This window comes from Schistocerca americana, chromosome 4 (assembly GCF_021461395.2).
Source record: "Schistocerca americana isolate TAMUIC-IGC-003095 chromosome 4, iqSchAmer2.1, whole genome shotgun sequence".
NCBI lineage: Eukaryota > Metazoa > Arthropoda > Insecta > Orthoptera > Acrididae > Schistocerca > Schistocerca americana.
The window spans coordinates 621,787,451-622,075,808 of record NC_060122.1 but is presented as its reverse complement, the minus strand read 5'-3'; the positions used below and the strand labels follow the sequence as shown (position 1 = coordinate 622,075,808).

General features: G+C 41.5%; 2 protein-coding genes across 2 annotated transcripts; both read left to right on the top strand.

The window, feature by feature from the left end:
* Positions 1-8,526: 8,526 nt before the first annotated feature.
* Positions 8,527-9,132, top strand: LOC124613662. The gene has a single exon (XM_047142378.1). It carries the CDS (start codon positions 8,527-8,529, stop codon positions 9,130-9,132), a length of 606 nt encoding a protein of 201 aa, XP_046998334.1.
* A 125,105-nt stretch (positions 9,133-134,237) lies between these two features.
* LOC124612798 (probable cytochrome P450 301a1, mitochondrial) lies at positions 134,238-269,255 on the top strand. Its single transcript, XM_047141202.1, has 12 exons — positions 134,238-134,353; positions 164,352-164,568; positions 186,436-186,569; positions 197,164-197,276; positions 209,570-209,686; positions 209,778-209,854; positions 219,223-219,424; positions 237,683-237,851; positions 247,992-248,164; positions 251,776-251,857; positions 262,137-262,343; positions 268,880-269,255. Exons 2-12 carry the CDS (start codon positions 164,370-164,372, stop codon positions 268,994-268,996), a joined length of 1,590 nt encoding a protein of 529 aa, XP_046997158.1. The 5' UTR covers positions 134,238-134,353; positions 164,352-164,369; the 3' UTR covers positions 268,997-269,255.
* The last annotated feature ends 19,103 nt before the right edge of the window (positions 269,256-288,358 follow it).

The window sequence follows — 288,358 nt, the reverse complement described above, 5'->3', positions numbered from 1 at the left end:
ATATGAGTGCAAGGAATGTAACTGCGAAGAAACTATGGGTAATAGAAGGGATACTTCAGTTGATCGACGCAAGAGGGAAGTGCAAAAATGGTCAGGGAAATTCAGGTCACTTGGGAATGAAATAAATAAGAAGTGAAGAGTAGCTAAGCCGAAACGGCTGCATGAAAGAGGTGGAGAAATGATTGTAGGAAGGACTGAGTCAGCACACGGAAAAGTCAAAACCACCTTCGATGAAATTAAACACAAAGAGTTCACTGGGAATTTCACTGTTAAATGCAGAGGAGAGAGCAGATAGGTGGGCAGAGTACATTGAAGGCTTCTATGAGGAGCGGATGGAACATGAGAAAAAATAGTAGTCGATAGTGAAGAGACAGGGGAGCCACTATTAGAATCAGAATTTAAAAGAGCTTCGGAAGACTTATCATCAAATAAGGCAGAGGGGATAAATAATATTCCATCGGGATTTCTAAAATCAGTTGGGAAAGTGGTAACGAAACGCCTGTTGACAGTGGTGTGTAGAATGTTTGAGACTGTCGATATACCAGCGGACTTTCAGAAAAAAATATCATTCTACTTTTCCGCAGATTTCAAGAACCGACAAGTGCAAAAATCATCGCACAATCAGCTGAACAGTTCATTCAGCCAAATTGCTCACAAGAATAACACACAGAAGAATGGAAAAGTAAATTCGTCTTCCAGTCTTCTTCTTCCCTTTTGGTTGTTGTACATATTGTATATCACCCGTACTTCCCTATAGCATACTCTTGTTTTTCGCAGAATTCTAAAATTCTTGCATACTTTACTTTTTCCTAGGTCGACAAACTCTATGAGTGTGTCTTGACTTTTCTGTCTTGCTTCCATCATCAAGCGCAACGTCAGAATTGCTTCTCTGATGCCTTTACCCTTTCTAAAGCCAAACTGATAGTTATCTAATATATTACCAATTTTCTTTTACATTCTTTTGTACATTATTCTTGTCAGCAGCTTGGATGGTTGAGCATCTAAGATGGTTGTGCGGCAGTTCTCGCTTTTAACTGCCTTTGCTATCTTCGGAATTGTGTGGATGATATTTTTTCCGAATGTCTGATGGTACGTCGCTAGTCTTATAGGTTCCACACTCCAGCTTGAATAGTCGTTTGGTTGTCACTTCCCCCAATTATTTCAGAAATTCCAATGGAATGTTATCTACCCTTTTTGCTTTATTTGATCTCAAGTCTTCCAGCGCTCTTTTCAATTGTGAATCAAGTACTGGATACATTACGTCTCCCATTTCAACTTCAACTTACTAACATTCAAATGTTCACGTAGTAACTGGTGCAATTAATGTTCGGTTTACGGTGGGCAAAATATTATGCGCTTCCGTTCTAAGCGAGCTAGTATCTCTAAGCAAAGTCTGCATAATATGACAGATGGTATTATGACACGAATTAAGTAAATGTTCGTCTCAGGTAATAACATTCTTATAAAATCAGCCAGATCCTATATTAACGAATATGTCGGTGTAATATAATCTTTATCAACAAAATGCATACATGGACACGTTACCGAAATTTTCAGAGCTATTGGAGACATACCCTTCCTGTACTAGAGCTAGATCCCGACCGGTCGATAATTTAGTCTGCGCAGTCAGTCTATAGGCTCCACAACGAGGGACCACTCTTTTCTCTTATTGGCTGTCAAATCAAAGATAGGAGTAGGGTAATAGAAAATCCTCAGGAATTGGCAAACTTTGTAACTGACTGTTTCTCTGGTACTTGGAGCTAAATCTTCCCAAAACGCCTGTGGCACTCTCAATAAATTACACTGCAAACAAAATGCTGTTGTTTCTCACAACAGAGCTTGAAATCAGAACGAAAATACAGAAGTTGAAAAACAAGAAGTCGGCAGAAATAGTTGTTCCAGTCGCTATTCTGAATTCGTGGTTTGACAGCAAGCAAACCTTATTAACAAACGTAGAGGTGTTATGACACTTATTAAAAAAATTGTCGCCTGGAGTAACAACATTCTTATAAAATCAACTAGATAGGATATTAATGAATATGTCGGCATAATATAATCCTTTTTTCTTTTCATCAGGTATTTTTGCAGAATACCTAAAGCGCGCATGAGTTGCGTCCTTACTAAAAAGAATTAATGTGGAGATTATAGAAAACTACATGCCAGTTTCACTAATGTGGAGATTCTCGATAATTATTGAATCAATCATGAAAGATAAACGAATCAATTACATAAATAACTACAGCCTTTTTGAAAAAGCCCAGTCTTGTTTCCGGAGTGCGAGAAACACGCTGTCAGCCATTACAGAGTTCACAAAAGTATCATTTGAAGCTCTTGAGGAGAATGTTCGTGTCACAGGCATATTTTTAGACTTGTCCAAGGCTTCCGACATTATCGGCCATAAAACAATACTGAAAACGCTAGAAAAACTAGGTGTTCCAGGAGCAACAAATCAGTGGTTCCTTTCTTATCCGGAAAACAGAGTGCTAAAGATAGAGATACTTCACAAGTCTGCTGATAATTTTTTGTTAAAACAGCTGAGAAGAAACAACATTATAAAATCAGAACAAACTAACGATAATTTTTATGAGTGTTGTATATGTTGAAGCATAGTTCCATACACAAGCTCAGAAATATAGTTACGAAATTACTGGGACAAGACGGTACGTGTGTAAATACTTCAGTGTAACTGGAGAACTAGTAAAACGCGACCTCTGATATTTCAGACCAAAAGAAATAGATACGACGGGAAAATAGCGATCTACAATGTTCTGGAGCAGCAGAAAAAGATTTGACGCTACGATGATCCGGAGCAACAGAAAAGTATTCGGAGGGAAAATACTTACTTCCGACGTGCAAACAGTGCAGAAATTATGTCAGACACAAAATTGTCCGGAAAGAGCTGAACGCACATTTTAGTGTCGCCCATGTCTACATCTACATCTACATCTACATTTATACTCCGCAAGCCACCCAACGGTGTGTGGCGGAGGGCACTTTACGTGCCACTGTCATTACCTCCCTTTCCTGATCCAGTCGCGTATCGTTCGCGGGAAGAACGACTGTCTGAAAGCCTCCTTGCGCGCTCTAATCTCTCTAATTTTATATTCGTGATCTCCTCGGGAGGTATAAGTAGGGGGAAGCAATATATTCGATACCTCATCCAGAAACGCACCCTCTCGAAACCTGGCGAACAATCTACACCGCGATGCAGAGCGCCTCTCTTGCAGAGTCTGCCACTTGAGTTTATTAAACATCTCCGTAACGCTATCACGGTTACCAAATAACCCTGTGACGAAACGCGCCGCTCTTCTTTGGATCTTCTCTATCTCCTCCGTCAAACCGATCTGGTACGGATCCCACACTGATGAGCAATACTCAAGTATAGGTCGAACGAGTGTTTTGTAAGCCACCTCCTTTGTTGATGGAACGGTTAATACGGTGCTGTACTTCACACTTTATGTGGCGTTACTACATGTGTGAAAATTGATTTCTTTTTGAAAAATATTTACCATTTTGATCCAGTTTAGCACCCTCCATGCTCCGGACTTCTCCAAAATATTCTTATAATCAGCATCGCCTACATCGTAAAAGAAGTTGTAGCTCCTCACCTTTTCGAAAAATTTTTGCGTCTCTATCATTTTCACTAGCCCAGGTAAAGATAACAGCAAAAGGTCGAACAGAGGAAAAAAATCGTGTAGTCGCAGGTTTTGTACAGTGGAAGGAGGGGGCGTGGAGTGTAAAGAACAACATATAAAAAATGTCGACCGGTGGGGTTTAAGCGTGGGGGGAGGGGGGGGAGGGGGAGATTGGGCAGGCGTTTAAAGATCAGTTTTTGTGTTTTTCTTTAATAACTCGAAAGTCGTGGCTTCTTGCAAAAATGTTTACAACTAGAAAACTAAAATACATTAAATTTCCTACAACAATGTTTCTTTTCATTTTTTCTCTAAGATTGGTAGTTTCCGCATTGAGGGGGATGGAAAAACCGCAGATTATTAAAAATAGTCGTTTAATGGTATAAAATTAATGTTTACCGTTGAATGAAGTGGGTTAAGAACAAATATTAAACGTGCGTGTTACCTCTAAGTGCCGTAGAGCAGTATTAAGGCAAAAATTAGTTCTCTGGGTGGAACAGGGTGGGGTGTGCGGGTAGACGGTAGAACCGCGAGGCAATCTAGATGGCCACGCACTTCGGTCGTTCATAGATCTCTAAACTGAGAGAGCAGTTGATTCCTAAAGCTGTCCACCTCAGTACATCACAATAAGCTACTACAGGGTGTTTCACAAAGTTATACCGACCCTCAGCAATGCCTTTTCAGAATCATTGGTGATGCAGTGCTCAGAAATGCCCAGGGATTATTTATTTTCTTCAGAGTGCATTAACACTACATGGAATACATACACGAGTTACTAATAATACCAACGCATGAAACGTAAATGGACAGAAATTAAGTAAACCTATGCACACTGTTCTTTCTACACGGCCAGAAGAGAAACTAATTCTCATAACGTTCTTCCAGAAAATGCAATTCCTCCGGGAAGGAAGCTGCACGCTTTTCATTTTTCAGACAAACTATGCCTTCCCAGCGTTTCCTGTTCATTTCTCTTGTGCGAGTAGACAAAATGTCTTCACTCAGCTCATGTTCATATGACAGAATTTTTCTATTCACTGCAACGTAGAAAGCATTATTCTTAGAGAAAAAATGAAGAGTACCCTTTTTTTAGGAAATTTAACGTAGTTTAATGTTGTACTAGGAAACATTTCCGAAAGAAGCCACTATTTTCGAGTTTTTCAACAAAAATATAAAAAATTATCTTTAAAGGCCCCACCCCGCACTACCTCCATGCCTACGTTCTACTAGTCAGGATTTTAATGTTTTTTTCATGAGAGTCCCTATTACCATTATACAAAAATGTATGACTAACTGACTTTTCTTCCTGCAATTTTTCTCCGTTGACTGTACTGTGAGCATTACGCGGTCACCGATATGCCTGATCTGGCTCCCGCCATTTTCAGTGTGAGAACACAGCAGAAATTCGCCTACAAGCACACAGATCCGCCGACCGTGGCGGCGAGAGTCTTTATGTTGAGACAGCCGAGAAATGACTGCAGCAGCAGAAAGCTGTACTGCGATTGACTGACACGATCGTAATAAGCAATTCAACGGTGCAGGCAGGCCGCTGCGAGTCAAGGTCTCAGGCCGCGTTCTGTCTGGACAGAACGTCGGTGAGTACTCCGCACTTCCACCCACCCTACATCAGGGTACTGCATTTCCTGGAAATCGAAGCTGTTGATACCTCGTGAGTTCTTTGCGTGAAGTAGATTGTTTCCAAAAACATTAATATAAGGGTCTTCCCCACTTTCCACCCTCCTCCCATTAATCCAGCCCCGAATCTAGGGAGGGGGGGAGAGGGCGAAAGGGAGCAGTTGTCCCTGGCGGCAGAATTTGGGGGACGGCAAATTTTAGGAGTTTTTTTTATTTTTTATTTTCTTAGGAAGAAATTATTAGGAAGCTCCTTAATGTTGCATTCATGATATTGTGGCTATGTAGCAAACAGTTCTTTGTTTTGAAGTGTTCAGATTAAGACGCAATACATACAGTACTAGTGCCTTTTTGAGTTCTATTACAAGTCTATGTTGTTATAACGCCAGTTTGTTAAAAAAAAAAACGTCCCATAATCAAATCCTGGCTGCGCCTTTTAAGGGCGATAGTTATTCCAGAAGCCACCGTTGTCGCGCTGTAGCCTTATTACACCCGACGTCACGCAGTTGGTAGCAATAATCGGAATACTGACTCAAACAGTGTATTAAGCTTTCTGTTCTAAAGGTCCATTCAAAATATTAATACCATTATTAACTTATTGAAACTTCTTGATTGAACGTAAATATTTTAATAACAATGTGCATCAAGCAATTTAAATTAAATTATTTACTTGTATTTGCAGCAATAGAAGAAAACTGCCAGAATTACGGCTGTCGACTACCAAAAACATTTTCCGGCTTTGTATTCCTTAAATCGGTGAGCATCAGCTAAAGTATCAACATCGGCTGACAGGGAGTAGTTTCACACTAAAACTCTCAGACATCATGCGTGCGCAGGCCACCCTCTGCCATCGCCATTTATTGTTGGGGCGCGACGGCGTTACATGGAGTATCATTGTTTTCTGTTGTATTGAGCTCTATCGTTCTTCTGTTGCATGTTTAAATTTGTTTAAAAACTTGTATAGTAATGGATGATCGAAAACGGAGTAGTGGGGCGACGTATAGAAAAATAACAGATGAGAAGAAGAAAAAAATAAGTGAGGTGTTGTCTCAGACACGAAAATTAGATTCCTTTTTCACAAAGCCTGCTATCAGTAAAGAAAACATAAACATCATGTAAGATTATATAATATAAATTAAATTTAGGGTATTTAGTGCAATGCACAGCGTTTTAAAGGAAACTTCTCTAAAAACAAGCATACGAATTGCAAATTTGTAACTTAATCCCAATCAGAGATCTTCAAATTATTGCTAACATCTCCAAAATGGGAAATCGTCTTGCACTTACAAATAAAAATGGCCGCCATTCAGTAACGGTGCAAGGTAATTTTTAAAGCTGTTTTGAACTTCTCAATTATAGGGTAAGCACATAAAAAAATCAAAATATTTAAAAATGGCCAATCAATCCTCACTGGACCACTTCATATGGTTTGACTCAGGGATCAATCCCTTACAATTACTGTGACACTACCACAACAGAGAAAGACGTACACAAGTTACTCAAAGACAGTAAATCTCTCAAGTTCAGTATGGATTATATATTTTTTGGTTTCAGGTGAAACCGAAGATGGCCCGAATATGAAGGTAACAGACGACACTGTGAAGGAATGTAAAACACTACTTCCTGGAACATGAGGAGGTGTTCAGCAAAAGACTGAAACTTCCGCGTTTCGGTATGATTTTAACGATCCTGGTACATGGCCGAAGAGGTTTACTGACTCTGAAAGATGTAACATTATAAACATGAGAGCAGAAAACGAACGTGATCCTGTAAGAGCTGTACAGAAGGTCGCATTTTAAGTAAAGATTGCTTTTAAAGCAGTTAAAACGGGACAAAAGTTAAAAGAACATGGCTAGGTTATAGTGAGAGCAAAAACGCTTTATACTGTATTCCCTGCAGATTATCTTGTCACTTAAGCTCAGATTCTGAGTCAAAATCATTCTTAGCTAAAGAGGAAGGGACTGTTAATTGGAAAAATCTTAGTGAAAAATTGCCTGCCGATGAAAATTCACCAAACCATAAATTTTGTTTTTGCTCTTGGAAGGCTGTAGAGTCTTCTCTCAGAAGCAGAGGCATTGGTAGCGAGCTGCAAGACCAGATTAAAAAAAAAAAAAAGGAATATCACTGGAAAGCAGTGTTGCACTGTATGATTGGTGCTGTCGTTTTTCTAGCAAAGCAAGGAAATCTGTTTGGAGGAACAACAGAAGTTGGTGATTTTGGTAATCCACAGAGTGGGAAATTTCTAAATACCATTGATCTTATATCGCACTATAGTACCACCCTCCGTCAGCATATTGAAAGCTACAATAAAGGGCAGTTCATCTATTTTTCCAAACATATACAAGATGAGTTCCTTGACTTGATTGCCGACTAAATAAGACAAGACATAATTAAAGATTTTTAGATGCTAAATACTTTTCATTGATGTTTGACTGCACCCCAGATGTCAGCCACAATGAGCAGGTGACTCAAGTAGTTCGCTACATCAAGGCAAATGACTCAGAGGTTGCGGAAAGTTCTCTTGACTCTTTTATAGTTACAGACAAAACAGGAGAAGATCTTAGTTAAGAAATACTGAAAAAAATAGAACAAGATGGGCTGAACATTAAATACTGCAGTACTCAGTCTTATGACAATGGGGCAAACATGGCTGGAAAGTACAAAGGGCTCCAGTCAAGAATATTTGAGAAGAATAACCTTGCCTATATCATATGATGTGTTGCTCACTCTTTAAATTTAGTAGGAGCACATGCAGCCGACACATCTGCTGAAGCCCAAACGTATTTTGGAAACGTCCACCGTTTGTATCTATTCTTTGTGGGTTCCACAATGAGATGGGAAATCTTACAAAAAACATGTACCCACAACATTAAAACCCCAGAGCAAAACTAGGTGGTCTACAAGAGTAGAGGCATTTTCATAAAGCTTTAAAGGTTCTGGAAGAAACTGAAACTATTAATATCTCAACATCAGAAACAAAACAGAGGCAAGGTCTATTTTTTAAAAAAATGAGAAAACTCAAATTTATTGCCTTAACTTGCTTCTGGTATGCAATATTAAAAAAATAGATCATGTTAATCGGTTTCTGCAAAGAGAAGACCTTACAATTAGTAAAGCTGTTCGAAACATTCAAGGCCTTTTGAACTTTCTGAAAACTTCCGGAGACTCTTGTACCTCTGAAGCTATTTCCGAGGCCAAAGTGCTAGCAGAAGATAATGAGGTATCAATGGTATTCTCAGAAAAAAGGATCAGAAGAAAGAAAAATATGACCGATGAGCTTTGTGAGGATGAAGCATCCAATCATTCACAGGAAGATTTGTTCAGTATGTCCCTGTTAGAAATATTAGACAGAGTGATAATGGAGCTGTGTACCCGGTTTACTGCACTAGAGAACATTAGTGGAAAATTTACTTTTCTGTATGATGTTCAAATTCAAGAAATGGAAGCGGAGGACATAAAGACCAAAGCAGCAGAAGTGTCTGATACCTACACAGAAGATCTAAAAAAGGAAGATTTTATTTTTGAAATTGAAAGTTTCAAACACCATGATCTGGTAATAGAGAGAGACTTGCAAAATTCCACTGCATCATCCACATTAAGTTTGATTTATAAAAATAAATTAGTAAAGGGGTATCCCAACATTACTGTAGTCTTAAGAATATTGCTTACCATACCAGTTTCTGTTTCCTCTGGAGAAAGAAGTTTCAGCAAGCTGAAACTAATTAAAAATCATTTGAGGAGGGTGACTGCTCAACGAAGATTAACAAATCTCAGTATAATCTCCACAGAGTACAAACAAACTGCTTCCATAAACTATGATGACATCATAAGCGTCTTTGCAGCCAAAAAAGCTCGGAAAGCGAAGTTTTAAATTGATTATTGTATGAGATTGGTGGTATATTCTTGTATATTTTAAAGTTGTTTATGTTTATTTTCTTTCACCTTAATTCATTTAACAAAATAAGTTAATGATGTCAGATACTGACATTTATTTCGAAATATAATACCCAAATTACTCTCAAAAACTTTTGATTTTTATGAGTGGGGGTAAAAGCAAATTTAAGCTTCCCCCCTTCGTAAAACTCCTATATCCAGCCCTGCATTAATCAGCAACCCTTCGGAATTAATATTTTTCCTTGCTTATAACTGAAACTAATACTCTTACAGAAAGTACAAAAGTATGTAAGTGAAATATTACAAAGTTTTCCAAACAGACTGGAGATATTGCAAGGGAATAGCAACATGTTTGTGATCCAAGAGTCGCTGACATGTGTCTGTAGCGTTTGCGTTGATAAACTAAGAGGGCCTGCTGAAAAGTAATGCCACCTAATTTTTTATGTGAAGATTCTTACAGCTTTTTAAATAAAAGGTTCTGTTTGTCTACGGTAAGTTGACGACTGGCGTGGGGAGGTGTCGGCAACGGCCGTGTCTCCGCATTACGGCTGCCGTAGGAAGAAGAGTAGGGGGGCAGCGTCGGACACATTCAGCAGTGCTGCCACCACTACCAGTGTTTTGTGCATAGCACGAAATGAGAAGCGACACTCGGGGAAATATTAGCCGCTGAAGTGACACTTCCGTCGGATCGGAAATCAGCTAATTTGTTCACATAATCATGCTCAGGAGTTTTACTTGTAGTATTTTATTTATTTATCAAGAGTAAGGAAAAATGAAAGTAGATAAATGTACAACTTACTACACTATGAATCCAAAGTCAAAAATTAGTATTTGGAATCTGTTTGGCCATTGCATCCATTAAACACAGGACAGCAGTAATGTTTACAAAGTGAACTTAACTGTGCCTGAAAAGATTGTCAAAATGGTATTCACTAAAGATCACTGTCGTTTGTGTTGGATTCAAGATCATCATCGTCGCTTGAGGGCATGCTATTGATGATAACTTCATTGTCATTATTCCATCTCGTGACAAATACTCTTGGTCCAACTGCTACACTCTCCTGCACTAACATTGCCAATCCTGTGCAGTAACTGAAAGGAAAGCAGCATTAACGAGATTCTGCAGTATTTCTTCGACATATCACCAGTGACATTCATCTTCCTGAAATTAAGTTTTATTTTGGCCCATGCCAATTCTATCGGATTTAGATCGCAGTTCTGGGACTACTTTGTGGCCTCCGCTCTCAGCGATTTTATCCACGACGTACACTTTAACGGCTGATTTGTTTTCCTGTATTTAAGATAATAGTTTAGCCTTTCTAACAGAGTCGTTGCAGTTTGTCTGTCTCGCAACCACTCCAACATCATAATTCCAAAATCATATTTATTAAGCATTCTGTTGAACTTCCTGCATTATCCACACAAGAACAGAATTGGGTGAACTGCAACGAACCACAATATCTGCAACCCCGCCCCCTACCCATCCCTTCGACGCCCGCTAGTTTCGTCAACTTCAAGAATTTCACAAGTTAGTGGAAATAGTTTCTTGCATGAAACTTCCTATCAGATTAAAACTGTGTGCCTTACCGGGTTTCCACGTTCGAGTCCCGCTCCGGCAGAAAGTTTTAATTTGTCAGGTAGTTTCAAATCAACGCACACTCCGCTGCAGGGTGAAAAGTCGTTCTAGTTTCTTGCATCTTCCTGCAAGTACTTGGCGAATTCACCATTTCGTGGAAGGTTTTCTCAAATTTGCAGAAGTTGTGTGCGTCCAGTACCGGTGTGAAAATATTAGCGTCCAAAAGGAGAATAGCACAAAAGCATGTGGGCCAAAAAACAAATGTACCACTGGGACCCCTAAATACACTTAATTGGCACCACCAGTCAAGGAAATGCGAAATATGTTTACCAAACAATTTGTTTCACCAGAAGAGAAAGTAGAATGGTGGTACAGACGTCCTTAAATTTCAGTTATTCTTTTATATTACCGTAAACATAAATGCATTACATTTTCGATAAAAGTAGTAAATACGGCTTGCAAAAATCGAAGAATAATTAAAACACAGTCTCTTGGTGACATATCGGGCCGCACTTTTGTTTCCTACTATCAAATATTTGATTCGAAATTTGTATACGACATCCTCAAAGTATTTAATATAAGTGAAGTTTAGTCATGTTAGTTAAATGAATAGTGTTTCTTGGTAGTAAATATGCCCACTCAAAAAGAAATTTTATGTTTTTTTTTAATTTTTCTCTTTCGTCATATTTTTATCCATTAATGACAATATAACAACAGAGCGACTGATCTGGTTTTTAAGAAAACTGTACTTCTGTAGCAAGTATTTGAAGAAAGTTCCTCAAATAAGCTTGCCCTAGCGACTTGAAGAATTTAAATTTTGTAAGTAAACACCTCAGCTAGTGTTTACAGAAGTTACTTGCTAGTAAACACATGTCTACGTAATATTCAGCGTCTAGGGCCAGTTTGACGTTAGCAGTGCTCGGGGACAATGAATACCTTTCAGTAGAGCTGAGTTCCTCCGCTTCTGGCAGCACTAGCGAAATCGACAAGTTATCGTGGCCAAACAGTTCTTTACCAACATTCTACATCTTTATTCTTCATGTCCACATATTTGTTTCTCAACATAGTCACCCTAGCATGAAGACATTTGTCCCAACGAGAGACCAGTTTCTTGATACCATCACTGTAGAATGTTTGACTTTTCGGTGGAGTCACAACCTCATTTCTGCTTGTATATCTTTATCACTATCAGTTCTTGTATGTGTTCTTTAAGTTTTGGAAACAGATAAATATCAGATGGGGCCAAGCTGGGACTGTATGGAGGATGATCGATTACAATGTAACCAAGCTGTCGGATTGTTGCAGATGTCGTAGCGCTCGTGTGTGGTCTGAACTGAAGTTAGCACTACAGTTTCTTCCATTATGAGCACGAACACCACAACATTGCTGTTGTCAATACAGCCTTCACTGTACACAATTTCCATGCTTCTATGGATTTCAATTGGAGGCACGTTTTCTGTGGTTAGAAACTCAATTACAGCACATTGTTTCTCGCGTGTCTACATCGTTACGTTAGACACCGCAGGGCGGATTTGTGTCGAGGTCCGGTGAACCGGCCAGTCTGTGGATGGTTTTTAGGCGATTTTCCATCTGCCTCGGCGAATGCGGACTGGTTCCGTTATTGCGCCTCAGTTACACTATGTCGGTGATTGCTGCGCAAACAAGTTCTCCACTTACGCGTACACCACCATTACTCTACCACGCAAACATAGGGGTTACACTCGTCTGGTGTGAGACGTTCCCTGGGGGGGGGGGGGGTCCACCTGGGGCAGAACCGCACAATATCCCTGGGTTCAGTGTGGGGCGGCGGAGGGGTGAAGTGGACTGCGGTAGGCGTCGTGGGGTTGTGGACCACTGCAGCTGCGGCGGGGGCGGAGCCTCTCCGTCGTTTCTAGTTCCCCGGTTAACATACAAACAATACAGTACAATGTACATCATATTTGTTATACCTTATCCAGTATTGTTTGTGAGACGGTGAATCCTATGAGAACAATGGAACTACCCAGATTCCGTCACATTCACCTTAAGACTCCATGTTAACAGTAAATTACGGATCGGAATTGCTGTCTTGAAATGCCCTGACATAGAATCAAAAGGTGAGAAAGTTCAATAATCCTATTATATCACTATTCATTCAATCAACAAAATAATTCAGTGAATTAAAGGGAACTATGTGCTCCTTCAATTAAAAATGCAAATGAAACATAAATCGATTATTTTTCAGATTAAACAGTTACAAAATATTGGCCAGAACGTTCTACGAAAAACAAAATTAATTGCTGATGACAACTAACAAGATAGGCAATTGGAAGAATGGCTACCATATGCTAGCTGCACATTAAATAATTAATCCAATAAAACTCAACGTTTAATTCAGAAACTCCAGTGGTCGACTGAATATCACATGAAGCGATACTACGCCATGAATCTGGTTTAGCGGCGCTGTGGTAACGGTACGTTTCCTATCTAAACATTAACCCAAACCTAGTGACTCGAGCTGCTGTATACTCTCACCAATCTGCTGTGTCGGTAAGTCGAAGGACCTTGGTTGTAGTGAAGAATCAGAATCTCTCTCGTCAGCACTCGGACACCTCCAAGCACCACATCTCGAACCAGCGAGCTGTCTCCGTCCACAATCAAACCAAGAGTGTCCCTTTCTCTTCCACCAGCTCCTGACTTAGTTCGGACCGATCTGGCTGCAAATGCCAATCAGGAAAATTGTTGCTCTTCTCCGCCAATAGCGTGTCAATTCCAGATTTGTACTTTTTCGTCACAAACTGCGATGTCCCAGCAAGCACTTGAAACTTTTGTCCTTGGCCATCTCAAGAAGCGAGTCGTGCCACAGGCCACTAACCCTGACTTAGTGAAAAGAACCGGTGGGTTCCGTCGGGGGCCACTTGACACGAGCAAGTCACCACGAAGCTTTGAGTGCCCACGCGACCTGCCACATTCAGAGCAATGTGCGGGCTGTACATTTCTCAGATACTCGCTGACGGGAATTATGATGACCACTGAAGTATTATAAAATGCATTTTCCAGTAAGAAATCAATGTAATGTGAGTTTAAGTAGATGCAACTTAAGTGTGCTGCCAATCAGTCATGACAAGGGGCAGAAAAATTTAGTAGAAATGGAAGGAGGCAAGCCAGACGGCTTGTAACCTTCCATAAAGCCCCCCTTACGATAGAATTTTGAGTGGGAATTGCTCTACTGAAGCAAAGTAGTGGAGCAACTCCAAGAAAAATTTCTAAAAAAACTACCTCCTACCAAGAATGGTCATGGCACCGACATGAAACACTGAAAAGTGCAGCATGGAATGGTGTAACACGATAGCTCTCTCCTGCACACAATTTGAATAAATATAGACTGGCATAATGTTTATGGTACACACTATCTGTGCCAGCAGACTTAACAACAATACCAGCATAAGAAGGTTCAAATGCTTCAAATGGCACTGAGTACTATGGGACTTAACTTCTGAGGTCATCAGTCCCCTAGATCTTAGAACTACTTAAACCTAACTAACCTAAGAACTTCAGTATTTTAAACATAGCTGCACAACAGCAACGGTTCCACGTAATAAAATTATAAACAGCCGACCAGTTGCAATGGATGAAGAATTCTTTACCTAGGTTTCAACAAATTTAAATTTGTCTTCTTCAGAAGGTGGCCTAAGGACAATGAACATCATAGCTTACATTAGAAAGGTATGAAACTTAAGTCAAGAATATATTTTAACACAAATTAGAGTGCTCTTGCATTACAGAAATATGAGAACGACGACTGGTACTTACAATTTTACATTAGTATGGACTAATGTACCATCGCCGTTTTTACAAATGTCTGCATAGATCCATTTGTCAAAATTAAAATATATCCCTAGAAATAGGGTTTGTCACGTAAATATAAGTTAGTACATGGATGTTGCAGAGCTCACAACCGACTGAGTGTAATCGGCCAGCTAAAAAATTTATTTCCATTCCTTTCTTGGGTAATATATCGTATAGGATTAAACGTCTTCTAAGGAAAAAATATAACTGTAACGTCTCCTTCTCTACAGATTGCCAGCGATTGGTTTTCCAATTAAGGTGTTTACAAACTAACCTGTAATAACCGTCCTTCATATTATATTGGTCAAACAGGCAGAGCTGTGAAAACAAGATATAAAGAACACCTATTAGGTAAAAAAGGAGCGAATATACACAGCTCTACTTTTGCTGAACACCTCTTGATAGCCAGCCATACGTCTAAACAGTTAGAAGACACTGTTATCCTACACAGACAAGTCAAAGGGCGTAGACTATATCTGTGGGAAGAGTTACAAAATTTTAAACATCTAGAGCTCAAACACGGTAATATACTGAACGACCAGTTGAACCTTGCTTGTAGACAATTTTTCGAAGGCTTTAAACCTGTACTGTTTATGGTATAACATTAATGCTGATAACCTCAGTGGTCTATTTTCTCAGGAAGCTATGATGCACTTTCAAATCTTTAAGCTCACTACCCTTTATGTAATGTGGTCTTCTCACGATGTATGGCTGCCACTACATCGGCCCTTATGTGATTCTGTCTGGCTCTAAAACGTTGGTTCCCTGCGAATGTGTATTAACTGGATTGTGGACCAGGGTTCGTAATTCTGTCTCATGAGCCATTATTGTCAATTTTAAAGTTCTGACATATATACCGTTTGTGGGCCTCACTAATATAGTAATGTAATTTTTATATTTTGGCTGTATATGCCACTGTGCGTAACTCTCTCGGAGTAAGCGCCACCTGCCTTTTTGATGTATAACTACATTAATTGTACCAAGGCTCCCATACTGTTATAACGGGAGTGTTAAACACTTTCCTTCTTTTTATTGTTACTTTATATAAGAACGTTATTAATACTGATAATTTACACGTTGCTTTTGTACGCCAATTGGCACATGGTTCGCGCCATGAGCGCCACCTGCCCTGGCCTCAGAGTAACTACGCTGGCCGATTACATTCAGTCGGTTGTGAGCTCTGCAACATCCATGTACTAACTTATATTTACGTGACAAACCCTATTTCTAGGGATATATTTTAATTTTGACAAATGGATCTATGCCGACATTTGTAAAACGGCGATGGTACATTAGTCCATACTAATGTAAAATTGTAAGTACCAGTCGTCGTTCTCATATTTCTGTAATGCAAGAGCACTCTAATTTGTGTTAAAATATATTCTTGACTTAAGTTTCATACCTTTCTAATGTAAGCTATGATGTTCATTGTCCTTAGGCCACCTTCTGAAGAAGACAAATTTAAATTTGTTGAAACCCAGGTAAAGAATTCTTTATCCATTGCAACTGATCGGCTGTTTATAATTTTATAACCTAAGAACGTCACACACATCCATGCCCAAGGCAGGATTCGAACCTGCGACCGTAGCGGTCGCACGGTTCCAGACTGTAGCGCCTAGAACCGCTCGGCCACCCCGGCCGGCGCATAAGAAGGAATGGCTGCTAGCACAATTACTAAATGCTTAGAGTTACAGTTTCTTACAAAGTTAACAGCTAGGAATCAGGCCTCATAGTGTGTTCACTGTTTTTCAAATGTGTGTGTACGATACAGAGGTGGCAGCAGATCTGTTCATACGACTTTACAATCCAAGCTATTCTTGTTTAATTAAGTTACAATTTCTGCCTCTTTGAAGTAGAAGAGCGACCGAAAAATTTTCTGATATGCTGTAGGATCTATTACTTACTGAAGGACGTGATACACACATTCTCATGCCATTGGATGGAATGATAGGCATAAAGAATAATTTAGCCATTATTGTGAATACAGAAACATGATCAAGAGTAAGACTTGAAAATTGAAGTTAGAGGCGAACAAACCGGGTTTGTGTTAAGTACGTTATGCGCTACAGCCAACATCATGGAGGGTTAAGTTGTGGGCATACCACTGACATTATGCACATTATCCGGCTTGTAACAGTGAAATGTCACAAGCGTGACAATGATGTAGACTGACGTGCATATGGTATGATTTAGGTACATAAGCCATTATTAAACTAATATTGTAAAGAGATCTTAGGTTACATCCAAACACACAGAGAACAGCATCATACTAAAGCAAATTGTTGGTTTACAATGCTGATATGAAATGGTCACACTGTATCGATCATGGCCATTCGTTAGAGTTGATTTTGGGTTCAAATGGCTCTGAGCACTATGGGACTTAACATCTATGGTCATCAGTCCACTAGAACTTAGAACAACTTAAACCTAACTAACCTAAGGACATCACACAACACCCAGTCATCACGAGGCAGAGAAAATCCCTGACCCCGCCGGGAATCGAACCCGGGAACCCGGGCGTGGGAAGCGAGAACGCTACCGCACGACCACGAGCTGCGGACTTGATTTTGGGAAGATTCTTGTTGTAGACATGAGCATTTTCATCCTAGTGTGCTACATTTATTAACAATACAGTGAAAACGATTTTAGTACTCTTAATAAAGCGGACATTGCATAGAATCTGCTGTAAAGAAAACAGCGAAAGTACTAATGTACACTGAGACTTTCGTCGAATATATCGATGAGATTACAAGTGCATGTGACTGTCACATGGCCACACAAAAACGTGTGGTTCACTACACTTAGGGCAGTGTGTCTTTTCAGATAGTGTGGTAAGTCAGAGGGCTGTGCTCTACTCTGTGTGTGAAGACGATAGTCACCATTGCTGTTGCTATAGGTGCAAATGGCTGGACAGCCATTGGCAGGTCAGTGCTGTCAAAGGCAGCAGTAGCAACTGCGCAACTGCATCCATTGGTCGCAGCAGCCAGCATGGACATCAGGATTATCCACTGGTCGCTGTGCTCTTGGCACATCGAGTCTCACCCAAGTCGGCAAAGCCTCGTGTGCACTGAGACATAGAATTGCTGAGGGGCCGGCCGTTGTGGCCGAACGGTTCTCTGTGCTTCAGCCCGTAACGACGCGGCTGCTACGGTGTGTGATGGCCTTAGGTTAGTTAGGTTTAAGTAGTTATAAGTTCTAGGGGACTCATGACCTCAGATGTTAAGTCCCATAGTGCTTACAGCCATTTGAACCAATTGCTGAGAATTCATGAGCAATAACATGTAAAATGAAGTAAAGTAGGGTCCACATCTGTGTACTCTATTTAAGGAACTGTCATTGGAAGTATCAATGGCCTAGGGGGTCTCGTACAGACGTATATGTGGATTCACTGGAAAGCCCAAAGTTCCAGAGCGACAACCTGGCTATAATGATGCTCTCCAAAGGAAGAAAGACAACGGTGCAAATCCCAGCATCATACCTCAATGCCTGCAATTGAGATACGCTGCCCTTGACAGCAAGCAGTATGCCGCATGACCTGGACTAGTTGGCCGCCGATGGCGTTGTCCGCTCCGTCACTTGTGTTTACGCTGACGCTGCATCAGGGTGCGACCAGACCTCTGTCCACTGTCAGGTCGCCACCACCGTGTAAAACCCGGATCAAGGCACCTTTCAGACTGCTACTCTTGTCATGGTTATATCCGGGCAACCCTGCACAGTAGTACAGCTACGCATTCACATTCTGCACAGCTGGTCAACATGACACGAGACACAATAACTAACATAAACAAACTTTTTATTGAAATTTCCTCGCAGATTAAAACTTCGTGCCGGACCGAGACTCTAACACGGGACCTTCGCCTTTCGCGGGCAAGTTTGGAAGGTAGGAGACGAGGTACTGCCAGGAGTAAAGCTGTGAGGACGGGGCGTGAGTCGTGCTTGGGTAGCTCAGGTGGTAGAGCACTTGCCCGCTAAAGGTAAAGGTCCCGAGTTCGAGTCTCGGTCCGGCACACAGTTTTAATCTGCCAGGAAGTTTCATATCAGTGCACACTCCGCTGCAGAGTGAAACTCTCATTCTGGCAACTTTTTATTACTAATTCTACAGCTACGTCCTTAACTAATCCATGGCTATCTAAGACATGTTAATGTCCACACGCTCAACATGTTCATATCATTAGGATGCTATTTAGCAGTGAGATCAAAATTGCAAAAATAGAAAATTTTAAAGACAAAAAAATGTACGTTTATTTCTTCTACATCGTTGGCGCCTTGTGTTTAGTTCAGTGATTATTGAGCAGAAAGCTATTTGGATCATACTTTGGAAACAATGTTAGGAAATTCTTAATCTTGGCTGTTGTGTCTAAGGGTGGCCTGTTCCTGGAACGAAAGCAGATGAAAAAGTTAGTATATTGTTTCTTGTCGGACGCCGCATCTTCTCACATACAATGCTGTACACTCTGTTGATCTACGTGAGAGACAAACTTCATTATTTATGGGTGGTAATTGCCGATGCTCGCTGGCATCACACTACAATACAAAATCTAAATCTCCACTCTCTAGATATGTGTCTGCACAGCGATGGCATGGATTCGTTCCAAATCAGAAATGGAAATCCTGAGAAAGCGCTACAGGCGCGTCCAAAAAAACTGCAACAAAATGAAAACCTACAGTTTAGGAAAGTTCCTATTCGCTGTATACATAAAGGTTTAATCAATATTATCTAGGGGAATCAGACGGTTTACTCCTCCACCACAGCCATCTCAACATTATATGCCATAGATTTTGTTAACCTTATAGACAGCTTATGAGGACGCTGCATTAAAGAAAATAGTTGTTTACGATTGCTTTTCAAGATTTCTGGATGGACAGAAAACGCTGGAAAACGAGCACTGCAGTGGAAGACCATCAACCACCAGAAATGAGGAAATATTCTAGCAAGTGAAACAGCTACTCAGATCAGACTGATGATTGATCAGTTGCACAAGAATTGCAGATCTGTCATGGAACCATTCACGCAAGCCTGTAAGATGGTTTGAAGATGAAACGTGCCAGCGTAAAGTTTGTCCTACGGATGCAGTTTTCGCATCAAATTGAATCTCGTTTGTTGACTGCGGCCGAATGTGTTCAAAATCGCGCAGGGAACAAGACATTTCTTGAGACAGTCGTTACTGGTGATAATAGCTGAGTGTACACGTGTGACCTGGAGTACAACAGAAAGGCAGACAAAGTTCTCTCCTCGATCAAAGAAAGCACGTCTTGTCAAATCCAAAACAAAAGTGATGAACATTACGTTTTTCGGCATCGAAAGTGCAGTGCACCATGAATTTGTACCAGCTGCAAAAACAGTTAACGGCTCTTTCTACGTGCAGGGTTTGAAGCGTCTGAGGGAGACAATCCGAAGAAAACGTCCCGCGAAATGGCAAGGAGGATGACACTGCATCACGACAATTCTCCCTCCCACCCTCCCACACATCGCTTGTTGTGGGGACATATCCTGGCAGAAACGAACATTACACTCCTCTACCAGTCTCCCAGCTCATAGGATTTAGCACCGACGGATTTTCGGCTCGTCGTCTATATCGAAAAGGGCCTTAGAGGTAACTGTTTTACCGCCGTGGAAGACATCAAAACCAACGCGACGGCTGAATCTCGGAAGATCCCAAAACTGAACCTTAATCGTTGTTCGCAGCAATGGCATTAGCGGTGGAACATGTGCGTGTTCCACCGCTGAAGGAGCCTATTTTGAAGGCAATTAAGAAATTTGTACCCATATTCTGGTTATAAATAGCTTCATTGAAACTCCGGTAACTTTTTGACCGCCCCTCATATGTTATGTGTACGCATATTTTGAGCTATCTATTTTCATTGTATTATGACGACACATACATGTATCATTGTGAAATGATTCCTGGATGAATAAATAAATTAGTAAATAAACAAAGAAAACGAACTACAGCTTTGTAACTGCTCAGGTATAAGTGAGTTCTTCATCCAAATCAGCTATTTTACCAATCATAAGTCTTTAATGGGTTTGCATAGTCTGCCAAAATATATCCTTTAAAAATGCAAGACAGAGTATAACTAACAATGTCCATACCTTTGTGAAGGGCTAAAGTACCGATGTTCTTTTTTTTTCTCTTCTGTCAAACAGCGATCATCTACATAATTGCACAACCTTAGATGCACCCTCATACATACTTATTCGCTTACAATTTTACGGTTCGTTTTCAACGTATGCGTTTCTGTCACTCCTTATCACGTTCTGATAACAGGGATCTATATAGTTTTAATTAGAAACAACGTGAAATGAGGAAAATTTTTCGAAAATATTTGCTACAGCTTACACCTTACTTTCGTTGTTAAAGATCGATTTTTTACTATTTCATAATAAGAAGTTTCCCTAGATTTCTTCTATGATATGTGTATAATTTCATTACAGTATATCAGGAAGCTATAATTAGTGTGATAAGGAAACTTCGTGTTTTAATAAATTTCTATAGCTCAGAAACGATTTTTATTAATTTGAAACTGGATTAGTGATCTACGATTATTACATTCTGCATACTGCAACAGAGAGAAGAGAAATCAACTCAACCAGAACATTAGCGTACAGGTTCAAAAATTAGAACTACACGAACATTATCTGGCTCAGACACTCAAAGTCAACACAAAAAGCATTTAAAAACGTTTGCTGCGGAGGGATTGTCATACTGTTTGCATGACATGGATTCTAAAGAAAGTTTGAATACCAGAAACGAAAGTTTAGAGAGGGTTAACAGCGTGTAACTGAAATCACACCAACTGCGTAATACGAATGAAGGAAACAGTTGTGATACAGAACAAAAAGCCCTCTCTCCTTTTCCAGTCCAACCAAAACAGAAAGATAGTAGCAGTAATGAGTGAATGAACGACCACTATCAATATAAAAGTCTTCGGCGCTATCGTAGTGGTTTTTTCTTTCTCCTGTCCAAGATAGGATGCTGTACGGCGTGAACGCGACCCAGGTCTGCCAGCTTAAGAGCTGTAACAGTCCCTAATGGTCACATTCGTTAGGTTAGGTGGCGCACTGCTGCTAGCCCCCCGGGGGCGAATATTTCAGCCAACACCTCACCTCACCCTACTCCAAACCCCCACCACACGGGACTAAATCTATTAACGCCCTGTCTCTGCCTACCAGCCCAACGCTTTATTTATTTCGGATTGCGTGGACGAGTGGGGCACCGACTAATTACCACAGGGCCTAATTACGTTCCTCTTCTCAAATGAAATTAAAAAAGGGTCGTTTCGATCCGCGGCGTATAAAACGACTGTCGTGGAATGAAATAAAAGCGGCCCTTATTTTTCCCGGCTCTGCAGTTTTATCGGGCCCACACGCCTTCCGTGAAACTGTTAAAACGCCGCTAGGGCGCGCTTTAATCGCTCTCTAACTGCCATTAATTTCCCGTCGAGCAAATCGTGGATTTCGGGGCTATTACGAAATAGGAATAGTTTATTGAAATTATGCCTGTTGTGTGATTCGTCAGCTTCTTTTCCTGGCTGTTATTTAACTCAAGAAACACCATTCACTCATGTCTTTGTAACTCAACACAAGGATTCCCGACGTGTTCTGTACCCTGCACGACCGATCTTCTAATCAATTTAAGCTGACCGAGTCTTTTTATTGCCCACCGGTTGGCGACACCACTCCGAATCCGAAAGGAAGCAGCACTTAACCCTAATGGGCAGATGTGCTACTGAAGGGTGGTCTCGTAAGCTCCAGCCCCCTTTATCTCCTATACAGAGTGAGTCAAAAAGGATATTATAGCTTTGGAATGATATAGAAATTTATTGAGATAACTTACAGCTTCGGTAGATGTGTCATCTTGTAGCAAACAACCTCAAGTTTCACATAAAGTGTCGATTGTTATTTTGGTGTGATGTGACTACCGTTTGTGATGCGGCAAACATTTCACTGGTAATAATTTTTTTCCCACATTCGTTGCAGCAAATAGGGCGTAACTTGTGCAGAGACAGCGCAGATTCGATTTTTCAGTGCGGCTAAGTTGTTTGGTAGGGGAGGAACATAAACGGTCTTTAGTTGAACCCCAGAGAAATAAATCCGGTGATGTCACGTCTGGGGAGCGAGGCGGCCCTGCGATTGGCTCTTCACGCCCAATCCACCGACCTGGAAAGCGATTAACGAGGAAACCTCGAACTTCCTCACGAGGTGGTGCACCGTCTTGCTGGAAGTAAACCATCCCATCTCGGTCATCTTCATCGATCAGTGGAATTAAAAAGTTTTCAATCATATCCAGATACACAATACCAGTGACAGTTTTCTGCATGAAGAAGAAAGGGACGTACACTTTCAATTTGCTAAAGGCACGAAACGCATTAACTTTGGCGCTAACACGAACGTCTTCCAGGGTTTCTTGCTGATTTTCGCTACCCCACATTCTGCAGTTGTGGGTCTTCACCATGCCACAACATGAAATGTTGACTCATCGTTGAAGATTATTATGTTCAGGAATGTCTCGCCGTCCTCTATCGGAAGCAACATTTCCGTACAGAATTCCCCACGAGCAATCTTATCTGCATCACTAATGTGGTGTGCCATTGTGAGTCTGTATGGTTTCAAGTGTAAACGTCTTCGTAGCGCTCGCCAAATAATCGTCGTGTTGATTTTTGTGGATTGCGGGCAAATCTGTCCTTAAGCTGTCGACATAAACAGCAACACACGGGCGCCCTGGTGATTTATCACGTCGCAGTGAACAACCTGACTAAACCAAGTTCTTGTGCCAAGAGTAAATTGTAGACCTGCTTGCAGGTTCTCAGGCATATTCGGTGTGAAATTTACGCCGAACAGTTGTTTCAGAATGAAAACAAAGCACAGCGAGCACGCTTCGCACCAGTTAAAGTAGCCATTTTAACTGTGCACTATGCTGGCGCTCCTGGTGGTAGAGTAGGGTACTGATGGACTATGTCAATCAAACTTGAGGTTGTGTGTTTCAAAATGACATATCTATAGATTCTGTAAGTTATCTGAATAAATTTCTATATAATTCCAAAATTGTAAAGCCCTTTTTGACTCACCCTGTATTACTGTGAGCTATTGCTGTTAATATTCCGTCTGGCTCCTTAAAGAGCACGTATAACCATCACTTAGCTTCCGACCGCCCCACACGAATATGTTCAAAAGTGGTTGATTTAAATCGCTGACTAGTTAGCGATCGGATGGCAATACAATTCTGTATACGTCAATAGTCCGAAGGGACGGAAGGAACTTGGAGTCGAGGTGTGCGATCTTCGAGGACGTAGGGTACTGCTTCTTATTACACTCAAGGACCTTCTTATTACACTCATTATGTTGAGTCAGATTCAGCCACAGAGGGAGATATGCTATTGTATTATTACTGCAGACATAAGGAAAACTAATAAGATTTTGGATTTATACATGTGTCGACAAAAATGTAAGTTGCAGGCGTTGCAAGAGACAGTTAGGAAATTCATAGTTACCAAAAGTGATAACAGTTTCCCCAGCCATAACACACCGTAATGCGAGTATGAGAAAAAATATAATTGCAAAAGAGCTGGCATTTATCACTATGACGTAAGAAAGTTATTATGTGAGTAGAATAATACTCTCAAATAAAGAGAGCTCGCAAATATTTCCATTTTCCTCGAATTTAGGCAATATTATGAAGTCACATCTAGTAGCTAGTAATAGGAAGAAAGCGGAATCAAGACATAAAGAAATAGTATTAGGTTATTCGAAATTGTTTTGTTTACAGATACGTGGCTATGTGCAGCCCATTTTTTTATTTTCTTAGCATCACGTACGAGGAGACACCTCTACTGAATGCGTCGATGAGTAGAAAACAAAAATATGTAATTTTTGTATACACTCGGGGAAGTGGGTATAACCATAGCGTGAGGAGAGAACTGGATAGAGGCAGCCGAACGTTTTGGTCAGTGTACTGAGAGGCAACAAGTCTGAATCTATAAAGTGGAGGATAGTGATCTGGAGAGCTGTGATTCAACATATTTCAATTACCAATAATACCAATCTGTTGTGTTAATGGCTTGATGCGACAGCTGATGTATTATTTACTGTTATGTTATGCTGGAACGTACAGAGATAAATAAATATATCCCACTTTAACAATCAAACACTGGACAACGTAAGCTAGCCTCAGTATTTCATTCTTATGGATATTAATGTACAATGAGAATTATAGCTCTTTCCCACATCTTTTGCAGAGTATGTGGCGTTCTATTTATCACTTTAATAAGAAACTATTCTCCTAATACATCCTGGATAATGTGAAATGGTTTTCATGCAGTTAACCAGAAAAAGAAGAACAATTTGATGGGCATTGTTGAATGATTCGCCTACCTACTATCCCCCCAGAAATGTATCAAAGTTAATTTTCTTTTTTTTTTTTTACATAAACAGCGAGCTATTTTTGTCTCAGAGCAGACTCTGTTGTGGATATCTGATTTGAGTATTCTCACAGTAATACTAACTAGCTGCATAAAGGGACCCACACACGAGCGACCGATCGCTTCGCAGGTCGCAAGTGTGTGTGCAAGTAGCAGCGATCGGTCGCTGATCGCTGGTCGCATGGAAATTCCAGGCAATCTGATGCGATTCGTGCACGCAATATGGCTGCCTGGCTGGTTAGCACCGGTGTGTTGGAATATGGTTGCGACTCGTTTCTCTGTTTACCCAGTGCGGTCGTGCAGTTTGGTTAAATTTTGCTTTGCCCACGTTGAGCAAGAAATTTACGTTAGAATTTAGTTACCTAGGGACCACGAACTATTCTGAGAAGCGAAGTGGAAACCGGAGTTGCCATTTATATTAAAAAGAAATATAGAAGACACGGACCGATTTTGCATTGATTAGCATTTTGAAGCTTGTGCTATAGAAGTAGAATTGGTGAGAAGTTCATAGTATAATGGGCTCCGTCTTATGATTTTGAGTTATTTATGAAATAGTTATACGCATTATTGAAGTTTTTAACTTCTAAATAGAATTACACTGGGGAATCATACCTTAAAGATTGCGCAGTTAAGGAATAACCGTAAATATCTGGGTTATTACCAATATGATAACAAAATCATTTTAGGTTTATATTTATCAACACGAAATTTACATGATCAGGAAACTACAGCAGCAGAGCGGTAATACTGCCACTGAACTTTTCAAAAACACAAAAAACGGGAAATTGCAAAACATGCACACAGGGTACGCATTTAGCAAATGTGACAAATGAACGCAACATCATCCTCAAATGAAGAACACTGTTCGTGCCACCACCTCCCACACTTAATGCACTGGATCCAGTCCTCTGGAAACGCCAAAATCTGTGTCCTCTAGTCCCAACTTTCAGTCTTTTTCTAAAAGCAGACTCCGAAACAAGGGCTGCGGCACCCTTTGTTTGCTCTCTCCATTTTATATTCGTTGTCTGACCTCACTGACAAGCTCTTCAGTTTAGATGAGCTTCCTGTCCGAATTTCTTAGTTAATTTGAAGTCATTCAGAAACAACTCGGACTCCACAACGCATTCAAGAGGTACAAATTTGCAGTTGTGCCCTAAAGAGAGACCAAGCGAGGTGGCACACTGATCAACACACTGGACACGCATTCGGGAGGACGACGGTTCAAACCCGCGTCCGCCCATCCTGATTTAGGTCTTCCATGATTTCCCTAAATCGCTTCGGGCAAATGCCGGAATGGTTCGTTGGAAAGGGCACGACTGACTTCCTTTCTCACTCTTCCCTATACCGATGGAACGGATGACCTCGCTGTTTGCTCCCCACCCCCAAACCAACCAACCAGCCAACCCTAAAGAGGACGCACGCACTCTTTGGGTTCGTTGTATGCGCGCTCTTTCGTTCAGAAACAAGGGTTCCAAGAGAAGTCAACAGATGGCCGCATACGCCACATTTGCAAAACATGTGGATGCAGTATGGTAGATTGCAATCAAGAATCAGAGGCTATTGCTTGTATATTCTTTACATAATGCAACACATAACTAGAACTACACCAAGTAAGCTCAAAAGTGATTCTTACCTGCTTCACTTCGGAGAAAAAGGTTTTCTTCACCCAACTTCTACGAGGTGTTTGTGATACCAGTCTGAACACAACTACATCATTGGCGAGCTGATCAGTTCAGTTAACTGTCAGGAATAAAAGCTGCGCTCTCTTTGGTGGTACCTACTGTAATGTCAATTTGATTTAAAGGTTCAGGGCAAATTTGTTATATAGTAATACTCAAATCCTTTGTTATTTCATATAATGTAATTCTCCTTCATACAATTTATAACAAGACTTAGGTCAATCAGTAGTGCTGCTACTAACAAAATCGCTATAGAAACATCGAGAAAATTGTGTAAATACTTGCAGTTAAACTATAAGACTAAAAATACTAAAGGAATTGAGGACTAATAAACGTAAAACGAATTCTATTGGTATACTGTATTCTGTACAGTAACATACAGTTTCAAGAAAAACCGTTTCAAAACAAGCTTAATAAATTATAAACCTCGTTTATTTTAATTTTATATGTTCGAAGTATTCACGAGGATCAGAAAATCAACTGCAAGTGTTGCTAAACATGGCAGTTCGTTTTACATAGCAGAATTTTTCGAAACACTGATTTTGATAATACTGATCGAAATTGCTTGGCAAATCGCTCGTGTGTCAGATGTAGAGGCGAGCGACTGATTGCAGGGGATATCGCTTACGATGCATCGCTGCGATCAGTCGCTCGTGTGTGTGGCCCCTAAGACGCACCTGAAGTTGCCATCTTGCAAACTAATGCCATCTAGCGGCAATAATTGTGACTAACTAGCTGACTTCCGATTTAAGTTCTCTGCATAAGTGTATCGATGAGTGCTGTTTCACACACATTATTATGTCGAAAACTCTTTCTATTAATTGTGACAGTATTTAGTAGTTAAATAGAAGTGTGTGTAGAATAAATGAACAAATATTGTCAAATTGCCTAAATGTATTCGGATATAGAGTAGCGCTCGTAGGTAAACCAGATATGTGTAGTAGTTAGGAAAAGTATCAAAAGATAGAAGTGTCTCGATAGCCCGTCTCTTTCAGTGACTTCATTGTGAGAATGCAAAGTGAGCAGTCATAGACATAGTGCAGCAAGAAAGCCTCTAATCTACAGTCGTATGAAATGTTACTTCGGAGCTGCCAAGTGTGTTGTAAAACGAAGCCGTCGTTCGTATAATGTTGGCCGAGGAATCCACAGTTATTGAACAGCAGCCTTTTGCAATTATACAAAAGAACTGGTGTCATACACAGAATCATATCTAGTGAACGTAGATAAGCGACAAAATTGCTGCAGTTGACGGTATTAGGTAGATAGGTAGCAATGACTGTGGAGGTGTGAGACTGCTCGTGAAAGTGACTATCGCATTCAAATATTTTTATACCAAGTGTTGTGACAAACGAAGAAAGTGTCACAGGATGCTACAAAAGTGCCTTAATTTATATAGCCAAGCTCTGTCTCGTATATGTGAAAAATACTTCCGTTGTTACTTGCGTTCACATTTCGTAAGCAGTGAAGTAATTACCTTCCTGTTTTAAAATTTCACAACTCTGTATATTAATGCTAGAGCAAGGTAAATTTAGACACGTATTCGTAGTTAAACAAATGCATTCAACCACGTACTTCAAAAAATAGCTTTATGTCAAAATTTGTACGACGTGCAGTGAAAAGCAGGATTCCAACTATTTCAGTGAGCAGATTGCGTTAATTATCATTCAGAGGATGCACTGATTACAGCAGCGGCAGTTTTTTTGTTTTTCTTCGTTGCGTATGTTCAAGATACACCACTTGTAACACCTATATCGATCATTTATTTGTGACAGGAAATTTAAAGTTTGTAATGTATTGATGGAAAAAACTAAATAATGTTTAAAATAATGAAAGTTTGTAATATATGTATGTTTATAAAGAAAACATTGTATATTGGAAGCTGGTTCATGCTTAGGACGCTTGCATAACATTAAAAGATGTAGGGAAGTCCCTCCGCAACGGAAGTGGCTTGGAGCGATGTAAAAGGTGGTTTTGGCGGTCGAGCTGTGCGGCTCCTTGGTGGGAACGGTGCGCAGTCGGTGGCTAGCCGTTGCACATTATACAGCGAGGGTGCCAAGGGAGGCATTTAGAAGCCGTTTTGCAAGGAGTTTTGTCCCGGATGTGGATTTGGCTGTTGCATAGTACTCTCGCCAGCAATGAATGGCTCTAACACGTAAAAAATCCGGTGCCAAGAAGAAATTGTAAAGAGCATTCAAACATCAAGAGCCGTGAGTACAGTTAGCCACCATGTCACTAGCCACCACAACGCCGCCACTGCCCAACCAACTTCACGCATACAGATATGATGTATCAGAGCATGGGCCAGTTAATTTGTGGGAGTGTTTTCAATAATAATCCAAGTGTTATACACCTGTGTTTAGAACCATAACTTTTATCCTAATCATGAACCTATGCAGGATCCCCTCCTAAGTGTTCAGAAAACCGAGTATCCTGTTTCTAACGAATTGGTGATTTCTTTCTGTGTATTAAATGCGCTAAAATTCAGTGCCAAACTGTGTAAATGTTACTATCTCAAATACCCGCTTCACAGGTGATGAAAAAGGCACACAAGTTAAACTTAGTTGAAAAGTAATTTAGCCTTGACTGATATCATGAACGATTTTTTTTTCTTTTTTTGAGGTCAATCGAGCTCAGTGATGAGTAACTTGCTTTGGCGGATGAAAACATAAACTATTCCAAGTGGGGCTAAGAATTAAATTTAGTTGAATTGAATCTTACTACTGAAATAATCATACACTAGCGATACAGTATCAGTTTATGGGTCCCCACTATAATTTTCTCGTATTAGAATTGTAATTAGAATATTATTGCTACTAAAGAAATCTGATACAGTTCTATAAATGGGTGTATAAGCAGTGTAATTGTGGTATTATTTAATTTTGTTTGTGGTAATTTTATGTTAGTTTAGTTAGAAACTTTTTCACATCCAACTTTAGTTCAGTGTTTCCTGCAGTAACATCTCAGTACTGAGCCACGTAATGATCGTGATTGTAACTGTTATTATTACGAGTGAGGTACAATTTTGCTTTCTGTGAGTACTGGTTTGTGCAGTAATGATAACTACTGCTACTCACAACTTAAGACTGCCCCGTATTTGTGTGTATCCAGTGTCGTATACAAAGGGACCCTTAATGATACTCACTACAACAACTAATATTAATTTTTCTTGAACATAATATTTCAAATTAATGTGCCTAATTGGGCTGGCGACCGTTCGACTTTTCATTCGTATATGAACTTTACTACTTTCGTTATCCCCAAAGTAAAAGCCTGTTTAGTTTGTCTATTAATTACAATGTATTCAAAATTACTGTCAATTAGATACACGCACGGTCAAAAATTAATGTTGGTTTATGTCACAGCAAGCGAGTGTTATACATTCAATAGGTAAAGTCTTGATTTGAGTGAGACGTTTCAGTTAATTTACGTTTAGTACGATAACTATTCGAAAGTGTTAAAGTCAAATACATTATTGTGATACTGAGTGTTAATTATAAAATTACACAGATAGCCAGTCACCACAGTGCGCACTGCACCTTCAGTACAGCGCAGATTATTCATACATTACTTTACTGTTTCTTCTTTTACGTAACTGTTGTTTAATGTATAGTTCTGTGTATGTTGATATTGTGTGGTAGTGTATATGGCATTACGTAATGTTATTCACATTAAGGTGTCACATTTCCGAGATTCATCCTAGCCCCAGCCATATTGTCATTAGAGTGTAGGTTAGAGTGAAGGTAACGACTTGTTTACTCCTCTCCTATTGTGTTTTGATTTAACATTGAAAGTGCACTAGCTTGAGGGCATTATCTTATCATCAGATACATCTTGCATAATTAGTTCCCACAGCGATTTCTGTCGTATCTGTCTGACGCCCCACGGTCAATATAAGGTCGTTCCTAATTAGGAGCAGACGAATAAGATTAACGGCATAAAAGAAGCTTATTATTACAAACTTGCTCAATCGTAAAAATGTTCCTGATCATTCGAGGCTGGTGAACTCGTCAATCGCGAACCGTACGGTCGGTCACCTGGGTCTAGTAGCTAATTGAAGGGCTCCTAACTGGAATCAGCGTGTGCGGCACTCCGGAGTGGCTCATTGCCAACACGCTTCACAAAAGAGTTCCATTTCAGGACCCCCGTGCGCATTTTCTCTTGTCTTCCCTTCTTCAAAAAATGGCTTTGAGCACTATGCAACTTAACATCTGAGGTCATCAGTCCCCTAGAACTTAGAACTACATAAAGCTAACTAACCCAAGGACATCACACACATTATTGCCCGAGGCAGGATTCGAACCTGCGACCGTAGCAGTCGCGCGGTTCCGGACTGAAGAGCCTAGAACAGCTCTGCCACCGCGGCCAGCTTCCCTTCTTCATCCCAACACTTGGGCTCTGTCGCATTCCTAGTGTCCCTGCGTTCCTGAGCTTCAGACTGCTCTCTGTCAGTTGTCTGAACGTAAATGTACGTAAATGATGTTCATCAGTTGTGTCCTAGCGTTAATACCAGATGTAAACAAAATGACCTCTAGTTGTATCTATGTGCAAAACCAATAATCCTGAAGGCAGCTCCCGAGAATCTCAATTCCGAATGTGTGCATTATCAAATAGGTTCACGATACAAGATTAAAGCTCAACCCATCCAAAACCCACGCAGTACAGATTGATAGTCCAAGGGTCAGCAGCCCGAAATATCGGAGACAAATACCAATATCTCTCCTTCAGAAAAGAGTCTATGAGTAATAATAGATGCAAATGTAAATTTGACTAGCCACATAACTGCAATGTACAAGAAGGCATGAGCATCTCTCCATGCCCTACATAAATACAAAATTCTCTTCCCTCTTTACCTGGAAAAGAAGCTTGTACAAACGCCTATACTTCCAGTTATTGATTACACCGATGTTATCCTGCTAGACGTTTCTCAGGAAGCTCACGGCATCTGTCTCTGGCTAAGAATGTGTTCGTTACATCAGTGATGTTCGACTCTTTGATCGTTATTTCACCGTTATATATACAGCTATCCTGGCTGCATACAGACACGCGCAGAGATTCTCATACCCTGTGTCTTCCGAACGAACACTTTTCTTCGTATCTCTCCTCGACCTTAACGTTCTTACCTGAACAACAGGGGAGGAACACCCGCTCCCTTCAGAGCAAAATCCTAACTGTCATCCTCTACCGTTCAAACATTTTCTTGAAGTCCTTTCAGTAGCAGGAAACTGCATTATATTAGAGAACTGAATAACGTCTCCAACTTCTTAAGACAGTTAATCACATATTTCCTAAAGCTACAATATGGATTACCATTGCCCCTGTACGCACTCGTTAGCCTTGTAAATTCTTCTTCCCAACCAAATCTTCCTCGTTTCTCAGTATTCTTAGCTGGCGCAGTCTCAAAAAAAATTGTTCAAATGGCTCTGAGTACTATGGGACTTAACTTCTAAGGTCATCAGTCCCCTAGAAGTTAGAACTACTTAAACCTAACTAACCTAAGGACATCACACACATCCATGCCCGAGGCAGGGTTCGAACCTGCGACCGTATCGGTCGCGCGGTTCCAGACTGTAGCGCCTAGAACCGCTCGGCCACTTCGGCCGGCGGCGAGGTCTCCTTACATTTTCTACAGCCAGAACTCGCCATGTCAGAAAACATCTACCTTGTACATCTACAGATTCTTTTTATATTTGCTACTATTATTATTGTTATTATTCTCGTTATTGTTGTTATTACTGTTATCGGCAACAGCTGTAGTAGTACAACATTAACTTTCTTACTTCATAGTCAGTATTATTTACTGACACCCGCCACTTCAGGCACTGAATAGTATTTGTCATATTGAAATTGTTGGGAAACTACGATATAAAAACGGTGCTATATGTGTGAAAACCTGGCCCGATATAAGACAGGGCCTGAGGGCCCTAATCAGATCAGATTAAATAAATAAATATATGATCAGATTAAATAAATAAATATATGATCAGATTAAATAAATAAATATATAAAATGGTGTTCGATCTCCCGCCAGTTTGTGGTCCATGCGGTCGCCAGTGGGTTAACAGTGACTTACGTTCTAATCTTGTGGGTACCGGATAGTCATCGTAGTTTTCTTTGCCGGGCCTCATTTAAGACGAGCGAAGTTTTCTTGTTCAAGCGAGAGTCGTACATTAGTACCACATGCCCGTAAGATTGTTTCCGCCTTTTCCGCTCAATGGAATTAAATCGTTTGGTCAGATAACACAGTTCTTCTAATTTTTCGCGCATTCAAAGATACGAAGGCCTCTGCTGTCGGAAAGAGATGTGCAGTTCGACTGAAGAAGCATTTTTTACTCTTTTATCATTATGACTGTAAAGAAAATTGACGGAGATTCTATGGTTACAGAAAGTTACTATTGTTTGACTCAGTACAAAGGTTTTCTTAATAATCAACGTTTCTTAATGTAGCTTCCTTCTCATCTTCATATTATTTCAGTATCTGTATTGGTCTTTTGTACGCATGTGTCCACAGACACTGTGAATTTCTTATAGAAGTAATAATTCTGTGTAGGTTGTTGTAGCTTGTTATTTTATTTTGAAATTAGTATTTTATTTCAGAGTTTAGAAGTTACCTAATTTCGTAATTTGGGCATTATCAAGCCACTACACAGTCGTGGAGCCTACATCTACAACCACATCTTTATGGCTACTCTGCAAATCACACTTAAGTCCCTGAAAATAATTCCCTATTATTCACCCTTAACAGCGAGCGCAACAAACGAACACCTGTATCTCTCTGTGCTAGCTCTGGTTTCCCTTATTTTATTATGATGATCGTTTCTCCCTTCGTAGGTCGGCGTCAACAAAATATTTTCGCATTCGAAGAAGAAAATTGATGATTGAAATTTCGTGAGAAGACCCCGCCACGACGACAAATGCCTTTGTTTTAATTACGTCCAGCCCAAATCCTGTCACGTCCGTGACACTCTCTTCGTGTTTCTCGGTAACACGGCACCTGCTGCCCTTCTTTGAACTTTCTCGCAGTACTCCGTTGATCCTACCTGGTTAGGATCCCGCATCGTGCAGCAGTACTCCAAAAGAGGACGGATAAGCGTAGTGTAGGCAGTCCCTTTAGTAGACCTGTTGCATCATCTAACAGTTCTGTCAATAAAACGCAGCTTTTGTTTCGCCTTCCACACAACATATTCTATGTGTTCTTCCCAAAATGGTTCAAATGGCTCTGAGCACTATGGGACTCAACTGCTGAGGTCATTAGTCCCCTAGAACTTAGAACTAGTTAAACCTAACTAACCTAAGGACATCACAAACATCCATGCCCGAGGCAGGATTCGGACCTGCGACCGTAGCGGTCTTGCGGTTCCAGACTGCAGCGCCTTTAACCGCACGGCCACTTCGGCCGGCTTGTGTTCTTTCCAATTTAAGTTACTCGTAATTGTAACTTTTAGGTATTTAGTTGAATTTGTGGCCTTTTGGTTTGACTGATGTATCGTGTAACCGAAGTTTCACGGATTTCTTTTAGCACTCATGTGAATGACCCCACAATTGCCAGTTTCCGCACCATACAGATATCTATTCTATATCGTTCTCAATTTGTTTTCATGTTCTGATGACTTCAGTAGACAATAAACGACACCATCATCTGCAGACAACGTTAAGATGGCTGCTCAGATTGTCTATTAAATCGTTTACACAGATAAACACAACAGCAGAGGGCCTATAACACTACCTTGGCGAACGCCAGAAATCATTTCTGTTTTACTCGATAGCTTTCAGTCAATTTCTACAAACTGTGACCTCTCTGGCTGGAAATCACGAATCCAGTCGCATGACTGAGACTACATTCCATAAGCACAAAGTTTGATTACAAGCCGGTTGTAAGGTACAATGTTAAAAGCCTTCTGTAAATCTAGAAATACGGGAACAATTTGAAATTTCTTGTCGATAACACTCAGTACTTCGAATGTGTAAAGAGCCAGTTGTGTTTCACAAGAAAGATGTTTTATGAATCAGCGTTGACTATGTGTAAATAGTATGTTCTCTTCGACATCATGATAATACTGAATATCTTCCAAAATCCTGCTGCATATCAACGATGGTGATAAGGGCCCTTAATTTAATGGCTTACTCCTCGGTACGTAAAATAGAAGAAACACAACCCTTAAGCCGTCTTTATCATTGTGACAACATACAACACTGTAACATACGCTAGGGCGAGTAAAAACGACATTGGCTACGCCAAATGTGTTTTCACTCTAACAGTTGCACTAACATTTTAATGTGCTGTTTTCTGGCAGAGTGATAAAACCGGTATAATGGTTAAGTTTTCTTCTGTTTTACGTATGGTCTTCACGTCTGAGATAGTAGCTTCTTAAAGGCCAATAACTGAAAATAATCTAATTGCTAAATTATGAAATAAAATTATTGCAAAATGTGACAACAGCTTATTCAGAGAAATGACTTCACTCAAGATTAACGTTGCTTTTAGTACATTTAATCATAACACTTAAATTATTTTCACAATATGTAAAGGGATGGCGAATTTTCTAGTTACTGTGCTTACCGATGTACCCAAATACCCCCTGATAAATAACCAGCATATAATACTAAGATTAAAATGTAAATTACGTGCTACGGTCGTAGGTTCGAATCCTGCCTCGGGCATGGATGTGTGTGAAGTCTTTAGGTTAGTTAGGTTTAAGTAGTTCTAAGTTCTAGGGGACTGATGACCACAGATGTTAAGTCCCATAGTGCTCAGATCCATTTTTTTTTTTTTTTGTAAATTACGGTAAAATAAGATTAATGTGAGTTTGTTGCGAGCGCTCATTTCCTTTGAGGGCGAGGACCGGTTTTGAATAACACCAGCGGCTAACACAGTCCTCTCAGGTTTGTTTATACCGACTCGAGCCACTTTTCAGCGCTTCTCGATTGCCAAGGGCCGCGCGAGATTAGCCGAGCGGTCTGAGGCGCTGCAGTCATGGACTGTGCGGCTGGTCCCGGCGGAGGTCCGAGTCCTCCCTCGGGCATGGGTGTGTGTGTTTGTCCTTAGGATAATTTAGGTTAAGTAGTGTGTAAGCTTAGGGACTGATGACCTTAGCAGTTAAGGCCCATAAGATTTCAAACACATTTCAACATTTTTTTGATTGCCAAGGACCATATTACAAGGCGTACAACTTTGCTTCCGCCGTCTGCCGATAGGTGGCGAGATCGGTAAGTAGCGGTCGAAAGAAACAGTTCGCAGACGTCAGGCAGTTAGCTTGTACCTCGGTCAACATAACCTCGTTCAAACATTAGTCGATTTGTGTCTGCATCATCAAGTTGTTCTTCACTGAAAATGTCAGTTTACGAGCCTAATTCTCGTCATTTGCGGGAGGTGTCAGTGTTTTGTTTCAGTATGAAGAAAACAGCGGATGAGTCTCATCGAATGCTCTCAAGTACGTATGGTAAGGACGCTATTAGTGAAAGAACATGTCATGAGTCGTTTCAATGCTTCAAGAACGGTGATTTTAACGTCGTAGGCCGGCATAGTGGTGGAAGAGAGAATGTTTTCGAAGATGCAGAATTGGAGACATTACGGAGTGAAGACTCGCATCAAACTCAAGAAGAATTGGCACGCTTAGTGGGAGTGACACAGCAAGCCATTTCAAATCGTCTCAAGGCTATGGGCATGATTCAGAAAGAAGGAACTTGGGTCCTGTGTGAGCTAAAACCAAGAGACGTTGAACAGCGTTTGTGTGTTTGTGAACAGTTGCTTCAGAGGCAAAAACGGAAGAGATTTCTGCATCGCACTGTGACCGGGGACAAAAAATGGGTTCATTACGATAACCCTACACGCAAAAAATCGTGGGGATATCCCGGCCATGCTTCCACGTCGACGGCCAAACCGAATATTCATGGCACCAAGATCATGCAGTGCATTTGATGGGACCAGCTCGGCGTCGTGGACTATGAGATGTTAAAACCAAATGAAACAATCACAGGTGCTCGTTATCGAACGAAATTAATGCGTTTGAGCAGAGCGTTAAAAGACAAACGGCCGCAGTACACCGAGAGGCACGATAAAGTGATCTTGCAGCACGACAACGCTCGACCCCACGTTGCAAAAGACGTCAAAACGTATTTGGAAACATTAGAATGGGAAGTCCTACTCCACCCGCCGTATTCCCCACACATTGCTCCCTCTGATTATCATCTGTTTAGATCAATGGCGCATAGCCTGCCTGGCCAACACTTCCTATTTCATCAAGAAGTCACAAATTGGATCGATTCGTGGATCGCTTCAAAAGAAGAAAAGTTTTGTCGACGCGGGATTCGTACACTGCCAGAAAGATGGGAGAAAGTAGTGGCCAGTGATGGAAAATACTTTGAATGATACACGTGTAACCAATTTGTTTCATTAAAGCCTCAAATGTTGGGGAAAAAACTGTGGAAGCAAAGTTGTACACCTTGTAGGTTTATACAAGAACTTGAGACACCCTAACAACCCCTTCAGCCTGAATCTGAGGTACGACGACCATAGCCACAATTCGAAGCATAACCGCCCAAACACACTTTCCCTTATCGAAAATTAACCATCTATGAAACGATTAAAACAAGCTCCCAAACAACGCTATAACGGCGATCCCCTGCATTGCAGCATGTCTGACCGGAACCGCCAAGTACACTCATAGAGTCTACTAGTCGACTTCAGCGGGGAAGCCGAACACACAAGACACAAAGAAATCTCACTATACACAATATGTGCAGGAATTGAGAGGGAAGAAGACTAGAAAAACAGAAACGAAGTGCTCGGATTAAAAACAATGTAAGACAAGGATGTAGTCTTTTCCTCCTACTGTTCACTCATATATCGCAGAATGGTTCAAAGAGGTCATCAGTCCCCTAGAACTTAGAACTACTTAAACCTAACTAACCTAAGGACATCACACACATCCATGCCCGAGGCAGGATTCGAATCTGCGACCGTAGCGGTCGTGCGGTTCCAGACTGTAGCGCCTTTAACCACTCGGCCACTCCGGCCGGCAAGTATCTGCTAGATGGGATCGTATTAGTGAGTGATCGTACCCAGACGACAGACAGTCTCAGGTCTGCATCAGCCGGCCGTTGTGGTCAAGCGGTTCTAGGTGCATCAGTCTGGAACCGCGCTACGGTCGCAGGTTCGAATCTGGCTCTCGGGCATAGATGTGTGTGATGTCCTTAGGTTAGTTAGGTTTAAGTAGTTCTAATTTCTAGGGGACTGATGACCTCAGATGTTAAGTCCCATAGTGCTCAGAGCCATTTGAACCATTTGATTCAGTTCTGCACTCCGTGATTCCTAGTTTTAATAGGTGATAATAGAACTTTTTGCGATGATCACCACGCTAGAACGGGCGTGGAGGGTCTGCCCTTAACAAAAATTGTTAGGTTAATGTTTCGATCCGTATTTCTTTTCCTTTACTTCATTCCTCTTGGAATTTTTCTTTTAAGTGGCTTGATTTTAGGATTTAGTTATAATAAATTTTACCGTCTTAGATTTCGCAGGCAGTTGCTAAAGCAGCGGCGTAGCGTCATTCAGCTTAATTGTGTCGATGGGGTTGCCTGTCCTGTAGACACCTAGGAATCCGTGAACGGTTGTCCCTGTACAGGCATACTTTTCTAGTGCTTGACAAAGGTGCGCGGGTGGCACTAATGACGTCTTAGAGGACCTCTCTGTCGTTTTATTGACGCTTCTGTCAGTGGTGCACACCGCATGATCACGCCACAGTAGACTGCGAAACAGGACGGCTGCAGAAGCGTAAATACCCTTTGCTGTTCCGGATCATATTCATATTTTAAGCCGTGGTTTTGAATGGTCCCCAGTGATTTCATCCTGTTACCAGTGTAAAAATGGCAGTCGCGCTACACTCCAAACGAGTCAGCTCACATTCAGTGCGGTTGCAATCCCACGATCCCCTTAGAAAAGGGTTGAATCATCTGCGGGTGTCAGCAGCGACGACGGTTGTCAAGGACATCGCCTTGTTGCACCCTACACTGCGAACTGTCGTTTTCCACCGCAAAACCAGTGTAGATGAAGGCCCCAGAGGGAAGGATAGCCGCGTTGATGTCATTTATGCCACCTCCTGAAGTCTTTTTGTATCGTTTCCTAGCAGCGGCGGATTTGAAATGTTTCTCCCGCTTACCCATGGGAAAACTGCATGATTTCAACGCTGGGCGTAGCAGTTCTGACTTCGATCGCAGAGGCGTCATGAAAAGGGGTGAAATGTGCGTAGGTGACGAGTGAAGACCTTCCCACCGTGTGACACGCCTACGGTGGCGTTCGGCAGAATTGCGGTGCCAATGCGACATCATTAACTCACGATCCCCCCTCAAACGAGCTTCTGAGCTGCTTTTTTTTCTCTTTTTACTTCATGGATCGACACTTCTCTGGTGACGTCATAAGGTGCTAAGCTTTTGCAGCAGCACAGAGGGAGGTTGTGCGCTCCTTTGAGACAAATTTCAAACTTCTGCGTCGCAACAGGAGAAAATGATGGGGTTTCAGAAGAGTGACCGTTTAAATGTTTTGCGCAGTGTACACGACGTACATCTGGACATGACATCCTCACCTAACAGCAGTGTACGGTAAAACAGAAAAAGTGGAAGATCTCAGATACAGACAAAAAATTAAAGAGAAAGAAGCCAACACAACAGGAAACTGAAGATGGCCGGTGGTCTTCATCGGAAGCGTCTTCGGTACAAAACACGTGCAATCTCATGAAAAGCTGAATTCAGACATTACACGACAACACCTAAAGTCTGCGATAAATTGTTCAAGGAAGTAAAGAGGGGACTCAAGAGCACTTGACTGATTGGAGAAGACATCTCTAACCGATCGGAGTACAGATGATTGATCAACAACTTTAAGGGCTTCCACGATCAACATTACCAGACAAAGAGACTGGGCTGAGGAGATAATACAACTTTTTGGGATACACAAAAGCTTCCCGATATGACTTTTAGTTACTTAACTTGGTATCCAATTGCTCTAAACTTGAAAAAGAACACACGTGCGTGGAAAGTTGTATTACTCCAACTCCTAATTATATTAAGTTTTCCTTTGTTTCATTATATTATTTAACTAATATTTTCCGATAATGTTCACTACTATTCAGCCTACAAAAAATTATAAAATTTGCAAAATTTTCTGTAGGAAGTTTTATCGGTAAAGAGGGAGGAGGGAGAGAAGGGGGGCACAGCTTTGGGATTTCTCTCATGGGCGCAGGATCACACGATAGGGCTCTGTGCCTTCTATCGCGAGGCAATGCAAACACTCATTTTGTGCTAAAGCAGATTCTGTAATAATGCCACAGATTACCTTTAAAAACAAAATACTAAAAAACAAAAACAAATTTGTGCTGAAATGTAAGCCGATTTTACTTAAAAGTATTTCCCCTCGAACTGGTCAAAACGTCTGTAAATCAACATTCTCAGTTACTTTCAAAATTCACGGTGTTCCGCACTCGATATGGTGACATTGTTGGTGAGTGAAAGCACAAATTCAGCCGTGACCAGTAATTTCGTTGGCTCCACCGACTGTGCTCTTCAGAAACATGTAGGAAAGCCTTTAGAAGTACTTTACAGACCAACTGCAGCGGACATGACGCTCTATATGTCTGTCTGAATTCCTTCTGTGGTTTTCGGTCACTGTTCCCGCTGATTCACTTCTTTGCTGCGGTCTTTGACACGGTTAATAATGTTGACCGTAGCGTCTAACGCGTGCATTTTCGAAGAATCACTTAATCAATGTCTACGGTGCGTATCCCGTTAGCCGTAGCTGTCCTCATCAAACTTGTTATTAAACTCCTTTCTTCTGTTCCTTTCACTCACTTCTCTTCAATCCCTATTTCTATACATTTGTTATATCTCAGTCTTTTGTTCCTGAACCTGTATTTCTACTCCATTTTTCCTTCTCGTAATACTGAAATACAGTATATTGGCTTCCTAGTGTCTTTCTATTCGTCCAATATTTGTTGGGATTAAGACTCAATCATTAAATTGAAAGTTAGTTATCTATATTCGTGTCCAGCAGTTTTTATGATGAAGTACTGTTCACTGGCGTTTTTCTTTATTTTTTTTAATCCGCTAAAGAGCTACCTATCAGTTTGGTGCGTAAATTTGTAGTATTTTCCCAAAAGCATAATAAACACAACAGATCCACATAACACATACTTTATTCGTCAGTGATACAGTCTCCTGCACTGCTTACAGTAGTCTGCAACGCTGGGGTAACTTTTCGATTCCGTGACTGTAGAAATCACGTGGTTTTCAGGCGAAGAACTCGTCGCGCCATGTTCGGAGTGCATTATCATCCAGAAACAAAATTCCTTGACGGTTGTTCGATAGAGCGCAAAAGCTGAGAATCTGAGGGTGCAAGATCATGTTAATAAGGTGGGTGTGAGTGTCTTCTCGACCCATCTCCCGTGTAGTTTTTTTCTGTCAGTCTAGCAGAATGCGGACGGGAGTTATCGTGGAGTTGCATCAATTCACACAGTCTTCCTGGTCGTTGATCTCAAATTGCGTCTTCAAGACGTCTCAGGTGTTGACAACAAATGTCAGCAGTGATGGTTACACCTCGAGGAAGCTATTAGTAGTACACCACACACCGTTCCACCAGATTCATAACATCTTCTACGGATGCGCGCAAGTCTTTGTATGGGGAGTTGCTATTTTGTTGGGGCTCAATCATTCTTCTTTTCCTTAGGTTAACATAAAGACACCATTTCTGGTCACCAGTAACGACGCAGGATAGGAATGCTCGGTGTTGTTTATGAGCCTGTTGATTACGAGCAAGCAGAGTCGCCACTCGCTGATTTTTGTGATTTTGGCTTGGAGCACGCGGTACCCATGCATCTGAGTCGTGAACCTTTCCCACTGCATGCGAATGTCGCACGATTGTGGGATTATCAAAGTTCTGCCAGTTGTCCAGTACACTGGCTGGGATCATTGTGGATTTATGCGTTTAAACGATTTTCTTCAAACCGTGAAAGTCTTCCTGAACGTAGAGAGTTACTAACGTCAAAATGATCCTCCTTAAAACGAGAAAACCGTCTTCTTGTCGTGCCCTGTCCAATTGCATTATCCCCACACACCGTCCAAATGTTCCTGGCTGCCTCCGCTGCTGTCACCCCTCCATTGAACTCAAACAGAAGAATACATCGGAAATGTTCCGATTTCTCCACTTGGCACTCTACTTTCTAACGTCCACACATCTGCTCACTATCTCTAAATGACAATTTGACAATATGTAAACTCAAATTGGAACAGTGGACTACAAATAAAAAATAACAATTGATAAATCAGTCCATAGCAACCGGAATACTAACACGCAATACAAAAACTCTACGAACTTACGCACCAACCAAATAGTCAATTCATCCTTCCTAGGAAATCTAACAGTTATCAGTGAGATTTCTTTTTCCTTCCTTTCTCTAATCACGCAAATCTGTATTATTATTGACTAATTCATATGGCGTAAAGCGTTTAGCAACAGCTCAAGCCGTGACATAGTTTTGTTCTTTAGCAAAAACCCAGAAGAAGATAACACACACATCTTCAAACAGCTTAAAATACATGGCGTGAAAGGTACAGAAATCAGAGTATTACTATTAGAGTCAAAGGATATGTAGGCAACACAAGAGTTGAGATGGGAATGAGACAGAGTGGTAGCTAATTCCCGATATTACTCAGTTTATATATTAAGCAAAAAGTAGTAGAATGTAAGGAGTAATTTTGGAAAAGAATTAAGAAATGAAATAAAACCTTAAGATTTGCTGAAAAGTATTTCTGTAGGAGACGGCCAAGAACGTGGAAGATCATCTGAACACAATACATATCGACTTAAAGATAGGTTGTAAGAGAAACATGAGTAAAAGGAGACTATGGTTATAGAATGCAGTAGAACTTAATCAGGCGATGCTCGCAGAATTATATTAACAAATTGGACGCTAACAGTAATACAGACCAGCAAAATAGTTGATGACGGTAGATTTAAAGATGATGTAAAATGGAAACTAAAACAATATGAAAATCTGTTCTGAAAAGGAGAAATATTTTAACATGGAATAGAAATATAGAGTTAGTAAGTCTCTTCTGAAAGTGTTTGTCTCAAATTATAGTTATACGGAAGTGAAACGTGGATGATAAACATTCCGTCTTGGCGAGAAGCTTTTGAAATGAGGTGCTACAGAAGAAGGCTGAAGAGTAAATCGAAAGATCTGGTAACTAATGAGGACATAGTGAATCGAATGGGGGAGATGCCACAACTTGACTGAAACAAGGGAGAGGATATCTAAGACATACGAATAGTGAGTTTTCCAACCGAGAGAAGTGTATTGTTTGTGGGGAGGGGGATAAAGATTGTAAATGCAGAGCAAGGCTTGAATACAGTAAACAGGTACAAAAGGATGTAGGTTGCAGAAGGTACGTAGAGACGAAAAGGCTTGCATAGGTTGGACTAGAGTGGAGAGCTGCGTCAAAAAAATGGTTCAGTTGGCTCTACGCACTATGGGACTTAACATCTGAGTTCATCAGTCCCCTAGACTTAGAACTAATTAAACCTAACTAACCTAAGGACATCACACACATCCATGCCCGAGGCAGGATTCGAACCTGCGACCGTGGCAGCAGCGCGGTTCCGGACTGAAGCGCCTGGAACCGCTCGGTTACAACGGCCGGCTGCTGCGTCAAATCCATCTTCGGACAGAAGACTACATCAACTACAACAATAACAAGTCTACATAAGGTAGACTAGGAATTAACAGTATTAATATCGACAGGAGGCGGTTGCCGTTGTAATTATGCAGAAAAAGAGTATGTTACAACTTCCGTTTGTAATAGAAAATTCGGGTATGTTGTACACAGCTCAAAGTACAGTCTAAGGCAAATAAAGGACGAAGAAATTATCCTGATGGGAAGGAAATCGGTAGATGTGTTGTGTCTACAGTTTCAGATCAATTGGATGATCTACTCAAGATAAAGAGCTTCGTAAATTGAGCAAGTCGGTAACGCGTTGGTCCGACTGTGGCCCTTGTGAAAGCAGTCATTGCGCTTGGCTTTGATTTATAGAGTTGTTGGGTGTCCTCCTGAGGGATATCGTGCCAAATTCTAACCAATTGGCGAGTTAGATCGCCAAAATACAGGGTTGGTTGGAGGGAACTTCCCAAAAAGCTCCAAACATTCTCAATTAGGGGAGATCCGGCGACCATGCTGCCAAAGTTGAGGTTTGGCAAGCATGAAAACAGGCAGTAGAAATTCTCCCCATGTGTGAACAGGCACTTGGTGCAAATGTTAGCCCAGGATAGCTCGCCATGAAGGGCAGCAGAATGGGACATAAAATATCGTAGACGAATCTCTGTGCTGTAAGTGTACCGCAGATGGCAAACATAGTTATCTTTCCGCGAAATGAAATTGCACCCATGGCCATTATTCCCAGTTGTCTGGCTGTTTAGTGAGAGACTGTGAGGTTGGTATCCCACCAATGTCTGGGACGTTTGTAGACAAATCTTCTCTAGTCATCGGGGCTCAGTTCGAATCGGGACTCAGCACTGGAGACAATTCTACTCTAATCAAAGAGATTCCATGGCGAAGACGTGTCTGGATACACCTTGCACAACAGTGGGATATCAACCTCACTGTGGTCCGCCATACAGCCTGAGATCCAGGAGTGATTGCCTAGCGTGCCGTTTCTCTTCATAGCAAGACCGCTTTGGTCTCCACCCGCGGCACCTGTACAGCACAGCGGTACGTCGACGAAAGTTTCTACTGCTTATCTTCGTGCTTGCCAAATCCTACCTCCAAATCCTACCTTAGTCAGTAAGGTTGCCAGATATCTCCTAGTAGAGAACGCGAGGAACATTATTGGCAGAACCGCGCGACCACTACGGTCGCAGGTTCGAATCCTGCCTCGGGAATGGATGTGTGTGATGTCCTTAGGTTAGTTAGGTTTAAGTAGTTCTAAGTTCTAGGGGACTGATGACCTCAGATGTCCTATAGTGTTCAGAGCCATTTGAACCATTATTGGCAGGGCCTTGCAACCAGAACGGTATTTTGACGAACTGATGCGCCAGTTGGACAGAATTTGGTTCGATATCCTTCAAAAGGACACCCAACAACTCTATCAATGAATGCCACCCCGAATAACAGCTTTCATGAAGCCTAAAAGTGGACCAACACGTTACTGACTTGCTCAGTTTGTGAAATTCGTTCTTTTGAATATATCATCCATTTTTTGCTGAAATTTTAATCATTTCTTTGTCTGTAGATGTACAGCACAAATACCGATTGCTGTCCCAGTCAATTAATTCCCTCCATGTCTTCTCTCTCTCTTGTTATAAAAGCTATCAGTTTGTTACGTTTGGAATCGTGGATGATAGTAAAGTCACGACGTCGCATATATTTCGCACACTCGTACTAGCCGCTAAAATATATACTAACAAACATCAATGTTGCTTCGTAGGCACATAATTCTGAGTAAAGGTACTAGGTAGGGTTTTAACAATTTACTTATGTAACACACACGGCTAGCTCAAAAATAAGCGTGATTTGTTTAAAACCGTAGAATTTAATGCCCAATAAACAAATATTAATCGAGAGAGGGAGCCGATATAATGACCTACATAGCTGCGTTGTTATTCTCAATGTTACATAAATTCTTTGTTAAACACTGAACTTTTATACTGTTAATTGTGATTTGAAAAATATTTACGGTAGTGAAAACAAGATTTTTTACCAGTCAGTGATTTACTCATAAGCAAACCGGAGCCTCATATTATTTATTATCTTTGCCTTCGTCGTGTCTATTTAATGAAAACTTTCCTGCAAAAAACATTTTCTTTTCGTGAGAGCGAAAATATTTAAAGTATTTTTTCTCTGTTTTTTTGTGCGTGAAGTCCGAAAATCATGTGACGAATTACATTTTACGTAATGGCTGCTAATGCGCTATTACGACAAAAGAATGGCAGATGGTCAATGATAAAACTTGAGTTCTAGCGATAATCAATTATATTATACTTACTTACATTCACCTGGAGGGAGAGGTATGAAATGAGATTTCAAGGTCAAACTCTTTTTATACTCACATCCTGAAAAACGTTACATACAGTTAACAAAACTGTGCGTTCAGAAGCAACGTCGTACAAAACCGTCTCGTAGGCTCGAGATCTGACACCAGATTGATCATGTTGTGTTGGCAGAAGAGCCAACACCGTGTTACTAGTGGATACCGAAATGCACGCGCTTTAGCTCACGCAGGCTGGCGTGAGGAGGGAAGAACTGTACCGACGTGAGGTCTGGAACATGACAAGGAATTAGAACACAGAAAGCGGGCGTAATTAGTTTGATACTTAACTTTAATCCATTAATGATGAACGTCGCTCTTGACGGTACATGATTCACAATATTATCTGTTCAGAATAGTAATTGAATATGACGCCTTGCTAGGTCGTAGCAAATGACGTAGCTGAAGGCTATGCTAAACTGTCGTCTCGGCAAATGAGAGCGTATATAGACACTGAACCATCGCTGGCAAAGTCGACTGTACAACTGGGGCGAGTGCTAGTACGTGTCTCTAGACCTGCCGTGTGGCGGCGCTCGGTCTGCAATCACTGATAGTGGCGACACGCGGTCCGGCGTATACTAACGGACCGCGGCCGATTTAAAGGCTACCACCTAGCAAGTGTGGTGTCTGGCAGTGACACCACAGATCACTTTATTCATCCAAGTCTTCATCACGCAGTTATATAAAAATTCCATGACTGATCACATAGCTTTTGTTATTCTTAGTATTTGTTACACAGAAATATATTTATTATTAATGCTTTTATGTTCAAAACACGTAAATGTGGAGAGTTTTTCTCGTTCGAAAATAATATTCTATTACTGATAGCACATATACGTACATAAACACGCATAGTTTTTTTCGTTATTAATGACACAGTTCACTTGCGGTTATCGTAGCTTTTTTTTTAGTGTAAGTTCTGTACGACCCTCATGATTTGTACAGACTGTTTTAATGTTCATCTCTTCTTTCTTCTTGCCTTTTTGCCGTATCTCCACGGGGTTTGTATGTTGTTTACTGCGTTTGGCGATGTTAGTGATGTAGAGTGCCCTCCCTGTTGCCACTCCAGCCCGCATATAACAGCGAAAATCTGTTTCCTAGTATGTCCGTAAAGTCACCAACATCACTGGATGACCGCTACCTATAAATTATGTCTCGTAAGTACCTCGAGGAGAACGCGACAGAACCGAGTGTTCTCTTTTGGAGGCCACTGAGAGTCTCCTTTTATTGTCCGCAGAGAAACTGGGTAAAGCAACAGGTGGAATGGAAACTGTCTGAATAATGTCAGGTTCTCTTTACCGACGAGTGCAGCATTTGTCTGACGCCTGGTGATCGTCTTAGAAGGGTATGGAGGCAGCCAGGTACAAACGAACATCTCTGGCATGGAGTCCGGTAAGTTCAGCAGGGAAGTGTGTCAGTCATACCTTGGGCCGGTGTCACATACTAATGTCGGATCCCTGTCGTCGCTATCGAGCGCAGGTTGAAGGTTGTGCAGTGGATCGTCCAACCTTTCGACTACCCCTACAGTCAACATTTCTGCAATGAGTTCGTCATTCGAGATGGTAATGCACGAGTGCACCGCGTCCACGTGGCGGAAGGCTTCCTGCAGCAGGCAGGAATCAGCCGAGGAACTTTTTGTACAGAAGACTGAGAGTCATGGTAATGTGCCCCATCTGTGCTCATTAGGTCTGTCTCACATACTTAGTGTTCATAAGAAAACATTCACTTCTTAATTTTAACAAAATGATGCACTTCACTAGCAAGCTTAGTGGTTTTTCTGCGTATTAGACATTTTTATCGCTTGCACCTAGAGCGTCTATATCCCAGTCAACAATTAACACACTTAATAAGTCATTACAACCGTTATACGACATACACAAAAACACACCAGGATCAATAACATGTGGAGGACACATAAAGGACATAAATTACATTGAACGTTGCCGCCATGGCACAAAGGCTACCGAGGCCAAGAGACTGCCTGAGGAAAGAAGTGAAGCACCCGCAGGCCGTGGCCTACGTGAGCGACAGAAGCGACCGACAGCGAGCGACGTCTGGATACGCGACTCTCCAGCGACAAGCAGCAGTATCGGGCGAAAAGCTCGGGTGTTCTGCGTGCGAGCGACCATGTCGCGCTACAAGATGGCTGCTTAGAGCCAACCAGCTGATTCTATAAAACGGTACCGCTAAACTGTAGAATACTGTAGCTGGAGAGTGATCTTGTTGTGATCTTCAGTCCTGAGACTGGTTTGATGCAGCTCTCCATGCTACTCTATCCTGTGCAAGCTTCTTCGTCTCCCAGTACCTACTGCAACCTACATCTCTTGGTCTCCCTCTACGATTTTTACCCTCCACGCTGCCCTCCAATACTAAATTGGTGATCCCTTGATGCCTCAGGACATGTCCTACCAACCGATCCCGTCTCCTAGTCAAGTTGTGCCACAAACTACTCTTCTCCCCAATTCTATTCAGTACCTCCTCATTAGTTACGTGATCTACCCATCTAATCTTCAGCATTCTTCTGTAGCACCACATTTCGAAAGCTTCTATTCTCTTCTTCCTCAAGCTATTTATCGTCCATGTTTCACTTCCATATATGGCTACACTCTATACAAATACTTTCAGAAACGACTTCCTTACACTTAAATCTATACTCGATGTTAACAAATTTCTCTTCTTCAGAAAGGCTTTCCTTACCATAGCCAGTCTACATTTATATCCTCTCTACTTCGATACCGAGCGAGGTGGCGCAGTGGTTAGACACTGGACTCGCATTCGGAAGGACGACGGTTCAATCCCGCGTCCTGCCATCCTGATTTAGGTTTTCCGTGATTTCCCTAACTCGCTCCAGGCAAATGCCGGGATGGTTCCTTTCAAAGGACACGGCCGACTTCCTTCCCCATCCTTCCCTAATCTGATGAGACCGATGACCTCGCTGTCTGTTCTCCTTCCCCCAACAAACCAACCAACCAATCTACTTCGACCATAATCAGATATTTTGCTCCCCAAATAGCAAAACTCCTTTACTACTTTAAGCGTCTCATTTCATAATCCAATACCCTCAGCATCACCCGATTTAAATCGACTACATTCCATTATCCTCGTTTTGCTTTTGTTGATGTTCATCTTATATGCTCCTTTCAAGACACAGTCCATTCCGTTCATCTGCTCTTCCAGGTCCTTTGCTGTTTCTGACAGAATTACAATGTCATCGGCGAACCTCAAAGTTTTTATTTCTTCTCCATGCATTTTAATATCGACTCCGAATTTTTCTTTCGTTTCCGTTGCTGCTTGCTCAATATACAGATTGAATACCATCGGGGAGAGGCTACAACTCTGTCTCACTCCCTTCCCAACCACTGCTTGCCTTTCATGTCCCTCGACTCTTATAATTGCCATCTGGAGAGTAAGGCTACAAAATTAAGTTTACTTAAGAAAATAAAGCGAAAAGGAATGCTGTGCATGAAATTTACAAAGGGAGGAATCTCCATGGAGAATTTCATAAAAGTTATCAACTACGAAGGTAACCAGACAAATTCTTCGAATACATGTGAATGAGCAGAGGAGCATTCGACTATTTCATCAATAAATTAAATACGGCTGTTTTTTACATGATCAAGAACTTCTAACAGCCAATAAATGCGAAAGAATGACTGCCTACATGACTAACTACCCTAGAAACGCACGTAAATACACAGATTAATAACCAAGATTAATTTCTGGTTGTGGTGCAGCGGTTGCGATGCGGCTCGTGATTATGTGTTTCGAAATGATCCTGGGTTCGATTCCGCGTTCTTATTATATTTTAACTGACTCAGTTACAATTCTGTATACTAAGTTTTATGTATACTCTTTACACTGCATCGTCCTCAGTTCTATTCCGGTTTCTTATTATATTTTAACTGACTCAGTTACAGTTCTGTATACTAAGTTTTATGTATACTGTTTACACTGCATCGCTAAGTATATTCTTGAGGTCTTACCAAAGAAATCGATCTTTATCCATCCCAGTATATCACACACATTAAATTCCTAATAGGTTATAATGAACCATGAAATTTTACAGGTATTTGATGTTGCGAACGTAATTCATCAGCAGTCAGTGTTAAGGTCAAGCATTTTAATTCATCTAAGTAGTATGTAAAAGTAAGGCACACAAAATTTTTGAAAAGAAAGTCAAACGTTTTGTGTAATAATTTGTCTTAAAGTATGAAATAAAAAATATTAGGGAAACGTATGGTGCACCTCATTTTCTGTTCATGATTTCGAGCATCATTCAAAAGCACGTAGAACGTTTCTGTGATCTACTTATTTCTTTTATACAAATCATTTCATAAAATATTTGACCGGTTTCTTTCATTTTTTTATTTTCAAGCTTTATGCAGAATGCATGATCTTACTGACTCTTCGTTTGCCTTCCAAACGTTTTCTGTTCTCGAAAATCCTAACTTTGGTACTTGATTTGAAGGAAGTCTTTCTGACATTTAAATACCGCACCAACGTATCTTTTCATGTGAAAAATAGCTAGGCCTCGAACAGATGAAATTTTTGACACTTCATTTACATAGCTTGGTAGCAGCTTTTCATGAAATATTTCAATTTTTCCTCAACTCACTAATTAAGTTTTCATAAATAACCATGATTACTTTTAAGCAATTAAATATTTTCATGCAAAACTAGACCTCACGTTTGTCTCTTTGATGCCCCGTTTACCTATTTCTCTCTCTTTGTTTGGATATGAAAATTCGGACAAAACCTCATGGTTTAATTTTTATAGGGAGTCTTTTTTTCGCTCTGCTCAAACGTTTACAAAAACGTATCGAGTGTTAATCATATGACAAAATAGTCCTTTCTGCGTGCTGTCATTTCCAAAAATCGTCATTTAGAGCTTTTGCCAGACCTAGTAGATTATGCAACGGACACGAACGTCGTCAGATGTTGCGTGATCACTGTGAAAAATACGAAGACGTCGCATGAGAAAGCGTTGTCAGCATCTAACAGAGTCTGAAAGGACCCTCATTGTGGGTATACGTTTGGCCAACAGATCGAACTGCGCAATATCTAGATTTTTCGGGCATTCGGCTGTTGACAGTGACCCAATGCTGAACTGAATGGGAATGTGACGACAGGCTTAGTCTAACACCATATTTTCAGGTTTGTCGTACTGTAGTTAATAACAATCCTTTTTTTTATACACACATCAAAAAAGTTTTGCATCACCCTGGTTCCCAGAACTCCTGAAGATAGACGTTGACTGTGGATGTTGTGTCACAGACACAGTCCCTTTGACTGTTCAGAGATGTCACTAAACCCACCCAAAGATGTAAACAAGCATGCATGACCAGCGCCTATTAGACGGAGGGGGTCCAACAGCCGATCAGTTCCAGTCATTCCACCAGCATGGAGGTACACGGCTCATGTTGTCTGTAGTTCAACAGTGCCTAGACTGTCAATAGCGCGGTTCGTTCGCGTCCGCATTGTTATTTTCTGCCAGGAAGGGCTCTCTACAAGGGAAGTGTCCAGGCGTCTCGGAGTGAAACAAAGCGATGTCGTTCGGACATGGAGGAGATAGAGAGAGGTAGAAACTGTCGATGACACGCTTCGCTGAGGCCGCCGAAGCCCTACTATAGCAGTGGATGCCCGATACCTACGGCTTGTGGCTCGGAGGAACCCTGACAGCAATCGCCACCATGTTCAATAATGCTTTTCGTGCAGCCACACGACGTCGCCTTACGACTCAAACTGTGCGCAATAGGCTGCATGATGCGCAGCTTCACTCCCCGCGTCTATGGCGAGGTCCATGTTTGCAAACACGACACCATGCAGTACGGTACAGATGGGCCCAACAACATGCCGGATCCACCGCTCAGGACTGGCATCACGTTCTCTTAACCGATGAGTGTCGCATATGCCTTCAACCAGACAATCGTCGGAGACGTATTTGGAGGCAACCATGTCAGGCTGAACGCCTTAGACACACTGTCCAGCGAATGCAGCAAAGTGGAGGTTCCCTGCTGTTTTGGGGTGGCATTATGTGGGGCCGACGTACGCCGCTGGTGGTCATGGAAGGCGCCGTAACGGCTGTACGATACGTGAATGCCATCCTCCGACCGATAGTGCAAGCATATCAGCAGCATATTGGCCAATTCGCGCCCCCATCGTGTACATTTTGTGAATTTCGTCCTTCAGGATAACGACATCGCTCGTCTAGTGTGGCCAGCATGTTCTCCAGACATGAACCCTATCAACATGCCTGGGATAGATTGAAAAGGGCTGTTTATCGACGACGTGACCCACCAACCACTCTGAGGGATCTACGCAAAATCGTTGATGAGGGGTGGGACAATCTGGACCAATAGTGCCTTAATGAACTTGTGGATAGTATGCCACGACGAATAGAGGCATGCATCAATGCAAGAGGATGTGCTACTGGGTATTGTTCAAATGTGTGTGAAATCTTATGGGACTTAACTGCTAAGGTCATCAGTCCCTAAGCTTACACACTACTTAACCTAAATTATCTTAAGGACAAACACACACACCCATGCCCGAGGAAGGACTCGAACCTCCGCCGGGACCAGCCGCACAGTCCATGACTGCAGCGCCTTAGACCGCTCGGCTACTGGGTATTAAAGGTACCGGTGTGTACAGCAACCACCTCTGAAGGTCTCGCTATATGGTGGTACAACATACAATGTGTGGTTTCCATGAGTAATAAAAAGGGCGGAAATGATGTCTATGTTGATCTCTATTCCAATTTTCTGTACAGGTTCCGGAACTCTCGCAACCAAGGTGATGCAAAACTTTATTTTACGTGTGTAGATAGTTAGAAGACACGAGACGCAAGACGAATCGTGAAAGCTGTTCTACAGAAATCATGAAAGAGACACTGACAGCTGGGTGTGAAAGAAAATACGACGTAGGAAAGCTATTATTCAGTTCAACATTCCTAAACCACGTCTTCAGAGAGCACTTCAGAATAGATTTCAAAATAAGAGTTTTCAAATTGTCAAATCAAAGGGACAATTTTGTCGTGGTTTCTCGAAGAACTAGGAGTTACAGATTGTCGGCTATTTAAAAGGAATGGAAGGCAAATTGTTTGGACTGACAATGAAAGAGTTCAGAGCTTTAGCTTTTCAGTTTCCAGAGAAAAACAAACTGAAGCGCTTGTTTAGTACGGAATTGAAAGGGCAGGTGAAAACTGGCTTGACATTAATTAGGAAGCAGCAGGCTACCTACGGTGCTTGTGCAATGGGATTCAATCGTGCAAACGTGTTCAAGTTTTTTGAGCTTTTGATAAAAATTGGTGACAAGTACAAGCTCTCTGATGGTCGCCTTCATAACTGCGACGAGACTGGCTTATGTGTGAAGTCGAAGGATCATTGGAAGATAATTGCTCCCCAAGGAAAGCGTCAAGTAGGCGTTCTTACGTCATCACAGAGAGTGGAGGAAACGTAACAGCAGCAATATGCATTTGTTCTTCCGGTGTCTACGTGTCTCCTAAGTTGATCTTCACTTGATAAAGGATGCAGAAGCAGTTAGCGATTGGGCGGAAAGCATTGAATCAGGCTGGATGAGCATCGAGATTTTTATCAAGTGGTTCAAGAAACTCGTAGAAGTTTCCAGGTCAACCAAACAAAATATGGTACTATTGATTGTAGATGGGTAGTCAATCTACGTGATGAATCTTCATGTCATTGACATGGCAAGAGAACTTGGTGTGGTTATGTTATGTTTTCCGCCCCATTCTTCTCATAAGCCCCATCCCGTTCATGATTCCCTACTGAAGCTACTTAGTTCACAGTTCGAGCAAGAAATTCGAAAGGGGCTCAGAACACTTCTTGGAAAAGTTATCACTCCATGGCAAGCAGCATATCTTTTTGACTCTATACGTCTAAATGCTGCTACCATGATATCTGAAGCGACTGCAATTTGGTCTGTCAATACGAGTATTTTCATTGGTGTAGATTTGTTAGCACCAGCACCAACTGATAAACCTATGTACGACAAGACACCAACCTACCAACTTTGTCTGAGACTGTCGTAGAACCAGTAGTGACTCCTGTCTCATAATTTGCCGGAACAGACTGCGCCACTAGACAAGGTAGGCCTGTTCAAGAAACAGCTCACCCTTCTAGTTCCACAACATTTCCCAGTGTTTCTCCACAGCACGTTGTTTCCATTCCAGAAGTTGATGCGAAAGTAAGGAGACCAACAAAAAGAAAGGTTCGATTCCCTAAAAGAATGACCTTCAGGCAGCTGTTGAAACTATAACAGGAAAAGCAGGAACAAAATCAAAAGACCAAAAAGAGACAGAAATTGATCCCTGATAAAAGGAAAAGGTACATCGAAAATTCGAATTTGTGCCCTAATTCATTGACATTCTGCCACTTGTAAACTCTCATATGCTTATTGTGTTTTTATAGATTTTTAGGAAATATTATTAGATTTCGAAATTAAACTTATAAGGAAACATAAATTAACAATAACTCTTACAATATCTCATATGTTTCCGTTCTGTCCCAGGTCTGAGGCACAACGGACCTGTTGTCAAGCTTTTCTTAATATTTTTATGGTGCTCGTCTGTGTGTCTTTACATCAGATTTGTTTGCTTCGTTGTTTAAAGTATGTACTAAATGTCATGCAATTGTTTTAGCTTCTTTTCTTTGCCACTTTAATTGACCTGTGGCCATTTTAATGTTATCATTACCGTCCTAGTCCGAATTCCGCTATGTTGTGAACAGTAACGGTCCGATTGCTCTTTTGGGGCACTCTCGAAGTTACTTTTACATCTGACCAAGTCGCTTTGTTAAGCACCATTTGTTCATTTCTGTCTGATAGGGTGTTCTGAATTCAGACACAAAGCTGGTCCAAAAGGCAGTTCGTTGCATTATGTTCAAAGGATACTGCCTTATTTAATAGATTGTTCCATATCTTGCTGGTAGAGCAGTGAAATGGGAACAGTTCACGTAACGCGTGTTTGTTAGATGTAGGCGGCCTAATATACTGGAACACAATTATGTTGCTTTCAACGCTAGACACAAAAATCTTTAGCGTTTAATGTTGGAGAATATATCCGCATACACTTTTGTAGTTGGTATCTGTTTTACTAAAGTCCTTCTGGGGGTTTACGTTTTGTGGAAGACTCTGCTTGTATTACAAAGACACAATGAAGCGACGAAAGTCTTGGGTTACTTCCTAATAATGTGTCGGATCTCCTTTTGTTCGGCGTAGTGTAACAATTCGACGTGTCTTGCACTCAACATGTCATGCTGCATCTATACCCGTCCACAATTCTGAAGATGTTGGCGGTGTAGATTTTTGTTCACGAACTGATCTATCTATTACGTACCATAAATGTTCGATGGTATTCATGTCGTGCGATCTGAGTAGCCAGATCACTCTCTCGAATTGTCCAGAATGTTCTTCAAACGAATCCCGAACAATTGTGCTCCGGTGATAGGGCGCAACGTCAGCCATAAAAATGCAATTATTGTTTGAAAACGTCAAACCCATGAATGACTGCAAACGTTCACCAAGTAGCTGAACGTAACCTTTTCCAGTCGATGATCGGTTCATTTGGATCAGAGGACCCAGTCGATTCCATGTAAACACAACCAACGCCATCAAGGGCCCCACCACCAGCTTGCACAGTGTCCTGTTGACAGCTTCGGTCCATGGCTTCGTGGGGTCTGCACCATACCCGAACCCTACCGTCAGCACTCGCCAACTGACATCTGGATTCATCCGACCACGCCACGGGTTTCCAGTTGTCTAAGGTCTGACCGATACGGTCACGAGCCCAGAAGAGGCGCAGCAGACGATTTCGTGCTGTTAGCAAAGTCATTCGCGTCGGTCATGTGCCATCGCAGCTCATGAACGCCATATTTCGCCCCACTGTCCTAACAGGTACGTCGTACATCCCACAATGGTTTCTGCAGTGTTGCTTGTCTGTTAGCACTGACAGATCTGGGGTAAACGGCGCTGCTCATGGTCATTCAGTGAAGGCTGTCGGCCACTGCATTGTCTGCGGTGAGTGGCAACGCTTTAAATGTGGTATTCTCGGCACACTCTCGACACTGTGGACCTTGGAATGCTGAATTTTCTAAGGATTTCTGAAATAGAGTGTCTAATGCGTCTAGCTCCAAATACCTATCCGCCGCCGGCGGGAATGGCCGAGCGGTTCTAGGCGCTACATCCTGGAACCGCGCGACCGCTACGGTCGCAGTTTCGAATGCTGCCTCGGGCATGGATGTGTGTGATGTCCTTAGGTTCGTCAGGTTTAAGTAGTTCTAAGTTCCAGGGGACGGATGACCTCAGATGCCAAGTCCCATAGTGCTCAGAGCCATTTGAACCATTTTTGAACCTTTCCGCCTCATAGTTTGTTAATTCCCTTCGTGCGGCCATAATCTCGTCGGAAAACCTTTTCACATCTCCTGATTACAAAAGACGGCTCCGCCAATGCACAGCCCTTTTATACCTTGTGTACGCGATATTGCCGCCATCTGTAGATGTGCATACCGCAATCCCATTACTTATCACCACACTGAACGAGAGTGAGTTTGACATGTTTTCGTAAAACCCACATTCTCGTTGAGTCAGAAATTTCTTCTGAGGTTAAAATTGTGTGCCGTACCGGGAATCGAACCCTGCAGTTCTGCCTTTTTTGGGCGCGACTAACGGCCCTCCCACACCACTCCACTTCCCCCAACACCTCTTCTCCTACCTTCCAAACCTTACAGAACTCCTTCTGCATACACTGCAGGGCTATCATGCCTGTAAAGATGTATGTTACGGAGTAAAGTATTAACCACAGTCTTTAGTGTTATTTCCAGGTTTCAGATCGTCAAATACTCCGCTGTGGAGTGCAATTTCATTCCGGAAAAATATACTTATGCTAGTTTTCTTGCCAAACCATGTATCAGCCCAATTGTACCATTTTCACGGTGTTTCTACTTTACTGGAATTTGAATATACAAGATATTTTGTGTTAACATCTGCGATTGAAAATTAGACTCAAAATATTTTTGATCCATCGTGATCTTCATTACGTATTGGATACCTTGACATCCTCTGCGACCGATGTTGTTTGTAAGAGTGGTCTAACAATTGAGGAGAATTATTTCTTCTCACTTTAATTTCGCTCCACGTATCCAATGCTGTCTGTGCAAAGCGAATGTCTAGAGTGTTTCGCGACCATGACTAAGTAACTCAACGCTGCCCTAAGGTCAGAGCAGACAGAAATATAATATTGGTGTTGTTCCTCATTTTTGGATCAATGCCCTTTTCATCCCATATTTCATTGTTTACTGGATTGTAATGTCCTTGAAAAATAGAACGAGGAGAGAACAAAATGGCGAGAAATTATTTCAGATGAGAATGGTGAGTGTGGCTTCCATGAAATGTCGGCAGACGTTACTAGCGCCACCACAGCTTACGTCTTCGGTTTGCTTACTCTCATGAATATTCAGCCTTCGCAAATTCCTTTCTACGTTGGTATCTCATGAAATATTACACCGCTCGTGAATGCACACGGACATCTGAGGAGAGTCTCGGATTTGAGGAAATTAAACGTCAGCTTTAGGCGAGATTCTTATGGAGGACGGCGGTCGGTGAATTTGGCTTACTCCGCTCCCCGTACCAACCATCCATCAGGATCTCTGAGTGCCCGAGAGAGAGAGGGGGGGGGGGGGGGTGGAGGGGGGCAGTGGAGGGTAGGGACACCTAACATTTCATTCAGTTAAGTAATTTTTATGCAGTCAGTTACTGCTACTTGTGTTGTGGAACTCTGCTGGAGAAATAATTGCTAGACTGATCTGCAGAACACCATTATGTGAATCGAATTTGGTACATTATTATGTGAATTTAATTTGGGTCGCCACTTGAATGCACCTACCTCTTAACTACACTGTAAATTTGCTTCATAATGATTAGTAAATAGGCCTCAATTTGGGAAAAATAATGAAATCTTGGTATATTATGAAAAAGATAGCTCGCTATTCACACACACACACACACACACACACACACACACACACACACACACACACACATGAGCCCTGTCTCTGGCTGTGTGAAATCTGGGTATACACTGAAAACTTCTTGGTTAATTCTGGAGGAGAAACAGTTTTGGGAAAACGTTCTGAAAATATACTAATAATCATACACATGTGATCTAAGCTGGGCTAGAAAAGGCTCGATAGCAATTCTATAAACAACAGGTGAGTTATTAAAAATCAGGAATCCGTTGTACTGTACATTTATTCTTTTGATTATTGATGCAGACCAAAATCGTGCTAACACTAGCGAAACAGCTGTTAAGCGAATCTCTTTTGTACATTCGTAACACTTTGATTCTTCAACCATCAGTTAATGCCTTGAAGTTTCGTAAAGGGAATCACAACGTCTGCAAGGACCTGAAAAGCATCACGTATTGCGTTTCATCTTATGGAAGGCGAATATTATGTGTCTCTCGCCGCAAGTAAAGGCCTGAAATTCTTCGTAACAATTGACTTACTTCCTCTGCTCGTTTTTCAGACGTGGCCGTTGCTCTCTGTGGCCTGCCTAAACTCCTAATAAGCAGTTCCTCCTCAAAGCTCAGCGACAGTTCTAGCTGCTACATTGACACTCGACGAACTAAAAAATTCTTTTTAAATAGCAGCAACTAGAATAGAGTTTTGCATCCGAGGCCGAAATTGACTAACTTACCACGCCAATTTTTTATGTGCGCATAATACAGGATGTTCGGAAATTACCACATTTTCGACTTATAACCGTGAAAAGATCGCAGAGAGTCATGTCAATCATATGCTACTGATATGAATGATGAATTGTTGACGGGAAGAATTAATACGTTATCTTCTTCTTCTTCTTTCGTTTCACCGTACTAAGCAGTATGTAAAATCAATCAATTTTTAATGTTCTGTGCCCTTCTATTAGTCCAGTATTGTTTCGTTCTTTCTGATCTTACATTCTTTCTTTCTTCAAAGATTTGCATTGTTCGTTTGGCTTTCATTTTGACTTGTAACCTCTCTGTCTTGTCTTTGTTTTTTTGTTTGTTTTTTTTTTTTTTTTTTTTTGCAAATTTACCTATGAGCATATTTCTGTGATTTGGAATTCTCTTAAATCCTCTGTTTCCTTAAACCAATTTTTTATATCTCCAGCTTTCAACAGGACCGTGGTTGGTGACGGCCAATGTTTCGGCTGCATACAGAGACCCCAGTTTGATTGCTGTATTGTAATGTCTTATGTTTGCGTTCCACGAGGAGAACTTTGTGTTGTATGTGTTTTTGGTAAGTTAGAACGTCAGTTCAACTCTGCTTCTTCTAGATTCCATTGCCTTTGTAGGGCATTCCAACTGATCCATTCTTCAAGCTATTTGAATTCCTTACAGATCCCTATTTTTTGTCTTTCCCCATTAAAATTGTATATTGTTATATTGTGCAGTGAATTTTCAATGAAACGTTCCACGGAGTGTGCATGTAAGAAACGAAAAAAGTCTTCTGATATTGTGAGTTATCTAAACGATTACAAGATTGGCGATGGTCAGCTGTGTCATGTCATAGCATATACAGATTTAGGTGAAATAATAAGAACCGATATGAAATAACACGAAGACGTTAAATCGGAATTCGGGAATGTAAACACAAGGCAGCGATTTGTTGGAATAATTCCAATAACCTGCGTGCATTTGTAAAGAAAATCTGATGCAAGACGCTAGTACAATTAATTTTAAAGTAATGCTTCAGCGCTTAGAATTCTTATCAAAATACGATTAACAGCAGGCGTTGAAGTAATTCAGGGACACACTGCAAGGATAGTAACAGAGATGCTCGAAGAATTTAAATGGCAGTCCTTCGGAAAAAAAGGACGTATTTGCCCTCGCGAAACTTCGTTGGGCAAGAGTCATGAATATAGAGTAAGAGATATTAGAGTGCTTACAAACTTTTTCTCCTTAAATCACTCGCAAAGAATGGAAAATCGCTAACACCGCTATGACTCATCCTCTCCAATGAACTGTACAGCGGTATGTGGACTATACACGTCATTATAGATGGGACCTACTCGTATAGCATAACGCACAGCATGCTGGCTTGCAAGACAGGTAGGTGAGCCGGACCTAGATCGAGTGCACGCAGCGTATTAATATCGACTGCGGTACGGTACACTATGTGTAGTTTCTTCTCGTTGTTCACTTCGCTGAGAACTTCTCCTCTCCGTATAGACAATGAATTGTTTCATCTTTGGCAATACAGTCTAAGACAGGAAGAAAATGAGCTGAATACGATGGAAACCAGTAAATGTGATGCACATGTGCAGACAAACAAGTGATTGCAATTCCATAAAAACTGGATGATAGTTCAAGAGAAAGAGCTTCACAAATTGTGTTCAAATGTGTGTGAAATCTTATGGGACTTAACTGCTAAGGTCATCAGTCCCTAAGCTTACACACTACTTAACCTAAATTATCCTAAGGACAAACACACACACCCACGCTCGAGGGAGGACTCGAACCTCCGCCGGGACCAGCCGCACAGTACGTGACTGCAGCGCCTTTGACCGCTCGACTAATCCCGCGCGGCTTCACAAATTGAGCACGTCAGTAACGCGCTGGTCCACCTCTAGCGCCTATACCCAAGCAGTTAATCGGCTTAACATGGGTCGATAGAGTTGTTCAATGCCCTAGTGAGGGATATTGTGTCAGATTCTGTCCAATTGGCACTTTAGATGGTCAAAATTCCGAGCTGGTTGGAGGGCACTGCCTACATTGTTCCAAACGTTCACAACTGGGAAGTGTAGTGTCGTGGAATAGTAAAGAGTTGGAAACGTGGAATATTGTCAAAGCTTCGTTGCCTATGCCGAGAGCCAGAGGCAGTAGGTTAGCCAAGAGGTAAGAGGATTGCACATGTATCGGAATGTGTCGTCACGCAGGGGCAGTGGCCTGGTTACACACAACAGGCGAGAGAGAACTGCTTAGCACGCGGGTTTGTGTTAGATGGAGACTTTCGTAGAGTGTAAGACAGAGGTATATCGTCAGCTGTACTGCATTTCATAACTTGACTTAAGTCTGCCGTAACAACACGTAAATCTAGTACGACAGATAAATCAGCAGTATAAGTGGAACGAATGCGTTCATTACAAACGAGCATGACGTCAGGACGTCGCTCGTGCTTCCTTTAAACACGCCAGCTTTGATAGCAACAAGGCACTCGCAGTTAGACTTGCGGTTAGATGTGTACTGGGACGCTGGGTAGCATTCACCTCGGTGATCGACATGTTAATCTTTAGTAAGGAGATGTTCCAGTAAGGGCGGACCATCCAGCAGCAGACATGAAGGGACAGTACCAGCTCTGGTCCTCTCTGCTGCCGCTGTCAGTCATCAACCCAGGATTAGCAGACATCGTGGCAGACTCGTTCGCCGCCAATGCTGACCACATCAGTGAGCCGTCGTCGAGATCGTGCGGGGCCTAGGCCCTGTGCATCCGCCGTCACAACCGGGTGAGCTGACGACGCTGGGGGACTGCAACCCGTTCCGCCTGTCCACTGTGGACGAGCCACCAGGAGGAGCAGGGAAGAAGACGGGTTGGGACAGAGTACACTCCACACTACAAGAACGCTTCTCGTGCTGACAGCGCCGGTACTCCAACCCGGAGCCTCCTACGCACAGAGGCCTGCTGTCCGCCACTGAGCCGGCCGGCCAGCCGGGCGTCGCCAGCCACGCGCGGCCGGAGTAAGGGTGTTCCACCGCTACATCACAGCATGCGGCGCTGCGTTAGCAAGACTGGTGCAGCCCAGAGCTGGCGTTATGGCTCCGAGTCAGTGAGGACTCGGGGAAGGTCGTTGATATCACGAAGCTCAGCCAGCCTGTGTTACGCGGCCACATTGTACTCGGCAGGAATAAAGGTGTCACGAATTAATAATGTTTCTTTGGCGTTTCTGACGCGTCCACAGTCATTTCCTAGCATCCTGTCAACTGGAGAGGTCACCGCTCGGCTTCCAGTCCACCATAGGCGACTGGGACCACCGGGGCGCCTACAGATTTGACACTACAGAAGAAATCTGGTGATTTTGCTGGCCAAGGGATGGTTTGACAAGCACAAAACAAAGACTCGCCATGTGAAAGTGGGCATTATCTTACTGAAATGTAAGCCCAGGATGGCTTGTCATGAAGGCCAAGAAAATGGGACGTAAAATGTCGTGAATGTATCGCTGTGCCTCGCGACTGGGCGGTAAAATAAAAGTGCAGTTGAAGAGTTCTCACGAATGTACATATGCAAACGCTGGTTAAAAGATGTTATTGAAAATTTTGGCTCTCGCGCAAGTCTCAGGGGATGCTTTCCACACTTGGTGCATTAGTACACTGTTCCACACCCCTGCATTAGTTATAGTTTTTGAATCAATTATTCATTCAGACATGAGTACAGTTTATGCTAGGGAACAAAAATTAGACGATTATTATAGCAAAATCATTTTTCACGACACAGTTCAAACACTATTTATTGGCGTCCTCCTTTTCTTTTACGCAATGAAATTAGCACTGGTGAGACGGTTTACAGTTTTACTTTAATAATAATTTGACTCGGAGTCCTCAATAGCAGTAATGCAGGCTGCTATAAACGAAAATTACACGTTCAGTTCGAACAGAATGAGAAGTCCCACTGTCCTCTTTGTTCTAGCAGTTTTGGCGCGAAATCACAGATCGCCACATGTTCACTTACGACGATGTATACCTCGTAATTCGTACTCACACAAGTAATCGTAGCACTTCCAGTTCACCAAATATATGCTTGCACACTTGCACTATTAAACAATACTTATTAAACAATTCTTATTCAAACGACCACATGGGCCACTCAAAAGTGGGGATTGCTCGCCACCCATCAGCTCCCTGACTGCCGAACGACTGACCAATGACTCACCCCCTGGCCAAGATAGCCGCTCGCTTATATAGGCTCGGTCGTCAACCCCCTTCTTATACAAGTACTAATCTCACCAGTTAAGGTTATAAATTTTGATACATACATCGCTCGACAGAAATAAGTACACCATCGACACCGCGCTAAAAAGTGCACCTTATTTACTATGTTACATTATTTTCTAGGATTATTCTGTCGCCCGTAAATCAAGTTTTAGCTTTTGCAAAATTTCGCCACTTAGCGCAAATTTGTTTGTTTATATCAATGCTGTAAATTTTTAACATAGAACTGTATATAGCACCGTTTTTAGACGTAATCTACAGCGATCCATACAATGTGCTGCTCAAAATCTTCATATCAATAATAATTAATTAACTATGGGCGATAAATGTTAATAATATTTTGCAAATAATGAAAACTATTGGAAGTTAAGTGTATAGTATAACTTTACTAGTTTAAAATACGTGTGATTGCACCCAAAATATTATGTAGTGCCGTTCTTTACGTCATGAATTTTCTATTGAATTTTATAAACAATTTTCCCTCAAACTTTGCTTATTGCTCTTTACGGGCTTAAATATTTATGAATCTTAACATATGACTATGGCACTTGATCTGCTATGACGAAACGTTTTTAATGAGTGCTCGCTCAATCCTGTAAATTGTTATTTACTATTTTTATTAATCTTTCAGTATTCGTGATATTAACCGATTTTGAGGTTACTATAACTTTTGCGTCTCGTGACTTGAAATAAAGATCGATCTTTCAGAAGGTGCATATTGCTGACCACAATCCACTGCCGCATCTCTCTTCGCCGTAAGTTACACAGTCTTCGCGTAATGCGCGAAAAACCAAACAATGCCCCAAGCTGCGGGCCACGTGGCCGCCCGGAGGCGGAGACATCCCAGCGACCGTTGCAAATCTCGCGCGGGCACGCCACGCGCTTCCGCGAATCGCGCATCATGTCGCGCCCTCGCTCTCCACAAAGCAATCCTAGCATACTAGACCTGTTCATCTAGTAACGGGGGTTTGTACCGTCACAGCCTCAAAGGCGCTACGGACAATGGCCAAAGAGTTTCTGCTATGAAATGAAATGGCAGCCCAGACCATCACTCATGGTTCTCGGGCCATATGGCAAGCGGAATTCGAGTTGGGATCCCACATCCGTCCTGGGCGTCTCCAGACTCGTCTTCAGCCTGGAATCAGATCGCAGTAGAATGGTCTTCAGTGATGAGTTCCGCTTCGAATTTATTACCCTTTTTCATTTATTAATCCTATAGTTTAACTGCAAGTTGTTACACTATTTGTTTTGCAAGATCGATGTGTCTAGAGAAATGTTGTCAATAGCAGCCCTGATGGTTACCATAATTCTTATTATATACTGTCTGAGGAAGAGTTAGACTGTATGAAATTACAAGGGGCTACAGGGATCCTCAACCTTTTCAAGCTAGATATCTACTACAGGCATTTAGAGATCTACTGATATAAAAATTCATCGAGGTTCAAGCAGAAAACAACACTAGCCAAAATTAATCATTTTAATTACACAAGATAAATAAAACTTAATTATCTCTCTCCGAAAAATTGTAGGCCTACTACTCGATTTTCAAGATTGTATATGTGAAAAATATTAAAATATACACTAACATTAATGTTGAAAACAGTTTAGTGCGTTACTTGGTTTTGCACGTCATTGGCCATTTTATTTTAATGTGGTGAATAAATGTGTCAGGCTCAAATTTACACATTCTGAAAGACTAGGATCAGTCAGTTTATTTCCACACTTATATCTCGCTATATTCATCTTTGAAAACGCTGTCTCACGTAGGCAAGTTGATCCAAAACAGATAAAACATAACATGTGACTTTTACAATGTTGGGATGGATTTTTACAGTCACTAATTTCCAAAAGCTATCTTCATTGTATTCTAACTTTAAGGATATGTTATTTTGAAATGGAGTTATTTCCTCTTGAAATTCAGTCTCACTAAAAGAGAGGTGAGTAGTACCCACTTTGCTTGAAATACCTTCCACATCCTGTATGTGAAAAAGTTGAACTATGACAACTAAAACGGGTTCCATTGCCTCGAAATCTTGAAATCGGTTTTCAAACTCTGTCTTCAGTGCTGTCACGTTGGCTTTATCCATCTATGCAGCTTCTTGATCCAATGCCGTCTGTTCTGACTGTATGTGAGGAAAGTGTTTCGATAAGGTGAAGTATTTAATTGAACATTACCTTCGTCGTGAACATTGTTGTTTCTTCGAAGCACGAAAACAAAGACTTGTTCCTCCACCCCCCCCCCCCCCCCCCTACCCCTCCCCTCCGCACAGCACACCGTACCTCATCCGGCTGCAAACACTGAGTGCTCTTCCTGCTCACAGTAACCCCGCTCACGACGCAAGTTATAGTTCACTAATAGTAACTTCACCACGCAGGACGTAAGACCGTTGCTTGGAGCAAGCGTTAAAGGCGTGTAATGCAGGTGAAGGAGAAACAGGCGGAGGCCATGTTGTAAGATTTTCTACATACAACTTCCATGTGAAACACTCATTGTCATCTAACTAGTATTCCACAAAAAGAGCTCACTTAAACAGGTTTCGGACAAAGATTTTGAAAGATTGACTCATAAAGCCACGACAGTCGACTGGTCAATCGCGATCGACGGGTTCAGCACCCCTGCATTAGAGTATAGCTGTATAAGAGATTTGCCCTGAAGAATAAATTAGAACATCCGCTTAACATCACGGTACTTTATTCTGTTTAAAAGCTAAAAACTTTAATAATGTCTGTAATTGTCTTATAAATAACCCAAAATCGTCAGATTGAGACCAACCAGCTTATCGCGACTACTACAATGAACTTCCCATCAGTATCACTTCTACAGGACAAGGTACAAAATGCTAATCACCGCAAAAAATCCGAGGATGTATTTTATGTTACTTCTTAAGCTAAATAACAACTCCGGTTGCAGCTTCACTTTCTAGAGAGGTTAGTATCGATCGAGAAGCAGCAATGGTAACCACGCAAGAGGCCAGCATGAATGTGGTGTTTATGTGGTTTTTCACGCTCGCGCGGATTCATGTTTGGCTCGTTCCTGAATTCTTCTCAGAAATGCGATAAACAAACAGTTAAACTACGATACCACAGAACAAAGTTTACATAATTCACAAACAGATGGCTCATACAACTTCCCTCCCTTATATTACCCTGCCTAGTATGCCTAACACGCCCTGGTGTACCAAAGGGTGGGGTGGTACCTTCCTTCACTGGTTGTCGTTTCGACCGTTTCTAGATCGTGCGCCCTGTCCACAACACGTACCTGGTAATCCCGCGGCGGTCGTATTGTTCTGCTTCACACAGCTGCCGGCTTGCCTGAAATTATGTATCGAAATATGTATGAGAGTAAGGGAAGCCACTCAACGTTAAGCACAACACTGCTCTACGTCTGGTATGAACATCTATATTCGGAGACGATATGGAAATCACAGGTTGCACTAATTACACTCTAAGTCGTAAATGTTTATCCCAATTGACGGTCTTGATAATTATCTGTCCACAATATCACTCACACGAGCGTACGCGTACCGAACACGGCGCGGATGTTTGTTGGTGATGCAAAAGCCGAATAATCGAACGAAAGTTCTTACGCTCGTCACGCCTACACAAATATTTGGTACCAGTCCTCCTTGACACTAGAGATGATATAACACTTGTAAGTTGGCTGTTTAGGGTCTTATATTGGTAACGCCACGTAGCTCTGTATGAAAATCACTGGCTGTGCTGTGTGCAGTCTGTGGCTAGTTTGCATTGTTGTCCGCCATTGTAGTGTTGGGCAGCGGCAGCTGGATGTTAACAGCGCGTAGCGTTGCGCAGTTGGAGGTGAGCCGCCAGCAGTGGTGGATGTGGGGAGAGAGATGGCGGAGTTTTGAAATTTGTAATACTGGATATCATGAACTGCTATGTATATTATGATTTTTCAACACTACTAAGGTAAATACATTGTTTGTTCTCTATCAAAATCTTTCATTTGCTAACTATGCCTATCAGTAGTTAGTGCCTTCAGTAGTTTGAATCTTTTATTTAGCTGGCAGTAGTGGCGCTCGCTGTATTGCAGTAGTTCGAGTAACGAAGATTTTTGTGGAGTAAGTGATTTGTGAAAGGTATAGGTTAATGTTAGCCAGGGCCATTCTTTTGTAGGGATTATTGAAAGTCAGATTGCGTTGCGCTAAAAAATATTGTGTGTCAGTTTAAGCACAGTCATGTATATTTGTTCAAAGGGGACGTTTCATATGTCGACCCTTCGCCGAGGATACCTCACTGGAATCTTCTGATTTTTTCTTGTAGTTTGTGTAAATAGTGTAGCTTTTGTTTATTGCCAGCGCGTAATTATAGAGAGAATTTCCATTGTAGTTGTAGTTTTTCATTGTTGTACAGTAAAACAGTTGTGGCATGCATGTAGATTTGCACCAAGTATTTCGCAGCTGCGCTTGCAATTAAGTAGACATTATTTCCATTGCTATGTTATTTTATTTTGTTCTTCAAATTGTGCTTTTCTGTGTTATCGTGTGAAATATTGTGACAATTATGGCGTGTGAAAAACGTAATACTAGGCTCCAAAGTAAACTGAGAAATGACAGTGAAGAGGAAAGCAGTGTGTTAGCGCCGCAGAGTAATGAATTAACTAATGTTCAAAGTAGTAATTTGGTAATTGCGCATAGGGAAATGGAGCGGGTTGCAAATAATGGTGTACACAGTGAAACAATTAGTGAACAGGGAAGCATTATCGATCGATCGGTCGGCAACAGCTCGCCTGAGGAATCCGAAATGACAGGAAACAATCTCGCAAATACTGTAGATTCAGGTTTTGGGTCCTCACCGTTTTCTCAAATAAGTCAAGACACATTTTCTGCTTGTCAAAATGTGAATGTTGCCGGTGAAAATGCACTGCCGAAAAGCATAGAGGAACAGATTCCAGACACTAATACATTATTATTGCAATTAATGCAACAAATGCAACAAAATCAGAGACAAACATGGCAACAGTTAGACACAATGGAACAAAATCAGAGTCAAACACAGCAAAAGCTACAAAAGTTAGACACAATGGAACAAAATCTTCAAAAGTTAGACACAATGGAACAAAATCTTCAAAAGTTAGACACAATGGAACAACACCAGAGACAAACACAGCAACAGTTAGACGCAATGGAACAAAATCTTCACACCACGCTTGAACAAACACGTGAAGATTTGACTACTGAGTTACATAAAATCGAATCGAAATGTCAAAAAGTCTGTAACGACGTAAAAACACAAATTAGTGAGCATTTTCAAACTATTTTTTCGCGGCATGAAAATGCATTACAGAATCACGAAGCAGCCATAAAAGAACTGCAAATTATTGTTCATGAAAATCATGAGACCTTGCAAGCTAAAATTGACTCAGTTGCATCTACCGATTCGGTTACGCAACTTGCAAAAACTCAGGAAAACTTAAAGGACACAGTAGAAAGACACATGGAGGAAATTAGTACATTATCAGAGAAAGTAGTTGAAATTTCGGATCAGCTAAATAATTTATCTACGAAGGTAGATGATAATCTGAATGACACATAACCGGTAGTCTTTAATGACACAGAAGAGTGCGAACAAATTAGGAAATTCAAACAAAATCAGAATCAAATTAATACGCAACACCAAAGAGAAATCCGCGAAGAACAAGATCAGCTTACACAGGTAATACAAGAATTACGTATTTCAGAGAACACTCGCGCCCCAATACGGGAAGAGGGACATAGAAATACGGAACAGCCACAAAATAATAACACAGTGCATTTCGGAAATTATGAAAGAAATTGGCAAGGTGCACCGAATTTTGAAATGGAACCGCCGAAACGACGTAACAATGACCGATATGCGACTCGCCGACATGATGACTTTGACTATAAGCTGTTCATTATTACACGTAAATTCAAAACATTTAAGAATTCTGACGACATTCATCCACAAGCATGGCTCCATCAATTCTCTCATTGTTTTCCTCCCAACTGGTCGTTAGAACACAGATTATAATCTATGTGTGGCTATTTAGAGAATAAACCAGCTGTAAGAATGCGATCGGTCATTCACGATTGTCACAGTGAAGGAGAATTTTACCATGCCTTCCACTCAGCATATTGGTCTCATGCTACACAAGACCGAGTAAAACATAGCATCATGATGATGAAACACTTTGAACAATCTGAATTTTCCAGTCTTGTCAAATATTTTGAAGACATGTTGCATAAGAAACCCTTTCAAACCCTTACAGCCCCTCAGAACTCATCCGCATTTGCTTAATCAAATTGCCTGAATATTTGCGACATACTATTTTAGCAGGACGTTGCAAAGACGACATTGAAGCTTTTCAGGGACTCTTACAAGAATTAGAAATTGACACTGATAATCACGGAACGCGAAAACAGGAACACAACAATTACAGGTCACATCCGTCGCAATTCCGCGATGAAAGAAATAATAACTGGACACGACAGGGCTATTCTCACCACACAAATCGTGACCAAAACAGACGCCACCCATATGACAACCACTGGCAGAGTAATAACAGTTACAGAGAAAGCTCGCATTTCCGTAGTAATGAATATGACAGAGATAACCATAGAAACAGACAATATGGGTACCAAAACAATTATTATCAAGGGAGACAGAATAACTTCAGACGCAACGGTCCACCGCGCAGTTACGATTCCAGGAGAAATTCTCCACCACATGACAGAGAGAAAAGAAACTATGTAAACTACCGACATAACGACAGACCTGAATTTCATCAGAACTGGCGGGATTCTAACAGAGCTGGGCCCTCTCGGCAAGGCGAATTTGTAGAAGTTAGGTCTCCTAATCCCAATAACGACGCACGCCAACAAAGAGTCAGACAATGACTCGCACAGCAGGCAGCCGCGTGCGCCGGCTGGCTCAGAGAAAAATAACATAGACGCTAACCTTGAGATAAATTCCAGTATTCTTTACCGACGTATACCGCATGATAATTGCATTCAAGTTCAAATTCTGAGTACTATGAAGAGTAAAGGATTGCACCACATTTCACATGTAAAACCGTTTATTGAAAGATAATCTGCTTTTTAACTTTGTCTTTGCCATAAAACTTTTCACTTCACATTTCTAGTATGCTTTGTCAGACTTAAGAAACTGTTAACATGCAACAATGTTTGAAGATAAATATCCAGTCTAGAACCTAGGGAACATTTTTAAACAGAAATTACGATTGCATTGTTATGGTGAACAGACGACACTGTGTTGTATTTGTACATTCTTGCTTGTTAGTTGCACGATTACGTAATGACTATCAGGCTTACATACTTAGGACACATGCTGATACTGCTAATGAGATTTTAATGCAACATTCTGGTTTACTTGAAAATACATTCTGGATTTAAAGTACTTTCAGTGAGATACCAGATGACATAGTGGTTAGTTTATGTGACAGCTACACGATTTTATCACGACGCTACTAATGAGTGACAATTTACAATGTTGCTTTTGTGGTGTTTCTGTTTTATATCTGCACAGTTTTTCTGTTTTATTCTGGAAAGTAAAACATGTTTTAGTAGTAACTTTTGTGGTATAGCTACAATGAGACAGCCTTTTCCGTAGCACAACAATACGTTACAGTACAGTACTTTCTTCATCACAACAATAAGCGTAATAACTACGATATCTATACACAAAGCATTTCACTTTTGTTTATCATGAGGTAAGTACATCGACTTCTGCAGAACTTAGCTTTTGGAGGAGGATAACTACGAGACTTCCACAGAGATTATCTTACAACATGACGCACAGTTTAGCGCTACAGTACACGTATTTGAGTGATTAATTTCGCACTTAAAACATTTATTTTTTTAAGATATTTGAAGTACAATGATACAAGGGTTTTTCGTGGTATGTTTCATTCCATTGCTGTAATCTGTAACACCTGAGGGTATAATTACATTAATCCTCAGGGGGGTACACGCCTACTTTGTGTACCATGTGTTTGGCAAGCACAAGGAGCCCTAGCTAATATGGTATTTGCTTATACAACTTTACGCATCAGTACCATATTTCTCTAACACACAAATTACACAGCTATCTGATCATTTAACTGAGAGATACAAACTTTTTTACTACGTCAGTGACACATGTTTACGCAATTACAGAGTTGGATTACTTCACACTTACGAAACTGTATTTTGTCTGTACTTTGTGAACTGTTCATATTTTTCTAGACCCACTGTGATATTATGAGAGCTTTGAATGATATATTTTTTATGGGATCACGATTTTTAAAGTACGTTTGAGGCAGATGACACTTTTGACATGAGCAGATAATTTTTTTTTAGGTTTTTAAATTATTGGAGGAAGCTACGACGATTTTGAGAGTTGACTGAGGTGTTATGATGTTATTATTTCGATGACTATGTGTATTATGCTGTTGTGGTATGTTTATGATCAATATGCTAATGCTATATGAGTTATTTGATTATGCTACGTATCTGTTATAATGAAATATTGAAGAAGTGTCGACGAATAAGGTAAGGAATAATGAGTAGTGGTTAGTGACTCTGGTTTGTAAAAAAGGTTGTTGGAAACCAAGAATCGTACTTTAAGAGTTATGAAATGTATGTAAATGCGTGAATGTATTACAATGCCGACGAAAATTTTTTGGACACTGTTATATCAATAGGATTTTGTTTCTACAGTTTTGAAACGCAAATTCTCGACCTGTGAAATTTTTATATGAGACTGTCACTGTAGTGAAAACTGGTGTCATAAATATTTCGGTACGAAAGTTAAGTGACCACCTGCACGTAATGCGTCGTGGGCACCCAGCTTCCCGACAGTCGCCTGGAAAAAAGCCATTAGTGTGTGCCTTTCAGAGGCACAGGTGGAGAAAAAAAAGAGGCCACTATCCACGCTATTGACATTTCTTTGTAGAAAGCATCGCAAATATGACACGCTCAAACTTGAAAACATATGATAACACTGTGGAGCTCTTAATTTATGATATTTACTGAAATGCCTAATGAAACGGTGAGAAACATTTCACGGCTATTGTCTTGCTAGTTGAGAGAAATACCATATGGCTTGCTTTATGTATTTATTTGCTCATTTCGTTTAATATCTAGTTTCTAGCTGCACTGCAGCATTGGTTAAAATAAAATTTTATAGATGTACTAATATAAATATTTTCTGTCTACAGATCGAGTAAATAATAATTTTTTTCAAAAAAAATGAGGGAGCACAAAAAAGACATTTACCTTCACAGGAACTGCATTCATAATTTTCTTTTCAAGTACTTGGTAATTTATTTTGTAGAATAAGTTGTGGTGCACCACTTTAATTACATAGACATTAAGATGTGAATAGACATTTCCCTTATCTGCATTGTTGTCTTTAGTGTAATATTTTTTCTGCTTGAGCTTTGTCATGTTCAGCTATAAGTTTTTGCACTTGCTGCTGCTGTTTGGCAGGCATAGTGCTACTAAATTTCACTTTGTGTTACTCTTCTAAGCCAGTTTACTACTGATTTATTTTTCTTGTTTGCTGCACATTGCCTTATATTAGTTGTAATATTGTTGCTTACTTTGCCAATTTGTATTTTTTTTGTCCTTTCTATTTGTATTAATTGTTTTATGCAGCCGCATTGCCTCGTCCCTTAGTTTAGCATCTGAGCTCAGTAGATTTATGTTAGCTTAAAATGGGGTAGGCTATATAAGAGAACGAGTTGTGATGAATTGGAAGAAATGCATTGAGAAGCTATAAGAATATGGTTTGGCCAAAAAAAAAAGTATTCTGAAAGATGATATGAGCAAAAAAGTAGGGTTTAGGGACATCAGGTTTAGGTAGGATTTTCTTGGAAATAAATGATGAGGTAAGATAATGGAAAATAAATAATGAGGTAAGAAATATGTGAACATATAAATACAGAAAGCATGCTTGGATAGGATTTTTTTGGTGGAATCAAATGTTGAAATAAGACGAAAGATCTATGGAATGAAGTTTTAGGTTGGACTGCAGTACCAAATGTTACACTGAAAACAAACCCTGCCCTTTCCTCTTGTGTTATTCTGCTATGTGTTTGTGTACTCTTGTATATTTGTGTTTTTCCTGTCTTTATGTGTTTAGCTGATATGAGTTATGTTGTGGAATTATTCAATATTATGTTTTTTTCTTTGTAAAGATGCATAGACATTATTTATTCTGTTTTGTTTTAATGCTCATGTGTGAAGCTGATGTTTCAAAAGTTATTCTGATCTTTTATGTATGTACTTATGTCATAATTCTTGTAACACTGATGTACACGTTTATTCTATTCTTTTGTAAAGCCTGTTTTACTACAAATATTATCTGTATTGTTACGTTCTTTAATGATGTATTTTGCACCTTTGTTATTGTATTCTTATGTTATAAAATTGTAATTGACACCAGTTCATCAAATTAAGTAACTTGTAAGTTACATTTCACTGCACACGTTTCTGTTGGTCATAGTATATGGACAATGTAGGGACTGATAGTGTTTGCACGTGTATTAATAATTCAGCAAGGGACTGGATAACAGCATTGCTGGTTCTAAGGACATTTCAAACAAATTTTTTGTGAGTGGACATATGGTGGTTTATGAACTTGCTATATTCACCGCAAGACTCTTTGATGGTGATTGTGCACCTGCAAAGTCACAACAGATGGCTGCTGGCCGTCTCTACAAGGACTACAGTGGGTCTGCACATTTGATGGCCCACCAATCCCATACTCTCTACCAAGACTATAGTGGGTCTGCTCTGTGATGAACTACCTACCAGTATTCGTAAAACTTCGACTGACTCTGCTGTGGGTCTGCTCTGTTGTGGCCGATTACCTGTCTGCATGTCAAGAGTCAGCTCTGTCTTTCCGTTGGAAGGAAAACACTACTTCTTCAAGATTGCATGGAAATCCACTACATCCGTGTGCATTTTCTTTTGCTGCTCAGATTTTGAAAAAAATCTGCAATTTTACTGTGATGAATGATCAGGACAGTCTTTATGGACCGTGAGAAAATTTTAGCTTTTGACCAACATTGTATCAATAAGTGTGTGCATTTGATATCTTTGTTATTGTAATTATGAAAAATTTCTTCAAATCATTTTTGGCCACTGCCCAAAACAATTTGTAAAATTTTTTGTGGGGAGCATGGGGGCTATGTAAGTAGGCTGTTTAGGGTCTTATATTGGTAACGCCACGTAGCTCTTTGTTGTCTGACATTGTAGTGTTGGGCAGTGGCAGCTGGATGTTAACGGTGCATAGCGTTGCGCAGTTGGAGGTGAGCCGCCAGCAGTGGTGGATGCGGGGTGAGAGATGGCGGAGTTTTGAAATTTGTAATACTGGATATCATGAACTGCTATGTATATTATGATTTTTCAACACTATTAAGGTAAATACATTGTTTGTTCTCTATCAAAATCTTTCATTTGCTAACTATGCCTGTCAGTAGTTAGTGCCTTCAGTAGTTTGAATCTTTTATTTAGCTGGCAGTAGTGGCGCTCGCTGTATTGCAGTAGTTCGAGTAACGAAGATTTTTGTGAGGTAAGTGATTTGTGAAAGGTATAGGTTAATGTTAGTCAGGGCCATTCTTTTGTAGGGATTATTGAAAGTCAGATTGCGTTGCGCTAAAAAATATTGTATGTCAGTTTAAGCACAGTCTTGTAATATTTTTCTAAGGGGACGTTTCACACTGATTATAGAGTTAATTATTCAGTTGTCAATTCTCAGTTGTACGAGCGTCCGCGTAACCGTCGCGGCGCTGCTGATTGTTGATAATGCGGAAACACGGTGATCGAACGCACGTACTCACACTCTCTAAAAGACACTGGCACTTAAATGGTCTCTTTTGTGGTAAATAGTATTACTGATTCACTTTAGCTCATTCTTGGAGACCGAACACGTCGCGAATGATTGTGGTATGACACGCACCGAGAGGATTCACAAATACGTTATCGGCGGCACTGCTCGTGTTTAATTACTTCTTCACGCACTTTCCTCTGAATCATTTCCATATTCCATCACTTTACTGTAATAGCACTTGTAGCAAGACTTCAACTTCCATACTAACAATGCCTCTCATATGCAGAGCTGTCCACAGAACAACATAACAGTTCGGTGTCCCGTGCTCGACTCGACAGACGCGGCTGACCGCAAAGATACTCCACAACTAAGCCAGCGATATGACAACACGCTTACAAAAGTTAAAAACTAGAATAAAATTCGACAGATTTTGGAAAAGTGGACCACTCGCTAGAAGGGGTAGTAACTACAGAAAAGGAAAAAAGGTCTTTGGAGCTGTAAACGCAGCTGCAACTGCACCCACCGAGAGGCAACACCTAGTATTTAATTTGGGAGTTAGTGAAGTGTAAGAGGAGCGAACGGCAATATGATGAATCGGGAATGGTACAGAAAAAGCGCTAGTGATTTCTTACAGGCCAGAGGGTTTGGCGTCCCTGAAAATTTATCATAATTAATTGACGGCAGCAGAAAAACGATTCAATGATAAATATGTGTCTGCAGGCTGTTCAAACAGCTCTCGAACGTTCAATGCGCTCTAAATTCCGTGCGAATCAGAACTTCGTATTTTCGAAGTTTAAACGACCGCCATAGAGCGAGGATGGTCATTGACCAGGACACCATCTTTTCCCAGTGCTGGAGGAGCGTTTGCACCGTCAAAAACTGGCCACCGCGTGAGGACCAAGCTGGGAGACAGACTTGTTGTAGTAGCACACATGGGTAATGCATGCCGTTAGTGGGGCATTGATCAGGAAAGTTGCATTAAGTGTTGATAATATTATGCATACCTGACTCCTCAGCTTCCTAGGCTTAGAACCGCAAGTATAAGATCACTTTTTGTTACCTTGTTACATGTTAAGTCGGCACTACGATTCGACCAATTCAGTGGGTAGAATAAACTAACTACTGATTATAAACATGCATTTAGTTCGTAAATGTGGCGTCAACAGCAGTCTTATCAATGTTATCTGATGACGTTTCCTGTCAACGTCCAGTGGCGACCCCCTAGTGTTACCATATGCTAATGTATCTGGTTTTACAAATTATTCTGTTACTAAATAGTGCGGAATTCAGAAACCAAAACGACAGACGCAGGCAATATGATGGTAATATGTGAGGTGGCGCACTTTGACCCAACAACAAGTAACGTCCTAACGAAAAACAGTCCCAAGATACACTGCACCATGCAAATTCCTGGCGTATTTCGATACTCTTGCTTCACTGTAACTTTAACACGTTTTGGTGCAATGGTTTGTGTCCGAATTCAAAACTCTGGATCTTTAATTTCAAGATCTACACTACATTATCCGTGACAAAAGAGAGGCAGTTGAAATTACGCATTCCAATCAGAGAAACCACACATATTTATCTTGCAGCTTCCATAGTGATGTGAAATAGCAGCGATGTCAGCTGACAAGAACTTAACGGAGCAAAATAAATATACGTACAGTTTGGGTAATATATGACGCTAGCTTCCATAATCTGACATCTCTTTTAGCTGTAACCGACAGACAGCTATTGCGCAGCATTATGGTACCACTCTTCTTCCTCCATACCGATAGAGGTGGCCTCGCATTAGGGAGTATGTCAGTTCTGACACGCGTCCGACCGTCCAGATTTAGGTTTCCAGTGATTTCCTCAAAATTGTTCCAGGTTGGTGCCTGGATAGTTTCTCTGAAATGGAACGGCCGATTTCCTTCACCATCCTTGAGACAATCCGAGCTTGAGCTCCGCCTCTAATGATCTCGATGTCGACGGGACGCTAAACCCAAACCTCCTTCCTTTTTTCGGGAGGACGACGGCTCAATCTCGCGTCTGGCCATCCTGATTTAGGTTTTCCTCGATTTCCTTAAATCGCTCTAGGCAAATGCCAGGATGGTTCCTTTGAAAGGGCGCGGCTGACTTCCTTTCCCATCCTTCCCTAATCCGATGAGACCGAAGACCTCGTTATTTGGTCTCTTCCCCCAAACAACCCAACCTTCTTTTTTTCCCCAGCTATCTCCTTCTCTCGCAGATGTTCGCATCAGCCTCTCAATTGACTCAAGTTCAGAGTATATTAGGGTGTTAATTTTAGTTTTATCGGGAAATCAATATTACATGTTCTTGCAGTGTCTATCTATTTTCACACTCCCGTTCCTGGACACTTAAAGAATGTTAATTCTGTCCAAGTGAGATCACACGCTATAGGGGCCTAACATAAATCTTCTGTGAATGTGCAATGGTTGATTGAAATAACGGTTCTGAATAATAAATTGCATCGGACTGCATTCCATTAATGTTCCCCCCCCTGCACATAATTTAAAAGCTTCAGTTCTCTAAGAGTTGTTAGAGTTTCCAAAGAATTAACATGTAAAGCTGTTCGTAAATATTTCCCCACACTCAGTTATTAATACTCATCAATTCCAAACTTCAGATCAATAATCACTGCACCCTACTATCACTTCAGTAGCACAAACTACCAATCACAAGCGTACCAACACTGTAACCAATTTTTTCATATTTTCTGAAGACACCTTCATATGAAATTCGCCGTATGCCCCTAACTATCTTGAAGTATTTTAAAGTAATCCAAATTCAACATTAATTCAATAAAATACTGGTCTGACGCAAAATATAATATTTCGTCAGTCGATCAAGGAAACCTAGCACTTATGGCGTATATCAATGGTAATTTTTAGGGAACACGTAAGTAACAATTGATATGTGCTGTGCTTACTCCGTGCAAGTCTAGCGGATGTTACAAAGTTAAGTTTTTATTCTTTGACTCACGTTCTACTGAGTATTTTGTTTTGAGTTGGAAAAATAAAATATTATGAGGTGTGGGGTTGATCTGTTATTCTGTTATTGTGTGCAACGGATTAATGTGAGATGTACCCTTTACCCTGTGGCTCCTGAAAGATGCAATTTCCACCCGCACACTACTACAGAAGTCAGACAGACGCTCCTAACGTTCTAAAGTGAAATGCCTGAAAAACTTTCAGCAATAAATATCTTCTGGAGTTGTCTGCTGTAAGGAAATGACACAAAAATTCACAAAATTTCTTACGTACCTAGTGGGATACTGGGGTACTGTAGTAGTGCTAGTTAGTGTAAGAAAAACATAAAACTAACGAAAGTTATTATTTATTTTGCAAAAATTCTAAAAAAATCACCCTGGCACTTTTAGTTATGAATTGAACAAGCTATATCCTGGTTCTTTTCGGAATGTGAAGTTACCTCTGAAGGAAAGGATTCGCTAATGAAATTTCTATACAAAGTTTAAGATGGTTGTTGACTTGGCAGAATGGCTGAGAGGCACGCCTACTCAACTTGAATAATTATCCTTTAGAATGTTGCTAGGTATGGTCGAGGCTGTCGCGTGTGAAATGCAGTGAAGTGTACTGTTGTGAAGGAAATATGGGGCTCGCAATAGCTGTAGCACATAATACCGTAAGCTGCAATGACTGCTGTCTGCGCCGCTCCCTGCTGACAAATAAGATAACTCTCGTTCTATCAGGATTGACCTTCGCCAATCAAACTCTCCCTATGCCTTGATGAAGTCAAGGATTCCTATTCGCCCCTAGTCTAGCTATTGGTGTGGTACACCGGTCAGATAACCAGTCCACTGCGATGCCACTCAAAAATTCGCCCGCAGGCGTTTAACTATAACTCTGTCCGTTCACACCGCACAATAAGACTGTCGGCCAACACAGTGAACAACGCTTAATCGCAAGGGCTCAATATAGAGTCGCCCTTCGATTCGCTCTCGACAGAGGTGCTCTCCCAGTGAAGTACTGAAGAGAGACTTGTTCCTCACTCCAAGAGTGACAACGGAATGGCGCCTCTCCGCGCCAGACGTGAAGAGGGATATCTTTCGGTCTCTTCCATTATTCCTTCATCTCAAGGCGTCAGAAATATCGTCTGCCAATCAGCATTGCTCTTCTAAAACGGGAGAATGACGTTTCGTTTAGGGCAACCAATCCGGAAACCTGTAGCATTGGCGTTTGGCGTTTGCTGTCTGCCTGTGAATATCTCTGAAACTGCATGCTATGTGTAAAGAATGCGAGGCTGGCCACTCCCTCACAATGTAGCGGAATTTGCTTTTAAGCCGAACATGGGGTCGTTCCTCCCTTTCACTCGGGCCCACGCTGTCCGCTACACAGGCGGTCAACCCCCATCATAGGCTTTGTCGTCCTCTGAAGGGATCGGGGTCCCGTTGTGCAGTTTCTCTCCCGAACTAAAAGATTCTGTGACTGTCGTGTCTGGAATGTATGTGTGTACGCCAGCCTCGAGTATTTCAACAATGGTGCACATACTTGTTAATTGCATATCGTTTACATGAATTCATACAACATTGACTTTATCTTATCGAGTTTGGGTTCGAATGAAGTGTCTTGATGTGCGGAATATGATTGTGAGGGCGGAATACGTAAGCAATGAAGGTCAGGAGACCACGACATCTTACAATACCTTATGCAACTTTATAAGTAGCTTTAATTTGTTGCCTACGTAACTGGTGATCCCCGAGAAACAAGTACAGCTCTCGTAACGGCAATATTGTGGGGTTGTTGTTGTAGTGGACTTCAGTCCTGAGACTGGTTTGATGCAGCTCTGCATGCTACTCTATCCTGTGCAAGCTTCTTCATCTCCCAGTACCTACTGCAGCCTACATGCTTCTGAATCTGCTTAGTGTATTCATCTCTTGGTCTCCCTCTACGATTTTTACCCTCCACACTGCCCTCCAATACTAAACTGGTGATCCCTTGATGCCTCAGAACATGTCCTACCAACCGATCCCTTCTTCTTGCCAAGTTGTGCCACAACTCCTCTTCTCCCCAACTCTATTCAATACCTGTCCTCTTTAGTTATGTGATCTACTCATCTAATCTTCAGCATTCTTCTGTAGCACCACATTTCGAAAGCTTCTATTCTCTTCTTGTCCAAACTGTTTATCGTCCACGTTTCACTTCCATACATGGCTACACTCCACACAAATACTTTCAGAAACGACTTCCTGACATTTAAATCTATACTCAATGTTAACAAATTTCTCTTCTTCAGAAACGCTTTCCTTGCCATTGCCATTCTACATTTTATATCCTCTCTACTTCGACCATCATCAGTTATTTTGCGCCCCAAATAGCAAAACTCCTTTACTACTTTAAGTGTCTCATTTCCTAATCTAATTCCCTCAGCATCACCCGATTTAGTTCGACTACATTCCCTTATCCTCGTTTTGGTTTTGTTGATGTTCATCTTATACCCTCCTTTCAAGACACTGTCCATTCCGTTCAGCTGCTCTTCCAACTCCTTTGCTGTATCTGACAGAATTACAATGTCATCGGTGAACCTCAAAGTTTTTATTTCTACTCCATGGATTTTAATACCTACTCCGAACTTTTCTTTTGTTTCCTTCATTTTTTGCTCAATATACAGATTGAATAGCATCAGGGATAGGCTACAACCCTGTCCACTCCCTTCCCAACCACTGCTTCCCTTTAATACCCCTAGACTCATATAACTGCCATCTGCTTTCTGATACGCTAAATATGGAAGAAGCAAACAAACTTCTACAAATCACAAGCGAAGAGATACAATGGCTAAAGTAAGAGACTGAAGTTTTGGAGCTTACAACGCCGAAGGATTATCGCAGAATGAATCGCATGAATTTGCGAGTCCCGCTACTAGCAGCCACGCAATGCGCGTAATCGTGCTCATTACTGACCACGTCACGGCTGTAGTTAAGAACGCCCCCATTCGCATCTACGCAACCAGACATATGGTTTGCAGTTATACAGAATATCTTCGAGCAATAACGCATAAACGAGGACCGTGAAAAATCATTCTGTTAGCAACCTGGATCAGAGGACAACAGCGATAGACTCTGATGTATCCTACATCCGCCGCTCCGACAGCATACAGCACACTTAAAACGTCGTTCGTCGTTCGCTGCGTGAAATTACCTGGCCATCGACTTTCCCTGGTGATGTACCAGGAAAAACGTGGAGGCAGAGCTCCATCTGAATTTTGGAGACGTTTAAGCTCTGAAGTCGGCTCTGGTGATAACAGTTTCCTCGCCATGTTCAGCTAACGTTAACCGGGTAACAAGGACAGCCTCTTGACATGCTACCGTTAACAGCTGACAGAGCTTTTACTGTCATGCAGTTGTAGCGTCCGTTAAACATCATCGGCCATCTCTGCAACGGAAGCCGATGGTGACTCATCAGACAGGTTAGAAGAATCGAAGTGCAAGCGTACTGTCATATCGCTGGCTTGGTTGCGGAGTATCTTTGCGGGCAACTACGTCTGTAGAGTCGAGCGCGCGTCACGGAACTGTTATGTTGTGTAGTGTGTAGCTCTGCATGTGAGAGGTATTGTTAGTATGGAAGTTGAAGTGTTGCTACAAGTGCTATTATAGTAAAGTGATGAAATCTGGAATTGGTTGAGAGGAAAGTGCGTCAAGAAGTAATTAAAAATGAGCAGTGCCGCCGATAACGTGTTGTGTATCCTCTCGTTGCGTGTCGTACCGTACAGTGTCAATCATCCACGCCGTGTTCGGTCTCCCAGAATGAACTGATGTGAATCAGTAAAAATTAGTTACCATAAAAGAGTGCAGTCAAGTGCCAGTGACTTGTAGCGATCGTGAGGACGTGCATTCGATCATCGCGTTCCCGCATTATCTACAATCAGCAGCGCCGAGATGGTTACGCGCACGCTCGTACAAGTGAGAACTGAGAACTGAAAAATTAATTTTACGAACAGTGTTAAAATAACATTACTAGTGTCAAGGAGGACTGGTACCAAATATCTGTGTATGCGTGGCGAGCGTAATAACTTTCGTTGGATTATTCGGCTTTCGCATCATCAACAATCATCCGCGCCGTGTTCGGTAGGCGCACTCTGGTGCAAGTGATATTGTGGACAGATAATCATGAAGACTGTCAAAAGGGATAAACATTTACGATTTAGAGTGTAAACAGTGCAACCTATGGTTTCCATATCGTCTCAGAATATATATAGATGTTCATACCAGACGTAGGACAGTGTTGGGTTTTTACGTTGAGGGGTTCCCCTAAACCCGCTTGCATATGTGGGTACATAATTTCAGGCAAGCCAGTAGCAGTGTGGAGCAGAACAGTACGACCGGCGCTGGATTACCAGGTATGTGGTGTGGACAGGGCGCACGGCCAATAAAAGCAGAAACGACAAGCAGTTTAAAGTACCCTACCCATTAGTACTCCCGGGCGTGTTACAGAAGCTAAGCTGTGCAGCCACGAGTTGTAGGCTAAAGCCAGAGAACGCTGAGGGGATGCGAGAGCTGCAAGCCACGATGGAAAAGATGGCTACTCGGCTCCGTAACTAGGACGACAAACTTCCACCAGTAATAAGACGCAGTCACACTCCAAACAGGATGAAGCTAACACCAACAATTTTTGCTGTTGCCACAGGCGTTTCGGCCCACGAGCTACGAGATGCACAAAACGTTGTGGGTTCCCAGATGACGAGGTTAGCGTGCTGCAGGCGTCACGGGCTGCGGCACTCACGAACGGAGCCGTAAAAGAACGAACAACCAAGCGACATTCGTAGGCTTCAATATGCGCATTAAAGGTAAGGCCCGTGGAAACGTGCTTTACACTATTCCTTTATGCCATTCAGTGACATTCTGGAAGAATAAGCTAACACTGCACAGATTACAAATGGCCACAACTTCCCGATAGACACACGTTCCGAAGTGAATACCCTGCCGGCCTCGAACTTGTTTACAAAGGACAAGAGTGAGCCTTTGAAATTGCTAGCAGTTAACAATTCAAGCATAAACATGTATGGTTCTAAAGAGCTCACAATTGATGTCGGTTTATCTACCGGTTATAACTAGAGCTTTGTAGTGGTAGATATTTTACAGCCCAATTTAGGTGCAGATTTCTTGTCTCCTTCTGCACTCACCGTGGACTTGGCAAATAACTGTCTTACTACCGGATCACATAGGAGCGTGATAAAGATCCTCGGTGCAGTGGAGCAGAGGTTGTAATAGAAGTAGTCAGTAGCTCAGGTATACGGTCTCTGCAGCAAGAAGCCACCAAGAGTCCAGTAGTGAACCACAACACAGTGCATTATATACGCACAACACCAAGCCCGCCAGTGCCCGCATATCCCACGATCAAGTTACTCAAAAAATCAAATCGCTCTGAGCACTATGGGACTTAACATTGCATGGGGGCTTAATTAAATATGATTGAAAATACTTTTAGTTTTTTAGTAGCTGTATGTCCGATTAGGCTGTGTCTCGTAATCGGTTGACCCTGACTAGTATTATTACGCAATCTGACTGCATAGAATAACAACAAACAATGAAAGAAAATTTTCGTAAACACAGTTAATTAATTAAGTCCCCAGCAACTATAAAACCTACAAAACCAAAGCACAAATGTAATTGTTCTGTGTGTGGGACTGTGACTCAACGTACACATCTGGCACGGTTCTTCTTCAACAAGACAAGAAATTTCAAATACCATTTATACTGACGTGATAAAAGAAAATTACAAATACTATAATTGCGTAAGGAAAGCAGAATTAAACTCTAATACAAGAACACACGCCAGATGCTTTGTTGACTGAACCTGTAATGACGCATTATTTAGGACACTGAAATAAAAAGAAACGGACTTAGTTACCTCATTTATATTGATGAAAACCACTCTAATCCTTACAATATATCTCTACACCGATTCTCTACTACCACATCTCAACAAGACTCTTCAGTATCACATCTCAGCAAGCACTGCCTACTAGCACATCTCAACAAACACTCTCTGCTACAACATCTCAGCACAGACTACCCCGAGTCCTCGACAGGCACTGACTACCACGAGCTCTCTCCAAGCACTGTGGAGGCGGCTTAATAATACTCTTTGGCGCAATCTCTGGCGCAGTGGCTCAGTGTAGCCACCTTTCATATGCCCCTACTCCACAGGCCAGAATTTGATGGTATTTTTGCCAGCATTGGTGGTGAAAATACCACCAAATTCGTCCAGAAAAATACAGACAAAAATAAAAGATAATATTAATACCTAAATATCACATAATTAGTTAAAATTTTGGCTTTGCACTGACCTTTCAATAACCTAATACATGAAATACAGTAAGCAATACAACTTCTTTTCATACATGTGACTTTACATAAGAGTTCACACAATACACAAAAAATCAGTTTATACAAATGTTTACATAAAATGCTTTCAATGATTAGTTTATACAAAAAAACACCAACAGGTGACATTTTTTCAGTAGAAGCAGTCCATCAGTGGCACCCAGTAAAGTTTAGCAGGTACACCCAGCAACAAGTCACATTAGTTCAGTAGAAGCAATCCATCAGTGGCACCCAGCAATGTTGAGTAGGTGCAGACAGCAACAAGTGACTTCATTTCAGTAGAAACAGTTCTAACAGTGGCACCCAGCAATGTTGAGTAGGTGCAGACTCCGGCAAGTGACATCATTTCCATAGAAGTAGCTTCATCTGTGCATCCAGTAATGTTGAGCAGGTGCAGACACCAACAAGTGACCTCATTTCCATACAAGTAGTCCATCAGTTGCACCTAGCAATAATGAGCAGGTCCAGAGAGCAGTCCATGATATTCACTATCACTGATCAAACTGTTCATCAGTTTTTATAAGCAGAAATTAAACATGTCCTAGTGGCACCAATCATGTAGAAAAAGTACAAGTAACAGTCCATAATATTCACTATCACTGATCACACAGTTCATCAACAGAAATTAAACATGTCCTAGTGGCACCAATTATGTAGAAAAAGTACAAGTAACAGTCCATAATATTCACTATCACTGATCACACAGTTCATCAGCAGAAATTAAACAGGTCCTAGTGGCACCAATCATGTAGAAAAAATACAAGTAACAGTCCATAATATTCACTATCACTAATCAGACAGTTCAAGCATGAACAATAGTTTGAATACACATACTAATCACACTGTTCATCAGCAGAAATTAATCATTCCTAAGTGTCACACATTATGTTCAAAAAGTGCAGGTAACAGTTCATAATATTTACCATCACTAATCAGACAGTTCAAGCATGAACAATAGTTTGAATGCACATACAAATGCTTTTACACTAAACATACAAATCATAACAAACACACAAATGATGTGAGATAATTTTCATATTAACTATTACAAATACTGAAATATCAGTAAACCTATAATATTTATGGGTGTCAGTGCAAGCCACAACAAACAAATAAAATAATATTTACGAGATAGGTGGGTAGGATTAGGAAAGGAAAACACACAAAACACACTCACTCATCTCTCATCCACATTAAGTACTACTGTGTAATTGAATAGTGTTAACTGTGTAAATGTAATTCTGTCAAAATTTGATGTTTATCATGTGTATCAAGTAGTAGTGGCAGCAATGTATAACAGTCAATAATAGTTAAGTCAACGTCATAGTCATCATGTCAAGACCAATGTTTGCCAAGCCAGATCAACTGTACTGTTGTTGAACAACTGTCAGTGAACCAAGATATGCAAATACTTCCTCTCTCCAAAAAAAAGTATATACTGCTTATTGATTTAACAAAGTGTGTGTATAGACTATCTTCCTTCTACTTTAGTGTTCTAGTCTGCTATCTTCATCCTCCTTGTTCCATAAGACCAAAAAAAAAAATATGCTCCTCGCTTACTTTACCTCTTATATACGAAAACTCCAATAATCATCAGCATCACATAATCTCAATACTTCAATAATACCTCTTATGTCGATACATATAAATCTTATCATCAATATCATTTACCTTACCTCTTGTCCACAAAAACTCCAATAATCATCAACTTCACACAATCTCAATAATACCTCAATAATACATCTTCAATACGTCGATACATATAAACCTTATTGCCAATATCATTTCAGTTCCATAACAACTCTTTCCTCTAGTCAGTCTCCTCGAACAAGTACAGATAAAATCCTAGTGCAAACTTCAGTTCATCATCCCATACAATCTGAAGACACATTGTCAACACACAACCTCTGTGTAATCCGTCTGACCCAAATCTTCTACTCATTATGAATTATAAACAAAAGAAATGCATACATGACCTCTAACAGACTTAGTTCGAATAACTCTCAGTAATTAAGTACGATTACGGAGTGTGAATGATCATAATATTTCACAGTGTGTACACCACTTCAAGAATTATGGCAAACAGAAGCAAACATGTGGAGTATTTCTTTGTGTCAAGTGTCACTTCCTATTCCAATTGCTCACGAAAAATGCAGTGTAATAACTGTCAATGGTCTAAACCTAGTAATGGAATGTCATGTCGTTAGCTTCCTTCCTATTAGCATAAATTTATACAGTTTCCATAAAACCTCCAGCTCATGTGACTTCGACGAAGTTCTTTGTACCAATGTCGTTCGTCGAATTATAGCAGTTCATTTTCTTATCTTAAAAATATAAGGCACTGAGCGTAAGCAAAACAAGCAATAGCGAGTAAATACACCAGTAGAGAACAGAATGTCAACAAGTGGATGCAGCACAATTCTTACAACGAGGCTCTGCCAAGCGAACAATCTATAATTAATCCAATAGTGTGACCTAAACTCTCTGTTTGTACGCAGTATATCAGCATTTTATACACCAAATTAAAGAGTAGTTATGACAACAACAGATATGTATAAATATGCAATCCATACGCATGGCAGCAAACATATGTTATCTAACATAATAAACAGGTCATTAGCATCATATCAGCATAAGCAAATAAATGTTCATATGTCATCTTAATAAGTAAACATGAAGGCGCAAGCTGATAAATGACAAAGTGTAACCTACATACATAACCACAGTCAGCACAATTACTCAGGTGACAATTATAATTTAAATAAATAAGCATTTTTAAATAAATAAGCACAGCAGGCACATAATTAAAAAATACGACATCAGTGAAAAAGCAGTGCAGCCAAGCGATACATAATATATACAAATAACAATCCTGTTCATTAATAAAACATTGACAAAAATCAGCAAATGTACGCAAGCACGTCGCTTCACACGTAAATTCATAGAACATGAAATTAGCACAAAGTATGAATCACGTAATCGCGAGCAGCAAATTACGTCTAAAGTACGTACCTAAGTGGAAATATGTTACCTGAAAAATAAACTCAATTAATAGTTACCCTTTTTAGTTTATTAGTTTCTTCTTCGAAATTACATTCTTCCTGGAAATTTCTCGATAGCAAGTCCTCTTAACGTCGGAGACACACAGAATTTACCTGAAGTTCTTAAATATTTTATAGAACCGTATCCTGAAAAATACTGAATGTTAATAACATAATTCATCAAGTCACTATAGCTTTATACTGAATTTAATCGGAGAAATTAAACTGTATTTGTTTACGGCTGTCAGTGCATTCGCACTGAGCGCTCGATCAGCTGTAGGCGCGTGACGTAGGAAGCAATTGTTTGCGGTCAACGACTGCCTTGTGCGGCGCGCAGACTTGACTGTTGCTTTGAGTATGTGCCGCCGCCAAAACACAGCGCGGTATCCTTGTACTCTCCGTGTGTTTACATGTAGCTGTTAGTTTCTCACAAGTATGTCATTCCACAAAAAATTTTTTTAAAAGTATATCATTCCACAAAAATTTTTATGTTAGATATATGATGTATTCCTTTAGAGCGTCGAGATTTAAGAGTTTCTACCTCGACAGTGTTATCATGAATAATTTTACGAATTCTATATGGACCGTTATAAAGCAGAAAAAATTTGCGACACAAGCCTTTTCCTTTATGCGACAAACGATGAGACCTAATTAACACCTTTTGACCAACTGACAAGATTTTTGAACGACCAGGACGCTTAGCTGATTTCTCTCTTCTCGCAGCCGCAGATGCAATATTTTGCAGAGCCATGTTCACAACTTCAGAATGCCGTAGTTTCCGTGAAGGCGGAAAAGGAACTATTTCAGATATGCGATTTGCCGGTGCTTTGTTTTTTAATATCAGTAAAGGCAGTAAAGAAGTTGAATCATTAGGGAGTTCATTCAGAATGTTTTGAACAATATGAAGATACTGATCCCAAGTTCTGTGATTCTGATGACAATAAAGACGACACAATTTATTGATTTCCTTCATCCATCTCTCTGAAGCGTTAGATTGAGGGTGAAAAAGCGAAATGAAGATTGGTTTAATTGTACGACGCTGTAGAGTACGAAGCCAAATTTTAGAACGAAACTGTAATCCATTATCTGATATAACCTTATCAACATGACCAACTTCTTTAAGAAAATGTTTGATGAAAGCGTTAGATACTGAACGAGCTGTTGCTTTGCGTAAAGGTGTAAAACACACATATTTTGACGTCAACTCCACTGCTACAAAAATGTACGCAAAGCCATTAGTAGAACGAACCACTGGACCGAACAAATCGACTGCAGCCATCTCCTTTAGTTTCGCTGGAATGATAGGAAACAACGGTGCTCTGTGAGAAACTGTTGGCGGCTTAGCCTTTTGACATAATTTGCATTTGGCCAGAACAGATCGAATACGTTTTTCCATATTACTGAAATAACAATTTTCTCGTAATTTGTGAAAGCATTTTCTGGGACCAAAGTGTGCATAACTGAAATGCGTATACCAAATCAATTTATTGACCCACTCATCAGGAATACAAACTAACCAAACAGAGTTGTCGACCGATTTTCGTTTAAAAAGAATGTCATTGCGAACTGAATAGCATCTAGTTTCTCTGGATCAGGAAGAATACCTTCTGTAGAAATAATATGACCGAGAAATTTCACCTGAGAACGACCAAATTCAGATTTTTCCAAGTTTACTGTAATGCCAACTCTTGCAAAAATACGTAATAATGAATCCAAAATTTTGTTATGCTCACTCCAAGAACGTTTAGCAATAAGAATATCGTCGACATATGAAGTAATATTGTTACGAAGATAAACAGGTAAAATTTCGTTTAAACTACAAATGAATGCTGCAGAAAATATAGTAAGTCCAAACGGTAAATTCCAAAGTCACTTTTGGGTAAAACAGTCATATCCGGTTATTGTTTACTTACTCACTAGATAGATTGATAGTCGAAGAGTTGTTTTGACAGATGCAAAGAATAGTAAAAGAGTAGGCAGCGGTGCAGAAAACTAAAAGGGAAATAGCACCACTACAGCTCGGGGCCCTATGCTCGCTACGGCACATATTCACTTAGAGTAGTGAATCCCCTGAGGACATTAATAGCCGCACGTAATTTCCAGTTTGTGTCTTAATGGCCAATTTAGTGGAAGTGCGTACATAAATTGATCTAACCATGCACATGGATGTATGTCATTCTTAGAGTTGCGGAAGATCTTAAATTTCCGAACAGTCAAAAAGTGTTTATAGTCAAAATTTTCGCCTCATGGCGACAAAGACCTACCGCGTCTGTCCCAGTCCCAATGACGATTATTGTTAAATTCACGCGCCTGGCGCTCTCGTGTTGCATCCCGTAAATGAAACAAATTATTTTCTTCAAGGCCCTCTGCTATCTGTGATTCTAGATTTCTTCTGCTGTCTTTTCCTACGATTTCGCCTTCGATCTGTTTGACTTGCTTTTTTAAAGCCTCAAATTCCCTTTTCACGCGTTCATTAAATTTTCCCTGATTTTCAACATGTTTATTTATGTTATGGTACTCTTCGGTTTCTGCGAATGGTAATGGAGCTGTATCATCCGAATCTCTGTCCCCATGTAAACTAAGATTTGTCAATTTATCTGATATCTCCTCAACTCTTTCCGCTAAATCACCTATTTTTTCTTTCTGTTTATTTACGTCTTCCGTAAGTGTCGCGACTTGGGTTTCAGTATTGACACATTTGGTAGTTAACTGTTCAGATTGTTGTGTTAGATTATTTATTCTGTCATTTGGTATGGATTCCTCGATTCTCTCAACTATTTCTTTCTTATCGTGCGCACGTTGTAAATTTAACTCTGAAAATTTTTGTACTATCACGCGATCTCTTTCTTCCTGTTCTCTATCCTGTTCCCTTTGTCTAATCTCTACTGCAATTAATCTATTATTGTGAGAATTCAAAATCGGTTGTACTTCTTCTCTGTTTTCTTTCTTTAACTCATCTTTCATATTTTTGAAACATGTCCCTATACATGAGTCTAACCGTGTTTCCAGTGTTCCCATCTCAGTTCTGATTGTTACTATTTGTGAGTCCAACCGTGTTTCCATTGTTCCCATATCAGTTTTTAATTCAGATCCCAAAGTTCCCATCTCGGTTTTAATTGTTCCAATCTCTGTTTTTAATTCAGATCCAAACCGTGTTTCCATTGTTCCCATTTGTGATCCCAGTGAGTCTAACCGTTTTTCCATTGTTCCCATTTGTGATCCCAAATTTAATATTGCACTCATCAACTGCTCCATGTTAACTGTTTCAAAATTCTTTTCGCCCCGAACATTTCCCACAAAACTAACTTCCTTCTGCATAGCCATAAAGCTATCTGTGTTCGATACCATTTCAGAATCTTCTATCGTTAATCTCTTATTCTGTCAATTTTTTGATTGGGAAAAATTTTGAAGTGGTTTCGGACTATTTTCCCGACTTATTAAATTGTTTTCCACTTCATTATTCATCATACTGTTGTCCTGTGTTGGCGAGTTCGCCATGTCAACAATTTCGTCATTCTCACTATTCATCATTTTCGCCTTTTCCATCGACCGTGTAATCATTTACAAAACATAAAAATTCGTCACTGTACGAAAATTACACACAATGACTCTTTATCTCCAACAATACCATTTACATGAAATGTTTCCCTCAAACACGATTAATCGAACAATTGAAATAATTGCACTAAATTGTCAAACCCATAGACAAGACAACAAATTTAATTCTGAGAAAAAATACCATTAGAAGAATGACAATTACCAGATCTACACATGCAAAATAGACTACAATTACTAAACTACAAATTACTATAACAATACTACTGTCTACTATTTTTACAATCAGAAGAATTCCAAGGGAAGATCCAAAGCAGCGGTCGCCACGTGCATGGGGGCTTAATTAAATATGATTGAAAATACTTTTAGTTTTTTAGTAGCTGTATGTCCGATTACGCTGTGTCTCGTAATCGGTTGGCCCTGACTTGTATTATTACGCAGTCTGACTGCATAGAATAACAACAAACAATGAAAGAAAATTTTCGTAAACACAGTTAATTAATTAAGTCCCCAGCAACTATAAAACCTACAAAACCAAAGCACAAATGTAATTGTTCTGTGTGTGGGACTGTGACTCAACGTACACATCTGGCACGGTTCTTCTTCAACAAGACAAGAAATTTCAAATACCATTTATACTGACGTGATAAAAGAAAATTACAAATACTATAATTGCGTAAGGAAAGCAGAATTAAACTCTAATACAAGAACACACGCCAGATGCTTTGTTGACTGAACCTGTAATGACGCATTATTTAGGACACTGAAATAAAAAGAAACGGACTTAGTTACCTCATTTATATTGATGAAAACCACTCTAATCCTTACAATATATCTCTACACCGATTCTCTACTACCACATCTCAACAAGACTCTTCAGTATCACATCTCAGCAAGCACTGCCTACTAGCACATCTCAACAAACACTCTCTGCTACAACATCTCAGCACAGACTACCCCGAGTCCTCGACAGACACTGACTACCACGAGCTCACTCCAAGCACTGTGGAGGCGGCTTAATAATACTCTTTGGCGCAATCTCTGGCGCAGTGGCTCAGTGTAGCCACCTTTCAACATCTATGGTCATCAGTCCCCTAGAACTTAGAACTACTTAAGGACATCACACAACACCCAGTCATCACGAGGCAGAGTAAATCCCTGACCCCGCCGGGAATCGAACCCGGGAACCCGGGCGCGGGAAGCGAGAACGCTACCGCACGACCACGAGCTGCGGACGATCAAGTTACTGGCAGCACTTTTGTGTGACCATCAATTAAAAAGAACGCCAGGGAGTGGACTCGTGCGTGCCTTCAACTTCAGTGCTGCAAGGTAAGACGACACGTGCATGCGGGAATGTGGAATTTCACAGTATCACCAGCAAGACACTTATGACATTATAACACTCAGAGTTAAAAAGAAGACTTCCGCTGTGTCATTTGGATAGCAATCTCCACTGATGATGACAATCTAAGTAATTACCACTTATGCGAATTATGCAATCAATACAGTAATAGCGGATAACACGCTTAATCAACGCAGAAACAACAGTTAAGCAATGTGACCGCCCTTATCATAGTCACGATCTGTGGCTACAATGTGTTGCAGACAATATAGACTGACCACAATGACAATGATGGATAGACTAAAATCAATTCAATAAAGTAAAACCAATATAAAATGCATAAAATACTATAGATAGTGAACAAATTCAATTCACATATAAGACACATGACGCCCCCACAAAATGCTCTTCCCATGAACAGTCTTTATGTTCACTGCCCGCGATTGCCCTCATCGTTTGTTGGTGCTGAAGAACATGCTGTAATTAAAATACATAAATAATTATAAGTGAGAAGTACGCGAGTACAGTAGCGACGCCTGTCGGTGCCAGTTGTCAGTTTTCCGATCAGAACTGGCCACCGCCTGCCAATATTGCTGTGCCCTGGTTCCAGTGAAGTGCCCAGCAGTGCGTGGTATGGGACACGAGTATCTGGAAAATTGCTCTGTATATTGTGGTTTTAACCTTTATTTGCCGATACATCGTTCATCTCGTCCCTCAGATACCTGGTAATGGTTTAGAAAGAGTACTTGCACAGCTGGTAGACGAGATATCTAACAACCTTTCATCGTGGTTTGTAGTAACACGGTCTTGCTATTACTATGCGCCTGCTCTTTCATACTCAATTTTGTCTCTGTATAATTTCACACTGTATGAATGCATTCACAGATCTGAAGATGGCAACCACGGTTACCGAAACAGGTAATCGACAATAAAGGTTGTTTACCATCGATCTAAGCTAAGAACTTCACTTTCTCTCAAATAATTACTACAGACCACCCCTTCCTACTCAAGATGAGTAAACTAATCCTCAAGGTGTTTGATCTATGTTTCCGTATTAATATTATTAAACAGCTTGCTTAGGCGATGTTCAACAGCGTTCAGTAACTTTAAGAAATGTGTGACACTATGCTGTCCGTAATGTTGTTATTTTATTTTGCTACCGGTTTCGGTTCTGAACCATCATCAACGGCAGCTGCACAACATAGAAAAGTGGACAATGTGACAATGGTAAATGAAATACGAAAAACCGAAAAAGTATAAAACCGATTAAACTACTTATTAAAATTATCGTATTTGTATCAAATGCCATACCTGCTTTAAGAATACGTTATCAACAGAAAACTATAATTGCCAAAATCATATAAAATCTAAAGTTGTAACAGGATAAAAATATAATGGATCATTGATATAAGGGCGACAGGTGGTATACAACAATGCAAGTCAAACATTTTCGAGGTCAAGATGACAGAATCCAAAGAAGTCGCCACTAAATAATTAAGTGATAGTCAGATTACAAAACTGAAGTCTTAATAGTTCTACGGTTGCCTGAGATTACATAAAAACACCAATAAAATTAAAAAAATGTTCAAATGGCTCTGACCTCTATGGGACTTAACTTCTGAGGTCATCAGTCCCCTAGAACTTAGAACTATTTAAATCTAACTAACCTAAGGACACCACACACCTCCATGCCCTAGGCAGGATTCGAACCTGCGACCGTACGGTCGCGCGGTTCCAGACTGTAGCGCCTAGAACCGCTCGTCCACCCTGGCCGGCCAATAAAATAAAATATAAAGTAACAGATAAGCAAGACTGTTTAATGTAAGAATACAAAATATTTTACAACCGATTAAAAAAAAACATAAGCATGTGAACTACAAGCTACAGATCTGTCTATGAAATTAAAATCACTGAAGCCATGTCAGACGAAAGCAAACATTAAATTAAAATCGTAGGAAGAAAATACAATTTTTAAGAGGGAAGGGAAATATAAAATGGATGTAGAATATGTAGATGCAAAAGATTTAGCATTTTGTGCATACGACAAAATCTAAGTAAAAATTTTTATGAAGAAATATTTTATATTCTTACATTGATAAATCTTGCTTATCTGTTACTTTATATTTTATTTTATTGGTGTTTGTATGTAATCTCAATCAAGTGTAGAACTGTTAATACTGGAATTTTGTAATTTGATTATCACATAATTATTTAATGGTAACTTCTTGTGATTCGGTCAAGACGGTCATCTTTGAGCACGAAGTTCCTTGACTTGTGCTACTATACATCACTTGCTGCCCTTGTGTCAATGTGCTATATTTTAATCTTGTTACTATTTTAGACTTTACATTATTTTAACTGTTATGATTTTTTGTTGGTAACTTATTTTTAAAGCCCGTGTGACCTATGATACATCTGTGATAATTTTTGTGAATATTTTGATCGACTTTATACTTTTTGGGTATTTCTTATTTCGTTTGGCATTGTCACATTGTACACTTCTGTTTCTTGTGCAGCTGCCGTTGATGATGGTTCAGAATCGAAACCTGTAGCAAAATAAAATAACATTATTAAAGGCAGTACAGTACCATGCATTTTTAAAATAATATTATTAAATACAAACGCAACCCTGTCTGTTATCTTTTCACGGCTAAACTGCTTAACTGACATCGATGAACTTTTATGGCGGGGTAATTTAATCCCTGAGGAAGGACATAAGCTTTTTTTTAAAAAAAAAAAAAAAGAAAAGAAAAAAAAGAAAAGATCTCTAAGATTGTGAACTAGGAAATGGAACACCTTTCTTACATTTTTGAACAAAAACCGTGTTAAAAATTGCTAAATTTTTTGCATAATGCACACGTTGTGTATTGTACAGGTTCTTCAGTAACACGATGCATAGAGGCACACTCCTGCCCACGCTCCGTCACTCGGCAGCGACTCTGCTCGTTGGTCCACGACGTCAGTTTTTAAAAAAAGGTCAACTGAAACTGCAACATGATATCCCAACGGCATGGAACTCTAATTACGACATTTTCCGAAGATTTCTTTTAAATAAAGTTCCCAAAATTTCTGATCCTGGTATTGTGTAAAGAAAGTCGATCATTTTAAGCTTAAATGATGCAGACTAGGAGATAATGCAACAGGCGATACAGATTTTGAAAGTTTTAGGTCAGGTAACTGAAGAGTTATTATTAAAAAAAGCAGTTGCACTGTCAGAAATGAGGTTCTTGCGAGATTAATGAAGACGCGACAATCACTACCCTTCAAGGACAAAAATAAAGAATTTCATCAGGAAATAGATGAATAGTCAACTTGTCTGCCTGACGGTTTGTAAGAGTAGTTTCCGGTTACCCCCGACAAAGAATTGATTATACAGATAATTCTGCTGGATGCCGATTCAAAAAGCAAGAGTTTGCAGAAAAGTTCGCTTCCAGGATTGCTATGCGAGGTTTATAACGAGAATGAAGGCATTTTTTTATTCTAGAAGAAGAAAAACACCTAATTCTTCAACCAGTTAACACCGTAACTGGTGAGGTTCCTTCAATGCGATACGATTGCGACGAAACCATCGGTGAGCTCGGAGGCTGTTACGACCCGGAATATCAGGCGACTGTCCAACTAGACAAATCTTTGTCTGAGGCATAGTTGTTTAGAAGCAGTGGTTTCTTAAGTAGATGTGAAACCAAGAGACTGCTGCACCCGTCGCTAAACAGTTGATTCAGAAACTATTATGTACCCGAGCTACAACTGTGCCCTTTGAACGCACCTGTTCAAAAACGGGACAACTATGCACAGAGGAAAGAATCGGATAAAACCCGACAAATTTTATTTCTCAGTCATAACACGGACGGATTAATTTTCCCTTCTTGGATACATGTATTGTAATACTGACTGTAAATAAAGACTCCACTAATTAAAGTAATTTCTACACCTACTTCTACATGTATACTCTGCAAATCACATTTAAGTGCCTGGCAGAGGGATCATCGAACACACGTCAAAATAAATCTCTATTATTCCAATCTCGAACAGCGCCCGGAAAAACACTTATATCTTTCGGTGCAAGCTCTCATTTCCCACATTTTATGATAGTGATCGTTTCTCCCTATGTAGGTCGGCGTCAACAAAATATTTTCGCATTTGAAGGAGAAAGTTGGTGATTGAAATTTCGGAGAAGATTTCATCTCAACTTAAAACGCCCTTATTTAAATGATGTCCAGCCCAAATCCTGTGTCATTTCAGTGACACTCTCTCCCATATTTGGTGATAATACAAAACGTGCTGCCCATCTTTGAACTTTTTCGATGAACTCCGTTAATCCTATCTGGTAAATATCCCACACCGCGCAGCAATATTCTAAAAGAGATTGGACAAACGTAGTGTAGGGAGTCTCCTGTAGATCTCTTACATTTTCTAAGTGTTCTGCCAATAAAACGTAGTCTTTGGTTTGCTTTCCCCACAACATTTTCTATGTGTTCTTTCCAATTTAACTTGTTTGTAATTGTAATACCTAGGTATTTAGCTGAATTTGCGGCCTTTTGATTTGATTGATTTATCGTGTAACTGAAATTTAACGGATTCCTTTTAGCTCTCAAGTGGATGACCTTACACTTTTCGTTATTTAGGGTCAATATCCAATTTTTGCACCACACAGATATCTTTTCTGAATGATTTTTCAAATTGTTTTAATCTTTTGATGACTTTGCTAGTCGATAAACGACAGCGTCATCTGTAAACAACTTAAGACAGCTCAGATTGTCTCCTAAAACGTTTATGTAGATAAGGAACAGCAATGGGCTTATAACAATACCATGGGGATCGCCAGAAATCACTTCCGCTTTATTCGATGACCTTCCATCAACTACCACGAACTGTGGTCTCTCTGACAGGACGTAGATTAAATTAGATTAATACTAGTTGCATGGATCATGAATATGATATTTCGTAATGAAGTGGAACGAGTCAAATTTTCCAATACATGACATAATTAAGATAATTTAACAACATAATTAAGTTAATATAACAACTTTATTATTTTATTTTTTTATTTTTTTCTTCTCCAAGTTCTGGAAGCATCTCGCTATATGGTAACACTAGACACATACAATGTCCCGACGCTCAACACTGCGTATTACTTTAGTGGGATATATGCAGCCCATCAACCATTAAAGAGCTAAAACTTCCCAAATTGATAAAACATTTGCAGAATTTTGTTTTGATACTTTTAACTTTTAGTGAAGACGAAATGTAGTACTTTTTCGAAAATTTCAAACCTACAATGGATGTAACAGAGACTTATTACTCCTCTTACTACGTCCTTCCAAAACAGGATAAAATCAGTTACAAATTAAGCTGACGAATGATTCTGTTTGTGTGGAGAAGTTAAGCAGTTATTGTCAGTTCATGGAGACCGGTGGCTGTGTCCTGTCTTCGAGTTCCGCACGGCGTCATCTTTCAGCCCATGCCGTCCTGACCTGCCTCGATACAGAGGGTGTTCGACTGTTGCATGGATCATTCACCCACTGAAAACGACTGGTCACGTGTTGCCGAGAGACTCGCAGACCATCACTCGTCAGTCACTACGTTTGACGAACTCTTGAGTAGAATTTCAGGACCATAGAATGACGAATCCATATCTGTTATCCATACTCGTTTCCACTCGATGCAGATCTGAATTGACGCCTTTGTTGCTGCCAGAGATCGCAGCCCTGTGTACTAAATACCTCACCCACAAATTTAATTATATTTTCATATTATACGGTATATCCGTAACAAGTGAAACTTAGTTATTTGCTATTAGTTCTAATGTCGCAATTGAAGACATGCGCGGAAAAAGGGGCTAACCCTCAAACGTAAAAGCTAAGAAATGCTGGGCATGGGAACTATCAAAACTGACATTGGTCTCACCCGTAAGTATCACGTTAGGATACTACGGGTGGTACCCAGAAACAGATGGCAACACTTATCTTTTATATTTGAGGGGTTAGCCCGTTTCTCGGCGCATGTCTTCAGTTGTAATTGTCAATATTGTATAAACGATACGCTGACAGGGATTGTAACTGAGCACAGTCCTGAATGGTTACCAATTTTCACCCAAAAATAACTTTCCAAGATGTTCTCTTAGTGAATACCGCGGCTGAATGATTACCTTTTCACCTTTCTTCAGCCCGATATTTTTCTCAGTCGATAATGACCAAGAGGTTGAATTGAATGTTCTCTCTCTTTTCTTATAATGTTTTCTTGCTAATCATTAGTAGTACATAGTCAAAAAGATATGCAAAATTATATAACGAGTAATATTGTTGAACTTCACGTACGGAAGTTCCTATTAAATCACCTTATTCGAAGTAAAAAGGTAAATGCTTATCTTAATCAAGCTAGCTGATTCATTTCGTGATAGTTTTTTTCGATAAGAAAGGACAGACGTGGCACAGATGTGAAAATTCTGAGCATCACAGACATGGTGGCCTTAAACGTTACTGTTGCACTCCATGATTCAGCTAGAACACTAACATCTTTCTTTCAACACTTCGCGCGAAATTACCGTTTCCTTCCCCGAGACTGTAGTCTGTAGCTGAATTTTCAGAGGTTCGTAGAATACATAAGTGCCATTAGAGTTATCTCTATAAACAACGGACAAACATTCATTTCATGGCTTTAAATATATAAGCCCTACTTCTTCAACATTGATTTGTCAATTTCAGTTGTACCAAAAGAAATGAGCACAATTTGTCACGGAAATAATTCAGATTATAACTCCTACGTGAACTGTACGGTCTTTGTAGTAGGTACATAACATTCAAACTTCACAAATATTACGTGAATTGTGAGGCCCTCGTGACATGTATGTACACAATGGAACTTCGTAGATACAAATTCAGCCAATTCACAGCGTGATAGATCTGCTAATTTCATCCATAGTTCCTATATGTAAATATACTGTGCACATGTCACGCGCTGCGGAAGCATTATGTTGATTATAAAAAGATATTTGGGCAAATACCAACTGCGAGTGGGATATGGATATACACGGTGTTTCAAAATTGCACCGACAAACTTCGAGGGGATGTAGGTACCTTGAGGAACAAAATGAAGATAGGAACTAGAATCGGAAAACGTCATCCAACGACGCTACAGAGCGTCGAAGTTACAGGACAGAGCACCTATATAAGTAAATATATACAGAGTGCTTCATTGATGATGTTACAAGCTCTCCAGGATTATGGAGAACCATAGAAGTATCAATTAGAGTTAAGGGACTCTAGTCGGAAAACGGACGAGTCGAAAGTTACAAGCGAAAATCGTTCTGATACTTGTGACAGTGGGAAACGTGTACCTGTTCTGCAATTCATAACATTGCACGGTATGCAACTTCCAGAGGTGGTAGTATGGTCCAAAACAAAAATTTCCAGTAAACAAGGGCTCTAAAATGAATACCTGAGGAGCTTTGAGCACTCGTTCGTCTTCGCTACTGTGAAACACGTCTCCTCCAATGAATAAGCGCTCATAGCTCTGAAGGTATGCATTTTAGAGCCCCTGTTTACTAGAAATTTTTCTTTTTTGGTCTATACTACCACCTCTGAAAGTTTCTTACCCTACCGTCTTAGTAACAACACTGTTGGTACATAAATTTCACTGTCAGAGTTATTAGAACGATTTCTGCTTATAACTTTCGACTCATTCGCTTCTGGACCAGAGTTCCTTACCTCAAACTGATACATATACCACGGAATCTCTCTGTGTATACATACATATACAGGGTGAGTCACCTAACGTTACCGCTGGATATATTTCGTAAACCACATCAAATACTGACGAATCGATTCCACAGACCGAACGTGAGGAGAGGGGCTAGTGTAATTGGTTAATACAAACCATAAAAAAATGCACGGAAGTGTGTTTTTTAACACAAACCTACGTTTTTTAAAATGGAACCCCGTTAGTTTTGTTAGCACATCTGAACATATAAACAAATACGTAATCAGTGCCGTTTTTTGCATTGTAAAATGTTAATTACATCCGGAGATATTGTAACTTAAAGTTGACGGTTGAGTACCACTCCTCCGCAGTTCGATCGTGTGTATCGGAGAGCACCGAATTACGTAGGGATCCAAAGGGAACGGTGATGGACCTTAGGTACAGAAGAGTCTGGAACAGCACATTACGTCCACATGCTAACACCTTTTTATTGGTCTTTTTCACTGACGCACATGTACATTACCATGAGGGGTGAGGTACACGTACACACGTGGTTTCCGTTTTCAATTACGGAGTGGAATAGAGTGTGTCCCGACATGTCAGGCCAATAGATGTTCAATGTGGTGGCCATCATTTGCTGCACACAATTGCAATCTCTGGCGTAATGAATGTCGTACACGCCGCAGTACATTTGGTGTAATGTCGCCGCAGGCTGCCACAATACGTTGTTTCATATCCTCTGGGGTTGTAGGCACATCACGGTACACATTCTCCTTTAACGTACCCCACAGAAAGAAGTCCAGAGGTGTAAGATCAGGAGAACGGGCTGGCCAATTTATGCGTCCTCCACGTCCTATGGAACGCCCGTCGAACGTGTACCTCACCCCTCATGGTAATGTACATGTGCGTCAGTGAAAAAGACCAATAAAAGGGTGTTAGCATGTGGACGTAATGTGCTGTTCCAGTCTCTTCTGTACCTAAGGTCCATCACCGTTCCCTTTGGATCCCTACGTAATTCGGTGCTCTCCGATACACACGATCGAACAGCGGAGGAGTGGTACTCAACCGTCAACTTTAGGTTACAATATCTCCGGATGTAATTAACATTTTACAATGCAACAAACGGCACTGATTACGTATTTGTTTATATGTTCAGATGTGCTAACAAAACTAACGGGGTTCCATTTAAAAAACGTAGGTTTGTGTTAAAAAACATACTTCCGTGCACTTTTTTATGGTTTGTATTAACCAACTACTCTAGCCCCTCTCCTCACGTTCGGTCTGTGGAATCGATTCGTCAGTATTTGATGTGGTTTACGAAATACATCCAGCGGTAATGTTAGGTGACTCACCCTGTATAGGTGCTGGGGCCTATAACTTCGACACTCTGTAGCGTCGTTGGACGACATTTAGGACACGGGTTTCTATCTTCATTTTGTTCCTGGAGACACCTTGTACACCCCCACGATGTTTGTCAGTGTAATTTTGAAAAGCCCTGTATATTACTAACATTTCGCAAGTCGTCATTGTCTTCTTCTTCTCTATTGAAACTACCTCTTATTACGAGTAACACGTCGTTATTTCTACTGAATACATATTGGAAGTAAAAGATTTCGAACTGAAGTTTATTCCCCAATAGAGAATCGAATATCTCCAAAAGTAATGAAATGATGAGGATGGGTGTAGAATATGAGAATAAATGGGATTTATAAGCTGGTACGTGTCAGTAATATTTCTGTTTGTGAAAATGTGGGGCATTTGCGTAAATTCTTCTTCTTATTTTGCTGTCGCCTTTTTCCCACTTGATTTTCGTAGGTTTGGCGTGGCTACTATCGGATTTGGCATGGTTGGCGTGGGGGGGGGGGTGGTGGTGGTGGTCGGATGCGCTTCCTGCTTCCACCCCGTTCCCCCTGGGACAGATCAGTGTACCCCAGCTGTCTGTGTCTCATGTGATTCTTGAAATAGTGTGAACTTGTGTCAAATGGCTGCGAGTCGTGTTACTGAGGCGGGACGTGGGGACCAGCCTGGTATTCACCTAGTGGTATGTGGAGAACAGCCTAGAAACCATATCCAGGCTGGCCGGCACACCGGCTCCCGTCGTTAATCCGACTGGGGCCGGCGCTCCTACCCGAGTCCAGGAAGCAGCGCATTAGCGCTCTCGGCTAACCTGGCGGTCGTTATTTGATACCGTAAATACATAGGAAAATTCCTTGCCTTATTCCCATATGGTTGTGGAGAATCACTCGTGGTCTGAAATTATTTGGAGGTAGACAAAAGCACAAGCCATCCCGTCTTCTCAAGCTGATATCTCTAAGTCTCCCTATTATCTGTTTCTACGTACTCTCTGTGGACACAGTGATATAAGTACTGCGTTCTCCTTCTTCTTCTTCTTCTCCTTCTTCTGCACTTCATATACTACGCCCTCGGCTGGTATAACGTCCACCTCTTCCTCAATCTAAATCTGCAACTACACTCGACAAACCACATTTCGGTGTTTGGCAGAGGGTAGTTGTGGTACCACTGTTATCTCCCTCCTCCCTCCCCTCCTCCCCTACTGTTCTACTTCATTCGCCAAAAGTGTTCGGGAAGAAAGACTGGTGATAAATCTTCGTATGAGAAATTTCTCTGATTTTTCCGTCACCGTAACTTTTTTATCACCCTCCGGACTCATATAAACTAAAAGTGGCATAATTACACGTAAAACAATTAATACATAAAATAGTCACAGTTTAGTACGAATTCTTTTGTTATACGAGGTGCGGCTAGAAAAAAACCAGACTGATGCTGGAAAAAACATTTATTTACAATTATGTACAATTTCATGTTATCTCCTTCAATGTACTCTCCTCCTCGGTCTGTACACCGCTCCATACGAATTTTCCACTGTTCATAGCAATGCTGCAGATCATTTTCGGTAAGTCCACAAATTACTTCCGTCGCTTTTTCTTTTACTGCTTCAACAGTCTCAAATCTAGTTCCTTTCAAAGCTGACTTGACTTTAGGGAAAAGAAAAGAGTCACAGGGGGCCAAATCAGGTGAGTAGTGTGGATGATTTAAGATGGGAATGTTGTGTTTTGCCAAAAACGTCTTCACTGACAACGCACTGTGAGCTGGGGCATTGTCTTTGTGAAGGATCCATGACTTTTTTCTCCACAAATCGTTCCGTTTTCTCCGTACTCGCTCACGTAGGGTAGCCAGGACGCTAATGTAGTAATGCTGATTCATTGTTTGTCCCTCTGGTACCCAATCAATGTGCACAATCCCTTTGATGTCAAAAAAAAAAATCATCATTGCCTTGAATTTTTTTTGTCGTGGAGAACCAGGAGTTTTCCAATGCATCGATTGGCGTTTAGTTTCGGGATCGTAAGTAAAAATCCACGATTCATCGCAAGTAATAACATTTTGTAAGAAGGTGGGACCACTTTCAATGTTTTCCAGGATGTCAGAACAAATCATTCTTCGGCGTTCCTTCTGTTCAATTGTGAGACACTTTGGAACCATTTTTGAACACACTTTGTTCATGTTGAAACTTTCATGAAGAATCTGCCTAACACTTTCCTTGTCAACTCCTGTTAACTCAGACACTGCTCTGATTGTTAAACGGCGATCTTGTCGAACAAGTTTACCGATTTTTTCAATGTTTGCATCAGTTTTTGCTGACAATGGTCTGCCAGTGCGAGTGTCATCACTGGTGTCTTCGCGGCCATCTTTAAATCGTTTAAACCACTCAAACACTTGTGTTCGCGATAAACAATCATCGCCGTACACTTGTTGTAACATTACAAACGTTTCACTTGCAGATTTTCCTAGTTTGAAACAAAATTTGATGTTAACACGCTGTTCTTTCTGCACACTCAACATTTTCCGACGCACAGACAAACGTCAACTACTTAAAACAGACGCCATGGGCAGACTGAGTGCAGGAGGCAGATGAAACTCGAGCAGTAGGCGGAGCGAGAGTCACCTGACAGGCCACGCGACTCTCAGCCTTATTGCATTCATTTTATTGTTTCACCAGTACTAGTCCGGTTTTTTTCTAGCCACACCTCGTATATTAACCACTTGTTATTGAGGAAGTTGAAACTTTATCTACCTCTTCGTCTGACACCCTACTATGAAGTTGTGTACGGTTCTGTATAAGGTTAGAATAGGGTTTCCACGTTCGTTGGGACTTCGTTTCCCGACAACATCCATTCTTGCAGCAACTTCGTGGTCTTATGGTGCCATCGAGGGCAGCAGAGGAAAATACGCTTCAAGTCTTCTTCGGAGCAACTGTCACAGCAGGGAAATAGGGCGATGTTGGGTCGATACTGATGTTGATTGAGCCTGTCGTGATTAAATGTTTGGCTGGTATTGTCGCTTGTAAGTTTGTGTTGCAGTTACTTCTATCGTAACAACGGGGACTGACTGGAGACAGCTGCTACATAGTATTTTCTCTTGCTTTCTTTCGTATGGCAGGCGTAGGTTGTCCGTCCACTGACTGCGAGTTTACGTCCTGATGGTACATAGGTATTTTGTCATATTTCAATGATCCTGAGAACGTTGCTTCCTTATCCCAGCCATTTTTGTGGACACATCATGAGAATTATACGGGAAGACGTAATTTATCACCGAACTGATCTTTACGCGTACGCTCTCATAATTATAATGGTAACTTCTTCGCGATGCACAATATCAAGCTTGTAGCGTCTGATACTGTAGCTTGAAGAGTACCTCCTTAATGTTCCGTGCTTTGTGAGCAATTCGGCGATGACACATGCTGCTATTCCTTGGATCTTCTTTATCTCCTGTATTTCCACTTCACGTCACTCCAGACTTCTTTATATTTTACGCTTGTACTTTCGAGTAACTAATCAACACTCGTTAATCAGTAATGGATCCTTTACGTATTTGTACAAACTTGTTAACATTTTACTGTATCAAGCGCTGGTCCTCTGCAGGTTTTACATTTCATTACAATTGTTGTTTCCCTATATTATACGACAACATCATCTACATCTGCATCATATTCTGCAAGTCACCCAACAGTGTGTAGCAGAAGGTACTTCTGGTACCACTAACCAATGCCGGGGGAAGAATGATTGTCAGCAAGCCTCCGTATTAGCTCTAATTTCTCGAATGTTCTCGTCATGGTCATTTCGTTACACGTATGTGGGAGGAAGCAATGTTATCCAAGTCTTCCCGGAAAGTGCTTACCCGAAATTTTAATAATAAACTTCTCCGTGATGAACATCACATCTCCTTTCTTGTGATAAAATTTGTTGAGCGCTGACTAAACGATCCTGTGACGAGACGCGTCGCTCTTGGCTGGATCATCTCTACCTCTTCTGTCACTCCTACCTGGCAGCGTCCCATATTGACGACCAGTACCCAAGAATCCATCAAACAAGCGCTTTATCAGCCATTTCCTTAGTGGATGAGTTACATTTCCTTAAGGTTTTCGCCAGCCGCGGTGGCCGAGCGGTTCTAGGCACTTCAGTTCGGGACCGCGCGACTGCTACGGTCTCAGGTCCAATCCCTTCTCGGGCATGGATGTGTGTGATGTCCTTAGGTTAGTTAGGTTTACGTAGTTCTAAGTTCTAGGGGACTGATGACCTCAGATGTTAAGTCGCATAGTGCTCACCTGAAACCGCGCGACCGCTACAGTCGCAGGTTCGAATCCTGCCTCGGGCATGGATGTGTGTGATGTCCTTAGGTTAGTTAGGTTTAAGTAGTTCTAAGTTCTAGGGGACTGATGATCTCAGAAGTTAAGTCCCATAGTGCACAGAGCCATTTGAACCATTTTGAACCCATAGTGCTCAGAGCCATTTGAACCTTAAGATTTTCCTGTGAATCTCAGAGTGGTATACGCTTTTCCCTCTATTTGTTTTATGTGTTCATTCCACTTAAGGTCACTCTGGATAGGTACTCTTAATAATTTTACAGTAGATACTGTTTCCAGCGATTTCTCATCAATTTTTTTGGAAATCTGTGGTTATGTCCTATGGGACCAAACTGCTGTTGTCATCGGTCGCTAGGCTTACGCACTACTTAATCTAACTTACTAACTTACGCTAAAGACAAGACACACACCCATGCCCGAAGGAGGACTCGAACCTCCGACGGGGAGAGCCGCGAGAACCGTGGTAAGGCGCCTTAGACCGCACGGCTGCAGGTTCTCATCAGTGATGTAGTTGTACAGCAGTTGCTTTCTTTTCCTATGTATGCGCAATATGTCACATTTATTCATTTTCAGGGCAGCTAATTCTGCAAATCGGTACTGTCGTCTGCCTATTGTGTTATAGACAACCGCCTCACCTGCGAACGGTCTTAAAGGGCTTCCATCGCTTTCTACCGGGTCATTTATATACATTGTAAACAAAAAAGGTCCTATCACACCTTCATGGGGTACTCTGGAAGTTACCTTTACATCTATCGATTTTGTCCCGTTAGGGACAACGTGTTGATTTTTATCCGCAAGGATGCCTTGAATCCAGTTGCAAAACTGCTCCGATGCGCGATAAACTCGTATTTTCTTCACTAACCGGCAGTGCTGGACGGTGTCCAATATCTTTTTGAAGTCAAGGAACACGGCATCTACCTCTACAGCACTACGGATAGATCAATCATGGAGGAACAGAACGAGCTGTTGCGCATGATCTCTGTTTGCCGAATCCATTCTGATTTTTACAGAAGAGATTTTCGTTCTCCAAAAACGTCAAATTACATGAGCGTGAAACATATTCCATAATTCTACAAAAGAATGACGCCAACGATAGAGGCTTTTTTCAGTCGGTTGGTACGCTTCGTCGCTCCAACGATATACGCTCCGTTTCATAGGCCTGATGTTTGCTGCTAGAAGAGAGTAAGTTGTTTTGCGTGATCGTTGTAGCATATTATAGGTACGTCATCTGGTCCTGATGCTTTTCTATACCGTTTCTTTTCTATACCGTAATGGGTTATCTCATTTTCTGTCATTTCGAACAACCTCAGACACATTCAGACGTTATGAATCACATCATGGGTACACATCGTGAACAGCAGCGACCCCGTAAACACTCCTTTTATATGTTTAGTAACCCACCTTCAGATGTGAAGATTTCTGAGCATTAAGAATGACGTGCTAAGTTCTTAATGAGGAAACCTGTAATCCACTCATAAAGCTGGTCTGTTACTCGGCAGGCCTGCAGTTCTCTCAAAAAGAGATTTGTATCGAATGCCTTCCGGAAGCCATTACAGTGGACCTCGATGTCTACTGCCCTGTGTACGCCACGGACGAACCAAGCGAGCTCCGTTTCATAGGCCTGATGTTTGCGGACTCCACGTTGGTTCCTACTGCACATATACACACTCTAAAAACGTCATAATAGGGGAGAATTAAACGTGTTTCATATTTCTGTAGTAAGAAGGCGTCAGAGATACAGACAAATAGTTGTTAGAATCTGTCCTAAAGGCCTTCCTGAAAACGCAGATGGTATGCGTCGATGGTGGAAAGTTTCGTCACTTCAACTGCGCTGTTACGGGGCTGCGTTTGGATAGACGGAGTGAAGAGTGCATGATGGAATCGCCTACAGTAAGTCGACCACAGCTGAAAAAACTAAAGTCACTATAATAGAAAAAAAAATTGAAATTCCCAGCAGAAGTAGCCTTGTTGGTCCCCACTACATGGTACAGTCACGTTAATGTGACCACCGCCTCTGTTCAACGTTAACGTGCAATAAACACTCACATACAGCAGCACTATCAGGGAGGGTATATGATGTGTGTCGCCTGGGGGAAGGGAGGACACGGAAAAACGAAGTAGTCGTTTAAGGTGGAAACAGCACAACACATCTGATGTCCAAAAGGGCATTATCATTGACTTTAGGGCAAGAGGTGGAAGCGTTTATGAAACAGCGAAGTTGGTAAACTATTCCCATGCCGCCGTGATTAAAAGTGTACAGTGCATTAAAAAAATGCGCTATCTTAAACCAGCATTGAGGTGACTGTGGTGCACCACGTGCCATAGATGAGAGGGGTCAGCGAGGGCTGCGGAGATGTGTACGGCCGAACAGACGTGCAACTGTCGAGCAACTGACCACCCAGGTGAACCAAGTGGAGTGCCTCTTCAACAACCGTTCAGCGAATGTTGCTGCGTGTGCGCCTCCGCTGCGGGTGCCCGATGCATCCACCCAGGGTGACAGTTTTTCGACGGCGATGAAGGCTGGAATTTGCACTCCAATACCGCAGCTCGGCGTCACTGAATGGTGGCAGGTGGCCTTTCCAGATGAGTCACGTTTTGTACTCCATCGGACAGATGTCCGTTGGCGTGTATGGCGCGAACGTTTGAAAGCAAACACCCTGCAACCATCGTCGGAGCGTTATGGTCTGAGGAATGGTTTTGTGTAATTCCTTGGGTGATCTCCTCATTCTGGAAGGCACAATGGATCAACATTAGTATGCATCTATCTGTGGGGACCACGTCCACTCCCACATGCAGTTTCCTTTTCATTGGCACGATGGCATCTACCAGCAGGACAATGCAACGTGTCATACAGTTCGCAGTGTACTTGCGTGGATTGAAGAGCGCCAGAGTGAGTTTACTGTACTCCTCTGGCCACCAAACGCCCGGCTTTAAACCCAATTGACAATCTATGGGCCCACCTTAATTGCGGTGTTCGCACCATGGATACTCAGCCGAAAAAACGTGCAGCTGGCCACGGAACTGGAGTCGGCATACCTTCACATCCCTGTCGGCACCTTCAAGAACTTCACTGACTCTCTTCCTGCACGTTTTGCAATGGTCCGCACTCCAAAAGCTGCTTATTCAGGCTTTTGACAGGTGAACACCTTAATGTGACTGGACAGTGTAGTTTTTATACCTTTTTATTCATCTTCTTATGTCAAGTGAGTTGGGATTATTATCCAAACTTTCTAAGCTATTAAAACTGTAGGATTGTTTTTAGTTAATTTAGTGGTTCCATTTTATTTTCACAGTCGACTAATAAAATTTTTAGAATAAATTTACATTACTTTTAGAATGACACACCTGCAATCTGTCCCCACTTAATCACACTCTCTAACAAGCTACCGAATGAGTCACAGCGTGTCTGTGCCATATTCTGTTCACAACTCATAATGCAGTGGTAAGACAATCGAATTCCAAAGAAACAACGACACACTGAACAAGAGTCGTTAAATTTTTTCATCACGACCTACTCTTTAACATCGTCACAGTTTTGTGGTAGTCTAGCAAACATAGACTAAGACAGAAGTTAGTAATTACCACGATACAGCTGATATGATAGTTTTGTATTTTTGAAAATTCTGTAGAATCTTTGTATTGAAAAGTTCAAGATATTTTGAGTTTGACTGCTGTCCTTTTTAATTAAACCTTATGAAAGGAGAAACACTTTACTTACTGACAGTATTGATTGCAAGGCTTTCATCATGTGCATTTGATTCCTTATACTTCACTGAATTTAAGTAAGATGTTAGAACAATGGATGGGTGAACACGTTAATGTTTTACTCAGCCATTAAGAATTACAGTAGTTAGAAACTTAAGTAATGCACATTAAATTTCATAGTTGTGAAGTAACACTGATGATTTTGCAGATCTCTGTACTCTTAATGAAATAAATGCTTAATAAAAGATGTTCTTACCCAGTAGGATACAAATTATAATATTAATGACTGGGTAGTTTGCAGTCAATTAAACACGTTGAAGTTATCTGGTACACATTCATTGCCGGCCGAAGTGGCCGTGCGGTTAAAGGCGCTACAGTCTGGAACCGCAAGACCGCTACGGTCGCAGGTTCGAATCCTGCCTCGGGCATGGATGTTTGTGGTGTCCTTAGGTTAGTTAGGTTTAACTAGTTCTAAGTTCTAGGGGACTAATGACCTCAGCAGTTGAGTCCCATAGTGCTCAGAACCATTTGAACCATTTTTTTACACATTCATTATCGAATGCTAAAAACACTTACCGTCACACTGTTGCAAAAATGAAGTGGAGCAAATTACAGCTGTTACCTTTTATGGTCAGTGATGGAGTGATTTATAAAAAATTGTTCAAATGGCTCTGAGCACTATGGGACTCAACATCTGTGGTCATCAGTCCCCTAAAACTTAGAACTACTTAAACCTAACTAACCTAAGGACATCACACACATCCATGCCCGTGGCAGGATTCGAATCTGCGACCGTAGCGGTCACGTGGTTCCAGACTGAAGCGCCTAGAACCGCACGGCCACACCGGCCGGCAGTGATTTATACTCAGAAGGAACCTCTTGAGTGAGAGGTCGCAAGTTCAATCTTTAGTAAGACTCATTCGAAAGTTTTCTGCTAGTAATTATGACATAAAAAAAATATTAGCTGCTAATAACTCACCATGTGCATCAGAAAGGCGACAGAAAGTAGTGTCCGGCTAGTGCAGAGACCAACCTTCTACGGGATGTATGTATTACAGTTCACAAAATGGACGTCGTCGACATTCAAGAAATGTTCAAAACAAACCTTTAACTTGCACCATGAACACCGAATGAAAAATGACGCGCCACATTGACCACAAAGATTCGCACCACACAGATCGAACGCGTTTGCTTGGGAGTTACAAATCGTTCAGCTAGGTATCCACTCGTGAAGAAAGCACATAGCATGATATTGATGTAACGGGGTGATGAGAACTGATGGAATGTGATGGCATGAAACCGAATGTGAGACAGCCTGACGTGTGCCTTATCGTGAAATTGGCTATCCTTTAATGCGTGGCTCCAGGTAGTGCCATAATATGTTGTATAGACACAGGAAAAACAAACAACCAATGGCTGAATTTACCCAATGGCTGCACGTGGTATGAACTGCAATGTCACACACCCTTCAGTAGGGACAGTTTTCTCCAAAGGAGTATAATTTTTACACACACACCAGGAATTAAGCAAAAGTAAATTGTTTTGACCAGCTATTGGCCAAAAGCGGTGCTCATACCCCAGTTGTAGTTCTTTGACGCCCATTTTCCTAGTCTTGCTCTGCTGTGCCATAAATATACCCTACTGCACTTGCAAGATCACGCACACAAGAAAGAATCATAGGGGGCAGAGCACCTCCAACTTCTCGCAGTACAATAAATAACTTCCCAGCGAATTTACTCTCCAGATTAACAGTCGGCATAATTGTATAAGAATGCGTCAAGGCGCTGATGTTAGTTGAGCTTCATCCATCTCTAGTGGTATCTCTAATTTCCAGAGTTCCTTTCATATGCATTTCTTCTTCGAAACCTGATTGGTTGGAGTTGAAAACAAATTCCCTATTTAACTACGTGATAAGTTTCTTTATCTCATCTAGAAATTCCTCAGTTTGGTGTGCATCGTCAAGTTGACGCATTGCTTGAAATTGCGTTATCTTACGTCTTTCAACTCTGGAGCACTGTTTGAAGTTATGTAAGCATCTACCGCTTCCATTGCAACCACAGTAATCTATTTTGTGCGTAGATTGATGTGCATGACGTAGTAGGTCACTATCATGCGCTTCCCGTAAATTACGTTTAGCATCCTTGAAACGAGCCAACACCAGTTTTTGTAACAAGTGCTTCTTATTGTCCCTTGAATATCCGTAGTTTTTCTTATGCACTACGCAGTCATATTGCCGCGTATTTATTCGAAGTCTGTTCATAATTGCTTTTTTAATTACGCTGTTTATGATCTCCTTTGAACGTAATTATGTTTAGTACCCGCTCCTTGAACAACTGATGTCCTTTAATACGCTTCACCACGGACAGAATTTGTGGCTGCTTGGAGGATAGACTACACGGCTCGACACCCTTTTCAATATCACTTTCATTTGTTAAGCACGTATCGTCAACCTTGTAGTCGCCATTAGGAAATTTGTGGTAAGATCTTGTAAGGTGGCTATAATTTCGCACCTTACAAGAACTCATCCACATACTTTTCTGTGATCTATAAATATAATTAGATATCATTTGATAGGTTGTACATCGTATATATGAATATTTAAAGGAGACTGACATTGTCAGGTACGCCTTATAAATAACTGTTAATGCTTATTGCATGAAAGTGTCTTTATTATAAAAACGGTGTAATGAATGATTGCCTATACTAGCAGAGGTTGGAACGCCAGTGGAAATGAAACGGCAGGCGGAACTCAAGCCCTGGGTGGAAGGCCCACACAGGTGTGGTGGTTCAGCTACACAAAGGAAGTGCCAAGATGGACAGTCTGGACACCTGAGTGCGAAGAGACAATACAGAGGTGGCCGGCCGCTATCGACCGCTATTGTAGTAGGGCGGGAAGGATAACCGATAATACTTCCAAACTTTGCAAATCTTGGACGCAGGTGAGAGGAACGGAGTAGTGGCACCTCGGAAACCAAGCAGACTGGGTTATTTCCAAGGATTTTTAGTCAGATGCGTACCATTGTACGAGTATAGGTTTTTCCTCGCAAACTTTCCGCGCTGGACGACAAAAGACTAAAATATGGTTGGTCGGAGTTCAGAAGAATCTGTAGAGAGGGAATATGATTCGTTTTCGGAATTACGATGATGGGGAGCTGAACCTTGCTGGGATGCCAGCGGTGGAGAGACGAGGTCTTCCGTTGTGAGCGCCCATGTGCGATGGTCGGTTGATATCAGCTTTGTTGCTAGGGACGGACTTGCTGTCTTTGTTCTCAGGAGAGTTTATAGTTCGAACAGTTAGGCACTGTACTGTTGCGAACCTATACGATTCCGGACTTCTCCTCGAGGTTGGAAGTTGTCGTTGAGCACGCAGTGTTCAGTAACTGAGAGCACTTCCTCTGCCTATATTTACGTTGAGACGTTATCTGAATTCCGTCCTTGTGGCTGGGAGTTCGCGTTTCTCGTCTGTAGAACACAGAGAGGAGAAGACAGTATTAGAGTATATTAGTCAGAGGACCGCCTTCTCCGTCCTAGTGTTTGAAAGAGTTTATTTATGGCTGGAGTTCTTCCATCGTCACAGACGAGTACGAGAACCATCATTTTGACGCAGCGGACTCAGTACATACAGTGATATCGCAAATTGCTTCGGCTTATTAGGGCTATAAAAGCTAAGCAGCTGTGATCACGTTCCACACCACCGTAGATCATCTTTGAAAGTAGTGTCTTCTAGTGTTTGGCACGTAGATGATGTCAATCATTTCGGGTTATTGATATTAGACTGCGCAGTCATAATAAGGGGCACAGTTGGTCAATTGATTAGTAATTTTTCTTAGGAAATGTAAACTTTGTAATATAAAAATTTTTTTTAAACTACAATAAATATATAAGCATGAACAACGTTTATCATTTAGTAGGATTAGTTGCCTTCATCATTCATTTATGTTTAGATTGTAATTTATAGAATTAAGAGATCCTAAGGTCTGCTTCAGAGGGTAGTCAGACAGGGCCAAATCTTTATTTTAGCGTTTATTATTCTCCGTTGCGCACATTCATTTTACACCTGCCTGGAGTAGCATCTTGGGATCTTATGGGACCAAACTATTGAGGTCATCGGTCCCTAAGCATGCACTTAATATAAATTAAACTAACTTACGCTAAGGACAACACATACACCCGTGCCCGAGGGAGGACTCGAATCTCCGAGTGGGGGAGGGGGAGGGGGGGGGGAGCCGCGCGGACAGTGGTGGTTCAAATGGCTCTGAGCACTATGGGACTTAACATCTGTGGTCATCAGTCCCCTACAACTTAGAGCTACTTAAACCTAACTAACCTAAGGACATCACACACTTCCATGCCCGAGGCAGGATTCGAACCTGTGACCGTAGCGGTCACGCGATTCCAGACCGAAGCGCCTAGAACCGCACGGCAGCACCGGCCGGCGCGCGGACAGTGACAGGACGCCTCGGACCACGTGGCTACCCCGCGCGGCAGTAGTCGCCATATGCACTGTCCGCACAATCGAGCTTGTTCGACACCACGTGCAGAAACGCTAATATTACATCTACCACATAATGCTATGTTTGCTTCGTTTGTCGTTGGCATTGCTCTGCATTGTTTCAACACCACTAGCACTGTAGCACTGTTGTGAGTTCCTAAGCAGTTTATCTACGCTCCGTAGCCTCATGCTGTGCTCACCATTGGATACCTCCAGACCAATCCCACTCCCTGTTGCCGTTAGCAGCCAATACTGTGGTTGCATTGTACATACCTGCATGTGGGACTTCGAATGCCATAAACATCATTGGCCTTTTGCGACCTTGCATTCAAGGGGTTCCTTGTCAGTTCGTTGGTGCCCAGACACTATTGCGTCATAATGTAGAACTCACATTCAGTTTGCACGTTCTTTCTTGCGTATCTCTTAAGGTGCAATTATTATTCTAACTGCAGTGCTCATTACGCGTTGTCTGTCAGAGGCTAATAATAACTGTCTTGAGCAAAATGTAGCTTTATTTTGTCTATCTTTGTAAGAACTTCTATTATCTCGCTCGTAGTGCACAACAGCGCATACCTTAATACTGCTGTGATGTATGGGACCCCTAACAGTATATGACCGTATAACAAGAAGTGTGGTGCCAACGGTCGCAGTCTTGTATCGCAGATAACACGAAAGACATATCTTCTTCAATTTTGGCGTTAATCCAGCCGCTTTTCCCCTCTCTGCTATTCTTCATCACCTTCGTCTTTGTTCTGTTTATTCTTGAGCCATCTTCTGCTCCAAACAGCCTATCCCAACTTCATCCAAGTCTTCTTCGCTCCTGACCAGAAGGGCTGTCCCGTGTGCGAAATTAAACACTGCTACCTGTACCTCTTGCATTTTTGTTCCCATTCCCAACATTTCTTTCACCTTCTTAGTCGCTTCTTTGACGTACAAACAGAATAAAAGTGGTAACAACCTACAACACTCTCAGCCATTCTTGTTATTATTATTATTATTAGTATGCTTCATCAGTCATGTCACCGGTTCGCTGTAACCCGCCACCAATTCCTCTCCTGTGCCAACTTCTTCTTCCCAGAGTAGACTTTGTACCATATGTTGTCCATCCTCATCTATTTGTGAGATGTATTCAAATTACTGTCTTCCGCTAGAATTTTTTACTCTCTGCAGTTCTTTCTATGACTATGGAGATATTTTAGATCTGCAATACACCTACATTACTGCTCTGGAATTCATACTTAAATTCGTGGCAGAGGATTCTTCGAAACATCCTCAGACTTATTTCTGTACCGTTCCACTCTCTAACAGCGCATGGGATAAATGAACACTTAATTCTTTCTATACGAGCCCCGATTTACTTTATTAAGATTATCATTTCCCCTTGTGTAGTTTGGCGACAATAAACTATTTTCACATTCAGAAGAGAAAGTTGATGATCTCGCCGCAACGGAAAGCGCCTTTGTTTCAATTATTCCCCGATGTTTTAACACATGTCCTATCTCAGAGTAGGAATATATCCGTGGAGTAAGCGTTCAGATGTGCAGGACAGAATGTTTGTCGCCAAGATATGTGGACTCCAAATTTACGTGACTACGGTGCGGCGTAATCATTCTGCAGATTCTGAACGATATTACATCGCTAGACAGAGAGACATCGTTTAAAAGTACTGTACAATTTGTACGTGCGTTCATGTGCAACTCAATAATTCGCATTCGATATCGGGAATTTACTTTGTTTAAGGCTTTGAAGAGATAAACGCAAGGGTATTTCGCTTGTTTTTTTCTGTTGTAATAAATTATGCTAATTTTGGAAAACCTTTCATAGTGTGTCAAATGCGTGTGCCAACAAACATATAATTTGGAGCTATGACATCAGCTGTTTATCCAACTTTGATTTTTACGGATGAATTTCTTTTGTATTTTACTTCCTGGTAGTATGTGTTTAATCCTAGCTGTTGAACTTTAGAGAAACTGTAAGTAGGCTGTTTAGGTTTTTACATTGGTAACGTCACCTAACGCTCTGTATGGAAATCACTGGCTGTGCTGTGTGCAGTCTGTGGCTGGTGGGCATTGTTGAAATAGTCGCTACTGTAATGTTGGGCAGTTGGCTGTTAACAGCGCGTAGCGTTGCGCAGTTGGAGATGAGCCGCCAGCAGTGGTGGGTGTGGGGAGAGAAATGGCGGAGTTTTGAGAGCGGATGATCTGGACGTGTGTCCATCAGAGACAGTAAATTTGTAAGACTGGATGTCATGCACTGCTATATATATTATGACTTTTGAACACTATTAAGGTAAATACATTGTTTGTGCTTTATCAAAATCTTTCATTTGCTAACTATGCCTATCAGTAGTTAGTGCCTTCAGTTTTATTTAGCTGGCAGTAGTGGTGCTCGCTGTATTGCAGTAGTTCGAGTAACGAAGATTTTTGTGAGGTAAGTGATTTGTGAAAGGTATAGGTTAATGGTATAGGTTAATGTTAGTCAGGGCCATTCTTTTGTAGGGATTATTGAAAGTCAGATTGCGTTACGCTAAAAATATTGTGTGTCAGTTTAGTGTTGATCAGAATAGGTAAAGAGCGAAATGTTCAGTTCTGTTCAGCTGTTTCAAAATCAAATAACCGAAGGGGTTTACCAGCACAGTAATTCACTAATTTTTTTAAGGGGATGTTTCATGTCGACCCTTAGCCGAGGATACCTCACTGGAATCTACTGATTTTTTCTTGTAGTTTGTGTAATTAGTGTAGCTTTTGTTTACTGCTAGCACGTAATTGTAGAGAGAATCTCCTTTGTAGTTGTAGTCTTTCATTGTTGTACAGTAAAACAGTTGTGGCATGCATGTAGATTTGCACCAAGTATTTCGCAGCTGCGCCTGCAATTAACTAGATATTATTTTCAGTGCTATGCTGATGTGTTTTCTTATTTTCACTCATCAAATTGTGCTTTTCTGTGTTATCGTGTGAAATATTGTGATAATTATAGCGTCTGAAAAACGTAATACTAGGCTCCAAAGTAAAATGGGAAATGACAGTGAAGACGAAAGCAGTGTTAGCGCCACCGTGTAATGAATTAACTAATGTTCTACATAGTAATTTGGTAATTGTGCATAGGGAAATGGAGCGGGCGGCATATAATGGTGTTGACAGTGAAACAATTAGTGAACTGGGAAGCATTATCGATCGATCGGTCGGCAACAGCTCACCTCAGGAATCCGGAATGACAGGAAACAATCTCGCAAATACTGTAGATTCAGGGTTTGGGTCCTCACCATTTTCTCAAATAAGTCAAGACACAAATTTGTGAGCATTTTCAACCTATTTTTTCGCGTCATGAAAATGCATTACAGAATCACGAAGCAGCCATAAAAGATCTGCAAACTATTGCTCATGAAAATCACGACACCTTGCAAACTAAAATTGACTCTGTTGCATCTACCGATTCGGTTACGCAACTTGCAAAAACTCAAAGAAACTTAAAGAACATGGTAGATACGTTTTCAACACAAATGGACACTCTGAAACTTGGGTCAGGAAAACACACTGAGGAAATAAGTTCACTATCGGAGAAAGTGGCCGAACTTTCGGATCAGTTCACTAACTCATCTACAAAGGTGGATGATGATCCGAATGACACAAGACCTGTAGCCTTCACGGACACTGAAGAGTATGAACAAATTAGAAAATTCAAACAAAATCAAAATCAAATCAATACACAGTATAAAAGAGAAATCCGGGAAGTACAAGATCAGTTGGTACAGGTAATACAAGAATTACATATTTCAGAGGACACTCGCGCTCCAATACGGGACGAGGGACATAGAAATACGGAACAGCCACAAAATAATAACACAGAGCACTTCGGAAACTATGAAAGAAATTGGTAAGGTACACCGAATTTTGAGATGGAACCGCCGAAGAGAAGTAAGAATGACCGATGTGCGAATCGCCGATATGATGATTTTGACTATAAGCTGTTCACTACTACACATAAATTCAAAACATTTACGAATTCTGGCAACGACATTCATCCACAAGCATGGCTCTATCAATACTCTCATTGTTTTCCTCCCAACTGGTCATGAGAGCACAGATTACGATTTATGTGTGACTACTTAGAGAATGAACCTGCTGTAACAATGCGATCGGTCATGCACGATTGTCACAGTGAAGGAGAATTTTATCATGCCTTCCTCTCAGCATATTGGTCTCAAGCTACTCAAGACGGAGTAAAACATAACATCATAATGATGAAACATTTCGAACAATCTGAATTTTCCAGTCTTGTCAAATAATTCGAAGACATGTTACATAGGAATCAGTATCTTTCAAACCCATACAGTCCCTCTGAACTCAACCGCATTTGCTTAATCAAATTGCCTGAACATTCACGACATATTATTTTGGCGGGACGTAGCAAAGACGACATTGAAGCTTTTCAGGGACTGTTACAATAATTGGAAATTGACACTGACAATCGCGTAACTCGAAAACAGGAGTACAACGATTACAGGTCACATCCGTCACAATTTTGCAATGACAGAAATAATAACTGGACACAAGGCTATTCTTACAATGTAAATCATGAGCAAAACAGACACCACCCATATGACAACCGTTGGCACAGTAGTAAGAATTACAGGGAAAGATCACCTCTCCACAGTAATGACTATCACAGAGATAATCAGAGAAACAGACTATATGGGAACCAAAATAATCATTATCAAGGGAGACAGAAAAGGAATGGATAAGGTACAGGGACACAGTACTAGAAGTCGCTAAAATGGCTCTGAGCACTATGGGACTTAACATCTATGGTCATCAGTCCCCTAGAACATAGAACTACTTAAACCTAACTAACCTAAGGACAGCACACAACACCCAGCCATCACGAGGCAGGGAAAATCCCTGACCCCGCAGGGAATCGAACCCGGGAACCCGGGCGTGGGAAGCGAGATCGCTACCGCACGACCACGGGATGCGGGCAGTGGCTAAAGAATGTCTTAGAACAGTAGTGTGTAAAAGTAGGATGAAGCAAACAGCTTGGTGGAATCATACAGTCAAGGCAGCCTGTAAAAGGAAAAAGAAGGCGTATCAAAAATGGCTACAAACCAGAACCCAGGTAGACAGAGAAAGTTATGTTGAAGAAAGAAACAAAGCCAAACAGATAATTGCAGCGTCCAAGAAGAAATCGTGGGAAGACTTTGGAAACAGGTTGGAGACTATGGGTCAAGCTGCTGGAAAACCGTTCTGGAGTGTAATTAGCAGTCTTCGAAAGGGAGGTAAGAAGGAAGTGACAAGTATTTTGGACAGGTCAGGAAAACTGCTGGTGAATCCTGTGGATGCCTTGGGCAGATGGAGGGAATATTTTGAAGAGTTGCTCAATGTAGGTGGAAATGCGATCAGCAATGTTTCAGATTTCGAGGTAGAATGGGATAGGAATGATGATGGAAATAGGATCACATTTGAGGAAGTGGAAAAAATGGTCAATAGATTGCAGTGCAATAAAGCGGCTGGGGTCGATGAAATTAAGTCGGAACTCATCAAATACAGTGGAATGTCAGGTCTTAAATGGCTACACAGGATAATTTAAATGGCCTGGGAGTCGGGACAGGTTCCATCAGACTGGACAAAAGCAGTAATCACACCAATCTTTAAACATGGAAACAGAAAAGATTGTAACAACTATAGAGGTATCTCTTTAATCAGCATTGTGGGTAAAATCTTCTCAGGTATTGTTGAAAGGAAAGTGCGAGTATTAGTTGAGGACCAATTGGACGAAAATCAGTGTGGGTTTAGGCCTCTTAGAGGTTGTCAGGACCAGATCTTTAGCTTACGGCAAATAATGGAGAAGTGTTATGAGTGGAACAGGGAATTGTATCTATGCTTTATAGATCTAGAAAAGGCATATGACCGGGTTCCAAGGAGTAAGTTATTGTCTGTTCTACGAGATTATGGAATAGGAGGCAAACTTTTGCAAGCAATTAAAGGTCTTTACATAGATAGTCAGGCAGCAGTTAGAGTTGACGGTAAATTGAGTTCATGGTTCAGAGTAGTTTCAGGGGTAAGACAAGGCTGCAACCTGTCACCACTGTTATTCATATTATTTATGGATCATATGTTGAAAACAATAGACTGGCTGGGTGAGATTAAGATATGTGAACACAAAATAAGCAGTCTTGCATATGCGGATGACTTAGTTGTGATGGCAGATTCGATTGAAAGTTTGCAAAGTAATATTTCAGAGCTAGATCAGAAATGTAAGGACTATGGTATGAAGATTAGCATCTCCAAAACGAAAGTAATGTCAGTGGGAAAGAAATATAAACGGATTGAGTGCCAAATAGGAGGAACAAAGTTAGAACAGGTGGACGGTTTCAAGTACTTAGGATGCATATTCTCACAGGATGGCAACATAGTGAAAGAACTGGAAGCGAGGTGTAGCAAAGCTAATGCAGTGAGCGCCCAGCTACGATCTACTCTCTTCTGCAAGAAGGAAGTCAGTACCAAGACTAAGTTATCTGTGCACCGTTCAATCTTTCGACCAACTTTGTTGTATGGGAGCGAAAGCTGGGTGGATTCAGGTTACCTTATCAACAAGGTTGAGGTTACGGATATGAAAGTAGCTAGGATGATTGCAGGTACTAGTAGATGGGAACAATGGCAGGAGGGTGTCCACAATGAGGAAATCAAAGAAAAACTGGGAATGAACTCTATAGATGTAGCAGTCAGGGCGAACAGGCTTGGATGGTGGGGTCATGTTACACGCATGGGAGAAGCAAGGTTACCCAACAGACTCATGAATTCAGCAGTAGAGGGTAGGAGGAGTCGGGGCAGACCGAGGAGAAGGTTCCTGGATTCGGTTAAGAATGATTTTGAAGTAATAGGTTTAACATCAGAAGAGGCACCAATGTTAGCACTGAATAGGGGATCATGGAGGAACTGTATAAGGGGGGCTATGCTCCAGACTGAACGCTGAAAGGCATAATCAGTCTCAAATGATGATGATGATGATGATGATGATGATGAGGGAGACAGAATAACTTCAGACGCAACGGTCCAGCGCGCAGTTACGATTCTGGGAGAAATTCTCCACCACATGACCGACAAAAAAGAAACTATGTAAACTACCGACAAAACGACACACCTGAATTTCATCAGAACTGGAGGGATTCAAACAGGGCAGGGCCCTCTCGGCAAGGTGAATTTATAGAAGTTAGACCTCCAAAATCCCAATAACGGCGCGCGCCAACAAAGAGACAGACAATGACTCGCACCGCAGGCAGCTACGTGCGCCGGCTGGCTCAGAGAAAAATAACATAGACACTAACCTTGAGAAAAATTTTAGCATTCCTTACCGACATATACAACATGATAATTGCTTTGAAATTGAAGCTCTGCGGACTAGAAAGGGTAAAAGATTGCACCACATTTCACATGTAAAACCGTTTATTGAGAGATAATCTGTTTTTTAACTTAGTCTTTGCTACAAAATTTTTCACTTCACGTTACTAGTACTCTTCGTCACACTTAGAAACTGTTAACATGCAACTATGTTTTAAAATTAACTATCCAGTCTAGAACCTAGGGAACATATTAAGACAGTAATTACGAGTGCATTGTTATAGTGAACAGACGACACAGTGTTATTGTGTGTGTGCATTCTTTCTTGATAGTTGCATGATTATGTAATGACCATAAGGCTTACATACTTAGAACATATACCAGTACTGCTAATGAGATTTTACTGCAACATTTTGGTTTACTTGAAAATACATTATGGATTTAAAGTGCTTTCTGAGAGATACCAGATGACATAGTGGTTAGTTTATGTGACAGCTACACGACTATATCACTACGCTACTAATGTGTGACACAATTTACATTGTTGCTTTTGTGGTGTATCTGTTTTATATCTGCACAGTTTTTCTGAATTCTTATGGAAAGGAAAACATGTTTTAGTAGTAACTTTTGTGGTATAGCTACAGCCTTTTCTGTAGCACAACAATACGTTACAGTACAGTAATTACTTCATCACGGCAATAAGCGTAACAACTACGATATCTATATGCATAGCAATTCACTTTGTTTATTACGAGGTAAGTACATTGGCTTCTACAGATCTTTGCTTACGGACGACGATAATGACGACACTTGGCACATTTCTTACCCTTAAGTAATGACAGAGATTGTCTTACAACAAGACGCACAGTTTAGCGCTGCAGTACACGTATCTGAGTGACTGATTTTGTACTTAAAACATTTATGTTTAAGGATTTTTGAATTACAAAGATACTAAGGTTTTCCGTGATACATTTCATTCCATTTTTGTAATCTGTAACACCTGAGGGTATAGTTACATTAATCCTCAGGGGGTACACGCCTACTTTGTGTGCTAAGCGTGTAGCGAGCGCTAGCAGGCATAGCTAATATGGTATTTGCTTATACAACTTTACACATCGGTACCATATTTCTCTAACACAGAATTAAACAGCTATCTGATTATTTAACAGAGAAACAAACTTATTTTTTTTACTATGTCAGTGACACATGTTTACGCAATTACACAGTTGGATAACTTCACACTTATGAAATTGTATTTTGTCTGTACTTTGTGAACTCTTCATGTTTTTTCGGAACCATTGTGATACTATGTGAGCTTTGAATGATGTATTTGGTAAGGGAGCATGATTTTTGAAGTACGTTTAAGGTAGACGACATTACTGAAGGTTTTGAAATTATTGCAGAAAGCTACGACGTTTTTGAGATTTGACTGAGGTGTTGTGATGTTATTATTACGATGACGATGTGTATTATGCTGTTGTGGTATGTTTATGATCAATAAGTTGATACTATATGAGGAATTTGATTATGCTACGTATTTATTATGACGAAATATTGAAGAAGTGTCGACGAATATGAATATGTGTAATAAGGTAAGGAGTAATGTATAGTGGTTAGGATCCCTGATATGTAAAAAAGTATGTTGGAAGCCAAGAATCGTACTTTAAGAATTATGAAATGTGTGTACATGCATGAATATATCACAATGCCACCGAAAATTTTTTGCACACTGTTATATTTACAGGACTTTGTTTCTCCACATTTGTAACGGAAATTCTCGACCTGTGAAATTTTTATATGAGACTGTCACTGTAGCGGAAACTGTTGTCGTAAATATTTTGGTAAGAAAGGTAAGTGACCTTGACGTAATGCGTTTTGGGCGCCCAGCTGAGAGATAGTCATCTGAAAAAAGAAAGCCATTAGGTGGAGAAAAAAAGAGGTCATTATCCTCGCTATTGACATTTCTTTGTAGAAAGCATCGCAAATACGACACGCTCAAACTTGAAAACATATGATTACACTGTGGAGCTCTTAATTTATGATATTTACTAAAATTCCTAATGAAATGATGAGAAACATTTTACATCTATTGTCTTTCTAGCTGAGAAATTTTTTTTGCCTTTGGAGACGCCATTTGCCTAGTGAATGACGTTTCATATGTTGCTTTTTATATATATATATATATATATATATATATATATATATATATATTTGCTTATTTGCTTTAATTTTTAGTTTCTAGCTGCACTGCAGCATTGGTTAAAATAAAATTTAATAGATGTACTAATATAGATACTTTATGCCTACAGATCCAGTAAATAATAATTTTATGATCTACTTTAAAAAAACCCAGGGAGCACAAAAAGACATTTCCCTTCACAGGAATTGCATACATAGTTTTTTTCAGTGACTGCGTAACTTGTTTCGAAGAGTAACTTATCGTTATGCATCACTCTAGTGTTAAAATGTGACATAGTTATTAGACATTTCCTATCTTTTTCTGCTTGAGCTTTGTCATGTTTAGGTATAAGTTATAGCATTTGCTGCTGTTGTTTGCCAGGCATAGTTCTACTGAATTTTACATTGTATTAATCCGGTTCTACTACTGATTCATTTTTGTTTTTGCTGCACATTGGCTCATATTAGTGGTAATGTTGCATTTGCTTTGTTAATTTAGATATACTGCTGCTTGCTTTGCCAATTTGCATTTTTTTGTCATTTTTGTTTGTGTTTGTCGTGTGTTGCTGCATTGCCTCGTCCCTTAGTATATATATCTGAGCTCAGTAGATTTAAGTTAGCTTAAGAGGGGGTAGACCATATAAGAAACTAACTATGAAGAATAGGGAAAGAAAGTATTGAGAAGTTATATAAAAAAGATTTGGGGAGAAATGAGTATTGTACAATGAGAAATATTTATTTAACAGGGTTAGATAGGATTTTTTTTTTTTTTTTTTTTTTTTTTTTTTTTTTTTTTTTTTTTTTTTTTTTTTGTGCAGGAGCAGATGTTGAAATAAGAGGAAAGATCTATGGAATGAAGTTTTGGGTTGGACTGCAGTACCAAATGTTACATTGAAAACGAACCCTGTCCTTTCCTTTTGTGTTATTCCGCTATGTGTTTGTGTACACTTGTGTACGAGTATTTGTGTTTTTCCTGTCTTTATGTGTTTAGCTAATAAAATTTATGTTGTAGAATTTTTCTAATACTAAACTACATTCACTATGATGAGGATACTGTTATCCTCAAATATAATTTGCATTAATAACATGTTATTTACTTTGTAAAGATGTTTATACATTATTTTCGAAAGCTATTCTGATCTTTGATGTATTTACTTATGTCATAATTCCTGTAACACTGATGTGTATGTTTATTTCTATTCTTTTGTAAATCCCGTATTACTACAAATGTTATCTGTATTGTTATGTTCTTTAATGATGTACTTTTTACCTTTGTAATTGTATTCTTATGGTGTAAATTTATAATTGTATAGACACCAGTTCTTCAAATTAAGTTACATTTCACTGCACACACTTCTGTTGGTCATAATATACGCACAGTATATGAGAAGTTCGGACTGTTAGTGCTTGCACGTGTGTTAATAATTCAGCAAGGGACTGGTTAACAGCATTGCTGGTTCTAAGGACATACCAAAAACTTTGTGAGTGCACAAGTGGTGGCTTATGGACTTGCTATATTATCCGCAAGACTCTTTGATGGTGATTGTGCACCTCCACAGTTGCAACAGATGTCTGCTGGCCGTGGGTCTGCATCTTTGATGGCCCGCCAATACCATTATTTCTACAAGGACTGCAGTGGGTCTGCACCTCTGGTGGCCTATCAATACCATAATCTCTACTAGGACTACAGTGGGTCTGCTCTGTGATGACCTACCTACCAATATTGTTCAAAACTTTGACTGACTCTGCAGTGGGATTGCTCTGTTGTGGCCCATTACCTGTCTGCATGTCAAGAGTCAGCACTGTCTTTCCATTGGATGGACAACACTACTTCTTCAAGGCAGCATGGAAATCCACTACTTCCGTGTTAATTTTCTTTTACTGATCAGACTTCGTGCAATGAAATTATACTGTGATGAATGATCAGGACTGTCTTTATGAGAACAATTTTTGCTTTTGACAAACAGTGTATCAATAAGTATGTGCATTTGATTTCTTTGTTACTGTAATTATGAAAAAATTTTTGAAATCTGTATTGGCCACTGCCCAAAAGAATTTGTAATTTTTTTTGTGGGGGCATGGGGGTATGTAAGTAGGCTGTTTAGGTTTTTATATTGGTAACGTCACCTAGCGCTCTGTATGAAAATCACTGGCTGTGCTGTGTGCACTCTGTGGCTGATGGTCATTGTTGAAATATTCGCTATTGTAGTGTTGGGAAGTTGGCTGTTAACAGCGCGTAGCGTTGCGTAGTTGGAGGTGAGCCGCCAGCAGTGGTGGATGTGGGGAGAGAAATGGCGGAGTTTTGAGAGCAGATGATCTGGACGTGTGTCCATCAGAGACAGTAAATTTTTAAGACTGGATGTCATGAACTGCTATATATATTATGACTTTTGAACACTATTAAGGTAAATACATTGTTTGTTCTCTATCAAAATCTCTCATTTGCTAACTATGCCTATCAGTAGTTAGTGCCTTCAGTAGTTAGAATATTTTATTTAGCTGGCAGTAGTGGCGCTCACTGTATTGCAGTTGTCCGAGTAACGAAGATTTTTGTGAGGTAAGTGATTTGTGAAAGGTATAGGTTAATGTTAGTCAGGGCCATTCTTTTGTAGGGATTATTGAAAGTCAGATTGCGTTGCGCTAAAAATATTGTGTGTCAGTTTAGTGTTGATCAGAATAGGTAAAGAGCGAAATGTCTGAGTACGTTCAGTTCCGCTCAGCTGTTTGAAAATCGAATAATGTAAGAGGTTTATCAGCACAGTAATTCATTATTTTTTGTAAGGGGGCGTTTCAAAACTAAAATATTAAACACACATACACATTGAAACTTCCTGGCAGATTAAAACCGTATGCCGGACCGAGACTGGAACTGGGGACCTTTGCCTTTGGCGGGAAGGTACCGCTAGAAGAGATTCGTACTGTGGCAATTTAAATAACTAGATTGGTTTGGAGATCTGTAAAAGCGGGAGATAATGACTCAGAGAGCTATATTTAAATCTTACGATACAGCAAGCTTCTGTAATACGACTGAAACGTTGTGAACAGGCTTGGAGAACCGCCATGACCCTGTCAGCCAGCGATTTCAATCCTGTGGCTGCTTGCAAATCGAAGTGGTCATCCAGGTCCCAGAAAAAACATCCTTTTTTTTGGTCATCAGTCTACTGACTGGTTTGATGCGGCCCGCCACGAATTCCTTTCCTGTGCTAACCTCTTCATCTCAGAGTAGCACATGCAACCTACGTCCTCAATTATTTGCTTGACGTATTCCAATCTCTGTCTTCCTCTACAGTTTTTGCCCTCTACAGCTCTCTCGAGTACCATGGAAGTCATTCCCTCATATCTTAGTAGATGTCCTATCATCCTGTCCCTTCTCCTTATCAGTGTTTTCCACATATTCCTTTCCTCTCCGATTCTGCGTAGAACCTCCTCATTCCTTACCTTATCAGTCCACCTAATTTTCAACATTCGTCTATAGCACCACATCTCAAATGTTTCGATTCTCTTCTGTTCCGGTTTTCCCACAGTCCATGTTTCACTACCACACAATGCTGTACTCCAGACGTACATCCTCAGAAATTTCTTCCTCAAATTAAGGCCGGTATTTGCTATTAGTAGACTTCTCTTGGCCAGATATGCCACTTTTGTCATAGCGAGTATGCTTTTGATGTCCTCCTTGCTCCGTCCGTCATTGGTTATTTTACTGCCTAGGTAGCAGAATTCCTTAACTTCATTGACTTCGTGACCATCAATCCTGATGTCAAGTTTCTCGCTGTTCTCATTTCTACTACTTCTCATTACCTTCGTCTTTCTCCGATTTACTCTCAAACCATACTGTGTACTCATTAGACTGTTCATTCCGTTCAGCAGATCATTTAATTCTTCTTCACTTTCACTCAGGATAGCAATGTCATCAGCGAATCGTATCATTGATATCCTTTCACCTTGTATTGTAATTCCACTCCTGAACCTTTCTTTTATTTCCATCATTGCTTCCTCGATGTACAGATTGAAGAGTAGGGGCGAAAGGCTACAGCCTTGTCTTACACCCTTCTTAATACTAGCACTTCGTTCTTGATCATCCACTCTTATTATTCCCTCTTGGTTGTTGTACATATTGTATATGACCCGTCTCTCCCTATAGCTTACCCCTCCTTTTTTCAGAATCTCGAACAGCTTGCACCATTTTATATTGTCGAATGCTTTTTCCATGTCGACAAATCCTATGAAAGTGTCTTGATTTTTCTTTAGCCTTGCTTCCATTATTAGCCGTAACGTCAGAATTGCCTCTCTCGTCCCTTTACTTTTCCTAAAGCCAAACTGATCGTCACCTAGCGCATTCTCAATTTTCTCTTCCATTCTTCTGTATATTATTCTTGGAAGCAGCTTCGATGCATGAGCTGTTAAGTTGATTGTGCAATAATTCTCGCTCTTGTCAGCTCTTGCAGTCTTCGGAATTGTGTGGATGATGCTTTTCCGAAAGTCAGATGGTATATCGCCAGACTCATATATTCTACACACCAAGGTGAATAGTCGTTTTGTTGCCACTTCCCCCAATGATTTTAGAAATTCTGATGGAATGTTATCTATCCCTTCTGCCTTATTTGACCGTAAGTCCTCCAAAGCTCTTTTAAATTCCGATTCTAATACTGGATCACCTATCTCTTCCAAATCGACTCCTGTTTCTTCTTCTGTCACATCAGACAAATCTTCACCCTCATAGAGGCTTTCAATGTATTCTTTCCACCTATCTGCTCTCTCCTCTGCATTAACAGTGGAATTCCCGTTGCACTCTTAATGTTACCACCGTTGCTTGTAATGTCACCAAAGGTTGTTTTGACTTTCCTGTATGCTGAGTCTGTCCTTCCGACAATCATATCATTTTCGATGTCTTCACATTTTTCCTGCAGCCATTTCGTCTTAGCTTCCCTGCACTTCCTATTTATTGCATTCCTCAGCGACTTGTATTTCTGTATTCCTGATTTTCCCGGAACATGTTTGTACTTCCTACTTTCATCAATCAACTGAAGTATTTCTTCTGTTACCCATGGTTTCTTCGCAGCTACCTTCTTTGTGCCTATGTTTTCCTTCCGAACTTCTGTGATGGCCCTTTTTAGAGATGTGAATTCCTCTTCAACTGTACTGCCTACTGCGCTATTCCTTATTGCTGTATCTATAGAGTTAGAGAACTTCAAACGTATCTCGTCATTCCTTAGTAATTCCGTATCCCACTTCTTTGCATATTGATTCTTCCTGACTAATGTCTTGAACTTCAGCCTACTCTTCATCACTACTATATTGTGATCTGAGTCTATATCTGCTCCTGGGTACGCCTTACAATCCAGTATCTGATTTCGGAATCTCTGTCTGTCTGTAATCTAATTGAAATCTTCCCGTATCTCCAGGCCTTTTCCAAGTATACCTCCTCCTCTTGTGATTCTTGAACAGGGTATTCGCTATTACTAGCTGAAACTTGTTACAGAACTCAATTAGTCTTTCTCCTCTTTCATTCCTAGTCCCAAGCCCATATTCTCCTGTAACCTTTTCTTCTACTTCTTCCCCTACAACTGCGTTCCAGTCGCCCATGACTATTAGATTTTCGTCCCCCTTTACATACTGCATTACCCTTTCAATATCCTCATACACTTTCTCTATCTGTTCATCTTCAGCTTGCGACGTCGGCATGTATACCTGAACTATCGTTGTCGGTGTTGGTCTGCTGTCGATTCTGATTAGAACAACCCGGTCACTGAACTGTTCACAGTAACACACCCTCTGCCCTACCTTCCTATTCATAATGAATCCTACACCTGTTATACCATTTTCTACTGCTGTTGATATTACCCGATACTCATCTGACCAGAAATCCTTGTCTTCCTTCCACTTCACTGACCTCTACTATATCTAGATTGAGCCTTTGCATTTCCCTTTTCAGATTTTCTAGTTTCCCTACCACGTTCAAGCTTCTGACATTCCACGCCCCGACTCGTAGAACGTTATCCTTTCGTTGATTATTCAATCTTTTTCTCATGGTAACCTCCCCCTTGGCAGTCCCCTCCCAGAGATCCGAATGGGGGACTATTCCGGAATCTTTTGCCAATGGAGAGATCATCATGACACTTCTTCAATTACAGGCCACAAAAATGGCTCTGAGCACTATGGGACTTAACTCCTGAGGTCATCAGTCCCCTAGAACTTAGAACTACTTAAACCTAACTAACCTAAGGACATCACACACATCCATGCCCGAGGCAGGATTCGAACCTGCGACCGTAGCGGTCACACGGTTCCAGACTGTAGCGCCTAGAACCGCTCGACCACTCCGGCAGGCTTACAGGCCACATGTCCTGTGGATACACGTTACTTGTCTTTAATGCAGTGGTTTCCATTGCCTTCTGCATCCTCATGTCGTTGATCATTGCTGATGCTTCCGCCTTTAGGGACAATTTCCCACCTAGGAGAAGAGAGTGCCCTGAACCTCTATCCGCTCCTCCGCCCTCTTTGACAAGGCCGTTGGCAGAATGAGGCTGACTTCTTATGCCGGAAGTCTTCGGCCGCCAATGCTGATTATTTATCAAAATTTAGGCAGTGGCGGGGATCGAACCCGGGACCGAAGACGTTTTGATTATGAATCAAAGACGCTACAAGTCGAGAAAACGAGCATCGAATGCCCTGGGCCCCCTCTCCCTCGCGTTATCTGCAGCAAACTGAATCGAATCAGATGTGGGACGGGGAGTACAGCTGCCGCTCTTCAAAGCTGGGGATGTTAAGACTCCCCAAACTGTGACCGCAGCAGACGGTACTACAAATCGTTCAGGCCTGCTCCATACGACCTTACGCTGGATCCCTGGTAACTGCATCAAGCTGGTTCTAATGCAGTTGAATGCTTGAAAGCCCTGGGCGCTTATCTTAGATTTGTTTACTTTTTTTTAAAACACTTGTTCACAGTTTCTTCCTTTGTAGTAATTAGTGTATTTATTGTTGTCCTGGAACCTCAAACACAAAATAAATAAATAAAATCGCACATAATCAACTAGCCATTTGATAGATACTGGTTGAAGAGTTTCATACCCTGACTTTATGAAAATAACTATCCTGACTCGGAGGCGTTGCCTGGAGAAAATGATTCACTGTCGTGAAGATTATTACCTGTAGCTGAAAATTGCTCAAAATGTGTATATACTGAACGAGATGACTGGCAGCACGCACTCTCACTGCCAAATTTGTGCACCTCTTGTCTCGTAAATACCGTGATGTTATAATTAAAGCGCAACTGCTTACGGACGTACAGTATGGGTTGTATTTACCTCATAGCAGCGAAAACTTGGTAGATATGGTGATGCGATAATGCAGAACCAATTTACCCCTACGATCACCAGGCGCTGATCTGACGCTGTACACCGTTTTAAGACGATATGACATCCATGCTGTCATTTTACTAGCTATAACGCTAGCGAACAGTGTGGCCACCGACAAGAGAGACCGTGTGCTGATAGTGAAAACGTTATATGAGAACGGCAACAATTATAGAGCTGCATTGAAAAAGTGTAGCCGAGTGAAAAGTCTGGGGAGAGATCTGATGTCATTAAATGGTTTAAAAAAAGATAGTTATGTAATTCGAAAGCACGGGTGAACTTGGTGTACACCTGGAAGAGGAAGGCGCCCTATCCTGGTGGAAGTTATTGGTACGAGGCTGCCGTTACTGTAATTGACCGTGGAACACATGTCCCCCGTAGTGTTAGTGATAGTGCAGTGTCACGAGAATTGTCCATCCTATAGTCAACAGTACGGAAAGTTTTGCGATCTATTTTACATTTGTACCCGTACAAGATCCAGACGGTGCAGCAGCGGAAGCCTCATGATCCGCGGCAAAGTTCGGAATTTTCTTTTCGGCTTCTGGTACGGAATGAAATTGATGCCATGTGGTGACATCGGGTCGCGAGACACATGTTGCAGTACAGGTTGCAGTGAGTACACAGAAGTGCCAATTTGGGGTACTGTTATACCTCGTGTTGTTTACGAAGAGCTGTTGTACTCGCAGTGTGTGACTGCCTGGTATGGATTTGCAAGCAGCCTCGTTCATCCTTCTTTGAAGAAAATACATCCAGAGGGCCTGCCAGGTGTACCGTGACATACGCAAGTTATCGAGACCTCCTTACACAGCATATGATACCTCCTTTGGAACAGCACAGCTGTGTACGCTGATCAGCCAGAACATTATGACTACTTACCTAATAGTCGGTATGTCTACCTTTGGCACGTATAACAGCGGAGACGCGTCAAGGCATGGAAGCAATGAGACCTTGGTAGCTCGCTGGAGGGAGTTGGCACCACACAAAAGTAACCTAATTCCCGTAAATTACGGGGAGGGAGGAGGGGGCTGATGAGCACTGACGCCACGTTCAGTCACATTTCAGTGTCCGATCGGCTTCAGATTTGGGTGAGCTGGGGGCCATAACTTCAAATGGAACAGTCCGCTGTGTTCCTCGAATCAATCTTTCACTCTCCTGCCCCTGTGACATGGAGCATTATTTGTTAAAATATGCCACTGCCATCGGTGCCATGAAAGGGTTGTCTTGGTCTGCGACCAGTGTAAGTTATTCGTTGGCCGTCAGGATGTCTTGCACGAACTCTACTGGACCCATGGATGCCCACTTGAATGTTCCCCAGAGCATAATGGAGCGGCCGCCAACTTGTCTCAGTCCTGCAACACAGGTGTCCTGTTCCCCTAAAAGACGACGAACTCGCTCCCTCCCATCAGCGTTATGAAGGAGGTATTGGGATTCATCAGACCACGCTCTGACACTGCGCCAACGTCCTGTGCCGATGCTCACATGACCATTTCAGTAGTAGTTGCCGCAGTCGTGATGTTAAGATTGGCACGCGCGTTGATAGTCGGCTGCGGAGGCCCATCTTTAAGAGCGTCCGCTGCACTGTGTGTTTAGACTGGCTTGTACTCCGCCCAGCGTTAAACTCTTGTGTTAGTTCCGCCACAGTTCGCCTCCTGTCCTGTTTCACCAGTCTGCCCAGCCTGCGATGTCCGACATCTGTAATGACGGGTGGCCGTCCAACCCCACGACTTCTGGACGCGGTTTCACCTCGGTTTGCCATTTTTTGAAGAAACTCGCCACAGTACTCCTCGAACACCCGACAAGTCGTGCAGTTTACGAAATGCTTGTGCTGAGACTCCCGGTCGTCACAATCCACCCTCGGTCAAACTCAGACTGATCGCACGCCTTTGCCATTCCAAAGAAGGGCAGCACACTCACTGATACTACAAGCACCGTGCGTGTGTCTGAGTAGCAGTCATTCGTCGCCAGGTGACGCTGCCATCACCTGAACGAGTTTATAGCGATAGCAGGTCGGTGGTCACGATGTTCTGGCTGATCTATGTAAACCATTGTTTTCATGCAAGATGGGACAACACATGTCGCTCACCTAGTGAAAGATCTGCTTAATGCAATCCCCCACGAACATGCTATCTCCACAGGCTTTCCAGATGCACGACCTACAAAATCACCCGACCTGAATCCATGTGAATTTTGGCCCTGGGGATATCTAACAGAACGGTTTACCGAGGACATGTTCGGTTTCTACGTGACCTGAAAGCCAGTAAACAGGGACACGTTGCTCAGATTCCATCCAAATTGCTGCGAGCAGCTGTTGATCACAACGTTTTACGGACTCAGGAATTCACCAACGTCTCCTGTGCTCATATTGAATAAATAGCGTAAGCGGCGTTTAATAATAAAATCAACATTATGCCTTTCTGAGTTGTTTGACGTTTCCTGCCCACGTCCCGTTGCTAATACATTAGACATGGATACATTTCTATACGTCCTTCTTGCATTCACAGCACCAGACTTGCACCTGGTGGCCATACTTCGAACTAATTTTTTTGCACCATTAACGCATTAGAATATCAACCAAGTTTCGCCTACATACGATAATTACAGCCCACACTGAACCTCTGCGAGTAGCTACACTTATTTCCACTGGTATATAGCCATACAATCTGTTGAATCCTGCCTAGTCGTCCAATATGGGGTGTCTAGGGAACCTGCTGTCTCGGATCGCTAGACAACAATTCAAACAAATCTTATTAATGAGTTTTTATAACAATAAGGTAAATGACAATACTTAACTTTGAGAATTACATAAACGTGTCGTAAGCAAAGGGCGACATACAAAATAAACAAGGCTCTTCAGTATAACAATTCCAAGTTGAGCTACAGAGAATGTACGAGCAAAGTAATGAGGTTTGACGTTTCTATTCAGGTCGCTGGTCTTGAAGCTTCTCTTAGAACTTGGCCGGGGGCAGTGGGGCGCGGGTCATATGTTCTGTTCCCATAGAGGCCACTGCGGTCGCGTTGTCGTCCTGAAGAGAGGCGGTCAACGTACGATTGGCTGATGTATAGTCACAGCCTCTCTGTTCTATCCTTCCCGACTGGCGTGCAAGCGCTTAACTTTACGCCATAAGACAGTCGTATAAATTAGTCATGCTTCGGGAACTCAAATGGGAACCACGGAGGGAAGGTGGCATTCTTTTCGGGAAACAATATTAATAATATTTAGAGAACCGGCATTTGAAGCTGACCGCCGTAAGATTCTGCTCCCGCCAATGTACATAAGGACCACGAAGGTAAGATACGAGAAATTAGGGCTCACGCGGAGACATACAGACAGTCGCTTTTCCCTCGCTCTGTTTGCGAGTGGAACAGGAGGGGAAATCACAAGCACCTTGCGGCGGTTTGCGCAATATCTTTGTAGATGTAGATATATTAACTCTTCAGCACACTGTGCCTCGGTGGTAATCAAAAATGTTATAACTATTATTATATCTTCGCGGTTACTACTTTAAATTTGTAGCAGCAATATTTGGCACCATTGCAGTAAACAATAAATAATACGTGTACGTCTCGTGAAGTGACCACGACGAGAAAATTAGAGAAATCAGAGTGCATACGAAGGTTGACAGGCAGTCGTCATTCCCACGCACCATTTTGGAATGGAACAGGACAGGGAGAAACGATACTCGTAGCAAAAGAACCCGCCACCACTTGCGCAGGTGTAGACATAAGCAAAGTTACAAGCACTATTCTCAGAGTTAAGTACTCGCCACTGCGCTCTGTTACTAGCAGCAAACATTTTTTGTATCTTTTGAACGTTCACGAAGTATCAGAGATGTCCATGCAGTTTGCAAAGCACAAATGAGATGGCCTTGGCAGCGGTTGCGCTGACATCACAGTGATGAGGTCCAGTGACGTCATCTATCTCCGGTTATTTTAGGCCATGCGCGAACAGCGACGCAGCCCAGTGACCGGCTAACGTCGGAGCGCCGCGGGAGATCCTTGCCGCTGCTGTAACGGAGGTGAGTCACTTTAACAGCCGGGTAGTAGCGAGTCTAATTTATATATTAATTGAGTGTGGTGGCTGGCGCGGCCGTCTGACTTGGCTACTGAATAGCAGGCGTCCACCTCCTACCGACAAGGTACTGTGTCTGCATGTGCCGTGTGCTTAGTTGCACTGAGTGTGCAACGTTAAACGACGATTCCTCTGTTCGTATGTAAGCACCGGTGTGTTGAACATACCGATACCGAACGTTGGATGTGACGTCATATGTGTGCAGACAGAGTACAAAACAGTAATAATACTTATTTGGCTTCTGCAGGGTGATTGAAAAGTTCCGCACATCAAGGTGTCTTCAGCAGATTGAGTTTTTGACAGGCATCTGCGTTTCCTCGCTTCTGGTCTCACACTGGAGGTCGCACCATAACTTCACTTACGAAACTTAAGGACGTTTTCCCGGTACGAACTTTTTTCTACACAACTGTTATGTTCTTTGCGCCGATCTCTGTGCAGCACTATTATTCTTCTGTCTGGAGTTGTAGATATTTGACCGAAAACTGGGATTTAAAGTTGTAACTACTGTGTGCTCTTGCCAACGTAACGAAGTACACGCTGAAAATTAACGTCTGGTCTTTTCTAAATAAACTGCAGCAAGAAAAAGGAAGTTTTTATTTACGAAACCAACATTTCTGTGCTTCCTGCAGATGATGGCCACACAAACAAAATTGTTAAGTATATAAGTGTTCACAGTATGTGCTTCGTTTCATTATGTCATGCACACTGTTAATAATGTATGTTCAAAATAGGTGCCCCGTTCAGTAACGCATGCACGAAACCGTTTTAGCTTGTCTGTGGCCGCTTTGCGGATCACGTTGACACTAATGGTATTAATCTCAGCTGTTAAGTTAATCTTTAATTCCGCCAGTGTGCGTGGCCTGTTTTTATGAACCCTTCCTAGCCCCATTGGAAAAAGTGCAGAGACGTCAACTCGGGGGAAACATAGAGGTCATAGTGCTTTAACACGATGTGATCAACAAACGGTTCGCTTAAAAAATGAGTTGTTTCAACAGATTTGTGAAAAGTGGCACCAGCCTGCTTAGAATCAAAAACACCGTTTACAGCTTCAAGAAGCGAAATGTGTAATGACGTCTCGGGTACATGACACTGTGCTCTGTAGCTTCCAATGAAAGCAGGCGCCACCATTCGATCACTTGTTATAGCACACCACACTCCCTATTCTGACATTGGGAGGTGTTATCATGAACGTAACGTGAATTTCCAGTTTATCAAATTATTGTATTCTGTCTATTCCCGTACGCACTAAGTAGTTGAGGAAACACGCTCCAGTTCTGCAATTCTAAGCAGGTCAACAAATGACGAAACCATTTTCCAGAACGCTAGACGCTTTTCTTTATCCTACGCATCTTTTAGTTGCCATGTAGACTATGAACAAGACATGCACTAAATTTTAACTTCTGCATTCTTTCTGAGCACTACCATATGAAATCTGAGAGTGAACAGTTTCCTCAAACTTTGGGCTACCTCAGCATCACATCAGTCAGTTTAGCGTTCTTCAGAACGTCCGACCTCCCAGTTCACTTCTTGTCTGCAAATATGTAGTGGTGGTAGTAGTAGTAGTAGTAGTAGTAGTAGTAGTTGATACAATTTCCCGGACAGGGTGATTAATCTAGTTATTGTTCAGCTGTTCGGCACTCTGGCATATGGATATTGCTCATAAAATGCGTCTGCAACACCTGATTACGAACGACTGGCAAAATATTGTCAAATAACGGAGACTCGTAACTTTTGGGAAAACGATACTTTTATCAAGCGATGTATTGAGAAACGCAAGCCGTATTTCTATTCATTTTATATATTATTTTCCAAATAAAATATGCAATTATTAAACCTCTTCATAAGAAAGGTGATGAAGAAGGTGTAAATATTTATCGTCCAAATTCGTTAATGACATCTAGTTCCAAAATATTCGGAAAAGTAATGTACTCAAGAACAGTCTCCCATTCAAGGAGAAGTCATTTACTTAGAATAGCACGCTTTGGATTCCACTAGGAATACTCAACAGAGAAGTCTGTTCATAAATTCACCTATCAGACATTACAAAAATTAAATAATCTGTCCAAGGTAAGAAACATCATTAACCATCTCCTCCATTTCACGTAGTTCATGTTACACTATCACAAAAAATTAATTTTTAAGGAATTGATGGCTTTACACAAAAGGAGTCTTACAGGGTTCAATTTTGGGTCCTATTTTTTGTATATGAACGACCTTTCATTTAACATTCAACAAGCTGAATTGTTACTTGTTGCAGATAATATTAGTGTTATCATAAATCACGTTAGTGAGAAATAACCAGAAGAGATTGTTAATGATATTTTTCAAATAATTATTAAGTAGTTCTCTGAAACTTCCTAGACATTGAGAAAACACACTACGATCAACGCTGTACAACAAATAGAGTCAAACCAACGATTCATGTAGCACATTAACAGGCGTCTCTTAATAGGGCCGAATGTTCCAAATTTTTGGTTGCACATATTGATGAAAACTTCAACTGCAAGAATCATATACTGAATTTATCAGAAATAAGGTCTGCTATTTTTACTGTACACGTAATCTCTAGTCTTGAACGCGAATGAATGAACCTCCTGACATATTTGCAATCAATAATGTCTTATGTACGAATTTTCTGGGGGACCTCACTACTTAGAAAGAAAGTATTGACTGCACGAAAGTGAGCAACAAGTGTAACAGGTGGTGTTGCCTGTGATCATCATGTTGAATGAGTTCAACATTTCAATTGCACCATCACAATGCATACACTCCCAAATGGAATTAGTTGTAAATAACCCATCACAATCTGAGAATAATAGTGATGTCCACAGCTACAGCACTAGAGAAAAAACTACATTTATTATCCACTACTGGAGCTGCCAGTGGCTCAGAAAGGAGTTGCATATGCACCAACAATAATTTATCATCTTTAAACGCATACCCAACAACAAGAAAGTCTGACAGGTACCAAAGAAAGTCTTAAATCCAACCTAAAACCATTTCTCTTGGACAAGTCCTTCTATTCCACAGACGAATTTCTGTTTGAAACCTCTTAGCCTGCACATAAAAAATTTGTTTTTAAATGTAGTTTTTTCTGAGAGTTTCATTTTATTTTATGAATGTTCTGTTCATTTTACTCATGGAAACCGCATCATAACTTTGCACTTTTTTCATTTATCTCGTTTTGAAACTTTTTGGACTGATGGGTTATATCGTGATCCATAAGCATCTTAGATATACTACTAACTTAACCAACTACTATTAACATACCTTTTTTACTGTTAACGTGCCATTTTTTTCCAAATGCATATATGTGTCAGCGTTTTAGATTTTTTTTAAAACTTTATAGCGTAAGGATTTTTCAGTTCATTATTATTATTTTTAAAATTAATATTTTCTTCATATGGAGGAGGATTACCTTATTAATAGGCAGTGATCGATAATATCAGATTAATTGTCATGGGAACTGTATTTGCTGTTTCTCATACAGGCTTACATGTGTAGAAAATGTGGTTAATACATCATGTTATTACTTTGCTACATTCAGAGTGAGGATTATTTGTTATGAGTACTTGTTAGAACTGAGTGTGAAATGATTCATGATTAAAACGCATGCAGACTGCGAAACTTAAAAGCGGCAGCTTGACTATGGTATTCTGCGTCTCTTGTGTGTATTGTCGCCCCACTATGCTGACAGAGCGCAGCGTCGGTCAGGCAATAGCACGTGACGCAACTGCTCCAGTCAGTAGTGATCCCAAGTCCAGGCAGTCTGAGCTAGCGGCCACCGCATACATTGTGGCGCCGTCAGAAAGGCGGCAGCCCATTGACATAATGGTAGCAACCCACCGCCCCGAATCGGTGGCTGGCGAGTTGCTTCCATGGGCCAGTGCTGGCCCATTGAGGCGGCAGCTCCAGATTTCATGGTCTCAGGGCAGATTGTCCTTATTCAGAGTCGAACTGTGGTCCATGAACACATTCCAGATGATAGCCGAGTGATGCAACCCTGTGGTAAAAGAACTGCAATACTAACAGAAGTGACTTTAGTGTAAAATGAGTAGTTATTTGTACGCTTTTGAACTGCGCTTTTTGGGCTTTGTCATGCCTTGCGGTATATGTACTTAACACTTCAGCAGCTGTGGGTGTGGAAAGGGTTAGGCCATCTACCACCTGGATACTGCTGTATCAACTATTCCCACACCCTACCAGGCTGACTTGCCTCACAACACTGCAAAGACTGTGCTATATTGTGTAAAGCACAACACCCACAATTTCCTGCTGCAGTCACTGCTACAACTCACCTCCAGCTTCCACGCATATGACCAAAAGGGGGCGCTACTTATCGCTTTATTATTGTATGTGGAACCAGGATTTCGAAGGAATATTTGGCTGTATTTATTTACATTGCTCCCTTCACTGCGTTTCAATGCCTGACTCTCACCTGCCATTGATGTGTCTTGCTCTTGTGTACAATTTAGTCATTATACCTCATTGCTGTAGTTTAGTGTTTTTATGTTCGCTCATTTGGGTGATCATCTTAGCCAGTCTCTGATTAAATTTGATGTCACCACATCCCTTGTTCTTTTACTTTCATTCTGAGATGTTTGTTTCAATGGTGTCTTCGCTGCTGTCAGTTAAAAGTGCATTAATTTTTTTATCGCTGCTGATGTCTGGATATCTTGGATCAAGTTTCTGCACTGTGTCACAATCAAGATTTTGCTGTTTGATTCTATATGTACTGCAAAGCTGTAGGTATAGTTGTGGTAATGGTGTAAAAACCAAAGTCTCACTGGAAAGCGAAATCAGTTCGCTGCAAATGGAAACTGGACGCAGAAATACGCAAACCAAAGTACCATTGTTTGTTATTTCTTGTATACGTTGAAATTCTCTTAGGAATTATCAGCAATGCAGTCTGCTCGTAGCTGCTGAGTACCGACGAATGTTTTTGTTGGGCATTATGGACGTTGGCTACTTCAGTTATTTGGTTATGTTCATAATCTCGATTAGAATGTGCTCGCGTTATTGAGAGGACAGGCACGTCTTCGTTTAGACTGATGAAGCTGGTACCTAGCACTTTTTTGTTTACTGAACTCCATACGAATGTGGTAAAATTACAAATAGTAGCCATAAAAAAAGGGGACATCTTGTAGTAAATAAATAATACGCCAACACAATAAATATACAAAATACTGTTCTGAGCTAGACAATACCGTTTCATACTCCCGGTCCACTTGCTTACAAACCATGGGATATGTAACATATTTCAGCTTAGTACTTGTGGAATACAGTTTAAATTCAGAAATATTCCAGATGATGAAATTAACAAGGTCGAAACTACTTGTAGCATAAAATATTTTAGTAGATATGTGGTCATCATCAGTGTTCTACCAAAAGGCAGGTTTTCACATGGTAGTTCTCCAAGATGTCCGGTCTCCTGTCATCCTCTTCAGGTCTGCATAATTTCCTCTTTCCTTTATGTCGTCTGACTAAACCAGAGGTTGTACAGAGTTTCAGGGAGAGCATAAGGGAACAATTGACAGGAATGGGGGAAAGAAATACAGTAGAAGACGAATGGGTAGCTTTGAGGAATGAAATAGTGAAGGCAGCAAAGGATCAAGTGGATAAAAAGACAAGGGCTAGTAGAAATCCTTGGGTAACAGAAGAAATATTGAATTAAATTGATGAAAGGAGAAAATACAAAAATGCAGTAAATGAAGCAGGCAAAAAGGATTGCATACGTCTCAAAAATGAGATCGACAGGAAGTGCAAAATGGCTAAGCAGGCATGGTTAGAGGACAAATGTAAGGATGTAGAAGCTTATGTCACTAGCGGTAAGTTAGATACTGCCTACAGGAAAATTAGAGACACCTTTGGAGAAAACAGAACCACTTGTATGAATATCAAGAGCTCAGATGGAAACCCAGTTCTAAGCTAAGAAGGGAAAGCAGAAAGGTGGAAGGAGTATATAGAGGGTCTATACAATGGCGATGTACTAGAGGACAATATTATGGAAATGGAAGAGGATGTAGATAAAGATAAAATGGGAAATACGATACTGCATGAAGAGTTTGACAGAGCACTGAAAGACTTGAGTCGAAACAAGGCCCCCAGAGTAGACAACATTCCATTAGAACTACTGACGGCCTTGAGAGAGCCAGTCCTGACAAATCTCTACCGTCTGGTGAGCAAGATGTACAAGACAGGCGAAATACCCTCAGACTTCAAGAAGAATATAATAATTCAAATCCCAAAGAAAGCAGTCGTTGACAGATGTGAAAATTACCGAACTATCAGTTTAATAAGTCACAGCTGCAAAATACTAACGCGAATTCTTTACAGAGGAATGGAAAAACTGGTAGAAGCCAACCTCGGGGAAGACCTGTTTGGATTCCATAGAAATGTTGGAACATGTGAGGCAATACTGACCTTACGACTTATCTTAGAAGAAAGATTAAGGAAAGGCAAACCTACATTTCTAGCATTTGTAGACTTAGAGAAAGCTTTTGACAATGTTGACTGGAATACTCTCTTTCAAATTCTAAAGGTGGCAGGGTAAGATACAGGGAGCGAAAGGCTATTTACAATTTGTACAGAAACCAGATGGCAGTTATAAGAGTCGAGGGGCATGAAACGGAAGCAGTGGTTGGGATGGGTGTAAGACAGGGTTGTAGCCTCTCCCCGATGTTATTCAATCTGTATATTGAGCAAGCAGTAAAGGAAACGAAAGAAAAATTTGGAGTAGGTATTAAAATCCATGGAGAAGAAATAAAACTTTAAGGTTCGCCGATGACATTGTAATTCTGTCAGAGACAGCAAAGGACTTGGAAGAGCAGTTGAACGGAATGGACAGTGTCTTGAAAGGAGGATATAAGATGAACATCTTTGTTGTTGTTGTTGTGGTCTTCAGTCCTAAGACTGGTTTGATGCAGCTCTCCATGCTACTGTATCCTGTGCAAGCTTCAACATCTCCCAGTACTTACTGCAATCTACGTCCTTCTGAATCTGCTTAGTGTATTCATCTCTTGGTCTCCCTCTATGGTTTTTACCCTTCACACTACCCTCCAATACTAAATTGGTGATCCCTTGATGCCTCAGAACATGTCCTACCAACAGATCCCTTCTTCTGGTCAAGTTGTGCCACAAACTTCTCTTCTCCCCAATTCTATTCAATACTTCCTCATTAGTTATGTGATCTACCCATCTAATCTTCAGCATTCTTCTGTAGCACCACATTTCGAAAGCTTCTATTCTCTTCTTGTCCAAACTATTTATCGTCCATGTTTCACTTCCATACATGGCTACACTCCATACAAATACTTTCAGAAACGACTTTCTGACACTTAAAAATCTGTACTCGATATTAACAAATTTCTCTTCTTCAGAAACGCTTTCTTTGCCATTGCCAGTCTACATTTTATATCCTCTCTACTTCGACCATCATCAGTTCTTTTGCTCCCCAAATAGCAAAACTCCTTTACCCGACTTAATTAGACTACATTCCATTATCCTTGTTTTGCTCTTGTTGATGTTCATCTTATATCCTCCTTTCAAGACACTGTCCATTCCATTCAACTGCTCTACCAAGTCCTTTGCTGTCTCTGAAAGAATTACAATGTCATCGGCGAACCTCAAAGTTTTTATTTCTTCTCCATGAATTTTAATACCTACTCCGAATTTTTCTTTTGTTTCCTTTACTGCTTGCTCAATATACAGATTGAACAACATCGGGGAGAGGCTACAACCCTGTCTTACTCCCTTCCCAACCACTGCTTCCCTTTCATGCCCTCGACTCTTATAACTGCCATCTGGTTTCTGTACAAATTATAAATAGCCTTTCGCTCCCTGTATTTTACCCTGCCACCTTTAGAATTTGAAAGAGAGTATTCCAGTCAACATTGTCAAAAGCTTTCTCTAAGTCAACAAATGCTAGAAACGTAGGTTTGCCTTTCCTTAATCTTTCTTCTAAGATAAGTCGTAAGGTCAGTATTGCCTCACGTGTTCCAGTGTTTCTACGGAATCCAAACTGATCTTCCCCGAGGTCAGCTTCTACTAGTTTTTCCATTCGTCTGTAAAGAATTCGTGTTAGTATTTTGCAGCTGTGACTTATTAAACTGATAGTTCGGTAATTTTCACATCTGTCAACAACTGCTTTCTTTGGGATTGGAATTATTGTATTCTTCTTGAAGTCTGAGGGTATTTCGCCTGTTTCATACATCTTGCTCACCAGATGGTAGAGTTTTGTCAGGACTGGCTCTCCCAAGGCCGTCAGTAGTTCCAATGGAATGTTGTCTACTCCGGGGGCCTTGTTTCGACTCAGGTCTTTCAGTGCTCTGTCAAACTCTTCACGCAGTATCATATCTCCCATTTCATCTTCATCTACATCCTCTTCCATTTCCATAATATTGTCCTCAAGTACATCGCCCTTCTATAGACCCTCTATATACTCCTTCCACCTTTCTGCTTTCCCTTCTTTGCTTAGAACTGGGTTTCCATCTGAGCTCTTGATATTCATACAAGTCGTTCTCTTATCTCCAAAGGTCTCTTTAATTTTCCTGTAGGCAGTATCTATCATACCCCTAGTGAGATAGGCCTCTACATCCTTACATTTGTCCTCTAGCCATCCCTGCTTAGCCGTTTTGCACTTCCTGTCGATCTCATTTTTGAGACGTTTGTATTCCTTTTTGCCTTCTTCATTTACTGCGTTTTGTATTTTCTCCTTTCATCAATTAAATTCAATATTTCTTCTGTTACTCGAGGATTTCAACTAGGCCTCGTCTTTTTACCTACTTGATCCTCTGCTGCCTTCGCTACTTCGTCCCTCAAAGCTACCCATTCTTCTTCTACTGTATTTCTTTCCCCCATTCCTGTCAATTGTTCCCTTATGCTCTCCCTGAAACTCTGTAAACCCTCTGGTTCTTTCAGCTTATCCAGGTCCCATCTCCTTAAATTCCCACCTTTTTGCAGTTTCTTCAGTTTTAATCTACAGGTCATAACCAATAGATTGTGGTCAGAATCCACATCTGCCCCTGGAAATGTCTTACAATTTAAAACCTGGTTCCTAAATCTCTGTCTTACCATTATATAATCTATTTGATACCTTTTAGTATTTCCATGGTTCTTCCATGTATACAACCTTCTTTCATGATTCTTAAACCAAGTGTTAGTTATGATTATGTTGTGCTCTGTGCAAAATTCTACCAGGCGGCTTCCTCTTTCGTTTCTTAGCCCCAATCCATATTCACCTACTATGTTTCCTTCTCTCCCTTTTCCTACACTCGAATTCCAGTCACCCATGACTATTAAATTTTCGTCTCCCTTCACAATCTGAATAATTTCTTTTATTTCATCATACATATCTTCAATTTCTTCGTCATCTGCAGAACTAGTTGGCATATAAACTTGTACTACTGTAGTAGGTGTGGTTTTCGTATCTATCTTGGCCACAATAAGGCGTTCACTATGCTGTTTGTAGTAGCTTACCCGCATTTCTATTATCCTATTCATTATCAAACCTACTCCTGCATTAGCCCTATTTGATTTTGTGTTTATAACCCTGTAGTCACCTGTCACCTGACCAGAAGTCTTGTTCCTCCCGCCACCGAACTTCACTAATTCCCACTATATCTAACTTTAACCTATCCATTTCCCTTTTTAAATATTCTAACCTACCTGCCTGGTTAAGTGATCTGGCATTCCACGCTCCTATCCATAGAACGCCAGTTTTCTTTCTCCTGATAATGACATCCTCTCGAGTAGTGCCCGCCCGAAGATCCGAATGGGGGACTATTTTACCTCTGGAATATTTTACCCAAGAGGACGCCATCATCATTTAATCATACAATAAAGCTGCATGCCCTCAGGAAAAATTACGGCTGTAGTTTCCCCCTGCTTTCAGCCGTTCGCAGTACCAGCACAGCAAGGGCGTTTTGGTTATTGTTACAAGGCCAGATCAGTCAATCATCCAGACTGTTGCCCTTGCAACTACTGAAAAGGCTGCTGCCCCTCTTCAGGAACCACACGTTTGTCTGGCCTCTCAACAGATACCCCTCCTTGTGGTTGCACCTACGGTACGGCTATCTGTATCGCTGAGGCACGCAAGCCTCCCCACCAACGGCAAGGTCCATGGTTCATGGGGGGGGGGGGGGGGGGGATGAACATCAACAAAAGCAAAACGAGGATAATGGAATGTAGTCGAACTAAGTCAGGTGATGCTGAGGGAATTAGATTAGGAAATGAGACACTTAAAGTAGTAAAGGAGTTTTGCTATTTGGGGAGCAAAATAACTGATGATGGTCGAAGTAGAGAGGATATAAAATGTAGACTGGCAATGGCAAAGAAAGCGTTTCTGAAGAAGAGAAATTTGTTAATATCGAGTACAGATTTTTAAGTGTCAGAAAGTCGTTTCTGAAAGTATTTGTATGGAGTGTAGCCATGTATGGAAGTGAAACATCGACGATAAATAGTTTGGACAAGAAGAGAATAGAAGCTTTTGAAATGTGGTGCTACAGAAGAATGCTGAAGATTAGATGGGTAGATCACATAACTAATGAGGAGGTATTGAATAGAATTGGGGAGAAGAGGAGTTTGTGGCACAACTTGACAAGAAGAAGGGACCGGTTGGTAGGGCGTGTTTGGAGGCATCAAGGGATCACAAATTTAGCATTGGAGGGTAGTGTGAAGGGTAAAAACCATAGAGGGAGACCAAGAGATGAATACACTAAGCAGATTCAGAAGGACGTAGATTGCAGTAAGTACTGGGAGATGTAGAAGCTTGCGCAGGATAGAGTAGCATGGAGAGCTGCATCAAACCAGTCTCTGGACTGAAGACCACAACAACTATTATGTCGTCTATCATCTTGTATCTCCTTCTTCCTCTCAGTCTTCTCCCAGAAACCAATCCTTCCAAAGCATCAGCTAGCAAGCACTCCCTTCTCAATGAATGTTCCTACCTGTTCTTTTTCCTTTCCCTTACAACCTTCAGCAGACATCTTCTCTCACCAACCCTTTGCAATACTCTTTCATTACTCACTCTTTCCATTCAGCTTATTCTCTCTATTCTCCTCCACATCCACATCTCAGATGCTTCTAATCTTTTTTCATCTTCTCGTCTCAGCGTGCATTTTTCTGCCCCATATAGTGCCACACTCCAGACAAAACATTTGCCAAGCCTTTTCCTTACACCTTTATCTAATTTGCCACATAAGAGTCTCCTCTTTCTGTTGAATGCCTCCTTCGCTATGGGAATTCGAGTTTTCACCTCCTGATGACTCTCAAGTCTTCAGTTACTGTGCTTCCAAGATATTTAAATGCACTTACTTGGCTAATGGTAGATTGTCCTACTTTAATATTGGGCAGTCTGCGTCTTGTACTGATAGCCATACTCTTTGTTTTTGCTGTGTTTATTTGCATCCCATATTCCACACAAGCTTCATTCAGATCTTTCAGCATGTTATTCACTGTCCGCTAACTTTCTACCACTAATAACATGTCATCAGCAAATCTTATACATTCCATTCTCTTTCGACCAATACATATTCCTCTTTTCCCATCTAAGCCTTTCACAATAATCTCTTCAAGGTATGCGTTAAACAATAGTGGAGAAAGGCCAACAACCTTGTCTAACACCTCGTCCAGTGCTGCTTCCTTCTGACATTTCATTTCCAATCCTTATCCTTACTTTCTGGTGTAAATATAGATTCTGTATCAGTCGTCTCTCTTTCCAATCTACTCCTTTCCTCTTCAAAATATCCATCAGCTTGTCCCACTGAACTCTGTCAAAAGCCTTTTCTAAATCTATAAAAACAGCAAAGATTTCTCTACTTTTTTCATACATCTTTCCCTTATAGTTCGCAACAGGCCAATAGCATCTCTTGTCCCTTTTCCTCTTCTAAATGCGAACTGCTCCTCTGAAATCCCTCTATCAAGCTTGCCATGTAGCCTCCTATTCAACACTCTCAGCAAGACTTTAACTGCATGAGAAATTAGATCATGTGGTAATAGACATAAAAACGTCGTACATAATATTTTACTAAATCCCCAGACTTGGCAATTACAAACATGACGCCAAATGTTTCATAAATAATTAGGATTATAAGAGCTTGAAATTCTACTGTCCGTTGGTCAGAGATAAACTTCAGGTGCAAGATATGCTGTGTGTTACTCTATGGAGGTAACGTACAGCAGTGTCTGAATGGTAGGAATGGTCTTAAATAGAAGTACCTGACAGTATCGAAATTACAAGTTGTCACAACAATAATTAAATTCAACAATATTTTTGGTGATAAATTTTGTTTCACACGATCTGCTATAGTAGATTGGCCAGTCTTCTATGTTCTTCACAGGCATGAAAGAACCTCCGAACAAAAATATAAAAACTGGAAAAGTTGGGGGCTTATTCCCTTACACAATTAAGGCACCTTATTATTTGTATGTAATCATTGATTTAAGAAGCCACATGTTATAAAGACTTATGAAGAAACAATATACAGAATGTACCATTTATCTTGACTACCTCAGAGAACTTTTTCTCTATAGACGTAAAATGAAATGAATGTACGAAGCAAATGCTTTTAGCTACCTGGAGGACATCAACCAGCATGACTACTTTTCTTGTAACATTGTTCTTTACGAAGATATGAACAGCAGTACTTTTTTAGTTATCTCTCTGTATTTCTTATTTGGTAATCGACTTTCTCTCCACAAGAACTATTCAAAAACATATTACATTGTACCATTCCCATAAACTTGATGGCATGAAAAACTTAACATTAAACTGACGTCAACTCTCTTCAACTACGGGTCAGTGCAGGTACCTGTGGTAACATGATTGACAATTCATACAGTACAACTAGTGTTTAAATACAGGTATTAAAATTATTGAAGTATAAAACTGAATGGAAACTCGTATAGTTCTCTGTAGCTGTATTTTTTAAGACCATTAGAGACCCACACAACGGATCTCGCCACTTTTAAGTTGCATCTTCTGGTGTAAACCTCTACAGAAAACACTTTTTAAATTAATACTTTGATAATGGGGAATTGAAGTCATCTTAGATATCTTAAAGTACTGAATGAATAGGCTTAAACGTGGAAGAAAGTATCACGCATCTGTTTAGGAAATTAGGCGTGGATTACATAAGCCCCACAAAGAATGAGCCTATATACATTTAAAAAATAAGATTTATAACGTCATACCAAAAGAATGTTACTTAAGAATGTTATGTCATAAGGTACAGGAAGTAGTTACAGAAAGACAGAGAGTACAGTTGGCGTGACTAGGCGAAGTTGTCAGCCTTCCTCAATTGATAAGAACCATCATCAATCATTAGTGTCATGTCCAAAAGCGAAAGAATAGAGTTAGGGATTATAAACTGATCCTTGATTAAAAAGCATTGAAGCAGTAACTCAGGTGAAAAAGGAATGGGGAGTGTCACCATGTAACGTGGAACGACTGTCACCATGTAACGTGGAACAACTGCCGAGCAACAGACAAGGTCCCACGTAAATGTTGTCCAGGAAGGTATTGGGTCCCATCGCGATTGAAAGATAAAATAAAGTAAGTGATGAAAAGTAATAAAATTAATGCATTGAGATCTTCTGAAAATTATTTTAACTCTTTTGAGTGCCACCAACGAAGCTTACGCTGCCGGTCAAACTTGCCGAATGCTGACAAGCTTATGTGTGTTCGTCACCAATCCTATGAGCGTGTCTTTAATGTTCTTTAGTCTTGCTTACCATATCAACCGCAATGTCAGAACGGTCTCTCTGATGCCTTTACCTTTCCTAAAGCCAAACTGATCGTCATCTTACACATCCTCAATTTTATTTTCCATTCTTCTTCTTTTTTTTTTTTTTTTTACAATTCGTTTCGGCCTACTAGGGACCACGGGGCTCGTCTTAACTCTCAGCTAGAATCTTCTGCTTTTTCTTGGCCCAGTATGCCTTCATCTTCTGGCTGTGAGCCTGCTTCCTCTCATCCGTTCACTTAGGTCTGGTGGTGCCTGTACACTTCTTGCTTGTGAGAGACAGTGGGAAGACTCCCGACAAGATGGCCTCTGAGGTGTATGGTTGGGGCCTTGTATGAAGTAGTCTGTTTCTTGAGTCGCTTGTAGGGATCTCTTGAATTGATTTTCTTGAAGTCTTCTTCTGCCTGTAGTATTCGAGACCTTATAGATGATGCTCGCTGTTGTTTCTCTTTGCGCCATGAAAGCCTGATGGTTGGGCTCATCTTTGCACTGATTCCACCTGATCCATGCTCTACGCCTTTCCTCTATAGCTTGATCACATTCTGTGGTCCACCAGGGGTGCTTGCCTTTGTTTGTTGAAGTAGGTATAGTTTCATGAGCGGCATCCATTACAGCCTTTTGAAGAGTAGGTCATCCTTGTTTCTGTGTGTTCTTCTAAAGGGTGGTCTGGAAGTCGCAATCCTTATCGCTCAGCCGGTGGGTGTTAAAGCTTCGTATTCTCGAAACCTTTGGGGTATTGTCAGCTCTTCTCAAAGGTTGTAGGCTGGTATTAACTAGGGAGAGATAGTGGTCATAGTCGAGGTTTCCTCCCCTCAATACCTTGACGTTTTGTATTTCCTTGTGGCATCTCCTGTCAATAGCCACATGGTCTATCTGAAATTCACCCAGCATGTGATTTGGATCCAGGACATGGCCTTCCTTGGTAGTCGCTTGAATGCAGTTGATTTTAGGACCAGGTTGTAGTTGTCACAAAGGTCTATGAGGCGCTCGCCATTGAAAGGTATGTGCTAAGGTCTGATCAGGGTGGCTCCAGAATATAGTATGTAGTTGCCAACCGCAAGGTGGAACGAGTATAATATCTTTGAGTAGGAGGTTCTTTGATGGTTAAGAGAGCCGGGCGCGTGCAGTAAAAAACCGAAGAGTCGCAGGTAGGTGCCCAGAGGTAGCAGACGTGTGGTTACAGCTGTAAGGTAGGTCGCGCTTGCTGCCCCAAAACCTACCGTAGCACGAAACACTCTTGCAAAAAATTGTGTCAAACGCGTACTGTGTCAAACGTTGGACATACAAATCCTAAGCCTGAATATTATCTAACAAAACCAATTTGAAATCATTATATATCTTCTCTCATTTACGTGCTAAGGTTTGGTCTGGGGCAGTGAGCGCGAGTTACCTTACAGGTGTCACCACACGTCTGCTTCCTCTGGGCACCTAGCTGCAACTCCTCGGTTTTTTACTGCACATGCCCAGCTCTCTTAACCATCAAAGAACCTCCTACTCAAATATATTATACTCGTTCCACCTTGCGGTTGGCAACTACATACTATATTCTGGAGCTACCCTGATCAGACCTTAGCACATATCTTTCACCATTTCTGTTGCTCCTCTTGTGGGCTGGGTAACAGCCTACATCCTGCAGTACTTCTTTTCCTTGCCAACGTGTGCATTGAAGTGACCTATGAGTGTGATGGTGTGGGGTAAGGGATCTTGTCTAGGGTCTCTTTGAGGGGGTTCCAGTAGTATTCTACTGCCTTCAGGTCTTTCCTATTGGTGTCACTTGTAGGTGCATGGAAGTTAACTATTCTGTATGCTCTATTGCAGGACTTCAAGGTTAACGATTCAAGGATAATGAGGAGGTTCTGCCAGGGGGATGTGAATTCTAAAACATGGTCGACCAGTCTGTGATGTACAGAAAAGCCAGTACCCAGGTGTGGAACTGTCTTCATCATTCTTTCACCTGGTTTTCCTTCATAGATCCGGTATCCTTGGGATTCCATTGCATCATCATCTGGGAACCGAGTTTCTTGTAATGCTGCTATCTTGATGTTATACTTTTCCAACACATCAAGAGTGTTTTTGAGTTTACCAAACTTTAACAGGGAATTCATTTACACTGTAGCTAGGTTAGTGACGTTCCTTTTCTTTTACAAATTCTGATGGAATGTTGTCTATCCCTTCTGCCTCATTTGATCTCAATTCTCGCAAAATCCTGATTCCTGGGTTGGGGGGGGGGGGGGGGGGTTATTTGGGGGAAGAAACCAAACTGCGAGGTCATCGGTCTCATCGGATTAGGGAAGGACGGGGAAGGAAGTCGGCCATGCCCTTTCTTTCAAAGGAACCATCCCGGAGATTGCCTGAAGCGATTTAGGGAAATCACGGAAAACCTAAATCAGGATGGCTGGACGCGGGATTGAACCGTCGTCCTCCCGAATGCGAGTCCAGTGTACTAACCACTGCGCCACCTCGCTCAGTTAATTCTCGCAAAGCTTTTTTAAATTCTGATTCTAGTACTGGATCCCCCTGTCTCTTCTGAATTGACTCCTGTTTCGTCTCCTATCTCATCAGACAAATCGTCCCCTCATAGAGGCCTTCAGTGTTCTCTTTCCACCAATCCGCTCTCTCCTCTGCATTTAACAGCGGAATTCCCATTGCACTCTTAATGTTACCACCCTTGCTTTTATTTTCACCGTAGGTGAATCAGTTCTTCCGACAGTTTTTTATTTTTCAGTTTCTTCACTTTTTTCATGCAGCCATTTCCTTTTATCTTCCCTACACTTCTTATTTATTTCAATGCTAAGTGACATGCATTTCGATCTTCCTAAATTTCCCTGAGCATTTTTGTTCCTCTTTCTTTCATTGATCAACTGAAGTATTTTTTTCTGTTCCACATGGTTTCTTCACAGTTAGCTTCTTTGTACCTATGTTTTTTTCCAAGTTCTGTGATTGCCCTTTTAGAGATGTACATTCCTCTCCAACCGAATTGCCTAGTGAGCTATTCTTTGTCGCAGTATCTATAGCGTTAGAGAACTTCAAGCACATCTCTTCGTTCTTTATACTTCCATATCCCACTTCTTTGCCCATTGATTCCTCCTGGGAAGTCTCTTAAACTTCAGCCTACTCTTCATCACTGCTAAGTTGTGATCTGAGTCTATATCCACTCCAGGGTACACCGTACAACCCAGTGACACCAACACAGCAGCTGCCAACACAAGCTTCCAGCGTCCAGTGCACTGACGAAGCGTGTGCGGAGACTTCCGTCCGGGTACTGAGACGGTAGTAACGTAAATCGTGATCTTGCTAGGTTTGACCAGTGTGTATTTTCCTTGTGTCTCCTTTTGTTTACTGCAACATATGGATATGTTACGTACCCCCTAATACATGCACTGTGTTCTAGTATAGTAGAATGAAAATCAGTTTTGGGTTCTGTTTTTAAAAACCTCGCATTTGCGTGAATGTTACACTGTGATGCGTTTTTGGAAAGGTCTTAACGACAGGATGTGGATTACCGAACCAAAAACATGTGGGCTGTTGTTTAAAAAAGACATACTGCTCTTCATATCGTCTTAACGAAGAAAATTACAAGTCAGGTAACTGCACTGATTAATGTCCCGCTCGTAGCTAGACAACATTTGCTTCGTATTTTTTTTTATTTTACATTATTTAGGGTCTTCAAGATAAACATAAATATTTGAGACAATACGCGCAGATAATTTTCTAAGGTCCTTATAATAGACCGTTATGGTGCTCCCGAGGTTAATTTTACACTTGTCGGTTTCGCTCCCTTAAGAACATGTTGAATTCTATTTGTCAGAGACTTCTACATCCAGTCACAAATCTGGTTCGATATATGATAAACTCATATTTTGCTCACTAAGATGCAGTGTTTAACTGTATCCAGGGAATTCTGCAAGATAAGCAATTCGGCATCAGCGTGGAGACCATTGTCTATGACGCTCTGGGTCTGAACAACGAACAGACTAAACTGAGTTTCATTACTAGCTTTTCATTACCAGAAGGCATTTCAAGGTAATACTTATTTCCTTCTCCAGTGATTGTCTTTACGAGAGCAGGCATTTGATTAGCTGCTGATTTGGCTCCCCGTAACTCTGCGAAATGATAATTGGTTGCTTTAGCTAGTCTCAAAGGTTGCCAAAAACTGCTGCGTTCTGACCTTGGCGCTATTTACTGAACAGTACACGAAAGCGTGCTTGCTGGAGGAGGACACACACACGTTCAGCTACACTTACATCAATAATCAGCAGTTCACACGTAAGTCTTTGGTACAGTGTTCGAGACCCCACACAGAAACTGTATCTCTGGCGTATCACTCTCCTATAACCCATGCGAAAAATGAACTAAATCTTGCTGTGCGAGCTTTGATTTCTCTTGCTTTATCACGAAGCTCTACATTTATGTGGGGGCCAACTAAATATTTTGGCATTTAAAGAAAAACTTTGTGTTCTGCCTTACGGCAGGTCTTGTCATGGGGAAAGCCTCGTCAGAGAGGTCCACCACATGAGCGTCTAGGGAAGTAATTCCAGGGGTGGTTTCCCGTTGCCTTCCACTGGTGATGATGAAACGATAATGAGGACAATACAATACCCAGTCCCTGAGCGGAGAAAATCTCCCACCCATTCGGGTATCGAACCCGGGCCCCTTGGGGTGACAGACCGCTGCGCTGACCACTCAGCTGTCGGAGCGGACTTGGCATTTAAAGCGCATTTGTTTTAATGATTGCCGTACCAAGTTGCTGCTCACATCCATGATACTCTCTCCCCACTTGCGTAATGATACGAAACGAGCCGCGCTTTTTTGAACTCTTTCGATTTCCTCTATCAGTCCTGTCTAGTAAGCATCCCGTACCGCGAAGGACTACTCCAGTAGAGGAAGGACAAATGCAGTGTAGGCAGTCCCTTTAGTAAATTTATTGCATCTTCAGGTTTTCTGGCAATAAATCGTTCTTATTTAAAGAAAGGCGGCGTTTTATTGCTAAGAGATTAATAACATTGCTTTATAGTTATACGAGTAAGCACAGTCTGCATCGCCTATTTTCACTGATGTTCTCTGCCTCGTCCGATTTTGGCCATCTTCAGGTTTAAATTGTGAAGAGGATGACGGCAACCACTGGCATCAGTTGGTGCGCTTCGTGAAAATCCTGTGCTTACATATTCATCGCGGACCGTAATACTAGGACTCTGCGAGGTGCCGGGATGGAGAGCTGTAAAGTTCACCAAATTTCGAAAGAATATGTATCATAATACGGATACACATTACTGCCTCCCCTCCCCCTCGAGTTGGCACTTTTTTTATCACCGCAACAGATAAAAACTATTTCGCTCTGCTGGTGTTCTATTCAAGAGTTGGCACTCTCGCCATAATTTAATAATGGCATGAATAATTAATATGTGTCAATAGTGTCTGAAAAGTGACTAGATGGTGTTGTAAACATAGAAATGGTAGACAAAATTAGTATAACAATTATATTTATTAACTTGAACATTCTGAAATACTTCAACATGTGACCCAGTAATTGAATACAAAATACAGGCACAGGGGTGTAACAGAATGAACTGATGGCTAATTAAAATTGGAGTCCAGCGGTGTATAATGGTCAGCCAGAACATTAAGACTACCAACCTGCTATCAGTAACAACTCGTCCAGGAGATAGCAGCGTCACCTGGCGAGGACGCATGGAGTATCAGCGAGCGTGCTCTCCGTGTGTAGAATGCGGAAGGAGCACGATCCATCTGAGTTTGACCGAGGGCAGCTTGTGATGGCCTGGAAGCTCGGCACGAGCATCATTTCGGAAACAGCACGACTTGTAAGGTGTTCGAAGCTAGCTGTGGTATATGTCTTTAATATGTGCCGAAGCCAAGGTCAAACCATGTCCAGAATCGTGGCCTTGGGCAGCCACCTTATCACGGATGTCGTACGCTTGGCATACAGGTAAAACAGAACAGGCGATGAACTATCGCTGAATTTACGTCAGACCTTAGTGCTGAGAGGAGTACAAGTGCGCCTAAACACACAGCGCTCCGAACTATCCTCATAATGAGCCTCAGCATTCGACGACCCATGTATGTGCCAATGGTAACACCACGACGTCGGCAACTACGGCTGAAATGGGCATGTGACCATCGGAAGTGGACATTGTCGCAGTGGCAGAGCGTTGTGTGGTTTAACGAATTCCGATACCTTCTTCACCAACCCGATGGGAGGGCGAGAATCCATCGTCTTCCAGGGGTACAGCTTCCTTCGCACCCGTACTGCGGGACGGAGACAAGCTGACAGCGGCTCCATTACTCCCTAGGGAACACTCACGTGGACATCCATGGGTCCATTGGAGCTCATGCAAGGCTCGGTGACGGCCAATGACTACCGTACACTGTTTGCAAACCACGTACATCCCTTCATGATGATCACGTTTCTCGAAAGCAGTGGCATTTTTCAGCATGATAATGCGCCATTTCAAAAGGCCAGGAGTGTGATGGACTGGTTCGAGGAACATAATGGCGATTGATGTGCTGACCTCTGGCTCGCCAGATTTGAACCCGACTGAACACATCTGGTACCAGTATGTGATTGAATGAGGCATCAAAGGTCATCGCCCCTCCCCCCGACCTCTCCTCACCATCTCCCAGGAATTTACGCAAATTAGAGGACTTCTGTGTGCAGATAGGGTGCCGACTCCCTCCAGCGACCTACCAAGCCTCATTGCTTCCATGTCATGACGGGTCGTCGCTGTTGTCTGTACCGGCTATTTGGCAGGTGGTCATAGCGTTCTGCCTGGTCAGAGTAATTACAGCACACGATGATCTGCTATGAGTGTGTGCAAATTTGCCAAGAGAATAAACAACTATTCTATCACACAACAGTGATCAAATAGGATAACTCATCTTAGAAACCCACATGCAAGTGTGTCTGCCACGGGAGCGAAGCAGTGAGTACGTCAGAATAGAAACTTCCTGGCAGATTAAAACTGTGACCGGACCGAGACTCGAACTCGGGACCTTTGCCTTCCGCGGGCACGTGCTCTACCGACTGAGCTACCCAAGCACGGCTCACGCCCCGTCCTAACAGCTTTACTTCTGCCAGTACCTCGTCTCCTACCTTCCAGGAAGTTTCATATCAGCGCACACTCCGCTGCAGAGTGAAAATCTCATTCCAGTACGTCAGAATAAATAAACAAGTCCCTACTTTGCCGGTGCAGTGAGATCGACTCGTGGTAGGCAGCTTTCTGCACAGGGTTGTACTGCATGCTGTCCTCACGAATGCTGACCTCCATGATGATCTCCGCCTGCGATCGTGACCCAATGAAACGCGAGATAGTTAAGCAAGTTAACACTCCCGACCGTTGATTCCAAATGGAATCTATCAACCTCTGTCCATTCCACCGATATAATGATCACTTCTAATTACACCTTGTGATATTCGCTATTTTTCGCTTCATTAAAACAGCAAATAGTTAACACTTTCAGCCAGAAGGCAGGCACTTGTTTATATAGAATGATTAATGTATATAATAAGGCGTCGCATAGCGACGGTGGAATTTCCTAAATTATGTAATTCGTTGTCTTTGGGCGGCAACATAAACAGAAGAATACGGATAGATATGCGATCCTTCACTATTTTGTTCGCTGGAGAACAAGTGAAGCCTTGAACGCCAAACGCTTGTACTGTTTTTCTTAAGTAAGACGGACGCAGATTTCTGGCGGTCTGATCTAATTTTTTACTAAATAAATAAAAACGTGTTCCGTCTAAGTTTGAGTGAAGTGTGAAAAGAAGAACTGTTATAACTTATCGTGACGACGCACGAGCGACTCAAGAGAACAATGGCATTGTAGTACTAAGCTTAAGGTACGATATATGTTTTAGTTATAATAAATATTTGCTCTGGAAATATTGGATCATTTAGCAGTGCTCATTCCTATCATCTCCTCAGTATTATTTTCATTTTAATTATGCATTTTGCTAAGATTACAGACACCAAAATCAGCAGTCCAATGTGCGTGTTATATTGACAAAAAGAAAACTGTTTTATCGTCTTCTTTTATCAGCTTTAATATTGAATTTCCCTTTTGTGTGATGTTATAGTTGCTTTTGCGCCCTTAAGAACTTTATGGTCCCTTAGGAAATTGTTTTGTCATAAGAATAACTTCACGACCGGGTATGATAGTATCTACGATCATGAAGTAATTAGAAAGACGATATTTCTTAATCAACAGCACGCTAGCTGTGACTGCTTCAAGCCACGCGAAACTGCAAAAAAAGACTATTCACATAATGCAATATTTTATGGCAATGGTCAATCCACGATTCATACGACGATTGTGATTGATAAAACAGTAAGCGAAATCTCAAATTCCAACTTTTCCATTGAATAACAACATCACTTTTATTTTGTTACATCACAACCTCTACCTCGTCCCCTGGTGGACCAGAGGTGACTTCCACGACCTCTATCTCTCTTGCAGCCCAGATGAGACTCACCGGAAAACTCCGCTCTGCGCACCTACATAGAAAATGAGTGCGCCATATCACCTCCACGCTTCGATACTTCCAGTTGCAGTTCTGCACGGAATCGTACCCCAATGATTTCGTGCAGTTCGCCACAGACAATCCCGCCAAAACAGCACGAACAATGCTGCACCAATGGTGGGCTTTGCAGCCAAAATTTAGTAACGTGCTTTTACGTCAGCCCATCAACTCCAATCAACTTGCGGTTTTTAAGGCGTGTGCGGAAAGACTGACGCGTGAGAACTGCACCCGAGAAATGTGAAAACGGCGTGTGGGCGTGGACGCCGCTCCCGCAGAGTCAGACATCTAAGTCTGAGAAAGCTGCCCCCAAAATACAACTACCAGGCGCCCAACCGGGACTGGCTGATTGTTCTCGGTAGTAAAGCAATTCTGCGAGGGGCCAGCTAGTCGTCTCTAACTTGTACCGACTGTGTGTGTCATCTCCATACCAACAGATACAAAGGCGTGCCGAGGTAGGGTCGCGAAAGGCTGCCTTTGTCGGCGACTCGCTATTCACAGTGCCAGGCCGTTCCAGGAACGCAGTGCCTGATCTGCCGTGACCCTTGCAGCGCACCGCTGCGCGGAGAGTCACCTCAAGCACCCACAGCCGTAAATATAGAGAATAAACCAATGCCATCACCCCAACAATTTAATAAGAGCAAAGGATATTACTCTTTATCTGATCACACGTTATTGCTTGGCCTTAAACAACCCAGCCTCACCGAGAACATTTCGAGTGGGTGTCAAATTGGAAAAATGAAAAAAAAAGAAATGGAATGCGACAGGCCAGTGAGGGCCTGACATTTGGCAACTCTGCATGACCATCGTGACATGCTCGTACCTACTGAATGTATTTCTTGCTCACGTGTCTTCTTCGCAGCCCTTACCTAACTGCTATAGATCATTTCTTCTCTAATGACTGTTTTGCCTACGGTTCTTTTGTTCGAACTACCATTTCTCTGTCCCACGAAACTCCAGTGAGCGTGTATCATTTATCCAACAAGTGGATATTATATGTGCAACATCTGCGTCTATAGCTCTTTCATCTGGCATTATTGATCAACAATATTTAGACCTATCAGGAGAAAGAAAACTGGCGTTCTACGGATCGGATGTCAGATCCCTTAATCGGGAAGGTAGATTAGAAAATGTAAAAAGGGAAGTGGATAGGTTAAAGTTAGATATAGTGGGAATTAGCGAAGTTCGGTGGCAGGAGGAACAAGACTTTTGGTCAGGTGAATACAGGTTTATACATACAAAGTCAAATAGGGGTAATGCAGGAGTAGGTTTAATAATGAATAAAAAAATAGGAGTTCGGGTAAGGTATTACAAACAACATAGTGAACGCATTATTGTGGCCCAGATAGACACGAAGCCCACGCCTACAACAGTAGTACAAGTCTATATGCCAACTAGCTCTGCAGATGACGAAGAAATTGAAGAAATGTATGACGAGATAAAAGAAATTATTCAGATAGCGGAAGGGCTGGCCGGAGTAGCCGAGGGGTTCTAGGCGCTACAGTCTGGAACCGCGCGACCACTACGACCGCAGGTTCGAATCCTGCCTCGGGCATGGATGTGTGTGATGTCCTTAGGTTAGGAAGGTTTAAGTAGTTCTAAGTTCTAGGGGACTTATGACCTCAGCAGTTGAGTCCCATAGTGCTCAGAGTCATTCAGATAGCGAAGGGAGACGAAAATTTAATAGTCATGGGTGACTGAAACTCGATAGTAGGAATACGAAGAGAAGGAAACGTAGTAGGTGAATATGGATTGGGGGTAAGAAATATAAAAATAAGAGGAAGCCGCCTGGTAGAATTTTGCACAGAGCACAACTTCATCATAACTAACACTTGGTTCAAGAATCATAAAACGAGGTTGTATACATGGAAGAAACCTGGAGATACTGACAGGTTTCAGATAGATTATATAATGGTAAGACAGAGATATAGGAACTAGGATTTAAATTGTAAGACATTTCCAGGGGCAGATGTGGACTCTGACCACAATCTATTGGTTATGAATTGTAGATTAAAACTGAAGAAACTGCGAAAAGGTGGGAATTTGAGGAGATGGGACCTGGATAAACTGAAAGAACCAGAGGTTTTAGAGAGCTTCAGGAAGAGCATGGAGGAACAATTGACAAGAATGGGGGAAAGAAATACAGTAGAAGAAGAATGGATAGCTTTGAGGGATGAAGTGGTGAAGGCAGCAGAGGATCAAGTAGGTAAAAAGACGAGGGCTAGTAGAAATCCTTGGGTGACAGAAGAAATACTGAATTTAATTGATGAAAGGAGAAAATATAAAAATGCAGTAAATGAAGCAGGCAAAAAGGAATACAAACGTCTCAAAAATGAGATCGACAGGAAGTGCAAAATGGCTAAGCAGGCATGGCTAGAGGACAAATGTAAGGATGTAGAGGCTTATCTCACTAGGGGTAAGATAGATACTGCCTACAGGAAAATTAAAGAGACCTTTGGAGATAAGAGAACGACTTGTATGAATATCAAGAGCTCAGGTGGAAACCCAGTTCTAAGCAAAGAAGGGAAAGCAGAAAGGTGGAAGGAGTATATAGAGGGTCTATAGAAGGGCGATGTACTTGAGGACAATATTATGGAAATGGAAGAAGATGTAGATGAAGATGAAATGGGAGATATGATACTGCGTGAAGAGTTTGACAGAGCACTGAAAGACCTGAGTCGAAACAAGGCCCCCGGAGTAGACAACATTCCATTGGAACTACTGATGGCCTTGGGAGAGCCAGTCCTGACAAAACTCTACCATCTGGTGAGCAAGATGTATGAAACAGGCGAAATACCCTCAGACTTCAAGAAGAATATAATAATTCCAATCCCAAAGAAAGCAGTCGTTGACAGATGTGAAAATTACCGAACTATCAGTTGAATAAGTCACAGCTGCAAAATACTAACACGAATTCTGTACAGGCGAATGGAAAAACTGGTAGAAGCCGACCTCGGGGAAGATCAGTTTGGGTTCCGTAGAAATATGGGAACACGTGAGGCAATACTGACCCTACGACTTACCTTAGAAGCTAGATTAAGAAAAGGCAAACCTACGTTTCTAGCATTTGTAGACTTGGAGAAAGCTTTTGACAATGTTGACTGGAATAATCTCTTTCAAATTCTGAGGGTGGCAGGGGTAAAATACAGGGAGCGAAAGGCTATTTACAATTTGTACAGAAACCAGATGGCAGTTATACGAGTCGAGGGCATGAAAGGGAAGCAGTGGTTGGGAAGGGAGTGAGACAAGGTTGTAGCCTCTCCCCGATGTTATTCAATCTGTATATTGAGCAAGCAGTATAGGAAACAAAAGGAAAATTCGGAATAGGTATTAAAATCCATGGAGAAGAAATAAAAGCTTTGAGGTTCGCCGATGACATTGTAATTCTGTCTGAGACAGCAAAGGACTTGGAAGAGCAGTTGAACGGAATAGACAGTGTCTTGAAGGGAGGATATAAGATGAACATCAACAAAAGCAAAACGAGGATAATGGAATGTAGTCGAATTAAGTCGGGCAAAGCTGAGGGAATTAGATTAGGAAATGAGACACTTAACGTAGTAAAGGAGTTTTGCTATTTGGGGAGCAAAATAACTGATGATGGTCGAAGTAGAGAGGATATAAAATGTAGACTGGCAATGGCAAGGAAAGCGTTTCTGAAGAAGAGAAATTTGTTAACATCGAGTATAGATTTAAATGTCAGGAAGTCGTTTCTGAAAGTATTTTTATGGAGTGTAGCCATGTATGGAAGTGAAACATGGACGATAAATAGTTTAGACAAGAAGAGAATAGAAGCTTTTGAAATGTGGTGCTACAGAAGAATGCTGAAGATTAGATGGGTAGATCACATAACTAATGATGAGGTACTGAAACGTATTCGGGAGAAGAGGAGTTTGTGGCAAAACTTGACAAGAAGAAGGGATCGGTTGGTAGGACATGTTCTGGGGCATCAAGGGATCACCAATTTAGTATTGGAGGGCAGCGTGGAGAGTAAAAATCGTAGAGGGAGACCAAGAGATGAATACACTAAACAGATTCAGAAAGATGTAGGCTGCAGTAGGTACTGGGAGATGAAGCAGCTTGCACAGGATAGAGTAGTATGGAGAGCTGCATCAAACCAGTCTCAGGACTGAAGACCACAACAACAACAACATTTAGACCTACTAAGCGTCGGGAATTTAGTTCCATGGAATTAAATTTCATCAATGGGTAAGCTGAGTGTACTAGTGCTGAAGCTGCACATCTGCTAGCTGCACACAGTAACAGGGAAGACACAAGCTGTTTGCAGGCAGAGAACAATACTGGAGGCAGCACAAGTTGTTTACAAGTGAACTACAGTCCAAGCGAAAGCGCAAGTTGTTTTCAGATGTTGTACAACTACATGGAAAACATGAACAGTTTACAAGCGGAGTACAATTTTGGGTGAAACACTATATGCTTACAAATGGCGTATACTACTAAGTATGGCACAAATTATTTACAAACAGAGTATAATATTGGGGAAAATTACAAGTTGTTTACGAGTAGGATACAACACTGGGTAACGCATGAGATGTCTATAAGCGGAGTAAGGGAGAGCCGGGCAAAGTAGCCAGGCTAAGGTATTCATATTTTTTAAGCTGATTAGCAATAGGCAGAAATGCAGATGGGCCAGTGATTATAATCTACAACTACTGACGCATGATATAGAATATATGTGTGATGTCCGTTCTTTCACAGATGTCTGAAAGAAGAGACATCACATATAATTAAAATGAGGACGACCAACTGATCACTTCAGTACGGATGTGTACCACGGTTGAACTCTTACGGGAATCAGCAGAATTCCACGAGTAGAGAGGATAATAGGTATGGGTCACTACATTAGTAGTGTGTGGACAAGTTGAAAATTTGGGTCTGACAGGAGTCGTGCCAGGCTAGTCCATGCAGTTGTGATGGCCACTATGCGTGGATGGCGCAGTGGTAGTAGTAAGCAGGACACATGGGTTTGAGTCCTGGTTTGGCGCAAATTTTCAACTTTCCCCACAGATTTAAATCAACACCCACTGGCAACTAATGTCATTCATTCCCTTGTGTATTGATTAATATAGAATAATTTAATCATCTTAGGATGAAATTAAATACTTAAAACAAATCATTTTTCATAAAGTGGCATATAGTCACTTTGTCGGACAGAAGTGGGCTAAGTGGCCATTTGGTTTTAAATTCAAAAATAAGAAATAAAGAAAACTGTTTTAACAAAGAACTCAATACAGTTTATCGTGAAACTTGATTCAAATAACACGTTTCACAAATGGAAATCAAAACTTTGTTCCTCAAATCCTTCATGAGCCCGGAGAGAGCTCAATTGGTACTTAATCCAGTGCTCATCCAGTCTCGAATCTGAAGACTTTTCTTCACAGTACATGCACTCTGTGATTTTATCCTTGTTGACAAAAAATCCTCTAGGCTGGGTTTCCTGCTGTTCGCAAGTTTCTTTTTCCTGCTTTTCTGCTCTTCAGCTGCTTTCCGTTTTTCCTTCATTTTCTTTTCTTTTTCTTCGCTCTGTGTGTTTGTCGCTTCTACATCACCATTGTAAGTGCTTGCTGCAAGTATCTCCACAGAGCCCTTCTTTCGGCTGGTACTTTTATGTTTCCCCCTACACAAAAGTTGCCAGAGACCACTGCTGATACGGCCAGTTTGCCTGCATCGACGCCTTTACACGAAAGCTGTATATCTTTTAATAGTATGACCGAACTTTCTGTTATTAATGTAGGATTGTGGAGTCAAAGTATGACACTTTCAACACAGCTCACAATGGCCACTTCGCCCGCCATGGCCACGTTGCCCAGCTGTCCCCTACAATAGAGAGGCGAGCACAAAATTTTTATTGGTTGCTTTGTAAGTATCATATGTAAGCAGTCGTTTTCTGAACTTGGTAAGATTTACTGTACTATTAACTAATTTTCATGCCACTGCATACACAAAGTGAGATTGAGATGATACAGGAAAAACTGGAATAATTGGATATAGTCCTGCCACATTTAGAATAATTCAGATATTAATAATGAACCGTGTAAAATTAAGGTGTCAGATTCAAAAGGATGGAATTATTGTCCATCCACACACTAAGTTAATGAATATTTAATTTAGATTAGAAATTGTCGGTAGTATAACCGGTTCAGCTTAGTGTGTAACACTAATAGCATCTTTTCAGCACTCACAAAACAAAGCCAATTAGTGTACAAGCACCCTTAAGTGAAAACAGTTTTTAGAAAGTAGCACCAGAACAACATATCTCCGTGAAGTCAAAATAATAACAAATAATTTCAATTTTCCCATACAACATTGATCTCTGATTACTAGATTGACTCTGAGCATAAAGCATACTGATATAATAATTATGTCACATGTAACTATTGATAAAATAGTAAACCACTGTTTTGGTTAGTCCACATGGTTGGATACTGAATACATGCAGTTAATTCTAGCAGTCAAGTGCAATACTCTGTAAAACGAATGAACTTTGAGTATTAACTATTAAGCAGCTCTTCCTTGGATAATTGTCTGGGAGAACTGTTTATATCTAGTTACTGTCTTTTGAAATCAAATTGGTAAACATGAATATTTAATAACACTTTCTGCTAAATGACTCTTGAGAAAATTTGCTACATCAACATTTATGTGATATTTCATTAGTTTCCAAATAATTTTACGTCAAAAGAAAGTACCTTTCTTTTCCAGCACTCTGTCTTTCACTCAGACGTCGTCGTCCTTCCAGTTGGATCACAAGAACAAATATCATTAATTTTCAGAGCAAAATGACAAAAATTTTCAGTTCAAACCACGGTTTTCAGCTATGGCACAACTGGCAAGCCTCAAACTCTTGATCATGTCACACATGTAGCAAATGAACAACTAAGTCCATTGGCGACTTGGAAAGTAAGTATCTGAGCTTTTGTAATTACAATCTTGCTGTGTGGTCTAAGTTTTCTTCAGCAAACCACTCAAACTTCAGAAAAAACACATTAATTGCTCAGACCTCAGATCTTTAGTATCAGTGCCTAACCACTACCGGTATCTTAAAGTGTTTTCTCATGAAGTTCGTGTGATTCCTGTGCGAAAATCTTACTCCAAAGTTTTAAATGCTCTGTTGTGTTGAAATGACCTGACAACCTTGCGCAATGAATGCTGTCTCTATGATTGAATGTAATAAAACAAAGCTTTTCAAATGTACTTTCTCTCTCACAGGACATATAAATTAAACAGAATTTCTCATAAAAATTAACGTTTTCAAATTTATCACCACATATTATCCTTTACAAATCAAATAAAAATGTTCAGTTGTCTTAAAGCATTCACATGACTTAAAATACAAAACTGATCTTTGAACCCTTTACCAACATATCAAAATAATTGTATGTCAAAAGAAAGTAGATTCTTTTCCAGCAGTCACTCTTTGTCTCTGGCAATAATTGGCGAGTCAATCTTAATATTGGCACCAAGTCCACTCACACAATCATCTCACACTTTGCTCTCAGTATTACAGGCTTCATTCATGCTTAACGCAATTCATTGATATGTTACAACTGTTTTAAAATATTCTCTAAAGATTATTGTTAGTGACAGTGCTATAGTTTTAGCACACTTAAATGAAATAGGTTACAGCTCAATGATCTACCCATCTTATACTTGATGTAACTGCGATCTTAGAGCAGAATTAGTAACACGAAAGAAGCAGTAAAATTTTGTTTAGTCGTTGGTAGGCAGCAACAAAGGGACTGGACACGTGCTAATTCTGACGCTTGCTGCAGACTGGATCAACGGCGGCCATGTTGTCAGCAAGTTCGCGGTGCAGCAGGCAGCTGGCGGTAGTGCTGAGCAGAGGCCGCGCCACTACGGCTGCGGCAGTTAAGGGAACTATGGCGGAACCGACGGAGGAGTGGCTGAGGGCGAAACCTTTTGAGGAAATGCCAGGGCCCAAACCACTGCCTATCATAGGAAACACCTGGAGATTCCTGATGCCTTCAGGTAAGGGCGAGGTCTGTTCTCTCTACCTTGTGAAGAAGCAACGTCTCCACTTCTACATGGCAGCTAATCCAACAATCTCTTTAACACTACTTGGATCCCGCAGCCTACATCTTAAATAATCTTCATAACATTGACAGATCTCTTCAAATTTAAGGTTACTAGGGATGCACCCATAATAGAGATTACAGGGCAGGAAATAATAGTACTTCAGTCTTTTTTCAAACCTCACTCATACACACTTCCAGTTAAGTATGTTCACATTATTGCATCCTTTCTATCCACCATTCCATTGCATGTACCCATAATCAGTACTCTTTCATGTATCTGCCACCATATTGAACGTGTTCCCAAAGATCAGTCCCTTATCCTTTCATTTATATCCTCTTCTGATGTGCCTGAAACCTGTCCTCAGCCACTACACTGACGACACCGTATTCCACCTTCCAGAACCCTCACTGACCCTTTGGCTCTAGGTCAACCAGTTTGCCTCCAGGTGAGAGCAGTGTTTTCTAAAATTAACCCAACCAATAACTTCTGCTCAAAGAATGCTACCACATCATTTACATTCATCCTATCCACTTAACTAATCCGCCGAACACCTCACACTAACCCTGACTATAAACTAACTCCTTTTACTAATCATATAAAAAACCTTATACAGGGTAGTCCTTTGATCGTAACCAGGCCAAATATCTCACGAAATAAGCGTCAAACGAAAATACTACAAAGAACGAAACTTGCCTAGCTTGAAGGGGGAAACCAGATGGCGCTATGGTTGGCCCACTAGATGGCCCTGCCATAGGTCAAACGGATATCAACTGTGTTTTCTTAAATAGGAACCCCCATTTTTATTGCATATTCGTGTAGTAGGTAAAGAAATATGAATGTTTTAGTCCAACCAATTTTTTCGTTTTGTGATAGATGGCGCTGTAATAGTCACAAACATATGGCTCACAATTTTAGACGAACGGATGGTAACAGGTAGGTTCTTTAAATTAAAATATAGAACGTAGGTTCGTTTGAACATTTTATTTCGGTTGTACCAATGTGATACATGTACCTTTGAGAACTTATCATTTCTGAGAACGCATGCTGTTACAGGATGATTACCTGTAAATACTACATTAATGCAATAAATGCACGAAATGATGTCCATCAACCTCAATGCATTTGGCAATACGTGTAACGGCAATCCTCTCAGCAGCGAGTAGTTCGCCTTCCGTAATGTTCACACATCCATTGACAATGCACTGACGCATGTTGTCAGGCGTTGTCGGTAATCACGATAGCAAATAACCATCAACATTCCCCAAAGAAATAAATCCGGGGACGTCAGATCCGGTGAACGTGTGGGCCATGGTATGGTGCTTCGACGACCAATCCACCTGTCATGAAATATGCTATTCAATACCGCTTCAACCGCACGCGAGCTGTGTGCCGGACATCCATCATGTTGGAAGTACATCGCCATTCTGTCATGCAGTCAAACATCTTGTAGTAACATCGGTAGAACATTACGTAGGAAATCAGCATACATTGCACCATTTAGATTGCCATCGATAAAATGGGGGCCAATTATCCTTCCTCCCATAATGCCGCACTAGACATTAACCCGCCAAGGTCGCTGATATTCCACTTGTCGCAGCCATCGTGGATTTTCCGTTGCCCAATAGTGCATATTATGCCGGTTTACGTTACCGCTGTTGGTGAATAACGCCTCGTCGCTAAATAGAACGCGTGCAAAATATTTTTCATCGTCCCGTAATTTCTCTTGTGCCCAGTGGCAGAACTGTACACGACGTTCAAAGTCGTCGCCATGCAATTCCTGGAGCATAGAAATGCAATCGATGTTGATGTAGCATTCTCAACACCGACGTTTTTTAGATTCCCGATTCTCGTGAAATTTGTTTGCTACTGATGTGCAGATTAGCCGCGACAGCAGCTAAAACACCTGCTTGGTCATCATCATTTGTTGCAGGTCGTGGTTAACGTTTCACATGTGGCTGAACACTTCCTGTTGCCTTAAATAACGTAACTATCCGGCTAACGGTCCGGACACATGGATGATATCGTCCAGGATACCGAGCAGCATACATAGCACACGCCCGTTGGGCATATTGATCACAATAGCCATACATCAACACGATATCGACCTTTTGCGCAATTGGTAAACGGTCCATTTTAACACGGGTAATGTATCACGAAGCAAATACCGTCCGCACTGGCGGAATGTTACGTGAGACCACGTACTTATACGTTTGTGACTATTACAGCGCCATCTATCACAAAGCGAAAAAAGTGGTCCAACTAAAACATTCATATTTCCTTACGTACTACACGAATATGTAATAAAAATGGGGGTTCCTATTTGAGAAAACGCAGTTGATATCCGTTTGACCTATGGCAGCGCCATCTAGCGTGCCAGCCATAGCGCCATCTGGTTTCCCTCTTCAAGCTAGACGAGTTTCGTTCTTTATAGTTTTTTCGTTTGATGCTTATTTCGTGAGATATTTGGCCCGGTCACTATCAATGGACCACCCTGTATAATAGACTAATACTACAAACTATCCGAATACTAGGATTACATTCCTCCACCATACTCATCTTCTACAAAGTTTATTCTCTCTCATGCCAATGTCGCTTGAATTTCAACTACACCAAAAGTTTGTCCCACATACCACGTTCTTAGATGCCATTTATTCTGTCTGACATTTCACATCTATCTGTCATCTGTCCGTCTTGAGACCAATTTTTCCATCAGTATTGTGAATCGTTTGTTGCAGGACCCACCAAGAGTAGCAATTGCAAACTACCTCCGCAATTATTAGCTGGATATACACCAATCTCTGTTTTCCTCTGTGTCTTTTACCGTCTACAGCTCCCTCTAGTACCATGGAAGTCTTAACACTTGTCCTATCCTCCTGTGTCATCTTCTTTTCCTTTATATTCTTTCCTTGCCGACTCTGTGGAGAGCCTCCTCATTCCTTCCCTTATCAGTCCTCCTAACTTTCAACAATTATCTGAAGCATCACATCTCAAAGGCTTCGATTCTCTTCTGATTCGGTTTTCCTACAGTCCATCTCTCACTAGCTTATAGCTCTGTGCTGTAAACTTACATTCTCAAAAATTTCTTTCCCAAATTAAGACATGTCTAGCAGATTTATCTTGGTCATGGCTGATTCCTGTATGATGTTTATTTTCATCTTATCTCACACACTGAATGCCCCTGGAATTCCTACACTTCATGCAAACTTGATAGTAGCCACCCCATCGTTCCATCCCTGATTGTCACCTTTCGTGGTCTTTCTGCACACACTTCCCACAATGAGATCTTAACCACTTCATCCTACCTGACCACAAAATCCGCCCATAGAGCTGCCCAGCCTGCCAAATTTTAACACTCTACTTCTTTCTCCATGTCAGGGCTTATTTTCTCACCACGCTACTTACCTTTCTCAACAGCTTGGTCTGGGATCTTCCATCATTTCTATCCCACGCCCTTTCCAAGAGGCTTATACGTATGCTATTAAATATTAAAATTTCAGCTCCATGAAGGTAACATTCAATCAACGTCAAATTTATATAGAGTATACTACATCACTTGATACACAAATGATCAGCATTTCAGCGAGACTGCGCACAGGAAGCAGAAATTATGCGAACAATGATCTGTGTATAAAGAAAGTGGTTGTATGTGAGAAGACAGCATTATTCCTTATACCAGCGTACCCTGTCCAGACTGCAGTTTATAGGTCCACGATATTACTGCTTGTGCTGGATGGGAAGTCATGCAAATACCTGATCAATGGGTTCAAATGGTTCAAATGGCTCTGAGCACTATGGGACTTAACTGCTGAGGTCATCAGCCCCTTAGAACTTAGAATTAATTAAACCTAACTAACCTACGGACATCAAACACATCCATGCCCAAGACAGGATTCGAACCTGCGACCGTAGCAGTCGCGTGGTTCCTGACTGAAGCGCCTAGGACCGCTCGGCCACCACGCATTGGGTTCAGGAGGGCGATAGTCAGCGCCATGACAGGTCTCAATGGCACCACTCGGCTATAGCCCTATTAAAATTTCTTACTAGTTGATGGCTGTCAATTGCCGCTACAGTGTTACCACATCGGCTGCCGCTCGGTTAACCGCGAAACGGAAACACAGCAGGTCACTTCATAATACTGCAGAAGTGCTGTTACGTGCAACGTGGAGCAGTGTTGGAAGCAGCTGCCGACGGGTATGACAAGAACTCCAGTTTTTTCTGGCCACAGGCAGAACATCGTAATGTGCAATTTATCCAAGAAAACGCCTATGAACAATCTACGGCAGAACTATCAACCGCGTTCGCTTTGTTCGAAGTTCTTAAAGCTGACCTCTAAGAGCAAACTCAAGACAGAGAAAGTTCAGTTTCAGCTCTAAAAGTAAAATGTAATTTCTCATTTTAGTCTGTTAGCGGAAACAATCGTCATACTGGTTACACGAGCCGACGCGATATCAGTCGATGAGCAGTCCTGGTTGTCACTGGGTTGCAGGTTATAAGCGACACAGGCAGGTTCCGGACGAAAAATAAAAGTCATAGGAAGAAAAATGTAAACACAAATGAGAAAGTCCCTACGATTATGAAAATGAGGAGGCAAAGGATAAGAACTAAAATAACCACATTTAAACAATTAACTGACTAAAAATAATAGTCAAAGTCGTTTTCATAAACAATTAAAAATAAAAAAGTTGTCATGTAACAAGATTCGAAGTAATAGCCTTCTGCACATCATAACAGTAATTTACCCACTATTCTACAGCACTACATACATTTTTGTCTCTGTATTTTTCTTCCCCTAAACATCTAATCGCAACAATGATTCGCTACTTTCAAAAAGTTGTTTCTCATGCAATGCCGTATGAGGCTTATCTCCTGTAGGTCGAATCGTACCTTGTGCTAAACGATCCAGTTGTGTTTGGATAGTGCAGTATATGAGACGTGAGTATTTCGTTACCATCGTTGTCTTTGTGCTATTTTTCATGTGGTTATCGTGTCTGATGAAATGCGAAACAAAAGGGCCAGACCCAGGATTCGGAATCAAAACACATCAAGAAAGAAAGCCAGACAAGGAATTGGAAATGAACTGTCCATTTGTTGTGGCAGTTCGGCACTGGCGAACAGTTCTGGGGCGGGGGGCATGAGAAATACGGACCACGCTACGAATTTGTGACGTCACTACTTCGCAAACGGCCTGCTCCGTGCAGGCCGAAGGGAATTCAATATGTAATTGAAATGACACCCACTGAAAATCTCTAGGTTTTTCGTCTGCTACCGAAAGTTTGCATGAACTTAAACGCCCAGTCAAGGATTATTAACCCCCTCTGAAATACACTGAAGAGCCAAAGATACTGATACACCTGCCTAATATCGTGTAGGGCCCCCGCGAGCACGCAGAAGTGCCGCAATACGACGTGGCATGGTCTCGACTAATGCCTGAAGTAGTGGTCGAGTGAAATGACACCATGAATCCTACAGGAACGTGGGGTGGAGACATCTTCTGAACAGCACGTTGCAAGGCACCCCAGATATGCTCAATAATGTTCGTGTTTGGGGAATCTGGTGGCCATCGGAAGTGTTTAAATTCAAAAGAGTGTTCCTGGAGCCACTCTGTAACAATTCTGGACTTGGGGGTGTCGCATTTTCCTGCTGGGGTTGACTAAGTCCTTCGGAATGCAGAATGAACACGAATGGATGCAGGTTTGTAGACAGGTTTCTTACGTACGTGTCACCTGTTAGAGTCGTATCTAGATGTATCAAGGGTCCCATACCACTCCAACTGTACACATCCCACACCGTCACAGAGCCTCCCCCTCTTGAACAGTCCCCTGCTGACATACAGTGTCCTTGGATTCATGAGGCTGTCTCCCATACCCGTACACGTCCATCCGCTCGATACAATTTGAAACAAGACTCGTCCGACCAGCCAAAATGTTTCCAGTCATCAACACTCCAATGTTGGTGTTGACGGATCTAGGAGAGGCCTAAAGCTTTGTGTCGTGCAGTCATCAAGGGTACACTAGTGGGCCTTCGGCTCCGAAGGCCCATATCGATGAGGTTTCGTTCAATGGTTCCCACGCTGACAATTGTTTTGGCCCAGCGTTAAAATGTGCAGCATTTTGCGGAAGGGTTGCACTTCTGACACATTGAACGATTCTCTTCAGTCGTCGTTGGTCCCGTTCTTGCAGGACCTTTTTCCGGCTGCAGCGATGTCGGAGATGTAATGTTTTACCGGATTCCTGATATTTACGGTCCAGTCGTGAAATTGTCGTACGGGAAAATCCCCACTTCGTCGCTACCTGGGAGATGCTGTGTCCCATCGTTTGTGCAGTATAGCTCCACGTTCAGACTCATTTAAGTATTGATAACCTGCCATTATAGCAGCAGTAAACGATCTAACAACTGCGTCAGACACTTGTTGTGTTATATAGGGTTTGCCGACCACAACGTCTTATTCTGTCTGTTTACATTTCTCTGTATTTGAATACACATGCCTATATCAGTTTCTTCGGCGCTTCAGTGTAATTACTCGCTGCCCGCAGGTGACGGCTGTTGACAGTCTTAAGATCTGCAGGGTAAAGGCCTGTGGCATATGCGCCACGGCCCGTTTGTCTCGTAGGCTTCAAGGTGTTCAGGCGCGACACTGAGCACTCAGATTGAAGCAAATCAGTTCCCCCGCATGAGGTGTCAACTGGCAAGTAATTTTAATCGGTCTATAGTGCCGAAGAGGACAGACATACTGTTCGCTCGATTGGAGAGGATCGTACAGCCACCCTGAATCAGAAGATGAGCTTGTTTGCACCAGGACAAGTATCCACGCGCACGGCGCGTGGATCACCTTGAACTGTATGCACGACTACCACTGTTTTTGCTTCCCTACAAGTGGAAGCAAAGAGCGGTGCACCCAACGACAGTCTGGTTACAAGAGTAGTATCCCGTGACGGAAGATGCTACTGCAGACATGGATATTGTTAACGCATAATCCGGGGAGAGGTTCAGAAGCTCGACATCTGGTGCGGTTGACTGACAGCTGACGATCGACGTAAATAAATGTGTTGTTGCATAAATAGGTAGAGAGATCCATTATTGGGCGATTACACTATTGGCAATAAATCACTACAATCACATCTGTCAAAGAGTTCTGGGAGACACCAACTGGACAGAGTACGGCCGATCTGCTTGCATGAAAAGCAGGCACCAGACTGAAGTGCATTGGAAGGATTCTGACAAAAAGTAATTAATGAACTGAAGAAGTGGCTTACCAATAGCCGTTAAAGCAATTCTTGAGTGTTAATCTTCGGTCTGGGGGCCATACTCAGATAAGCTTTATAGGGGAGTTCAGAAAGACCTACATCTACATACAGATACTCCGCGAACTACCGTAAGATGCGTGGCGGAAGGTAACCTGTAACACTACTGATCGTTTCCTTTCCTGTTCCACTCGCAAATACAGCGAGGGAAAATCGACTATCTATATGCCTCTGTACGAGCCTTAATTTCTCGTATCTTCGTGATCCTTATGCGAAATATATGTAGGTGGCAGTACACTCATTGTGGAATCATCTTTAAGTTCCAGTTCTCTAAATTTGCTCAGTAGCGTTCCTCGAAAAGAACATCGCCTTCCCTCCAGCGATTCCCCTCCGCAATACTTTTGTTTTTCGAGCCCACCGGTAACGCGTCCAGCATCCCGCCTCTGAATTGCTTCGATGTTTTTGCTTAATCCGATCTGGTGTGGATCGTAAACACTCGAACAGTACTCAAGAATAGGTCGCGCCATCGTGCTGTATGCGGTATTTTTCACAGATGAACCACACCATCACGGGTTCGTTTTAAGGGCGTTATGGAGATGCTCGCCAAAATGCCAATGATAGACGCTATTAGAAAAAATATTGCGCTTGATGGGAAGTGTTAATGTTAGAATTATGAGAGCGTATGTTCCAAGACGAGTTAACTAACTTGTTATTTCCTCACATTCACTTATCGCAAAATGATGGCGTGAAAATCACATAAATTAGAGCTCGTGTGGAGAGTTCAAGACATTATCGCGCTAGATTCGCGAATGTAATAGAAAAGAGAGAAGTGGTAGAAGTACAAGAAATACTCTTCACAACAGTTGTAGAGCTCTGGATGTGGATGAGTAGCCTCAGAGGAGGTCAGGTGGCCGACGCTTTTTGTGGATTGTGTAACATGTACATCAAAAAGTCCAAGGCCAGATGAACTCAGGTGCTACGAGACGTTTTTAAAACGTGTGGTCTGTGCACCAGTGGAGGCCTTCGAATAACGGAAAAGTTAGGAATGAGGGCAGAGGGAAGATCGAAAGAAAGACCTTTTACAGCATAATGAGTTATAAGAATGTCTAGATCACTGTAGCTGAAGAGGAAGAAAACAATCTTCTCAGAGTAATGCTTGGTGTTCAGATTGAAAAGAAACGGAAGCTAAAAATTTTGGTAGTTTTATCTAATAGCTAAGAAGCGTCTAACCGGTTAAACATATAAAATCCTTTATGTTAGAACTTATGTTTCAAATAAACCGTACAGACTGAAGGACAGTCACAGCCATACCCTTTGTATTGTATTGTATGGAATTGAGGACGTAAAAACGACGCAGAGGCTTCGTCTCCGCCGTAGCCCGCAGTGGTACACAACCCCAAAATAGGCTACAGTAGTCCACTCACCCCACCACCGCCGCCCCACACAGAACCCAGGTCTATTGCGCGCTTCGGCCCCCCCCCCCCCCCCTCCCCTTGAACGTCTTACATCAGACAAGTGTAACCCCTATGTTTGCGTGGTAGAGTAATTATGGTGTACGCGTACGTGGAGAAAGTGTTTGCGCAGCAATCACCGACGTAACTCAGGCGGAATAAGGGGAAACAGCCTGCATTCGCCGAAGCAGATGGAAAACCGTCTTAAAAACCATCCACAGGCTGGCCGGCACACCGGACCTCGACACTAATCTGCCGAGCGGATTCTTGCCGGGTGAAACGTCCCCTTTGAACAATTATACATGACTGTGCTTAAACTGATACACAATATTTTTTTTAGCGCAACGCAATCTGACTTTCAGTAATCCCTACAAAAGAATGGCCCTGACTAACATTAATCTATACCTTTCATAAATCACTTACCTCACAAAAATCTTCGTTACTCGAACTACTGCAATACAGCGAGCGCCACTACTGCCAGCTAAATAAAAGATTCAAACTACGGAAGGCACTAACTACTGATAGGGATAGTTAGCAAATGAAAGATTTCAATAGAGAACAAACAATGTATTTACCTTAATAGTCATAATATATATAGCAGTTCATGACATCCAGTCTTACAAATTTCAAAACTCCGCCATCTCTCTCCCCACATCCACCACTGCTGGCGGCTCACCTCCAACTGCGCAACGCTACGCGCTGTTAACAGCCGACAGCCCAACACTACAATAGCGAATATTACAACAATGCCACCCAGCCACAGACTGCACACAGCACAGCCAGTGATTTTCATACAGAGCGCTACGTGGCGTTACCAATATAAAAACCTAAACAGCGTACTTACATGCAGATGGAAAACCGTCTTATAAACCATCCACAGACTGGCCGGCACACCGGACCTCGACACTAATCTGCTGAGCGGATTCTTGCCAGGGACCGGCACGCCTTCTCGCCCGGATAGCAGTGCGTTAGACCGCACGGCTAACCGGGAAGGCTGTCATACCCTTTACTCATAAACACATTTTTTTTTAAATATTTTATGACCAATAGCCAGTGCCAAGGTTTGTCTAAAGATGGCGTAGTCTAATGTAGAGTATTGAAACCACTGGTAACGCAGCAAGGTGGAGCATATCCACATGGTCTCTTATCCCTCGTACAGTAAACATATTATTGAGGTAGTAATTTATATTTTGCTCAAAATTTTTATTTTACGGAACTTGTGTGTACTACTTTTTTCTTCAAAAACTTTCGCGGCTTCTAATTTAAAATACCACTTTCTCCTAATATTCAATGATTTCGAAATTATTTGAATTTACTTCTTAACTTCATATATAAGAACATAATAATGAATACCACTGAAACCCCTCTTCGTAAAAGCAAGACCAAATTAATTAATATCTAGAAAGGCATATTAATTACTGAGAGTCAAAATGAAATTTGTATGTCAATTATCTTAATGTTATTAACTAAACTTGGGTTAACATGAACCATATGAAAGCGGTACAAAGAACAGATGGACAGACAAAAAAACTTGAGGGCGAAACAAGCCAGTGACGGTTTAATTCTCATTGTTGATAACGATAATGATGGTACGGTATCTTCGAATGTGTTACGTTTCGGATAATCATGCTTTGACGTGCCTGTTATTGAGTCAGTGCTATCAAAAGGCGAGGGTTACTAAACATTAAACTTGTAATTCATCTAAACCTTTATCATGAATTGTAAAATTTATTAAAACGATAGAATTCCATTAGTAGCTGAACAATGAACATAAGAGCGTTATTACGTTATAAGGCTATATTATCGCCCACGCGCTCAAAACTCTATAATACGGTGGCCACTGTAGTCACATCCAATTGTAACTAGTAATGTGGCAGAAAGTAAACGACTTTATTTTGACTTAAAACAGCATGTAGTTTCACTATCGAGAAGATCAGTCTTCAACGCAAATGTTCCTGGAAGGTGGAAAAAGCTTGTGCTCTTTTCATTTAATAGTGAAAGCTATGTCAAACCAGGAGACGTGCAAGGACTTTATCTAGAGTTTCCTAGGTTTCTACGAAGAAGAAAAGCAGGAAATGGCTGTAGTCAATAAGTGAGCGCGATGTAACGCTGCGAAGGATGCCTGTGTGGGGGGGGGAAGATGGTTCTCATGGTCTGTATTATCGGCCTTCCAAAAGATGCCGCCAGATCCAGAGATCCAGTCTGCAAAAAGTCGGGACTTAGGGAATAGTGGTTTCGGAAATCGGCGGGACGAGAACCTAAGTTTCGCGACGGAAAGAAGAGTACGTAAATTTTCAGTTATTATATAATATTGTCTTTTAATACATTACAACTGGTACGTTAGTGCAGCTGTGCTCACAAGTACTGTTCTATTCATCTAAAGTACAAACTTTAGGTTTTTAATTAAATATATTTTGCAAAAGTAAAATAAAAATGTCTTCGCGACTTATCTACAAAAAAATACGAAAAGAAAACAAAAAAACACGCTCATCAATCGTTTAAATGTGAAGGAATATCTACACAAAAGAAGAACTGTATGTTTTTCCTTTCTTAAGAAAATTAGTGAAACTTTAAAACGTAAATTTGGTCTGTTTTGAACCTCCTTAGTGTTGTTACTTAATACACCTAAAGTGCATGCAGTTTTATTCACTTTGTTTGGTTTTACTGTGTTTCGAAATGATGAGGAGGTCCCATACTCCGAGGATCGTAGGGGACGCGGGAGACCCGCACCGCCGTACTAGGCAAGGTCCTAGTGGAGGTGGTTTGCCATTGCCTTCCTCCGACCGTAATGGGGATGAATGATGCTGATGCAAACGGTAGAACACCCAGTCATCGCGAGGCAGGAGAAATCCATGACCCCGCCGGGAATCGAACCCGGAACCACGTGCGCGGGAAGTGAGAACTCTACCGCAAGACCACGAGCTGCTGAATAAACACAGTTTGTATAAATCACTTAGCATCCGTATTCACAGCGGCTGAACGATCTGGGAACGTCGACGGGCGTTGTGCACACATCTAAAAGTCACCTACCTCCTGTGTCATGGTTCTCACTACAAACTAAATCACTAAACGAAAAAGTTGGCGGGCGCCGTGAGGAATCACCTCCAAGGGAGTGTGATGGGAAAGGGGTGTGTGTGTGGGGGGGGGGGGGGAGGGGGGGAGTAGGTGGAACACTTCCCAGAAGACTTTGTCGTAATAGTACACAGCGGCTGAGTGTTTTAGGAACTACAGATGAGTAATGCGCTCAGGCGTCCCTTTAGATCATCGGCTGATTGCGAACTCCTGGTGCGCCGTTTTCTAGCTTTCTTAGTTACCGCCATCGATACTTTCAGAATCCCGATTCAGAACATTAATGTACTTGGCCGCTTATGACGTGATACGTTTTGTATTTCGAATTAGCAGTGCCCAAAAAGCGGGACACAAGGCAACACGGGTAAGGATTATGCGGGGCGGCTGATGACACCTCAAAAACTCTGCACATGCCGCGAAATTCGGATCACCTGGTAGGACTGCCTAACCAGCAGAGACCGCTATCAGCCTTGTTGCATTCATTGTTTGCGGTGTCACAATTTTAGGTTTTATGTGCAGCACAAGTCTGAAAGAGACAACTTCTAGTGAAACGTGCATGTAGACAGCACATCCACACTGCAAGCAGTAAACGGAGCGCATACTTCTGCTACAGGCGGTATCTTAACAGAATAAAACGAAACGTACATCCTGACGAAAAAACGGATTTCAGTAGCTGCATACACAACACCACTATTAATGAATATGTAAGCGACTAATCCGGGACACGGAACCCGAACTCAGTTGCAGGTTGCCTATAAAGGCTTTCAGGGGCAACAAAAATTTAATTTTCAGTATTTCATATAAACATAATCAATTTAAAATGCTGGCATAATCTACTACGTCTTAATTACGAGGACTGTTCGGAAAGTAAGGAACGATCGGTCGCGAAATGGAAACGACAGTGAAAATCCGATAAAGTTTTGCACAGGTACAAACGCCGTGTGGCTAGGGCCTCCCGTCGGGCAGACCGTTCACCTGGTGCAAGTCTTTCGATGGAATGACAACACCCAGTCCCTGAGCGGAGAAAATCTCCGACCCAGCCGGGAATCGAACCCGGGCCCTTAGGTACGACATTCCGTCGGGTTGACCACTCAGCTACCAAGGGGCGGACTTCGCACAGATGTGTTGGGCAGTGTCTCCAGTATGCCCGTCGATCGCGTTACGTCGTTCTTTATAGTTCTGAGCACACAGGGAGCACATAAACATACCTAGAACAATAGTGTCTCCCGCCAAGTACGATGGCCTGGTGAGAAATTTCGTCTGAAGCTATGCAGACAACATTACATAACTGTCGTGTATTTTCTTCTTCAAGACAATTCTCAGCCGCAATCTGCAGGGGTAATGACAATGCTCCTGCATCGTTTTCAATTGGAAATGTTTGATTACCCATAAAACAGCCCGTAATTGTCTCCCTCTGAGTTGCATCTCTGCTCACATGAACCGCTGGCTATGAAGACAACATTTTGGCACAGACAACGAGCTGTAGGGCAGCCTAGAGAATTGGCGGGAAGCACAGGCGGCCGCCTTCTGTGACAAGGGTACTGGAAAGCTGGTACAGCGCTACGACAAATGTGTAAGCAGGAACGGCGACTATATAGAGAAGAATCTGGAAAGTCTAGCTAACTCTTGGAAATAAGACAGTTTTGATTTTCACTGTGGTTTCCATTTCGCGGCCTATCGTTCCTTACTTTCCGAATAGCCCTCGTAATTAAGAGGTATAATCTTATATGAATGGCTCAACGCAGTAAGACAAGTATTACTGTTGTAAATTACATACGGTTCCTTACTTTCCGAATAGCCCTCGTAATTAAGAGGTATAATCTTATATGAATGGCTCAACACAGTAAGACAAGTATTACTGTTGTAAATTACATATGGTATGTACTGAGGCAGCGTAACTCACAGCACGGAAAAGCCCAGACACACACATACTCACACACACACACACACACACACACACACACACATACACACACACACATATATATATATATATATATATATATATATATATATATATATATATATATATATCCATTCAGCCATCTAATTAGTAATGTCATTTATGACGATACATATATAAGGACAACACAACACCCAGTCCCCGAGCAGAGAATATCTCCGAACCAGCAGGAAATCGAACCCAGGCCCCTTCGTTTAGCAGTTCGCGGCGCTGATAGGACTATATTCCGCCAGTAAATTAGAATGAAAGCACTTAGCGACTTGCAACTTGTTTCACACATAATATCGGACCTTTGAGACACATTTTCTGTCCGATACGCCCATAAAATGAAAGGAAAAAAGTGTATCGCTTACTTTATTTTCACTGTTCATGCAATAAAGCTACCCCATCGGGGCTGACGCTTTAATTTATTAATTCTTTGCTACTGACCGTATGCGCAATGTATTTTGCAAACTGTTTGCACATATCCCAGTGAATGTACCTGTAGAATTATATTACTCTACGACACTTGCTTGATCAGATATGACGTCATAAACATTGAGATACGTAAAAAACTAGCTTTTACACTTACAAACTGTGAATTGTATATATCTTGGGGCAAATATCCAAACTACGTTCATCCAGTATCTGAGAATGAGAGCACGTATTGACTTGCAACAAACTTTAAATATAATTTCAAACTTTTACGAAACTTTTGCTCGCCGACTCCATCTGCAAAGTGATGAAGGAAAAAAAGTTTTAACAGAATATTCCCGGTTTACAATCCGCACCACTTCGAATAAAATATTCGAGCTTTCGATAGCTATCTCGACCTTCGTCATCAGAAGTTAAAATCACTTGGCTGCTGGGGCTGCTACAATTCGTTGATCACATGAACAGTGTCCAACCTAACATTAAATTTACTGTCGAGATGGAGAGTCATTGCAAGGTTCCGTTGTTGGATGTTTTAGTTGAGCGGAAGGTAGGAAATCTATGCATACTAACCGGTACTTAAACAACAATTTTCACCACCCTGTACACAAGAATGCGGTCCTGAAAATGTTAGCACACAGGTAAAATATTGTTTCTGACGACGACCACCTAGAGCCTGAATTTCAGCGTTTCAAATGCACTTTCAGGGAAAGTGGTTACAGCAAGGGAAGAACTGCGATAGCATTCAGGTGCCACCGACGAAAGACGTCTCTTGAATTGGCGGAAGTGGCCAAGCCGGCTGCATTCCTTCCATGCTATGAAGCAACTGCTGGCAAGATATGACGTGTACTGAAGACACATGGACTGAGACCAGTGTTCCGACCTGCCCCCAAGATAAGAGGTACAGGTTGATAATTATTAAACTATGTGAAAAAAACGTAAATTAGTTACAAACTATGGCGCGCACTCACTTTATCCAACATGTAACAGATACTCGGGTGTTGGTTATGACATATTCGATATGCCTGCCATCATTGGTTATGATGTGGCGCAGACGAATAACAAGATTCTGCCTGACCTGCTGAAGTGTCAGAATATCAATACTGTCAATGACCTCCGGAATATCTGTTTTCAGCTCGGCAATGGTTTTGGAGTTATTCCTGTACACCCTGTCCTTAATGTAGTCCCACAAAAAGGAGTCACATGTGTTCGGATCTGGAGAATGTGGTGGCCAATCGAGGTCCACTCTAGTGCCCTCTGGCTACCCCAGAGCTAGAATGCGGTTCCCGAAGTGCTCCTCCAGGACATCAAACACTCCCTTGCTTCGGTAAGGTCGAGCTTCGTCTTGCGTGAACCACAACTTGTGAAATCTAGGTCGCTTTGGATAATGGGGATGAATTTATCTTTCAAAACCTGAGCGTTGCACATCACACAGTCACCCGTTGAGAGTGAAGAGACTTTTCGGTCGGGAAATCTGGATTCTCAGTCCCCTCAAAAGCGCCAATTTTCCTTATTGACGAACCTATCCAAATTAATGTGGACTTCGTCGCTTAACCAAACCATGCATGCGCATACTAATTCCCATCGTGCCCCGCGGCCAACCGTGCAGTTTGAACGCCCAAAAGCAAACCGTTGAGAAGTTATGACGTTTTTTTCATGTAGCTAAATAATTGTACCCTGAATGTTACGCCCTGTTAAAGACAACGTAGGTCTCCAAGTTATTGGCATGTATGATGTCCCCTGTGAAAGTGGCAGCATTTACATGGGACAAACTGTTCGCACTGCTGCTCAACGTTGTGCAGAGCATTCACTACCATTAAACAAAGGGAACTTGAAAAGTCGGCAAGAGCTGAACACCGCCTAGAAAACAGGCAGAAAATAACGCCATTCGTTCCGGTGGCGGGACGGAGACGCAATGAGGAGGCCAACTTTCCTCTGTGCCGTCACTTCGGCCCTCTCTGGAAAGTTCCAGCGGCTACTTTTATATCTGCACGGAGCGGTCAGGAACAGTTTGAAAAGCTTGCAACGGTGTTGCAATGGAGACTATGTTGAGAAATAATGTTTAATAAAAAGAAACGAAGTTATCTAACATTGAGGTTAGTCAGTCAGGTATTCTGCGCATAATCTCAACTAGACTGCCACAAGTGGTGTCACCAAACGTGTTCTTCGTTTGGTTTCCTCAATACGAGCAAACGCAGCTTTTGCTCACCTAGCTTAAATTTATCAGGTCCGAAAACTTCACACTTTAGCTGGTAAGGAACATCTGAACAAGCGGTAACTCACGGGCTCACAGATGTCTCGCCATTTTAGCGCGTGCAAGTGCTTGAATTTGCTTACACAACGACCTGATTGGTTAACTTCAACGCTAAATAACTCGGAAACGTATTTGTAAGTTTTTTAAAACTCTTTCTGACCGCTCTTTACCGCGCAGTGTGGCCGCACGGTTAGAGGCGCCATGGCACGGATTGCGCGGCCCTGTCCGCTGGAGGTTCGAGTCCTCCTTGGGGCATGGGTGTGTGTGTGCTGTTCTTAGCGTAAGTTAGTTCAAGTAGTGTGTAAGTCTAGGGACCTATGATGTCAGCAGTTTGGTCCCTTAGGAGTTCACACACAATTGAACATTTTTTTGACCACTCTTTATAAGCAGGACATCGTACCAACTCCAGCAAGTCGGTGGTTTTAACTCTTGATGACGATGGCAGAGACAGCTACGGAAAGCTCGAGTGTGTTATTCAAAGTGGCGGGGCAGGTAAAACCGAGAAAATTTTGTTTAAAGCATGCTACCATGAAAGACTATGATGACACAGGAAAACAGTTTACACTGCATTTTCGGGTCTCATGCAATAAAACTGCAGCATCAGACATGACGTTTTAATTTCATTCTTCTTTACTGCTACCCGTATTCGCAACACAGTTTGCAGACAGTGTCTGCACATAGCTCTGAATGATTCTGTGAAATTGTACCATTGTTTTTATTTATTTATTTACATGTCAAGTTCCGTAGGACCAAATTGAGGAGCAAATCTCCAAGGTCATGGAACGTGTCAGTACATGAACTTACAACATAAAAGTAATAACAGATAAAAATAAATGTTCATGAACCTGAAAAAAAGTCAGTCCATAAGTTTAAGCAAACGCTATCAGCAATACAATGAGAATCAGCTTAATTTTTCAAGGAACTTCTCGACAGAATAGAAGGAGTGACCCATGAGGAAACTCTTCATTTTCGATTTGAAAGCGCGTGGATTACTGCTAAGATTTTTGAATTCGACTGACAACTTATTGAAAATGGATGCAGCAGTACACTGCACACATTTATGCACAAGAGTTAAGGAAGTCTGATCCAAATGGAGGTTTGATTTCTGCCGAGTATTAAGGGAGTGAAAGCTGCTTATTCTTGGAAATAAACTGATATTGGTAACAAGAAACGACAATAAGGAATATACATATTGAGAGGCCAATGTCAAAATACCCAGACTCGTGAACAGAGGTCGACAAGAGGTTCGTGAACTCACGCCACTTATTGCCCGAACCGCCCGTTTCTGAGCCAAAAATATCCTTCTAGAATGGGAAGAGTTACCCCAAAACATAATACCATACGACGTAAGTGAATGAAAATAAGCAAAGTAGACTAATTTACGTGTCGAAGTATCACTCACTTTTGATACCGTTCGAATACTGAAAATGGCAGTATTAAGTCTTTGAACAAGATCCTGAACGTGGGCTTTCCACGACAGCTTACTATCTATCTGAACACCTAGGAATTTGAACTGTTCAGTTTCACTAATCATATGCCCGTTCTGTGAGATTAAAACGTCAGGTTTTGTTGAATTGTGTGTTATAGTCTTACCGTGATTTAACGATAGTTTATTTTCTACAAGCCATGAACTGAGGTCATGTACTGCACTACTTCAAAACGAGTCAATGTTGCACACATCCTTTACTGGGCTTCACAATGCTGGTGACCTGGTACTCACTCCCCAACACTTCCTGCAACTGCTGGCCCACACCTCTACCGTGGGAACTACCTAGCAGCAGAACCTTCTTTCTGCTAGACTTTGCAACTAACCTAGGCCTCCTAATTGCTGAGGACTGCTGCAAGTTACCTACATCTACGGCTACACGAGGCTCCTCTCCACTCAACTCTGACAGTTGGTTGTATCTATTGCATGTATGCAAAGTAGAACTGTCTGAATACCTCCTCTTCCTAGCTACGGACAGGTTCAGGAGATATGACACCATAATCAATTAGATGCTGGAAAAACCAGCTTTTGCTTAAAACGGAGCACAAATCACACACATCATACGCATCCAGTGTTTGACAATGTGAGCACTTAGCGACCACCAACAAATTTCAAACATTATTTCAGGCCTTTTCCAGATTTTTTTTCTCTCTTACATGCTTAACGAGAAATATTTAACAAATTAACTCACTTGTAAAGAGCTGTTTCATACATGGGAGTTCGATTGCTTAAAGAATAAGAGGTTTACTGGTTTATTACTGTTCTAGCAGCTGTTGATGTGTAGAAACAGGTAGCGAAATTGACCAATATTATTTTGGAAGCGTTAAAACACCGAAGAGGTGAGGCGACTTAAAATATGTATGATATTTAAACCTCATCAAGTCAGTCACAGTTACAATGTGGATGTACTTGCAATTCAGGATCATGTTTTCTAGAACGGCACACACTGTTCTGGGCTTGACTATGTCACAATGCGCACCTCTCTCGAAGGTGAATAGTTGTTTCACACAGCCTTCTCAACTGCAGACGGTATGGTCGTGTACAGTCCACACGTGAAACAAATACTCACAAGCACACATGCACACACATTATAAAGATGAACATATGGCTTTGTGTTGTGTGTTGGTTCACGTTTCTTCCTATATGGACATCGCGAACCCGTGCGGTTGGAAGCAGTTTCTGAACAATTAGATGATTGTCTGCGCAAGCCTGATAAATCACTTGTTATTGTTGATTCACTTTGGTCTTTTTTCAGTGTTCAACAGTTCTTCTCGTAACAAGCATATGCTTATTGTGGTGCACTGTTTCGTAACAGTTGTCTATTGTACAAACTGAAAATATTACGGAGAAAGGGACTATCAGATGAGGAGGTAGGGGAACTGATTGAGCAGTTCGCTGAGTCTGAAGACCCACCTATTGGATTTGAAATTTTCAATGATGATGATAACGACGCAAAGGTCGCTGAAAGCTCAGAACAAGGCGAAGGTGATGATGACCACGAAGAATCCCATTACGACAAAGGAGAAGAACAGTTTAAAGCAAATTCTGCTGAATGTGACTTATTGTTTTCATGTAATGGTAACGAAATATGGCTACAGCCCCTCAGGCTGGAATTTTTGGTAGACAGACCGAATTTAATGTATTGAAAGAAGACTAGGGACTTACAATATATTCGATTAGGATCTAAGATAAAGAAGAGTCTTGTTTCATGTTGTTCTTTCGTGTACCCCTTATTGAGAAAGTGGACCAACAAGGAAGGTTGAATCGTTTGCAAGGACTGGATGAATATAGATTTCTGTAACATGAAAAGTTTCTTGGTGTTCTGGTTCTGACTGACGTTTGCGAGTCTAGAAGTGAAGACATAAATCAGCTTTGGAATGTTGAGAACGGCCGACCGCTGCACAATGAAGTTATGTCTTTCAACCGCTTACATGCTATTCTGAGGGTGATGTGCTCTGACAACGCAGCTGCGCGATGTGATCATAGGTCAACAGACCAATCACAGAAGTTTTTGAGATGTGGGAAAGTACCCTGAAGGATGTTCACATTCCAGGATGGTACTTGTCCATGAACAGTTGGTCACATTTCCAGGTCGCAGTCCATTTCGACAAACATGCCATCTGAATCTGGTAGATTCGGAATAAAGTTCTGGTCAATTTATGACAGTGTAACAAGCTGTTGCTGGAAGCTGAAGGTGAGGAAAGAGGAAGAAACCAGAGCCTTGCATCTTGGAGAGGATGTTGTGAAAATCCTGGTGACTGAAGTTGAAAATTATGGACTTAATTTCTTTTACGGATCTCGATTTAGTTCATTATTTGTTGCCGAAAGATCTGATAGGTACTATCCGGAAAAAAGGTTAACTGCCTGCTGATTTTACTACACCTAAAGGACGTCAGGTATACTTCACATTATTTTGTTTTCAAACAGGTTCGATGAAAGCCTCTTACGTCCCTAAGAAACATGACGCGGCCTAATAACCAGAAGATTTTAACTTCAGTGACAAGGGCCACGAAAGCTTTCAGACTTACAAAAAAACAAAGTTGTTGCCGTTATCAGCTCTCTTCATGACCAGGCAACAGTATCTGCATCAGAATAAAAGAAGCCTGAAGTTATAATGACATACAGTACCACAAAACGGGGCTTTGACACCGTGGACCAGAAGATGCGATGCTACAGTATGAAGAGAAAAACAAGGTGCTGTCCGTTGGTGGTTCTCTTGAACGTCGTCGACGTACGTGTAACGAATACACACGTAATTTGAATGAAACTGACTATCAATAAAAAAAATGGGCCGTCGTACTTTCGTCGTCAATTTGTGAAAGCAACTAGCAGAGGTAAGAAGTCAAGGAATTCATTAGTAGCACCGGATCTTGGAAGGGCAGCGTAAGATCTAGCTAAGAAAAGGAGAAAATGGGCATATTGTGTAGCGAAGAAAGATAGAAAACATCATATTACACGCATAAGTGCACCAAACGTGTATGCTCAAAACATTCTGCTATTTTCTGTGGACTCTACGCAAATTTGCTATGAGAATTATACTATAAGAACACTTGATGTAGAGTGAGAATAAACTGTATTTCCTTAAGAATTCACCAATAAAAGTATAAAAATTGTGTTTCTAAATGTAAACTTTAAATAAATAAAATTAGTTTAAATGTATTTATACCTCAAAGGTGGTTGACGTTATAAATAGTCAAAATACCGTCAGTTTATGTAAATTTAAGCCGTACGGATGCGAGAGGTCCGATTGGTACGTAACTTTATACAGATATTTTCCTAAGCACAGGCTTACATGGAGCACTGTATTCTTATAGCAGCATTCCAAAGCTCACAGAAATACAAGCACAATAACACGACAGTTGTTAATTTTGGCTTCGAGATAATTAGCAAAGTAATCTGAGAAACGTCCTGATATCGAGCGGCAAGAATCCTCTGTTGTGGTGTGAAGACCACCAGTGCGGGTTATTATGCTAGGCTCCGCCGTTATTACGTGCCAGTAGAAAACTACACCGCTCTTTAGTCTGCATAGCGGAATCTGGCTGCCTTGCCTCCGAATTTTAACACTTGTCTTAGACACTTTTTTGAATTATTTCGACGCCAGCATAGCAAGCGTAATATCACTATATTCGTCTTCTCAAGGGTTTTCGAATGTCGTTAAAGAATATACCGTTTCATTGAAAATTTTCGCACTGGTTCCAGTATCTCGGTTAATATAACGGTTAATAACATTATACCTATAACAAAGTTACTTGCAATAGGGCGTACTACTGTTTTCCCGAAAATCTTTTTTATGATATTTTAAATCATTCACCAAATGAAAAGAGTGTTACGTCTTATAAGACGCTCCCTATATACGTTGCTTACCTTCATCTTAGATTAGCCAGTCGGAATTGTAAAGCATACTCAAAAATTTTAGATTTCCGGAATTGCTCGTTTACTTGCAGGAGACTACAAGACGACGGACATGGCCGAGATGATGTTCCAAATGCACCAGCAGTACGGGGACATCGCCAAGCTGGTGGGCCTCCCAGGGAGGCCACCGATGGTCTTCTGCTTCAACGCCAACGACGAAGAGAAGGTTCGTACCAGAGATGTAGAGAGGATGCGTAGCATCGAAATATACCAGATACATACGAGAGACGCGGGGAGGGTATATACAAGAGATATAGAGAAGGTACATGTGAGATATGCGGGGTGGTCAGAAACAGTCTGAAAATTTTGCACAGTTGTTGCACGTTGGGTTGTACTGAGAAATAACTGTTTTGAAAAAAATTCGATACGTGTGCTGTTTCCTAGTTAATTAGCACTGAAGTTAGCCAATCCGGCTATTGCGCACGCAAATTCAATCATCCCGCCAAGGACGATCTCGTCAACGTGTCTTTCGTTTGATTTCCTAAAGCCGAGCAAGAGGGCGATACAAAAATTGGGCATAGGACGGTGGTGAGGATTGAACCCGACCCAAAGACTAAGCAGTCTCGTGCGCTCCGATCTACGCTATGGGAACAATTGACACTAACAGTGTCTGGCAGACAGCTCGAATTAGCGCACGCAACGGCTTGATAGGATAAATTCAGTGCTAATTAACTCGGAAACGGAGCAACATATCAAATTTTTTTCTTAACAATTATTTCTTAGTCCAACCCACCCTGCAACACCCTTACAAACTTTTCAGACTGTTTCTGATCTTCCTGTATAGAGAAGGTACGCGTAAGAAATGTTCAGAAGGTACACACAACGAACATGGAGGAAGTACGTACTAGATACACACCAGATATAAACAGAATTGTAGAGACCGTACATTCCATCGAAATATGAAAGTACATAGCAAAGACGCAGGGAAGGTTCATTCCAGAGAGATACAGAAGGTACATAGCAGAGATACGCACGAGAGAGGCGGGAAAGGTACATCTCACAGACATCGAGAAAATACATACCAGGGACAGTCAGAGGTAAATAAACAGAGATGTAGAGAAGGTATGCGCCAGAAAAACATAAAACATACACATCAGAGACATACAGAAGGTTCATCGCAGAGAGATAAAGAAGATACGCAGCAGGTACATAGAGAACGTTCATGCCAGAGAGATATGCGAGAAAGTACTCATACATCCCAGAAAAGCCGGCCGGTGTGGCCAAGCGGTTCTATGCGCTTCAGTCTGGAACCGCGCGACCGCTACGTCACGGGTTCGAATCCTGCCTCGGGCATGGACGTTTGTGATGTCCTTAGGTTAGTTAGGTTTAAGTACTTCTAAGTTCTATGGGACTGCTGACCTCAGATGTTAAGTCCCATAGTGCTCAGAGCCATTTTTGAACCATCCCAGAAATGAACCGAAAAGGCCTAGATGTGAGAATATTGGGAAGAAACGTTGCTAAGTGGAGAGTAGTAGGTAAGATGAAATAAAGAGGAGCAGGAATAGATAACTGCATCAAATGAACGCGACGAAACAACGACAAGCAGGCATACATCATTGTCAGCAAGTCACTGAAAGTACATCGTTGGCTGAAAGTGGTGCTGCAAGCTGTACTTATCTCCCTGGACATATTTTAACTACATAGAAGTAAGCGAGTAACTTGATGTGAAAGGTACTCATCCATCAATTCCGCCTTCTGTAAAGTCGCCTTAATAATGCCATGTCCATCTCGCTAGAGGGCAGTCTACATCAATGTATAAATCTGTCCCCTGTAGAACACTGTGAAGTACATGGCACAGAATATTTTGTACTGTCATAGATTCTTTCCACTCCATTTGCGTATGGCGCACGAGAAGACTGATGGCTTAGACGGCTCTGGGTGTCCTGTAATTAGTGTAACCTTGTCTTCGCGGTCCCCAAGGGAACGTTGCGTATGGGTTTGCAGTTTAGATTCCTGACTAGATACAGCTTCATGAAATTATAAAGAAGAATATTGTCTGCCATGTCCTAAACATGGACAATAAAGGTCCCATAACATATTCCTTGAGTATGACTGCACTTTTCTGTTTCTATAGGTCACTCTCCAAGCTGCGTTCTCTCTCACAATAATCCTTCATGCAGGCACAAAATTCGTTTGATTCCCCATATAATAGCACTTTTATTAACAAGTATTGTTATGGGCTTATGCAAACGCACTTCGGATATCAAGAAATTTGCATCTTCCCGAATGTCATTGGCTAAGGCTTTTCACGTGTTCGATTGTTTCGGAATTCATGCTGGTTGGTATGAAGGAGGTCATTCACTTCGAAACACCTCATTACATTTAACCATAGAATATTTTCAGATTGTACGAAAAAAAAGTATGAAAGATATATGGATCATTTCTACCCTTCTTGTAGATGGGTGTGACCTTTGTTTTCCTGCAAACTGCTGGATGCAATTTTTGTTCTTGAGACCTACGAAAAATTACGGTTAAAAAAGGGGCCAACTGTGTTGCCATTTATCAGTTTATGAATTGTATACGACAGAAAGGAAGCCTGGAGATTCTTTCACCTTTAGCGCTTCCAGCGGTTTCTCAACAGCTCTGATACCAATAAGTATATCTCCAATCTTTGTGTGGGCGCGAGAATTAAATTGAGGCAGTACTACTGGATTTTATTTTGTAAAATTCACGGATTCAGCATTTCAGGGCTTCAGCCTTACTTTTTTTCTTTTGGAACACTGAATTTCAGTTTCTGTGTCATCATGAGTATCTGCACACTAACTCTGATGCCACTGATAGCCTTTTCATTAGACCAGAATTTCTGCATGTTTTGTAAGAGGCCTTTCAATGGTATCCTGATGCGGTAGTAGTTGGAGATTCAGGCTTGGCCATTTTAACAGCTAAATGCCATTAATTTAGTGTTTTCCTTGTTACTCTCGTATTTTACAAGCTATGTTTTACTCTAGTTATGTAATAGTGGCAATTTATTTAGAAATTTGTTTGCGGAGCTGTATGCAATGAGCAGTCTCCCTTATCCTATTAGACACATGTCTATCCAGTGTTCAGTCAACCGTTCTTGTACAGAATATTATTTAAAATGCATTAACTCATACCAAATATAATCACCAAATAAAATTAGAACACGCTACACTAAATAACATAAACTAAAAGCTTATCTCAAGAAATGCATTAGCATTGAAAGCAGACAAAGGGAATAGTTTAGTCCCAATGTATGAAAATGACTACACAAATATGATGCATGGTTTCTTCAAAGTAAATATCATCACCAAAATTAAGCGTAACCCCACCAACAAATCTGCAGCATTGACCAAAACAGTAGTAAAAAGCTGTAACACAATTTTGAGTGAAATATATGCTAATGAACCCACAGACACCTAAATTTTATCAACAGTGAAAGAGCCACAAAACTCAAATCCCAATTAACCCAACAGTGAAGTACATAGACAGCCCAACAAACAAAATTAGCAAAAAAGAGAATCATCTATGTACACAGTATTAGACATACCAGCAACAGTTTAGAATGAAAAATTCGACAATTAGCAAACACCATTAAAAACATCTACATCACAGAACAAGGAAAATTCATATCCTTCGATATCACAAATCTGTACACCAACATTCCCATACAAGGAGAAAATGATATAATAGAAAACAACTTATTACCATAAAGAAAACTACACATTACTGAACTACTAAATCTAATATTATACCAAAATTACTTCAAGTTTAACAACGAAATTTATAACCAATACGATTCTTGTGTCCTTCAGGCAGAGTTTTGCAATTGTCGCCCTCACAGCGATGAAACAATTCATTTGTGGATGCTATTAGGGAACGTGAAGGTTTTGCCCACTTACGTTTCTTAGTGTTATATGAGAAGAAGAGGAATCAAATGAGTTTGTAATATAAAGCAAACTGAGTTTGGCTACATATTTTAAAAGTATAAATACAGTACAAAATATACACAATAAAATGATACAGAAATTCAATGTAATACTAACTTAGAGTTTCCCCTCCAATTTGAAGAACAGAACAATTCTTGTGTGATCCCACTCTTGAGCCAACAACATGAAGTCCCCATAGGAAAACCATGGTGATTCTTATCCACTCCATAGCAAGTAATGATCTGACTCCATTATCTACTGTTCATAATCGAGAGCGACGTCTCACTGGAAATCGAGAATTCACAATGTTGAAAGTGAGACCCATCAGAACGAGTAGTACCTGTGAAAGACAGAAAGTACCCCGTCAAGACCCAGCCCCACAGATAGGACTTGCCTCGTAACCAGAGTGATTGACTTCTGACACCAAGGGATACTTCAGAGACGCTCTTTTAGGTTTTATTCATACTTACAGAAGATCTGTACCTTACGTCAATATCCCAAAACAGTATGACACCATTTCCAAAAAACTCGAAACAATTGCCATTGAAATTTTCCGAGTGCTGCTAAGTATAAGGCACAAAAGCAAGAAGTACACAGCAATTCACCTGCTTGTCCTCTATTCCACAAAATCTCATAGAAAGGTATTGCCTAGGCACTTTGCCTTCTTAATAGCCAAACTCAGATTTGACCATAGATGTTTAAGTAAACATCTTCACAGTCATCACATGGTAGAAACGCCGTTCTGTACTTGTGGAACAGAGGAAGACCCAGAAGTTTTTTATTTCTATTCGATGTTTTTACAATAAATTTTAATGTTATGTGCATATTCACATTTTTATGTGATAAGTAATTAGAAATTTAAAGATTTTATTTTTATTAAAAAGCTGTGATTTCATATTTGTCAGTTAATATTTCATTCCTTAATAAAGATGGAATTTAAATAAAAGTAAAAACAAAACATTACTAGTGAGATTCAAACCACTGACTTTACAGTAACAAGTCTTTACGGCTACCCAGTCAGCCACGTGTGACTTTCTGAATAGCTTGGAATGTTTTTTCCTTAAAGTGCTTGGAAGTCTAGTAGTATTAAACGGTGATTATTTCGAATCTTTGAGACCTGCGTCTGAATCAGTTACAAGCACTGTCCTTTGAACGCTATAAAAGTGAAAAAAATCGAAGAGGGTATAGCAAAAAATGGGGCCCCTTGTACTTTACATGTGTAGCCATTTAGGAAAATACAGAACAAAGATATTTTCTACAGTGAGCTTGTGATACATAGCTACTGGAACAAATATGTGAAAAGGAGGAGTTGTTACACATACTAAGACAGAACAGAAGTTCAAAACTGCAGACAAATAGACTTTGTACCGATCAGTAGAGAAAAGTATGTACTTGCTTGGAAATTAGTAGTGAAAAATTTTTCACTTGCAGTTGTAACTGTATACAGAACCCCACTGGGAAATTTGGAACTGTTTGTGAGGAATTTAGATTCCATATTGTGCTCTCTATCAGACAGGAGCAAGCAGTCAATAGTCTGTGGGTATTTTCTAAAGGATTTTGAAAGGGAAAATGATGTGGATCCTACGATTTGATCTTGGTACTTAACTGTGCAACACAGGTGGACAAAGGCAGTAAGACGCTAATTGATAATGTTTCCTTTGATGATACTCAAAGCAATAAAATATCTGTATGCCCAGTAACAAATGTTCTCTCTGATCATCATGCACAGTTATTTGGGACAAACAACATAGTGCCTTACAGTACTGATACTCCTCAGTGAAACTCGATTAGAGTAATCAATGACACCAGAACAAATGTCTTTAAGAATAGCTTATAAGAAATGATATGGGATGAAATTATAATAAACCAAATGGTGATATAAACTTAAATCTGTTCCATGATAAAACCACATCATTGTTGAAAATAGCTTTCTGTGTAAGCAAAACAGAAAGGACATTAAATAGCCAAGTTAACTAACAATCGATAATTAAAGGGATTAAAGTATCCCGAAGCGAAAAAGGAAATATATCTGTTACAAGAACAATTAGAGATCCAGCAATAGTTGCACACTTCAAAAACTACTCAAAATTACTAGGAAAAGTCATTAACAGTTAAGAAAAATGCACATTTTGCCAGAAATCAGTAATTCAGATAAAAGACTTATGACTATATGGAATGTAGTGAAACAAGAGACAGGATGACCAGCCACAAAACAAGATAATGTCAGAACTGATTTGGATGGAATGGTTATAAATTGTGAATGACTGGTAGTAAAAATATTTAACAATCACTGTTAAATGTTGTAGAAAATCTAGGGACGAACAATTCAAGAGAAAAATGAAGAGTATGAAATGAATGTCTCACCAATTTCTCCTTCAACATTAAGAAAATTATGTACTCTCTCAAAAGTAAAATCTCATCTGGAGTTTGTGGCGTTTCCAATAGAGCACTAAATATTTGTCCCTAAATAATAAGCCCTGTCTTACCTGAAATATGTAATATATCATTAACTCAAAGCAGCTTTCCAGAGATATTGAAATATCCCAATGGTAAACCACTCTATAAGAAAGGTGAGAAGAGAGATGTCAATAACTACAGACCTGTTTCACTGCTGACATGTTTTCTAAAATTTCAGAGAAGATAATCTATTCCAGAATAGTACCTCACCTAAGCAACAATAAAATCCCCAGTAAATCACAATTTAAAGGTTACTCTGCTGAGAAAGACATTTACATATTCATTCACCAAATTTTGCAAGTATTAAATAACAAAATGGCACCATTGGTTTGTTCTGTGACCTATCTAAGGCATTTTAATTTGTGAATTACAGTACTTCTGATTGGTGGAAGAGCTTATAGGGGATTCCTCAAGGATCAGTCTTAGTTCCATTATCGTTCCTCACATATATAAACGATTTTGCACCTAATATACAGGCCTAATATACGATGAACAGAATTGGTTCTTTTTCCAGATGACACCAGTGTTGTAATCAATCCAATAATACATACAGCAAATGAAGAATTGGTAAACAATGTTCTTAAAACTATCAAAGACTGTTTTTTTGGAAATGGTCTCACCCTCAATGATAAGTGTAATGCATGGTGAGGAAATAATAAATACGTCAATAAAGCCTGCAATCACAAGTAGCAAAAAGTGTTTACCATTATTATTAGAGATAGTCAAGACCAAAAAATTCCTTGATGTTCAAGTTCGATTGTGAGAGTTAGATTTGAAAGTACATCATTAAAAGCAGTGGTTAATTTCCTTAACTATTCTTTAGATCCATTACATAATAAAGGAATGTCATTTATGTAGTGTTTGTAGGGGGTAATTTTCCTGAAAATTTGTGGGTTATGTGTAAAAAATGCCCTTTGTATGTGATTTATAAAAAAATCGGCAATGGTACTGGCAAGGAAATTTCCTATTGCTAGGCTATCATTCTGTGTATAGGTGTTGTACTCGAAAGAAAATTGGTAAAGCTTAATGTAGCTTCAATGAGTTCAATGAATTCCATAATTTCTTCACAGTTTATAATTTTCTGTTTCAGCAAATTGATTTTAAAAATATTAGTAGTTTCAAGTATGGAATATTTGTTATAGGTTCTTGATGTCTAGTGAAGAAATTCTAGCTCCTGGTCCAATAGTTACATCATAAAGTAATGATAACTATTTTTGATGTAGAAGTTATTTTCAAAGATGTATTTTTCGAAAAAAATTAGTTTAGTTATTTGTTGAGGGCATGTGAAGGGCAATTAACATTATTAGCTCTAGGAAGCTGTGATGGTCAGTCTTGTGTAATTTAGTTTGCGACATAATTTTAGGCAATTGTGAGTTAATATTTTTTAATTGTAGTTAATCTTTCAGTGAAAATAAAAAATTATTGTCATCAATTAATTTTCTCATTCTGGAATGAAACTTAATAATTGGATCTTTAACTACATCTCGTTTTCATTGGAGAAACTAGTTGTGTTAGAAATGTAGTCTTCTTGTTTAATAATAAACAGAGTATTACCTCCATCTGTTTTTGTAATTATGGAATGATGTGATTCAAGTTCCTTATTAATCTCTTTGAATAACTTTATTTCTTGAAGATTTTTAATTTTGGATTTCAGTTCCTATTTTATCTGTTATGTCTTTGCTTTTAAAAGCAGTTTTGCATGTGTCATGTTTATTTAATTTTGTACATTTAGTGGCGACTCTGACACCAGTAATAAAATATTCTACATTTGAATAATTTAAGGTGGGAGTAAATTATATTTTAGTCCCTTATTGAGTAATATCAGATCAGAAGACGAAAACTGGATATCCATTACCACTCGCAGGTAAAATTGATGTGTCTGTGGGATGGGTCAAATGGAACTTCTGGTTGATGATTGAGAGACTGTTAATTTTGTTTGTGTGTTTCTCATTAATAGATTATCATATGTAAGTTATTTTTTCAACTGTTATAAGTAGTATATAAAAGTACAAGGAGGCCATTCGATTACTGAGACAGAAATGTAAATATTACATCATATGGTTCAAAGCACCTTTTTTTGGCATCCCTAATTTCGTATTTCATCCATAAGATGCTGCTGTTTCGTTGTACAAAGGAGCTAACGCGGAAATTAATATCAATATTCACTGCTGCATATTCATTTATGGTCATCAACTCTAAACAATACTTGTTGAAGCCAATTTAGGAATTTAATTTCATTATTTTTGTTCTAACTTCTTTAAATATTTTAAGATCTGTCAAAACCTGATTAGGTAAGGGATTTATAATTTTAACAACTTGGTAAGGAAATAACAGCAACCTGTTCTTGATGATCTGTTTAGAGATAATTGGCAAATTTTCAGGAAAAGTATGTACTACAAATGCTACATAGATGACACACTTTTATTATGTAATGAGTCTAAAGGGAAGTTAAATAATTTGACCACTGCTTTGAATTATGTACACCTAATTCTTTCACAATCGAACATGAAAATGAGTAACCATAAATTATCTGGATTTGGCTACCTTTAAAAATAACGTTAAACATTTTCATGCTATTTTGAGAAAACCAGCACTGACTGACATCATCATTTATGCCAGTTCTTGCCACCCAATAAGACACAAAAAGTCTTTTTTCTAACCATGCTCAACAGAATGTTGAGATTTCCACTTACACTTGATCAGCTGAAAAAAATAGAGATTCTGAAGCAAATCGCTATTGCTAATGACTATGATTCAAATATTGTAGTTGTTCTATATTAAAAAGTACATCCAAAAAACCCTAAATTGCTGCCAGAACAAACATTTTCTAAAATCATTTACATGGAAACAGTATCCCATAAAATCAACAGACTTTTTAGAAATACTGACATCTTCATTGCCGTTCCAGCCATCAATACCCTTCTAAATAAATTAAAGCATTCGACTGGAAATGATGTTGACCGTTATTCTCGCTCATGGTGTATGAATTGACAAGTAGTGATTTCGAAAGAGTATATATTGGAGACACCGGACATAACTTTAAAACGCGTTTTAAGGAACACATGTCAGGAGTTCATCATAGTACTCACTTCCTTTCTTACATACGTCTTCAGCAGCTAACGGCTGTTGCAACCACAACATCATCACGGCAACAGGGTCCAATAAATACATATTTAACTATTAACGGCCATCTGAAAGACGTCTCCATGGTAACAGCGTCCTCTACCTTCATTTTTGATCATCCGCGGCCGTTTAAAGAGTCTTCAAGCCAATGGCGTATTACAGCATAATTTTTGGCTACGATTTGTCGTTGTGTTAATATTTCCATGCACACGGCGACGCTAGAAGTATCAAAAGTCGTCATCATCTGGCGTTCATTTTAAAATCTTTCATAAATTTATAAGAAGATTATTAAACAATTGTATTATCAGTTTTATCAGTTTGTTTTTACGTAACGCTATACATACAATTTTCCTACTGCTTTCACATTTTATTCAAAATTATAATTCATTTTACGTAAGATAAGTTTCTACTGGCTGTAGATGACGTAATGCAGCAAATACGCCGGCCTTCGTACAGTATTTAACCCGTGGGGGAATAGCAAATAGCAGCAGTTAATGTTCTGATCACACGCAGCACACTGTCAGCTCCAGCCAGTTGATAAACACCGCGCTGTAGTATTTCTGACCTTTCGTCTACATTGTGTAAAGCTCCAGCCAAATCTCATACTACTGTATTTCTCATCTCTTGTTATGACAGCTGACTTCCCAAATTAACAAACACTTTCATATCTTTACAGCGCTCATAACATTACGATGACCGATGAAACGTGCCAAAACTGGTCATTATAATAAATAAGATAATGTGCGATCTGTTTTTATTAACTGACTAGAAGAATAAATGACTTTCATTACAGCACATTAACGTCGTCTTTAGCACAAAAAGGAATGCACAATATTGCAACCAAAAATTTTTGACACTTGCTGACTGATATAATATGTCTGACAAACACAACTAAGTAAAACTAGAAAATAAATTGAAAAATTTTTTCTTTACAATTCCTTCTACTCCGTACAAGAACTTCTATTGCTGTTTGTGTAAAAAGTGGCGGGTAGGAATTACTACCTCACACCTCTTCGCCTTACAAAAGACACACATATGTGATAATCTTGTAGCCATATGTCCAAAATAATTTGTGATGTTTAAAAAATAGTTTATGACGTGAATATAAAATAACTCGTTGTAGGTATTAGGATTTATCGTGGAAGTGATCCATGGAATATTAAACCGACTGACTATCTAAAAATAAAACAGACTAAACTAAAGCTTTTTTATTTCAATACGGTAAGCGATTGATGCACTCACCAGTCTAGTTTATTGGCAGACGATGAACAGCCTACAGGTTTCCTGTTTCAGGTGTACCGCAATGAGGGCCCAAGGCCGGTGCGCGACACGGTGCAGTCCATCAAATACTACCGGGGAGTCACCAGGAAGGATTGGTTTGGTGATGTCCTGGGCGTCGCTATCACGTGAGTCCAACCACTGAACGTCACACCAGGGCGCGGGAAACCAGCAAGAAGCAGCCTGCTCTTATAGGGTGTTCATTTTAACTGAAGACACTGAACTCTCTCGAAAACTAGACATCGTATCAAAAAATGTTATAATTACAATTTGTCTCGGAGGAGGACATCCAGCGATGCAAATTGGGGGGCAAATTTGAAATCTTCAATGGGAAACCACGGTTTTTATTGCAGATTAAGATTCTACGGCAGAATATACGTTTTGTCTGAAACATTTCCCTCGTTTCGCTATAAATGGCGCTGTAAACGGAGAAATGGAAATGGGTACACCATGTAAATAACGACATGCTACTCAGTGAACAATGATTATCCAATGGCTCGTGGGTCTCCACCTCCATGCTGCAAGGATAGGACAGGCTAGTATTTCATAACTTCCAATAGCAAACCCCATTCGTAAAGTTGTATTCCTTCGATATATCGAACAGGGGATTACTCGGCGCGCCACTGTGGCCATGGCTCGAGGAGAACGCTACTCTGCTTTTCCAATTAGAGTAGGTGTTCAGACGTAGTACCGCCAACATCAGTACACTTAGTGGCCCACTTTTCATGGGACAGAATTATATCTGCGGGAACGACAGCACAGGCGTTTCTGATGCTGTCAGTCATGTCGTCACGGCCTATTGGCACTTGCCGGTGTACCATACCTTTTTAATAAACCCAGAGAAAGAAATCCGGCGACGCCAAATCCGGCGACTTAGGGGACATATTAATAGGTCCATCTGTGCCGAGCCACCGACCAGTGTAAACACGGTCTAATTCCTCCCATGCTTCAATTGTGTAATCTGCTGGGCAGCCGTCGCTCTGAAACCACATACCTTGTCCAACGTCCAGGGCAACAACCTGCAGTAGTAACGATAGTTCCTGTTCCAAAAACGTTCGATATTGTCGTCCATTCAACGTGCCGTCGATAAAATACGGACCAATGAGTTTGTTCCCCATGATGCCACACCATACGTTAGCCGACCAAGGATGTTGATTGTCAACTTGCCGCAACCATTGGGGATTGTCTACACTCCAGTGATGCATGTTAGGCAGGTTTAACGCTACCATGGTTTGTGAGTCTAGGCTCGTCGGGAAATAGTGCCTTGGCCAAGAACGTGGGGGTCGTTCACATTTGTTGATGTGCCCATTCACAGAACATTATCCAGTTATGGTAAACGAAGCCATGAAGTTATTGTTGCAGTGACACGTGGTATGGATGACATTTATGAAGATGCAGCATTGTGACTATACTACCTACAGACATGCCGGAATCGAAGTGTAATTGCCGGGCCCTTATACGCTGCCTCAGACATACAGGCGTTTACAGCATTCTAAAAGAAAGAGTGAGAGCGAGCTTTCTTTGGAAAACGCTCGGCATATAAGGCAACAGTAGCCTATACATTTCTCCTCCATTCTCCGTAAATCAGGAGCATTTCAATTTTTCTTCTGTGGTTGCAACATTCATCCTCCACTTGAGCGTCTATTGTCCAAATGATATATAGGTTTGTGGGAGATAAACGCTGCTCAAGTAATGCAATGTTTAGATCCCCTCTCTGTTGTACGTCTGCACTGTAAGTGAACTGCGGTCGCAGGGTACTGTCTGTTATGATACGTCGTAGTTCGCTGCATAGTCACGATGGCGCGTCACGTAGTCTCCTGTTCAAAAAGTCGAAGGAATACAACGTTGCGAATGGGGTTTCCAATTAGAAGTTATGAAATACTGACCTGTCCTACCCTCGCAGCATGGCGGAGGTGGTTCCACGTCCTTCTAGATAATCAAAGGCCGTTGAGAAGCATGTCGTACATTAGGATTGTGTGCCCATTTCTATCCCTCCGCCGGCCAGTGTGGCCGAGCGGTTCTAGGCGCTTCAGTCTGGAACCGCGCGACCGCTACGGTCGCAGGTTCGAATCCTGCCTCGGGCATGGATGTGTGTGATGTCCTTAGGTTAGTTAGGCTTAAGTAGTTCTAAGTTCTAGGGGACTGATGACCTCAGATGCTAAGTCCCATAGTGCTCACAGCCATTTGAACCATTTTTTTTTTCTATCCCTCCGATTACAGGGCCACCTGTGGCGAAACGAAGAAAATGCTTCAGGCGAAACGCATGTAGATTTTGCCGTAGAATCTTAATTTCCTATAAAAACTGGGCGTCTCATTGGAGATTTCGGAGATGCCTCCCGCCACCCACGCTCGAGGTTGTGTGGTGAGTCGAGTGTGGTATCACTGGATGTACCCTTCGAGACAAATTGCAATTATGACTTTTTTTGATCCGATGTGTGGTTGAGGTGCACAAAGTCTTCACCTCAAATTACATCCAACCCACTGAACCCGGTTTGTTTTCAGATAGGCGAACAGTGACTAGGGGCTTGTGAAACAAACCGCGATGCATTGCGCCAAAGCTACAAACAAGTAAAATTGAACTCATTTGCTCTTAGTCCTACTTAATACGTCGTTATGTACAGTTTCTGCTATGACTGTTGTTAGGTGGCACTGTCTCCTAACTTCTAGCGCATCAGAAAGTGTTTGAGAAAACTATTTCAGATGAATTTACGTACTCAAGTTAAAGCGAACAGCTTTCATGGGCACAAGCTTGATACAACGATGGAACATTGCACGTGAGCTAGACCTGGCGGCGTTTACATCGCAGTAGCTGGTTCTGACCGCATTGCCTTTCAAGTTTAGCTACGTTACTTGGACACTCTTGCGAAAAGTTTCGAAGATGACATTAATAAGCGTTAGAACATTACGTTCGTCATTTTAGAAGCTTCTCAATCCGGTTAAAAAAATATATCTCTCCATTTGACAAACCATTGATAACAGCGTTAGCGTACTAACTACGCAACAAATTTACGTGTGACTCTGTATACTACATTTGATCGAAAACCACGTTTCGATATCTTGAATTTTAGTCCTACGCGACTCGTCCTGTATACCTCTATCCATTAAACACACACAGACACAGACACACACACACACACACACACACACACACACACACACACACACACACACACTCACAATAGGCAGCTTAACCTTTTCCACCTCAGATTTTGTAATCTGTTTTCGCCAGGACGAACAGTGGCCAGAAACCCATGAAACAAACAGAAATGCTTTGTTGTAACGTTATTAACAACAGAAATTCAGCGATCAATATATTTTTTTATTTTTTTAAGAGGAACTATGCCACTAGAATATCAGATTTCCACGAGACAAATTCAGTTACATAAATATTTTGACTGAATCGAGTAACTGAATTTGCCTAAATGAAGTCTGATATTCTGGAGGAAAATTCAGGACGGAAGATCAGCTAAATAACTCTCCTATCCCTTCATGAACGATGGCCTTTAACGAAGTGGGATGGTTTGAGTGTCTGAAAAATACAGATAGCCGCTCTGTAAATGCAACCACAGCGGAGGCGTGTCTGTGGAGATGACAGACTAACCCATGGTTCCTGAAATGGGACAGCAGCCTCTTCATCAGTTTCAGCAGGGGCAACAGCCTGGATGATTGGCTGTCCTGGCCTTGTAACATCAGCCAGCATGGCACACAGCGGAGACAATGAGCTCTGGCGTTTGTGCTCTACAGGAGCCCACGTCCTGGACAATGTTGCGAGTACTTGTCGCTGCGTTCTCTTCTGCATGATGAAAGATGCCCCGTTAAAAGCTGAGAGTGCGGGGCGTCTGTGGTGCACCGCAGTCAACCTTCCTAGCTGCTAACGTACCAAATTCTCGTAGCCTCCTATGTAGTCAAACGCAAGTGGTACATGTTGTCACAATGCCGAAAGCGCCTGACGACGGCGTTCTCTTCTCACTTTGTATGTGTCCAGCAGAAAAAGAGAGATTTGAAAGTGATATGATCTGCGAGCTTATTTTATATCCAAACGGTACATTTCTGCCCATGGGTTCCTTATCAATACTTTATCTATAAAGTCCCATTACAGAAGCCTGCAATAGGTATTGTGAAATACCCTGTGCGTGGTGTCCCAGTAATGTTGCGACAAACTTCGAGTGGTTGTAGAGCATTTCACAGGAATTCGTGACTGGAAACGTCATCCAACGACGCTACAGAGCGTCGAAACTCTAGGCACTGGCGCCTGCTACTAGGCCACCCCGTTGGCAGCAAACGTGACTTCGAATGATGACAGACCGTACGCAGAACGTCTCGAAAATGTTACTTGTTATTCAGTGATCGTGACTGACTGGCACGATCGCCGGTGGTGATCGTGCCACTTGCGTAGAAAGGTCTTGTCTCCTATGAATGCAATGCTCTGTTGCCTTGGTGGATGATAGTTTCGGACACGGATTCCCATGTGCAGTTTATTTTTCTCCTGGAACCCTCTAAAATCTTCACTGTTTTTCGGTGCACAGGAGGAAAGAAATTGGAATAGTAGCTGTGGAGGTGGTTACATAACGAAATGCTGTTAACAAATTACTCAGTGCCATTATTCAGTCGTACAATTGTCTGTTCACAAAAAGTAATAAATACCTCTGCAGAAACACAAAAAGCAGGCTTTAGCAAGTGAACAATTTTCCAAGTTTTACACCTTTACACCTACATCGTATGGAATCGAGGTAGGAAGAAAATTGTTGGGGGAAAGTTCTCTTAAGATTTCTTTACTGACAGCCGATCTGCTTGTAGCTTTGTCACAGAAGAGGAAAAAATCTTGTCTTCAGCGAGACTGGAACGGACAGCTAACGCAATGTTTTACCTTTGAAGGGTAAATAGTCTACTACTCAGCTAATGGACAACTGTAACAGACATAGCTACCTTGTAGTCCCAATAGGGGATAAGACGGATAATTCACAACTTGAAAGATGAGGTTAGCTGTAGTTTATGCTTGTAACAAGTTTCTGGAATCAAAAATATAAATTTGCTGCCTGTGCGTCTTCCCGTAATTCAGAATAATTCAGAAATGAGAAGAAAATGTTAAGTGAATATAGCAGGATGATTCTTTGTCACTCCAGGAAGCAAATCGATGGTCACACAGTTGCCGAACATACACTGTGATGTTGCCATGTGTCAGTCCAACAGTAGGAATAATACGTCTCCACAGCTGAGTTTTTTCTTGAGCACCTTGTACTTGCGTTTGAGAGAACGGAGCAGCTAGCCGTCGACTAGATCAAACGAATTGTCTAATGAATTTATTTCTGTTTCTGTAACTAGCGATCAGAGCTAAAGCGTAGTTATGAGTAGTTTTCATATTCACCAACTGCAGCATGAACACCAAAAATTAAGATCAGGAGAAATTATCTGAGTGGCCATAATCTTCAGTAGTTGTAATTATTTTTGTTTTTCTGTAACTTTTCTTAAATTTTCTGCGTTACCAGGAGTTATACTGTAAACATTATGAAGATATAACAATTTTTGTTCATTTGGTCATTATAAAGTTGAAAACAATTCGTTTAGGAATATTTTCATACACACTATCTTGAAAGCTACAAATGACGTTCGGTTTCATATCTACTTGCAATGATTACTGTTGTGGCGTAGCAAGACAGCCACGCCACGGAAGTAGCCGAAAGGCACGCGTTAAGCTCACGCAGATGGGCGTGAGGTCTGAAACAGGATACGTAAAGTATGCTATAAAGAAAAGTACGTAGCTTCTGGAATACTTAACTTAAATCCATACTTGTGGTACATCGCTCTTGACGATACAAGTGATACTCTGTAGATACATGCAATGTTACTAATGGCGCCTTGCTAGGTCGTAGCCATTGACTTAGCTGAAGGCTATTCTAACTATCTGCTCTGCAAATGAGCGAGGCTCCGTCAGTGTGCATCGCTAGCTACGTCGTCCGTACAACTGGGTCGAGTGCTAGTCCATATCTCGAGACCTGCCTTGTGGTGGCGCTCGGTCTGCGATCACACAGTGGCGACACGCAGGTCCGACAAGTACTAATGGACCGCGGCCGATTTAAAACTACCACCTAGTAAGTGTGGTGTCTGGCGGTGACACCACAATTACAACATAACTGCCGATACTGCTTTGTCAGTAAAAGCGAACTTTGTCTGAACAATAGACGTGTCGATCTGCAGATGGAGAGAAACCGAAATTTCAGTTAGAGGTTCATTAAGCTGAGCATGGGTTGGAATTTCTATGCACCAATTCGCATTTGATGATGTTTGCACTTCAGTTAGTTCCTGGTGGTATCACACTAGCGAAGCCTCTAGGCTACTGGAATCTTCATAGATAATTGTCAGAATCTTAGAACAGCTTTCTACTTTAAATAGTAACTTTATTTGTGGCTAAATTTAATTCGGTCTTTGATGCTAACTTTAACATCATTTCATCTGCTGGTGATATGCAGAATGAGTCCCTAGCTGCTCTGAAAGTTATGTTGCCTGCGTTGTTAAAGTCGGCAAGACAGTATTATATTGGTTGGAAGTCAGAGCAGGCTACATACACATGCAAAGACGTTGGCGGTTGTACGGGATTATCTATTTTTAGTAACTATTATAATTTGTTACTTACTAGTGTACAGTTATTGTGTTAATTTCAAAGACAGTTTGCATAACAAATCTTGTAGTCTAGTATACAAATGAAATGATGGTCACTGCACATATTTCACATGTCACAATTTGTTAAATAATCGGTACACTGTCACCTAACTTTATCTGTTCATAACTCTAGTGAGCGTTAGTACGTTCTGTATGATAGTTCCCAAGAGTGTAATACTTTTTGTAGTCTGCTTCCTGTCTACATCTAACTTTCGAAACACTACCTCCGCTTTCAAACACTACCTCTGCTTCGTAAGTTATAGCCTCTTAGCAAAATCTCAAAAAAATTGCCGAAAGCTGTGATGATGGCTGCTCCTCATTCTTTTACAGAACTAAATACACATCTACATTCTTCTGTGGGAATGGCTCGTTCTAATACTTTTACACGGGATATTTCACCTTTGACAGTTTTCTGCACAATTATATTTTCATTTGACTCGCATTCGGTAGGACGGCTGTTGAAATTCGCGTTCGGCCATCGAGATTTAGGTTTTCCTCGTTGACCTCGACGTCGATGGGATGTTAAACCCTTCCTAATCTTCCCTCCATTGTTACTGTCGATTTACTTCCGGAAGTGACTTAGAATTATCCCGCTATATCCATTTGATATTTTCTCGTGAGTCTGGTAAAAAATGTTAAATGGTTCTCACTTAACTGATGACTTACAGCTAGCAAATTTGTGTTCCTGAGTTTAGGTAGCTTGTTCCAAGCAAAAATACAGCTAATCTCGTCTTTTATGTTGCAAATTACTTGTCTGTTATCCGTCTTTGGGACAACAAGATAATGATGTTTGTTACAGTTCCCAGTTAACTCAGCAATAAGGTGTTTGCCCTTCAAAGGGATGACTGCATTAGCTGTCAGTTCCATTCTTGCTAAAGCCAATGTTTTTACCTCTTCTGTGACAGAGCTACAACCAGGCAACTCGGCGATTGGTAAAGAAATCTTAAGAAAACCTCACTGCCATCAGTTTCCTCGCTAGCTTGACTCAGTACCGTGTAATTCTAAAGGTGAAAACTTTGGAGAATTGCACGCTAGGCAATCTTCCATGATAATTTTTAATTTTTTGTCATTAAACGATTTATTGATCTTATTGTGGCACTGAATATGAGAGCTGATCAACAAAGACTCAGATTAATTTTCTTCTCAGATGTTTATTACTCCATTTCAATGTTTACATGACCTTTTTCAAAGTACTCCTCTCCTACCTGCATCCACTTTTTATATAGTCTCTGTCAGTCCTCTAAAACGTCGTGTAGGTCATTCTTTGTTAGGTCCTTGAAAATCGCCCTTCTTTTCTTCGCCACTGCGTCAGAGTTCTCATATCAAATGTTCTGAAGCTTTGCCTTTAGTGACTAGAATAAATAAAATCACAGGAAGCAAGATCAGGGATCTAAGGCAGATGCGGTACACATGTAATATCGAACTGAGCCAGTAACTGCACGATTTGATTTGCGATGTAAAGCCGCACATTGTCATGGTGAAGTTGCCACCCAGTCTGAGAAACTACTGATCCTCTCCTTGCAGTATGCTTCCTTAGTTTAGCCAGCACTGATGTATAGTACGCTGCCGTGAAGCAATGTGAGCAGGAACTGCGTGCTGGTAAATCATTCCATGACAATCCAAAAATGTGATCACTATCACAGCAGAAACACCATGTCCACTTTGCACAGGAAAGACAAGTCGGCCTTCTTTGAAGTCCTTGAAGCACCTAAACACTGTTCAACGAGGTGCTTTTCGAAAGTTTCAGTGATCGTGTGGTTTAAGTGGACACACATTTTTATTACGCCGTATTGCTCCTCTCATCACTGTCACTGTGTAGTATGCGAAATGCAAAGAGCGTCTGCAAGATAGAGCATTACTTTCAACTTACCTGTACGAGAGTGCTACCACCTATTGACATTATACATAAAAACCCGCTCCTTTCAAATATTCATGATACAGATAAGAAAATATCATGGAAGCTAAAGGAAAAAAATGCCTCAGTCTTTGTTCATCAGCGTTCGTAATTTGTTGACTGAATTTCGTTATGAACTTGCTGTCGACAATGCAGTAAATACGGGAAAAACCTTTTTTAGTCGGTCATTCACGACCTTGTCCACTGTGGTTGGGCAATCACGTGAATTAAGTAAGGTTAACGACCATGTCCTAGCTACCCTGGCGAAGATGTATAAAGTAATATTTCTCATGCATTTTCGCAATTTTTGAGTCTATTGATTGATGAGTAAGGAATGATTCTTTTCGACGACAGTGCATGGAGTGGCTTTAATAAAGGAATACGCAACTAAAAAACTTCGTTGCGGTGACCGAATGATACGATGCTTAGCCTGACACCTAATTAAGGATGGGAGGTACAGTCTGTTTGTGAGATGATGGAGCCATCGAATATGGAAGCAAAAATTGGTTGTGGTGACAGACTTGAATCATAGCCGGAGGTTTACCTTAGGTTGGAACATAATAGTTTGGCTGTGAGTTAGAGAGGCAAACGAATTTGAAAGCAAATAACCTGACTGTAGCGACAGACTGACCTGTAACTTAGCCCGAGGTCTGGTTAATTTGGAATGTGACAGTTTGGATGTCAGTTGGCGAATCCAGCGAAAAATCTAGAAGAACGTGCACAGTCCTCATTTGCGACACCAAAACAGTTACAATACCCTTAATAAACATTCAAGGAGTGGTAAAGGAGTGTCCTTCCTTGAATTCACGTATTACCCATCGAAAGTGGACAGTCTGGTTAGTGACAGGCCAGTTACGTTATTTCCCTTATTTATTTCAATATCCTTAACGTACCTATCTGCTCTGCTATATTTTCATACTTTCGTAGTAGTCCTGTGACACAGTATGTGGCCGGCCGTTGTGGCCGAGCGGTTCTAGGCGCTTCAGTCTGGAACCGCGCGACCGCCACGGTCGTATTGCTCGAATCCTGCCACGGGCATGGATGTGTGTGATGTCCTTAGGTTATTTAGGTTTAAGTAGTTCTAAGTTCTAAGAGACTGATGACCTCAGATGTTAAGTCCGATAGTGCTCAGAGACACTTGAACCAACACAGTATGACTGTAGGCATGACCGTTTCGGGGCCGAAGATGCGTACTGTCTTGTTAATATTCGTGATGATTTGGAATAACTTCGTTTTATTAAAAAAATAAGACTTTTGTCGTATTGTTATCGTGATAAGTTGTACCTCATGTGTATTAGCAGAATGCTTTCTTCATAGCGTTGTTTCGTTAGTTCACTGAACACGACAGATGAACATCATAGATAAATTAATAAGCAGCAATACAGTCTCTCACATTATCTAAAACATTTTGACAATGCTCGGATAGTTTTGGACTTCACATAGGTAGAAAGCTAAAAATGTGAGTTCACAGTATGTTGTTGGCAGTACGTGGTCTCCTTGCATCTTACGCTGTGTAACAAATAGTAATGCCTGCAGATTAGCGAAACAAAAGGACGAGTGGCCTCGCGAATTCTGTCACTGAATGTCCCTTGTCTTACCAGAGGTCGGTCAGCGATCGAGGTACTCGTACTCGTCGATGCTACGAAAAATCTCCTCGTTTCTTGGGCATCCTTTTGTAATACTGCTTCTCAGTCACTTTGGTTCTAATCTTTTCGTGCTTCCCCATAGACCATGATTCGCTTCCTGCAGTAAAACGATATTGATGTGATAGTTACTTGTTCCATAGATCAAATTCACGGTAAACGTTATTATGTGGAATGTGTTAGTGGAGCAAACATAGAATATTTATATACAACTAAAAAAATAAAAGTGATATTTATATGGTTACATGCTGGACATCCACAGGTCTTCGGATTTTTTTTGTTTCTTTTATTACCTAATTGTTTCTCCTTAAGACTTCCTCTGAGGTATAGAAGGAGTTGTCAAGAAGCTTGTCTACATGCTGGCCATTTACAGGTTTTCTAGATTTCTTTTTATTAACTAAGTGATTCCACTCAATAATTCTTCTATGGTATAGGAGACGTTGTCAAGAAGAAACATGCTTAGTCCACATTTGAAAGCACTTTTGCTACCTGTCAGATATTTTATTTCATGGATAGATTGTCAAAACGTTTAATAGTGCATATATCACTTCTTTCCGTATCAAAGTTAGATTCATTGAAGGGTAATGCAGATCATTTTTTCCTTCATCAGCATTTTTGTTACTCTCAAACTTAGGTAAATTATTGATAATAAAATTCAAAAATGTGTAAATTAATTGTGAAGCTACGTAAAGAGATACCTGCAAGATGTACATGTCTGAATTCACACATAATTCTGATTACTTTCTTCTGTGCAGTTAATTTTTGCGTAAGTGAGGAGTTACCCTAGAATATTATTCCATAAGACATCAGTGAATGAAAAAATGCAAAATACGATAACTCATTGACTTCTATACCCTAAAAGTTGGCAATTATTCTTATGGAAGATGTAACTCAAACTAACTCTTTAGCAAGTATACAATATGTTTTTTCCTGTTTTAGTTTTCATCAATGTGCACAATTAAGATAGTAAATTTTCTACTGTGTTTATTATTTCTTGTTGGTACATTAGGTTAACAGAAGGTGGAATATTTCTGATAGTGCAAAACTGGATGTCAAAGTTTAGAGCTAGTCCATTTGTGTAATATAAAGCAAGAACAGTAGCGGACCAATTATCGAACCATGTGGGATGTCCATTGGGGGGGACTGAACAGCGAGCTCATCGTCCCATCGGATTAGGGAAGTACGGCGAAGGAAGGCGCCGTCATAGGATTAGCCAAGCGGTCTAAGGCGCTGCAGTCACGGACTATGCGGCTGGTCACGGCAGAGGTTCCAGTCCTCCGTCAGGCATGGGTGTGTGTGTTTGTCCTTAGGATAATTTAGGTTAAGTAGTGTGTAAGCTTAGGGACTGATGACCTTAGCAGTTAAGTCCCATAAGATTTCAAACACATTTGAACATTAACACACATTTGGCGAACAAAATCGACCGTGCCCCTTCACAGGAACTGTCCTGGCATTTACCTGAAACGATTAATGAAAATCAAGGAAACCCTAAATGAGGGTGGCCGGGCGCGGGTTTGAACCGTCGTCCTCCCGAATGCGAGTCCACTGTGCTAACAACGGCGGCAACTCGCTTGGACGTCCATTGTAAATTCTTCCAATGCAAATGATGTGATGTCCCTCTTTGTATTTCTCAGATAGCCTTATTTCTGAAATAAGAACTAAGCCAGGCATTTTCTGAACTACATATTCCGTAAAAACTTTACTTCTCTAACATAATATTATGACTGACCCTCTCCAAAGTTTTCAATAAGTCACAGAAGATCCCCACTTGTTGATAGTTTATCATTTAAGGTTTTTATTATGTGCTCAATAAATTTATGAATAGCTGACTTAGTAATACGGCCGTTTTGATGTTCAAACTGTGACTGGCTAATGACCGTATTACTAGACAGGTGTATGACGGGCCCTGGAGTACATTACCTTCCCAGAAATTTTAAAAGGAGTAAGGCGTGTCAATGGGCATATGTTATTGACGTCTACTGTATCACACTTTTCATAGAGAGGCCTAATAATGACATATTTCAGTTTATCTGGGAAATCACCCTGAGTTGATCATGAATTTCATATGTACTAACAACATAACTTATTATAGCCCAACAACATTTTAGTGTGTTATGTGAGATATTGTCCGCCCAATACGAATATTACTTTTTAGAGTCATGATGATCTCCGTTATTTCAGATGGGGTTCATATTGTGACGAACAGTGTGGTGTGGTCTTGTTGCAGTCAGGGGGAGCAGTGGTACGAATTTAGGAAGAGAGTGAACCAGCCCATGATGCAGCCGCGTTCCACCAAACTGTATATCCCGTCCATCAACCAGGTCGCCCAGGACTTCACCGACAGGTGAGGGTATTTGGTGACACGAGTCCTAGGAATAGAGTAACAGCGCTTTACTAGGCAAGGTCTTCATTATCTTTGATCTTCACTTTTTCAGAATGCTCGCTATCAGGGACGAGAATATGAAGATGCCTGCAGACTTCGTGAATGAACTGAACAAGTGGGCATTAGAATGTGAGTGACAAATTTCTGTTCTTGTGTCTGTAAGAAAGCGAAGGTAAACTACATGTCGTGTTCTTAGAACTAATATTTCGGTTATTGTTTCTTCATTGGAAGAAGCACTTCCAGTGGTTGAAGACAGAATGAGAAAGGATTGTAGCCCATCCACGATGTTATTCGACCTGTTCATTAAGCAGTCAGCAAAGGAAATTCGGAGAGGGAAATAAAGTTCAGAGAGAAGAAATAAAAATTTTGAGACTTGTTAATGGTATTGTAATTAAATCAGAGAAAGCAAAGGACTTGGGCCAGTAGTTGAATGGAATGAATAGTGTCTTGAAAAGAGATTATAAGATTAATATTAAAAAAAGTAAAGCAGACGACGGAATGTGATCTAATTAAATCATGTGATTCTGAAGGAATCAGAATACGGAATGTGATGCCAAAGTGGTAGATGAGTTTTGTTGTTTACGTAGCAAAAGACTGGTAATGACCGAAGTAGAAAATATACAAAATGAATCCTAGCCTTTTACGGACGCGAAACGTGGACGATAAGCACTTCGGACTAGAAAAAAATAGAAGTTTTGTTGCATGGTGCTACAAAAGAATGCTAATCATTGGATGGGTAGATCAAATAACAAATGAGAAGGTACTGATTCGAATTGGAAGGTAAAAGAAATTTATAGTATAACTTGTTTAAAAGAAGGAGTTGGTTGATAGGAAACATAATTAGGAATTAAGGGAGCGTCACTTCGGGAAAATGTTTGGGTGGAGGGGGGGATAGGATATGGTCGTAGGGACACTCACAATGGTCCCTAAGGAGACAACTGAAGCTGAGCGGCTTAACACTCTCTCAGTTAAATGAACTTGAATGTCCGACAAGTCTCAGGTAGGATACATGACGGCTATGTTTATCCAAAATAGTCAATTATAAAGTTTTTAAGCATTCTTCCATCCGGAAAAATACATACAATTGTTCTCTCTCTACTCCCATATGGGCGGGTTTGTATCTCAGAGGCCGCTGGCTCGACTCATGCAATGAAGTGTCTTTCAAAGTTTTCGCGAATTTTCCATTGTTTAACGTGTACCGACTGACATTCTGCTCGTGTCTGGGTCACACTAGGGAGAAGTATCGTCATTTTTCTCGCTCTGCAGGTACCCCAACTAGCCTGAATAATACAAGGTGGGGCAAATAAAAGTGGCGCGGAGAACAGAGTTCCAGGGTACAATGAAATACAGCAGAGGAAAGGAAATACAATACTGATCTGACCATAGAAGATGTTGGAAGTGACTACCATTCATCTCTTGGCACTTTTGGGATTTTATCAGGAAGTTGCTCCTCCTTCGAATGTGAGTGTTTATGTTGTCCTTAGCGTAAGTTAGTTTAAGTTAGATTAAGTAGTGCGTAAGCCTGGGGACTGAGGACGTCAGCAGTTTGGTCCCATAGTCCTTACCATAAATTCCAATTCCAGGAAGTTGCTGAAGTTGGGTCGAAGCTGGACTGCTGGAATTGCTGTAGTCTCATTCGGATCGTTCTGCTGCAGTTCTTGAAGACTGTGAGGGTTGTAGCAATACAGCTTAGACCTCAGGGCTCCACACAAAAAGTAATCGCAAACTGACAGTTCAAGTGACCTGGGTGGCCAGCTAGGGCCATGACGAGTCTGACCTCTGCTATAAACTCTGTCAGGAATGAAGACTGTGTAAATGTGTTCCAAAGTTCTGACGGCTGTATGGGCAGTTCCTCCATCCTGTTGAAAGTAACTGCAGGTCTTTTCCTCCTCCATTAACGCTGCCACAAATTCATTTCCAATCATGCACACTCGTCTGGGCCACTTTTATTTGTCCCACCCTGTATATACGCATTGGAAACCAGGGGACGACAATTTTCCATATCTTCGTTGATTTCCAAGTAGAGTACAAGTATCACCCGTCTCCACCCTTTTCAACCACCTCAGCACACTACTTCGACCATAACTCTGTGTCTCCCATCAGCCTCCCTCACATCAAGTTTACACATCTTTCACCAAAAATTTCATTTTAATGTATGGAATTTCACCTTAACAAGCATATCATGTTACACACATTTCATTGGTTCGAGCCTCATAGACGCACGTCTTTCACGCATTGCGTTATAAATCCCTCACAATTCATTTTCATCTACATCCCCATGCTCATATCTTCAGCTTTTTGTTTTCTATTTTGACTATTTATGTCCCCATTTTTCTAATCTATACTGTCAATGTTCCACTCGTAAGTAGCCGTGGTGTCCTGACCTTCATTTCTTACATATTCCATCCTCACAATCGCATTCAGCACATCAAGACGCTTCATTCGAACCCAAACTCGATAAGGTAGAGTCAATTTTGTATGAATTCATGTAAGCGATATGCAAATCTAATAAGTAAATCGCAAGTGCCCGCTGAGGTTGAAAAAGTCGAGGCTGGCGTACACAACATGATGGCCACAGGAATTTTCATTCTAGGGAGGCGGCCAGGCCCTGGAAGTTCCGTCCCTTTAGAGGGGTGGGTCGGCGCACACCTATTTCGGCTGAAGCGACCACCCAGAGAGATGACAGCTTTTGCCAGAGCGAAGGGGTAACGACTCCCATGTTCGACTTAAAAGCAAATTCTGCTACATTGTGTGGGAGCGCCCAGAAGACGCATTTTTTTCATGGACAGACTACATAATTATGGGGAGTTCTCACAGGACGGTATACGACTAACGGAGATGCTACAGATTTCCGCATTGGTCGACTTAAACGAAACGTCGCTCTCCTGTTTAATAGAGCAATGCTATTTGGCGGAATATTTCTGATGCAAAGAGCCAGAGGAGGAGGGAAGACAGTGAATGATATACCCTTGCAACTTTTCCAGAAAAAGGAGCCATTCTGTTGTCGATCTTGGAGTGGGAACACGTAACGACAGCGAGTGCGCTCGTATATGTAAGCAAAGAGCGAGGAACAAAGTCTCTCCTCACTACTTCACTGGGAGAGCACCTCTGTCATTAGCAAATCGGAGTGATACTCTATACTGAGTCGCTCGCGATTAAGCATTGTTCGCTGTCTTGGCCGCCACACTTATTGTGCAGTGTGAACACAGACAGAGTACTAATTAAACGCCCTCGAGCGAATATTGAGTGGCATCGTGGTGGACTGGTTATCTGACCGGTGTACCACGCCACGACAAGGGGCGGAGAGGAGTCCTTGACTTCATCAAGGCGTAGGGAGAGTTTGATTGGTGATCAATCCAGATAGAAAGAGATAATTCAGTTATTTGTCAACAGCGAGCGACGCAGGCAGCAGTCGTCGCAGCTCACGGTATTGTGCTCTACAGCGTATGCGAGCCCCATCTGTCCTCCATAACAGTACACTCCATTACATTTCTCACGCGACGGCCTTGGCCGTACCTAGAAAAGTTATTCAAGTTGCGTACGCTGGCTCACAGCCACTCTGCCGAGTAAATAACATTCTTAAAGAAAATGGAGAAAAGAACCTTTCCATACTTTGTAAATAATAGCATTCCTATCCATAAGAGGCAATCTACTGTTCCTTAAAGAATCTGGAATTTTATTAATTTATAAGAAAAAGTTTCACTAGATTTCTCAGAATTTTTTGCAATAAATAATATTGTTCGTTCGTTTAATGTTTTTCTTACACTAACTAGCAATACTCCAGTGCCCAAGTATTCCACTATCTACGTAAGAATATACACTACTGGCTATTAAAATTGCTACACCACGAAGATAACATGCTACAGACGCGAAATTTAACCGACAGGAAGAAGATGATGTCATACGCAAATGATTAGCTTTTCAGAGCATTCACACAAGGTTGGCGCCGGTGGCGACACCTACAACGTGCTGAGATGATTCCAACCGATATCTCATACACAAACAGCAGTCGACCGGCGTTGCCTGGTGAAACGTTGTTGTGATGCCTCGTGTAAGGAGGAGAAATGCGTACCATCACGTTTCCGACTTTGATCAAGGTCGGATTGTAGCCTATCGCGATTACGGTTTATCGTATCGCGATATTGCTCCTCGCGTTGGTCGAGATCCAATGACTGTTAGCAGAATATGGAATCGGTGGGTCCAGGGGTGTAATACGGAACGCCGTGCTGGATCCCAACGGCCTCGTATCACTAGCAGTCGAGGTGCCAGGCATCTTATCCGCATGGCTGTAACGGATCGTGCAGCCACATCTCGATCCCTGAGTAAACAGATGGGGACGTTTGCAAGACGACAACCATCTGCACGAACAGTTCGACGACGTTTGCAGCAGCATGGACTATCAGCTCGAAGACCATGGCTGCGGTTACCCTTGACGCTGCATCACAGACAGGAGCGCGTGCGATGGTGTACTCAACGACGAACCTGGGTGCACGAATGGCAAAACGTCATTTTTTCGGATGAATCCAGGTTCTGTTTACAGCATCATGATGTTCGCATCCGTATTTGGCGACATCGCGATGAACGCACATTGGAAGCGTGTATTCGACATCGCCACACTGGCGTATCGCCCAGCGTGATGGTATGGGATGCCATTGGTTACACGTCTCGGTCACCTCTTGTTTGCATTGACGGCACTTTGAACAGTGGACGTTACATTTCAGATGTGTTACGATCCGTGGCTCCACCCTTCATTCGATCGCTGCGAAACCCTACATTTCAGCAGGATAATGCACGACTGCATGTTGCAGGTCCTGTACGGGCCCTTCTGGATACAGAAAATGTTCGACTGCTGCCCTGGCCCGCACATTCTCCAGATCTCTCACCAATTAAAAACGTCTGGTCAATGGTGGCCGAGCAACTGGCTCGTCACAATACGCCAGTCACTACTCTTGGTGAAATGTGGTATCGTGTTGAAGCTGCATGGGCAGCTGTACCTGCACACGCCATCCAAGCGCTGTCTGACTCAATGCCCAGGCGTATCAAGGCCGCTATTACGGGTAGTGGTGGTTCTTCTGGGTACTGATTTGTCAGGATCTATGCACCCAAACTGCGTGAAAATGTAGTCACATGTCAGTTCTAGTATTATATATTTGTCCAATTGATACCCGTTTATCATCTGCATTTCTTCTTGGTGTAGCAATTTTAATGGCCAGTAGTGTAGAATATTTTTGCGTCTTTTCCTTTCAGCGGGCGACTCGGGAAGATATTTGTTGCTGAATGTTTTTCAAGCATTTCTTGTTCGTACATTAGGAGCGTCTGTCTGACTTCTGTAGGAGTGTGAGGTGGAAATTGTTTCATGCAGGAGCCATTGCGCAACTTGATAAAAATAAAACACATACACTGTACAATCTCTGCGCATATCTTATGTTGTATTATTAGGCACTCACTTCACCCTACGTTAAAATCATTCTGAAAACATTGACAAGTGTGATTATTATAAGTAATTGTGGCATGTAAGGAAATAACGGGTCAGGTGCCAAAAAAGGGGAAAATTAGAGTTATCGGCAAAATTCCGCAGTAAATGCCAAGGTCAATAAAACATATTCTGACACGAGCGCCACAATAGCGGGAGAAAGTGTTTATAGTTGTCTAAAGATAGCATTCGTGTTTAAGATCAGACTTAATGTTCAATAAAGGATTGTTTGCCAATTCTCTGTCAGTGGTTCAAATGGCTCTAAGCACTATGGGACTCAACACCTGAGTTCATCAGTCCCGTAGAACTTAGAACTACTTAAACCTAACCGAGCGAGGTGGCGCAGTGGTTAGACACTGGACTCGCATTCGGGAGGACGACGGTTCAATCCCGCGTCCGGCCATCCTGATTTAGGTTTTCCGTGATTTCCCTAAATCACTCCAGGCAAATGCCGGGGTGGTTCCTCTGAAAGGGCACGGCCGACTTCCTTCCCCATCCTTCCCTAATCCGATGAGACCGATGACCACGCTGTCTGGTCTCCTTCCCCAAACCAACCAACCAACCAACTTAAACCTAACTAACCTAAGGACTTCGCACACATCCATGCCTGAGGCAGGATTCGAACCTGCGGTCGCGCAGTCCAGACTGAAGTGCCTAGAACCACTCAGCCATCTCTGTTAGTGTCTTGGCGACGTGCGCTTGGATGAATTGTTGACAGTTGAAGTAGTTCTGTGGTTTATTTGCAACAATAGGACATTGCTGAAGTAATTATTAAATGCATATAATACATAATATTGCATAATGGAAAGAAAAATCCGCACTAGAACGGAGGAAGAGAGGTGAAGGTAGTGTTCACAGTAAGAGCGAGAAACTAGGCAGCGAAGGAAAGGAATATACTCGAAAGAGCAATTCTGTGGTACCAGCTAAAGAGGCTCCCGAGCACCTGGTAGACATTAACTGTCATTTTAACAATTATTATAAAGTTTGGAATCGACATAGGGAATTATAATGTATTTAAATGTGTTTAATTTATTATTGAAACGATTTTCATATCGACAAAAATCATCGTTGTGATTATGAGGTCATAGTTAACTACTTGCATTGAATCAGATCGTGATTTTGCTCGCATTCAGAGACAAAAGAGGCTAACGGTGAGTAAAGTTCCAAAAGATTGAGTTACCTTCATCTCTAAATCCACGCATGCCTTACCATTCACAGTGACTGGTACCTAGAAAGAGATTACTACGATTTTAAGTCAGCTGCTGAAAAATATATGAATTTCACGTGTGCATAGAGCGCAGTGCATCAGACTTACTGCTGAACAGTTAGGGGTTTTGCAAGTTCGGTCAACTCTCGATGCAATTGAAGAAGTCAAACAAATTTGCATCTTGAAGAGGACTGTGAAATCTTCTGATGTTCAACAGACACAGCTGAAACCACTACACGGTGAACTTAGGTTGTCTCAAGAAAGGAGAAGTTAAAATGATTCCATTTGTAAAAAAAAAAAAAAAAAAAGGGAGTAAATGGTTTTACAATAACCTTGTGAAATGAGTGAAAATGGAGCACTTGTACCGTTATTTTGGTTGAAGCCATCTCATTTTCTTCAAATTTTGTGGCATTTTGATCTTAAACCTATTGACGTAGAATAAAAACACATATATGATATGAAAATTGTACAGTTTTTGTGTTTGTATTATGATCTCCAACTTTTACACTGCTGTTGTATAGCTGCTGTACACATTTTGTTGATTATCTCTAAACCAGATTTTTGGTGCTTGGCGCAGTATTTACTTACATTCCACAATTTACTTTGTGGCGCTGGACATTCGTATGTTAGCTCGCGAATATTAGGCTGTACTGGGGATAACTGGTGTCCACATAAACATGGGATCCTGTAAGGCTACGTTCAGCACTTGTTCATGGTGCCCATGTCGACACTGCTGTCAATGCTTACATCAGTAGAGCCGTCTTGAGTGGTGTGCTGTTAGTTTCATTTTATGTGTTGTGTGACGTTAGATTCTTGTCTCGTTAGCGTTTTTCCTTTCCTTTTTTTTAACCAGAATCAAATGATGGTATATGTCGAGATCGATATTACTGTACGTGCTGCGCTATAAACTGGAAACTACATAAAAATTGCTATTAAAGCTATGATGATACACTCCTGGAAGCCGGCCGAAGTGGCCGCGCGGTTCTGGCGCTGCAGTCTGGAACCGCGAGACCGCTACGGTCGCAGGTTCGAATCCTGCCTCGGGCATGGATGTGTGTGATGTCCTTAGGTTAGTTAGGTTTAACTAGTTCTAAGTTCTAGGGGACTAATGACCTCAGCAGTTGAGTCCCGTAGTGCTCAGAGCCATTTGAACCATTTGAACACTCCTGGAAACTGAAATAAGAACACCGTGAATTCATTGTCCCAGGAAGGGGAAACTTTATTGACACATTCCTGGGGTCAGATACATCACATGATCACACTGACAGAACCACAGGCACATAGACACAGGCAACAGAGCATGCACAATGTCGGCACTAGTACAGTGTATATCCACCTTTCGCAGCAATGCAGGCTGCTATTCTCCCATGGAGACGATCGTAGAGATGCTGGATGTAGTCCTGTGGAACGGCTTGCCATGCCATTTCCACCTGGCGCCTCAGTTGGACCAGCGTTCGTGCTGGACGTGCAGACCGCGTGAGACGACGCTTCATCCAGTCCCAAACATGCTCAATGGGGGACAGATCCGGAGATCTTGCTGGCCAGGGTAGTTGACTTACACCTTCTAGAGCACGTTGGGTGGCACGGGATACATGCGGACGTGCATTGTCCTGTTGGAACAGCAAGTTCCCTTGCCGGTCTAGGAATGGTAGAACGATGGGTTCGATGACGGTTTGGATGTACCGTGCACTATTCAGTGTCCCCTCGACGATCACCAGTGGTGTACGGCAAGTGTAGGAGATCGCTCCCCACACCATGATGCCGGGTGTTGGCCCTGTGTGCCTCGGTCGTATGCAGTCCTGATTGTGGCGCTCACCTGCACGGCGCCAAACACACATACGACCATTATTGGCACCAAGGCAGAAGCGACTCTCATCGCTGAAGACGACACGTCTCCATTCGTCCCTCCATTCACGCCTGTCGCGACACCACTGGAGGCGGGCTGCACGATGTTGGGGCGTGAGCGGAAGACGGCCTAACGGTGTGCGGGACCGTAGCCCAGCTTCATGGAGACGGTTGCGAATGGTCCTCGCCGATACCCCAGGAGCAACAGTGTCCCTAATTTGCTGGGAAGTGGCGGTGCGGTCCCCTACGGCACAGCGTAGGGTCCTACGGTCTTGGCGTGCATCTGTGCGTCGCTGCGGTCCGGTCCCAGGTCGACGGGCACGTGCACCTTCCGCCGACCACTGGCGACAACATCGATGTACTGTGGAGACCTCACGCCCCACGTGTTGAGCAATTCGGAGGTACGTCCACCCGGCCTCCCGCATGCCCACTATACGCCCTCGCTCAAAGTCCGTCAACTGCACATACGGTTCACGTCCACGCTGTCGCGGCATGCTACCAGTGTTAAAGACTGCGATGGAGCTCCGTATGCCACGGCAAACTGGCTGACACTGACGGCGGCGGTGCACAAATGCTGCGCAGCTAGCGCCATTCGACGGCCAACACCGCGGTTCCTGGTGTGTCCGCTGTGCCGTGCGTGTGATCATTGCTTGTACAGCCCTCTCGCAGTGTCCGGAGCAAGTATGGTGGGTCTGACACACCGGTGTCAATGTGTTCTTTTTTCCATTTCCAGGAGTGTAGGTGTAACCATAGGAACACTTATCTCGCCAATGCACCATAAATTTAAGGCTTTCCCCAAGAACGATTTTTGGTTGGTTTGCGAAAGGCAAGCGTCATGTAAGACTGGAATAATGTTTCCTTTAATACCTGCACATGTTCGGAACTGAATGTTTGTGGTTTTACCTTCATGTTGCCGGCACTCGATTACCATCGTGCTGCTTGACTTACGTAACAACAGCCATTTCCTTGCAGCCATTTCCCTGGTGGCCCTGGACACGCGCCTCGGCTGCCTGGATGGCAACCTGGCCCCAGATTCAGAACCTCAGCGGATGATCGAGGCGGCGCACACCGCGTTCGACTGCATGCACAAACTGGACGTGAGGCCCTCGCCCTGGAAGTACATCAGCACGCCCGCCTGGAGACGCATGGTCAAGGCGCAGGACTACTTCTATCTGTAAGTGAGTAGGCCTAAACTGCGCGCTTTGTACCAGCACTCAAGTTCGACATGGGAAACATGTTACAATTACTCTAGACTAGAGGTTATAATGCCAGCCTGCCTTAAGTATAGTCGCCTGCTGAGATCAGTGTTCCTGTGTCAGTACCTAACCAATCCCTCAGTCATGTAGAGCCAAGGACGGTAGCAAAGTTAGTGAATTATTCGGTCACAGCAACTGCTTCTAGTATAGACTCAAAGGGAGACATTAACGCTACGCGTGTGAGTGGGAAGTAGGGGTGGCGATGGAGAGGGTCGGGGGAGGGGGGGGGGGCAAACGGAACAGTCAAGTGGGCAATTAACGCCCAGTCCAGTGCTTCGTCTCCTGTATACCATCTCTAGTGAGGCTTTTCCGTGCATGCTGGTGCATGGTGACCGTTAAAAAAATTACTGTTGCCTCTGCCATGCATAGGCCCTGATCTACTATAGGATCAGCACAGGTTCAAATGGCTCTGAGCACTATGGGACTTAACATCTGAGGTCATCAGTCCCCTAGACTTACAATTACTTAAACCTAACTAACCTAAGGACATCACATACATCCATGCCGAGGCAGGATTCGAACCTGCGACCGCAGCGGTCGCGCGGCTCCCGACTGAAACGCCTAAACTCGCTCGGCCACACTGGCCGGCATCAGCAGAGGATATGCATGCTTGATGTTGTCTGTGGTGTCACCGCCAGACACCACACTTGCTAGGTGGTAGCCTTTAAATCGGCCGCGGTCCGTTAGTATACGTCGGACCCGCGTGTCGCCACTATCAGTGATGGCAGACCGAGCGCCGCCACACGGCAGGTCTAGAGAGACTCCCTAGCACTCGCCACAGTTGTACAACCGACTTTGCTAGCGATGGTTCACTGTATACAGACGCTCTCAATTGCAGAGACGACAGTTTAGCATAGCCTTCAGCTACGTCATTTGCTACGACCTAGCAAGGCGCCATATTCAGTTACCACGAATGTATTATGAACAGATAATATTGTGAATCATGTAACGACAAGAGCGACGTTCATCATTAATGGATTAAAGTTAATTATCAAACTAATTACGTCCGCTTTCTGAATTCTAATTCCTTGTCATGTTCCAGGCCTCACGTCAGTATAGTTCTTCCCTCCTCACGCCAGCCTGCGTGAGCTAAAACGCGTGCATTTCGGCCTCCTCTCGTAACACGGTGTTGGCTCTTCTGCCAACACTACATTGTCATATCTCTAGGATCGTGCACCCATTAACATGTTCCCGTCGAGAAAGTAGAGGACTAAGTCAATAAAAAAACATAAGGGCATACAAGAAATAGTGTTGCAGGGTCTTCCGTAGAGAAAAAGACTCTCCTAGACAATGTGATAGAGCGAGTGACGGAACTAAAGTATTGTGCCAAGTTTGTTATTACATCTTAAAAGAAAATATGTTTAAGATGTTATGACTTATTACTGTAGACTAGAGGTTATAATGCCTGCCTTCCTTAAGTATAGTCGCCTTCTGCGATCAGTGTTACTCTGTCAGTACCTACCCAATCCCTCGGCCATGCAGACCCAAGGACGGTAGCAAAGTTAGCAGAATTAGAAGAAGAAGAGGAAGGTGTAATTAGATGAATGACAAACACTAACCTCACTTAACGAAGGTTTAGTCAGCACTTGCACATACAAGAGCGCGGAGCGAACTGCCTCCGGCCAGAACACATACATTATACAGCTACAGACCTTTCCAGTACAATGATTCCTGATATTTGTGGATACGTCTAGAATGTACTCGAACCGAATACAGAAAGTAAAATTGGACAGTTCAGGCGAGTTTTGATCTCACAACCCTTCATGCAACATTTTAGTATCATAACCACCACAGTGCTATTCGATTTCTTCTGCGACAATATGTAAGGACCACTTCATTTAGGATCTGAGGCATTGACATTAGCATATCTGTATCTTTTTTTTGTAAATATTTGATATGTCTTTTTCTTTTATGACATATTCTACAACCTTGAACATCAAATGGTTCAAATCGCTCTGAGCACTTAGGTCAGCAACCCCCCAGAACTTAGAGCTACTTAAACCTAACTAACCTAAGGACATCACACACATCCATGCCCGAGGCAGGATTCGAACCTGCGACCGTAGCAGTCCCGCGGTTCCGGACAGCAGCGCTAGAACCGCACGACCACCGCGGCCGGCCCTTGAACATCCTCCTACTATGGACCGAGGAGCGAAAAGTTGTAAATTCCTTTTCTTTATTTTGTTACAGAACTTTCTCAATTATAGGCAGCTTAAAAACTAAGACAAAGGTACAATTTTTTTGGCCGTATCTTACCAGAAATTCTTCATGGGTTGGTTGATGGCCCGCCTCTGTTCGTTTGACATCACTCTCCTAGATTGCGAATTTCCTTCTGTGTTATAGAAGGAGCTCACAAACTTTATTTGGTAGGATTCAGATGAACACGTAAATCGATCAATGCTGAACAATGACTACATTTGTTCATCAATTCCACATGACATATACAGTACATTGCAACATTTATTGCAACTTGTATAACCACATACCACTTTATATACATAAAATATAATTCTATGACTCAATGCACATGGTCGACGAGTCCACGCATCCGTACACACACACACACACACACACACACACACATGTTACTAAGCATGCTAGCGCACGCCGATAATCCGGCCGTACGAAGAGATAAACAAAGAACAAAGCACTCTCACAACGATGTAACTGAAAACTCAAAGACTAATTGATAACCAGTCATTTATGAACAGGGTGTTCATTTTTAAAAAAATGGCTCTGAGCACTATGGGACTCAACTGCTGTGGTCATAAGTCTGTTCATTTTAACTGAAGACAATGAAATATATCGAAAACTATACATCGGATCCAAAAAAAATTATAATTCCAATTTGTTTGTCTAGGAGGGGGACAGCCAATGACACCACACTCGATTCGCCAACAACCCCGTACGAGAGTGGCGCGGCACTGCAACTTTGAAATCTTCAGTGGAAGTTCCCGTTTTTGAAGCAGATTGCGGTTCTTCGGCAAAATCCACATACGTGTCGTCTGAAGAATTTTCTTCGTTTCACCTCATATGGCACGGTAATCGGAGGAACTAAAACTGGTACACAATCGTAATTTACGTGCTACTCAACGGCCCTTGAATATCCAATAGGTCGTGGGACCCCATCTTCACGCTGAGAGGATAGGACAGGCCAGTATTTCGTAACTTCTAATTGGGAAACCCTATCGCAACGTTGTATTCCTTCGACTTACCGAACAGGGGACTACCCGACGCGGCACCGTGGCCATGCAGCGAACTACGGCATATCATAACAGGCAGTACACCGCGACGGGAGATCACCTATAGCGCAGACGTAGAACAGAGAGCGGCTCTAAACATTGCAATACTTGCGCAGTATTTATCGCCTATATACGTACATATCATCTAGACAACAGATGTGCAAGTGGACGATGAATGTTGCAACCACAAAACAAAAAATTGAAATGATCCTGATTTACGGAGAATGTAGAAGAAATGTTGAGGCTAATGTTGTCTTGTACGTCGAACGTTTTTCAGAGAAAGCTAGCTCTCGTTCGCTCTTCTAAGAGGTTTTTAACCTTTTTATGGTTAATGGCAGCGTATAAGAGCACGGTAATTACACAGTGATTCCGGTATGTCAGTAGGTAGCATTGTCACAATACTGTATTGTCATAAGTATCCTCCATACCACGCATCGCTGCGTGAAGAACTTCGTGACGCCGATTGTCATAACTCGGTAGTGTTTTGTGAATGGACACTTCAACAAAGGCAAACGATTCCTCGTTCTTTGCCGAGGTACTAGCTGCGCGTGGTAGCCGTGCGGTTTAAAGCGCCTTGCCAAGGTTCGCGCGGCTCCTCCCGTCGGAGGTTCGGGTCCTCCCTCGGGCATAGGTGTGTGCGTTGCTCTTAGCGTGAGTTAGTGTAAGTTCGATTAAGTAGTGTTTAAGCCTAGGGGCCGATGACCTTTTGCAGTTTGGTTCCATAGGAACTTACCACAAATTTCAAAGGTACTATTTTCCGATGAGTCTACATTCACAAACCATAACAGCGTTAACCGGCATAACATGCATTGCTGGAGTGTAGACAGTCCCCATCAGTTATGGCAAGTTGACCACCTACGTCCTTGTCGGTTACGTGTAGTCTGGCATCATGCGGAACAAACTCATTGATCCATATTTAATGATGGCACGTTGAATGGACGAAAATATCGAACGTTTTTGTAAAAGAAACTATCGGTACTGCCGCAGGATGCTGTCCTGGACGTTCGACAACGTACGTGGTTTCAGCATGACGGTTCCCCAGCGCATTACACAATTGAAGCACAGGAAGTATTACACCGCGTTTACTCCTGTCGGTGGATCGGCAGAGGTAGCCCTATTAATTCGCCCGCTATGTCGCCGGATTTCTTTCTGTGAGGGTATTTAAAAGATAAGGTGTAGCAGCAAGTGCCAACAGGCCATTGAGACATGGTCAACCGCATCAGAAACTCCTGTGCTGACATTCCCACAGATATGCTCATGTCCTGAGTGCACTCATTTGAACCGGGGATCACTAAATGTACTGAAGTTGGCGGTACTACGTTTGAATACTCACTCTAATTGGACATGTAGAGTACCGTTCGCCTCGAGCCACGGCCACAGTGGTGCGTCGAAATGTCGGAGGAATACAACGTTACGAATGGGGTTTCCAATTAGAATTTATGAAATACTGGCCTGTCCTACCTTCGCAGTATGGAGGTGTGGACACAAGTCCCATTGAATATCCAAGGGCCATTGATTAGCAAGTCGTAAATTACGACTGTGTACCCATTTCTGTTCCTCCGATTACAGCGCCATCTCTCGCGAAACGAAGAAAATTCTTCAGACAAAATGTATATAGATTTTGCCGTAGAGTCGTAATCTGCAATAAGAAATGGGATTTCCATTGAAGATTACAAAGTTGCTCCCCGTCACCCACGCACGGCTTCTGCTGGGGAGTTCAGTGTGTTATCATTGGATGTCCCCCTCCGAGACAAACAAACTTAAATTATAACTTTTTCATCTGATGTGTAGTTTTCGAAATATTTCAATGTCTCCGGTTAAAATGAACATAAATACAGGTTGGTCCACTTAAAACGTTTGATCGAAAATGTCTCTTGTACAAAGGTAGATATTGGATAGCGACTTTCAGTTGTATGAGTGCAAGGCGGAGGGTCACAAAAGTAAGTACCTTGAGACATTCTAAACCGTAAGGAAATATAAGTTCCAATACAAACTTGCGGTTTTTTTAAATGGACGCCCCTTATTTGTTATGCAATCAGTGACATGAAGAATCACAAAAATGATGGAGTTAGTTTCATCGCAATACGTCAATTACATACGGAGAAATAGCAGAGCGAATTTGACGCCTGAAACAAACGAAATCGCCGCTATTGCACATCCGCAGATGCAAGCGTGATCCCCACATATCATTGCTTGTGGCAGGAAACCCTAATACTGCTTTCGACCCTCGTGATAACAGTTAAAGTAAGATTACGTACATCAATCACATCGCGATTATGAGCAACATAGGGTTCACGATTGAATCTCGAATTGTGCAATAGCGACGCGTTTCGTTTGTTTCAAGCGTCAACTTCGCTTTGCAATTTTTCGGGATGTAATTGAGGTATGGTGATGCAACTAATGCTATTCTTTTTGTGATTTTTCATATTATTGAGTATGTAGGTAATAGTACAGGGTGTCCATATGAAAAATAAAAGTTTTGGTTGAAACTAATATTTGATTACGCTTCATAATGTCTCGTAGTATTTACTTTCATAAGCCTCTGTCTTACATTCTCAGTACCTATTTTTGTTTCAGAGATAATTGTGCTGAAACGTTCAAATGAGCCACCCTGTACATACGAGTAGAAATGGGAAAATTGTGTTTTTATATGTACCGGTATTTGAATGAAAATAAAACTACTAATACAAAAAAAATCAAAAGAAGAAGATCCCCTTATAGTAAAAGAAAACCACAAGTATCTCATAAAGATGCAAATACATATATACATACATACTTATCGGCGCACACAGACCCTGAAGACCATGCGCCGACATTACACGTTCCTCCATAGATGGTGATCTTGTACGCTTTGTATCCACTATCCTCATGAACACCCAACTGCTGAAGGTGCTCCCGCGGTTCAACTTCCCATCACTTCCTTGGTCTTCAACCGGACTAGTTCCATCAGGTTTTCTAGAAGCATAACTTTAGGCCGGCACATTTCTGGCCTATTTACAATGTGCCCTGCCAGGCTTATTCTCCGCCCTTTCATTTCCTGCACAGTGTTCGGTTGTTTCATAAGGTTGTACAGTTTTTGGTTCTTCTCTCAATCACAGATTGGTCCAAAGATCTTTCTCATGATTTTCCGTTCAAAGATCAGCAGGTCCTGTTCACCTTTTTTGTGGTGCTTAAAGTTACTGTCCCACATAATAACACCGGTTCTGTCACTGCACTATAGACTTTAAGTTTGGTATTAATTGACAGATTTTTGAAGAAATTATCTGCTTGAGACTGATATAAACTTTGTTGTTGTTGTTGTGGTCTTCAGTCCTGAGACTGGTTTGATGCAGCTCTCCATCCTACTCCATCCTGTGCAAGCTTCTTCATCTCCCAGTGCCTACTAAAACCTACATCCTTCTGAATCTGCTTAGTGTATTCATCTCTTGGTCTCCCTCTACGATTTTTACCCCCACGCTGCCCTCCAATACTAAATTGGTGATCCTTGATGCCTCAGAACATGTCCTACCAACCGATCGCTTCTTCTGGTCAAGTTGGGCCACAAACTTCTCTTCTCCCCAATCCTATTCAATACTAACTCATTAGTTATGTGATCTACCCATCTAATCTTCAGCATTCTTCTGTAGCACCACATTTCGAAAGCTTCTATTCCCTTCTTGTCCAAACTATTTATCGCCCATGTTTCGCTTCCATACATGGCTACACTCCATACAAATACTATCAGAAATGACTTCCTAACACTTAAATCTATATTCGATGTTAACAAACTTCTCTTCTTCAGAAACGCTTTCCTCGCCATTGCCAGTCTACATTTTATATCCTCTCTACTTCGACCATCATCAGTTATTTTGCTCCCCAAATAGCAAAACTCATTCACTACTTTAAGTGTCTCATTTCCTAATCTAATTCCCTCAGTATCACCCGACTTAATCCGACTACATTCCATTATCCTCGTTTTGCTTTTGTTGATGTTCATCTTATATCCTCCTTTCAAGACACTGTCCATTCCATTCAACTGCTCTTCCAAGTCCTTTGCTGTCTCTGGCAGAATTACAATGTCATCGGCGAACCTCAAAGTTTTTATTTCTTCTCCACGGATTTTAATACCTACTCCGAATTTTTCTTTTGTTTCCTTTACTGCTTGCTCAATATACAGATTGAATAACATCGGAGAGAGGCTACAACCCTGTCTTAATCCCTTCCCAACCACTGCTTCCCTTTCATGTCCCTCGACTCTTATAACTGCCATCTGGTTTCTGTACAAATTGTAAATAGCCTTTCGCTCCCTGTATTTTACCCCTGCCACCTTTCGAATTTGAAAGAGAGTATTCCAATCAACATTGTCAAAAGCTTTCTCTAAGTCTACAAATGCTATAAACGTAGTTTTGCCTTTCCTTAATCTTTCTTCTAAGATAAGTCGTAAGGTCAGTATTGCCTCACGTGTTCCAGTATTTCTACGGAATCCAAACTGATCTTCCCCGGGGTCGGCTTCTACTAGTTTTTCCATTCGTCTGTAAAGAATTTGTGTTAGTATTTTGCAGCTGTGGCTTATTAAACTGATTGTTCGGTAATTTTCACATCTGTCAACACCTGCTTTCTTTGGGATTGGAATTATTATATTCTTCTTGAAGTCTGAGGGTATTTCGCCTGTTTCATACATCTTGCTCACCAGATGGTAGAGTTTTGTCAGGACTGGCGCTCCCAAGGCTGTCAGTAGTTCTAATGGAATGTTGTCTACTCCGGGGGCCTTGTTTCGACTCAGGTCTTTCAGTGCTCTGTCAAACTCTTCACGCAGTATCGTATCTCCCATTTCATCATCATCTACACCCTCTTCCATTTCTATAATATTGTCCTCAAGTACATCGCCCTTGTATAGACCCACTATATACTCCTTCCATCTTTCTGCTTTCCTTTCTTTGCTTAGAACTGGGTTTCCATCTGAGCTCTTCATGTTCATACAAGTGGTTCTCTTATCTCCAAAGGTCGCTTTAATTTTCCTGTAGGCAGTATCTATCTTACCCCTCGTGAGATAAGCCTCTACATCCTTGCATTTGTCCTCTAGCCATCCCTGCTTAGCCATTTTGCACTTCCTGTCGATCTCATTTTTGAGACGTTTGCATTCCTATTTGCCCCCTTCATTTACTGCATTTTTATATTTTCTCCTTTCATCAATTAAGTTCAATATTTCTCCTGTTACCCAAGGATTTCTACTAGCCCTCGTCTTTTTACCTACTTGATCCTCTGCTGCCTTCACTACTTCATCCCTCAAAGCTACCCATTCTTCTTCTACTGTATTTCTTTCCCCCATTCCGGTCAATTGTTCCCTTATGCTCTCCCTGAAACTCGGTACAACCTCTGGTTCTTTCAGTTTATCCAGGTCCCATCTCTTTAAATTTCCACCTTTTTGCAGTTTCTTCAGTTTTAATCTACAGGTCATAACCAATAGATAGTGGTCAGAGTCCACATCTGCCCCTGGAAATGTCTTACAGTTTAAAACCTGGTTCCTAAATCTCTGTCTTACCATTACATAATCTATCTGATACCTTTTAGTATCTCCAGGGTTCTTCCATGTATACAACTTTCTTTCATGATTCTTAAACCAAGTGTTAGCTATGATTAAGTTGTGCTCTGTGCAAAATTCTACCAGGCGGCTTCCTCTTTCATTTCTTAGCCCCAATCCATATTCACCTACTACGTTTCCTTCTCTCCCTTTTCCTACTACCGAATTCCAGTCACCCATGACCATAAAATTTTCGCCACCCTTCACTATCTGAATAATTTCTTTTATTTCATCATACATTTCTTCAATTTCATCGTCATCTGCAGAGCTAGTTGGCATATAAACTTGCACTACTGTAGTAGGTGTGGGCTTGGTATCTATCTTGGCCACAACAATGCGTTCACTATGCTGTTTGTAGTAGCTTACCCACATTCCTATTATCCTATTCATTATTAAACCTACTCCTGCTTTACCCCTATTTGATTTTGTGTTTATAACCCTGTAGTCACCTGACCAGAAGTCTTGTTCCGTGCATAATGACATCCTCTTGAGTAGTCCCCGCCCGGAGATCCGAATGGGGGACTATTTTACCTCCGGAATATTTTACCCAAGAGGACGACATCATCATTTAATCATACAGTAAAGCTGCATGCCCTCGGGAAAAATTACGGCCGTCGTTTCCCCTTGCTTTCAGCCGTTCGCAGTATCAGCGTAGCAAGGCCGTTTTGGTTATTGTTACAAGGCCAGATCAGTCAATCATCCAGACTGTTGCCCTTGCAACTACTGAAAAGGCTGTTACCCCTCTTCAGGAACCACACGTTTGTCTGGCCTCTCAACAGATACCCCTCCGTTGTGGTTGCACCTACGGTACGGCTATCTGTATCGCTGAGGCACGCAAGCCTCCCCACCAACGGCAAGGTCCATGGTTCATGGGGGGAGGATATAAACTTTAGACCTAAGTAATAATTTTATACATATATATTTACATAAAGTATTTACAACGATGTAGATAAATTATGTAAATGCATATGTACAAAATAAACCTATGATCTGTCTAATAAATGTTAAAAATGTCAAAATATTGAAACATACATCTCAATAACATCAGTAAATCGGTGCAACAATACATGAAATATCATCGTCATCATCATCATCATCATCATTTAAGACTGATTATGCCTTTCAGCGTTCAGTCTGGAGCATAGCACCCCTTATACAGTTCCTCCATGATCCCCTATTCAGTGCTAACATTGGTGCCTCTTCTGATGTTAAACCTATTACTTCAAAATCATTCTTAACCGAATTCAGGTACCATCTCCTCGGTCTGCCCCGACTCCTCCTACCCTCTACTGCTGACTCCATGAGTCTCTTGGGTAACCTTGCTTCTCCCATGCGTATAACATGACCCCACCATCTAAGCCTGTTCGCCCTGACTGCTACATCTATAGAGTTCATTCCCAGTTTTTCTTTGATTTCCTCATTGTGGACACCCTCCTGCCATTGTTCCCATCTACTAGTACCTGCAATCATCCTAGCTACTTTCATATCCGTAACCTCAACCTTGTTGATAAGGTAACCTGAATCCACCCAGCTTTCGCTCCCATACAACAAAGTTGGTGGAAAGATTGAACGGTGCACAGATAACTTAGTCTTGGTACTGACTTCCTTCTTGCAGAAGAGAGTAGATCGTAGCTGAGCGCTCACTGCATTAGCTTTGCTACACCTCGCTTCCAGTTCTTTCACTATGTTGCCATCCTGTGAGAATATGCATCCTAAGTACTTGAAACCGTCCACCTGTTCTAACTTTGTTCCTCCTATTTGGCACTCGATCCGTTTATATTTCTTTCCCACTGACATTACTTTCATTTTGGAGATGCTAATCTTCATACCATAGTCCTTACATTTCTGATCTAGCTCTGAAATATTACTTTGCAAACTTTCAATCGAATCTGCCATCACAACTAAGTCATCCGCATATGCAAGACTGCTTATTTTGTGTTCACATATCTTAATCTCACCCAGCCAGTCTATTGTTTTCAACATATGATCCATAAATAATATGAACAACAGTGGAGACAGGTTGCAGCCTTGTCTTACCCCTGAAACTACTCTGAACCATGAACTCAATTTACCGTCAACTCTAACTGCTGCCTGACTATCTATGTAAAGACCTTTAATTGCTTGCAAAAGTTTGCCTCCTATTCCATAATCTTGTAGAACAGACAATAACTTCCTCCTAGGAACCTGGTCATATGCCTTTTCTAGATCTATAAAGCATAGATACAATTGCCTGTTCCATTCATAACACTTCTCCATTATTTGCCGTAAGTTAAAGATCTGCTCCTGACAACCTCTAAGAGGCCTAAACCCACACTGATTTTCATCCAATTGGTCCTCAACTAATACTCGCACTTTCCTTTCAACAATACCTGAGAAGATTTTACCCACAACGCTGATTAAAGAGATACCTCTGTAGTTGTTACAATCTTTTCTGTTTCCATGTTTAAAGATTGGTGTGATTACTGCTTTTGTCCAGTCTGATGGAACCTGTCCCAACTCCCAGGCCATTTCAATTATCCTGTGTAGCCATTTAAGACCTGACATTCCACTGTATTTGATGAGTTCCGACTTAATTTCATCGACCCCAGCCGCTTTATTGCACTGCAATCTATTGACCATTTTTTCCACTTCCTCAAATGTGATCCTATTTCCATCATCATTCCTATCCCATTCTACCTCGAAATCTGAAACATTACTGATCGCGTTTTCACCCACATTGAGCAACTCTTCAAAATATTCCCTCCTTCTGCCCAAGGAATCCACAGGATTAACCAACAGTTTTCCTGACCTGTCCAAAATACTTGTCATTTCCTTCTTACCTCCCTTTCGAAGACTGCTAATTACACTCCAGAATGGTTTTCCAGCAGCTTGACCCATAGTCTCCAACCTGTTTCCAAAGTCTTCCCACGATTTCTTCTTGGATGCTGCAGTTATCTGTTTGGCTTTGTTTCTTTCTTCAACATAACTTTCTCTGTCTACCTGGGTTCTGGTATGTAGCCATTTTTTATACGCCTTCTTTTTCCTTTTACAGGCTGCCTTGACTGTATCATTCCACCAAGCTGTTTGCTTCATCCTACTTTTACACACCACTGTTCCAAGACATTCTTTAGCCACTTCTAGTACTGTGTCCCTGTAGCTTGTCCATTCCTTTTCCAATGACTGTAATTGACTGCATTCAACTAACTGGTACCTTTCTGAGATCGCTGTTATGTACTTCTGCCTGATTTCCTTATCCTGAAGTTTCTCCACTCTTATCCTCCTACATATGGACCTGACCTCCTGCACTTTCGGCCTCACAATCCCAATTTCACTGCAGATTAAATAATGATCAGTGTCATCAAAGAATCCCCTGAATACACGTGTGTCCCTCACAGCCTTCCTGAACTCCTGATCTGTTATTATATAGTCAATGACAGATCTGGTTCCCCTGCCTTCCTAAGTATACCGGTGAATGTTCTTATGTTTAAAAAAAGAGTTTGTGATTACTAAGCCCATACTGGCACAGAAATCCAAGAGTTGTTTCCCGTTCCTGTTGGCCTCCATATCCTCTCCAAATTTACCCATAACCTTTTCATACCCTTCTGTTCGATTTCCAATCCTGGCGTTAAAATCACCCATGAGCAGAACACTGTCCTTGTCCTTTACTCTAACAACTACATCACTGAGTGCCTCACAAAAACTATCCATCTTATCTTGATCTGTCCCTTCACAATGCGAATATACTGACACAATCCTAATTTTCTTGCTAGACACTGTCAAATCTATCCACATCAGTCGTTCGTTTACATACCTTATTGCAACTACGCTGGGTTCCATTTCTTTCCTGATGTAAAGCCCTACACCCCATTGTGCTATTCCTGCTTTGACTCCTGACGGGTAGACCTTGTATTCTCCCACTTCCTCTTCTTTCTCACCCCTTACCCGAATGTCACTAACAGCTAAAACGTCCAGTCCCATTTTACTTGCAGCCTCTGCCAGTTCTACCTTCTTCCCAGAGTAGCCCCCATTGATATTAATAGCTCCCCATCTCAGTACCATTTGTTTGCCAAGTCGTATCTTAGGAGTCCCTGGTTTGTCAGTTAGAGGTGAGACTCCGTCACCTCCAAAGGTCCGAGGCATTTTGCTCTGATTGTTGCCAGCATCATATTTAAAGTACCAGGGAAATATGGCACTGAAAATTAAAAATCATAAAAAATAAAAAATTAGCAAGACTGTATTACATTTCTCGTATGTGCGTGCCTAGCCGTTTAGTTCTATAATGGCCTAATGCAACATAATATGTGTATCCTCATCCCTTACAGCTTGAATGGCTGTGATGCAAGACGAGATATAAAATTATTTTATGTGATTATAGCATGAAATTATGTGAAATAAAACAACGAAAAATATTTTAGCATACTGCTTGTAGTATATAACAGTAATACATCTGCACATAATGCGTCACAAGTAATAGAGACGTATCAGAACGAGAAAATGTACACAAAAATGAGCTAAAATTCTTGTACCTAACTCAGTAAAGAAACATGTCACTAACATAGAAAAGACCGCGACTGAACTGTGGTAATCTCTCAGAAACAGAATGTTGTGCTTCTGTCTAATGTGAGCCGACAAAAGTAAAAACTTTATATATATATATATATATATATATATATATATATATATATAAAGTTTTTATATGCGGGGGAGGGTGCGGGTATAGTGGAACGCCTAACATCACTATACCACTGCTGTATTATTATTACATTATTATTATTATTATTATTATTATATTATACAAACAATATTGCATCATGTTTTATGGTAAAAGTTACGATAAGACATATGCATATAATCCTAGAAAAATCATGTCAACAAGAAGGAAGTAACTCAAAGAAAAATTAAAGTTCCAACTTGGCACATGGTTAACATACTTCTTCTTAAGCAAAAAGAACAAAATTGAAAAAGGAAGCAAAACTGAAAATATATATCACAGTTATTTTGCGACATGACTGTTGATAACATACTCATTTAACTACGTAGTACTTGTACGCACATTCTTATGAAACATTTTAAATTCCATAATAATGTGTATTATGCACAGCATATCATACACACTACTGTTTTCACCCGCATGAACTGATATCATCGTATTCGCAGCATAGAATATGGAAATGGCATCGTAATAACTGAATCCACTATTAAATTTTGTATCTTCCATTGTCACTATTGTTACTTGGCACCAATATGTTCCGAAAAGCCGCGTCGAAAATGCGAATTTACAGGGGATAATATCTCGGGCTCTATTCATTTCAGAGATAATATGACAAGTACTTTGGATAACCTTTGGTCTATGACCATTTGTATGCCTATCGGAATAACAGGCATACTGTAGCTATACTACAGTACAGGTTCAAAATTTAAACATTATGCATTTCGTCTAGTCCATGCAAACTGAGCAAATCGGTCGGTTCCTTTGCATTATGTGTTGTCTAAGGTGAGGTAAAGAAGCTGGAATGTGGACTGCGGTAACTGATTCCCCACTTTTCTGTCAGTGTTTTAAAGGGAGATATTCGCCTTTTTGTGATAAGACGGGAGTATTTTTCCACTGGTTATTATTACCATTATTATAGCGGCAGCAGTAGAAGCAGTAACAGTGGTACTGATCGTATTGACTTTGTTAGTTCATAGTCAGTAGTATTTATTGACATTCTCGCTACATATGGTCAAATCATTTTTTAATTATATTAGTACTAGTTTATTACTATATGTCATATTAAAATTATTGTTATTTCTTAGGTTACCATGAAGTAAAAAGTACAGTATATGTGAAACCCCGGTCTAGTGTAACAGAAGGCCCAGGGCCCTAATCTGGTCAGGTTAAATAAATAACCAACAAGGGGAGGCCACGACGTTTGGAACGCGGATTTACTGCAAACTTGGTACGCTCATAGTACTCCATGAGGACAACAAAATGTGTAAGCAGTAGTGCGTACTTCTCAAGCGTTACTGAGAAAATCGCAAGATAATTTCGGTCGTCAAATATATATCTGTGCGTGGCCTGTTTAACCATGAAGCGGCTGCAACCGCGTGATGGCGGCACGGTCGCTCAACGTGTTCGGTCAGAGCGTTAGCTTTCCTTTCTAATAAAAGAACTGAGCGAACGGGCCATCGAAAAAACTGAACGTGTATCATCGGACGTCTGCCATGAACAAATTCAACGAGTAATATAGAACAAAATACTTAAAAAAAAGTGGTTGGCGTTCAAGCCGGTGGATCGCTGGATCGAGTTCGGTTCATCAATTTCTTTTTATTTTCAACACAGTAATTTTCTTTATTATTTATATTACAATTGATATAATGGGGAAAATACGCGTAATCGGATGAACTTTTATTAAATTTACAATGTTATTTTGCAGTCTACTAATTTTTTATCACAATTAATGTAATATTCATAACTATCGACTAGTAAACGGCCAAACGCATAAAGTGATATTGAAAATGTATGCTTGTCCTTGATTTGAGAAATCCCTTACACCTGGAAGGAGCCCGAAACGACTTGTTACCTCCAAGTTTTGACCGGCACAGACGGCTTTCGAAAGATTTACAATTAATCGTCGCTTTCGATTTTACGAGTAGAAGTTGCAGGATGGTATTTTTCGTAAAAACATGGAAAACATAAAGTTAAACGACACCAGCTGCATTGAATAAATGCTATGTTTCCGCATACGCAAGGTCTTTTGACGTTTTCCGTGGAAAAACAAACCTCGTTAACATTTTCAAAAACCTCTCTTTCAGACGATAATTTGGAAGCAAACCATGCATAACGCAGTATTTCCTTAAAAATCGCCGCTGATAATTGGTTATGCGGTATCGAGCGTATTTTAATAGCGTCTTCCGAGAATCAATTTCTCGTTCTCTTTCGATTAAATACGAACAGTTTTGAAGACACGGACAAGCATACATTTTCAGTATCACTTTATGCGTTTGGTCCTTTAGTAGTCGATAGTTGTGAATATTATATTCTTTGTTATAATAAAAATTAGTAGACTGCCAAATAACATTATAAATTTAATAAAAGTTCATCCGATTACGTGTATTTTCGCCATTATATCAATTGTAATATAAATAGTAAAGAAAAGGACTAAGTTGAAAATAAAAAAAACTGACGAAAGGAACTCGATCCAGCGATCTAGTGACTTGAACGCCAAACACTTTTTTTTAAAAAAAAAAAAAAAAGAAGGATCTTGTTCTATATTGTTCGTCGAATTTGTTCAAGGCGGACGTCCGATGACAACCGTTCAGTTTTCTCGTTCATCCGTTCGCTCAGTTTTATTATTAGAAAGGAGAGCTAACGCTCTGACCGAACACGCTTTTTTTTTTTTAGTCTCATTTTGTTCGCTTTCGTTCGTTGCATCTGCTCGGGGCGGACGTCGTAAGACATCCATTTAAGTTCGTTGTTTATCGATTAACTCAGTTTTTTTATTTCAGAGGGCTGCCAACCCTCTGACCGGAGCCGGCCGGTGTGGCCGTGCGGTTCTAGGCGCTTCAGTGTGGAGCCGCGTGACCGCTACGGTCGCAGGTTCGAATCCTGCCTCGGGCATGGATGTGTGTGATGACCTTAGGTTTGTTAGGTTTAAGTAGTTCTAAGTTCTAGGGGACTGATGACCACAGATGTTAAGTCCCATAGTGCTCAGAGCCATTTGAACCATTTTGAACCTCTGACCGAACACGCTGAGCTACCGTGCCGCCACCACTCGGCTGCATCCGCTTTATGGTTAAAACGGCCACGCACAGATATATATTTGACGATCGAAATTATCTTGCCATTTTCTCAGTAACGCTTGAGAAGTACGCGCTACTGCTTACATATTTTGTTGTCCTCGTGGATTACTGCGAGTGTACGAAGTTTACAGTAAATCCGCGTTCCACACGTCGTGGCCTCCCCTTGTAAGTCAGTGTTGTCACGACGTCAAAGGTGCAGTTACATTTTTCAAGAAGTGTAGATTTCCCTCAAGAATACTTGCTGAAGTACAAAAAAATTAAAAACACAACCATTACTAACCCACTAGTGACATTACGGGAGCGAATTCGTCAATTTCAGGCGAGTTCAGTGATATAATCAGTCTGCTCCAAGGAAGCCATGATCCCGAGTGTCGAACTAGACCAATATTTTTCTGGGGTATTTTTGCCTAGAAGCAGTGATCCCTTAATCTTTTGGGAAACCAGATAACTGCTCTAAACGACACTTCAGCAGATGCCTCTGTAAAGATTATGCATTCCAGCTACATTAGTGACTTGTCAGTGTAGCTTTTCACAAGAAGGACTCACATGCACCGAGAAAAGAAACGATTCGCTTCGAGTAAAATTGGTCGTATTTTGTTTATAAATCATTACACTGATTAGTTTCTTTGTCTTAGACACATATATTGTCATATTGATTGTGAAAAATAACAGTAGATAACTTCAGGAGGTAGAAAATTACTTTCAGTTGTATCGTAGATTTCGTATCATATTTTGTTTTCAGTGCAGTTATAAAACAGTAAGAAGAATGAGCTTTATTTTTGCGTTTTTCAAAGTTGATAAAAACATTCAGAATTTTGTCGTGATATTTTCAAGTTTCACTGACAACGAAATGTAAGAATTTTCGGAAATTTTAGAACTAGATTGAATGTAACGGGAATATATTAATACCCTGTGTTCTTTCAAACCAGGTTAAAATAAAGCAAAAATATACGTCCCTTGATCTTGTGTTCGAAATGCAAGTCGCCCTCTTTTAATTTATGTAAGTGAATTGTGATGAGTCATGAAAAATAGCTAGTTCATTGCAGTGAATGAGTGGTTTTGACCCTATTCCTGAAGGGAACCATTATGGCGATATCTACTGTAGCGGCCGTCAATTTACAAGCAGTGTAGCAGTGAAGCAGGCATCATCTTACAGCCTGTGTCGCTGTCACTTGAGCATCAACTCAGAGCCCGTGTTGTCGTGTTCTGGGCGTCAACTTATACCCTAAATCGTTGTATAGTAGGTGTCGACTCACAGCCTTTGTCCCTGTCTCTGGGATTCAACTTACAGTCTGCATCGCTGTGTGGTGGATGTTCACCCACAGCTTACGTCACCATGTAATAGGCATCTGCTTACAGCCTGTGTTGTTGTTTGGTGGACATCAACTTACACCCTGTGTCGTCGTGCAGTGCATGCCAATTCAAAGCCTCTGTTGTTGTGTAGTGAACATCAACTTATACCCCTTGTTGTTGTGCAGTGGGCGTCAATTTACAGCCTATGTTGTGTAGTAGTCGTCAACTTACAGACTGTGTTGTTTCTTAGTGGACAGCAACTCACAGTTTGTGTAGTTAGGTAGCAGGCGCCAACTTAGAGCTTTTGTCTTTGTGCGCAGGGTGGCGATGCGACATATCAACGAGGCGATGGACAGAATAAAAAAGCGGGGAGCAGCAGACTTGTCAGCTGGAGAACTCAGCGTGCTGGAAAAGCTGCTCGTGTCCAACGACGACCCGCGCGTCGCCATCGTGATGGCGCTGGACATGATGTTCGCCGGCATCGACACGGTACAGTGCGCCCACGCTGCATGTGCATCCGTGTCTGGGTGGGTGGCTCCCTTTCTTGTTGTTCGCAACCTTTGCTGAAAATATGTCACCGCATAATAATCGTTATGAATCATACACAAGACTTAATCATAATATAATTATTATCTCTTCAAAAAAATTGAACTTACATAATTAAGTTTTCCAGTTGTTTTCAAGTATATGTCTGCTTGTAATGGAAGATATTGCAATTCTCACGCTGCAGTTCCATAGCACATCGCTAGAGGAACGAAACAAAATGACCCCCTCGGTTGATAACCGTGCGGCAACTGGTTTTCTGTATTTGAAGGGGAACAACGCTAAACAATCCATGCTGAGGTAGTGGAACGTACGCCAACAATGTACTATTATATGGCGTAATGGTTAGGTGGTGCAGACACTTGCAGTGTGGTTAAACAAAACGTGAAGAACGACATGGCAGGCAATGTACGTGTAAAGAACCAGAAATTGCAAGAGAATCGTAGTTCTAGATGCACGAAGACTGATGTTGACAATCGAAGTGATTGTGCAAAAAAGGTGGAAATCAATCAAGACCAGTTTTCAAAATCTTGTACGAAATTTTGAAAATGACAAATTCACCTCTTGTTGTTTTTCCATTACTGCTAAACATGTATTAAGAAAGCTTTCCACACCGAAATGTTGCAAATGTTGCAGCAGTGTTATGGCAATCTAGGTGACTTTTTTTGCCACCAAAAATTCATGGACGTCAGCTGGCTATATCACCATGATCGTCAACAAAGAGGGAAAGTAAGTAATGGAAATATGTGGGTTCATCACTACCGATAAAGGGAAGGACCCATCCATCACATGGCCACGTAACGCTTTCTTCTGGGACTACCAGGATGTGCTCGTAAGGGGCAAACTGTAACAACACACTAACAAAATCTCTTGATGAGGTTACAGTAAAGTGTCAAGATTAAACTTTGCAGAAAGCTGACTAACGTGCTGTTTTTGCTCAACGATATATACACTCCTGGAAATTGAAATAAGAACACCGTGAATTCATTGTCCCAGGAAGGGGAAACTTTATTGACACATTCCTGGGGTCAGATACATCACATGATCACACTGACAGAACCACAGGCACATAGACACAGGCAACAGAGCATGCACAATGTCGGCACTAGTACAGTGTATATCCACCTTTCGCAGCAATGCAGGCTGCTATTCTCCCATGGAGACGATCGTAGAGATGCTGGATGTAGTCCTGTGGAACGGCTTGCATGCCATTTCCACCTGGCGCCTCAGTTGGACCAGCGTTCGTGCTGGACGTGCAGACCGCGTGAGACGACGCTTCATCCAGTCCCAAACATGCTCAATGGGGGACAGATCCGGAGATCTTGCTGGCCAGGGTAGTTGACTTACACCTTCTAGAGCACGTTGGGTGGCACGGGATAAATGCGGACGTGCATTGTCCTGTTGGAACAGCAAGTTCCCTTGCCGGTCTAGGAATGGTAGAACGATGGGTTCGATGACGGTTTGGATGTACCGTGCACTATTCAGTGTCCCCTCGGCGATCACCAGTGGTGTACGGCCAGTGTAGGAGATCGCTCCCCACACCATGATGCCGGGTGTTGGCCCTGTGTGCCTCGGTCGTATGCAGTCCTGATTGTGGCGCTCACCTGCACGGCGCCAAACACGCATACGACCATCATTGGCACCAAGGCAGAAGCGACTCTCATCGCTGAAGACGACACGTCTCCATTCGTCCCTCCATTCACGCCTGTCGCGACACCACTGGAGGCGGGCTGCACGATGTTGGGGCGTGAGCGGAAGACGGCCTAACGGTGTGCGGGACCGTAGCCCAGCTTCGTGGAGACGGTTGCGAATGGTCCTCGCCGATACCCCAGGAGCAACAGTGTCCCTAATTTGCTGGGAAGTGGCGGTGCGGTCCCCTACGGCACTGCGTAGGATCCTACGGTCTTGACGTGCATCCGTGGGTCGCTGCGGTCCGGTCCCAGGTCGACGGGCACGTGCACCTTCCGCCGACCACTGGCGACAACATCGATGTACTGTGGAGACCTCACGCCCCACGTGTTGAGCAATTCGGCGGTACGTCCACCCGGCCTCCCGCATGCCCACTATACGCCCTCGCTCAAAGTCCGTCAACTGCACATACGGTTCACGTCCACGCTGTCGCGGCATGCTACCAGGGTTAAAGACTGCGATGGAGCTCTGTATGCCACGGCAAACTGGCTGACACTGACGGCGGCGGTGCACAAATGCTGTGCAGCTAGCGCCATTCGACGGCCAACACCGCGGTTCCTGGTGTGTCCGCTGTGCCGTGCGTGTGATCATTGCTTGTACAGCCCTCTCGCAGTGTCCGGAGCAAGTATGGTGGGTCTGACACACCGGTGTCAATGTGTTCTTTTTTCCATTTCCAGGAGTGTACATTCTGCTCAATAAACAGTCAATCATAGTGCTTCTTTGGATTATCAAATTTTGCCTCACCGTCGCATTCTCTTAACATGGCACACAGCCCCATCTTCCTTTTCCCTCGGATGAAGAAACCACTGCGTGGTTGACATCTCCAGGATGATGAAAGGTGGATTTAGAGGCGAACAGCCAAAGTGAAGACTTCTACAACCGAGGTCTCTACCTAGTCATCCATAGGTGGGGAAACTGGAGGATCAGTATATAAAGGAGAACTAAGACTGTCATCAACTTTCGTAATCGTAATTATTTCTAAATGATAATTAAAATTTTAGTAAAACCATTCGTACGTTGGGTGTAATGAAAGTAAGTCTGTTTTCATGTGGCGTCGGAAGTACAGGGCGGCTGGAGGTTGCGGAAATTTTTAAAGTAACTCTCATAAAAATGAAGAAAAATTTTGATAGTTTTATTGTTTAAACTAAAAAGCAAATCAAATTCCATTAATTGAAGCAATAACAGAAAGTTTCTCTCTAAACATTAAATGTAAAATAATGGCCATTCGAATGGATGCATTCCTGGAAGTAAATGCGGAGTTTTTTGTGGAACTTTGAAGCATTTCCTTCTGATTGCAACGACTGCTTCTCTAATTCCTGTTTTTGGGGGATTGGTGTGCACTTCGCTGTTTAATTAGCCTCACAAGGAAAACAGTGGCGTACCGTCCAACAAGATGACCTAGATGGTCAGTGAATGCCGTCAAATTGTTAAATTATGTCGTCACCTAACACCTGTGGAGCGGCTCCCACTGGCGCTCTCGCTAAAACTACGGAGACTGAACTTCATCTGCTATAAAAGACTCAATCATATCCACATATCGTTCACATGCTGCAGACATTGCATTCTCCCTCTCGTCCTAAAGTAAGGGTCCATCGCACCTTGTGTTATTATGGCGCAGAATACGTAACTTTTACGCCGTGTAACGGTCGTTAGTGCCGTCCGCTAGGGTTTCCAGGCGCCTAATATCTGAAATAGTGATTGTTTACATAGCCGCTGGCTGATATGATAATGAGCTTCATCCGATAGAACAGATTGTCAACAACACTTCAGTTTTCATTAATTTTTCCATTTTATTAAGTTGTTGTCGCACCACTTGGTCTGATGGTTTAAGTTCCTATAGGAATTTTTAAGTATAATATTTCAAATCTCTGTGGAGCAGCCTACTTGGCAGTCCAAACGACAACTTAGGCTTACATAAACCAGGTATCTACAACGTCTGTTGTGAGTTTGGCGTTTCATACATTGATCGAACAACCAGAACGATGGAAGTTCGATGTATGGAGCACCAAAGCCTCACTAGGCTAAAGCAACCCAGTATACCCGCAGTATCTGAACACTGTCAGGAAGAGACGAAAATCCTGTCGCAGATTCCCAGCTGCAACAATGGCTTCATGAAAGAGACGATTGAAATCAAGCTGGCAGGAAACATGATGAACTCAGCAAGTCACGTGGAGCACCCCCCATTGGCGGAGGAGACACTGGACACCAGTAATCCAGCCGCGAGCAATAGCGGACGTGGACGAAGGCACGGGCGGCATGACGGAACATGGCGGCTGGCACACTGGGACGAGTGGTAGGGGTAGGGAACAGCAAGACAGGAGCAGTTTCCGCGAGAGCTCAGTGCAGAAGGGACATCTGATAAAGGCGGCGAGGGACGTCGACGAAATATTGTGTCAGTCACAGACATTCAGCCGCCTGAAAACTTCGGAAGAATTAAGTTATCATCAGCACCGGAAGAACATAAGAAGTTACAAAAAATTTTGTCAGACAGAAAAGTTGTGACTACCGTTCCTCGGGACGCTAAAGGAATCATGTTTGCAGGTTTTGGGAAATGTGATATATACATGTGGCATATACATTGAAGAGCCAAAGAAACTGGCACACCTGCCGAATATTGCATAGGGCCCCTGCAAGCACACAGAAGTGCCGCAACACGACGTGTTATGGACTCGACTAATGTCTGAAGTAGTGCTGCAGGGCATTGACACCATGAATTCTGCAGGGCTGTCCATAAGTCCGTAAGAGTAGGAGAGGATGGAGATCTCTTCTGAACAGCACGTTGCAAGGTATCCCAGATGTACTGAATAATGTTAACGTCTGGGAAGTTTGGTGGCCAGTGGAAGTGTTTAAACTCAGAAGAGTGTTCCTGGAGCCTCTTTATAGCAATTCAGGACGTGTGGGATGTCGTATTGTCCTGCTGGAGTTTCTAAAGTCCGTCGGAATGCCCAACGGACATGAATGGATGTAGGTGACCAGACAGGATGCTTACGTATGTGTCACCTGTCAGTGTCGTATCTAGACGTATCAGGGGCCCCATATCACTCCAACTGCACACGCCTCACACCATTACAGAGCCTCGACCAGCTCGAACAGTCCTCTGCTGACATGCAGGGTCCATAGATTCAAGAGGTTGTCTCCATACCCGTACACGTCCATCCGCTCGATACGATTTGAAACGAGACTCGTCTCACCAGGGATCGTGTTACCAGTCACCAGCAGTCCAATATCGGTGTTGACGGGACAATGCGAGGCGAAAAGCTTTGTGTCGTATAGTAACCAAGGCTACACGAGTGGGCCTTCGGCTCCGAAAGCTCATATCGATGATGTTACGTTGAATGGCTTGCAATCTGACACTTGCTGAAGGCCCAGCATTGAAATCTGCAGCAATTTGCCGAAGGGTTGCTCTTCTGTCGTGTTGAACGATTCTCTTGAGTCGTCGTTGGTCCCGTTCTTGCAGGATTTTTTTCTGGCCCCAGCGATGTCGGAGATTTGATGTTCGTGAAATGGTCGTAAGGGAAAATCCCACTTCATTGCTACTTCTGAGATGTTGTGTCCCATAGCTCATGCACCGACTATAACACCATGTTCAAGCTCACTTAAATCTTGATACCCTGCCATTGTAACAGCAGTAACCGATCTAACAACGGCGTCAGACACTTGTCGTATTTATGCGTTGCCTACCGCAGCGCCGTATTGTGCTTGTTTACATATTTCTGTATTTGAATACGAATGTCTATCCCAATTTCTTTGGAGCTCAGTGTATTAATAATACTGAGTAGTGCCATTCAAATAAGTAACATGATTATGCTCTGCCACACTCTGCACGGAAAAGACAACAAAGTTGCTCTGGTTCAATTGGGAAATTTTTTAAGATGTGCCACACAGCCTAGATGTGGTTGCAACTGATTTCAATGTCTTCATTTGCATCAACAAGTGGCTCAATTCCTGCGAGAATTACCATGGACTAATACTCGATAAAAAGGTTACATTGGACACACACTGATCAAGTATCTGAATGAAAAATCGCAATAAACTAAAACTACTGACTGTACATGAGGATTTAGTCCCACCGTTATCACACTTATACACAACACCCTCGTCTGTATTAATTCTATTCATATCACGTATGTATCTTCCTCCTCGCAGTATCCATATTTCCATATTTTTGAACATCATACACTCTTCCTCCTTTTCTATATCCATTCAGCCTCTTCCAACTATATTCTGCATCGCCTGACAAAGCCCTCACATTTGATCAAACACCTGGAATACGAATTCTAATCCCCCCTCCCCCCACCCCCATTCCCATTGTACTCCCTCCTCAAGAACCTGACCTGATGTCATGCCTCTATTAGCACATGCAAGTACCTTACATCTTCACACAATCCATGTCTTTTCCCTTAGCAATTCTTTTGCCTTCGCTTGTCGGACCATGAATTCAGTTCTGAGACCTGCCCATCCTATCAAATGCAACAATAAAAGGGTTCAAATGAATCTGAGCGCTATGGTCATCAGTCCCCTAGAACTTAGAACTACTTAAACCTAACAGACATCCATGACCGAGACAGGATCCGAACCTGCGACCGTAGCGGTCGCGCGGTTCCAGACTGAAGCGCCTAGAACCGCTCGGCCACACCGGCCGGCAAATGCAATATATTTTACTACTTCACGAACATACTCTACTATTCGACAAATGTGACTTTCTTCTCGACGAGTGGCTCCAACTCTACTGCCTTCTTCTATGTACATCCCATCCCTTGACCCGAACCAATACTCGTCTCCCATCCTCTTTCACATCAAATCCTCTCTAGTCTCGGCTGCATCCAAATCTCTTATCTGGGAAAAATTACTAGGAGCTCACAAAGCTCCTCAGAGTAATCAAGATTCCACACTTGACCAACAACCCATCAAGCTTCAGGTTACCGTTCTCTGTTGTTATCAACATACATTATGGTTTTCTGATTGTTTTAACCATCGTGGTCATTGTCTACCAACCCACTCCTCTGGCGGAATGTAAAGTTAGTAAGTTCCACATTACATATTCAGGATGATGTGGAAGATGTCAGTTGAAGAAATTACTGCGGTGACGCATATATACAGTACAGAAGAGATTGTAAGGAGAAAAAAATTATAATCTACATCTAAAAGAACTTCTGTCTGTCTGACTTTGTTTTCAATGGACAAATTATCAAATTATCAAATAGTTTTACGAAAGTTAGGTTATCTTCCCTTGTAGCACTTTACTGATGACTATCTCTTACTCTCAAACAACAACCTATTGTTGGCAACAAATTTCATGAATGGGTAACTGCACTGTTAGGCTACGGTTAATATTTCCAATTGATGGAAGAGATCCACGTAAAATTTACACAAGTCTATTCCACATACACTCCTGGAAATGGAAAAAAGAACACATTGACACCGGTGTGTCAGACCCACCATACTTGCTCCGGACACTGCGAGAGGGCTGTACAAGCAATGATCACACGCACGGCACAGCGGACACACCAGGAACCGCGACGTTGGCCGTCGAATGGCGCTAGCTGCGCAGCATTTGTGCACCGCCGCCGTCAGTGTCAGCCAGTTTGCCGTGGCATACGGAGCTCCATCGCAGTCTTTAACACTGGTAGCATGCCGCGACAGCGTGGACGTGAACCGTATGTGCAGTTGACGGACTTTGAGCGAGGGCGTACAGTGGGCATGCGGGAGGCCGGGTGGACGTACCGCCGAATTGCTCAACACGTGGGGCGTGAGGTCTCCACAGTACATCGATGTTGTCGCCAGTGGTCGGCGGAAGGTGCACGTGCCCGTCGACCTGGGACCGGACCGCAGCGACGCACGGATGCACGCCAAGACCGTAGGATCCTACGCAGTACCGTAGGGGACCGCACCGCCACTTCCCAGCAAATTAGGGACACTGTTGCTCCTGGGGTATCGGCGAGGACCATTCGCAACCGTCTCCATGAAGCTGGGCTACGGTCCCGCACACCGTTAGGCCGTCTTCCGCTCACGCCCCAACATCGTGCAGCCCGCCTCCAGAGGTGTCGCGACAGGCGTGAATGGAGGGACGAATGGAGACGTGTCGTCTTCAGCGATGAGAGTCGCTTCTGCCTTGGTGCCAATGATGGTCGTATGCGTGTTTGGCGCCGTGCAGGTGCGCGCCACAATCAGGACTGCATACGACCGAGGCACACAGGGCCAACACCCGGCATCATGGTGTGGGGAGCGATCTCCTACACTGGCCGTACACCACTGGTGATCGTCGAGGGGACACTGAATAGTGCACGGTACATCCAAACCGTCATCGAACCCATCGTTCTACCATTCCTAGACCGGCAATCTACATCTAAAAGAACTTCTGTCTGTCTGACTTTGTTTTCAATGGACAAATTATCAAATTATCAAATAGTTTTACGAAAGTTAGGTTATCTTCCCTTGTAGTACTTTACTGATGACTATCTCTTACTCTCAAACAACAACCTATTGTTGGCAACAAATTTCATGAATGGGTAACTGCACTGTTAGGCTACGGTTAATATTTCCAATTGATGGAAGAGATCCACGTAAAATTTACACAAGTCTATTCCACATACACTCCTGGAAATGGAAAAAAGAACACATTGACACCGGTGTGTCAGACCCACCATACTTGCTCCGGACACTGCGAGAGGGCTGTACAAGCAATGATCACACGCACGGCACAGCGGACACACCAGGAACCACGGTGTTGGCCGTCGAATGGCGCTAGCTGCGCAGCATTTGTGCACCGCCGCCGTCAGTGTCAGCCAGTTTGCCGTGGCATACGGAGCTCCATCGCAGTCTTTAACACTGGTAGCATGCCGCGACAGCGTGGACGTGAACCGTATGTGCAGTTGACGGACTTTGAGCGAGGGCGTATAGTGGGCATGCGGGAGGCCGGGTGGACGTACCGCCGAATTGCTCAACACGTGGGGCGTGAGGTCTCCACAGTACATCGATGTTGTCGCCAGTGGTCGGCGGAAGGTGCACGTGCCCGTCGACCTGGGACCGGACCGCAGCGACGCACGGATGCACGCCAAGACCGTAGGATCCTACGCAGTGCCGTAGGGGACCGCACCGCCACTTCCCAGCAAATTAGGGACACTGTTGCTCCTGGGGTATCGGCGAGGACCATTCGCTACCGTCTCCATGAAGCTGGGCTACGGTCCCGCACACCGTTAGGCCGTCTTCCGCTCACGCCCCAACATCGTGCAGCCCGCCTCCAGTGGTGTCGCGACAGGCGTGAATGGAGGGACGAATGGAGACGTGTCGTCTTCAGCGATGAGAGTCGCTTCTGCCTTGGTGCCAATGATGGTCGTATGCGTGTTTGGCGCCGTGCAGGTGCGCGCCACAATCAGGACTGCATACGACCGAGGCACACAGGGCCAACACCCGGCATCATGGTGTGGGGAGCGATCTCCTACACTGGCCGTACACCACTGGTGATCGTCGAGGGGACACTGAATAGTGCACGGTACATCCAAACCGTCATCGAACCCATCGTTCTACCATTCCTAGACCGGCAAGGAAACTTGCTGTTCCAACAGGACAATGCACGTCCGCATGTATCCCGCGCCACTCAACGTGCTCTAGAAGGTGTAAGTCAACTACCCTGGCCAGCAAGATCTCCGGATCTGTCCCCCATTGAGCATGTTTGGGACTGGATGAAGCGTCGTCTCACGAGGTCTGCACGTCCAGCACGAACGCTGGTCCAACTGAGGCGCCACGTGGAAATGGCATGGCAAGCCGTTCCACAGGACTACATCCAGCATCTCTACGATCGTCTCCATGGGAGAATAGCAGCCTGCATTGCTGCGAAAGGTGGATATACACTGTACTAGTGCCGACATTGTGCATGCTCTGTTGCCTGTGTCTATGTGCCTGTGGTTCTGTCAGTGTGATCATGTGATGTATCTGACCCCAGGAATGTGTCAATAAAGTTTCCCCTTCCTGGGACAATGAATTCACGGTGTTCTTATTTCAATTTCCAGGAGTGTAAATAATTCTAATTACTCTCTTATCTGCAGTGAATGCTTTTTCATCTTAGGGAGGAGTTACACAGAGTATTATCCCAAAGGACACCAGTGAACGAAAAATCTAATAACTTCCTGATTTATATTACTCTTATGGCAAAAGTGGCTGTACCTAAACGCTTTAGTAGTTGTACTATATGGTTTCTTTTTCAATATTAGTTTTTATCAATATGTACTCCCCATAATAAGTAGATTATAAAAATGCCTGCCTTTGCTTGTGTGTTTATGAGTAACACCGCGTCTACATATTGTGACTCAAAAGTCCTCAGACCTGTTATAGTTTACGTGTGTCTGGGAGTGAGTGTGTGACTGCATATTGGTTCACCTTAGTACTCGACATTTTCAGACGGCGACCTCCGTTGCCACGGCGCTGTACTTCCTGAGCAAAGACCAGAGGGTCCAGGAGAAGCTGTACCAGGAGCTGAGGGCGCAGCTGCCGGACGCCGCCTCTCAGCCGTTCACTGCGGACGCTTTGGAGGCCTGCAAGTATCTCAAGGCCTGCGTCAAGGAGTCCATGAGGTGAGCACGCAGGGTTGCAGTGTGTGTGCACATACTGTGTGGGTTGAGCAGTCCTTGTAACATTTCTATCGATATGGTTGCTGTAAGTTGTGACAAGTCCTGCTGCTAAAAGTAACCATATCCTTACTGTACAAGATCCATAAAAATTAGAAAATTGGTCACCATTTGGATACTTCCAGAAGTATGATGATTTATTTGTAAATGTGAAACTGGTTAGCAGAAAAATAAATGCTGTCTGTTATTCCATCATACAACTATGCAGTCTATGCAGTCTTAATGACGCTAAAAGAGGTTAGGTAAGAATCGCACCAAATGAAAAAAATTGATAGTGTTCCTCCTACTGTCGGTACAACACTAGAGTTACGTGGATGGCCCCATAGTTCTGTCAGATCAGTGTTGTTGTTGTGGCCTTTAGTCCTGTATTCCGATCCAGCTATCTACGCTAGCCTATACTGTACAAGCCTCTTCATTTCAATTACTGTAACCTACACCCCTAGGAACTTGTTTGCTATACACATCCCTAGGTCATCCTCGACAGTTTTTATCTCCCTTGTTTCCTTGCATTAGCAAACTGACGATTCCATGATAACTCAGGATTTGTCCTATGAACCGTTCCCTTCGTCTGGTCTGGTTATGCCAGAAAATTTCTTTTTTCCCAATTTCCATTCCGTACCTCCTCATTAGTTATTCTATTTACCCCTCTAACCTTCAAGATTTTTCTGTATCACGACGTTTCAAACGCATCTACTCCCTTCTTGTCTGAACTGCTTATCGTTCACTTTTCACATCCGTAATTATTTTTACTCCACATAAATACAGTACCTTCATAAATGACTTCTTAACATTTGCATTTATGTTCAGTCTTAAAAAATTTCCCTTTTTTACGAACGTTTTTCTTCTTATTCCCAGTCTTCCTTTATATCCCCTACTTCTGTGTAATCAATTATTTTGCTATCCAAGTATCGTAACTCACTTACTACCGTCTAGTGTCTCATTTGCTCAGTATCACCTGATTAAATTCGACTACTTTCCATTACCATACCTTTACTATTGTTTATCTTCTCGTTAGAACGTGTTTCCAGGACTCTATCCACTTCACTTACCTACTTTTCCAAGTCCTCTACCGCTTCTCAGAGAATTACAACTTTCAGGTTTTTATTTCTTCTCCCTCAACTTTAATCTTCTATCCAAATTTGTCCTTGGTGTTCTGGACTGTTTGCTGAATAACTCTGGAGATAGTCTACAACCCAGTCTCACTCCCTTCTCAAATATTGCTTCCCTTTCGTTTTCTTCGACTCATATAACCATAGTCCCATTTCTGTAAAAGTTATAGGTAACTTTCCGGTTCCTGTATTTCATCTCTGCTACTGCATTCCAGTAAATGTCGTCCATGTCTTTCTCTAAATAAAAACTAAAAAATGCAGGTTTGCCTTTATTCAGCCTAACTTCTAAAATAAGCAATAAGCAATAGGCTTAGTATGGCTCCGCACATTCCTACAATTGTCTGGAACCCAATTGATCTGTCACTAGGTCAGCTTCTACAGTAAATAATTCGTTGCATTATTTGCAGCCATGATGTGTTAGGCTGATAGTTCGATAATATTCACACCTGTCTTCTTTGGAGTAGGAATTATTACATTCTTCTTGAAGCCTGAGTCTATTTTACCACTTTCGTAGATCTTGCACACCATGTGAAATGGTTTTGTCATCTCTAGTGGTCTCAAGAACCTTAATCATTCTCAACAGGTTTGTCGCATTCGGGAGGACGACGGTTCAATCCCGTCTGCGGCCATCCTGATTTAGGTTTTCCGTGATTTCCCTAAATCGTTTCAGGCAAATGCCGGGATGGTTCCTTTGAAAGGGCACGGCCGATTTCCTTCCCCATCCTTCCCTAACCCGAGCTTGCGCTCCGTCTTTAATGACCTCGTTGTCGACGGGACGCTAAACACCACTAACCTAACCTAACAGGTTTGTTTCGACATAAATCTTTCTTCTTGCAATATCATCTAATTCTTTCCCCGTTCTAAGACATTGCACAAGTTAATTTTCCTTGTTTAGCCCTTCGGTACATAACTCCCACCGTTCAGTGTTGCCATCTTTGCTTATTAATGGATCCCATCAGAGCCCTTGATATTCATTCACATAGTTCTAATTTTTCCAAACGATTCTCATGTGTCCGACGACGACGATATAAAAAATTTGCAGGCAGCAATAACTCATCAAAGATCAGTAGTAGGTCTGCTCCAGTGTGGACTGAAACAAAAAGTAAGTTACTTATTGAAATAGAATAATAGTACTTCTGGTGGCTGAAGGCTGGCAAGGTTGTCAATGAGACTACGTTCATTAACCACATACGTTATAGAAGTCTAAGTCCTTTAGGGAGCACAGTTGTCTAAGTTCGGTGTGTAGCCGTTTGAAAGTAAAACAGGAATAAATGTACAAGTCCACAAGTCTGCTACAAAGACAGATACCCCGTCTTCTTCGGCGAGAAGACCGATAATGCTGTCAAGTCCAAAGCTGGTAGCTCTAGGGTCACGAAGACAGTACTGAAAGGCAGTGACGTCATGGAGGCCCCTTTCGAGTGAGAATCCTGATTGATGGAATCCTTGCATAATCGGTGCTTGGCTCAGGAAATTCACTTGTAACAAACTGGCCTGATCTGCTGATTATTGCCCTAAATATCACTCGTCCCTAGGATACAGTCAGGCCTATTTTCGGTCATGTGTCTTGCGAAAGGGAATAGATCCATGTAGCCCACAGCCTCTAGCGCCAATTGGGTCGCCCCCTGGTGGACGGTCGAAGCATGGCTGTCTGTCTTCTGGAAAACTCTCCCCTGTGGGTTAGGTATCTTTAAAGTACTGATGTGGTGTTGGTTGCTGACATCGCAGGCGTTAAGCCTCTGTACAGCCGATTCTTTAATTTTCCTATATGTAGCATCTATATTCCCCATAGTCATACATGCTTAGGCAGCCTTTTATTTGTCTTCTAACTGTTTCGGTATAGATATTTTACACTTCGCACTTTTAGTCGTCAGTATTCCCTCTTACCTGATTTATTTACTGAATTTTTATACATTCTCTTTCCACAAACTAAATCCATTATTATTGCGTGGTATCCTATTTCATCCTGTACTGCCTTTATTATTTCATTTCTCAAACCTATCTGTACGTTATCTGTAGTGTTCCTATCTGCCGTTTTGGTCAATTGTGGCCTCTCAACCATATCTGTATTCGTATCACATCTCCTTAATTTCATTTCTTTCCCCAATCTCAGTAGTTTAGCCTGCAGCTCATAAAAAATGAACTATAGACAGAGTGCATTTCTGTGCTTGAAATGCTTTCCAGTTTAAAATCAGGTTTTGAGATCTTTTTCTTGCCGTTGTACAATTTGTCTGAAACTTCTTGCTGCCACCAGATCTCTTCCACATACACAGTCTTCTATGTTGAATCTTAAACTATTACCATCAATTCTGTAATGTCTTCCCTAAAACTATGTATATTTTAAAGGTTTTAATAGTTCTTAAACGCAGCATCCGCTGCTAAGAGCTTGTTTGAATCGGCTGCACTTCTTCACAGTAGTGCAGTGAGTTGTACGTGCTGCTATGTTGGCAGACTACATCCGGTGGCGGTGGGGGGCGGCCGAAGGGTCGTGGTGGACAACCTGGTGCTCAGCAACTACCGTATACCGCGAGGGGTGAGTAGACAGATCTACGATCGGTTGCTGCTCTTCATATTGGCACCGTCTCTCAAAACCTGCAGTAAAATTTATTATACACTGGAGAACTTTGAGGTTTAATACCGGCACCATGATGTCTAAAAAAAAGTCTATATTCTCTATCGATCGACACATTCAAATTCTATATGTTCAAATTTTACTTCATCTGTGAGTTAGGAATAAGTGTGATTTATTCTTGATGATCATCAATCAAATTCTGATAAATTAGAATTTCGTGAATGAAGATATCAATGTCTTAGTAAATTATAGTAAGAGAAAACACCACTAGGATTCAAACTGACTACATCTAGAAGGAGTACCAGCGATCTTCTTTGTTAAGAATATTCCCTGGGCCAACACTTCTTTTGCTATGTGCATAAGCTTCTATCTTATCTCCTATCAGAAGTCGAAAATGTCATGAAATTGCCGGCCGGGGTGGCCGTGCGGTTCTAGGCGCTACAGTCTGAAACCGCGTTTCCCCTACGGTCGCAGGTTCGAATCCTGCCTCGGGCATGGATGTGTGTGATGTCCTTAGGTTAGTTAGGTTTAAGTAGTTCTAAGTTCTAGGGGACTGATGACCTTAGAAGTTAAGACCCATAGTGCTCAGAGCCATTTGAACCATTTTGTCATGAAATTCTGGCACACCTCACGAAGGTTACATCTCTTTTTCTGGTGGAATTCACTGTGTGCGTGTGTGTTTTGCTTCTGGTATTGAATAAGTGCCATTGAACTGTGTCATTACAGAACAGAAGGATAGAGATATACAGGGTGGTCGTAAATTCCCGTTACGAACTTCTAGGACATGTAGAGCGTAGTGAGTATAGAACATTTTGAATAGCAACCCATGTCCGGAATCGTATCGTTTCAGTTCTACGACAGTTTCAAAATTCAGATGTGTACCTCGTCAACGTCTGCTTAGGGCAAGAGAAACGTCTCAGAGTTCCCTGTCCTGGTATGCAACAGGGTAGACACGATGACGTGTACTACGTCAAATGATCCCCAGATGTCACTTATTGTCCGCTTTGCTGTGAGACCGAGTCAATACCTCTGCATCACCGATAGAGAAAACACGGTGTAGTACACGTTTGCGGAATACACAGACATGCTCCTTGTGAATGGCCAAACTGGAGGTAACGCAAGAGCTGTTAGTCGGCTGTATCACGAACGTTTTCCACACCGTCGCACTCCAGCGCACAAACTGTTTGCCCAAATGGGTACCTTCACCGTGAGGAGGCAGGACTTGTAAAGAAACTGGTTCTCTACTTCTGAAAAAAAAACCTTTTAAATAATAAAACATGACCTATGCAAGGAATCTGACAACCCCTGTTAGTCATGGACGAAAGAAAAAGAAAATTGGCATAGTCTTTGTCAGAACGTGCAGAATAAGACGTCAATTTTAATCTAAATGTGGTATGCCAATGTTTACGTAATAAACAATAAATTAAGTAATTCAGTACAATTATTATATAGATGCGATAAATCACTTTAGCGGGGGCCAAATGAACAATTAAAGTCAATGTAATTCCAGTAAAAAAAATGCCCACGAAATACGTAATTTTGTTTTGAAGCTGACAGCAAATGAGAAAATAGGTGCAAAATTACTATTGGTCAGTTTTCAAGCAATAATGGCGGACATCATCAGCTGGTAATATACATAATTTTATGGTAGATAATTTTACTGCACCAAAAATAAAATATATATTCCCTCCAAAAGAAGTTACACACAAACATTAAAATAAACTTGTGATGAGCAGCAAAATGTCTGAGAAGAATTTTGAAAGAAAATTATTAATTGAACTTAAATTTGTCGGGTTTTCAACACTGTCAACAAGACGAAATAATGAAAAGAATATTTATTGGAACCAAACAAAATTGAACCTTGATATTGTGACTATTTTAAAATAGATAATTTAACTGCAATTGTCTTTAATATTGAAATGAGAGAGAGCGTAATAATTTTCTTTTAATGCCTTAACTGTTGCCGGCCGGAGTGGCCGTGCGGTTCTAGGTGCTACAGTCTGGAACCGAGCGACCGCTACGGTCGCAGGTTCAAATCCTGCCTCGGGCAAGGATGTGTGTGATGTCCTTAGGTTAGTTAGGTTTAAGTAGTTCTAAGTTCTAGGGGACTGATGACCTCAGAAGTTAAGTCCCGTAGTGCTCAGAGCCATTTGAACCTTAGGTTAAAAATGGCTCTGAGCACTATGGGACTTAACATCTATGGTCATCAGTCCCCTATAACTTAGAACTACTTAAACCTAACTAACCTAAGGACATCACACAACACCCAGTCATCACGAGGCAGAGAAAATCCCTGACCCCGCCGGGAATCGAGCCCGGGAACCCGGGCGTGGGAAGCAAGAACGCTATCGCACGACCACGAGCTGCGGACACCTTAGATTAGTTAGGTTTAATTAGTTCTAAGTTCTAGGCGACTGATGACCACAGAAGTTAAGTCGCATAGTGCTCAGAGCCATTTGAATCATTTTGAACCTTAACTGTTGCTGCAGGCAGTGCGATGACGTCAGCGGTGGTCCACGCGGACGATGTGTGAACTTAATCCTGGTTCGTGGCGTGAAGATAATGATGGATCCTCCTGTTTCATTAATATTCCAGTTACGGCGGTGGTCCACATCTCCGTTGTAGTCGAATCAGCTGGCAGCACTGGCTCGATAATAATAGTTCCAGTGTGTGCGTTGTCGTTACGCGCGCGACGTTTTATTATTAAAAGCTTATTAATCACGCGGTGCGGGTAGGTCGGAATTATGCAATGTCTTTAGTATTTACGATATATAGCCGGTTAATGCCAATACTTCGCACAGTTCTTTCACCGTGTTGCCACAGGAAAAGAGTCACATGTGTTTATCACTATAACAGTCCGTCAAACATCAGTTCAATTTACGTCGTCGTCTTTAAGTCAGTTTGGATGATATAATAAATGTTTCTTGATCAAATCACAGCACTGTTCTTTTACTTAACATTTTGGTTTGTTCCAGTTTCACGCAATTCTAACAGTTAATGTCTCCACACGACAATGGTGTCTGGTCCACGGCTAATTGTCGCAAGTTCACACAGTATGTAAAATCTTCACCGCAAACAGTCGATATACTTTTCAGGTTTTACTGTTCACTTAATAATGCACGATCTCCTATTAACACAGTGGACGCCCTGTAATCAATTGTTCCTCCGCGTATCACCGTCTTTCACGCCCAACTTTGCAACGTTTCACCACCCGTGAACCAGCCACGATACCACAACAACTCGCACGCTCTCTATCCATACTCGTTCGCTCTCTCTCTCTGACACAGTACTTCTCCTAGCCTAACCAAAGATTTACAAAGCATATAAAACCAGAACGTTCATATTCGTACAATATAAAATATAAAACACTAGCAAAATGAATGAAGAAACAAAGCGACGTATTAACAAATAAAGAATAGTTGAAATAAATGATACATACGTAGTATGACAAGGTAATACACAAAAGAAAAAAAATATTATCGACTTTCGGGGAAAGTAATGTCTTTACAGACTGTGGTGCTCCACGGCGACGCCGCATTCCCGAATTTGGAGAAGGTGTACTGTGTCGCATTGAAGATAACCCGTCAACGAGTTCGCGAACAATTGCGCGTGCAATGGCTGTTGGTCACAGCACCGTCTTGGACATCCTGCATGAGCAACAATTACATCCATACCACTTACAAAGGGTACACGCTATGGGTCCAGCTGCCTTTCCACAACTTGTCGCCTTCTGCACATGATTCCTGCACCGTTGCATCGACGCGCCCCTGTTTCCATGTCGAGTTCTCTTCACAGATGAATATAGGTTCACAAGGGATTGTGTTCTGAATGCTCGAAATAGCCATGTCTGGGCGGACGAAAACCCTTATGCCACGCATGTTCAGGGATTTCAAGACAGGTTTGGAATTAACGTGTGGGCAGGTATTCTGGACGGTCATGTGATTGGACCATACTTTCTTCCACCCAAGCTCACGGGTCCCGCATACTTAGTCCTCCTACGACATATACTGGACCCGTTCTTGGAAGCTGTACCATTGAATGTCCGTCAGGACATGTGGCTTCAGCATGATGGAACACCACCTCACTTTTCACGGGCTGTCCGGAGACATCTCAACAGACGGTATCGTGAAAGATGGATAGACCATGGTGGTCCAGCCGCGTGGCCGCCACTATCGCCAGATTTAACCCCTATGGACGACTTCTTGTGGGGTCATATGAAGAGCCTAATTTATGAGACACCTGAAGAGACTAAGGAAGATCTGCTGGCATGAGTTCTGGCCGCTGCACAAGACATTGAAGTGACACCAGGTGGGATTGAGAGAGTGTATCAGAACATGCTTCGGAGACACACTGTGTGTAATAATGTTGATGTTCTCCACATCGAACGGTGTTGTAATGCATCGGTACGTTGCGGCTGGTGCCGTAGATGCTGAGTTCTTATTGTTGTCGACTAATATAAACCATAAGGTGTAATCTGTAATGCAAATGCGTAAGTAATAACGAAACGAGTCAGTATTCTTTTCAAATGGATTGCAACAATTGTACTGGGTCACGTCTTAGTACATTCCTCACGTGGGTGTGGAGATCTGCATTGAAACCGTCGTAGAACGGAAACGATATGTTTCCGGGCGTGGGTTACTATTCAAAATATTATGTACGAACTACCCTCTACATGACCTAGAAGTTTGTAACGGGAATTTCCGATCACCCTGTATGTTTGTGAGCTAGATGTCTGTAATGCTACTTCATTTTGTGGTTTAAGATTAGGTGATGTACAAATAGTCGCCTGAACCAAAGAACACATTATGGGTAAGTCATTACAATTAATTATAAGCGACTATCGTGGTTGATTAATACAGTACCAATGGAACTAGGTTTTCCTATCAATATATGAAGTTTGTGGAGCTATGAATTATGAGTGGACAGAAATTAACCATCCTTACAATTTTACCTGACATAAATACACTGCCCATCCCAAAAGTTTGCCGATAAATTTTATTCCTGACGTATCAGCGACGTCAGTGCAGTAACTGCGGTAGCAGCTGGACCAGATACGCATTCGACCAGTCAGTTTTGAGCGGGCAGTGTTAACTAGTCGACGTGCGGTCGTAGTGTGTCAACGTTGTTGTGTCTAAAATCGCAATGGAACAATGAAATGTGCATCTCTAACTCAAGTGTGGAAGACATTCTCCAGAATTTATGACTTTGCAACATGCTGCAGATGAAAACTAGGTCGCAACTTGTTTTATAATTGAAAAATAAATGGTTGTATCTCCGTCAAAAATTGCATTAGGAAGTACCTTTTTTTATTTCTCGATGGTGACTACTTTCAGACATCTATGTCCATTTACAAACCATCCGTACTGTAAGTGTAACAATACAGGTGAAAGCCTATGTACAAAAACTGAACCTGCAGTGACAATCAATGGGACGCTATAGCCGAGTCAGTAACAGTAAATAGACCACTGCCGTTGACTCGGCCATAGTGCCGCTTTTATCGTCACTGCAGGGTCAGTCTACATGGGCTCTCGCCTGCATTGTTACACTTTCGATACGGGTGGTTTAAAATTGGACATAGGTGTCTGAAACTAGTCACCATCAAGAAAGAAAAAAGATACTTCTTAACCCAACTTGTGGCAGAGCTACAACCATGTATTCTTCAGAATGTTTCGAAGAAGAGAAAAATGTCTGCGAAGTTCGTCTCGAACACCTTGAATCCCGCGCAAAAACAAGAATGTATCGATTCTCGCTGCTACTTGATTGAAACTAAAAACGAGGACAATTCTTTTAAGGGTAAAATGATCACAGTTGCCGAGATTTGACTTAAGCAATAAAAAACTAACAGAGAACGACAAACTGCACAATAGATTCTGATGATTCGCCAAGACAGAGAAGAAAGTCCGAAATTGATACGAAAGTTGAACAACATCTCAAACAAGGATTTTTATCACAGTTGCACATTGCTGTATACACATTCTGTGCAGTGTTCTTAAGAGGGGAGGAAGCTATGTACAACATCTTGCACAATGAAACCACAGTCTTAAATTTTCCTTATTTTGCAAATCCAGTCTCGATTCTTTTTTAGTTGACGGGGCGGCGTGTACACTTCTGTAAATGCTTCACCTTTGAGTGAACATAACTTACTTTTTTCATGAATTTTGTGACCGGTATTTGAATAACAACTAGGCTACCTTAGGAATAAACCGGACAATAAACATATAATGCCGTTTCTATCGACATAGCGAACAAGAAGGGTATTCAGTTTAAGACTCAACACCAGAAAATATTGTAATTAATGCAGGAGTTCAAATTTTGTATATTTAGAATAACACTATGTTTAAGTTATACACACATCACAAAAAGTTTTACATCACCCCGGTTCCCAGAACCCCTAAACTTAGACGTTGACTTTGAATATTGTATCACAGGCACAATGTCTTTGACTGTTCAGAGAAGATGTAAACCAAAAGATGTAAACCACCATGCATAAGCTGCGCCTATTAGATGGAGGGGGTACTACAACCGATCATTTCCAGTCATTCAACCAGGAAACAGGTACACGGCTCGTGTTGTCTATAGTTCAACCATGCCTAGACGGTCAATAGCGCGGTTAGATAGCGTCCACATTGTTACTTTGTGCTAGGAAGGGCTCCCAACAAGGGAATTGTCCACTCGTCTCGGAGTGAACCAAAGCGATGTTGTTCGGACATGGAGCAGATACAGAGAGACAGGAATTGTCGATGACATGCCTCGCTCAAGCCGCCCAAGGCCTACTACTGCAGTGGATGACCGCTACCTACGGATTATGGCTCGGAGGAACACTGAGAGCAACGCCACCATGTTCAATAATTCTTTTCATGCAGCCAAAGAACGTCGAGTTACGACTCAAACTGTATGCAATAGGCTGCATGATGCGCAGTTTCACTCCCGACGTCCATGGCGAGGTCCATCTTTGCAACCACGACACCATGCAGCGCGGTACACATGGGCCCAACAACATGCCGAACGGACCGCTCAGGATTGACATCACGTTCTCTTCACCGATGAGTGTCACATATGCCTTCAACCAGACAATCGTCGGAGACGTGTTTGGAGGTAACCTGGTCAGGCTGAACGCCTTAGACACACTGTGCAGCGAGTGCAGCAAGGTGGAGGTTCCCTGCTGTTTTGGGGTATCATTATGTGGGGCCGACGTACGCCGCTGGTGGTCACGGAAGGCGCCGTAACGGCTGTACGATACGTGAATGCCATTCTTCGATCGTTAGTGCAACCATATGGGCAGCATATTGGCGAGGCATTCGTCTTTATACACGACAATTCGCGTCCCCATCATGCACATCTTGTGAATGACTTCCTTCAGGATAACGATATCGCTCGACCTTAGCGGCCAGGATGTTCTCCAGACATGAACTCTAACGAACATGCCTGAGATCGAATGAAAAGGGCTGTTTATCGACGACGCGACCCACCAGCTACTCTGAGGGATCTACGCCGAATCGCCGTTGAGGAGTGGGACAATCTGGACCGACAGTGCCTTGATGAACTTGTGGATAGTATGCCACGATGAATACAGTCATGAATCAATGCAAGAGGACGTGCTACTGGATATTAGAGGTGCTGGTGTGTACAGCAGTCTGGACCACCACCTTTGAACGTCTCGCTGTGTGGTGGTACAACATGGAATGTGTGGTTTTAATGAACAATAAAAATGATTTTTATATTGATTTCCATTCCAGTTTTCTGTACAGGTTCCGGAACGCTCGGAAGTGAGGTGATGCAAAACTTTTTTTTTAATGTGTGTATTATCCAAATCGCAATAATGTGAACTGTTCAGAATATTAAAGCATATTTTTCTAATTTGATTGTGCTTGACATAAATATTGATCTCCTTATGCTACAGGTCCAGGATCAGTGGTTCTAGGATATTTCTAACACGTCTTAATTCTCGGTGTATGGAGGAAGAAAGACCAAGGGTACTTACAAGTGTGTAAAGTTACGTAACTGACTTAACTAATGCGATATGAAGAGTGGCCCTGTCATTTATAAAGTTACATCACAATGAATATCCTACAACTAGAGCATATCCTATGGATTTCTCTGAGATTTTCTAGGATATTCAGACTATATTCTTGTCCTCAAGCTAATCAAAATTCACTATTAGATCAAAACATTATTAATAAAAAACACAAAATAATAAACATCATTGATCATGGGAAATTAATCTCTGTTCAAAGAATAAATGCCATTCTGCACTATACAAATGTATCTTAAGTAAGAACCCATTTAAATCAAGATTAAACAATGACATAATTGTCCAATGGACATATAAAACAAAATAAAAGACCCTCTAAACTAATACTAGCAATCAACTGCCTACTTCTGCCCCGTTTGTTGGAACGTGATCTGTGAAATGACTGACATTGCCGCAGCACGAAACTCTAGAAGAAACTACTCCTGAACACTAGGTGCAAACCCTAAGTGGAGATAAAAAATACGTTAACAGTGATCACAGCAATTTACTTTTACACCCCTATAATGCCGGAGCGAATTGCAATATGACCGTGAATATAACGTGGTGGCGAAACGGAGTGACGATTCTCGAAGAAATCTGCGCCGTCGGCAACGCTTCAGTCCTTCAGACTATTCTGAACGATAAAATACAAGACCATGGACAGTAGACTGCGGCCCACAAAATACTAAATCTGAATACTGGCTTGTAGCTTCTCTGCACACAGCAGACGAGAGATATGAAATCCCAGCCATAAAGGCGAAATTCAGAAACGTCTCAATATGACAGTGTAATACGAGAAGTGCTCTCAAGACCACCGTATGCTGCATAATGAACGACAATTCCCAGCGAGAAGGCGAAGTTCAGAATCGTCTAAGTTTGCAACAGGTACAGCGGCCTAACTACGTGCTAAATTACAAGCTTGCCTGAGAGCAAAAAATAGTAAGTCTGGCCGTCGTCGAAAAGAGCTGACACGGAAGACGTCTGTTCCCCACGGGCGTCCAGATCGAAGACCCTTCCTCAAAACTACCGGCTCTGCCGCAAACCTCTGATTTCCTCCCTCTTAAGCGTGCACAGTGAATCATAATCATAGAATTCCCTGACTAGTCTCCCTCTCTGCTCACTCTTCCAACTGCTGACCGACCAGCAACTTTAGTTTGGTTTTTGGCTTCGAAACTTCTAGAATTCATATCCACTTTGTCGTCTAAACAAAATTCCACCAACTGGCGGTCACTCATCGAAAAATTCGCGGTAAGCAGCCTGGCGCCCGTGACTACCGCCTGACGGCTGATGGCGCAACCAATGTCGCTTAGGACATTCCAGACTTTCTCTGTATTGTTCAACAAGATTTCTAGACGTGACTGCAAGGGGCCGATCGAGCTCAGGAATACACTGTGTCTGCTCTCTCGTGATGCAATCTGTGAGGTCGCCAACCACTCTAACATGAAAGGACCTTGAATTCATCAGCGTGTCGTTGAGGGACCTCCCACAGTAAACTGGACTGGGAGACCACCTTTGAAAGCTGGGATACCGCATCCCCACACTGCTCGGCAGTTCTGGGCTGGACAGCTCTGTCTGCACACACACTGTGAGACCTATGTCCCATTTCTGCATTTTGTTCCTCTCGGCACACAATCTTTGATAACAAAAACCAATCACCTATGGTGCAATGAGCATCAAGAATTAGTGGGAAAGTGCACTCTGTGGTGTCAGTCACATTTAAACGTCTTCATAAGAATAGAGAATCTATCAGATAGTTCCTAATTTCAGATTAATCACGCAGCAAGGAGTAGAAACTGAATCATTGTAAGGTGCAAAACATTGCCACCTTAAAAGTAAAGTTGGTTGTACATTTAACTTTTAGCAACTATGCTGTTGTAATTAATAACTAGACTTGTCCATGTTCTGCTGCAGTACCGTTGTAAGCTTGTACTCTGCCCTGTGGTGATGATGAGCTGCCGATCGCACATTGGTGCTGGTATTTCAGTCCCCCTTGTTCCACCACCCACCCCATTCACAAGTAATACTGGTTGATTCACAATCCTGGTGGAAAATGGCATAGTCTTTATTATCAGCTTAATCTCTTGCACAGCTGTGGTTTCTACACCATCTACAGCGCTCCAAGGGAACCACTTTGCTGTTTTGGGGCTGGGGGGCGGGGTAGACTAACATTTTGTCTGTTGCTTAACACACGTGAACACAGTCTGGACTGTTTGATGTCTTTGTCGACAGGTGGATATGGTGCTGGCCAACATAGTGCTCACCAACTCGGATGAACACTTCTCACGAGCCTCCGAGTTCATTCCTGAGCGATGGCTCAAGGACGATCACTTTGCCCAGACAGCGCACCCCTTCGCCTTCATGCCCTTCGGCTTCGGCCCCAGGATGTGCATCGGCCGCAGATTCGCTGAGCTCGAGATCTACACCTTGCTGGCCAGGGTAAGTAGTCTGCACTCTCACTCGCGCGGGGGCGGGGGGGGGGGGGGGAGGGTGGAGGAAAGGGAGGGAAGGCGGCACATCTGTCGTCAGCTGGTGGAGCAGGTCCCATCTCCTTCACTTGGTCAACGTCCTCTACCAACAGCACAGCTATTTTTAGTTATTTTATTTATTTACACGTCAAATTCCGTAGATCAAAATTGAGGAGCAAATCTCCAAGGTCGTTAAACGTGTCAGTAGATGAAATTACAACATAAAAGTAATAACTGATAAAATAAAATGTTTATGAAGCCAACAAAATTTAAGCCTTAAGTTTATGTAAACGCAGTTAATATTATAACATAAGAATCAGCTTAATTTTGCAAAAAACTCTTCATTTTCGATTTGAAAGAGCGTGGACTATTGCTAAGATTCTTTAACTATTTTGGTAGTTTATTGAAAATGGATATAGCAGTATACTGCACAACTTTCTGCTCAAGAGTTAAGGAAGTCTGATACAAATGGAGGTTGGATTTATGCCGAGTATTAACTAAGTGAAAGCTGCTTATTCTTGGGAATAAGCTGATATTGTTAACAAGAAACGACAGTAAAGAATATACATATTTAGAGGCCAATGACAAAATATCCAGACTAGTGATCAGGGGTCGACAAGAGGTTCGCGAACTTACACCACTTGGTGCCCGAACCGCGACGACTGGACCCTGTACACTTGACAGCTGCAGTCAAGGTCCCTTCCACATCTCGGATGAGGCCCCCAGCGGACACATTGAGTGAACACTGGCTTTCTTTCCAGCCCTCAAAGCTATCTTCCTAAGGGGCTCCATAATAACTAGCAAACCCCTGACCATGTGTTCCTGCTCAGACGCTGCTGAAGGGACAGCCACCTGTTCACTCACAGGGTGAACAGAAGATGCCATTGGCCAGCCTCTACATTGGCCCAGAAAAGAATCCCATTTGGGTTGACAAAGTGTGGTGATAGACCCTACCACTTACAAATCGAGCAGCACACTTCTGAATTGTAGGGGCCGCGTGTTAATTACTACAGGTAGCTTGTCATGCTTTCGTGTGGCAAGTACTTCCATTCTCCGCATAATGTTGAGGTGTTGTGATGCACATGTAACTATAACAAATATTTTTCACAAACGGCGTAGTAAAACACTTTTCACTTCAGCAGAACACAGTGTGAATCACACATAACATACTTGTTATAGTTACGTGAATTACACTGTGTTCTGGTGAAGTGAAAAGTGTTTTACTACGTTATTTGTAAAAAATACTTGTTATAGTTATACGTGCATCACAACACCTCAGCATTATGCGGAGAATGGAAGTACTTGCCACACGAAAACATGACAAGCTACCTGTAGTAATTAACACACAAGTGATTCAGAAAATTCATGCACACTAAATGTAAAGAATAAATAAAAACGGAAACCTACTGATGATGGCACAGTGGTGCCGAAACATGTTTGGGTACTGAGAAAAACATCCAACCAATTTTAATTGCAAACACAGCCAATACAAGGAGCTGCAAATCAAAATGATGGACAGTACACTATTAATGCTAAATTCGAACACTACAGGGTTGTTTATTTCTTCTTATCTGCATTATCCTACATTTTGATACATTTAGTCCAAGCTACCATTCAGCATACCAAATAGAAATTCCATCAGAGTCATCCTATATTTTTCTACAGTCACTCAACGGCGATATTTACCCACATACTACAGATTCATCAGCAAACAGTCTTAGATTGCTGTGTACAGAGAACAAGAGTGACCCTATCACACTTCACTGGAGCATTCTTGACCATAACCTTGTGATTAGATTAGTTTTTCGTTCCATAGATCCGTGCTGAGGAGAACCTCGTGGATGTGGAACATGTCAATTTTTTTTAAGCTGAAATAACAATACTAATAGTATGAATATATACAATACATAATTTGTTTGTATTAAAAAATTCGTCGATGGAGTAGAAGGAGTTGGCCACTAGTAAGTCTTTCAGGCTCCTTTTATACTGATCTTTATTTGTAACTAAATTTTTTGTGTTAGCTGGAAAATTATTGAAGATGAGTGTTCCTGAGTAGGGACCCTTTTTGAACTAAAGTAAGTGCTTTTAAGTCCTTGTGCAGATAATTTTTGTTCCTGGTATTGTATGTATGAACTGAGCTGTTTGTTGGAAAAAGAGATATGTTATTTAAGACAAATTTCATTAAGGAGTAAATATACTGAGAGGCAGTAGTTAGTATACCCAGTTCTTTGAGAGGTTTCTACAGGACGTCCGTGAATTTACTCCACAAATAATACGTATTACACGCTTTTGGACTGTGAAAACTTTTGTTTGACTTGAAGAGTTACCTCGAAATATTATACCATATGACATTATGGAATGAAAGTAGCCAAAGTATGCAAGCTTTTTCATTTTTATGTCGCCTATGTCTGCTAACACTCGAATTGCAAATACAGATTTGTTAAGGCGTTTCTGCAGTTCTGTGATGTGCTCCTTCCAACTGAATTTATTATCAAGTTGCAATGCCAGGAATTTAAGACTGTCGACCTCTTCTATCTGCTCTTCTTCATACTTTATGCATATGCTGGGAGGAAACCTCTTACAGGTTCTGAATTACATATAGTGAGTCTTTTCGAAGTTTAATATCAGTGAGTTGGCTTTAAACCATTTATTAATATCCATTAAAATATCAATAGCAGATCTTTCTAGAACTACACTCGACATACTATTTATTGCAATACTTGTGTCATCTGCAAACAAAACGAACTCTGCTTCTGGCAGTGTAACTGATGAGAGATCATTAATGTACACAAGAAAAAGCAATGGCCCTAAGATGGATCCTTGTGGGACACCACATGTAATTTCTTCCCATTCTGATGATGACTGATGACTTACTTCACTAGCCCCTTGCACTGACAACCTTTGTTTCCTGTTAGTGAGGTATGACTTGAACCATTTTGCAGCACTGCCCCTGACACCATAGAATTCTAATTTATTTAAAAGGATATTGTGGTTCACACAATCGAATGCCTTTGAAAAATCACAGAAAATACCTGCTGCTTGTAACTTAATGAATTAAGTACATTTTTACTGTAGCTGTAAATAGCTTTCTCGATATCAGAACCCTTCAGAAATCCAAACTGTGTTCTTGATAATATGTTATTTGTGGTCAGATGGTTGAGAAGCTGCCTGTACATTACTTTTTCTAAAATTTTAGAGAATGCTGTCAAAAGTGAAATCGGTCTGTAGTTTGATGGTATCTCTTTATCCCCTTTCTTGAATAGAGGCTTAACATCTGCATATTTTAGCCAGTCAGGAAATGTCCCAGTTATAATTGACTGGTTACACAAGTAACTTAGAATTGTACTAAACTCGCAAGAACATGCCCTAATTAACTTTGTTGATATTTCATCATAACCACTAGAATGCTTTGTTTTTAAAGATTTTATTATGGAAGTTATTTCTTTTGGTGAAGTGAGTGACATATTCATGTACCTGAAGCTATTTGTAAAGGCTAGTTTCAGATATTCAAGGGCATTATTTACCGATCCTGACAATCCAATTCTATCAGTAACGGATATAAAGTACTTGTTAAATAGATTTGCCACACTATGCCCATCGGTTACTAATGTATCATCTACCCTTGGTACTATTTGCTCCTGTTCCTTTCTGGTTCTACCAGTCTCCTCTTTCACTATATCCCATATTGTTTTTATTTTGTTCCCTGACATTGCTATCTTCTTCTCGTAGTGCATTTGTTTAGATGTCTGAATTACTGTTTTTAATATTTTACAGTAATCCTTGTATGTAGCTAAATCGTCAGTATTGGCGCTATTCTTGGTCGACAGATAAATTTTCCTTTTGTCTTAAGGAAATCTTTATTCCTTGTGTAATCCATGGTTTTATTATAGACTTCTACTTAATTTGAGTAACTTTTAGAGGAAAACAGTTTTCAAACGTGGTACTGACATTGTTCATGAATGTGTTATATTTTTCATTCATGTCATGAGCACCATAAAATCCTTCCAGTTCATATCTTTGAGCAGTTTTCTAAAATATGTAATTTTTGGTTGATTGACTACTTTCCTGTACTTGGATTTAGCAGTCTTGATAATCTGCTTAGAATTTACATCTAAAACAAGGAGCTGCATGTCATGATCTGATATCTATCTATTACAGGTTTTATGATATGATTTTGTTCCTTTGATTTGTCTATAAAAATTTTATCAGTGGCTGTCCTTGAGGATTTAGTGATCCTAGTTGGAAAGTTTACAGTGTGAATTAGACTGAAAGACAACATTACTAACTGCAGTAAATGTTTACTGGAAGATTGCATTAGAAAATCTGTAGTAAAGTCACCAGCAATCAGAATTTCTTTGTTTCTTCCTGTTAAATAACCCAAAAGAGCTTCTAGATGATTTATGAATAGATTATAATTTCCTGCAGATGCTCGGTAAATAGTTACTATTATATAGGATCTGTTATGGAACTCTACTTCTGTTGCACATGCTTCTAGATGCTGCTCTAAACAGAATTTATTAATGTCAATGTTCTTCAATTTATGGCAGTTTTTAATAAATGTGGCAACTCCTCCTCCATCCATATCTACTCTGCAGAAGTAGGAAGCTAGCTTAAATCCTGAAATGTCTAACATATCTATACCAGTGGTCACTTGATGTTCAGAGAGGCAGATTGTGTCAATTTAGTTAGATGAATTCATTTCATCGATACAAATGGGTAGTTCATCAACTTTATTTCTGAGTCCCGGAATGTTCTGGTGTAATAAACATAACGGATACTGCATACTAATGGGATTATAACTGCTTTAGCGAAGATGAACTGGCAGTTTCTGATTACTTTCTGTTAAACATTGTTTAAATGGAGGCTGTATGCTAAAATCTGACTCCTGTTCATCTGTTTTCTCAAACTGAGTGTGCCCGCCAATCTCTCTTAAAACTCGTTTTCTTTCCCCCTTCCCTATCCTAAAAAAGGCATCCCTCTGACATCTGTGACCACTGATATTTTAGCACTTGTGGCAGTGTCCTCCCTTAAGTTTTCTGCAATCAACCCAGACAGTTTTCCCTTCCCTTTCCTATTGAGGTGAAGGCCATGTCTATGGTAGTCCCACCGATCGATAACATCCACAGGAATCAAACCAATATGGGACCCTATATCCGTCCTAAGCAGCCACTCCATCTTCAAGTTCACCCTCACAATTGAAGAGTTCAAATGAGTCTGATCATGGTGTCTCAACACAGACACAAATCCCACACTCGTATGCTTCGTTTCTGATGCTTTCTTCACCAAGTCACTCTCTATGGAATATTTAGAGTCTCTGTCAATGCTATTTCCCGAACCACCCACTATAACCACGGCATCCTCCTTTGTGAAATTCTTGCATAAAGAACCTAAATCCTCTGTTACCTGACCCAGATCTGCACTAGGCTTGAAAAATTTTGTGACCAGGTACTCTGGACCTAGATTTTCCTGCAGTAGTTGGTCAACACCTCTACCACGGGGACTACCTAACAACAAAACTTTCTTTCTCTTTACAAATTTCCCTACCTTTTTCAAGTCCTTTAAAGCTTGTTGTGTCCTTTCTACAGCTTCAGCAACATGAGGCTCATTCGATTCTGACTGAGGCAACAGGTCAAATCTATTTTCAAGATTAATGACAAAGCTGTCTGATGCTCTCCTTTGCCTGTTCCCCCTATTACCTGCCTGGTGCCACTTCCCATCTCTGTTCACCCTTCTCCCTCTTTAACCTGTCATGATCCTCCCTTGCCTTGTCTAGGTCAGCTTGAAGAGCTGCAATTTTCCCTTCCTGTTCTAGTATTTTCCTGTCTCTACTTCAGGTTCTACAATACCACTGGTGAACCTCATTTATGTCTCCATTTCCCACGCCACTACATTCGCCCCAATGAAAGAAACTACAGCACCCATCACACCATACCCAAGAAGTATCGATCCTACGGCACGTCACACACTTCTCAAATGGTTCAAATGGCTCTGAGCACTATGGGACTTAACATCTGAGGTCATCAGTCCCCTAGAACTTGAAACTACTTAAACCTAACTAACCTAAGGACATCACACACATCCATGCCCGAGGCAGGATTCGAACCTGCGACCGTAGCGGTCACGCGGTTCCAGACTATACCGCCTAGAACTGCACGGCCACAGCGGCCGGCTACACACTTCTCACTCATGGTAAAAACAGAAATCGTATAAACTGATTTAAGTACTGACTAAAACGTAAACAAAGGACCCTAGAAACTACTCGGGATTTCCACCTAGTTATATTCTGCTTTTGATGATTGATTCTGCTCATTCTCCCTGTATTTTCTGATCACTTCTTACAGATATGAAGTTAAACAAGACTGGATTACATAAATATTGGGTGTGAAACAATGCACCAATGAAAAGTTTAACACCTGATGTTATGAGGTCGTTAGAACTTGGAAAGATTGGAGAGGCTGGGTGATAATAGGGGCTGTGACAAGATTGTTTGCTCGCCTGTGTTTCCAGGTTGTGCGCCGCTTTCAGCTGCACTTTGATGGCGAGATGCGATGGAGGACTACGGTGCTGCATGCACCAGTGACACCACTCACCCTCAAGGTCACCGTGAGGGAGCAGGAGGTGTGACAGAACACCCCTAGCTACTGCTCTGACATCACAATGAAAAGCAGCTACTGTGCAGCTGGACCAGTATTGGAATCTTACACATCCCAGTAGTGATTGGCATTGGTGCTTTGCAACAATATTCATTGTTTTCAATTCCCATTTTTGCCAGTTTTTCAAAACTTGATGTGAGTCCCAAAGTCAGGAAATTAAGCACATTCATTTCATTTTATTGTATATTACAATACTTTAACCTTATTTTTTAGCCAGTATGATGGAGTTATTTTTAGGAAGAAATAAATAAAGCAATTAAAGCTAAATACAAAAGTGATATTGACTTTCACACTATGACAATATTTATCAAAAGATAATCAGAATCTTATCTTATTACATGTAAAAGAGTTTAAGAAGAGTTATATGATAATTATAACAGTAAATGTATAATAGACACAATGGAAATAGGGATGACTACCATCAATATGGTTTCAACTTTCTTCTACAAGCAGTGTTTCACAGTTTCTAAATATTTCAATAATCCCATCATAAACACTTCAAAAAGTTGTTTCAGAGAAATTTTTTTGACCAAATGTACATCTTTAGTTTTATATAGATATCTGGTATTACATCAATATTTGAAGACAATCGGTCAAGAACTTTTGAAGATTATCGCTATATATATATATATATATATATATATATATATATATATATATATATATATATATTAAAATGTGCAGCTCTGTCTGTCTGAACATTTACTACAGCATCCTGTAAAAATTTTAAGTAAATCTATCGAGAACTTTTCAAATTTTTGCTAACAATATATTGATTGAATATATGTTCACATCTTTTATATATATATTTTATGTCCACTAAAATATTTATCAGAGTTTTGTGCAAACATTTGAAGTAAATCGTTTAAGAATCTTTCAAGATTTTCCATCTTTATATATAATCTAGATATACATCAGGTGTACAACTAGAGTTGACGAAAAGCGTTGGTTTGTGTCCTGCTACAAAACATAAGTAAATAAATAATTTAAACAAACTGCCTGTTGGGTTCTGTCTCTGGTTCTTCGGCCGACGTTGGTCTAATGATTTTCCTAACGTTCGCCAGCATGAGCGCTTGGCAATGTCAGAGCTTCACCCTCCATTGCTGGTGGTGGACTGGAGGCCAACTCGCGGCCGCAGACTATATGTACCTGGCGCGCCGACGTCCAAGGGCTTCTCTGCGGTCATTTCCGGCGCGGTTCTCCTCTTGCTGCCCGCAACGATCGTTCGTTGTAGCAGGAGAATATAGGATCAGTTTATCTTTAGGCGGTCGTCTTTCCTGTTGAAGTTATTCTCGTGTTTACGTATTTCTTCAGCTTCTCTGAACAAACGAGTGTGATTCCTCTTCTCTACAGCAAGAACTCCCGTCTCGGGGAGTTTTACTATGTGGTCGGCTTCACACAGGGCGTGCTCTGCCACCGACGATTTCTCCACCTGCCCCATCCTGCAATGTCACTTATGTTCTGTGATCCTGGTGTTCATTGATCGTCGAGTCACTCCAATATAAACTTTTCCGTATGTGCATTGTATGTGGTAAATTCCCAACATTGCAAGTGGTTCCCTTTTATCCTTTGCCGATCTGAAACACTCTTTGATCTTCTTTGTCAGTTTGTAAATAGTCTTTACGTTGTGTTTGCGTAATATAAGACCGATTCTGTCCGTCACCTTGGGAACGTATGGCAGAAACGCCGTACCCGAGACTTCTTTCTCCGACTTTTCTGTAAGTATGTGTGCATTTCTCTGGCTAACAGATATATGGGTGCACTTCTAAACTGACAACGGGGCGTCTCTGAATGCCCTCCTTGGGGAGCTTTAGTAGGCTGTTATGTGAAAGACAAATTCTGTTGAATTTTATATTTAAAACAGTTTGATGTAACTTTCATGAGGTGTTCCGCAATTTGTTGTAAAGCTTGCTCGGAAATGCCTGACAGGAGGGCGAGATAATCATCTACAGGTTGAAGTTCTTTTGTCTGTGTTTGCGTTAATAGTACATATGTTTTTTGTATGGAGTCCGCATTTAGCAAAACACAATTTTGTTTTTTATCCCAAACATGTTTCATTGTGGTTGCAGCATCATCAGGGGGTTTTAGACAAAAAGAATGTTCTTTACTGTTTATATACATGTAAATATTAGCTTTTAATCATAATTACAGATTTTTGAAGAGCATATAAAATTGTGTATTCATACCTTTTTACCACATGGCGTGGTTTTCCTGCTGTATTATGTTTTCACAGTGTCTGCTTTCTTATACAGTTTGTCATCTGCAACCATATACAACTTAATGTAGACAAAATATTACAATTTCAAAATTGTTATGACTATGCTTGAAATTAATTAATTTTATGTAAAAGGTTTTATGTGTGTGTGTGTGTCTATTTACATTATGTTTCGCTTATATTTTCTTTTCTCCTCATCTTCTTCACTGTGGAGCTCTGTGTATTGAGGTGTCACTGTCACTGTTTCACTGTCTGCCAGCTGTAAAAACAAGATGGCGGACAATGGAACAGTTGAAGGTGTGGAAACAAGATAGCGGTCAGTGGAACATTTGAAGGTGTTACTAGCAGTTCTTTTGCATCCTTCAGAGGTGCATGTGCCATTTTGTTTGTGTGTGTGTGTGAGTGTGTGTTTGAGGATTCTTCATTATATATATATATATATATATATATATATATATATATACTTTTTCAGTTTTGTCTGTATGTATGTGTGTGTCGGGGGGGGGGGGTGTTCTTTAGATTGGTGTTATCTAATAATTCTCTGCGGCCAGAGAACAGAGTTCCAATACAGAGAGCTGTGTATTCATTTATTATTTGTTTTCCTTCAGCTATGGCTTTTTGTATGTGATAGTTTTATTCAATTATTGGTTTTGTGGTGGCCTGATGCTGCATTTGAGAATTTTGAAGTCAGTATTGATATCTGTTGGGCAATGTTTCTTGTCCATAAGGTGTTCAGCAAATGTGGGATGAAAGGTGTTACTTTTTAATGCTCTTCTGTGTTCTGTGTATCTGGTACAAATGTTTCTGCTTGTCTGTCCTATATAAACTGATTTGCAGTCCTGACACGTTAGTTGGTAAAGACCAGATGTGTTGTGTTTGTCTGTGCTTTTGTTGGTTGTCCTTAGTTTTCTCTGTGTTGAGTTGTCCGTCCTGTAGGCTATTTTTAGCTCTTGTTTTTTGAGTATGTTGCCTATTCTGTGGGCTGCTTTGTTGTTGTAGGCGAGAGTAAACCACTTGTTTGTTGTTGTGGGTGTTTCTTGTTCATTTGTGCTCATGTGTGTGTTCTATGTGTGTGTTCTATGTGTTTGTAAGTTGGTGAGAAGGCTTTAGTTTATGTGTGTTATTTTTAATTTTGTGGTTCAGTTTATCTATAGTATTTGTATCATATCCATTTTCTACAGCTATTGTCTGATTGTCTGTAATTCATTGCTACAGTTGTTTTCAGTGAGTGGAGTTTTGTTCAGTCTTTGTAGCATATATTGGAAACCGTCTAGTTTGTGTGCAATCGAATGATCAGAATGTTTGTGAATGACTGTGCTGGTGATGGTTACTTTTCTGAATATGGAGAATTGGTGTTGTTTGTTGTTTCTGTGTATTGTGATGTCAAGGAAATTTAACGTTTTGCCGTTTTCTATTCCTATGGTGGATTTTATTTTCGGGTGCACTTTGTTTATATCACTGTGGAGTTGTTGGATGCAAGTGTGTGTTTCATTGAGAAGTCATATGATGTCATCTACATAACGATAATATTTTATGAGGAGGCCTCGTGATCTGCATCTTACCTGCATGCGACAATACCTATGGAACAATGAGGGCTAATGAGGCAGAATCATTTAAAGTGAAAGTTAAGTTTCCTCCAATAAGCGAAACAAACTTAGGTGGACAGGGTCCTTTTGCCCTTCGCAAAACACTTAACTGTCAGATTTAATTGTATTCATACATGCTTTTAAAATAAATCAAGAACATTAAATAAAATCAAATAACTGAATGTTCTGCAGCAGGTAGACAGTATGCTGCTTGATATTTTACTGTAGTACATAAGCTTATGTCAGGTTTATTGCCTTCTTCAGTACATCTGCACACAATTGGACTTATTTATAAATTAATTAGAATACCATTTATAAAGATTTTTTAAAAATTTAATATTGTACTCACGTTCTGACATTGTATATGAATGTATTTCAACACTGAGCAAACTACTGTTGCTGTCTGTAGTTGCTGGGTGCAATTTACATTAAGTTACTTAGGTCTGTCCGTGTAATGCTTCATGATGAAGATGCTTTACTTTGAAATATACGTACATATACAATATCCCTTCGATATACTAACTTTTACAGACATACAGTTCAAAAAAATTTTAAAGTTGTTCGATAACTTGCTGTTGCACGCTTATTATAATACGTTTTTTTTATTATTTGATGGTTGTAGAAATTCAAGTTTGATAGCTAGTTGTTTACTCAAAGATACGTTGTTGCGGGTCGTGTATCAGTGGCACTGTTAGTGATATGTTTGTAATTTCTGGTGTTTTGGTTATCCTTCATTCCTAAATAAAATTTCAATAATTTTTTTAAACTGTATGTCCGTACAGTTGGTTTGGTTAGTATATCATATGGATGTTGTATATGTATGTATATTTCAAAGTAACACAGGCGAGCATGAAGTATTAAATGGGCAGACCTAAGTAACTCATTGTAAATTGCATTCAACAACTACAGACAGCAACAGTAGTTTGCTCAGTGTTGACATACGTTCGTATACAACGTCAGAACGTTGCAACTTGCTACAGCGTGCCTCACATTTATTGCCGATCATCACGAAGCGTTTTGCAAATTTGAATGAAAGCGCGGAACCTTAAATGATTTGGCCGCAGTCTCCAAGCTATAATTCCGTTTCGCCCGTAAATAAAGTACCGGCCCCGTAAAACTGATGGTGCTATTAAAAGATGAAATCCATTCTAAATTTTACAGCAATTTTCTAGAAATCTATTTGGCCACTGACAAAGAAGCACCCACCATCAACAACGGCCGTCTGCTCCAGGTGCTTGATTCCAGTTCCGATTTAAAGTCAGATTATCATTCATTTTAGCAGTCTTGCGAGAGCAGACACGTCAAGTAGGAAAAACAACCTTATAATGGTCGAGTTAGTTGATGTCTGACACGCTTACATCCATTAAATATCTTGGCGTAATGTTGCAGAGCGACAAAAAATGCAACGCGCAAGCACGGGCGGTTGCAGAAAAGGTGAATGGTCGACTTCGGATTATTGGAAGAATTCTAGGAAAGCACGGTTCACCTACACAGGAGACCGCGTACAGAACACTTGCACAGCCCTTTATTGAGTATTGCTGGAGTGTTTGGTATCGTCACTAGACCAGATTAAAGAAAGATATCGAAGTAATCCGAAGGAGTACTGCTAGATTTGTTACCGGTAATTCGATTAGGTGGCAAATATTACTAAGATGCGTCGTGAACTCAAATATGAAAACGTAGAGGAAAGATGACATTCTTTTCTTTGAAATTGTTCAGAGAACTGGCATTTGCGACCTATTGAAGAACGATCCTACTATCACTTACATATATCTCGTGTAAGGATCGCGAAGACAAGATAAATATTGACTTGCGAAATATGTAAGTAGATGTGTGCATTAACACTAATGATATTTAGATTTTATCTAAATGTACGTGTTACACAGACGTTCAAACACGTCCTCCTCCTAGAACCTTGACGAACAATGTTCCGGTGATGGCGAGATAAATATAAGTGACAATGGCCTGAAACTATTGGTGTACGCATTGAACAGTACCTCCACACTTTCTTTTCGTATTTCGGCAGTCTCCCACTAATTCCCTGCCAGTGACATTATACAGGCTGAACCATAACAACACCGACAAAACTTTGATTGCTCGTTATATAGTAATTGCATTCTGTTTGATTTCTTACCTCCATTTATCTTTGTATCTCTGTTGTACGCAAAATATCTGAACGACATGTGCTGTAGTGATCTCTGTGTATAGAATACAATCCCCTCCCCCCCCCCCCCTCACCAGCCCCCGAAACATGCCTCATACGGCTATACCATGCAGCACAAAGGTCGCGACATATTGTCTGGGAGAGCCTAATCCTCGTTGTAATTAACGTTGTCTGCCAGAAACATGATACTGCTACGAGAGACTGCAAACACTAGTGTACGTCAATGGGTTGAATATTTAATATTCACCAAAACTTCAACGAAATGAGTTGAATTATGGCAGAAAACGTGTTGTAAAGTTATACTTACTCCAATCACAAAATTAGTGAAAGGCAGATAAACGGCAGAGAGGGTGTGAATAGTCCCGTATCACCCATAGTTCTTAACTTATTTGCGGAGTGTTTTCAGGATGGAGCACTCAGGGCAGCATCCTTAAATCCAATGTGTTTATGGAGGTATGCAGATGACTTTTTATTAATAAAATTCATTACATGAAGTTCATGCCTTCAATTGTTTCTCAGCAACAGCGGCGTCACATCTGAAGATAATTGTTAGACAGACCGGCAAAATATTTTATCAGCTTGACACGAATATCAGGCTGCAAACGCAAGAAGAGTATCACAAGTTAGAATAACCTCAATTTTATTATTCAGAAACTAAAAACACACACGCTCTGTCATTTGCAGTGATTTAAAAATAGTGCAATATTATCTGCATATAAACGTGCGACGATATTATTATCAATTCAGAACTGCTTACGGTAATTTTCCCCATAAAAAAAGCAATTTAGTGTGGAGCCCCTGACATAACAATACGCTACATGTGCGTCTGACGACGTAGCGTTACACGTCACTGGCGAAGGGCTAACAGTAACGTGCTGTGTGTAATATGCGTAAAAAATGCACGACGTCGCCTGGAGTAAAGGGCCCAGTGGGAGAGCATTTCAAATTTCATGGGACATTTCCAACGTTACGGGCCCGTGACAACGTTGACCACCAGTTTGTCTACAGAATCAGCGCACATGCTCCGTGTAGTGTAAACAATTCTCGCCAGAGATGCAGCGCAGCAACCAGAAATAATAGGCGGCAGTATTGCTGTAGCTGCAACGTCCTGACATAAATGTTCCCACGGTCACTACACTCCATGCCTGGCATTATTAAGTTGGCCTCTGGAACGAACTGATTAATTGTGGTAATATAGTTTCTTAATTGCCCTCCCCCCTCCCCCCCCCCCCCCCAATGATAGTGATCTTTTCTTTGAGTTTCTTGAGTTATTATACCACCGTATTAAGATCTTTTTTGTAGACAAGTACTCTCTCTTTGAACTAGTATACTGTTAGTCCAGTACGTAGGGTGAGTGCAGCATCCAGCTGGTATTGTTACGTGACTTCCGTATAACACAGTTCATTCATATTTTTCGTTGAGCTCGAAACTTTAATATCACACCTATTTGCCCTGCATTTAACATTTGATATTAACAGCAATGGCGTTTATGTTTGCAATAGCGCGTCAGAGGACGAAAAAATAGTTTCCTTATATATGTACCACAATGGTGTAATTATCGTTGTCATAATAGTAAGAGCTGCTTTATGAACTGAAATATATCAAGACACATTGCAATAAATAGTTAATATAGCACAGCTAGTTTTCGTGACTGCATGGCTCCAAAGAATATCCCAAAACTAACATAAAAAACCATACCCGTACAGACAACAATATATCGCAGCCGTTAAAGAAACACGGTACCAAAGACAAATAAAACAAAGGAATAATAGCTTAAAATCAATATACCACACAAGCTGAGCCTCGATCTCTCAAATCTAGTAATGTGCAAGCCAAGAAGTTTGTATTCGAAAGGAAGATGTACTCATAATACGTTCCAAGTTTATGTAAATTGTAAGCACTGTTTATATTCATTGGGAGGACAACCAAATATATTGTTTAGTTTAAGTTTGGACTGATCAGGTGCATAAGCGGGTAACAAAACGTAACACTCGTTTCACAACACTCTGCGACTGTGACGTCATTTCGACGTCTAGCACAATGCCACCAACCACCGCAAGAACTGCTATCGACTTTGTGATAACGATGAATATGAATGTTATTTCTCCTCCTTTCACTCGCAGCAATTTAAGCTATCCTCTTAGGTTCCCGCTTAACCACGCACTCGGAAACCGCCACATTTTTGTATTCAAATAGCCACATATTTGTGAAAAGGATCAATATGAACGTTATTGCTCCTTGTTTCACTCGCAGCAATTTAAGCAGTCCTCTGAGATTCCTACCTAACCGTCCACTCGGAAATCACCACATATTCAGAAATTAAGGGCCAATTATTTGTGAGAAGGAAGAATATGAATTTTATTGCTACTCGTTTCAATGACAGCAATTAAAACTGTCATCTTAGATTTCTGCTTGACCATACATTCGCAAATCGCCATATATTCGAAAACAAACAGTGAAATATTTGTGGCAAGGAAGAATACAAATGTTAATGCTCCTCGTTCCACTAGCAACAGTTTGCTATTTTAGCTGCCCTCTTAGGTTCCTGCCTAACGAACACACTGATCCTTCTTTCTCTAATCAGATTAAAATATAAATATCATCGAATATTGCAGGGCATATCTGTATTACATTCACAAGGAAGTCCCAGAACGTGTTAACAACGCAAAAATGAAAAGAAAATGTTTCTGTGTAGTGGTATGTTCGACTACAGAAACCACGACCTTATCCACTACAGTAGGACTTCGCAAACCCATAGCTACGATATTTTCGAATCGGGGCAAAAACTTGATACAGGTGCTCCCCCTCCCCTCCCCCTCGACCGTTTGAGATAGTACGTCAAATGTTTAAAAAGATTTGATTTTTCAAAAACATGATAATTTTGTAGTGCATATCTTTCTAAAGAGTATAGTGTATAAAATATATATGTTCTAGGAAATGTAAGACATGTTATTTGGTCTGTGCCAAACTGCAGTGCCACGCCTCTTCACACAGCATTTTTCTACCGCACGTTACTGTATTTCGACAAGTGGAATTTAACGCGTATACTTTGTAATAGAAGCCATCAAAGCTACGTTCTGGACAGCGAATATTAAACTGTTCCGTAGTGCCTGTTATGCTCCCTGTCGACCGATTTGACTTCCAAGCCTCCTTCAAAAAAAAAAAAAAAAAAAAAAAAAACCTCACAATTAATACTGAGTGGGATTATTTGTGACCAGGAGAATAAGAACTCTTCAGAAAATCTAAACTGTTTACTGCCTATTAGCTAATTAGTTTCTCTTTTGTGTGACATAAAATTAAATATAGGAAACATAAAAACCAGTAAAGACAAGAGACATGCAATACAGTACACATTTCTTCAGTCATTAGGCCTCAGCAATTTTTTTCTCTAATCTTACGACAGCCTTACACGGAGAGGTTTCCTTTCTACGATAGAATCTATTAGCTCATCAAAGTTCGTTAAACGTTTTGCTACATGAAAAATCAAAATGTAGTTGTCTAATATCGAAAAAGCTGTTAATACGAATAGTACACAAGAGTATCTTTTGTCACTGCCTGCTGTTGTTGTTGTGGTCTTCAGTCCTGAGACTGGTTTGATGCAGCTCTCCATGCTACTCTATCCTGTGCAAGCTTCTTCATCTCCCGATAGGTACTGCAGCCTACATCCTTCTGAATCTGTTTAGTGTATTGATCTCTTGGTCTCCCTCTACGATTTTTACCCTCCACGCTGCCCTCCAGTACTAAATTGGTGATCCCTTGATGCCTCAGAACATGTCCTACCAACCGATCCCTTCTTCCTGTCAAGTTGTGCCACAAACTCCTCTTCTCCCCTAATACACTTCAATACCTCATCATTAGTTATGTGATCTACCCATCTAATCTTCAGTATTCTTCTGTAGCACCACATTTCAAAAGCTTCTATTCTCTTCTTGTCCAAACTATTTATCGTCCATGTTTCACTTCCATACATGGCTACACTCCATACAAATACTTTCAGAGACGACTTCCTGACACTTAAATCTATACTCGATGTTAACAAATTTCTCTTCTTCAGAAACGATTTCCTTGCCATTGCCAGTCTACATTTCATTCTCATGCTCTAGTTTCTCAAGCATGGGATCGCAAAGTAGCAGTAGTGCGTAATTATTATATAAATTAGGAATTGCTGTAGTCTTCCATATAATTTATGTGATGTGACTGTTTCTTTTTCTTCCTCACTCTAGTAATCTTGTCATCACTGCCTGCTAGCTAAAACGAAATAGGCCTTTATAATATTGCAGCAGTTGTAACCAAACGCCAAATAAGCGAGACTGTTTCGGAACAATGGTACTTCTGTCTCCTTTAAAACAAATAACACGACAGAATACAATTCACAAAGTACCAATATCAAATGCCTATCAGGGCTGCTACAATCAAAAAGTTTTGTGTTCGGAAATGGTTTTACATTTCATTCTCATCCTCCAGTTTCTCAAGCATGGGATCGCAAAGTAGCAGTAGTGCGTAATTATTATATAAATTAGGAATTGCTATAGTCTTCCATATAATTTATGTGATGTGACTGTTTCTTTTTCTTCCTCACTCCAGTAATCTTGTCATCAGTAATTCTGTAGCTATTCCTGTCATTGTCAAAACTTATTCTCCAGTTAACTTTACTAACCCTGCCAGAATCATCGGTTTAGCTATGCAAACTTTATTCTCCGGTTAGGCGTTATTAAGTGTTCGTACAAAGCGTTTTCCGCGATATTCTGAGAACAGAACTTAGACGGTTACTAACTTGGGACTGTACTACTGGCCCTTAGTAGTGTCGCGATCTGGCAGAAATTTTCTGTCAGAATTTCATTTTCTTGTGTACACCAAGAAGATAATATGCAATCTTTCTCACCTGTTATTCCTGATAATCGTTTATTTCCACTCTGATAGTCTCAATCTATAGATTTCGCTAATGATTATAACGACACTCATCACTCGCATCGCACACCCAATGAACCACATAGACAAACAGCGATTCGGCTCCCCCCGTCGGAGGTTCGAATCCTCCCTCGGGCATGGGGGTGTGTGTGCTGTCCTCAGTGTAAGTTAGTTTAAGTTAGGTACGACGGGAATTCCTCTGGCACAGACATCACGTACACTATGCACGCATTCAAAAATCAACTCATGAATCGTTCATGAATCAACTTAGAATGTGTTCAAAAATGTTCAAATCCAACAGCGATGCATTTCAAAATCATATGGGTAATCGATGGACCAACGTGTGCTGGGTGCCAGTGGCTTTGTGAAACAAGTTTTTTCTCTTCTATGGATTTGGCGCCCCCTGAAATTTCCTCCCGGGTCAGATACTCTGGTTTGCCCTTCCCCCCCCCCCCCACCCCCCCCCCCCCACCCCTACCTACCTAGATCCGGGCCGGGGACTTCGCCATATGATAGCAGTCTGCTGTAGTGGTTATCATTGTTCGTCTTGAAGGCTTATATCGTTGATGCATTATCAAGTGAAATGATAATGGTGGCATGTTTTTGATAAATTTTCAATGTGTCATTCCTTGAAATGGCATACTGCAAGTTATAATACAAGTGTGTTTCATGCTTAATTTGAAAATTACTGACTACAACTCACACCTGAGAGAGCACTCTTATATGAAAGCACTAAAGTCGATAAATCGTGATATGACTTTTAATTGTTATAATATTGTTGTTGTGGTCTTCAGTCTAAAGACTAGTTTGATGCAGCTCTCCACGCTACTCTACCCTGTGCAAGCCTCTTCTTCTCCGAGTAACTACTACAACCCACGTCCCTCTGAATCTGCTTAGTGCAGTCATCTCTTGGCCGCCCTCTATGATTTTTGCCCTCCACGCTTCCCTCCATTACTAAACTGTTGATCGCTTGATGCCTCAGAGCGTGTCCTACCAACCGATCCATTCTTCTAGTCAAGTTGTGCTATAAATTTCTCTTCTCCTCAATTCTGTTCGATACCTCCTCGTTAGTCAGGTGAGCTATCCACCCAATCTTTATCATTCTTCTGTAGCGCCACATTTCAAAAGCTTTTATACTCTTCTTGTCTACACTGTTTATCGTTCATGTTTCACTTCCACACATGGTTACACTCCATAAAATACCTTCAGAAAAGACTTCGTGACTCTTGAACTTATACTCAATATTAACATATTTCTCTTTTTCAGAAAGACTTACCTTGCCATTGCCAGTCTACATTTTATATCCTCCATACTTCGATCATCATCAGTTATTTTGCTGCCCAAAGAGCTAAACTTATCTGCTATTTTACGTGTCTCATTTGCTAATCTGATTCCCTCAGCATCACCTTGTTTAATTTGACAACATTGCATTACCCTAGTTTTGCTTTTGTTGTTGTTCATATTATATCCTCCTTTCAAGACACTGTCCATTCTGTTCAACTCTTCTTCCAAGTCCTTTGCTGTCTCTGACAGAATTATAATGTTGTCGACAAACCTCAAGGTTTTTATTTCTTCTTCCTGGACTTTAATTCCTACTCCAAATTTTTCTTTTGTTTCCTTTACTGCTTGCTCAGTATACAGATTGAATAACATCGAGAGTAGGATACAGCCCTGTCTGACTCCCTTCTCGACCATTGCCTCTAAGTCTAGATATAACACAAACGTAGGTTTGCCTTTCCTTAACTTGTCTTCTAAGGGAAGTCGTAGGGTCACTTCCTACGTTTCCCTGGAATCCAAACAGATCTTCCAAGAGTTCAGCTCCTACCAGTTCTTCCATTCTTCTGTAAAGAACTCGTGTTAGTATTTTGTAAGAATGACTTATTAAACTGATAGTTCGATAATGATCAAACCTGTCAGCACCTGCTTTCTTTGGGATTGGAATTATTATATTTTTCTTCAAGTCCGAGGGTATTTCGCCTGTCTAATACATCTTGCTCACCGGATGGAAGAGTCTTGTCTCTCCAAAGTGTATCAGTAGTTCTAACGGAATGTTATCTACTCCGGGGGCTTTGTTTTGACTTGGGTCTTCCAGTGTTCTATTGAATTCTTCACGCAAACTCTTTCCTTCCATGTAATCTTAATCTAAATCCTCTTCCATTTCCATAATGCTGCCCTCAAGTACATCGCCCTTGTATAGATCCTTTATAATACTCCTTCCACCTTTCTGCTTTCCCTTCTTTCTTTAGGACTGGTTTTCTATCTGAGCTCTTGATATTTATACAGGCGGTTCTCTTTTCTCCAAGGGTCTCTTTAATTTTCATGTAGGCGACATCTATCTTATCCTTAGTAATACATGCTTCTACATTCCCACTTAGCCATTTTACACTTCCTGACGATCTTGTTTTTGACACGTTTGTACTCTTTTTCGCCAGCTTCATTTACTGCATTTTTATATTTTCTCCTTTCATCAATCAAATTCAATATCTCTTCTGTTACCCAAGGATTTCTACTAGCCGTCATCTTCTTACCTACTTGATCCTCTGCTTTCTTGACTATTTCATCCCTCAAAGCTACTCATTCTTCTACCGTATTCCTTTCACCTGTTCGTCCCCTAATGCTCCCTCTGAAACCCTCTACAGCCTCTGGTTCTTTCCGTTTGTGTAGGTCCCATCTCCTTAAATACCTAACGTTTTGCAGTTTCTTCAGTTTTTATCTACAGCTCATAACCTTTTAATTGTGGTCAGAGTCCACATTCGCCCCTGTAAATGTCTTACAATTTAAAACCTGTTTCCTAAATCTCTTTCTTACCGTTATATAATCAATCTGAAACCTTCTGGTGTCTCCAGATATCTTCCATGTATACAACCTTCCTTCATGATTCTTAAACCAAGTGTTAGCGATGATTAAGTTATGATCTGTGCAAAATTCTACCAGATGGCTTCCTCTTTCTTTACCCCCAGTCCATATTCACCTACTACTTTTCCTTCTCTTCCTTTTCCTACTAGCAAATTCCAGTTCCCTATGATTATTAAATTTTCGTCTCCCTTAAGTATCTGAACAATTTCTTTTATCTCGTCATACATTTCTTCAGTCTCTTCATCATCTGCAGAGCTAGTTGGCATTTAAACTTGCACGACTGTGGTGGGTGTGGGCTTCGTGTCTATCTTGGCTACAATAATGCGTTCACTATGCTTTTCATAGTAGCTTATCTATGATCCAAATTTTTTATTCATTATTAAACCTACTCTTGAATTATCCCTATATGATTTTGTATTTATAACCTTTATTCACCTGACTAGAAGTTCTGTTCTTCCTGCCACTGAACTTCACTAATTCCCACAGTATGTAGCTTTAACTTATCCATTTCCCTCTTTAAATTTTCTGACCTACTTTCCCGATTCTGATCCGTAGAACGCCAGTTTTGTTTCTCCTGATAACTACGTTCTTCTGAGTAGTTCCCGTCCAAAGACCCAATGAGGGACTGTTTTACCTGTGGAATATTTTACCCAACAGGACACCATCTTCAATCATAAAAGCAGTTATAATAAATCACACGAAGAACTGCGTGGTTTTATAAATCTCCAATACATGTGCATTACGTGTAGTTGTCAGGCCCATATTGAACGCTAACAGAAGTCGACAGCAGTTCCTGCGGTTGTCGACATTGCACATGACACCAAAATGACGTCACTTTTACGGAAGGTGTGAAGTGAGTGTTACATTAAGCCCATTATCTTTTGTTCAAGTAGTTCAGGTTGTAGATTTAGTAACACCATCACAAATCACAACTCCTTCTACAGACGTAATGTGAGCTACACACATCAAAAAAGTTTTACATCACCTCGCTTCCGATGTTCGGGAACCTGTGAAGAAAATTGGAATAGACATCAATATAAACATCATGTCCACCCTTTTTATTGTTGATGAAAACCACACATTACATGTTGTACTACCGTACAGCGAGACCTTCAGAGGTGGTGGTCCAGATTGCTGTATACACCAGTACCCATTAGCACGTCCTCTGGCATTGATGGATGCCTTTATTTATCGTAGCATACTATCTATAAATTCATCAAGGCACTGTTGGTCCATATTGTCTAACTTGGCTCTGAGCACTATGGGACTCAACTGCTGTGGTCATCAGTCCACTAGAACTTAGAACTACTTAAACCTAAATAACCTAAGGACATCACACACACCCATGCCCGAGGCAGGATTCGAACGTGCGACCGCAGCAGCAGCGCGGCGACGGACTGAGTGCCTAGAACCGCACGGCCACCGCGGCCGGCTATTGTCTAACTCCTCAACGGCGATTCGGCGTAGACCCCTCAGAGCGGTTGGTAAGTAACGTCTTCCATAAACAGACCATTTCAATCTATCCCAGGCATGTCCAGTAGGGTTCATGTCTGGAGAACATGCTGGCCACTCTAGTCGAGTGATGTCGTTTTCCTGAAGGAAGCCATTCACAAGGTGTGCACGATGGGGGCGCAAATTGCCGTCCATGAAGACGAGTGCCTCGCCAATATGCTGCCGATATGGTTGCACTGTCGGTCGGAGGATGGCATTCACGTATCGTACAGCCGTTGGTGCCTTCCATGACCACCAGCAGCCCACATTGACCTCACATAATGCCACACCAAAACAGCAGGGAACATCGACTTTGCAGCACTCACTGGACGCCGATTGTCTGGTTGAAGGTGTATGCATCGGTGAAGAGAATGTGATGCCAATCCTGAGCGGTCCATTCAGCATGTTGTTGGGCCCATCTGTACAGCGCCGCATGGTGTCGTGGTTCCAAAGATGGGCCTCGCCGTGGGCGTCGAGAGTGAAGTTGGACATCATGCGGCCTATTGCGCACAGTTTGAGTCGTAACACGACGTCCTGTGGCTGCACGAAAAGCATTACTCAACATGGTGGCGTTGCTGTCAGGGTTCCTCCGAGCCATAATCCGTAAGTAGCGGTCATCTACTGCAGTATCAGCCCTTGGGCAGCCTGAGCGAAGCATGTCATCAACAGTTCCTGTCTCTTTGTATCTCCTCCATTCCTGAACAATATCGCTTTGGTTCACCCCGAGACGCCTGGACACTTCCCTTGTTGAGAGCCCTTCTGGTCACAAAGTAACAATGCGGACGCGATCGAACCGCTATATTGACCGTCTAGGCATGGTTGAACTACAGACAACAAGAGCCGTGTACTCCTTCCTGGTGGAATGACTGGAACAGATCGGCTGTCGGACCCCCACGGTCGAATAGGCGCTACTCATGCATGGTATTTTGCATCTTTGGGCGGGTTTAGTGACATCTCTGAACAGTCAAAGTGAGTGTGTCTGTGATAGAATATCCACAGTGAACGTCTGCCTTGAGGCGTTCTGGGAACCGGGGTGATGCAAAACATTTTTTTTATGTGTGTGTATGAACACAACATCAGTTGACACTACTGTAGACTGTTCACGAACCATGGCAGGTAGCGCAGGTCGAGGCGCTGACGGGGACTGGAGTGCTGTCAGTTCCAAGCAACAGGCGCAGTATGTGGATACAAGTGTTTTGCGCTTGATAAAGGCGTGTATCCTGCAAATCATGTCTCGAGGCGCTGACGGGGACTGGAGTGCTGTCAGTTCCAAGCAACAGGCGCAGTATGTGGATACAAGTGTTTTGCGCTTGATAAAGGCGTGTATCCTGCAAATCATGTCTCGCGCTTGATGATATAAAATTTGATGCTTACCACCACTGTCAGCGATGACAGCTCAGAACAAACGGAAAAAAATTCGCTAAATAACTCGCTACGATCACTTTTAATGCTCGCATTGGCTACGACGTTCATAGCAGAGCTCTCAGGACACTACTGAACGCTCATTAGTTGACGCAGAATGTCTGACGCAGGTGCCCAGAACAAGCCTAAACACGACCGCTGTCGTCCCTGACGCCCACTATAGCGTCCCCTAGCAAACGAAAACAACCTTCTGCATGTGCACGGCGTCACGAGACCAGTATGTCATGGTTCAAAGCTAACGGGCGGTATCGAGGGATCAGATCTTTCTGTGCTGCGTACATTATTTTTGCTTGTGGATAAAACTTATACATGACAGCCTGAGTGATTTCCTCCAGATTGATAAATTTCTACACCTTTTTTCTCATACTGTAGTACAAAAAAAAAGTTATGATGTGTGTGAATTTCTAAGGGACCAAACTGCTGAGGTCATAAAAAAAATGGCTCCGAGCACTATGGGACTTAACTTCTAAGGTCATCAGTCCCCTAGAACTCAGAACTACTTAAACCTAACTAACCTAAGGATATCACACATCCATGCCCGAGGCAGGATTCGAACCTGCGATCGGAGCGGTCGCGCGCTTCCAGAATGTAGCGCCTAGAACCGCTCGGCGGCGCTGAGGTCATCGGTCCCTAGACTTAAACGCTACCTAAACTAACTTAAACTAACTTATGTTAAGAACAACACACACACACCCATGCCCGAGGGAGGACTCGAATCTCAAACGGGAGCGGCCGCGCAGTCAGTGACTTGGCGCATCTAACCGCGCGGCCTGCTGTTATATTGTTACCAGGTGGTTATAATTAAAGTGCAGCTACTCACGGATTTCCAGTGAGGAATGTAATTATCGTATGATAGCAAAACTTGGTAGATATGCTACTACATTAATACGGAACCGATTTACGCCGGAAAAAATTATTCCAATTTAGGCCATTAGGTTCATCTCTGGAGCTGTACAGCGTCTCGTTGGCATCTCCAGTGTTCGCACTGAAAAAATTGTGTAAACCGTGGTTAGTTATAAAATCAACATTATCCCTTTCTCAGTTATTTGACCTTTTCTGTCATGCTCCGTTCCTAATCCATTACATATGGAACTATGTGATTTCCAGTGTAAGTCAGTTCTGCATTAATGCATTAGAATATCTACCAAGTTTCGATGCCATACGACTATTACAACCTACACGGAATCTGCGGGAGTAGCAGCATGTAGCATGATAAAATGAAATTAATACTTCAGTTTCCCTAAGCATGAACAAAGATTAAACATATGGCACTGGAAACTAAAAACTGAAGAATTTCGTCACTAAAAGTATTTAAATGTGTGTGTCAAACTGCCAATATGCTGCACGTCTTAGTTCCGAATTCGACGTTTTTCTCGACACTTTTCATTTTTGCGCACTAGAAAACCAGTCATCAGTAATGCCACAGCACAATTTTTAAAATAGAGATGTGGATATACAATTAAGAGTAATACAAAACATGTAAAATCAGTACATTCTAAAGTAACGATGTAACGACATCCAGAATTTTCAGAGTGCATACGGATAAATCTCACGTCGAACCATAGAGATGTAGGTTTTCAAATAGATGTACGTTGGCGATAAAAACTCTGACGGAATTTTGGTTTGCTAACGTACATCGACTTGAAAACCTACATGTCTATGGTCTGCATCTGAAAGCCCAACCCGTGTGTATTTCTACATTATGATTTTTAGCCAATGCAGTCAGAAAAATAAGAACTCGTCGGAAGTCTTCGTTTTCTATTTGATATTACTTCTTTTCTACCATTAACCCAGTGTTTTGTGTAATGTGAATAATTAAGGGTCTATCTTTGCACGAAACTCGAAATTACAATTTACAATAGAAAAGTTATAAACAATGTCTTAGGAACGCACGGGTGTGCTAACGAAACAAAACCGCTATCCGGTTATCTGTAAATGAATAAATAGAACTGTTAATGGTAACATTTACTGACTTTCGATTGTAGTGAACATGTAGTAACGATTATTTCCAGTGTAATCAGCTGTTAATGACTTCTGAAATGGATATTATTTTGCAATATTTTTTACCTCCCTCTGTACTTCTAAGGAAATTTGATTAATTAAAAAATATTTTCACCTAATTTGAAAAAAAAATTAGTAAACTAGTGTAATGTAAGGATCATAATGCAAGAGTACATTATTCACTATACACAAATGTTAGATCCCATAGTGCTTAGAGCCATTAGAACCATTTTGAACTGTACACAAAGTGTGGATTAATTGACCGAGTAGTTGACATATAGCTCACAAGCAACGTCGTTTGTACAAGTAAAAACGATTTTGCAATGCGGTGTGGGTACTATCAACAGGGAGAAGAGACTGGGTAGATAGATGTAACACAGAAATTGTGGAACTCAGAACATGTGGGACTTCGATCACCTTTCCTGACGTATCTGAAATATTTCCTTAAGTCTGGAACTCGTCCGATTGGTGGTGGGCTTAATTATGGCATACTTCCTATGGAAGCATTCAGAGTCTCTATATAACTGTCCCATGTAATGCACTGGGTGATACATGTAACTCCTTGCTGTAGTGTGTAAAACATTTCTTCTTGAATTGAACGAGGATCTACCTTTCAACAAAACAGATATATTCTTCCATTAGGTACCATCACTATTTGAACAATACCAAACAGACGGTAAAATAGAACAA

Bases quoted from the DNA above. Each gene is read 5' to 3' on its own strand.
- LOC124613662 (XM_047142378.1), top strand. From the start codon at position 8,527: ATGACCGATGAGCTTTGTGAGGATGAAGCATCCAATCATTCACAGGAA.
- LOC124612798 (XM_047141202.1), top strand. From the start codon at position 164,370: ATGTTGTCAGCAAGTTCGCGGTGCAGCAGGCAGCTGGCGGTAGTGCTG. The intron at 237,852-247,991 runs GTACAGTGCGCC...CGACATTTTCAG, and splicing joins TGTTCGCCGGCATCGACACG to ACGGCGACCTCCGTTGCCAC. The intron at 251,858-262,136 runs GTGAGTAGACAG...CTTTGTCGACAG, and splicing joins ACTACCGTATACCGCGAGGG to GTGGATATGGTGCTGGCCAA.